The sequence below is a fragment of the Microcebus murinus genome, chromosome 26 (genome assembly GCF_040939455.1).
Source record: "Microcebus murinus isolate Inina chromosome 26, M.murinus_Inina_mat1.0, whole genome shotgun sequence".
In the NCBI taxonomy this organism is placed as follows: domain Eukaryota; kingdom Metazoa; phylum Chordata; class Mammalia; order Primates; family Cheirogaleidae; genus Microcebus; species Microcebus murinus.
Genome location: NC_134129.1, coordinates 19795676 through 20084033, shown reverse-complemented (window position 1 = coordinate 20084033; position 288358 = coordinate 19795676). Strand labels below are relative to the sequence as shown.

The 288358-nt window shown below is 38.8% G+C and overlaps 1 protein-coding gene across 1 annotated transcript; it reads right to left on the bottom strand.

The window, feature by feature from the left end:
* Positions 1-84181: 84181 nt before the first annotated feature.
* Positions 84182-269325, bottom strand: KCTD8 (potassium channel tetramerization domain containing 8). The gene is made up of 2 exons (XM_075997831.1): positions 268359-269325; positions 84182-84654 (listed from the first exon to the last, which is right to left on the bottom strand). Exons 1-2 carry the CDS (start codon positions 269323-269325, stop codon positions 84194-84196), a joined length of 1428 nt encoding a protein of 475 aa, XP_075853946.1. The 3' UTR covers positions 84182-84193.
* Between the last annotated feature and the right edge of the window lie 19033 nt (positions 269326-288358).

Below are 288358 nucleotides of genomic sequence, written 5' to 3'. Positions count from 1 at the left end.
TTCAGTGTGTCAGGTAGCAACTAGGATGGTGATTTGGAGGTATGGATTATTAGCAGTTGTGAGGGACCGTCCCTCTCAGGAACATACCTGTTGCCCCAGCTGCTAGAGGTGGTCAAGCTTCACCTGATCCTCCCCAAGGGTCACCATAGCTTCAAGGTCACCTTGCCCAAGATCAACCCCTTGCAGGGGCGGCCCGAGTACTAGTGCATTGACTGATGAAGGTAGAGACACAACTGCCTGGACATCTCAGTCTGATGATGGACAACTGTCTGGCCACGTTATCCCTGAGGACACTTTGGGTTCAAAGCTGCTGCTTTCACCATGGCATGGGTTCAGCCAAATTCTGCTGCTTTTCTTTGCACTTCCTTCCATGGATTGTGATCCCAAGGGCATTACAAAGAAAGAAAAAAAAAAAAAAGAACACAAAAACAACCAAAAAAAAATGAACAAAAAACCTTCACACACTAAACTCTTAAGAGTCGGCTTCCCAGAGAAACTAACTCCCAATGGAGTTGCAATAAGTCTCTATAGAATACTAACGCAGGGACTTTGCACAAGGCAAAGGAAATAAAAGATCACTGGAAAAGAATGTGTATAAGCAAGAGAATAATACGGAATTGCAGTTTGGAAGAAGCCAGAGGCAAAATCTACCTATCTATAGTCCTGACAGGGATCCCGAAAGCCCGAAAGCAGTAGTAACTGTCACTAGAAATGGTTGTGGACCCCTCTGTTGTCCTATTCCAATGACAGAAACTATGCCATATGAATTAGGGTACACATCCATGAGATAGTTCTAGTGTATTTTAAACTTGTACAACAAGTTAACAAATTAGGAATTCGTCTCGTACACGTTAAAATCCTATTGCCAGGCCAGGAGCAGTCGCTCACACCTGTAATCCCAGTACTTTGGGAGGCTGAGGTGGGAGGATCACTTGAGACCAGGTTTTCAAGAGCAGTCTGGGCAATTGTGAGACTCCCATCTCTACAAAAAAAAATTAACAAATCAGCCAGGCATGGTGTCTTGCACATGTAGTCCTAGCTCCGTTACATGAGAGGCGGAGGCGGGAGGATCCAGGAGCTTGAGGTTGCAGAGAGCTATGATGGCACCACTGCACTCCAGCCCCGGCAACAGAGGGAGACCCTATCTCGAAAAAAAAAAAAAGAAATTAAAATGAAATATCCATGGCAAGTAGACAATTTAATATAGGAGTCTAGGTCAGTGATATTAATTTGATGATGGCAAGCATAGCGATGGGCATTTATAACCATGGGCCTGGATAAAATTACCCAAAGAATGAGTATGATGTGAAGAAAAGGTGAAAGGCGTGAGCACTTGGAAATGCCAACAGTTAAATGTCAGAACGAAGGGAAAGAGGCAAAGGAAGAGACTAAGCAGGGCGGTCAGATTGGTAGGAAGGAGGAACCAAGGACTTTGCAGGCAACACCTAGATAGCTTTGGAATGTCACCTCTCGCTGGCACATCAAGGGTCACATGTGGGATATTAATGCTGGAACAAGATGTTGGTGCATCTTTTAGCTAAAGATAAGGGAAGCACAGCCCTATCCAGGAAAAGAGATACAAAGAAATTGACAAAGATACTGATGATAGAGAGATTCCACTAAAGCCACCCACCGCCATCTTAGAATTTGTGCAGTTCTCCAGTGATGATCGGAGCCTCAGTGGTCCCACACAGAAGACAGGAATGGTGTTCCTCTGGTCTCTAAAGAGAATTTCACTCTGAACCCATAAATGGTCTCTATTCTTCAGAAGCAAATCAGGGTGAGCTGACCCTGATAGCATCTGCCTTTCGTGCAAGCAATTCCGTGTGACGATTACACGTGGCCTTCTTTAGGCAGATAGTTGCCGTCGTTGTCAGAGGAAATCAAGACAAACAAAATGTGGCTGCCGTGGACAAGGTTGCGTGAGAGCATTCCCACAATAGCTGTTTGCTGAAGGCGAAGTTTTATGGCCTTAATTATAACGCCGCTGGAAAATCACGGAATGCAGATACAAATTCATTTACCTCATTTATTTTTTTCACCCTTAGGTGCAGTATTGGGAAACGGCCGTATTTGTAGTCTGGAACAGAGATTTATCTCACAGCAGTGTTTACTTATTCCTAGCGGAATGGGCTTCCGTCAAGCAGCGTGTCACCGTGTGTGACACTTTGGCAAGCTAGAGTTTTAATCTCGGCAAATGACACATATTTTATGGCTTCGAATGCTTTTTTTGTTGTTTCTGTTGCTGCGGAAGGGCTTAGCAATAACTGCAAAATGTGAACTCCTGATTACTGAGAAGACATTTTGGTAAATAATTCACTAATTGCCACCTCCCTAACGTTAACGTAGATGGGGAGAGAAAACAAATATGCAGGAAAGCCATCGCAATGCTTTGCCTTATCGCTCAGTGACAGTCTAGTCATCTCTGAGAAGTATATATTTACTTATTTTGAGTAGAGCAATAGAAACCAGACAAAGCATTCGGTGATGGATATAATGAAGTCTAATTAGAAAACCAGACATATGGCTGTGTTTTTCCATCTCTGATTTTCATATCCCTTTGGAAATTTAAAACTATTCTAGCATTACATACTTGAGTCCTTAGATTCTTTATTCTTCAGATTTGGAGTCGAGGTGTCATTAGACATATGCATGCATTAGTGAAAGACTGCCTTTCAGAGGTTAGAATCGAAGATCAGAGAGAGAGAGGTTAATAATTCTCCTACTAACCGCTTGAGTGAGAAGTTGAGAGTTTATTCAGTTCTATGTCGTTTCCATGTCACAGATTTCTAAGGATGTCATGGATGAGCTAAAAACCAAACTCTTCTGGAAGCAGAGACCTGACTGTCTACCTCTCACAAAGATGTGTCCATTTCCAAGGGTAGCTCTGCACACTTCATCAGATTCCTTAAGTCATTTGGGGGAGGCAGATGAACTGGGGACATTATTTTAAAATGTTTTATCCACCATCAAGGTTCTAGGCAAGACATAGAAAAGAATAAAGCACTCTGTGTATTCGTTTGGAGAGGGATTTCATATAGGAAGATGGTAAATGATGCAAAAATCGCTGGAAGAGTCAGAGGAATGCATGTTAGCCTGGACCTGCAGAAATGGCTCCCAGCCCCTCAGAACTGACCTGCCGTGCAAGCCACTACCGCTGAAGCCACCACCGAAGCCACCAAGATGACGATCATACTGCCATGGTTACATTCCAGGCAGCAGAAGGCCAGAGTCAGGAAGCCACCACCACACAAATGTCTCCCACCGTACAAAGCTGGTGCCTGGGCGCTGGCACATATAACCATCTCTCTACCATGAGGAAACCAGGGAAGAGAAGCTGGAAGGCTATAGAAAGATTTCGCAGTCCATGACCTTGCCTACCAGCAGCAGGCAGTCAAAAGGGCAAGAAGATGGCCCCATTCTCACTTCGATTTTCCAAACCTCATACCAGTGGCTCTTTCTGGTTGGAAGGTAATTAACACGCAGAGCCTTCACTACAAAGGAGTGTTGGAAATGCAGCTTTTAGTTTTTCAGCATCTGCATTAGAAAGACCTACTGAAGACTGATGGAATGGATAAGGGGAAAAAAGCAATCTTTAATGACTACCAGAAATGCAATTTAAAAGCACATATTAATTTTAAAATAAAGGTACTATTAAGAGAATGCTTTTCATGTTGGACTGTGTGAGCTCATATGCTGAAAATGTTTGCCAAACCTTCCCAGATACTCATCCTTCTCTAAGGTTTACCTAAAGTTCATTCTACAACAGAGTTATAGAGTGACATGATGTATTATGTTTCTTCTAGTTCCTAAATCCTTGATACATGTTATGTATGCTACACTGGTAACTTACTTTCTCACATTCCATGACAAGCATAGGTATGAGTCATTCATTCATATATATTAATCTTTAAACTTCAATAGCGATGATGGCATAAACCATGAAAGCTGATTATTTTTATTTTGAATTAGTGAATAATTTTCTTTCTGATACTTAAATCAATGAATCTGACTTTCCTAGAGAACAGGATATTGCCGTAGTCGGAAAATTTTCCTTCATCTCGAGTGGTTTATTAAACTAACGTTCAGCATTTTCCTCTTTTAATCTATCAATATTAAATAAATACACCCTGAAACAATATTATGAATCAACATTCAAAATGGATTTCTAGACTCTTTTAACTTCCTTAAATAACAGCATCAAGGCCCTTAGCTTTATTAATATTATGCCTGATATTTTTATATCTAGTAAATAAAAATTTCATTTTCATTTGAATTATCACTCATCTGAGTTTAATTATATGTATGACACTAACAAATATATCATAAAGCTTAAAGGTGGAAAAACATCTCTTAGGGATAAATAAGAAATGCAAATATACTATTGCCCTTAAGTGTTTAATAAACCTGTAATTAATGTGATGCAAGAAACAACTATGTATTTACCACTATCTTTTTCCTGCTAGAAAAATATGCGTTTGAGTAACAGAACCTGAGACAACCTCTCCCACCTGCTCACCAGGACTACTACCGTGTTTTCCTGAAAATAAGACAGGGTCTTATATTTATTTTTCCTCAAGAAGACACCCTAGGGCTTACTTTCAGGGGATGTGGAGGTTTTTTTTGTTTTTTTGTTTTTTTTTTTTAAGTACGATACAACCATCTCCATTGATTCAAATAGAGTGAAGTCGTCTTCTTCTGGAACATCATCCTCACTCTCCAAACCCCGAATCCCACCCTGAATGTCTTGCGACTCTGTTTCCTTTAGAACCACTGGCCCCGATCTCTCCTGTGGAGCACTAGAGCTCTCACGGGGCGGATGAGAAGGGCTGCTCGTGTTCTTTCCCGCTCCGCGACGACACCCACGGGTTGTGCAGATGCGCTGCAGCAGCCACGCCCGTCACTATTATTTGGGGTAGGGCTTCTATTGTGCAAATGCTTAGAAATCCTGCTAGGGCTTATTTTATGGGTAGGAGGTCTTATTTTCGGGGAAACACGGTATGTCAAATTTTTGAGAGTCTGGAAGGAATTTCTTCTCTCTGCAGAGTCAGTGGAACTGTTCTTAGATAAACATGCACGTGCACATTTCGGGGAGGGGGGGAAGGTTTTGGTCTTGTTTTACTCTGATCTTGCCTCTCCAGTTTTGATCTCCTTTGTGTGATTGTGAAAACCCACCCCACTCCCCAAAATTGACCCGCTATGGTAGAGACAGATCCTTACGCTTTCCAGAGGAAAGATGCTCGCCTTTCCAGGCCTTTTGGACTTTTCTGTCTTTCTGCCGATTAGTTCCCAGAACACAGACCGGGGCCAGGCTCCGAATTTGCACCTGAGGATGCTAGGACGCAGGGAAGGCAGGCAGAAGTATCTGCAGCCCCCAGAGGCCAGGGAGCAGTGGCCGCAGGGCTGCCGGGGTTGGGAGGGTCCAGAGGGACAGTCTGCAGTCTGGTGGTCAGAGGCTGGGGGACAGTACCATGCTCACCAGCCTGCATCTGTGCCCTGTTTTGGTCTTTGTTTCTGACTGTCTGGTCTCTAAATGCCTACTCACTTTCTGAGCAGCCTCCTTAAGGCTTCACTGGGATTCTATGAGTGGTCCTATTCCCCAATTAAACACCCTTTTTTTTTTTTTAAATCAGAAAGAAGAAGCAATTTTTGTTTTGGGGTGTTTTACTTGCAATTAAGACTCCAGACTATCATGTTTCCCTGAAAAGAAGACCTACCCATAAAATCAGCCCCAGCAGGATTTCTAAGCATGTGCGCCATAGAAGCCCTACCCCGAAAATGAGACCTGGTGATGGGCGTGGCTGCGCAGCGCATCTGCACAACCCATGCGTGTCGTCGCGGAGCGGGGAAGAACACGAGCAGCCCTTCTCATCCGCCCCGTGAGAGCTCTAGTGCGCCACAGGAGAGATTGGGGCCAGTGGTTCTAAAGGAAATAGAGTCGCAAGACATTCAGGATGGGATTCGGGGTTTGGAGAGTGGATGATGATGTTCCAGAAGAAGACAATTATTTGTATAAATGTAGATTGTTGTATGGTACTTAAACAAAAATAACACATCCCCTGAAAATAAGCCCTAGGGTGTCTTCTTGAGTAAAAATAAATATAAGACCCTAGGGAAACAAGGTAGTACAGAAATAGGAAAATCAGAATAGTGCACATAATTTTGGCAAACAAAGACAATCATGATTTTTGATTATATTAGTTTCCTAATGGTGGTGTAACAAATGACCATGCACGGTAGCTTAAAACAACAGAACTGTGTTCTCTTCTTCCCTTAACCAGACTCGGTTACCCTTGCATTAAGAGGATTTTAGGAACTCATGAGGAAAAGATTTTATCATGAAACCACAGATAAATGCTCAAGAATATAGCTCCTGGCCTTCTCCAAAGGACCTTGTCAAATTTACTAATGGGCACTGGCTCTGAATTGATACGAGTTCGTAGGCAAATAAAGAAAACTGCAATTCTTGCCCATCTTTACCTAACGGTATTCCCAGTAGGACATTGATATGGATTCAATGTCTGGCCCCCCCAAAATCTCATGTTGAAATTTGGACCCCAATGTTGGAGGTGGGACCTGGTGGGGGGGTGTTTGGGTTCTCAGTGGGAAGGATCATGGGGGTGGATCCCTCATGAATGGCTCGGTGCCCTCCCCGTGGTAACGGGTGAGTTCTGCCTTGATGGGTTCTCGTGGGAGCGGTTGTTTTAAGCAGCCGGGTGACACCTCCTTTTCCTCTGGACCCTTCTCACCTTGTCACGTGCCTGATCCCGTGTTGCCTTCTGCCTGGATTGGAAACTCTCTGATGATGCCCTCACCAAAAGTAGCCACTCATGCCAAGGTTCTTGCACCCTCTGCAGAACTGTGAGCTAAATAAACCTCTTTTCCTCACAAATTCCCCAGCCTCAGGTATCCCTGCTCTGAGAGGACGGTAAGCAAAAAGCCATATCACTGGAAAAGTCAGAGGGTTAAGCACCTCCACCCAAGACTCCAAAGAAGCAGAGTAACACACATTTATATGACAGCCCATTTAGCTCTCCGGCTCCACCAGTTTCTCCAAGACAGATGGGTCCCCGAGAAATGACTGAATTATTGTCAGCTTAATTAGGTTTCTGATTGCAGCTGCCGCTCCAGATGTGAAACTCTAGAAATCGGTAGAGTAGAAAAGGGCAGATAAAAGTTGATATCTTCCCCACCGGCATGAACGTCTTAGCGAGTCTATCTTGCTGTCTCTTTTACATGACAGAGAGGCAGTCTAACGTGGAGAGACGGACCGATTTCTGGTCCATGGCTAACAGATTTTTGGAAGTTTTCTGGAGTTTCGGAGGAGCTAGAAGCTTCAGAGAAGATGCAAAGAGTCGTACAGCTCAAGAATTTGGGAATAATTCTGCCCCTGCATGAACATGTGCTGAAGAAGCCACTGCGGAGGAAATCATCAATACTCAGGTGTGCAAACTGGCCCAGTCAGAGAGTTAGTGGGGATGTCTCTTCCACCCCAGGGCTCACTTGCTAGGCATCTAAATACGATGCCTAGGGAAAGAGCATCTCTACCTTCACTACCAGCTTATCATTCATTTGCTGTAAGCTGTGCTCCCTCCCACAGCCCTGAAAATTATGTTTTCTGGGATGCCCTGGTAATTGGCTTCCAGTGAATTTCAGGCAATGGGAGGTGCTGGAGGGCAGGAGGAAAGAAAACAAAACCGAGTATTTGTGCCTCTCTTTTTTTTTAGCGTATTATGGGGGTACAAGTGTTAAGGTTACTTATATTGCCCATGCCCCCCTCCCTCCTCAAGTAAGAGCTTCAAGCATGACCATCCCCCAAACATTGAATATCTTACTCATGCGCCCCTCTCTCTTTTTCTTCATTTCCCGTGGAATCTGCAATGATAGATTCATCCCTTGGGTCGGTTTGGCTCCAGCCAGACAGGCAAAGCCCCGGCTCTTAGAGTCCAGAAGTCACTCCCCACGGTTGCCCCTCCTGCTCTATAGTGGTGGTGACCAGCACACACCTGCCCCTTTGCCTCAGTGACACCCTGTGTGGCTTTCATGCTCGTCTGACACCTTTGCAATAAGTCCCCTGTGTGCAGAGTGGGCAAAACTTTCATAGAGCGTCCTGATGGGGACCCTGCCTTGCTACACGGTTTCTGGCTGAAACGCCCAGCTACCAGGGGCCACCCTGGAGACAGGTGCCGGCTTCAGCCTCCCTCACTGTTGTTTCCATGTCAACGGCTTTTGTTTCCTCACTGGACCGTTTCCATGTTGGAAATACTACTGGCTGCCCTGTTTCTCTTTTTTTTCCAATCCATCTCCTCAACCTTATTCTCCAAGTCTTTAAACAGTTCTCAGATGGCCCAATAACGTGTTTCTTCTAACAGAAGTTTCCCGGAGTACATTTCTGATGCTTAAAATGGAGGTCATGGGTTTATGCAGAAACGAGACCCAAGCGTTGGTGCCTGGCAGCCATGGAGACTCGCTGCTAGATAACCTTTGCAGAAAAAAAATAAATTATGCAATCAGCTACAAGGAAGGCAGCTAGCGGAGACCCACTATAACATCTCAGCCAAGGCCTCTTTTTTTTTTTTTTTTTTGAGAAAGAGTCTCACTCTATTGCCTGGGCTAGAGTGCCGTGGCGTCAGCCTAGCTCACAGCAACCTCAGACTCCTGGGTTCAAGCAATCCTCCTGCCTCAGGCTCCCGAGTAGCTGGGACTACAGGCATGCGCCACCATGCCCAGCTCATTTTTACTCTCTGTATATATATTTTTAGTTGTCCAATTAATTTATATTTTTAGTAGAAATGGTGTCTCGCTCTTGCTCAGGCTGGTTTCGAACTCCTGACCTTGAGCGATCCTCCCGCCTCGGCCTCCCAGAGTGCCAGGATTGCAGGCATGCAAGGCCTCGTTCATTTTGCTAAGCAGCCCCCCCCCCGGGCAATAACTGAGTATGCGGGGCGCGAGACCCAGGCCGTGCCTGCCACAGGTGAGACTTGGTTATGCACAGGTTTTGAGTTTGACCTTCCAGTTCGGCTGGCCAGGACTTTTTCAGGCCCACACCAAGACTGAGGCTCTAGCTTCATGCTCTTCCTTCCTTCCCTCTTTCTACAGGTTTCAGATCTCTATCATGGTCTGAAGAGGCTGGGGTACTTTTATGTTTCACAGGCATTGCTCCCAATAAATGTCTTGGACCTTCTTGTACTTTTAATGGGCTCTTACGCTCTGCTTCCCGGTAAAGCTAAGCAATTCTTTCTGTCAACACACTGTCAGGGAGTGGTGGCACTCTGAGGAAGGTTGTATGTCCACATTGGCTTAGAAGACAACGAAAATCCACCTGTTGATGGAAGGGGACTTTTTTTTTCCGGAGGCACACGATGGTGAAAACGTACTTAATTTATTATCTGTGGTCACTCAGAATGAAGGACCCACTGGACACGGGGCTCCAGGGAACCAATTATTCACCTCAATAGAAATATATCAAGGAAACAAGCAGTTGAATGAATTGGAAGCAGTTTTAGGTACTTAAGGATACTATAAAACACAAGATACTTTTCTTCTTAAAACATAACTCTTAACAAGAAAAAAAAGAGGGGAAGATAATTTCTTCTCTACTTTTTTTGGGTTTTTTTTTTTTTTTTTTTTTTTTTTTTTTGGAGACAGGATCTCTGTTATCCAGAGTGGAGGAGTGCAGTGGCATGATCACAGCCCACAGCAACTTCCAAATGCCAAGCTCAATGGGTCTTTCTGCCTCAGCTTCCTCAAGTAGCTGGGACTACAGGCATGCACAATCATCCCCAATTAATTTTTTAAATATATTTTGTAGAGAAAGTGTGTCGCTATGTAGAGACCAGTCTGGTCTCGAACTCTTGGCCTCAAGGGATCCTCCGACCCCAGACTCCCAATGTGCTGGGATTATAGGCATGAGCCACCATGCCTAGCCTTCCCTATCTCTTTTAAAGAATCCTATAGTAAGTATGCATTCCCCATACTTCCTTCCCCCCAAAAAAAATGAGTTTGAAAATTAGTGCTGTACTACTGTAGTAAACTTTTGTTGTTGATGGTGGTATTTTAAAGTATTAAGTTATGAGGTGTGAAACATCTGATTTCCTTAAGCACTAAGCTTGACAGTTGATATTTCTGACATTTAACTTTGACACTTCTTGTTTTATTTTCATTGTGGAGGTACATCCCTGTTCTTTCAAACACACACTTTGGCTTGCGATTATCTTTCAGATTTTTTTTTTTAGATCACTTTTCATGAAACCATGGATAAGTCGTAAATTCATGTTATTTTTGAATAGGAGTTTTGTCGTGGAACCAATGCAGCACAGACAGCTTGAAATATCAGCACAGTGTTTGGGAAGGGTGTGGCTAATGAACACATAGTACCTCCATGGTTTGAGAAGTCCCGTTCTGGTGATTTTAATCTTGAAAATGAGCCACGTGGGTGACCTGAGACCAAGATAGATAATGATGAGCTGAAAGCTGTAGTGGAAGTGAACACTTTAAATAGAGAGTTATATGATAAGTTCTGCAGGGAGTTTCTTATTTGGTGACTGTTGACAGCAGGAATAGAATATTGGAGCCAGTGAGAGACTAAGGGACAGGTGAGTATTAGACCAATCAATAATGCAAATAAGAGGTGATGATCCTAAGTAAGGCAAAGAGAGAGAATAGTCCCCCCAAAAAGCCATTCACCCTCTTACTTGCTCCTTATTTATCCCAGACTTCAAAACGCTCCTTTACTTTTTATTTTATTTTTTGTTTTTTTTTTTATTTTTTTTTTCAAGTTTTGAAATCATTCTTTTTGATGGGGAACACACGGACCAAATAGATGTTTTGAAGCTTCCAATTTCCAATTTTCCTATCATGCGTTACTACATTTATTCTAAAAAAACAGCATTGCCCCTTCCGTATTTTATTTTATTTTTTTACTTAAAAGAACTAGAAATTATCAAAGCCAATTATATAGCAGGCAGTGTGTCAAGAACTACATAAAGATGATTTCACTTTATCTTCATTTCATCTATAAATACCTACCCACATGGTAGGTACTATTATTAAGAAAGATTAACTTTTCCACTTGGAAAGTAGAGGAGCTTAGGTACAAAGTCAAGTCTACCCAACACCAAGTGTTGGCATCCTGACCTCTATCTATAGCTGTAAACTTTCTATGGAGACATTCTGTTTATTTACTAATGAATACCGAACAGACATCAAACCATTCCATCTGTGAGCTTTTTCAATAATCTTATTCATTTGTGCCTTCCTCATTGTGTGTGTGTGTGTGTGTGTGTGTGTGTGTTCCTGTTATTCCAAATTTCACCCTTTAACTTCTCTTGTACATCAAGAATATTTAACAGGAGGGAATTCCATTTCTTCTCTGGAAGAAAGCAAGCCAACATGAAATACAATATTGGTATAATTTATGAAGAGAACAACTTAATCCGTACGTAGGCATACAGCCTACCTGAACCAGAGTATTTTTAATGAAGTCTACTGTCTGCATTTTGTTTGGACGTGTGGAATCTCATATTCCTCTGCTTTTTTAATCTTCACACTAGCAGCTTTCAACTTTACTCCCAGATACATAGCTTAGTATTATCCAATAGCTTTACAGCTTTTCTTAGTTTCATTCAACTTTCTTTTTTTTTTTTTTTTGAGACAGAGTCTCACTCTGTTGCCCAGGCTAGAGTGAGTGCCGTGATGTCAGCCTCGCTCACAGCAACCTCAATCTCCTGGGCTCAAGCGATCCTCCTGCCTCAGCCTCCCGAGTAGCTGGGACTACGGCATGTGCCACCATGCCTGGCTAATTTTTTTGTATATATATTAGTCGGCCAATTCATTTCTTTCTATTTTTAGTAGAGACGGGGTCTCGCTCTAGCTCAGGCTGGTTTCGAACTCCTGACCTCGAGCAATCTGCCTGCCTCGGCCTCCCAGATTGCTAGGATTACAGACGTGAGCCACCATGCCCAGCCGCCAACTTTCTTAAGTATAGTTTGTTATTAGTGAATAAAATTGGATTTTTAAAGGACAGGGTATTTTAGAATTTAATTTGAGAATTCTATCAAAATCATGATTATACCATTAATGTGTGTTTATATGTAACCTATTGAAAAAAACTAAAAAGAAACCAATCATTTAGGTAATTCTACACTTATTTTTAGGAAATATGACTTCCCTAATTCTCATGACTGACCCAGACACTTTACTTCATTTTACAACTCCCATTTCTCTACCTTTGGGAGCACTGTAGCCACGGTGGATAAAAACAAACACATTTGGAGACAGAAAGACCTGGTTTCAAGTAAAAAAAAAAAAAAAAAAAAAAACAAACTCTACTACTTACTAGTTGTATGACCCTGTGGAAGTCACTCAGCTCCTCCAGTCTTTAGTTTCCTAATCTGCAGAATGCAAATGATACTACCTATGTCTCAGGGTGAATATTAAATGAGGTATCATATATGAAGTGCCTAGTATACAGAGCCTAAAACAGGTGTGGCTAGCAACTGTTAACTTCAATCTTCCTAAAATACACATTAAAGCAGAACACAATTTGGATCTGCAAGAAAGCTCTTGGAGATTATCCAATTCAACTTAATTACTTAACAGAAGAGGCAATGGAAACCCAAAAAGGGGAAGTGGCTTCCCCAAATACACAACTAAGGTGACATTGCAAAAACTAGATACTATATCACCTCACGTCAGCCTAGCTTTTATCTACTATTTCATAACATTTCAACCAGAGGAAAACCTGTCTTCAAATTTCATGCAAAATTATTTGCGGAAAGCATTTTACATAAAGCAGGAACGGAAAGAATTAAAACAAAATGGCATGGTGAAAGAATATCACTATAGAATTCAAATGCACTGCCATATTGATAAAAAGAAAATTGGGCTTTTGAAATCTACTTAACTGTCCTTGACCATAAGAGCAGAGCTTTCAGAGAGTGAAATGAGAATAAGAGGGAAAAAAAATTGATGTAAAAGAAATTGAGTTCAAGGAAACCTACTTAACTCTGCCTGATCCAGAATAATAAAAAAAATGATAGATTTTAAAACAGTAAAGTGAGTACATTAGAAATAGCCCTTTCAAGTTATATATACAGAAGCCAAAGCAGATGTAAGTAGAAAAAAAAAACAAACATTAAGAGCTTACTCAGGATAATAAATAGTTTTGATGCGAATAATGATAGCTATGATCTATTACCCAAAGATCAGATATTGAACAATGTTAATAATTTATATTTAGTCCTAACAGTAAATATTTTTGAAATCTTTCAGTACATTCAAATATTGGAAAAATATGACAAAGAAGTTTAGAAGTGGCAAATCCAGTTGCAAACACCTGCTGACGGCAGTGGCCCATAATCCTTCTAGCACACACAATACTTTCTGACAAATCCAGAACAAACATCCCTTCCCCAATTCCTAGCCTATGAATCAGTAGAGGAGCAGTATTCCCATATTGCTTTTGCTGCTCCATCCTGATGAGCTCTTTATTGTCCAGAGCCGGTCCTTCTGCCTTCCATCCATTCTGAGACAGCCACTGTCCCAAGGAAAGGACAATAGAGAGTTACCAGAAGAAAATGACACCACCTTTTAACATCTACATTTACAAGCCTCAATTTACCGCGTTTCCCCCAAAATAAGACCTACCCATAAAATCAGCCCCAGCAGGATTTCTGAGCATGTGCGCCATACAAGCCCTACCCCGAAAATTAGCCCTAGTGATGGGCGTGGCTATGAAAATCAGCCCTAGTGATGGGTGTGGCTATGAAAATCAGCCCTAGTGATGGGCGTGGCTATGAAAATCAGCCCTAGTGAGGGGCGTGGCTATGAAAATCAGCCCTAGTGATGGGTGTGGCTATGAAAAATCAGCCCTAGTGACGGGCGTGGCTATGAAAATAAGCCCTAGTGATGGGTGTGGCTATGAAAATCAGCCCTAGTGATGGGCGTGGCTATGAAAATCAGCCCTAGTGAGGGGCGTGGCTATGAAAATCAGCCCTAGTGATGGGTGTGGCTATGAAAAATCAGCCCTAGTGACGGGCGTGGCTATGAAAATAAGCCCTAGTGATGGGCGTGGCTATGAAAATCAGCCCTAGTGAGGGGCGTGGCTATGAAAATCAGCCCTAGTGATGGGTGTGGCTATGAAAAATCAGCCCTAGTGACGGGCGTGGCTATGAAAATAAGCCCTAGTGATGGGTGTGGCTATGAAAATCAGCCCTAGTGATGGGCGTGGCTATGAAAATCAGCCCTAGTGATGGGCGTGGCTATGAAAATCAGCCCTAGTGAGGGGCGTGGCTATGAAAATCAGCCCTAGTGATGGGTGTGGCTATGAAAAATCAGCCCTAGTGACGGGCGTGGCTATGAAAATAAGCCCTAGTGATGGGCGTGGCTATGAAAATAAGCCCTGGTGATGGGTGTGGCTGCGCAGCGCATCTGCACAACCCATGCGTGTCGTCGTGGAGCGGGAAAGAACACAAGCAGCCCTTCTCATCCGCCCCATGAGGGCTCTAGTGCTCCACAGGAGAGATCGGGGCCAGTGGTTCTAAAGGAAACAGAGTCGCAAGACATTCAGGATGGGATTCGGGGTTTGGAGAGTGATGATGATGTCCCAGAAGAAGACGACTTAACTCTATTTGAATACATGGATATTGTTGTACCGTCCTTAAAAAAAAATAACACATCCCCTGAAAATAAGCCCTAGGGTGTCTTCTTGAGGAAAATTAAGACCCTGTCTTATTTTCAGGGAAACATGGTATGTAAGACACAGGAAAACAAAAGGCGTATTAGTTTTCTGAGACTCTTCTACCCAACCCCATTCCCAGATGAAGTAAGATTCTTCCAGAAGAAGAGGGAGAGAGTAGTTGTAAAGGAAGTCACAAGAAATTTGAATGTGGCTGGGAGCCATACGCTCTGACCCTCACCCCAAAGCAAGTGTGATCTGGAATTAATTTATGTGTACTGGTGCATCTGAAAGAAGAGACAACCTTTGCCTAGCTTCCTGGATTAAGGCCTAGGAAATATCGAGCTGTGTAGAAAAGTCTGGAAATCCCCAGCAGGTAACTACAGTGGGACTGAACGGGGTAACTCTGGGAGGTCGCTACCGTCTCAGGTTTAACCCTAACTCCGACGCCTGTTTTTAGAATGAGAGGAGAGCCATCCACTCATTGTGTGGCCTGGAGTGGGGAAAAAGGCTTGATGAAAGTTGCAAGGCCCCCCCTGACGTCTCCTGGCGCCTGGTATGGAGCCAGGGAAACTTCTTTGCACCTTCGGGGGATTCCAGATTCGACTGAGTTGAAACCTGAAATGATTTACAAGACCCAGAAGTGACTTATACAATTCGACATTTACTAGATTACTTTTTTCTGCCAGCATGCGGAATGTGATCTTGAGACAGAAATTACCTTCAATTTTATGGAAATAAAGAAAGTTTCCTTTCTTGGGACCACTTTGTTTATGCCTTTGAAAATACATACCAAGCAATAATACAATTAAGGGACTGATACTTCAAATAAAATAACCTAGTAGAGTTCTTGATGACAGGACTGTTTAAATTGGCTGATCTTTCCTATTTTTATTTTTATTTATTTATATTTTTTGGGACAGAGCCTCGCTTTGTTGCCCAGGCTAGAGTGAGTGCCGTGGCGTCAGCCTAGCTCACAGCAGCCTCAAACTCCTGGGCTCAAGCGATCCTCCTGCCTCAGCCTCCCGAGTAGCTGGGACTACAGGCATGCGCCACCGTGCTTGGCTCATTTTTACTCTCTCTATATTTTTTAGTTGTCCAATTAATTTCTTTCTATTTTTAGTAGAAATGGTGTCTCGCTCTTGCTCGGCCTCCCAGAGTGCTAGGATCACAGGCGTGAGCCACCACGCCCGGCCAATGATCTTTCCTATTTTTAAAGAACTGAGTTATCTGCACACTGCAGCTTATTTATATCGAAGAGACTGTAGTAATTAAATCATATGGAAATTAATATCATAAGAAAGCCAAGGCTATTTGCCGAACATGTGAAATAATGAACATGTCTTGATACCAGTCTATGCCATTATAATGTTATTACGCAGCTATTAAATCGAAGTTCTTGTTCCATTGCTAAAGCAACGGATCAATATCCATTTACGACCCCCTGATGGTTGGACCAAAGATAAGATTATATTGTAAATGAGCCACGGACAAGTTAACGATCCTATTGCTCTGCTACATTTAAAGAAATTCCCTGAAGTTTATGGTTTTCTTAAGGAACGGCACAAACTATAGACAAAGTGCTCCATGTAGGTGAAAAAAACATACTTTCATGGCCTCTGTCCCATGTAACATTATGTTAACATTTGAAATAGAAAACTGGGAGAACACATTACCCTGCAGAATTACTGCCTGCCACTTTCTCTGGAACTGAGCTCATTGGGGAAGTTTCATTTCAAGATGAGCCAGCTCATGTTCTAGTGAGCCGCATGAGATATTAGCCCTGTAAACCTGATTTACTGATGGTTTCTGGTTTTGCTCTCTGAAATAAATAGATTTCTTATTATCAACGGCGTGTGATTTAGTGAAACCGTACACAGAGAGAGCTTGAGCTCTGTGCTTGGAAAGGGGGCGTAGAGGTTCATTTATAGCAGGAGGTCAGAAACACTGGAGAGCACAAAAGGATGGTTTTCAGCACTTTTAATCCAGAGGGGGACGGAAAAATGACTGCAGACCCTTGTTTAAAGCTTTGTGTGGCAGACGTTGATCAAAGCAGATGGCATAAAGTATATGATATATAAATTTATACTTGCGTATTACCTATGAAAATATAAATACATAGTTCAAGAAAATAGATGTGTGGCATATTCCTATTTGATCAGTGCCGTCTTTTGTATGAAGTGCCAACTGCATGTCAGATATTTTAACACAGCAGAGAAAAGACAGTTGTGGGTATTGAAGATGTTCACCTGCTTCTTACCCTGCCCCCGTCATTGGGGGGGGCCTGTTATTGGCTGAGTTGTACCCCCCCAAATTTCATATGCTAAAGCCCTAACCCCTGGAACCTGGAACATGACTGGGTGTGCAGATAGGGTCCCTGAGACATATGGATTCTAGTAGCATCTGACTGCCTCACAAGCTTAAGTTTTAATTAATTCAATTTGATAAGGTTTCACTAAGCTCCTAGATGTTCTATGTTCTGAGCCAGCCTAAGGGATAAAAAAAAAAAAAAAAGATGATGAAACTGAGAAGAGAAAACTTGGTCATTTACATTATAGAAGCTCCCCATATTTCTGGACACGGAGCAGATATTTAATGATGACTGAGAATACAATGAATTGGTTTCTATACTACAAGGTGCATCAAAGGGCAAAGATTTTAAAGGGCATTCGTAACAATGAACAGGGTTTTATATTTTCACACTTAGGGTAATCAACCAGCTTGGTTAAACATATAGTTTAAAATAGACGAAGCCGCAGTGAAGATTGTGAATAATGAATTTCACCCCGTCTTGGAAGTATTTAAATCAAAGATGAAAACTAACTATTGCTCCATCTAGGCCATGCCCCGCGGGACTGACAGGGTTGTTCTTTACAATTTCATATCCTGGATTCTGTGCGGTCTAACTCCATATGCTCCTGCCAGTGGGGTTTCTACCATGCTCCTTGCACAAGGCAATGTCTGCACAGCCCATCTTCTTCTTAAGAAGTCTTTGAAGATCTTCCGACTAATTCCCTCATTCTCTTCCTCGTGTATCTGTGACAATTCCCAATTCACAGCCACACACTAAATTAAATAATGATAGTTAACAAAAGACCGTTCTCTTTTGTCAATAGTGGAGTGAAACATGATTAACAGATGAACCCACCGTGAGAACCATTCCCTACATCTGCCTTTAGAGAGTGCAGAGAGTCAATGAGCTCCTGTGGACAATCTCGATTCTGTTCCATGAACATTGGCTACCTTAAGGGAGCAAGTCACTCAGTGCCAGCGGTGTTGTGAATTGTTCCTGATCCAAAACTAATTAAATAATTCAAATGGTAGGAATCAAACTTCTCAGACCAGGGATGGAAAAATGGCAGACCACGGATTATGTCTACACCCACGTGTTTTATATGGCGTTCCCACGTTACTTTTCTTATGCTAAAGGTTAGTTAGCAATGTTGAAAATTTGGGCAGCTGCATAAAATCTGTCTTCTTGACTTCCACTGCAGAAAATGCAGAACTTCTCTTATTCTGCTGTTTTTTTTCTCATCGTCTAAGGCAGAAGAGCTTTATCCCCTTTATTTGGCCCTACAGAATGTTAATTCAAGAATGATGAATCAACCCTGGTTTACCATTTTGCCGTGTAAGACTTTTTATTCGAATACAGATTAATCAGTTCTGAGCAATTCAGGGCCTCAAAATATAACTAGACTCTTCTCTTCTTGCTCACTTTAATTTAACTTACAGCTTTCAACTAAGTTCATAGCTTATTTTGTAATACTCATTAGATCTAAAGTAAAAATAAAATGTCATTTCTTGTATCAAAAAGATTAAAGAAATCCAAATCCTGTGTAATGTCTACTCTATTAATTATACAATGTTTAACAAATTTGGATCTTTTGGAGGTTTATTATTTTAGTACTGTGAGTGCTAAATGTTTATATTTCTATTGGTCTGCAGAATGTATGAAAGGTTTTCCCCATTATACCATATTTATTTCAATAGCTTCTGGGTTTTTTCCTCCATTTTTCCATTAGAGTAATTCTTCTTACCTACCTCAATACATAACTCATATCTCTAAATTATCATAAAACTTTCCATTGTTTAAAGTCCATTCATTCACTGCTAAGCTTTCATCGTATTTGGATAAACTTCAAGATTTATATGCATTTCCCTTTAAAGAAGTTTGTGTTTTTTATATAACTTTATTATTTTAACATGGTTACTTTTGCCAAGTTCTCTTTTTATATGTGTATTAAAGATGAACATAAAAGAGAATTAAATATGTCAGAGCTGTTAGACATATTAGAGCAAATATCATTTTCATGTTTCTTATTTATTTTCTCTGTGGTATTTCTCCTTGCTTAATATCATTGTAAAAGCTCTGCTTATTGTGCATAATCCCTCTGGCTAAAATTGCTGCTTTTAGTTTTGTTCCTAAAAATTTATCTTTTTTTTTTTTTTTTTTTTTGGATTGTTTAACTCATAAAGCATGATGTAGTCTCTATTCATAGTTTCTTTTCTAAGCACTGGCTTGGTTGATTAGAAGCCCACATTAGCCATATTGGCAGTGCATTTCTAGAATACACACACTCCTGTTTATGTCATTCAGATGCATTTTAAGAGTATTGGGTATTGCCATTAATTTCTTGTTCTGCTCGGAGGGCTAGAATTCTTTCTAGTTGATGGAACAAATGCACTGTGTAATTACAGCTGATCAAATGTTTTATTAAAAAAAGGTTGTAAGATGTGCAAATGGAAATAAACTCAACCACCCCACCCACCTCATTAGAGTGACATTGGTAATATTTATAACGTCCACTCATTTTCCATTCTGGCAAATAGTGAAAGGCTTAGAAAGCCTCAGGGCCACCCTAATATATAATAAAAAGTGGCGTAACATCGAAGGAGAGAATTTTTTTTTTCTGTATTTTTCCAGCAACTGAGTGATATGATTTACTCTTTCAAAAGAGTAAATCACATCAATATTGGTTTTTCTAAGGACAGAGAAAGTTAGCAGCTTGCCATATGATCTTAATAAACCATTTTGCTACTGTAAACTTTACGATAGACCTTTCGTGGATAGTTTCGAAACTGAAATTTGGGGTGAAAAGCCTAATGCATCTGACGAATAAAATTGTATTCACAGAGAGAATAAGACCAGTCCATCAAAATCAGGACAAATGTCTTAAATCCCAGGTGGTAAGGGGCCCCGCCCTAGAGAAAGCTGGCTAGAGAGAGTAAATAAACGTGCCCGGCAGGGCTGACAGGCGAGCTGGCTTGGCTCTGCCTTTCGTGCTGATGTGAGCAAGAGCCTGTCTCTACGCGACTTTAATTATTTGAAGGATAATGAGGAGCAAATGTCACGCTCACACTGTTTTTCTCCTAAAAATGCTAGCTTCAGGCCCTTTGCATTTTTAGGCTTGACTGTATACGCTCACACGAGCTTCAACAGAACATATATGATACCATTTGCGAAACTTTATCTGCACTCCTGCTGCTAATCCCATCCACTTAGATGACAGGAAATATGAATACTCTGTTTCTAAACATTTTCATTAGTGATGTGAAGTTCATTTTCTTAACTATTTATTTACTATTGCAGAAGAGGGCCAGTGTGAAACAAAGATTTAAAATCTCCAGGTCCTTTAGCAATTTTTGAGTTGGTTGTTTTTGTACAAACAAGTTCAGGGAGTCATATAAAAATACCCTTGTGCCTACTACCTAGAGTAGGTTGATATTAACAATTTCTTATATTGTTTTATATATTCAAATAAATGAAATGAAATATTACTGATAAAGGTCAACTCCCATTTATAATTTATTCCTGGTCTCATCTCCATCTTCATGGATAAGCCCTGCCATAAATCTGTGTATATTCTTTAGTCCGTATTTTAATGTCACGAAATAAGCTTTTTATATTTGCTGAGCATCTACCATATAGCAGGGACAATTCTAAGTGCTTTTCACATGTTAGCTATGACATCATCAAAGTAACTGATTTTATAGATGACAAATCCCAGGCACAGAGAGGTTAAATAAATTTCATAAGGTCACACAGCTAATAAGTTCTGAAGCCAGAATATAAACCCCATCATTCTGCTTTATATACAGATATATGTATCCATTAAACATGTTTTTAGTATTATTTTCTATGTCTTAATACTTGTTTTTTTTCACTCAAGAGTTTATTTTTGAGGTCCATTTCTCCTTTGTTTTGCCAGAACAAGCAAATCTTTGCAAATGTCTATGGTAAATTATTTTAATACATATAATGACAGAAAATTACTAGATCCAGTGAACACATACTTTTTGTTTTCAGTAAACACTATTAAATTGTTCTCTAATTTAATGATGAAATTACACTTCCACAGATAGATTTTGGAGTTTGATTTTCACCCCAGATTCTTCAAGCAGAAAGACTTTTTTTCCCTTTCAGATATGTGTGAAATGTTTTTCTTTTTTAATTTTCATTTCCTTTATTGTAAGAGAGAAGACACATTTTTGGCTTTTTGTCCTGAAAACTTACCTCTTCTATGTTTTTTCCTAATTGTCTTTTGAGTTGTTTGTCTCTTTTTCATGGATACATAAACATTTTTTTTACAAATTCCGGACACAAACCCTTTGTCTATTATGAAGGCAGTCTTCCAATTTGGCACAGGTATCTTAAACCATATACATTTCCGTTTCCGTTTCTCATACGTTTTCCAACTTCCTCCCCAAATCCATTAAGGCATCACACCCCTAACGTGTGTAGGTGCCTCAAAAGAGGCCAAACCAAAGCTGCAAGTAGGAGAGCAAGTCCTTTAGAATTCTGTGTCTACTTAGGTCTGCCGTCCCAAATGCCAGGGTCCCAGTGTTTAGCTCTAAATGAGTCTAAACCTAGTCGGAGCATCAAGGCCCAGAGAACATGTTGCCTCCCATGGCCTTCTCAGCAGCTCTGCCAGCCTCACTTCTCTTCACCATGCCAGCCCCTGTGTGGGCTCAGCCATGGCCTGGACCAAGACCACTATTTCAGTGGCCTACTTAATATTCTCATTTCCTACCGTGTTTCCCCGAAAATAAGACCTACCCATCAAACAAGCCATGGCAGGATGTCTAAGCATGTGCGCCATAGAAGCCCCATCCCGAAAATCAGCCCTAGTGACGGGCGTGGCTGCCCAGCGCATCTGCACAACCCATGCGTGTCGTCTCGGAGCGGGAAAGAACAGGAGCAGCCCTTCTCATCCGCCCCGTGACAGCTCTAGTGCTCCACAGGAGAGATCGGGGCCTGTGGTTCTAAAGGAAACAGAGTCGCAAGACATTCAGGATGGGATTCGGGGTTTGGAGAGTGAGGATGATGTTCCAGAAGAAGACGACTTCACTCTATTTGAATCAATGGAGATGTTTGTACCGTACTTAAAAAAATTATAATAATAACACATCCCCTGCAAACAAGCCATAGGGTGTCTTCTTGAGGAAAAATCAATATTAAAATGAGTGAGATGTGCACCATCTGGGGGATGGTCATGCTGGAGACTCAGACTTGTGGGGGGAGGGGGGGAAAGGGCATTTATTGAAACCTTAAAATCTGTACCCCCATCATATGCCGAAATAAAATAAAAAAATAAATAAATATTAAGACCTTGTCTTATTTTTTTGGGAAACACGGTACTACCAGGAGACTTCTTTCCTTTCAAATGACTCTATGCGCACATACAGTCATAAAAGCATATTTAGATGTCTACCTTTTTCCTCCTGCCACCTGCAACTCGGCTTCCCGGGCTGAAGTCCCGGCATGCAAGCACTGCAGACCCAGTCCCTCGCTGTCCATTAAGCTGCCCCACCAGTGAGGAAGCCCCAACCCTGGTCTGGCACCGGCTGATCTCACAGATCCATCCTGCAAGAACACAGTCTCCAGAGCCTGTAGACAGTTGTGGTGTCAAGGCACAAGGCTGGCCGTATTGAGAATAGACACGGTCAATTTTTTATTTTTTATTTATTTATTTTTTTTATAGAGCAGTTTTTGTGAAACCATGGATCAGTCACAAATTCACGTTATTCTGGGGTATGAGTTCCGTCCTGAAACCAGTGCAGCTCAGGCAGATCTGTGTGTCAACACGGCGCTTGGGAAGGACGTGGGTAATGAACACACAGGACGTCGAGGGTTTGGGAAGTTCCATTCTGGGGATTTTGATCTTGAAAAATGAGCCACGTGGGCCACCTGAGGCCAAGGTGGATAACGATGAGATGAGAGCTGTAGCAGAAGCGAATCCATCTCAACCTACGCGTGAATTAGCGGCAAGGTTCGGCGTTACTGTTCCAACAACATTGGACCGTTCCAAACAAATGGGCTGTTGGAAACCAGCAGATCAAGGGGGCTCAGACACCAGAATCCATTCAGCCAAATCGGTTTATTGATGCCTGAGCAGGGGCTGTCACCACTCCATGCAAGGAGGGAGAAGCAGCCCTGAACGAAGGTGTTGCTGTTTTGTGTTTTTTTTAATATATCTTATGAGCTGGCAGCTGTGTAAGCAAGCATGCACTTAATCGCACCAGCAGGGTCAGGATGGCAGGCCAGTTGAAAATCTCCCACGCTCCTAAGCAAGCAAGTGGTCACAGAAGTGGAACTTGGCAGTTAGCTGTTGTCTGAGCAAGCAACAAGTGGAAAAGTACACCAAGACCTTTCTGAGAACAGGCCCCAACAGGTCCTTCTTCCCCTCTACTCCCTCTACCCCACTTGACTTTCTCTAGGGACTTCTCACTAGCAGTTATTCTCAGAGCAAGACAGAAGCCATCTTATTCCTATCTGCGGGTCAGGATTGTTCTAGTGGCCTGGTTATTGACTACTTTGGGGGCAAAGTAAAGAAGCTGGGTAGATGGGCTGTGCATGAATTAAACGAGCATCGGAAGAGAAGTAGTCTCAAAGCTTTGCCTTTCTTTTCTGTCGCAGTACAAAAGCAAACCATTTCTACACTGTAGGAAAAAAAAATAAAAATTAACTCCCAGCCGAGACTACTGCCCATGTGGAGTTGGCATGTTCTCCCCACGTTGCCTGTGGGTTTTTCTCAGAGTCCTCCAGTCTCCTCCCACATCCCAAAGACACGCGTGTTGGGTTAGTTGGCGTGTCTACATTTCCCCCTTCTGAGTGAGTGTGGGCGTGTGTGAATACAGATCGCATTGAATCGAAGTGAAGTTATTCGGAGCGGACCGAGATAAGAGAAAACAAAACCTGAAACCAGAGAGAATGGTGTAGGAAAAGCCGGGTGAAGGGGAGATTACATCAAATGCTTCAGAGACACTAATTAGATCCATGCGTGCAGAAGGATTTATTCATTTCAGCTAATGAACAGAGGCGAGCATACAGAAACAGTGAATAAAAGGTGGGGTGAAAAGGTGGAACCAGGTGAAGATGAGACATGAAGCTAGGTGACCAGAAAAATCCAGAGAGGATTTTGTTCTGTTTTCAAAACGGAAGTCAGAATTTTCCCAAAAGACATCAGAGGATATGGAAAATAAACATCTTGCTCTATAATTGTTCCCAAGCGTCTAGACTTGGATTCAATTGTTTTATACTAAGCATAAATAGCTTGTGCCCTCAGGCATTCAAAGTTAATGATGTCCAATTTCTGGGGTTTTTCGACTGTCAAAAAAAGTATACTTTTCAAAGTAGCTGAGCAAGTATGTAATTAAACAAGCATATTTTATTGCCGGGATCAGGGTATTTTGAGTGACTTGCATTTTCAAAAGTGTTCCAATTATCAGAAGTTTATTCCCCACCCCCCAAAAAACAGTCTTATTTCTTCTTGCATTCTTAAGCAAACTGTGATTATATTTTTTTTTAAAAAAATTAAAGTTTATATCCCTCTATTAGCACCAATGCACTGTAAATCATAAAATAATGTTTTCCACTCATCTCATTTGTCCTAAAGAAACATAATATACTTTTCCCAGTCTTTTTGTTTCTCAGAAATGAAAATCCTTGTCCATACTCTGCTTGTAGTTTCTTCCTCTCCTCTCACTCTGGCCTCCCTTAGATTGAGAAGCACAAAAGTCAATTCTACTAATTGCTGCCAGCACTTCATTCCCAAAGGAAAAAAATATATATATATAAGGCAATTTTGAGTGCTTTCGCTTGCATACACTCCCAAAGTCCAATTCAACGGATAATTCCTTCCTACCATTTCTTTCTCATGGGGTCTCTAAAAGAGAAGAAAACTGTCCAGCAATGTAATTTTCAGAACACAGTTTTGCTCAGTATTTTATAGTCTGGAAAATCAGCTAGCCATTCTCCAGACAAGAAGCCTCCTGCAGATGACCCCATTGCATTTAGGGAACAGAAATTAGTTGGATCATGATTATTCTCCATTAGGAAGTGAAGCTTGATTTTTCCTTTTGCATCAATCCCAGCACAGTTCTTACAAAATAAAATGACTCAAAATATGCATTGCCCGAGTGAACGGTAATGTTAGTAGAGTAAAACCTTAGCTTAATATAAGAGGGTAGGAGATTTGAATAAGACCATGGTTTTACTGGATGCAGAAGAGCAGCACATCTGTTAAGCACCTGTTACGTGTTAGGCATTTTGCAGGCATCCCCTTCTTCTTCGACGGTTGATTGGATAAGGACCACAGACCAGGCACTCAGCACAGAGCAAACACAACTCTCTCACACGGGAAATGAAGCCGTGATCTTGACATGGTACAGTAAACCTACTGTAATACAAGCAGATAGAAGAATCAAGCCATGCATTCACCATTACCATAGATAAGTATTGCTAATAGGTTTATCTGACTAGAATAGATCTATTCTGTATCCATATTTAAATTGTGGGTCTGCCTTCATTTGAGAAAGCTTGGCGTAGTGAAAAGAATCTGATCTTAAAGTCAAAACACATGGATCCAAAGCCAAGCGATACAAGTGGATCTACCATTTGATCCAGCAATCCCATTACTGGGCATCTACCCAAAAGATCAAAAGTCACTCTATGAAAAGGACACCTGCACTTGAATGTTTATAGCAGCACAATTGCAAAGCTGTGGAAACAACCCGAGTGCCCATCAATACATGAGTGGATTAATAAAATGTGGTATAGGTATACCATGGAGTACTATTCAGCTATAAGAAACAACGGTGATCCAGCACCTCTTGTATATTCATGGATACGGCTGGAGCCCATTCTACTAAGTGAAGCGTCCCAAGAATGGAAAAACAAGCACCACATGTACTCGCCAGCAAACTGGTATTAACGGATCAGCACCTAAGTGGACATATAGGAATAACATTTATCGGGTGTCGGGCAGGTGGTGGGGGGGAAGGGATGAGTATATACGAACATAATGAATGTGATGCGCACCTTCTGGGGGATGGACACACTTGAAGCTCTTACTCAGGGGGGAGGGGGGAAAGGGCAATATATGTAACCTTAACATTTGTACCCCCATAATATGCTGTAAAAAAAAAAAAAACCTAGGTTCTCTCCATCATTAGCTGGGTGATTTTGGGAAATTCAGTGTCCTCATTTGAAAAAACAAAAACCTGTTCCCAGCTACATCACAGTTGTGTTTTAGAAAACAAATGAGATAATGGATATAAAACAGAGATATTAACTACTTAAGCTTAGCAACTTGCAGGAAAAAAAAAAAGTATGGTCCTGGCCTCACACCACTTAACCCATAGAGCAGACAGCCACATAAACCAGAAAATTCTATGTAAACAACAGTCCTCTGCAGGATGCCAGGATTCCAGAGGAGCCTTGAAATGCTCTAATTTTTCACTTCAACTCCTAACTCGACGGTTTTTGCAATCAACTTTCCGAAGTCTCTTTTCACTCTTAGAACGGGCATGTCTATTTCTGAAAGATGCCTTCTTTCGAATCCTGTCTACATAGTGAGTAATATCAGTTCCAAAGGCATGGCCTGGAATCTGAGCTATCTAGAAGATGGAAATATCTATATAGCTATAAGAATTATTCTTGGTTGCTAGTCTCACTGTAAATGAAGGCAAGATTTAGCTGAATCCGTTCAGTTCTGAAAGGCTTTTGAATATCCCTCAAAATAATTAGAGATTTTATTAAGTCCAAACCACTCATTTCTATGATGCTTTCCCGATCTCTTATCATGAAGTGAGTGGTCTTGGGCAAGTTATTTGAATTTTCTAAATCTCAATTACCCAAATGTAAACTGGGGATAATAATAACACTGCTTCGGTAAAGCAATTGCAAGGGTATCACATGAATATACAAGGGTACATTATATGAAATCCATGCATTTTAGCCTCTGTTATTATTTTTTTTATTCACAGAGGATGTAAGAGTTCTTCATAAGTGACCTTGCAGTCATGTAGGCTGTGCTCTGAAATTACAAACCAGTTCTGCAAATAGCTCCTTCTGGATTTCTCCCACAGGACTGGCAAATCTAGATGCCGCAGTAATTGCACTCTGGCTGGGCAGAGGACCTGAGGCTAAATGATGTCCTCACATGAAACACCGTTGCTGTTTGAGTTTCCAAAAAAAAGTGATGATCAACAAAGTGGAAAGAAACCCTCTTTAGAGAAGTCCGGGGGAGAAGTGAGAGCTGAGAGAAGATGCAAAGGGAGCTACAGAGCTGAGCTAGAAAACTCAGGGTTTTCCTTTCTATTATCATTTTATTTAACAAGAAGCGTAATCCATTTCTTAGCAATTTTCCTGGCTTAATTTTTTTTTTTTTCTTTTTAGTCATGGCTTCTCCCCGAGTCTGGCTTCCTTCATTGCAAAATGTTTCCTGAAACAGAATAGATGGTTGTTATTTATGGTCTCCGTTTACACTTTTGTAGCAAGAGTGTAGGTGTCCACAACTGTCAAATAACAGCTCTGAGTTTCACTTTCTATGGACCGATAGCTGGTACCGAGCATGGTCACTGGCTTGGACCTGGCGGCTTCTCAACCTTGAACCCAGGGCTGCAGCAGCAGGAATTGTGATCATGCCTATTGCTCACACTCATCCGTTTTGGATCCAAGGGGAACCTTCCACCCAAACCGCACGACTGCTACACAGAAAAAGAGAATTGGATTTCCTAAGGACAACTCTGGGTTTTGCTAAACACTGGGAGGAAGAAATAATTACTAAGGAGACATCTCTAACCGAGGACCTCTCAAGACCAAATCAGAAAGTCACTCTTAGTGCAGCTACAGCATCACCTCTTTTATTGCAAATAGGGAAAATATGGAAATGATGTGTTTTTATAGACATTGATTTTTGCCATGCGTTCTGTCACTAGCTAGGCATGTTCAAAATACCTTCTTGTAAGTCTCAAAATAATTTCGGTGAGATTTCAGTTCCCTTGTTTTACAGAATGGTGGCTCAGGGGAATTTGAGCGACTTGTTCTGTAAACAAAAACCCAGCATATATAATCTAGCAAATTATAGACCCAGAATCTGAGCCCAGTTGTATTTGACTTAGAAGTTTATGCTCTGTTTCTACCACACTGCACTACCTCCTCCTGATCTTGCAGTAAAGAGATAATTTTAGAATAATAAGTGACGTATTTAAGACTCTTGCCCAGAGGCAGAGACGGGAAGAAAATTATAGTTTATAATGTAATAATTGCCCATGAAATTAGTAGGAGTATAAATTAATATAAGCTTTTGGGAAGGGAGTTTCCTAATATGCATCAAAATGTAAATTACATGTACTTTTTGATCTATTCATTCAACTTTTAGATGACATAACTTTAAGAATTAAAAGATGGGGTTCAAGGGTATTAACTGCAATCGTTTTTTTTTGAAATTAGATTAGGAAACAGCCAAAATGTCCCCAAATGGAGAAATAATTAAATGACTTTGCATTGATCTATATAATAGTCTTGAAAACCTGGAAATCTTACCTCTATAGCTACCACATATAAATCTGTTTGTGATGTTAGCGGGGAAAAATGAGAGCTATGGAATACTAGCTTTATATAGCATGATCTCTATTTTTTTCTTTAAAAAAGGAATATGCATTCATTAACCAACTATTAATGAGTTTCTACTATGGGCAGAGACTATTTTGGGTGCTTGAAAGATATTAGTGAATAAAATCAAGATCTTAGCTCTTGTGAGCTTACACAGTAGTAGGAACTTGCATATTGCTACACTTCCTTTCTTCCTACATTTCCATTTTTTTATCTGGCATGATTTCTTTTCCCTGAAGAATGTCCTTTAGTATTTCCTTTCATGTGACTATGCTGTTGAGAAGTTTTTATCAGTTTTCACTTTCTGAAATGCCTTCAGCACATCTTGAATCTAGAAAGATGTTTTTCACTGAGTGGAGAAGTCTGGCTTGGCAGTATTTTCCTTCGATACATGGAAGATGCCATTCCTTTAACTTTGGGCTTCTGTTTTTTGCAGATCTTAGCTTGTTAAAACTTTATTAACTTATTAAAAATGTGATTCATTATAGTATTTTTGTCGACTCTTAAAATTTTTTCCTCTTAAGAAATGTTGGTTTGAATTGCCAGGATATCATGCTTAGAAGTAAAAATCGTCAATTTGTTCTATAAGCAGAAAAATTAATAAAAATCAATTTCATTCCAAGAAACTAAATAAAAGAGTACCTAGACTATAAAGACAAAAACTATCAAGGTGAGTATGTTTACCTTGCTGATATAAAGCAGTTATTTAAAATAGCAAGCAGAAGCATGATGGAAATCATGAGGGAAGAAATATAGAATTAAAAATCATTAGCAGAGATACGTCATGGTCAAATACATTAGCCAAGAGTGGCAAAGAAAAGATTATAGAATAAGGGCAGAGGAGTTTAATAAGATCTCTAAAACATCATATTTAAAGAATCTCAAAATAAACAGGAAATAAAGGGAATTATTTTATGAACTCTACTATAGAGTCAGAATGAAAAATGATTTCAAGTTTGGAGAAGCTAACACAGATAAATGTTTCCATTAAAAGAATGTAGAAAATAGAGCAAAGAACTAGAATGTGTCAAAAAGATATGCTCCCAAAAGTTTTTAAATTTTATAATTACAATGTCATTAGCTACTCAGGTATAAGAAACAATGGTGATCTAGCACCTCTTGTATTTTCCTGGATAGAGCTGGAACCCATTCTACTAAGTGAAGTATTTCAAGAATGGAAAAACAAGCACCACATGTACTCACCAGCAAATTGGTATTAACGGATCAACACCTAAGTGGACATATAGGAACAACATTTATTGGGTGTCGGGCAGATGGGAGGGTGAAGGAGGGGATGAGTATATACATACATAATCAGTGTGATGTGCACCATCTGGGGGATGGACACGCTTGAAACTCTGACTCTGAGGAGGAAGGGTGGGGAAGGGCGAGGAAGGCAACACACGTAACCTAAACATTTGTACCCCCATAATATGCTGAAATAAAAAGAAAAAAAACAGTAGAAAACGCTTGAAAATGGGTTAAAGAATGAGAAGGTGATATATAAACAGGCACAATAAATACAAACTCCTGGTAGCAGTTTTGATTGTTAAAGGAAGGTAAAGCTATTCTTTAGTCACTTGGGAATGTGGCTGGTTTTCAGGAAAATTAGAAAGGGGTAGAATTAACATTTGCTGAACATCCACAATGAGAAAAGGCACGATGTTGAAAACTTTACAGACTTTATCTCGTAAAAACCCTATCAAGGAATCACTGATATTCCCATTTTACAGATGAGGAAACTGTGCTTCAGTAATCTCTTTGCTCATCCAGTCACATATGCAGAAAGATAGAACAAGGATTGGAACTCACATCTTCCTGGCCCCAAAATACACACTCTTGCAACTGCATGATGAGGCAATTATCTATGTACCGTGTTTCCTAACACAGAGTCTTATATTTATTTTTCCTCAAGAAGACACCCTAGGGCTTATTTAGAGGGAGTGTGTTATTGTTTTTAAGTATGGGACAACAATCTACCTTGAATCAAATAGGGTGAAGTCGTCTTCTTCTGGAACATCATCATCACTCTCCAAACCCCGAATCCCATCCTGAATGTCTTGTGACTCTGTTTCCTTTAGAACCACCGGCCCCGATCTCTCCTGTGGAGCACTAGAGCTCTCACAGGGCGGATGAGAAGGGCTACTCATGTTCTTTCCTGCTTCGCGACAACACTGCATGGGTTGTGCAGATGCGCTGCGCAGCCACGCCCATCACTAGGGCTTATTTTCATAGCCACGCCCATCACTAGGGCTTATTTTCATAGCCACGCCCACCACTAGGGCTGATTTTCATAGCCACGCCCGTCACTGGGGCTGATTTTCATAGCCACACCCATCACTAGGGCTTATTTTCACAGCCATGCCCATCACTAGGGCTTATTTTCATAGCCACGCCCATCACTAGGGCTGATTTTCATAGCCACACCCATCACTAGGGCTGATTTTCATAGCCACGCCCATCACTAGGGCTGATTTTCGGGATAGGGCTTCTATTGGGAACATGCTTAGAAATCCTGCTAGGGCTTATTTTATGGGAGGGCTTATTTTCAGGGAAACACAGTATATATTGAGATAAAAAACATCTTGTAATTTTTCTTGCCTGGTGAGTCTACTGGCAGCAAATTCCCTCCATTTTTGTTTGTCTGATAAAGTCTATGTCTCCTTTACTTTTGAAAGGTAATTTCACAAGATACAGGATGCCAGGTTGGTGTTTTTTTTTCTCTCAACCCTTTAAATATTTCACTCTACTCTCTTCTTGCTTGTGTGGTTTCTACAGAGAAGTCAGATATAATTGTCTTTGCTCGTATTATAAGGAGTGCAGCCCCCCAACTTTTTAATTTCTTTATCTTTGATTATCTGTAGTTTGATATAGTTTGAAAATGATATGTGTCCAAGTGTAGAGTTTTCTTATCCTCCTTTTTTTTTTTTTGTATTCTTTTACTTGGTGTTCTCTGAGCTTCCTGGATCTGTGGGTTGGTACCTATCTGACGTTAATTTGGAGAAATTCTGTCATTATTATTCCGAATATTTCTTCTGCTCCTTTCTCTCTTTCTTCTTCTTCTGATATTCCTATTATAAACATGTTAAACTTTTCATAGTCATCCCATAGTCCCTGAATGTCCTGTTCTGGTTGTTGTTGTTTTTTTTTTTTTTTTTTTTTTTTTAAGACTTTTTTCTCTTTACTTTTCAGCTTCGGACACTTCCATTGCTGTCTCCATAAGCTCAGAGATTCTTTCCTCTGCTGTGTCTAGTCTACACATAAGCCCATAAAAGCCACTCTTCATTTTTGTTACAGTGTTTTTTATCTCTGGCGTCTCTTTTCGGTTCATTCTTAGGATCTTCATCTCTCTGCTTACACTGCCCATCTGTTCTCACAGGTTGTCTGTTTTATTCGTTAGAGCCCTGAGCGTATTAATAACCAGGGCTGTTTTAAATTTGCAGTCTGATAATCACAACCTTCTTGCCCTATCTCACTCTGATGCTTGCTGTGTCTCTTCCAGTTGCAATGTTTGCCTTTTATTATTTCTTCTGACTTTTTCCCCGATAGCCAGCTAAAAGGAAAAGGAAAAGGAACTACCGTGAACAAGCTTTTAGTACCATGGCAGTGAGTTGGAAGGGGAGGGGATCCAAGATGGTTTATTTTTCTCTCTTTCTGCCAGAAGCACAAGGGAATTGTTCTCTGATATTTGCCACGAGAACCCGGTAGATCTCACGGAGGGTAAATCTTACAAAATTGTAGGGACCTCCTATGACTGGGGGACCCTGGAGTTTTCGAACTCTGAGAATCGTCTAATAACTGAGGCCCCCAGAACTTTGCCAGTTACAGCCCAGGCTATTCTCCCCTGGCACTGTTTCCTGGGTTGGGGTGGGGAGTTTGCACAAGTGGGTGTCTGCTCCAGCAGGCCTGGACTCCCTGTGCTCACCTGTCAGCCTCTCCAGTATTTGCAGCCATGGTCTGCCCTGCGGTCTTCATCTCTCTTGTGGATTCCAGGCGATTCGTTGTTGATTTCCAGTCTGCTCAGCTTCTTTTTTTATTTGTAAGGACAGAAGGGTGACTTCTAAGATCGTTATAGATGGAACTGGAAACTGAAATCACGTGCAATCTTAATGTGCACTAGGGTTTGAGAACAATTGATCAAGGATTGGGCAACTGATGTAGAGGAGAACTGGATACTATTGAGTACAGAAGTTCTAGGAAGTGACTGGGTTTTTTTTTGTTTTTTTTAATGTTATTTTCAGAACGACTCATGATATATATATATAAGAGCAGGCGTCCTCAAACTATGGCCCGAGGGCCACATGCAGCCCGCAGAGGACATTTATCTGGCCTGCCGGGTGTTTTTGCCTCCACTGCCTGTCCTGCTTAGCAGCCGACTTGCCCCGGGCCCACAGTGCGCATGTGTGGAATGTGTGCCCCACTCTCCCATGGTCTGAGGGACGGTGAACTGGCCCCTGTTTTGATCCAGCAATCCCATTACTGGGCATTTCCCAAAAGATCCAATGACACTCTACAAAAAAGACACCTGCACTCGAATGTTTATAGCAGCACAATTCATAATTGCAAGGCTGTGGAAACAGCCCAAGTGCCCATCAATCCAAGAATGGATTAATAAAATGTGGTATATGTATACCATGGAGTACTACTCAGCTCTAAGAAACAACGGTGATATAGCACATCTTATATTTTCCTGGTTAGAGCTGGAACCCATTCTGCTATGTGAAGTATCCCAAGAATGGAAAAACAAGCACCACATGTACTCACCAGCAAACTGGTATTAACTGAACAGCACCTAAGTGGACACATAGGTACTACAGTAATAGGGTATTGGGCAGGTGGGACGGGGGAGGGGGCGGGTATATACATACATAATGAGTGAGATGTGCACCATCTGGGGGATGGTCATGCTGGAAACTCAGACTTGTGGGGGGGAGAGCATTTATTGAAACCTTAAAATCTGTACCCCCATAATATGCCGAAACAAACAAACAAAAAAAAAAGTTTGAGGACCCCTGTGTAAGAGGAAGCAATAGTTTTGAGAAGATGATGAGTTAATTTTTTTATTGTTTCATTGAGGAAGAGCAGTCATAGCAAAATTTGAGGGGGAGGGAGTGAGAGAGAGAAAAATAGGAAGAGAGGGAGCAAGACTGAGAAAGTATTTATTGAAAGATAATATGGGAACTTTGGCTCGGAGTGGTAGCAGATGGTAAGGATAACGCTGATTCTCTTTCCCAGCTGTGGGAGGAGAAGGTTGACCTTGTTTACAGGGTAGTCTGAGAGAAACAGGTGATTTATCTCTCGGCTCATACAATACGAAGAGGTTGAAATGACGTTTAAAAATTTTTTGCAAAAACATAACTATTCGTCAGAAAAGCAAGGATACAAAACCACTATGAAGGAACATGGGAAATGTGATTTCTAAATAATGCGGAGACTTGATAAAAGTTTATTTTTTTCTTTGTAAGATGTTTTTTTTTTTTTTCCCCTTAAACATAGATTGACTACTCCTATAAATTATCTCAGGAAAAATTAAGCACTGCAGTCAAAGAGGTTCTCTTTCTGCATAAAGTCAATGCACTTAATTTAGCCTCACTTTAAATGCCAGAAAATTCCACTGAAATGAATAAAAATAAATTGCTAATAGTGGTGTATGGATTTTATTTTCTACTTTTATTGCAACCTATTTAGTAACTTTGAAAAAGGAGATTTTAATTGCTTTGGGTAATTGTGTCTGTCCCGATCACATTGCCAAATAATTTATTATACAGAAAATTAAGTGGCTATTGATTGCAGCTCTAGGAATTTCCTAATTAATTTTAAGTTTTTAAAAAAATGTTAAGTTTTAGGAATATACAAGAGGTGCTATATCACCATTGTTTCTTAAAGCCGAGTAGCATTCCATGGTATACATATACCACATTTTATTAATCCACTCATGTATTGATGGGCACTTGGGTTGTTTCCACAGCTTTGCAATTGTGAATTGTGCTGCTATAAACATTCGAGTGCAGGTGTCTTTTTTGTAGAGTTTTGGGTAGATGCCTAGTAGTGGGATTGCTGGATCAAATGGTAGATCCACTTGTATGGCTTTAAGGTATCTCCATATTGCTTTCCACAGAGGCTGAACCAGTTTGCAGTCCCACCAGCAGTGTAGGAGTGTTCCTCTCTCTCCGCATCCACGCCAGCATTTGTTGTTTGGGGACTTTCTGATAAAGGCCATTCTCACTGGAGTTATTTAGCTTGTGTGGTAGTCCAGTGGCAGTCAAAGCAGACCTAGAAAGTGACTCAAGGGTGAAATGAAAATGAGATGGATGGGATTGAGGACAACAACCCCATGGAGTTCCTGGGAGAAGATGGAAAGGAAAAAGGAAATTCAGGACATGTTAAAGAGTAACGGAAAGGTAGACCTTTATAACCAGATTCTTTAGCCACATGGCAGTGGGGTAAACAGTTAGTGTAGTACAAAAATATAAAACTCAGCTTCGATCTGTAAAAAGGAAATTGCATTTTTTAAAATTTTTGTATAGGTACAAATACCTTATCACTAGAAAACAATGCTTTCTTTCTCAACATATTACTTTGGTATCATTTCTTATGCATAACCGAAGTGAATAACAAAGAAACCCTGCAGTCAGTTGGAAAACTATTGTGTTTAACTTCACAAAAGAAAATTAATCTCTATACTCCAGTAGTCACTTCCCCAGTAGACATAGTATAGGCCAATGTGGTCAAGAAAGAGACACAGTTCCTAACATTAGACGATGTGGCATTTAAAATATGATAATCTTGCAAGTAAATGATGTAATTATTTTATTATGAGTATTACTGGCTGTGGTGGTTTTTAAATATGCCCATCAATTCCTCAATACTCCCCTCCTAAAAGGGGGAGACTAATTCCTCTTGTCTTCAGTGCGGTCCAACTAAGTAACTTGTTAATTATAACACATGGAATGGGACAAAAGTGACAAGAAAAGATCAAAAGTCACTTTATGTAAAAGACACCTGCACTGGAATGTTTATAGCAGCACAATTCACCATTGCAAAGCTGTGGAAACAACCCAAGTGCCCATCAATTCAGAAGTGGATTAATAAAATGTGGTATATGTATACCATGGAGTACTACTCAGCTCTAAGAAACAATGGTTATAGCAGCTCTTGTATTTTCCTGGATAGAGCTGGAACCCATCCTACAAAGTGAAGTGTCCCAAGAATGGAAAAACAAGCACCACATGTACTCACCAGCCAGTTGGTATCAACGGATCACCACCTAAGTGGACATACAGGAATAACATCTATCGGGTGTCGGGCAGGTGGGAGGGGGTAGGAGAGGATGGATATATACAAACACAATGAATGAGACGTGCAACTTTTGGGGGATGGTCACGCTTGAAGCTCTTACTTGAGGGGGAAGGGGGGCATGGGCAATATATGCAACCTTAACATTTGTACCCACATAATACGCTAAAAAAAATTAATTAATTAAATTTAAAAAACTAGCTCACAAAAGGCATGCTTAACTTTTCCATGTTGTCATTGCAAAAAGTTATGGATTTGACCCTATAATGAACGACAAGGGTCCCAAAAGATCCTTTACCTTGTCAGATGTCTTTTCTCATGTCCTATCACCACATATATATAAAGTTCTTGCTCAGACCCACACTGGACACTACTAAACCACGCACCCTCCAGACATGGTTTTGCAGCTCCTTCTAAGAACTCTCTTCTTCCAGATTTCTTCATGGCTGGTACCTTTACCTTCTTGAAGTTACCTGCTCAGCAAAGACTCTCCTACTCTGGATTCGAAAATAGAAATTTTTTCTCTCCTCCCCCTGACGTATTTATTCCATTTTTCTTGCCCTATTTTACTCCCTAGCACTCATTATCTGAGATACTTCAAAGCTAGTGAGGGTCGATGAATCTTTACAATGCGTGATGCTGGTTTTCAATGCAATTTCATACCTAGACTTCATATGTGCTACCTACAGAAAGAAGAATTTTAATATGGATGAAGTTAAATATGTATTACAAATTTTCTCTTTTCCACAATTCATAAGCATTAAGAGATTTATAAAACCAGGCCACCGTATTAGTTTGCTAGGGTTGCCATAACAAGGTACCACACATTGGGTGTCTTAAACAACAGAAATTTATTTTCTCCCAGTCCTATAGGCTGTAAGTCCAAGATCAAGGTAGGTATCAGTAGGGCTGTATTTTTTTTTTTTTTTTTTTGAGAGCTGTTAGAAAAGGAAGTATTCCCAGCCTCTCTCCTTGGCTTTTGGATGGCCATCTTTTCCCTATAGCATCACATCATCTTCTCTTTGTCCATGTCTGTTATCCAAATTTTTCTTCTTATAAGAATACCAGTCATGTTGGACTAGGGCCCACCAAAATGACCTCATTTTCCCCCCAAATGTTACAGGGGTACACACATTTTAGTTATATAATTTGCTGCTGTACAGTTTGAGTAAGAGTTATAGGTGTGCCCTTCACCCAGATGGTGTGCATTGTGCCCGTTAGGTGTGAATTTACCCATCCCCCCTCCCCCCCACATGCTTAATTTCTGTTGAGTGTTCCCTCCATATGTGGACGTAAGTGTTGATTGATTAGTTCATATATATTGGCCTAGGGAAAGAATTTATGAAGAAGACCCCAAAAGTAATCACAGCAACAACAAAAATAGATAAATGGGACCTGATCAAATTAAAAAGCTTCTGCACAGCCAAGGCCACAATCAACACAATAAATAAACAACCCACAGAATGGGAGAAAATATTCACATGCTAGACATCCAATAAAGGGCTGATAACCAGAATCCACAAAGTACGCAAGCAAATCAGCAAGAAAAAAAAAAATAAATAAATAAAACAACCCCATTAAAAAGTGGGCAAAGGACATGAACAGAATCTTTTCAAATGAAGCTAGACTAATGGCCAACAAACACACGGAAAAATGCTCAACATCTCTAATCATCAGGGAAATGCAAACCAAAACCACAATGAGATATCACCTAACTCCAGTGAGAGTTATGGCTCTTATCAAAAAGTCCCAAAACAACAGGTGCTGGTGTGGATGCAGAGAGAAATGAGCTCTTATACACCGTTGGTGGGACTGCAAACTAGCACAGCCTCTGTGGAAAGTGTTAATAGTATGGAGATACTTCAAAGAACTAAAAATAGACCTACCATTTGGTCCAATGACCTAATTTTGACTTAATGACCTCTTTAAAGATCTTATCTCTAAATATGGTCACATTCTGAGCTACCAGGAATTAGGACTTCAACACACAAATTTCATGGGGCGTGGAGTTGGAGGCATAATTAAGCCAATAATGCCACTAGTTTATATTCAATATCAGGAATCAGAAATGTAACTGATTCTGAATTAAACCACAGCTATTTTGAGTAAGTGTCTACGGGCAGACAGGGAAGGTTGGGAGAAAGCTTGGAAGGGTGGATTAATAATTAAACTACACTAGGTTTGGACATTCACACCCACCACTTAGGTCCTGGGGAATTTTCATACTCGTTCACTGCTGTCCTGATCCACTGTGTAAGGTACTGTTAAAAAAAAAATCTGTAACACATAGCCTTTCAAAGGATGTCTAACTTGACTTAGACCTAGAGCAAACTTAGAATTCATTGCCATGCATGGAAGATTTGAGCCATCCAAGTTGTACCTAGTTGTATTTAAGCTCTTACTCTTGCTGTTTTGTAAAGGAAAATTAGCTGCAAGAATGCTGAAATGAAAATGCTTTCCTGATTATTCACCCTTTGGGCCTTAGACTTTTTGATTTGCCCACTGAAAGCTAAAGATTATAAATGCTTGAGAGCACACACCCCAAAAAACATTGCTGATATATTTGTTTATCAACTGTTTTGTTTTTTTTAAAGGCCACACAGGAGACTTCTGGTGTACAAAGAACAAAAGTTACTGTTGGGTTTTGTGTTTCTTTGAATCCTCAATTCTCAACCACAGTGCTTATCATAGAAATGAGTTCAGCTCAAATGATTACATTTTATGAAAATGCAAGATGACAATTAGGAAGTTTTAAATGTTCCGTGTGTGCCAGCAATTGGTTCATTAGTTTTATCTGGAAGCTACACAACTGCACTCCAAATAAATTATGATCATTTCTAAGTCTTGTTAGCAAAGAAAAAAAAAAAAAAAGCCAATGAGATCTCTGGAGGCAAACAGAACTTCATTTCCTAAAAGTAATCTGTAGATTGGGGAGATGCAGGCTTTGGTGTAAAATGCAAGCACACTGCAAGGAGTTCCTGAGGAGTGGGAGAGGATAAAGGCCCAAATCTCAGGGCAGGGGAGAGGAGCCAGGGAAATAAGGAACACAGGTGTTGGTTGGATCATCTTTAAACCTAAATCACCAGGCTCTTTTAATTATTGGCTGGTTCCAGGTGGTATACTGGTTGGTGCCAGGTGACTGAGAATAAGAGAACAGATAATCCTAAACGCTGTGAAGATATCGATTGTTTTCTCCTGCAGATGGTTTTCCCAGCTGCTGATTGGTTGCCTAAGAAGAGCCAGGAACTATGAGATATCTCAGGAAATACAAACTGGAGTCTGAGGTCCGTTACCATGACTTTGTGTTTGACCGACTTAGGGAATAAATGTTTTGAAAAAAAAAAAAAAGTGTGATAGTTATCATGGTAATAACTATATTAATAATAATAACAGCAAACACCTATATGGTTATTACAAGGTTCCAGGTACTGGTTGAAGTGGTTCTCGTAAATTTAACTTACTTAATCCTGACTGTGGGGAACTATTTGTGGAAAAAACAGTCCAAACCTCGGCTGTGTTCTTCATCTGCTCTCATATCACAATGACAGTCACCAACACGGAGGAAGACTTCGGTGACCAAGTGTCGGGGGGTTTCCCATACACCAAGCAGTGGGCAGCAGCTGGGTGTCCTCTAATCGTGTGGTCCCCAATGCCCGGACTTGGGACCGGCACCAGCCCATGGCCTGTTAGGAACCGGGCTGCACAACAGCAGGTGAGCGGTAGGTGAAGGAAGGAAGCTTCATCTGTATTTACAGCCCCCCATCTCTCGTCATCCCCCCTCCAGACCCCACGGAAAAATTGTCTTCCATGACACCGGTCCCTGGTGCCAAAAAGGTTGGGGACCACTGCTATAGTTCAAGTCTGACACTATCTACCTGGATGGGCACTATCATTCCAGTGGTATCTACCCCACCCACCTTCCCACCTTCCCACCAGGCACAGGTCCAGGCCCCCCAGAACTTCTGACCAACTGGCTTCCGGTTGGGGTTCCCTCTTTGGGTTTGATTAACTCACTGGAGTAGCTTGTAGAGCTCAGGGAAACATTTACCAGTTAATCATAAAGGATGCTATTGATACAGGACACGGGTGGAGAGATGCACATATGAGGTATGGGGGCGGTGGGGACACGGAGCTTCCACGCCCTTCCCAGGCCACCTTCCATCAACCTCACCTGCTGGGTTATCTGGTGGCTCGCTGAACCTGTCCTTATGGGGTGTCTTGGAGGCTTCATTACCTAGGCATGATTCACAACTACCGTGTTTCCCCCAAAATAAGACAGGGTCTTATATTTATTTTTCCTTGAGAAGACACTCTAGTAGGGCTTATTTTCAGGGGATGTGTTTTTTTTTTTTTTTAAGTACGGTACAACCATCTCCATTGATTCAAATAGAGTGAAGTCGTCTTCTTCTGGAACATCATCATCACTCTCCAAACCCCGAATCCCATCCTGAATGTCTTGCGACTCTGTTTCCTTTAGAACCATTGGCCCCGATCTCTCCTGTGGAGCACTAGAGCTCTCACGGGGCGGATGAGAAGGGGCTCGTGTTCTTTCCCGCTCCGCGACGACACGCATGGGTTGTGCAGATGCGCTGTGCAGCCACGCCCGTCAGTGGGGCTGATTTTCATAGCCACGCCCATCACCAGGGCTTATTTTCATAGCCACGCCCATCACTAGGGCTGATTTTTCACAGCCACGCCCATCACTAGGGCTGATTTTCGGGGTAGGGCTTCTTTTGTTCACATGCTTAGAAATCCTGCTGGGGCTTGTTTTATGAGTAGGTCTTGTTTTCGGGGAAACATGGTATTTAGAAATGTCGTTGCACAAAAAGCACCTGATCTCAACCCAGCAGGGCCCGCCTGTTCAGCTTCTTCCTGGCCTCTGTGTGCACCATTCCTTCCTCCAGGGTAGGGGGCAGGGCGCTCTCTGGTATGAGGGTCTTTTTGACCCACGTCCTGCCGTGGGAGGGGGGGGAAGGAGGACAGGAGAAGGTCAGAGAGAGAGATTATGTTTCCTGAGGCTGCTCCTCAGGCCGCATACACCCTAACAATGTAACAAGGGCTAAGGGAGTTATGAGGCAGGAACCGTGGGCAAAAAGGAACATCATAACACTGCAGGCCCTCATCATCATTTCGCAGATGAGGAAACTGAGGAACAAAGATTAAGGCGCTGTGACCAAGGTCATAACCCCCATAAGGACTAGAGCCGGGTCTTAGACCCAAGCAAGTCTGATTCCAGAGTCTGTCCATGTGCCCGACAACTTCACTTTTGTGGGTGGGTATAGTAGGACTCATGGGTGTGTCTGATGACTTAAAAGCCAGGTTCCAAAGAAGTAACAGAGATAGCATTTAAGTCCTGCGTTCTTTTTTTTTTTTTTAATTTATTTCAGCATATTATGGGGGTACAAATGTTAAGATCTCGAGATCAGAGCTTCAAGCGTGACCATCCCCCAGTCAGTGCACATCTCACTCATTATGTTTGTATACACTCATCCCTTTTTCCCCCTCCTGCCTGCCCGACACCCAATAAATGTTATTCCTATGTGTCCACTTAGGTGTTGATCAATTAATACAAATTTGCAGGTGAGTACATGTAGTGCTTGTTTTTCCATTCTTGGGATACTTCACTTAGTAGAATGGGTTCCAGCTCTATCCAGGAAAATACAAGAGGTGCTATATCACCATTGTTTCTTATAGCTGAATAGTACTCGGTGGTATACATATACCACATTTTATTAATCCACTCATGTATTGATGGGCACTTGGGTTGTTTCCACAACTTTACAATTGTGAATTGTGCTGCTATAAACATTCGAGTGCAGGTGTCTTTTTTGTAGAGTTTTGGGTAGATGCCTAGTAGTGGGATTGCTGGATCAAATGGTAGATCCACTTGTATCGCTTTAAGGTATCTCCATATTGCTTTCCACAGAGGTTGCACTAGTTTGCAGTCCCACCAGCAGTGTAGGAGTATTCCTCTTTCTCCGCATCCATGCCAGCATTTATTGTTTGGGGACTTTTGTGTTCTATGCAACAGTTTCCAGTATTACACTGGACATTTTATGAGCATTTTTAACTATCACTTTTGAATTAATTTTAAACTGGTGGAAGCATTCATGATTCCTTTTCTTTGCTCACGTCGGTTTGCCTGGGTGAGGCCATAAATGTAACCTGAAAGCAAATGGCCTGGGCATGACAGCAGGAGCCAGTGTACCAACAACAGAATGAACCATGATTGCAGCTGCAGGCTCTGATTTATAGTTGCTGAAATAGAATTGCACTGCTTGAATGACTGCCAGTTTTCGTCTGTGTGGTGTCTGGACATTTCTGTATAACATCGAAGTCAAACAATGGCTCATAAAAGGTTATTGACAACCGAGAGAATTGCAAATGAAATGTATAAATTGTCAAAAATGGTAGGGGAAAAAAATAATAAAAGCCACGGAGTCTACAATTTTCTACTTTCAGAGTAAAATGTGTTCCCCCATAAAGAGAAATGAGCATGAGGGCGTGACTCTAAAGGGCTGTGATTGATGTCCTGGGTGACTGGGAGCGATCAGTCTCTTCCAGTTGAATCAGACTTCATGTGTCACAAGTCAAAGAGCTACTTAATGCCAGCGAACGCCTGCACCCAGGAAGCACGAATAAATGAATTCACGGATTGCCTTTCTTTCCGCACTCATTTAAGAAAGCTAATTGTTTAGAGAATAGACGTTCCTTGGCTCATTGGCTTAATAATACAGGAAACTCTTTTGTAATTTCACTCTGGGAAGCCAAACTCAGCCTAGATGAACAATCCCTGCCTTAATTCACACTTGCAATAAAAAGCCCGAGCAGAGAGAGCCTTACTGGTTATTAAAATGTAAACAGATAATGAATGAATTCACTAAGTATTCTTCCCTGCTGGGGCATTTAGCCTTTGATAGCCTTGAGCTCTAAACTGTACAGAAAGTAAATCCTCATTCATTTGGAAGCAAAAGAAGATCAAAAATAAAACATTTATCTTCTAGCTCGAAAGACCTCCATCCTAAGAATGTCTCCACATCGCTTTTGGAAAATGTCACTGGCATTTTATTACGGTACCTTTTTTTATTATTAATTAGCATGGATTAATTAGCACGGGATTTCAGGTAGTCCTGTAAAAACACCAATCTCACACATTCGCTTTCTGAAATGTAGATTCAAAGTTAGGAGAGAAAGGGTCGAAGTTACAGCTACCCTACTCATACTTGCTTATAATCCTAGGTATATCCAGGGTGAAGATGTCTTATTTGTGATTATCTTTTGTCATGTGTTTCTAGAAATAAAGCAGGTTGAGAACCACTGATTTAGTTGGCTAATATTTTAAGTAATATTTAAAGAATGTGTCGATTCTCATAGTAAAAGCCTACACAAGCGCAACAAAATAACAATACACCCAATCCTTGTCCTCTTATAGTTACATTATAAGGTAAGCAATGTTATCACAAACTAATAAGTAACACACTCATGTATAACAGAGTAAACTCATGATGATAACAACACTGTTCATAATGACTATTATTTCTGGAGCTTTTGCTACACAGAAACTACCTTCTGTTCCCTGTAGTCAAGGTCTCGAGTTAGTTCTTACAATTTAGCCCACGAGAATGATGTTATCATGTCCATTTTTAGAAGAGAAAGATGAGGCTCATTTAGGGAAGTTAAATAACTTACCTCGGTAGCCAACAAATTGTGACGGCGATATGATTTCAATGTAGGGCTTACTGTAAATCGTGTGTGTATATTTTTCTCATCTGTATTTTCTATATGTATTTTCATATATATATATATTTGTGTGTATGTTTTTCCATTGAAATATGTCAACACCAATTACAAATCCAGTTGATGTCTGATTTTTAGATAAGGGCAAAGGTGAGTGTCACGTGGGCACGGGAATTGGGGAGGGTGGAGGGACGGCACTGCGGCCATCAGAAGCAGGGTGACTCCCAGGGACCCTGGCCCTGGCCCTTGTATAATCCTATCCCCTCGGGTGCTTGAGCTGGGTGAGACTTATGAATCTGACGGGGGGCTCACTTTATATGGCAAAGCTGAAGGGGGACTTTTCAGGTTTCATTAAGCTCTCTAATGAGTTAACGCTAAACCAAAGGACCATCTCCTGGGTTTAGCAGGTGAGCCCTCGATAGGATAGAAAACGGAAGCTTTCCTTAAGTGCTGTTAAAGGAAACACTATTCTGACTCTTGTTATACTGGAAAAGAAGACTTTATTCTGGAAGACAATTGCCACAGGGGAGAGAGATTGGGGCTTGAGGCTGAATACATCAAGGACGACTGCAGGTTTTTGCCAATGAGCAGAGGGAGGATGCAGTGGGTGGAAAATCACCAAGAGGAGACCTCAACGGTAGGGAGATTCTTGCCTAAGAGTGAGCTGAGCTAACCACAGTTCTGCTAAAGGCAGGCCAGAGACTCAGACATCAAAGGCAGGAGGCATCTACCCAAAAGAACAAAAGTCATTCTATAACAAAGGCATCTGAGTCCAGTTTTAACAAGAATCCTACGAAGTCTGCTTAGCGAGAATCCCCCCACTGTTGATACCTAAGCAGACTTCGTAGGATTCTTGTTAAAACTGGACTCAGATGTCTTTGTCATAGAATGACTTTTGTTCTTTTGGGTAGATGCCTGATAGTGGGACTGCTGCATTGAATGGTAGTTCCACTTGTAGCCCTTTGAGGTATCTCCAAATTCTTTTCCATGAAGGTTGCACTCATTTGCAGTCCCAGCAGCAGTGTAAGAGTGTTCCTAAAATTTCAAAACAGCATGACAATAGAAAGGGCAAAGCAAATTTACGCAGGAAAAGCATGATGACTAGGATGCATCATGTTTCCCCGAAAATAAGACCTACCCACAAAATAAACCCTAGCAGGATGTCTAACCATGTGCGCAACAGAAGCCCTACCCCGAAAATAAGCCCTAGTGACAGGCATGTCTGCGCAGCGCATCTGCACAACCCATGCGTGTCGTCGCGGAGCGGGAAAGAACACGAGCAGCCCTTCTCATCCGCCCCGTGAGAGCTCTAGTGCTCCACAGGAGAGATCGGGGCCGGTGGTTCTAAAGGAAACAGAGTCGCAAGACATTCAGGATGGGATTCGGGGTTTGGAGAGTGATGAGGATGTTCCAGAAGAAGACGACTTCACTCTATTTGAATAAATCGAGATTATTGTACCATACTTAAAAAAAAATAACACATCCCCTGAAAATAAGCCCTAGAGTGTCTTCTTGAGGAAAAATAAACATAAGACCCTGTCTTATTTTCGGGGAAACACGGTAGAAGAGTATATTAATAATATCCCTCCTAGAAAGCCTGAGAGGAATGTAGAGTGAACATTTGAGGAAGTTGGTTTAAAATCCAAGTCTATTTACAGCCAATCTTTTGTTACCTTTATTTGACATGACAAATATACAGAGATCTTGATGAGGCTTTCCTATAGAAAAGAACACATCGTCGTGACCAAAAAAATTTACATCTTAAAAGATTATTTCGCCTCTAGGCTGAAATGCAGAAATAACAGCTCTTGCTTGTCTCCTGCATGTGTATTTCTGAACCTTCACAATCTTTCCCGTTCTGATTTCTGGAGGCTCAATGAAAAAGATGCCCAGGGCAGTATCAAAACGTAACATCTGATATAGACGGTGACATTTGCACTGGCCTTAAAACACTGATGGAAATGGGACATCACACCCAAGCCATGGTCCCGGAAAATAAAGAGCAAGTGGATTCATTAACCGAAGACATTACATGATGATGTAGCATCTACAAAATGCAATATTATGTTGCCATCACCAATTTTCCCTTTGAAATATTTAATTACTTTAGAAAAACATTACCGATAGGTTAGTGGAAAAGTATGATCTTAGTCTGAGGGTGATTGTGTTAAATAAATGAAATTTTTAGAAAGAATTTTAATCTTACTCTATGAAAAAAATAGAGCAAGCAACGTGTTAGCAGCTATTAGCTAGGGACATTACGATTATGTGTGATCTTGGTTTTAATGCATTTCGTTGTGTTTTTGTGTATGTGCATTTGTATTATTTAGTATGTAAATGTTAAATGAATTTTATTGCATTCGAATCAGAAAAAAAATCAAGCCGGGGGGAAATTGAGCTTTATAGCAAAGCATTAGAATTTAACAAGACCTCGGGTGGTCTATAGAATAATGAACAAAATGCAATCATGGAATCCTTCCCGGCTTCCGGATGTCCTAATTCTAAGTTCACACAGGGACGTGTGCAAAGAGAGGAACATTCTTTAGCATTTAGCCAATGCCTGTAGTTCACGATGTATCATAAACAAAACATGACTCAGTTTCCTTAGCTATAAAAAGTGGTTGCCAAATCAGATGAGCTACATCATCTTTTCCAGCCCTAATGTTCTATAGTTTCATATTCTCTGACTCACTGCTATAGTATGCTTGCAGATTTTCAGTTTTTGACAGTCTGTAGAAGTCTCATTTTGTTTGGAAAAAAAAAAAAACACAAACTCAAAACATGCAGCCTTAGAACCTACGATCTCACAAAGGAGCGGGATGCAAGCAGGAAGACAGTCAGGTCATCTACAGCTGAGGCATGTCACTGCCACTTATTATTATTAGCTGTGTGGCTTGCGGCTAGTTACTTAACCTCTCTGTGCTTCAGTTGACTCCTCCAGGGATAATGTCCCTAAGCGCTGAACTCATAGGGTTGCTGTGAAGATGAAACGAATTAGTACGTGTAGAGCACTTAGAACAACGTCTGACCTGTTCAATAAATATTAGCTGTTATTATTTTCCTCGCCTGCTTAAGCAGGAAGAATAAAATGAGCCCGGTGAAAAACTCAGCCTGTGGGGATTGAAGCCATTTATCCTGCCTTAGAAAAGGGCGAGCGGGACCAGCTAGAATTTCTCCGTCTAAGCAACCTCATTGACTCGCATGACTGCTTCACCTCAAAGACCTCATCGTTTACCTTTAGAAAGGTATAGAGGAAGAATTATGGGGGCGTATTGCTAAAGATGGCAAAATAACCGTGAGACTCTAGCTGTGAGCAGAAGAATCCTGCACAAAACATGGATTGCCAATTCCATTCTTTTATTTTTCTTCCAAGGCCACGTTCAAATGATGTTTTCTCCGGGAGCTTTTGCTGCCCGTCAAAACTAGAAGGGGTCCTCCTTTTGTCTCAAGTCATCCTTTGTGTTAGCTCACACACCACTCTTCATAGAATATTGTTTCCTAAAAAGTGTAAACGTTGTCTGTGCTCCAGGAAAATGTGTTAAAATTTTTTAATAAACATTTATATACTGCTTGCAATGTCTCAAGCTACTGTGTTTCCCTGAAAATAAGACAGGGTCTTATATTTATTTTTCCTCAAGAAGACACCCTAGGGCTTATTTTCAGGGGATGTGTTATTTTTTTATTTTTTTATTTTTTTGAGGACGGTACAACCATCTCCATTGATTCAAATAGAGTGAAGTCGTCTTCTTCTGGAACATCATCCTCACTCTCCAAACCCCGAATCCCATCCTGAATGTCTTGCGACTCTGTTTCCTTTAGAACCACTGGCCCCGATCTCTCCTGTGGAGCACTAGAGCTCTCACGGGGCGGATGAGAAGGGCTGCTCGTGTTCTTTCCCGCTCCGCGATGACACGCATGGGTTGTGCAGATGCGCTGCACAGCCACGCCCATCACTAGGGCTGATTTTCATAGCCACGCCCATCACTGGGGCTGATTTTCATAGCCACGCCCATCACTGGGGCTGATTTTCATGGCCACGCCCACCACTAGGGCTGATTTTTGGGGTAGGGCTTCTATTGCACAATTGCTTAGACATCTTGCTGGGGCTTACTTTATGGATAGGTCTTATTTTCGGGGAAACACTTCAGGTTCTAAGCACTTTTCAAATATTATCTCATTTGACCCTTTAGGGAGATTGCAAAGTGTAGCTGTGATTCCTTCCAACTGTGTTTGTTGACTTTGCCATACCCCCAAGTTATTTTTTATCCCCTTGAACCCTTGTGATCTTCTTTTTGACAGTAGGAGGCAGCAGAAGGGACGTTTTGTTAGTTGAAAGTTGAAGCTGGGAGAGAGGTCTGATTCTGCTCTTCTTCTCCTTCCGCCTTGAGACTGTCATTTAAAGAAGGTTATGTACGCTAGGCTCCTTGAGGCCAGGGGACCACGTGGACCCACAGGCTGGCCCACAACTATAACCGCCTACCAGATACATGAGTGAAGTCCCTGTGTCATATGTCCTCAGAGAAATCACCAGATGACTGTCATCACTGCAGGCGTGGCCCAAGCTAGAGCAGTAGAGGGATTACCCAGCTAACTGCAGACACTAAGCTAGGGAGGTGTTTTGTTTTGTTTTGTTTTTTGTTTTTTTTATTGTTTTTTATTTTTTTTATTTTAGTTTATTATGGGGATACAAGTGTTACGGTTACGTATATTGCCCATGCCCCCCTCCCCCCTGGAGTCAGAGCTTAGAGCATGTCCATCCCCCAAACATTGCACATCTTACTACTTGTGGCTGTACATATCCATCCCCTCCTCCACCCTCCCACCTGCCCAACACCCAATAGATGTCATTCCTATATGTCCACTTAGGTGCTGATCAGTTAATACCAATTTGCTGGTGAGCACATGTGGTGCTGGGTTTTCCATTCTTGGGACACTTCACTCAGTAGAATGGGTTCCAGCTCTATCCAGGAATATACAAGAGGTGCTAGATCACTGTTGTTTCTTTGCTTCTTTGTTGTTTCTTTATTGTTTCTTTGCACTCTACTCTTTGCTGAGTAGTACTCCATGGTGTACATATGCCACATTTTATTAATCCACTCAGGGATTGATGGGCACCTGGATTGTTTCCACATCTTTGCAATGGTGAATTGTGCTGCTATAAACATTTGAGTGCAGGTGTCTTTTTCATAGAATGACTTTTGATCTTTTGGGTAGATGCCCAGTAGTGGGATTGCTGGTTCAAATGCTAGATCCACTTGTATCACTTTGAGGTATCTCCATATTGCTTTCCACAGAGATTGAACCAGTTTGCAGTCCCATCAGCAGTGTAGGAGTGTTCCTATCTCTCCACATCCACGCCAGCATTTATTGTTTGGGGACTCTTTGATAAAAGCCATTCTCAGTGGAGTTAGGTGATATCTCATCATGGTTTTGATTTGCATTTCCCTGATGATTAGAAATTGTTGACCATTAGATATAATGCCATTCCCACTTTACAAATACAAACGCCCGAAGTTGAACAAGTAATACGAAGGTACGACCTAATAATATATGTTCTCTTTTATACCCACATTGCCAAATGTGAAGGTACCAAGTGTCACTTCCAGGTGTGCCCATTGGAATGTCTTGCACAGAATAAGTATTCGAGATATGTTCATCATGAATAAATCTTTGGGGGACATTATTTAACCTTGTTCAATTTATCAACCCCTTTGTTTTGCAAATGAGGTCATTTGGGGTTGTTTTTTTTTTTTCTTGTTTATATTTATCCTTTGCAGATTTGTTATGCCATAAGATTTGACAGCCCTCATATCTACTGGGAGCAATGGCAATAACGCACTGATACGTAGAGAGAAATGAGTCTCTCTTTTTGCTGCCTCCGTCATGTTTTGATTCGGTATTTAGGAACTTGGGTGACAACCACTCTAAAATATGACAGCTTGTGAAAGGAGCAGAGAGGCTGGTAAAAGGCATAGAGACAGAATGATAAGGCCACAGATTGGGGGATAGCAGGGTTTTGGCATAAACATGCAGCAGAAACAGGAAGGTTATACAGTAGGTAACCACCCTGCAAAACCATGGATTTGACTTCTGCAAAGAAAAGTCATGAATTTTTTATTATGCTCCCATAAATATATATGGATCTATAAGTATAGAGAGATAGATATAGACACGTATCTTCGCTGCTTGAACAGCACATATAGCAGGCATATTCTATTTAATTTCAGAGAGGAAACTTTGCATGAGAACCTCAAACGCTGATAAGAGTCCGGGCACTTTTGATTTATAATTTAATGACTAAATTTCAGACATCTTTAAGCCATATTACATAGGAGGACTCCTGGCATATTCAGATGCTAATGTCTCATTGAAGTCCCCCGTCCAGAGCCTTAGAAAAATGGGGCTTTGGGGAGAGTCATTAACGCCAGCCCCAGGAGGCTGAACTGTAAGGACCAATGCAAACACCAGGAAGGCAAGATCTACTTAAGCAGAGAGGATGTACGGAACGGAAAATATAAATATAAATGTGCTATTCTTCCTTCCTCCCCGCTCTCTCCTCCCACAGCTGTGTCTTCGGGGATGTTCGAGGCAAGAAAGAGGTTTCTTGATGTAGCGCAATGAGTTCACTGTCAAATTTGAGGAAATGTGGGAAGCATATGAATAGTGTCACTATAACGGTTTTAAGTGTTTCTCGTGCAAGGAGCCTTCACACTCTGGACAGGGCCCGTGGTGTGCCACTCCGGGTCAAACTTAATTTTGGATGATGCGTGTTACATAAGACACTAGTGTGTCATTTTCCCTGTAGTCTCTTCTATGCTAAGAAACTCAGAAACCTAAGAGTAGAAGCAGGAAGGTGAGAATGGGAGAGAATCAGAGAGCATATGACTATGGGAGTTGGAAGCAACACATCCAAGAAGACAGAGGATAAAGTTTGCAGTGTTTAATTATTTCTTTCCTGTCTTTATCTTTTCTTCCTGAAGCAGAAAGGCCTTAATGATGGGGAATATTTAAATTCCAAGATCTGGGCCACATTAAGGTGAATAATTGCTTTAAAAGGCAGTGCTAGTTGTCACTTTCCTCTTCTTGTGTTCCACGACTTGCACCTGGAGTGTGGAACAGGCTTGACCTCGATTCCCGCTGGCTACACGTATGTGCAGAGTTTGCTTTGCGGATTCAGTCTGAGAAAAGGCCCTTTTTCAGACCCCAGAGTCTACATTATGGGCACTTTTTGGAGGCCTAAAGAAGGAAAGGTAGAGAAAGTTCCACTTGAACTATGTCTTTATCGTAGTTGCAAGCAACAAAGTTTATGTTAAACATTGCTCTGTCATTCTCGTGTTCATCTGTTGTGCTATTTATTCAGTTAGTTAAACACCATAGCGGGGAAGGTATAAAACAACAAGATGCCTGGAATATGAAACAGAGCCCTTCATCTTCTGAGTACTGAAACTCTCACCAAGGTAGGAAGTTAGAAGAGGAGCTGCTTTTAGGACAAGTAGCAGCGTTATTCTAGATGCAGATTATTCCTTGTCTACAGTTCAGAATGTAAGAATATGCACATTATTTTTGCCCAATGCATTGATGTTGAATCTATTCCCATCCTAAGCCCAGATCTTGGAATTTAAATATTCCCCATCATCAAGGTCTTTCTGCGCCAGGAAGAAAAGATAAAGACAGGAAAGAAATAATTAAACAGTGCAAACCTTATCCTCTGTCTTCTTGGATGTGTTGCTTCCAAGTCCCATAGTCATATGCTCTCTGATTCTCACCCATTCTCCCCTTCCTGCTTCTACTCTTAGGTTTCTGAGTTATTTTTAGCATAAAAGAGACTACAATGAAAATAACACACAACAATGAGTTGATGATTTGGAGAGCGTTGACTTGGCACTAGTATTTTTGACTATTTACAGTTTTATAACAATGGGAAGAAAACCCCAGGATACATTTTATAAAATAAGACAGTTTATTATAGTTTATTAATATGAAAGAAATCAAGGGCACAACTGTTGGGTATTGTACTACCGTGTTTCCCCAAAAATAAGACCCATCCATAAAACAAGCCCCAGCAGGATGTCTAAGCATTTGTGCAATAGAAGCCCTACCCCAAAAATAAGCCCTAGTGATGGGTGTGGCTATGAAAACCAGCCCCACTGATGGGCGTGGTTATGAAAATCAGCCCCAGTGATGGGCGTGGCTATGAAAATCAGCCCTAGTGGTGGGCGTGGCTGCACAGCGCATCTGCACAACCCATGCGTGTAGTCGAGGAGCGGGAAAGAACACGAGCAGCCCTTCTCATCCGCCCCGTGAGAGCTCTAGTGCTCCACAGGAGAGATCGGGGCCAGTGGTTCTAAAGGAAACAGAGTCGCAAGACATTCAGGATGGGATTCGGGGTTTGGAGAGTGAGGATGATGTTCCAGAAGAAGACGCCTTTACTCTGTTTGAATCAATGTAGATTGCTACACTGTCCTTAAAAAACAATAACACATCCCCTGAAAATAATCCCTAGGGTGTCTTCTTGAGGAAAAATAAATAGAAGACCCTGTCTTATTTTCGGGGAAACACGGTACTAGTAGAAAAAAGGCAGGTCCATCTAAACCACATAATTCTTCACTAAAAAGATGGATGTTAAAACAAGAAATGCTAAAGCAAACACCATTAAAAAGAAATTAAGCCTCAATAAGAAAGATTATAGTAAGAGTACTCAGCCATTTAAAATTAATTTAGGACTCCAGATCCAGATCTCTAGAAGGCATCTTAAAGCTCAATTGTTCAACATATCCAGAGAGACTGGAGTGCTTGCAGAGGGGGTTGCAAAAGCCAAGTTAATAATCTTTGAGAAACCATAAAAAACAAGGGCTATGTTGAAAGAATTTTCATTGAAAGAGTGCAAAGGGAAACATTGCCTTAAAATCTTATCAGCCAAACACATATTTACTGTGTGGTTCAACTCCAGCCTTGACATTTATTTTAGTTGATAGCTGGAATGACTGCTGATTGCCCATGTATGAAAAGAATCAACTTCTGTTTTTTTTGTTTTTTGTTTTTTCCAATTTAAGAAGCACAGTGGTGTCAAATATGGGACTATTTTGAAAGGAGAGAGATGAGCTGCAGATATTGTCTGACTTCTCATAGAAAATAGTCTTATGGTTTTACAAAGTGAAGATTTGTTCCACACTAGTGTGTCTTTTCTTTTTTTTCTTCCTTATTTTAAAAATCATTTCTGATATTAAAGTGGCCTTTCATTCTCTTACGGCACCATGGTTTTCATTTGGGAAGGTCTTGCTTATTTCCTTAAAACAAATCATAATTTCCTATCACTTTCGCTTCCCAAATGCTCTTACCCCATCTCCCATCCACCAAGCCCAAAGGTCTGGGCCCCTGTGGGACTCTCAGAAAACATTTTCTCATGAAGACATTGCTCCTCCAGGGCTGGGCGAGGTGGCTCATGCCTGTCATCCCAACACTCTGGGAGGCTGAGGCGGGAGGATCGTTCAAGGTCAGGAGTTCGAAACCAGCCCGAGCAAGAGGGAGACCCCGTCTCTACTATAAATAGAAAGAAATTAATTGGCCAACTAAAAATATATAGAAAAAATTAGCCGGGCATAGTGGTGCATACCTGTAGTCCCAGCTACTTGGGAGGAGGCTGAGGCAGGAGGATCGCGTGAGCTCAGGAGTTCGAGGTTGCTGTGAGCTAGGTTGACGCCATGGCACTCACTCTAGCCTGGGGGAGAGTGAGACTCTGTCTCAAAAAAAATAAAAATTGCTCCTTCTGAACACCATTGCTAGCATTAAAAATAATGCTCTTTTAGAAAATCTTTTTATGCACATAAAATATATACATGAATTAAAATATACATGTATATTAATAATATATATTATATAACATATGACTTACCCAGACTAGGTTAGACAATAATTTCTTTGTGAATAAAAAAATTAAAATTATTTTCATAAAATATTACTAGATATCCATGTTTCCTTGTTAAAAAGCCCTCTAGCTGAACATGTAGTATAAGAAAAAAGAAACCACACACAAATAGTTGTTTTCATCTTCATGTTACTAATACATTTTAACATTTTATGTCTTTAGCAAGTCTGAGATAGGACTTTATCTAATAATTTATCTAACAGTTTAGGATTTCTCTCTCACAAGCAGTAACCCGGGGATATTAACATGGGTGAAGATTGACTTTAATAATTATGTTTTTCTTTCTTTTTGTTTTCCTGTGTTAAAAAACAAATAAACAAAAAACCCCAGTTAACTTGCTTTTGCTATCAAAGTATATCCTCAAGAAAGATGCTGATATTAATAACTTACATTTGATTATAAATTTAATTTAATTTCTTGCCTCCTCCAATGGTAGGGGCATTTAAACAATTAATTCAACTACTCTGTGTCCCTTAAGTTTCTGTTACATTTCCTAACACCATGGGTAGGTTAGGTTTTACAGTATGGGTACTTAAAGTATTAACTTATTTACTCCTGTAATTATCAAGTGAGTAGGGAAATTTGATAGGTCTACATGTCTCAAGATGTTCTCAACAAAAGTACAAATTGTTACTAAAAGAAGAACTATTATATTGCAGTATCAAATTGGTACCAGATGGATTATTTCACTCAAAATAATTCTCCTTAAATTTCAGTTTATAAAAGTAACAATTGTATCATACAATGTGATACTTTTTTTTATATGCTTTGTTACAGAAAAAAAAAAAAACCCAAACAACAAAACATCTATTTTTATAACTTTGGGTCAGAGTTTCTCTTAATAAAGCGATTGCATTAGGTTTTCTTATTCAATGAGTTGAGACTATGCAGTTTCTTTGGGGGTGAATCAATGGCAGGCTTGCAGTTTTAACTTTCCACTGCCTTCTTTTAATTCATTTGTTACAACATTTCTAGATGTTTACATTTGTAACATTTAATGATAGAAAGCTTCTCTTCTTTGTTCATTCTCATCAGACAGCTACCTGGCTTTTCTGAGTATATAACAAATTGGGCATACTGTTGGCTCATACCACCGAATGCATCCTCGAACACATTGAATAAATAAGACATTTTATTTAAAAAAAAAAAAAAAGAAACACTTCTATGAAACTCTGAAAGCTTAAACCTAGACTCAGTATTATTTGAGATAGTACTTAGCCTGGAATCAGATCATAGGATACTTTGGTGCATACCCTCTCATGACAGCAAAAATAAATAATGCAAAATAAAATATTAGCACAGCTGCTTTTTAAAAATCGTCATTCCCATCTACAGTAAAAAAATGAAAGCATAATATACATCTCAACATCAGTCACCAAAATATTTAGGGAAAAGAGGTATAAGATAACGTGTTCTTTAGTTTAGAGGTTCACATCATTATACATTTTATAATTCCAAAGCTGGCTTCATCTCTACCACAGAGTGGAAGTTCAATATACCATCAATTAAAAGGCAACATAACAAAGTGGTTAAGGCTTCAGGCTTAGGAGAAAATTCCAGTAATGTAACCTAGTAGTTGTGTAACAGTGGACAAATTATGTAACTCTCCTGAGCTTCAATATTTATATCTAAAAAACAGGTAAAATAAGGCATCCCTATTGTCTTTCTCACATGCAGCAGATGATGAAGAGCTTTTTTTCTCCCTCACTACGTGCCAAGAGTGCTGGCTACTAAGCGTTTTGTGTACACCATCTTATTTAATCCTCGGAAAAATAACCATAAAGTGTGTTTTAAAGAGCTGCAAGCTGAGAAAACCCAGAACGGTTACAACATGTGCTCAAAGCCACATAAGCTAGGAAGAAGCGAAACCTAAATAAAAACTCAGGTAGGTGTGAATTCAGAATCTGTACACTTACCCCAGATAGGGGACGAAATAAAAAAATGCATATCCAACTTTCCAGCACACCGAGTCATGGAGCAAGTGCTATGCCAGATGTCCTCATTGCAAGTGCATAAACTCAGAACTTTCCGGAGGGGGCGGGATATAGGGGGAAGGAGGGGTGGCACTCCCAACTTGTTCTCTCTCCATCCTCTTCAGTGATTCACACCATGAGTCACCTCCAGGTAGTTTTAGGACAGAGAGCCCCAAGGACAACTAACAAGCATGTTTAGAGGAAAGAAGAAAATAGGATTTCCCAAAGCTCAACACTTTGCTGGGAGAGTCAGTCAACTGTAAAAAAAAAAAAAAAAAAAGCAAGGGACACTAAACTTCTTAACCTTAATTATTTCATTGGTTCTAGATTAGAATGTAATTCTAATGTAAGCTCATCATGAAGTTGCAGCAAGCAATGCCTGGCTTCCCACTTTGCTAGTGCCCTATTTTTCTTCACTCAGCTTGTCCTTGTTACAATTTGGCATTGCTAAAAATCTACCTACTGTTTTACCGTTTATGTAACTAAACCACAGATAACAAAGTAACAAAGTTTGGGGGCATGTCTAAAGCCCAAGTCATACGTTTCTTTATTCCTAAAGCAAACTTTCTTGTTCCTGCAAAGTTTTATTTTATTTTTTTCTTTCCTTAACTCACTCAGCGACACATTTAGCCCTTTTACAGATGTTTTCCCACTCAGAACCCCAATGAATGAAGGCTTATCCTGATGAAAGAACCGGTTATGTTGTTAAGTAAGCCTCGTTTCCGGCCACTGCCCCAAACACAGATATCAAGCCAGAACTTGCAGGTATGAAGTTTCTAGCTGCAGTCAGGAATTACAAGGTGTAGTGGATTGCTATGGCTACCATGACAAAGAACCAGAGAACCGGGTGGCTTAAACAACAGAAATTTATTTGTTTATTTATTTATTTTTGCAGTGCTGATAGTCTTAAGGGCCACGCTCATGACTTTATTTTAATTTAATTCCTTTCTGATGGTCCTGTCTTCAAACACAGTCGCCTTCTGAGATATTGGCAATTAGGACTTCAACACAGGAATCTGGGGTTGGAGGGACACTGTCCGGCTCATCATAGAAGGTGTGCTGCATCTGGAGCAGGCTTTAGAACCAGAGCCAAAGACCTAGATTTAGGGGGCCCCCTTTCTTCTCCTCCTGAATCCCCTGGATGTAGGATTTAGTCTAACCTGCAAGAGGCCTGCAGAGAGCTAGCAACACAGCAGGGAGACATGCGGGGCTGATCTCTCAGCCACTTTCCTGGCCTGGGAGCTCCTCATTGCTCAAATGTTTATGAACAAATAGTGTGATTTACTCAAGACAGTAATTTGCTTTATTTAATAATTTTTTTTTTTTTTTTGCACAGGTACAATTTCATTTAGTGACAAGAGAATATTGGCCATGTCCACATGCAGCTCGGTAACAGGGTCTGTGTGGAAGCAAGAGGCATCAGCTCGTTCTCTGCAAAGATCCGACGGATTGCGATGGGAGAGGAAGACAGAAAACCATATCTCTGCTCTCTCTGTTTTCACGGGATGCTTCCGTCAGCCACAGGGCCGTCCCCGCTGGTCTAAGGAGAACAGGCTGCTCCGTGCTGTGGTCGTGACAGCTGGCAGAGGAAGGAGATCTGGGCCATCACCTCTCCTCGTCTCAACCCACACTCGCTAGTTCAAGGAGGACCCAGGTGTCCGGGAGGCAGAATTCAAATTTCCATCCCTTTGTTCACCAACGCGGGACCATCGCCTCTGCCTCCTCTCTTCCGTTAGCTCCGGGAGTGTTTCTGGTTTTGCAAAGGACTGTTTTCCTAAAGAGCATAGCTTTTGTGTTTTTCTGTTGTATGCACCTTCCTTACAATTCTCAGTGCTTAGCTAGAGAGTTGGAATTCTTTTTAGTGTGTGTGTGTGTGTGTGTGTGTGTGTGTGTGTGTGTGTGTGTGTGTAAGTCTGTCCTGATCCCAGGGGGATGGGTGCATTGTGCGAATTCAATAATAAATAGATTTGGCAAAGAGGAAGAGGATATGGTTATTATTTGCAAGTGCTCCTGGAGCCTCTGTTTTGGGCACTTTTTTACAAATCAGTGATCTTGCAAGTGCACTTCTGTTGGAATATTTTAAAATCTGCAGTAAGTGTGGGCAGAGCCTTGCTCCCTTCTTCCTTGTCTGGGGCAACATCCAGAAAGAGAACTGGGCTCCTTTTGGACTTGCTCTAGAGCTATTTTGACTGACTTTGTTTTTATTCTTTGTATAGGCATTGCTCTTGCCTCAATTATTATTATTTTTATTTTTATTTTTACCACTGAGGCTTAGCATTTTTCCCTGCAACACAGAAAGGGAATTTGCAGGGAAAATGGCTTATTCATCACATTGATTCTAAGTCATTTGAATGTGTTAATTACATAACAAAAACAACAAAAACACTCTCCAATGCATCCTGTAACTACTCATAAAACCTCTGCAACACTTTCTCTGACCATTTGAAAATTGCTTTGCAGACGGGGCGCAGTGGCTCATGCCTGTAATCCTAACACTCTGGGAGGTCGAGGCGGGAGGATCGCTCAAGGTCAGGAGTTCGAAACCAACCTGAACAAGAGCGAGACCCTGTCTCTATTATAAATAGAAATAAACTAATTGGGCAGCTAAAAATATATAGAAATAATTAGCTGGGCATGGTGGTGCATGCCTGTAGTCCCAGCTACTCGGGAGGCTGAGGCAGGAGGATCGCTTGAGCCCAGGAGTTTGAGGTTGCTGTGAGCTAGGCTAATGCCATGGCACTCTAGCCCAGGCAACAGAGTGAGACTCTGTCTCAAAAAAAAAGAAAAAAGAAAATTGCTTTGTTTCTGTCACTATATATATGGATGTCTTATATTGCATTTTTGAAATAATTTAAACTCTGAATCATACCTACTGCCTTGGAAGTAAATGGTTTCTATTTCTCCTGTGGGCTAGTCACTCTCACAATTTTCTTTTGCACTTGGTTATTAATATAATAGAGGTTATAGACAGCCATTCCCTGATAAAACAAATTTTAATTTTAATAGAAGTTTCACTCTATTGGGAAAACCTGATTAATCATCTAATCATTTAAAATCAGGCAGGTCTCTCTTTTCAAAACCTCGAATCAGTGGAATTGAAATGCATATTACACTCTCTGCCTTCTTCCATGTTAACTTCCTTAGAAAATTCCAATTAAATAATCATTTCTGTCAAATACAAAGACATCACTGAACATTACTAGTGGAAGTAGCTTTGAATCTATAAATACATGTACCCATACAAAGTACACACACACACACACATACATGCAAATGAAAAAGTGGGAGAATCAGGAATGATGAAGACAAAATACTTTTCTTCATAAAAAATGTCATTTGAATAGTTTGCATTTTATTTACTTATTTTTTCATGTGAAATGACTGCAAGTACACTGAATAACTCAGTTTTGATGTAAATTCCAAAAGAAAGGATCAGATAGTATATCATCATTTCTAGTTGTATCTCATTAAAACCTACCTTTGATTTGATCAATTCCATCATTCACCTGTTCTTTTTTCCTTCCTGTTTTTCCTCTTTACCATTTACTCTTTCCTGTTTATCTTTCTTATATTCTTTGCCTTCCCCTCCTCTCTTTTAAGTTATCTCCTTTGGAATTTGTCCCTTTTCTTTTCTTCTTTTTATCCCTCTGGCACTTCCTCCTCTCCTCGGCATGCCTGTTTCTCACCAGACCTCTTTTGCTCTCGTGTGTTGTGCGTCCCTTTAGGCTGTTTTGTATCAGCCCAACATCCTATAATATAAAATAATATTACTGCAAACTAGTTCAACCTCTGTGGAAAGCAATATGGAGATACCTCAAAGTGATACAAGTAGATCTATCATTTGATCCAGCAATCCCACTACTGGGCATCTACCCAAAAGATTAAAACTCACTCTGTGAAAAAGACACCTGCACTTGAATGTTTATAGCAGCACAATTCACAATTGCAAAGCTGTGGAAACAACCCAAGTGCCCATCAGTTCATGAGTGGATTAATAAAATGTGGTGTATGTGTACCATGGAGTACTATTCAGCTATGAGAAACAACGGTGATACAGCACCTCTTGTATTTTCCTGGATGGAGCTGGAACCCATTCTACTAAGTGAAGTATCCCAAGAATGGAAAAACAAGCACCACATGTACTCACCAGCAAATTGGTATTAACTGATCAGCACCTAAGTGGACACATAGGAATAACATCTATTGGGTGTCGGGCAGGTGGGAGGGGAGGAGGGGACAGGTATATGCATACATAATGAGTGAGATGTGCAATGTTTGGGGGATGGACATGCTTGAAGCTCTGACTCAGGGGAGGAGGGGAGGCATGGGCAATATACGTAGCCTTAACATGTGTAACCCCATAATATGCTAAAATAAACAAAACAAAACAAAAATAAATAAAATATCATAGTTTTCTCTGCCATCGTGTCGCCGTAATGCTTTGTTATCTACCCTTACTTTTCTTCCCCAGACTTTAAACGATGATGTTGTGCTGTATTTTACAATCCATTGCCTCAGATTGTGGAATTCTAATGAGCAGGGAGGGACGGCACCATCAGTAAAAGTCTGGGTAACATTCAGAGTTTCCTGAGTGGAGAATTCACTTTGAAGACTTTGCCAGGGGGATTCCCAACCACCATGAATCAGAGACAAAAGATAAATCCACCACAAATCAGAGACAAAAGATAAATCCGCCAGGAGTATTTTTATTTTTTTAATTTTTTTAGGCTTCATTTTAGAATCCATGTTCAGTTAAGCACCTTGGGACAGGATCTTCTAAAATTGTTTTATTTTCAGACTTTTCTTTTCTCTGCTCCATGAACCATGTAATAACAAAACAAAAATCACACATGAACTCCCTGCAACTCGGGCAACAGCGTTTCTGTAACACAAGGAAGCTAGATTTATGAAAGAAAAAGGAAGGAAAGAAGGAAAGAAGGAAGGAAGGAAGGAAGGAAGGAAGGGAAGGGAAGGGAAGGGAAGGGAAGGGAAGGGAAGGGAAGGGAAGGGAAGGGAGGGAGGGAGGAAGGGAGGGAAAAGAATCAGTGTCTGCGAAGTAATGAAGAATTAAAATTTTTTGCTAAGATTAAAATGTTTATATCCATACACTTCTGAATTAGAGAAATGAGTCCTCTTCTTATGAATGTGCATGGGGTTTTTTGTTTTTTGTTTTTTGAGACAGAGCTAGAGTGAGTGCCGTGGCATCAGCCTAGCTCACAGCAACCTCAAACTCCTGGGCTCAAGCAATCCTCCTGCCTCAGCCTCCTCCCGAGTAGCTGGGACTACAGGCACGTGCCACCATGCCCGGCTAATTAGATAGATAGATAGATAGATAGATAGATAGATAGATAGATAGATAGATATAGATATAGATATATATAGATATCTATATTTATAGATATAGATATAGATATAGTTTATCTATATCTATATATAGATATAGATATAGTAGTTGGCCAATTAATTTTCTTTCTATTTATAGTAGAGACGGGATCTTGCTCTTGCTCAGGCTGGTTTCGAACTCCTGACCTCTAGCAATCCTCCCGCCTCGGCCTCCCAGAGTGCCGGGATGACAGGCGTGAGCCACCGCGCCCGGCCCATGAATGTGCATGGTCGTTAAATGTTACTGTCAGGTAGACTGTGGCCAGTGAGAACCTGAAAAGCTCAAAAGAATGGAACCTGCAGGAAGGCTAAGCCTGCACCCCCGACATCTGTGTGAATAGCACCTTCTCAGGCACTGTAGACACCTATGACCATGCCAGGCTAAAAGCAGCCGTAGCAGCCACCAAACGCGCGTGGACTATGCATACTATTTAAACACCACCTCTGGGAAATGACGCCATGGCAGTGTGCCTTAGTCGAGAACGTCGTAAGAAGTCACGTACCTGCGACACTGAAGATTCTGGACGTGCCGGAAGATGGTTGTTGTGTTCGTAAGAGGAGTCGAGTCCTTTAGCAGCAAAATTTCAGTGGAGTCTGAAAGGTGATGATGAAAAGCCCCAGACATTCTAAGCACAGCGAGGTTTTCTGTGGTTGCATTGGAACAGCACAAACCCTCCGTCTTTGCCCCATCCATTCGGTCAGTTCAGAACAGACTGCAAGGGAGTTTAAGTCTTGCGCAAAAAGTTTTCAGTCATCATAGAGCACCATGAAGACAGCCTAATGCCCTTCCCTCTCTTTCGTCTCCCTAAAGCAAAAGTAAGGGATGAGCACTTGAAGAGAATTACTCTTGCACGGCAAGAAAGAGAGATCAAGGCTACGCTCACATCTTCCTGCCTCAGCTTCCTGAACAGCTGGGACTACAGGTTCACACCACCACACCTTTTTTGTAGAAACAGCATCTTGCTATATTGCTATATGGGTCATGAAATCCTGGCCTCGAGCGATTCTTCCTCAGCCTCCCCAAAATGTTACCATGACATGTGTTAGCCACCATGCCTGGCCCTAATAGGCTAATGTTTAATGTAATGATGAGCTCATGAAAAAATGTAATTCTTAATAGAAGAGTGAGAACTAATTCATTCAAAGGATACAACAGAATTAGAAAACTGCTATCTGGCACCCCTAGGTAAAATAAATGAAATTACAAAAATACCAAAAAAAAAAAAAAAAAAAAAGAATGCTCAACAATTATATGAAAGAAACAGGTAGGCATTACCTGGACCCACTGATCAACTTTAACATAAATAGATGTGGGAAAACCAGGTGTGCATCCAAATGTGTTTTCTGAATCCAGCTGGCCTAGAAGCTTAAAATACAAAGATACTTTGAAAGATTTCATGCCAAAATAATAATAAAAAAAACCTTCATTAATAATATTATATTGATTACATATAGAAACAATATTTTAGATATATTGGGTTAAATAAATTATTTCAATAAAAAAAAGACTACATTCTTGGCTGGATATTGAGCTATAGGAGGCAAACTCCCTTTATGCCTCCATTAAAATAGACCAGAAGGAGAGATTTATTAGAAAAGTTACGGGAAGGCCTAGAGGAGAAGTTTGCAGGCAAAATCGGGTAGTAAGACCTGTGCAATTTCTTATCAAAATTAATAAAGGCAAGAGGCCTGTGGGATCCTGTCGGAGTTGCTCACAATAGCAGAGCAAACATCAGGACTGTGGGCATCAGCCTGGAAGGAATACGGGAGCAGTCTCAGGTGACTCCCTTCATAAGAAGTTGTACATTGAAGAAGTGGGAACCAGTGGTTGATGTGGATTCACATGAGAGAGGGCGTGTAAGTTAGGAAAAGGATGGAAGCCACAGAACTGCCCACGTGAGCGAACAAGCCATGGGAATATAAGGGAGAGATGATGATGTATAGAGTGGTGGAAGTGGAGTGTCTCAGAAACCCAGGGAATGCTACCATTTAAGAAGGGGGTATAGCTCACTCTCCATCTCTCTCTCTCCATCTCTCTCTCTCTCTCTCTCTCTCATTTCCACCCACTCTAAAAAAGAAGAAGAAGGGGGTAAAAGACAAGAAGTGATCTCTGTGTTAGACAAACTGTAGGTACCACATCAATGTTTGCAAATCAATTATCTCCATTTGTTCTGGACACGTGTTCCAATAATCTGGATTTGCATTACACGGTTCTCCAAGATAAAAGTCCACCACTGTCAGGTCTGGTGGAGGGTAAACAGCTGGCAAGGAAGTGGCTAAGGGTGGACAGCGGGAACCACATTGTAGCTGGGAACCAAAGTGTGCCCGGGGACTGTTCCCTGGTGGGAACATACTTAGTGAAAGGTGCCCAGGAACCTTTAACTGACCTGGAGCTCGTTAACATCTAATTAGCATGGAGGGGGGAGCTTCCTGAAGGATTCTGGGAAAGACAGCATGCACAGAAAGGGAAACTTATATAACCGACCTGCTATGTAGCCTGTTCTATAACCCCAACCTGTCAATAACCCCAAAAGGCGGGAAACGACAGCCAATCCTGCCAGGAGGAAGGCGGGAGAAACTAGTGAGCTTATAAAAGGCCACTGTGCTCAGACTTCAGGATCTTTCTCCACTCTTTCTGGAACCTATTTGAGCTTTGTGTAGCTTCCTTCTGTACTTTCACTCCTTCTTCTATGTGATAAACGGTATAAAATTGCTCTGTGTTTGTGATCACTTGTCATCAGCTCGACTCGGTACCAGTACTCAGTCTTGACTCTGGGAGCCAGGGGACCAGGGGCACCCAGACAAACCTATCCCACCATGGGACACAAGACCAATACGGACAACGATTACAATGAAAGAGCGTTCGACTTTCTTGGGCAAAGATAAAGACAACACATACGATTACTACGGTGAGAAGAACAGAACGATCATTTCAAAATGGCATAAAATTATACAATAATATCAAGAATTAAAACAAGCATCAAAAACTTCAACAATGGAGGACACCAAATACGAAAAATCTCTAGTTTTTGAAAGAAAGAAATTAAAATTCTTCTTCTTTTTTTTTTTTTTCTTTGAGACAGAGTCTCACTCTGTTGCCTAGGCTAGAGTGAGTACCGTGGCGTCAGCCTAGCTCACAGCAACCTCAGACTCCTGGGCTCAAGCGATCCTCCTGCCTCAGCCTCCCGAGTAGCTGAGACTACAGGCATGCGCCACCATGCCCGGATAATTTTTTCTATATATATTTTTAGTTGGCCAATTAATTTTTTTTCTATTTGTAGTAGAGACGGGGTCTCGCTCTTGCTCAGGCTGGTTTTGAACTCCTGACCTCAAGCAATCCACCCGCCTGGGCCTCCCAGAGTGCTAGGATTACAGGCATGAGCCACGGCACCCAGCCAAAATTCTTCTTGATTAAGGTACAGCTTCTTATTTCTATCTTACAGGTGATATGCAAACAAAGATTTAGGCATCCTTACATGAAAGATAAAACTCTTTTCAAAAAAGAAGGTCAGGTTAAAATAGAAAATCTAAATAAGAATTCTAAGAGAAAGGGTAGAAAACCTTCGTGCCTACCAGCTCTAGGTAATTGAATATTTTTTTTTTCTCAAAGGTTTTTTAAAACACATACATGCAGGCCAGAGGCATTTGGAATTCCCTTCACACTGCATTACATAATCCAGATTTTCTAGCAAGGTTTTGAATATCATAGGTCCCAGGAATCCCCCCCCCCCTTTTCGTATTGCTAAATGTAGTTTCAGGCATTAGTGACTGATTATGGATAAGTCTTTTAAATGGAAAGGGTATCTTAGCCTTGCTCGACGAATCTTGGCAAATTAGAATGTGTTTATGATCCAATGGAGAGAAAGTAGAATGGAAACAATTTAGGGAAAATGTGTTATTAAAGAGTTTACTTAACATTGTGCTTTTAAAAATTCATTGTTTGGCTGGATTTTTTTTTTTTTTTTTTACATTGTAACCATGTCTGTAATTTTAAAATTACACAGATGCAATCAGGCATTCTATGTCATCATCTGGGGCCAAAACCAGTACCCGTTCCAGTGGCTGGAGGCTCTTGGCAGTTTGCTATCATCTCTGGATGCAACTCTGTTTCTTTTCATAAAGTGTATCCTTTCTGTGTCCAAAATCTATACATGTCACTCTAAAAATTAGCGTCTATCAGCTACAGCAGAAAAAAGGAAATAATACCAACGATCTTCGGAATTTTACTTAAACATTATTTTAAAGAATAAAAAGATAATATAGGCGCTATGCTGATTTTCATGGGTAGTCATTCAAAGGATTCTTTCTTATTTTGTACATACGAAAATAAAGCCTAATAACCCTTGTGTCAATAAAGGTATATGAAACCAAGCTTGTGGTGGTAAGTAGGATTTCATTTAAAATTACTCAGGCACAAAACTGTTGACAGAGCATGTGATATGGGAAGAAAGAGGTATTGACTCTGAGATGCAGAGCACAGAAGATGACAGATTAAAATAAAATTAAATGGAGATTATTAGTGATATATAATGTGGTTGTCTACAGTTAATGTATTTGCGCATAAATACTGGAGATAAAATGAAATTACTACTCAAAGTGAGTAAAGCTATTAAAACAATGCTGAATATATTACTAAACATATATGTCTATATATTCAATATATACATTCAATATATAAATAACTGCAATGCACTGAAAAACAGGCATGCAATTTTACAAAATATAGGTCATACAAATATATACATTATAAACACCATATATAAGCTGTGTTTAAGACATATGGATATTTAAGAGTACATTTTGGAAATTATGCTTTTATTAACTATTCATTTTCCTATATATCCTTTGACCATGTAGAATGAGAATGGTGAAGATAGAAATAATGATATTCCAGGAGATCATTGTGTAAGTTAGATAAACTGGCCTTCTATTTCATAGAAATTACGTAAGTAGAATTATGCTTTGGATTCTGGGGTATATGAGAAGAATACAAAGTAAGTGCCTCCCCTCCCCCACCTGTTTGTAAACAGGAAATTAAATTATCATGTCACTAATTATGTAAATGTATTCTTTCTTCATTTGCATTTTAGGCAAGAGAGCATAAAGGCTTATTCACATAGACACTGCCAAAATATTGGAGAAATGATTTCTGAACTAGAAAAGGGAAGGGGAAAAGGTTGGGGAAGTGGAAATGTGTGTGCTCAGAGTTAGTATGCTAAAGACAAATGCTAATTAATAAAGGGCATGCAAATTGAAATGCTGGAGAATATATTTACCATCAGACTAGGAACAAAATTTAAAAGATGGGCAATATCTTATGCTGACGAGCAGTAAGGAAACAGGTACCACTAAGCACAGCTATGGCCCCCACTGAAATTGATTTAGCATGATGATATACTAAAACTATAATCAAATACACCCATTGACCCAAAATCCCACCTCTAAGAAACTATCTCAAAGAAATAAAATTTGCAAATATTGCTATATTTGCAATTGTTATATTTGCAAGTATTTATATACTTTCAAGGTCAGTATTATTAGTATATGTAATATTAAAAACTGGAGGCAAGCTGAACATTCATCAATAAATTATGACATACCACAAATTACAGAACATGATACAAGGCCAAAGGACATGACTTATTCACTGTTTTGTTTTTTTTTTCCTTTTCAGTGACTTACTTTCTTCTTTTATTTCCAAAATTAACAATATAATGTCTTGTTGTGCATAAGGAAGTGTGGGATTCTTCTATTTCTTAGCAAAGGTACTGCAGAGTTGCAAGCAAACAAAATTTTCTCTTGACAGAGAAAGATGGAAACACTGAGGAAACGTTTTGCTTTCTTTTGTCCTTCTCCCCGGCCCTGTAATAAATTATTTGCACTTCACTTGCTCTTCATTGACACCTCAAATTCCACAAGGACACAAGGCAGTGGGACACTGTCAGAGTATGTGTCCCAGAATTCTTCCCCTGTATCTACACACTGCCGTTTGCATAACAAGATTCAGCTTATGTAAAGCATATACATAGCGACGGTGATGTGAAGTTGTGTGGAAATTCACCGGCTATGCTTGCCCGGGAATCAAAGGAGAAATCGCACGGCAGGACAGAGCAAATCCACCCAGGGGAGAGCAGATTCCAAGGCACTCCCGTGCAAGCAGCCAGTCTCTGCTACCAGGGGAGCAGTCATGAGACAAGGGAGTGAGATTCCACCAAAGGCCTTTTATTGGTTGCTTTTTGCAACCAATAAAGGTGTTAGACCTTTATTGGTCCAACACCAATTGGAGGGTGTTAGACAGGCATTGCTATTGGCAATGATGTCATATGTATTTAGAGGTAGGAATAAAGACAAAAAAAGGATTGCCAGATGGGCTAAAGGTGACCATGAATAATGTAGCAAAGGCCGGGCGCGGTGGCTCACGCCTGTCATCCTAGCTCTCTGGGAGGCCAAGGCCGGAGAATCGCTCGAGGTCAGGAGTTCGAAATCAGCCTGAGCAAGAGCGAGACCCCGTCTCTACTATAAATAGAAAGAAATTAATTGCCCGACTAAAAATACATACAGAAAAAATTAGCCGGGCATGGTGGCGCATGCCTGTAGTCCCAGCTACTTGGGAGGCTGAGGCAGGAGGATTGCTTGAGCCCAGGAGTTTGGAGGTTGCTGTGAGCGAGGCTGACGCCACGGCACTCAGTCTAGCCTGGGCAACAGAGTGAGACTCTGTCTCAAAAAAAAAAAAAAAAAAATCGATATGACAAGCACATAATGCCAGCCTATGGGGTGGTGTCTATATTCATAGTGCTTTGTGGAGTGATTATTTGACACATGAGATTTGATGTGTTGCAAATAAAAAAGAGATGAGCAGACGTGGTGATGCCGTAGTGAAAAAGGACTGTCTCCATCCAGTTCAAACAGGAACATGTTGGAGTTCATGAAAGTCACGAGGGGAAAGTGAGAAGTCAGCTTATCAAATACGCTAACGATCTTGATAGCACTATAAAATCGAAAGCATTTTGTTGGGGCTTTATTGAAAAGGACTATGTAAAAAAAAAAAAAAATTCTGAAAGGATGTTATACTACCTCGTGACCGGGAAGTCCCTGTGTTGCCATGCGTGTCCACGCTGTAAACTACATGCGTGTGATAGATACAGCAGGTGTTCAAGGTGAACCAGACCCTCACCCCTAAACCAGAGCTTTGAACCTCCTCTTCCAGTGGCTGCCGGTGATTTTGTTTCTGGTAATAGCATTTTCCTCCACCGGCAAGTGTTTTGAACAAGGTGACTATTCTAAACAGTAAACTTTTCACTGAAGCCTTGATTAAATCAAGGCTAAGAGATGAGCCCTTGTGAAGCGATTGGATTTATTACTTAGTGTGACAGCTTCGGGCCAGACCTCTGTCATGCAGGCATGGGATTTCTAGGTGTGGAGGGAAGTGATTATTATGATCATGTTTGGAATGCAAGGAACTCTAGAACAATGGAGGCGGTTATGAAAAATGTTTTTGTTTTTTTTTTTGATGATGATTATCATTCTTTGCTCAGGAAAGGGAATCCAGATACAACAGTCCGTTGTATTTTATTATCATTAGATCAGAGCTGCTGGCATCTTCAGTTATGAGAATTGTGACTTTCAACATGGCACATATTCTTTGATTTATGTGAATCCACTGCAGTCCGATTCTGCGTGGTACATAATTCATCATGGGATTTTTTTAATTTTTTTATTTTTATTATTTTTTAATTTTAGCGTATTATGGGGGCACAAGTGTTAAGGTTACTTATATTGCCCATGCCCCCCTCCTCCCTGAGTAAGAGCTTCAAGTGTGTCCATCCCCCAAACGTTGCACATCTCATTCGTTGTGGTTGTATACACCCATCCCCTCCTCCCCCCTCCCACCCTCGGGACACCCGATAAATGTTACTCTTATATGTCCACTGAGGTGTTGATCCGTTAATACCAATTTGCTGGTGAGTACATGTGGTGCTTGTTTTTCCATTCTTGGGATACTTCACTTAGTAGAATGGGTTCCAGCTCTAGCCAGGAAAATACAAGAGGTGCTAGATCACCGTCGTTTCTTAAAGCTGAGTAGTACTCCACGGTATACATGTACCACATCAATACAATCACAGAGTGATAAAAATCAAGGAAAAAAATATAACTGAAGAGGAAAATGATTGTTTAGGGGGTCTCTGTCGCATACGAGTCAAAGGATGTTGAATTTGAATTGGGGCTTCTGCAGGAATGACTTGTCAAGATTCTATGTAACATTTCTCTGGGCAAGGACATATTTTCTGTGCTTAGAAAATACATGATTTCCTTTCTATGAAAAAAATTTCCCTTAGAAAAAGACAAACATTAAGATTACATCAATTTCAAAAATGCTGATAGGTCAGGAATGGATAAAGACTTCCACAAATCCTCTCCTCCTGTTCATGCAGCTTTGGAACGATTCCAGGCAGGTGCACGAGTTGCCACGTGAGTGACACGTGTTTTGCTGTGATAAGAACATGTATTGGGGGTTTGTGATGTGTCCCATAAAGATAGGGTCCCCAGCAAGAGATGAGAAAAACAAAGGCACAGACACAGAAATAGTAGTTAAGAAAGCGGGGAGGTCAGGGGGCCACCAGCACTCCAGTGCCAAGGAGGCAGTGACTGAACCCCAGCACTTGCTTTTTATCCTCTTTGCCATGTTGCGAAATCCAATGATCTCACGTGAAAAAAAAAACAAACACGGGATACAATGGTCAAAGCTTTCTGGGCTTCCCCCCGCCCCAAATCACAAGGTGTCCTAGCTAATTTCCTTCTTCCCTTCTAGAAGTGAAAAACACATACACTTTTCAGTAGGTACAGCCCTTTTGATCAAGGTAAACTGATCTATCCCAAGCTCAAGCTATGGATATTGATCTTTCATGTGAGTAGCTGTGACCCATTTGATCGAGGAACAAGGAAACTACATGCTTCCCGCTGGGAGACTGGTTTCACGTTAACGGAGGCATTGTTGAGAGAAAAGGAGAGAAGGAACTTGGCCCAGGGTTCAAACACTATGAAAGCCTTGAGACCCTTCTCCCGGGCTGACATACTGCAATCTACCTCTACACCCATGAGAAGTTTCCATGTCAGGCCACCCGTGGCTTTTCGTGCATGAGATCCCTTAGGTTCTGAGGTTGGAGCATGCTTCGCTGTACTCTCAGATTGCTGATACATGTCCCCCAACTAGGCAGTTAACATCTGCCCTTATTTCAGACTTCTGCTCAGGCAATTCCTTCACCTCCTCTCTTCTCACAGCCTCAGACATGGCATCCCTAAGTCCCAGTGGTCTTACTCCCATCAAACATGGAGCATAATTCCCCTCCCCTTGAGAACGTTACTTCATACCTTATCAGACCACGTATGTGAGTTATGGGCTGCTTCACCAATTGGACTTTTCGAAATATATATAAACCCAAGACTTTGACAGATACGATGAGGGCTTAGGCCATGATACAGTTACTCTCTGCCAGGCTTTGGGCTACTCTCCAAAGCCTTGCCCGCCAGCGCTGGTACTGCTAATTAGTGCCAAGGGATGTTGCATGCTGTTGCAGACCTCCGCCATGTTGGTTAGAATCATCTATTCCAAGAATCTCCCTTAGAAAACTGTGCCTTCAACTTCGAATAGCTTTTACATCCATAGAGGCTGCCTTCCATCCTAATTGAGCAACTACACTTTAATGATTGGACTCTAAACAAAATGGGAACTCACTATGTGGTTTAATATACCTGTCTATCCAGTGTATCCCTGTGAAATGTGTTCTTATTATTCTCTCATTTTTTTAAGAGAAGGAGGTGTCTCTCTGTCACTCGGGTGGAAGTATAGTGGCTCTATCATAGCTCGCTGCAACCTCCTGGGCTCAAGCGATCCTCCTGCCTCATCCTCCTGAGTAGCTGGGACTACAGGTGCATGCCACCATGCTCAGCTAATTTTTTATTTTTTGTAGACACAGATTTCATTATATTGCCTAGGTTGCATCTTCTTATTTTAACCATACAAAATACCTCCACAAAAGCTAAGAAAATACTGACCAAAATGGTCAAACTCAACATTTTCAGAACTCTAGAAATTAATCGAATACTTGCAATAGTTTAGGAAGTCTTAAGAAAAACAGCAAAATCTCAGTAAGGAAAGTGAGTTAGTTTTGTGGCATTTTAATGTGCGGTAGTCCCAGGCCTCTCTCCTTAGCTCTGTGATATCCTTGAAGAGCAACAGCAAGCATGTTCTGAAGAGAACAAAATGGGACTGGAGTTCCTTCAAAGCCATTTCCATGGTTTCCTGGAAAATTCTACTTGCAAGGTTTGTTTTTATTTGACCTGACTCAGACCTCCCACAGTGTAAATAGTCTCTAACTGAGGGTGGTTTTGGAAATAATCAGTGGCAACTGTTTGTCATCACAGGTACCCAAAGGAATGATAACAGTTGAGGCGAACAATATACTGATCAAAATAATTAAAAGGAAAAAAACGGAGAATGAGATGTCCATAGTAGACTTTGAAAACTTTCAAGATATTTCTGGGAATCTAGATGTGCATGGCTGTGCACAGGCCCAGGAGAGATTTAAAGTGGCCATGAGCTTTCATAGCTGGCTGAGCTTCAGATTCTGAGTGAGCAGTAAGTGAAGCTAAAACAGAGTAATCATCTGTCCGCCTGAAGGGTGAAGGCATGCCCTCACTTGCACACAAAGTCCCTTGGCAATGTCTGGGATACTTGTTGGCTCAAACATTTCAGAAAATATTTGCAAACCATATATCTGACAAGAGTCCAGACATCTGATATCCAGAATATATTAAAAATGTCCTTGCAACTAAACAACAAAAAAAGAAACAATCCAATTAAAAAACAGTCAAAGGACTTGAACAGGCATTTCTCTAAAGAAGATACACAAATAGCCAAAAAGCTTATGAAACAATACTCTACGTCATTAACTATTTAAAAAGCTGTAAATCAAAGTCACAATGAAATAGTCACTTTGCACCCATTGGGATGGCTATACAAAAACAACCAAAGAGGAAATAACAAGCACTGGTGAAGATGCTTGGAAGGCTGGAGCCCTAGTAAGTTGTTCCTGGAAATGTGAAGTGTCACAGCCGCTTTGAAGAACATGTTTGCAGGTCTTCAAAAAGTAAAACATGGTGTCACCACATGACCCAGTAATTCCATTCCAGATAGATGCCCAGAAGACATGAAAACATATATCCCGGGAGTCAGCTACTCTCCCAGAAAAAACAGGTCCCAAGGCAGGATTGTTGCAAGAGATTTGGAAATAATAGGAAATAAAGAAAGAAATAATATAGACGGAGAAATGATTGAGACAGAGACGAAGTGCTGTTTAAATGATGGGGGAATTAGGGGATCTCCAGCATTCTCGTGAACTATGAGAACATGAGTGAAGTTCTGCATCAGTATTTATTGTTACAGCAAATAGCTGTCTTTTGTTAGAGAATTATGTGTGCAGTTCATTTTTTGAGGTTTCCAGGGGAACCTTACCTAATTCTGTCTACAAGAACAGACGATTATACAATTTTTCTAAGATAAGCACGTTAAGCCCTAAGTTAGAAACAGACCTAGCTGAGCACACAAATTAAAGAGAAAATGTATAAAATGAGAACACTGAGTCTGTGTACTACTCTAATCTACTTCTTCTAAACACAGAGACATGTAGTCCGGAACGAAGCCAGGAAAAGTCTTGAAGTCTAGAGTAGTTCCAGCTCCATGTTATCTGCTGGGGAGGCATTTTAATCAGCTTCACCAAGGCCCCAAACTGAGCTTCTGCTTTGCAAAATAGCTCAAGATGATGGCTGGCAGCAAAGAAGAAATGTTGGTTTGCAAACGTCCTCTGACAATGCCCCCCTTGTTGGAAGCAGCTTCTGTTCTGTGAACTAACATGTCCACAGATTCCTTTAAGGCAAAGCCCTGCAAAACCCCTGAAACCTTTCATGTCTCTTAGCCTATTTCCCAACACATATATCCACTCGAAAACTTGTACACAAATGTTCATAGCAACATTATTCATAATACTCAAATAGTGGAAACAATCCAAATGTCCATCAATTGATGAATGAATAAAAATGTTGTAGACTCATTTGATGGAATATTATTGAGTCATAAAAGTAAAGTACTGGTTCATGATACAACATGAATAAACCTTGAAAACATTATGCTAAGTGAAGGAAGGTCCACACAAAAGGCCACATATTGTGTGACTTCACATATATCAAATGTCCAGACTAGGCAAATGTTTAGAGACCAAAAGCTAATTAGTGGTTGCCAGAGGCTGGCTGGGAAAAAAGGGGGATTAGTAAATGACAGCTAAGGGCATGGGTTTTCTTTATAGGATGATGAAAATGCTCTAGATTCCAGTAATGGTTCTGTAACTTTGTGAATATACTAATGATCACTGAACTGTATACTTTAAAAAGGTGAAGTATATCTCAATAACAAAAACACAGATAATATTTCAATAAAGAAGACATAGAGAAGAAATTTACTTTGATGTCATTTTTACACAGATTCAAAATTGTTAATAATTACTAACATGGCACAACATTAAACAAAAGTCTAGAGAAAATATTACCTTTGGGATAGTAGCAACCCCCAAAAATCCTCAGCAGAATTTCAAAGTATATTTGCATTCTGATAATTCAGTTTTTACCACATGGCTATGGATAGATTAGAATCTTAGACTGAGTGCATATTTACATGGGTAAACATCTAAAACGTCAATGCCAATTTGTGTCAGAATTTACCTTTTAAAATTTCCTTAGTACATAGAAGAGCTCTATGAAGCTTAGGTATGTTTTCAAAACCTCTCTATAACTGCATATTTTCTTGAAAGTTTGTATAACAAATGAACTTACTAACAAACAAGCATCAGTTATAGTGAGGAGAGATACATATGCTTTGGTTTTCTGAAACAGAAAAGTGATGAATAGTTAATGGGATGTCATAACTCAGGAGTCTTAAGGTTGACACTTGAGTGAAAAATTAGCATCCTGTAGTAGGGCAGGTTGGGATTTTGAGATAATTCATTTCTCCTAAAATTTCACTTTACAAATTTATGCTGCATTGTTTAATCATTCATTAACATATTTATTTGCTCACTTTTATTTATTTAGATACTTAATATTTTACTAATCGTGACCATTAAGTAACGAATGGTATAAAATACTACTTAAACATAGTGAATTGGAGGATAGTGGCAGTCATAATTCTTTTCATGTAATTATAGAAAAAAAATCTAAGGCACCATGTGGAAATATTTAAGATATACCCCTTCTAGATCTCTACTAAAGAATATCAAATAAGGAAATATCATCATGGCAAGGAGATCTTTTCATAAATAGTTGAAAAAAAATTTTTTTGAGCAATGCCGAATACTGTTTTAAGTGCCTTACACGTATGAAATTCTCACAGCAATCCTTAGGATAAGTACTGTTACTGTCACCATGTTAGTTTTGGCGACTATGTGATCAAGCTTGCTAGGATTGGAACCTACCCAGAGCAGCCGTGCTGTTTATCCGGACTTTGAGAGGATTACTGATTTGGTATGAAAAAATATTAGTGGGGAAAGGGAATTTTAAATTTGGAAAACAAAAAGAAGAGAAAAGAAGAATGAGGTAGAGGATGTGTCTGATTGGAACCGAGACCGGTGGGAATTCGAGACGGAGAAGGTGGAATGAACAAGGTGTGGCCCATTAAGAGGGCACTGGGGGTGACAGATGGAGAATTTGCATATAATCTGGAAGTGCACAGGAAGCCACCTGCCAGTCTCGGGAGGAAGTGTACTATGACAGCAGTGCTTTCCGAAGAGCAGTCCTGCCTGGTACAGATTATTTGCTCGGGTGGATACAGGAAGAGCTGTTAGGGAGCCATCAGAGTAATCTGTCATGCAATAGGGTCAGGATTATGTCAATCAAATCCTCGGCCAAGAAACCTGGCATAAGTAGATTCAAGTGATTTTTGTTCCTTCTGGATTCCCCTCAAAACACAAACGATGGAATTCAACAATTAGAGGAATTCCTCTTTCTGACCACAGTTATCATTTTTTTTTTCTAGATTTTCATATCCAACCATTTTTTTTCCCCTGAGATCATGCTTTTGATTTCATGATTTTTCTAGGCTGGTATCCACTCCATTCCCCACCTCCTAATATATTACCTTTTCTATTTAGTTATTTTCTTAAAATCCAGTTGAGTTTACAAGTTCCATCATTTAACCAACACCTTCACCAATACTCTTACCTTTCTTGCCTCTCTGTATTTCTTTACATTTCTGTGATGGACAAAAAAGCAGGCACACAGATAATTATTTTTATACACATTCTCTGTGTTCCCAGCCCACATTCACTCCCTACCCCAAAAGTCTGTACTACTTCGGGAAGTCACACAATAGGATAAATGATATCAATATAAATTCTTGCTTACCACCTTCCAAATCACTCTCAACTTCTTCGACTTTTCCCAAAATTTTTGTGATGCTCCTTAGGTCAACATTCTTCCACTTCCCAACATCCTTTTAAAAAGGATTTACCTTTTTATTATAAGTTTATTTGAACATATGCGAAAGTAGAAAGAAACCATGAGCACCAGTCACTGGCTTCAATGATCATCAACATGGCCAACCTTCCTTCCTCTGGTTGGACACAGTGCCCCTCCTCCATGTGTTATTTTAAAGGTAAACTTGGATATATTATTATTTTTTTATCCATGAATACTTCGGAAAGTATCTCGAAAAGATATGGAGACTTTTATCAACATATCCACAATATCATTGTTAGAAAATAATAATATGTCATTATCATTAGTGATTCATTTAAGATGGATAAACTCCTTGATGGTGATGATGATTTTACAGTTGTTTTTATTGGAATTGGGATTCAAACAAGCTCTCCGCATAGTACAGAAAGCATAAGACTTTTTTTTTTTTTTTTTTTTTTTTTTGAGACAGAGTCTCGCTTTGTTGCCCAGGCTAGAGTGAGTGCCGTGGCGTCCTAGCTCACAGCAACCTCAAACTCCTGGGCTTCAGCGATCCTTCTGCCTCAGCCTCCCGAGTAGCTGGGACTACAGGCATGCGCCACCATGCCCAGCTAATTTTTTACATATATATATCAGTTGGCCAATTAATTTCTTTCTATTTATAGTAGAGACGGGGTCTCGCTCTTGCTCAGGCTGGTTTTGAACTCCTGACCTTGAGCAATCCGCCCGCCTCGGCCTCCCAAGAGCTAGGATTACAGGCGTGAGCCACCGCGCCCGGCCAGCATAAGACTTTTGACTATAAATCCTCTTCCTTGTTTTTCTCTTCCCATTTTATTATTGAAGAAATCAGGTAATTTGTCATGTAGACTCCCCATCCTTCTAGAAATTACTGACTGCATCATTTTGTTGTCATTTAAAAAGTTTCTTTTTTTGAGACAGCGTCTCACTCTGTTGCCCGGGCTAGAGTGAGTGCCATGGCGTCAGCCTAGCTCACTGCAACCTCAGATTCCTGGGCTCAAGCGATCCTCCCGCCTCAGCCTCCTGAGTAGCTGGGACTACAGGCACGTGCCACCATGCCTGGCTAATTTTTTTCTATATATTTTTAGTTGTCCAGCTAATTTCTTTCTATTTTCAGTAGAGACGGGGTCTTGCTCTTGCTCAGGCTGGTCTCGAACTTCTGACTTTGAGCCATCCTCCCGCCTCGGCCTCCCAGAGTGATAGGATGACAGGCGTGAGCCATTGCTCCCAGCCTAAAAAGTTTTTTATCCCCTGTTTTCACAGCAAACTGGAAGTTAGACCTAGAGACCTAGCAGACTCAGCTCTAATGGTTCTGGCAAAATTACATCACAGGTGGTCCGTGAGCTCTTTCTCCACAGCAGGAGGGTCTAATGCATTGCCATCTCCCTGCGCATGATGTTAGGATTCAGCAGTGGGATTAGATACTAGCAGCCGGACCCACCCTTTATAAATCTTCCCCTTCTCCTTTCATCTAATGATTTTTTTGCTGCCATGGGTGGCTATTACTGAAAGCCATTATTTCATTAGGGTTTGCAAAACGGTGAGATTCTATTTCCGTTACTTTTTCTGCCTTGAACAAGAAGCTGAGAAAGAGGAAAGAGGAAAATGTGGTAGGGACGGGGATGTGCACTGTGTTTCTTGCATCCTCTGTCTCTATTTTATATCAGCAAATAGGTAAGGACTGTGCTGCTCGCAAACCCCTCATCTTTAGATAAGGGGAGGTGGAGGAAAAAACATGCACGTGTGTTAGCAAATGTAGTCCCTGCCATAATCAATGTTTTCTCAGGGAGTGCAATGAAAAGAGCAGCAAATTATACCTGGGGATTGCAATAAGTTAGAAATAGCCAGAAAAAAAGCGTGTCTGCGTGTGTGTGTGTGTGTGTGTGTGTGTGTGTGTGTGTACATGTGGGTACATGATAATAGGTCTGGAGAAAGAGGAGAAACAGGAAATGGAGGGCTTTATTTGTTATATAAAGTCATTTGTAAGGTTTTTTTTTTTTCTACCTAATAGGCAGTGAAATGAAGACATTTAAGCAAGAGAATAATATGAAAAATGAAAAAGTTTTTGTTGTAGGAACCTCACATTTCTAGCAGCATGAAGGGGCAATTGGAAGGAAAAAGACTGAAGGCAGAGACCAGTGTAGTCATCACAATGGTGAAAGTATGAACTTGCAGTTGCAGTTAAAAGACAGTTTTTTTAATGAACTTCTAGCTTAGTGCTTGTTAAATTCTTCTATGATTGTCTGTTTTCTGCATTGAACTGCAATGCATTAAGCACAGATGCCTGGACCAAACTGCCTGGGTTGCAGGCAATAAAGGTAGATAATTTTAAAACGTCAATAAAACTGTCTATAAATTAATCTGCATCTTATTATCACCATGCACTTCAATCATTCAAAACAATGTCAGTGATAAAATACTCCTCTCCCCCCAAAAAATTATTTCATGGGTCTAAGCTCTAATTCACTTGTTTCTTTTCATTGATTTTAACTGATCAGTTTCCATTTAATCTTTTTAAAAGCATTTCAAAGAAAACAATTAGCCTCTATCATAGCACCCTGGTACTGCAAGAGCAGATCAGAGAAAAAGAGACTGAATGGTATAAAAAGAATTTGCTCATGAGAATGTCTTGAATATGCAGGTTATTACTGGAGTCAATAGATTCTTCAACATAAAAATATAGATCCATTAAAACTTTGTATTCAAAGATATATTCAATAATATTTTTTTGTGATTTTTTTTCCTGGAATATCTTCATCTACTACATTTCTCTCACATGTTTAAGCTTACAGACTTGTCTCTTGCCTTGTGCAGTCCTCTTTTCAACCTGCTTGTCTCTGCAAATCTAAATCCTCTTTCCTTGAAGTCCCAGGTCTCATTCCACTTTCTCCATAAAGCTGTCTTCTCCTCTAAATCCATACAGCCATATTTGTGCTTTTATTACAGCCAGCCCCACTGCCTGCCCTGCATCACGGCCATTGTGTACACGTCGTATGGCTGAAATTAAATCTATAAACTCGTAGGCATCTTTATTATTGCTGTATCTTTGATATATCTGGCCATCTTAGACATATATCCTAGACCACAGGTGGCATTACAGCAATAGGCATAGTTTACTTTGAATCATTTATATAGAAAAATGTATATGATTCTTAAGATTCTTCCAAACCCTGTTGTCGCATACTTCTTTTTATTTTTTTTATTTTTATTTCGGCGATCCAGCAATCCCATTACTGCGCATCTACCCAAAAGATCAAATGACACTCTACGAAAAAGACACTTGCACTCGAATGTTTATAGCAGCACAGTTCATAATTGCAAAGCTGTGGAAAACAACCCAAGTGCCCATCAATTCATGAGTGGATTAATAACATGTGGTATATGTATACCATGGAGTACTATTCAGCTCATGTAATTCTTTTAACTCCTGTATATTAGGATTCGAAGTAACAGTTTTTAGGAATAAGGAATGGAGAGAAGTGCATTTGAAGAAAATAGATTCGATGCTTAAGGGTTGTATGGGAAAGTCTTTCAAATCGCGCCATTTTTAAAAATAAATATATAACTATTCTTTTATAAATTCTGCCTAACTAATTTAAACTAAAAAAACACTACTATGCTGGGTCACAAGTTATGTTTACTGTATGCCAAAACGATAAAGTGAACACTGTAGGAGAGGAGAAATAATTTTCAGGCCGGGTCCTTGCTTCTCAGGTAGGAGATGGCAAAATCACCTTCATCCAAACTGCAATAAACTGTGAAATATTTTTTAAAATACCCATTTGAGTAATCTCAAAGGTGAGGGATCAGCAATGTAGGATCAATGAGTGGGCTACGGCCTGAAAAATCTGTAAAATGGCGTCTAGCAAGTCTAGGGAGGCAGGAATAATATTTATAACGGACTGCGGATGAGATTCTTGCATTTATTAATATTAATATTTATTCTTGCATTTATTAATATTAACATGAACAGGGCATTTATTAATATGCCAAAATCATTATACCCACTGTGTGTGCCACACACTGTCTGCTAATTACCTTTCCCATTCAGAGAGAAGATCTTTACCTACATAAAACATCTTTCAATCTAATGAAAAAGGCAGATGTGCACGATTATTCTTATACATTATAAAACGTGAATGATAGGTACAGAAAGGATGTTTTAAAAGTGATCTGAGATATCTGGGACGGTCATGATTAATTAATTCTGCCCCGAGGAATTAAAGAAAGCTTTGAAGAGTAGGTTTCGTTTGAATTGAAACATGAAGTATGAGTAATATTTCCAAAAGTAGGTAAATAAGTTTGCATGCCTTTGGGATTGAGGGTGGCGGGGGTGGGGGGTGATCTTAGGATGTAGGTAGAGTCACAGCAAATCACTAGCAGTGGGCGTTCAAAGAGTGTGCTTTTAGATGCAGATCTGCAAAGGGTGGGTTGGAACTATGGCAGATCGAGATTGGGCACAGATTCTTCACTGCTTTTCTCAGGAAGAAGAAAACCATATTTCCATACCCCTTGGATCTGGAACGGCTTGCTCTGACCATCCTAAACAGAATGCAAGCGATGTGTGATCTATGTGTGAATAAATCTGAGCTAGGCTACCGCTGTGGGGACAAGTGGGGAAACTGAGACCCATGCCAAAAGCTTTAGAATTCTCCAGGTAAGTAAACCCAGGTGAGATGGGTGGAAGAACAGCCCAGCTGATGTCAGGGCAAAACGCCAACCCACAGAGTTGCAATCTGATGCATGGTTGTTTTTTTGAAGCCACTGCATTTTGGAGCAGTCTGTTGCCCAACAAAGATCAACGGCTATGGGGCCACTTTGTTGGGAGCCTATGATGTACCCTATGAAGTGTTTGGATTTTATTCTATGAAAAGTCAGGGGCCTTAAAATGACTAATACAATTCTGTCCACCTTCCCTCAACCTGACATAGCAGAGCAGTTATTCTCTAAAAGTAGTTCACTGTGACCTTGGACTCCTGGGCTCAGGCGATCCTCCTGCCTCCAAGCCTTCCAAGTAGCTGGGACTACGGGCACCCACCACTATGCCGGTAGAGACGAAGTCTGTTATGTTGCCCAGGTTGCTCTCCAGTTCCTGGCCTCCAGCTATCTTCCCCGTTTGGCATCCCAAAGCCCCGGGGTTACAGGCATGAGCCACTGTGCCCAGCCTTAAGAGTTTATATGTGAAAGTTCGCTATCTTGCTAACGCTATCTTGATCTTTTCACTAGAGACAACCGCTTTTTGTTGGGGCTTGTTTTGTCTGCACCTGTTGGTGTTTTCGGGTTACTGGCTTATTTTGCTCCAGGTCTCCTATACACGAGACAAAAAGAAAACCCAGGAAATTCGCCACCTCACATACCTTAGCCAGCTTTCCTCCTTCTTTCAGCTTCTCAGAGTTTTCTTAAGTTTGTAGATAATGTCCAGACTTTTTAACTGTACTCAGTAGGAAGAATGAGATAAAATAGGTTTTTACTCCATTTTTTTTTCCCAGAGTCAAAAATTTCACAGCTGACTTTTATTTCCTTTTCTCATTTTAGTACTCAATGTTTCCACCTGAACTAGCAACAGAAACAGATCCGGGTCGCAAGCTGAGTGTCTACTGTATACCAAACAAAAGGCAAACCTTATGTGAGGGAATAAATACTCAACTTCAGTGCCTGGTTCCAGCCCTTTGACTTGTGGTGACCAACTGATTTTATCTTCTGAATCTTTGGAAAGGGAATTTTATATAGCTTTTATTTTTATTTATTTATTTATCGTAGAGACACAGTCTTGCTCTGTTGCCTGGGCTAGAGTGCTGTGGCATCAGCCTAGCTCACAGCAACCTCAAACTCCTGGGCTCAAGCGATCCTCCTGCCTCAGCCTCCTGAGTAGCTAGAACTATAGGCAGGCGCCACCATGCCCAGCTAATTTTTTCTATATATATATTTTTTAGTTGGTCAATTAATTTCTTTCTATTTTTAGTAGAGATGGGGTCTTGCTCTTGCTCAGGCAGGTCTCGAACTCCTGAGCTAAAATGATCCAATCCCGCCGACCTCCCAGAGTGCTAGGATGACAGGCGTGAGCCACTGCGCCCAGCCCCAACCCACTTTTAAAGTTTGGTGTTGCTTTTTCCTTCAGGAGAGAGTCCTCATTCTACCTGCCAACCTTGATACCTCTGTAACCCCATTTAAGGCCAGCCAGGTTCTAGCCTAGGGGGAAAGCATCATGATTCAAGAGAATCAGACTGTAAGTTTCCTCCTAAAAAGCAACAACCGGTAATTTGTGTTTCTTAAATATGTTGTTGATCTTTGAGATACATTCTTGGTGGATGGTAAATTCTCACTAGACTATTGTTGAAATGGCTCATAGCTCAGAACTTTTATTCTAGTTTAGTAAGAGGGACTGTAAGGATAGACATTCTTCTCTTAGCCTGTAGAGATATGGAAATTTAAAATAGTCCTCAGTTACCAAATTCTTCCCATTGCAACTCTATTTGCACTTTTGTGTTGGGAAAAATAGAGCAGGGTGCAAGGGTATTTTTCAGATCCATTCCTTGCCCCTTGCTGCTGTGCTTTGTACCACAGGGGAGATCACTGGTACAAATTATATTTTCTGGGTTCCTTTGTCAACTGGCCTCTATCTATATTGGAAAATGGAAGGTTTTGGCGGGAAGTTAGAATGTGGGATGGAACTGGAAAGTAGGGTAATTTTCCCTCCTCTTTGTGCTGTGGGAGGCATCTTTGGAAGTGACTGACTTCTTAGAGGCTACAGTTCTTAAGGCAGAGCTTGGTCCTCTGTATTCCAAATTCTTCCTCTGATATTTTATTACTCCGAGATCTTATTACAGTAAGACACCACCTTCCTTTTCTTCTCTAGCTCTAGGAGTAGTGGTGATGCTTTTACTTGAATAACATCATTTACATCTTCTCTGTGCTATTATGACCCCTTTAGTATCCCAACGATCTTGACAATCACACAAATAGCAAGTGGTAAAGGTGGGACTGGGACTGTGGCAACTGAACCGTCCAAGCTCTACCCACCTGCCAGTGAGCTGCAGCTACATCAAGCCGTGCTGGGACTGCCAACTTCCCCCACACGGAACGCAGAGCGTGAGAAGAGCTCTTGTCCTAAAACCCGATAGATAATTCAAGGTAAATCATGCATCTTGGTTTTCTTTACGAGTCCACTGCAGGTGATATTTATATATATATATATATATTTTTTTTTTACATAATGGTACAGTGAGAACTCTGAAAATACATCCAAAAATAAACACAGATTTTTTTTTCTTTGTTAAACCTTGAGTTGGTGATGCTTATCTCTTCCTGCCATGCTAGAAGAAGTGATACCACACATGGCCACTCAAGCGCCATTGCGACCAACCACAGAGGAGACTGGATTTTTATAATTGTTGAAGATATTTTTACCCTTTCTCAGCCTATTAAAGAAAAAAAAAAATTCACGCTATAGCTCTTTCTGTGGAAATGGTGAGGCGAAATTGTGTGGCTTATGATAAGAAAGCTTACCGGGAGGAAATTACTTTTCATAAAGGCTGACCTTTTTAGCTTGCAACGGACAGTTTTGTGTCTTGATTTGTAAGAGGTCGCTTCCCAATTGTTCTTGGAAAGGCTTTCAATCTGGTTGTCAGCTAAAATAAAATTTTAGTGTATTCTCGGATGAGGTCTTCTTTCCCTTCTGGGTTAAGGGTGAATTAATCACTACCAAGGCTATCTGGATATGGCTCTATGTCCGTTTTGAATTATGTTTGAACTAGCCAACATTAAGTCTGAAAAGATCATTGAAGACACTGAATATTTTTAAAGAAGAGTCAATAGAATTCTAATACATTTTCTTTTTTTTTTTTTTAATAAATACATAAAGCTCTTTACCATTCCCCTCAATTATTTTGATTAACATGATAATAGGATCTTTTGGAGCATAGTTATACCAATTTTTCATAGCCTGATGTAAAAGACTCATTTCACGGAAATAATCATGACTAGCATTAATAGATGAATGTTGGTGCCAATAACACAACAGTATAAGGCATATTTACACCATCTTAATGCACATAAACACCATACACATACACAAAATATCACAGATCCGGAACAAAAGAAAATTCAGTCTTCTAGACAGCTCACATTTATAGGCTTTGCCTAAAACTTTTTTTTTTTGCTTTTTTTTTTTGTATTTTTTTTTTCTTTCCAAGCAGCAAACAGATCTTCCCTATTTCTTGTGAGTTATTTGTAACATTGTGCTCATGCAAAAATAATACTCGTTTTATTGCATTAACAGTTAGATAGTTTTGGATTTGCATCCTAAAACCATCCCCTAAATTTTTGCTTTATGTTCCTTCATCCATATTGTCCTTTTGGTTGATGCAAAGATACGATGGTTCGTTTTTTTTTTTTTTTTTTTTTTTTTGGTGAGTTGCAAAATGACAGACATGTCCAGTTGACCACAGCTCAAAAAAAAAAAAAAAAATCAAGATTCTACGCTTCTTGATCATGCACATTTTACTCTCGTTCTTGCAGAATGGTTTGAATAATCAAATATACCATTTCAATTTGACATTTATTGATTTCATTACCCTCCCCACCCCCTTATTTTTTTTTTATCATGTTTCTAAAAACAACAACCACAAAAGAACGAAAGAAAAATCTTGTCCCACATCCACTGTTCACAGAAAAAGAAGGAAGAGCAGCAAGAATCACGCTGACCACTGTTAGAACATCAGTCAGGTGGTGACACTGTAGTAAACATCGAACGCCGTCAAGACCCTGCGGGGGGGGGGACGTGGCAGTCACTATAGCCCGTACTTCTGCAAGAGTTCAGACTGCCACTGGCGCTTGCGCTCTGGGAAGCAATCTGGGATGTGGATCTTTTTGAAATCCTGAATACACTTCTTCATTTCTTCCTCTGCACTCAGCTTCTCGCAGACTTTCTTTTTGGAAAGATTGGTTTCCCGGGACTTGCTGATGAGCGTCTGAAAAAGTTCGCTGTTCCTGCGCTTGTCTGGCGGGGGCATCCACTGCAGGGGCGCCTTTTTGGAGGGGCGATCCAAAGTCAGGGTGTTGGGCTGGTGGGCGGCTGCCAGCTGGGCGCTGGGCGGGTTGTCCTGGGGGGTGCTTGCCTCCGAGCGGCTGTCGCAGCTGGAAGTGGAGAGGTCATTGCAGGAAGTGCCACTTTCGCTGCCTTTGCCTGTGACTTTATCCTCTTTCCTGTCTTCGGGTTCCTGTTTGGGTGACACTGTTTTCTGGGGTGGTCCTACAAAGGAAAAAAAAAAAAAAGAAGAAGAGTTGAATGAGACGTGGGAAGTTCACATTAAATAAATTCTAAGTTTTCTGTTGTTGAACTAAGAATATTTATCTTTAAGAAAAAAATGCTCTTTGTTGCACGAGTCTACGTGTTGGGTGCAAAACACAATACCGGGGGTGTTTATAGGGTCCATTGAAAGAGGTTTGCTTAAGGAGAATGTTTGCCGTAATAGATCATCCATACCTTTATGCTGGAAAAAAAAAAAAAAAGATGTTTGCTATTTTAGTTGCTATCTCCTGAAATCTGAAAATGACATATGGAAACGTTTTGCTTGCCTGTCCTCTATCTGTTTCACTAGACACTTGGCTCGTTTGTGTTCTAGTCACAGCACCAGGTGTCCTTTGTGTGTGTATTTTGCCACTGTGGAAGCAAGAACGGGCCATCGCTCTTTTTTACAAAGTAGTGGCGTTTCCCTGGCCCAGGGCTGCAGTGGCATCATTTATGCTTCTAAATGGGAGGCTGCTTTAAATCTTACCTTTAGTCTCTTAATCTTGTTTCCTGTCTACTTTCTTGGAAAGAATTATGAAAGTGCTATAAGATATATATGGGCCTACTATTATGGTGTGAAAATATAGCTGAAATACAGTATTCTCTTAAAATATAAGGCTTACAATGTGAGGTAAATTACCTAGGAAGACAGTTTTTCACAAAAGGATAGTTTGCCAAGATAATTATTTCAAATGCACGGTTGATTTCCAAGAGGGAGGATATTTTATTCCCGTTGACTCCACTGCAGGGTTAGGACTTGTGTTTAACATTTATTGAACACTTACCACACACCCAGCACTATAATAAAAACCTTGATTAAGTGCACAGCCCAGCCATTCAGAGACCTAAGTTACCCAAATCTTATTTTTTTTTTCCTTATAGTTAACTTTCACGAACAAGTTGTATAAAACAGAATTTGGGGGAATCAGGCATCAGTATTTTGACACAACTGCCCAAGGGGTTTTGCGGGACAGCCAGACTTGAGAACAACTGGTCTAATTCTGAGAGTCTCGACCTCAGCTGTGTACTGGAATCTCCTAGAAAGCTTTGGATGATGGATGACTTGGAAACCACTTCAGACATCCTGAGTCAAGGTGTGCCACCTGCCCGTCAGGCCACTAATAGATCCAAGCGATTTCAGTGTGCAGCTAAGGTTGGGAAGTATTTCTCAGTCTGATATATTAATATATGAAATGAGTTAATAACCGACATGGGTAGTTACCCATGGTGGGTAGTTTATTTTACTCAGAACACCGAGGAGACAAGTGAACGCAAACACTGTTCACAAAAGCAGCTCCTATGTGCAAAATAGATTGCTGGTCGCCATGCCAATTTTCCTATTTAAAATCAGAGGAAACGAAAGTTGATACCAAATATTTAGCTGAGCGAGATTAAAGATTTTAAAGAGCTTCACGACTTTTCGGAATAATGGAAAAATTCCATATCTTGATTTTGGTGTTGGTTACAGGAAGGTATGTATGTTTGTGAAAACCGATAGAATCGTACACCTAAAATGGGTAGGTTTTTTTGTACATAAAATTATACCTCAACCTGACCACCCTGCCAAAGAAAAACAATGACCATTTTAAAGCATACGTACCTATTTGAGGGAAGGTCTTAACCCATATTTCAACCTTCCTCTGTCACTAATACAGCAAAACTAGAACCAATGCCAATGCTTATAATTGTTCTGTAAGAAAGTGCACTGATACCATTTCGGAAGTATTTGCAAGCTTAGGTTTTTAAAAAGTTGTTTGTTTGTTCTGTGTTAAGCCTGTGCAATTTTTATTTGCTCTCGGGGAGAATGGGGGTGAGGCTTAGCGGTCGGGTGGGAAAGGCGGGGCTGCAAACACCGTGCTAGACTTTCCCACGTCCAGCCCCTAAGTGCTTCTGTCCTGAGTGGCCGGCGGGTATGGACTCTAAGCTCCCTTGCCCTCCGTGTTCCGGCTGGATTCAGCCAACGGCGAAGACCAGCAGGACAACGCCCACCCACTCCAGGATTGCTGGGACCCGGTTGTTCCCCAGGAATGGAGGAGGCCCGGCCCTGTCAGGCAGCAACTTCCATCTCTGTCTCCCTCTTCCTTCTCTTCTCCTCCTTCACTCTTCCACCACCCTTCTCCCCGGACTCCAGTAAATCGAGGCTCACTATGTCTGGCCTGCAGGTGTCCCCCAAGCCTACTGTGACTAGTCCTAGGGCACTGCACACACTGCTGTGAACTGTCATATTAAATTCTCTCCAATGACCCAGTCAAGTGTGCCCTCTCTTTTACCCCGAGTCCCTGAGTAACAGACCCACCCTGGCCAACAGCCATCTGCTCCACCGACTAGAGAGGGGCTGTTACTTGCAGGATTAGTTTTAAGTGGCGCTAGCTTTTTGTGGCAGTGATATTGAAAATACGACACGTTTGGAATCCTGCTGACCATTTGATCCTAGCTCTCTAGTAAATACAAGCTTTGTGGCCTTGAGCAAGATACTTAGCTTCTGGAAGCCTTAGTTTTGCTCATCCATAAAATGGGGTAGGACGGCTTTCCTCATGGGGTTATTTTAAGAGTAAATGAGATACCATATAAAAGGGTCTAGGATAATTATGCTCAACAGTGAGAGTACATGAAGGTGTATCGGTGGAAGTTTTTGAATGTATGTATGTCATGCCCATCCCCAGAGGTTTTATTATGTGTGCTGAAGGGTTTGTATCCGTGTGTTTATATGCAGGTGGGTTTGCTGGAGGAGACGTATCTCTTTATCTAACCACCTGTACAGCGGAATGTGATCCCAAGACAGCATGACACTCACCACCTTAATGCAACATAGGATATAAAACAATGGTATTTTTTATCCTTTCTATCTTCTGCAATACTTTAAATCAAAAATCCCTATTAAAGGAATCTATGAGTGTCACTTCCAGTAAGGACTAAAGGATTAAACTGCAAATATCTAAGCAAACTAATTTACATTTAAGGATAGATGAGCGCTGGGAAAAATAATTTTGTGTTTATAGGCAGGAGAACAGAACGTTATACAGAGATACTCGGGCAGAAAATAATAACTCCTAAGAGGAAGACAGCACAGAAAGAGAATACTAGATACCATGACAGCAAATGCCTTATTCTGTCTCTCTAGTCACTGGGAGGAAAAAAATGCTTGAGGACAGATGCCAGGGAGGATTCAGAGTTATATAAGGTCCATATGTTTGCTAAATGGGTTATATACAGTTACTAGGGCCAATGGCATTACAAGTTATTGATGGAAATAAAGCCTCCCCCCCTCAAAGAACACGCATGAATACAGAATCTTCACGGTACAACAGAATGCAACATGTGTGATAGAAATGAATTGCTCCTGTAGTGAAAGAGAAAGATCAAAGCAGACTTCTTTAAAGAAAGTGTCAATGAGTTCAGCTGAGGATTTGGTACTGAGCCAGACATGGTACTGGGTTCTGGAGGTGACACACATATGGGTGAGCTCCTTGCTCTGATCAACCTCACAGGCTCGCGCTAACTCCAAGTGCACGAGGAGAAAACGATGCAGAAAAAACAACTGAATATATGTGGGCAAGGACACCTACAATTTTCTGGAAAGATGAGCTAAGATGCATTCCACACCAAGGGGTGGAATTTCTTACGCTAGCTTTTAAAATTTTTTTCCCAATTCTTTCTCCACTTTCTTTGCCACTTTTTAACCACCTATATCCCTTTTCTCACTTCCCACCCCCCCCCCCCAAAAAAAAACCAAATAAGATGGATCAGAACATGGCCAGGAATATAGTCTATTTTATTGTATTTTATAATAATTGTTTAAAAATGCAGAGGAAGATTTAGAATATCTCTTGTTGTAGACTTTAAGAACTATGAAGAAAAGGGAGTATGAATCTGAATTTACTATGATTTTTAAGAGCTTCTTTAAAAAAAACTTACAATAGTTATACATATTAATGAGAGTTAACAAATATATACAATTTTATGTTTTGTGATTTCTATTTAATAAGCTATCCTTAGGCAAGGTCGACTCCAAACCAGACCAAATAGATTCAGAGGTTTATATTATGACTTAATGGAGAACACTTGGCTTTATTCTGTCCACATTTTTGAATGTTTATATACTATAATATTTATATATAAATATTTATATTTATATAAATGTATATTTATATAAATATATTTATATAAATACTTATATAAATATAAAATATAAATAATTTTTATATAAATTAAATATTTATATATAAAACTATACTAAATATAGTTTACATACTATAATATTATAGTTCTTTATATAAATTATTAGGTATGATTATTAGTCTCCTTTTGATTTATGCCAGCATTTTTTATTACTTGACTAAGCACATACTTAAAATTGTTATTGATTACCTAGTGCATTCAAATTCGGACTAAGTTACAACAAGTTAAATTGATTTACCTGCTTTTATGACATGAAATTGAGAAAAATAAAATAATTCAGAGGAAATAATGATTTACTCTGATTGCCTAGCTTCCTTGAAGATGCCTGCTAATTGTAGGCTTTCAGGGATAATTTAATACTTAAATTTTACATTATTCCATTCAACGGTCCAAAGCCACTCGAAATGCGTTAAGCACAACATGAACGATAATTTAAGTATCACCAAGTCTTGAGTGCATGGGAACAGCATGACTATTAGAAACTTCTCTGTGTCCCAATTAGTAACAAATATACCATGTATATCTGAATGATCTTCCTGAAAGCATTTTGCCCTGTGAGTCAGAGCAGCAAACAGGCTTGGTATAAAAAAGGAAAACGTGCATGTGTTTTGGCGGTCTCACCAGCTATGCTTTCTTTCATCACACGGAGAACTCACGGCTAATTATTAAAGTGTAAGCCGCAGATCAGCGAATAAGCAAATCTCACACGTATCTAAGGTTTATGTTTACAAACGAGTTAATTATTTAGAAGCGTCAGATACATAAGGTACACCTAGGAAATTTCAAATGTTGGAACAATTAATCAACTTTTCCGTTTGGCCATTTGCCGTGAAATAGACTAAAATATCCACCCAGGAATGCTCCAGGCTTTGAGCAAGTTTCAGTGGGAAGTACAGCCTTGCCTGTGGGCGTCCTCGCAAACCAGCTACCTAAGTCATGCCCCATCGAGATTATTTTTTAAAGTTCAGTACACACACACACACGCATACACACATACATGATACTCATTTATTGTGCTGACATTTTTTTTTTTTTAATCACAGTGGAAATAACCTTTGGAGAACTGAGTTTGAGCCTGGTTCAGCCACTCCAGTTAAGCAAGTACTTTGTGCTGGTCATGAACCTCTTTAATAGTTGGTTTGTACTGATTAATATTAATATTTTGGGGTTGTCCCCTAAGTTCTTTTATCTTATAAAGGTCTGTAATTTTAAGTAATATGATGAATACAAAGGAATTTCTAAGCTGTAAAATTCTAATTAAATATTAAACACTGCAAGGTTACCATGAATAGAAATTACCTCTTAGAATGGTGAAACAAGTTTGATTTCCACTAAAGTATTAAATCACATAATTTCAGGGATCAAGGACAACTTTCTGTAAGTTCACTGATAGGAAGTGTAGTCCTAGAAGACAGTATCAATTTATGCTTGTTAATTTAATCTATTCTTATTGTCCAAACACCAGCAGGGAGAATGATGCTTACGGCAGCAAAGTGTAGCCTGACTGGGTTCACATCCCATTTTAACAATTTACTAGATTTGTTTTCTTGGGTAAGTTACTTACTTTCATGTAACCTTAGCTTCCTCATGTTGAAACTTGGAAGGGTTGTGGTAAGGATTAAATGAACATGTTCAGTATTGTGAATGAGTCTGGCATATATAAATGCAGAAAATGCTAATTATTATTCAGCATAAATATACACGTTCTATTTGGCCATGGCGTGGCGTATTTGTTCACTTGAATATCGAGAGTACTGATTAAGAAATCCAAATGCTTTTATTCTAATTCTGGTTCTGCACATATTGCCCATGTATTTATGAATTATAGACAAGTCTCTTAGTTTACTTAGTTCTCAAATTTGTATCTCCTTTTAAGAAGGACTTTAGAATAGTAATAACTAGCCACGTGGCTATGGTAGGAATCAAATGAGACCATTTATGTGAAAGCAATTTGTAAGCTGTAAAGTTCTATGTAACATGAATTATTATTAGTTTATAGTCAGATTTATCTAATATTATATAGATTTAGATTTGAGAGGCTATCGAGTGTTACATTTTCATGTCCCAAAAGGAATTTATTTAGGAAAATAAAACAAAAAAAAGCCCTATTACAGGTTATCAAAAAACGTGTAAATTACAAGCAGCAATAAAAACATTACATTAAGTAAAATAAAACAAATGGAAGGTATCATAATGGGCCCAAATTTGTAAAGCTTACCCAAACAGGGCTTTTGATTAATCCCATTGGGTTTTATTACATTGAAATAGAATGAAGGAAAAGATAGCTTTTCCTAGTCGTTTGGGTAGATAGTGCAGCTCTGAAACTAGATGTCAATACTTTTGTCTTTAAAAAGGCCATGTGATTTCTGGGTACTTTTAGGTGTGGGCATGTTCAATAAGAGTACCTCTACATTTTTCTTTGAATACACAAGCGTTTCCAAATGAAGTCAATGTGTATAGCTGCACATTTGGGGAAAAAAAAAAGAAAAAACACAAAACGTTTTATTTTAATATCTTGACCTGCCTAGTGATGATAAAAACGACTGGGTATGTAAAATGTATCTGCAACAGGCGCAATTCCTAGAAGGGAAATTATCCTTTAATAGTACTAAACTCAATGGTGTGTGAATGGTTATGTGGTACTTGAACAGAATGAGCCAATCTATCTTAAATATCAGCACCACATGCTTCTAAGTATCAAGCAGTTACACCAGAAGGGGGAAAGGGCCTCCATTTTGATTTCACAAATGTCTGTGTGTCTGTGTGCAAGGCACAATGTCAGTTATAGAGGGAGAGACACACACGTGCACGCACACGCACACACACACACACACACACACACAGACACAACCACAGTCCCTGATACTAAGTAGTTCAGACTTGGAGTGTGGCAAGTGCAGGTGTAAGGGAAGTCTGAACAGGGCGTGGAGAAAGGAGCAAGGAATAAAATAAAAAGAGGGTGTCTTGTGATCGGAGCGAGCCAAGGAACGGGAGTCGCGTTTAACTCCTCCGTAAAGCTGCCAGACTAAATTAAAACACAGAGGTCACGAGGGAGATGTGTTCTTCTTAGAGCAAAAGACTATTTCAGCAAATAAAATATTAACTTATTTTGAGAAAAACTGAACTCACTCCTTTACGCGGTCTATGATCCCCATCAGCATTACTTAGCCACTTTTAAATGGCTGAAGGATAATAAAAAAAAAAAAGAAAAGAAAGAAGTGTGATTTGCAAAGGGAAACATGGTGGCACTCCTCTTTGCATCGTGGCGTGATCGTCACCGACCCACCGTTCTGATTCTCTCTGTACTTGTTAGCTTTACATTGCACTTATGTATTGTGTGTCTCTCGGACCTTACTTGTAAATCCTTTAAAGGCAGAAACTCTGTTTTTCTATTCTATAACGATGCCTTGATCAGAGTTCTTGCTTAACCAAATGAGTGAAATGATCTGCACACCTCTAAACTTCTCTAGCATCTACTGTTAACTGTAACATTCATTTGGTACCTAGCATGCCCACCTTTAATGCTATTAAATATTCGCTTAGATGGCCACAGAATAAGAATGTTCCCGTCACTCCTCCACACAAAACTGGCCCCAAAGTCAAACTTTTTGGTGTCCTAAGTCCCTCAAAAATGTATTATTTCCAAAATTTTATTTATTAAATTTAATATTTATTATGATTTAAATTCTTATAATAAATATTTAAATATAAAATTATAAATAATAATTATTATTTATATTATCATTATTATTTAGTATTATTTAAATGTATTATTTATCAAGGCAAAAAATGATGTCTTATGTTTTCCTGTATACTCAGTTCATCAGTTCATAAGGCTGATTTGTTTTATCACTGAATAAACAGTACTATTAAAGTGAATAAGCAAATGTAACGTAGCATTAGAAAAAAATGTGAGGGAAAATATGTTTGTTTAGTGGAACATATATTGGAAGAGGTTTCCAAAGGCAATCGTACTGCCTTCCTCCCATTCTACAAATCTGTGTCTTGCTATGTATGACTCAGCTATTTCTTTAGATGATGTTCAAGGTCACCTTCGGCTACCCAGTGGATTCATATTCTATTTTCAAGCCCTTGTCAAGTCTTATCAAGTCTACCATTACAACAGCTCTTGACTCTATGCCTTCATTTCTGTTCCCATTTCCACCACCCATGACAGATTTCTCATTATTTCTCACTGTGTTTCCTAACCACTTCTCTGACCCCACTTTAGTCCTACTTCAAACCATTCTCCACACCACTGTGAAATAAATATCCCTAAAGTCTAATTCCAGCAAGTATCTCCTTGCACAAAAGACCTTCCAAATAGCTCCTCTGCACATAAAATAAAATTTGAATGTGGCATCTTAGCTTTGAAGATTGTGCTCGGTGTGACCCGAATGATTATTTCAGCTCATTTACAGTGCTCTCTATACAGTGACTACAGTATTCTTGTTTCTGGTAAATCCCTCACTCTATTAGTGCCTGCTTCCTTACCCATGGACAGTATTCCTTTCTTGCTCCACACTCTGTACCCTTTTTTAACTACACTTCAGACCTGTTCCAAACATTGTTTTCAGCAGAAAACATTCCATTCCCATGTTTGGATATGGTTTCCCACGATTTCTTGCTTCTCTTAATGGCCCATAGCAGTTTGTCTGAATCTATCTCAAAGTACTGAGCCTATTTTCTCTTAAATAACAGTTATTTCCATACTAATTTTAACTTTCACTCCCATGTTCTGCCCCACAAAACACACACACACACACACACACACACACACACACACACACACACTACCATAGTTGTTTATGGGACAGATTCTTTCTTTTTATATTTTCAAATTTCCTGAAACACCACCACATGGCTAAGCCTGTAAACATTTGTTAACCATTACTGACCTAAATTAAGTGAAATTAGTATAATCTACAAAACAATGTCTAGACATATAGGGGATTATTTTATTCCCAAAGAAGTTCATTTTTGTTTTGTTTTGTTGTTTTAACAAAAAGAGGTAAACCCAAATATAACTAAGCTTACGGTGCATCACTGAAACAAAGAAAGAAATGAAAGAATGGAAAAAGACAAATCTCTAGCAGTCAATAATAAGAAGGACCTCACGGCCTCTCCAGTTAATGGAAATATCATTCATTTGGGAAGGTCCCTAGGTTAGTTATCCCTTTTGCTCATTAAAGAGAGATAATAAGCATTTGAGACCCATACATGATAAGGAAAAATGATTTTTTTTGCTCCGCAGAAGAATTCTACATCATTTATACGATTGTACCCGCACCTAAATCTATCTAGTAGAAAAACGCATCATGTGTTCACTTGTCCTTTCCGGAAGCCCTATAGCATGCAAAATTACTACAGAAACCTTGCCAGAGCTCTTCCTGTAAAACTGATTTCCACCCATGGGAGCTAGGATTCTAGGCCACATTCACACCCCCTGTGCTTTAAAACAAGAACAAAAACCACATAAAGATGCCGAGATTCCTTTTTGATTCTGGAATGAAGACTGATACACAACTCCTTACCCATCCCAAGGTCTGCACCTCTGAATGTATCGTTCCTTGATATGGATGTCATCCGAGTTATTTTTCACATTTTAGTTAGGTAGCCACCTTCTAATGACCTCCTTTTTTCACAAGCATATGGTATACGAGAGGGAAGATTTATAACGGTTTTCAAATTTGTGAACACAAGCCTATGCCTGCTTGTTCCACATCTATAAAACGTGGATCATAACACCTGCAAGGTACTTGGCAAGGATTAATGAGATGTTGTCTCTACAACACGTCTGATGGCTCTGGAAAGGGGGGAAAAAAGGTGCTCTGTAAATATAGGTTGGAGGTGCACTTATGATGTGCTGTGTATAAAAAATTTATATAAACATAAAACCGTGCTGGTTGTAAATTGTTGTTACCTGTTATACAACACTAAACAGCTGCCTTAAGCCTGAGAAAAAAAACTCTCAGTGACAACAGGGAAAGCAGAGGTTGAAAGGAGACCAAAAAACCCCACAAAAACCAAACCAAAACAAAACAACAAAAAAAGAAAGAAAGAAAAACCAAAATTAAACAAACAATCAGGCTAACAGGAGCAGGAGCAGTAGTAATTGCCAGCAGAAGCCATAGTTGAGGGCATTTTTATTTGTTCCATCTCTTTGGATCTTAGGTGCCCGCCTATCAATAAATGTTTTCAAATATTTCCAACAATGTTCAGTGAGATGCAGCTTGTCGTAGCTGCTATACTATTTGATGTGAATGCCGTCTCTTCGCACTTTGAGATTTATAAAAGTGTGCTTGTTATGGAGACAGCTTGGTGCAGAATGGCTAGAATGAATGGAAAATGGAATCATATATGTGCATAGCAAAGCTTAATTTCATTTTGTGGTGCAATAAAAAAAAAAAAAAAAAACAAATGCCTAGCCTTTGAAAAGCAGCAACACTGTGCTCGAAACATAAAGTGTTGACATCTCCTTGCTGGCTGCCAAAATCAGTCTTTAAGACTCATTTTCCTATTTTGCATAAGAAGGAAGAGAAATATGGCACCTCTCTCCTTAGTGCTGCTTTAAGTCAAAATGCATGTGAGGAAGTCGTGTGCAGTGGCTAGAAAGTGGACTAAGAAAAGACAGCAGGTGCAAATCCTTGGAACCTGTAAATTTCACCTTCTATTACCAAAGTCTTTGCAGCTGTGATTAACGATTTTTGACATGGGGAAAAGCTATACTGGATTGTCAGGCTGCAGCCTAAATTTAATCACAGGTATGGTATCCTTACAAGAGGGAGGCAGAGAGAGGCCTGACACACATGCAGTGGAAAAGGAGGCAATGTGACCAGAGATGCAGAGATTGGAGGGTTGTGGCCACAAAATCAAGGAAATGTCGGCGGCCACCAGAACCAAGGAACCGATTCCCGCCCAGAACCTCAGAAGATAGAGTGGCCCTGCTAACACCTTGATTTCAGTTCAGTGAAACTGATTTTGGACATCAGGCCCCTGGCGCTGTTAGAGAATACATTTCTGTCTTTTTTTGTAAGTTGTCAGGTTTTATGTAATTTGTTACAGTAGCCCTTGGAAACTCAGACGAGTGCATTTGGTCTAACGCCTGGCCGTTGGTAGACGTTGAGTTTCTCATCTTGTGTAAGTGAGCATAATATAATCCGTAATAAGTGGATGATACTGAATATGAATCGCAGGATCTTAATTTCTCTATTAACATAAAATTTCCGGCAGGTTCTGTCAAGTAGTCATCTTGTTTATGCTTAGGCTTCTCTAGTAGTGATAATCCCATAACACTGTAGTGCAAATCTTCCTACTTTGAGGGTTCCCTAAATGTTTGAAAATTCCTATGTTCAGCCATAATCTGTCTCCTAAAACAATGCCATCCACTGGTCCTATTTCTGCCTTCTGGAGCAATAGAGAATCAATCTATTCCCCTCTTTCAACTAACAGTCCTTAGAATTTTGAAAAACAATTGTCATATCTAGTCTAAATTCTCCTCAATCATATAGATCAACCCTTATCTAAATAATGAGGTGTGCAGTCTTCCTACATCTTCTCTGTTCCCACAACACACCATGTTCTCTCTTTTTCCATAAACACACTGATACAGCCACCCACCTACCCATTCCAACACATGCACACAAGCACAAATACATGTATGCACAATCACTGAGTCGTCTCATATCTGTAGCTGACTCCACACATGTCAAGCAGCTGATCATTCCTTTGAAGTTCCAGTCTCATGTTTTTACTGCCTTTCGGATATCTCCTAAACTTCAAAAAACCATATGTCAAAAAATAACCCCACTATTCTTTTCCCTCTCAACCAGTTCCTCTTCCTGGGTTTTCTATTTTTTTTTTTTCTTTTTTGTAAAAGCACCATACAATCTTTGTAATTGCCCAGGTTTGAAATTCCGGAGTCATCTTCACTATTTTGTTTCCCACTTTCTCTACCCACTTCTCTCCCTCTGTGAACAGTTAAGCTGATCTTGTTGAGTGTGCTCTGATAATACCTCAATTATTTTCCTCATCTTCAGTCTTCACCCTCACAGTTATGACCGTCTTTAACTCTTACTGAATCGATTGCAACTGGCCTCTAGAGACCCTTTCGCCTCTGATTTCTACCTCTGACACCCACGCTAAGACAATGGTCCCAGATACCTAGCACTAAATCATGACTCTTACTACAGTACCTGTTCTCAGAAAATATCAATGGCTTTCAGAAACAGATCCAAATCTCTTAGCTCCACAGACAAGACCTTCCATGGCCTAGTTCCAACTTGAACTCTAAAACTCGTTTTCTATTACTTCCACCCTCCGTGCAAGCCAAATTGGAAAAATTCAAAATATCATAGATGCTACATCTATTCCTGTCTTTAATTCTTTACCTATGTGAATGATAAATGGCTTTCTCTTGATAACTATACTTGTATACATGGAGTAACTTCCTTATTGGCTGTGTCTGAGAATACACTTGGGACACCAACCTACCTTACGTGACAAACCCCAAGCTTCGAGATATAGTAATGTATCTATAACCTATACGGGGACAACATAATACTCCACCAAATCAGCCCCCTAATCTACAGCAAAGATGAGGATTGGGAGGCAAATAATCTGGAGTACGTTACACTGTATATGAGGGGAAAGAAAGCAAAGGCCTTTATGTCTCTGGCCAAAAAAGGTCTCAGGTGAATAATTTCCCTGACCCCAACCACAGTAAGAGAGAATGAGAACTGAAAGGTGGTCCTAACAGTGTTTGGCTGTCCGGATCAGTGATCCCTCTGGCTAGCACACCTCTTAGACAAGTATTTTACACTAGATAAAATGTAAATCTTATGAGAAAAATTCCTCTTTATAAAACTGTTTAGATATTTTATTAGATGCAATTAACACTGAAATATAACGAAAACCTCTCTTCCTGAAACAAGCTGAGTGATGTGTGGTGTTGGTTGTATTTATCCCTGGAGGACTCTAACACTTAATGTTGAATGCATAAACTTAACTTTTTAAATGTGCATTTCGGCCGGGCGCGGTGGCTCACGCCTGTCATCCTAGCACTCTGGGAGGCTGAGGCGGGTGGATTGCTCGAGGTCAGGAGTTCAAAACCAGCCTGAGCAAGAGCGAGACCCCGTCTCTACTATAAATAGAAAGAAAAGTAATTGGCCAACTAATATATATATAGAAAAAATTAGCTGGGCATGGTGGCGCATGCCTGTAGTCCCAGCTACTCGGGAGGCTGAGGCAGGAGGATCGCTTGAGCCCAGGAGTTTGAGGTTACTGTGAGCTAGGCTGACGCCACGGCACTCACTCTAGCCTGGGCAACAAAGCGAGACTCTGTCTCAATAAATAAATAAATAAATAAATAAATAAATAAATAAATAAATAAATACATAAATGTGCATTTCAAGTTACTGACCAGAGAGGTTGGGAATATTTGGATTTAGAAAAAATATAATCAGTGTGTATTTATGAGCAGATCATTATGATAGCAACACACACCATAGAAAGAATTCCAGGTATTTACTGTCACTCTCCTAAAAGGGTCACGTGCCCCCATCCTTTAAGGCCAGAGTGGGTGTTATTGGCACCATTATTTTATTACTATTGGCCTAGATTGAGCTTCTCGTTCATTCTTGTGTCCTGGGGGAAAAGGTCTATTTCAAGAAGTGGAGAGGGCTGCAAGGTAAACACACACACACACACACACACACACACACACACATCCTATAATGTTGGGGACTGACATTATACTTTCCTGGTTTAAGAATTAAATTTAGTGAATAATGTATGTGCTCTGCCCAGAGCGTTTGAAAGTCATGTGTTCCAGACAGGGTCCCTGTGACAAACAAGGCTGTTGCCTAGAGGCATAACAAAGGACCTGAGCTGCAAGTAAGTAAGAGCTGCCCAGCCCCACGGCAGTGGGGGTCTGGAGGCCACACGATAAACACATTGTTCCTGTGATTGCTGCTGGGCCCCATAAGATGGCTGGTTAGTCAGTGACAGGTAAGACCCCTCAAGGGAGGGGCGACCTAAGCCAGGCACAGCCACAGGGGGTCAACCTAAGAGAAACTGGGGACAAAAGTGCCCCCCGTGGCTGCCTTGCTCCTCCTTGCTAATCTCGGTCTGTGATCTATGCCTGGCGCCTAGAGCAACCACCAGGAAACCTTGAGTCAGGGGACATCTGTGTCCTTAAGGCTACGTGTTCTGGAATTTATGGCCATGGCTGAAATGCCTGGGTGGTCACATACAGGGAACTAACTTTAATTTTTTAGAGTATAAAATAAAACTGACTGGTGCATTGGACACTTGAGTCATGTGACCATCTTTGTATGTGCGTCTGTGTTTTCTTTTGTGTTCTGTGTTCATCCTCCATCCTGTAAACGGGCCACGGCACTATGGCAATATGTCACTGCGTGTTACCTTTTCCTGTAGAGGCACTAGTTAAAGGAGATAAGGAGCTGAGAGAAACAGACTTAGTAAAGGAACTGGGACAATTTTACTTAGTTCATATTTTACCAAGTGAGTTAAAGGTTGTAACAGCACTTAACATTCATTGAGTGGTTCCTATGGACTAGGCACCATGCTCAGTGCACTAGAGGTAGCTCCTCATTTTCACCTCACGATGACCTCAGGAAGCAGAGGCCTCGTGTGCCTATTTTACACACGAGGAAACCGAGGCTCAGAGAGGTTAGGAAACTTGGCAGGTCACAACTGGAGCTGGCAGAGAGCGTATTCTGACTCAGATGTGTCTGACTTTAGAGCTCACGCTGAGTTAAGCTCTGAGATACGCTACCTTAAAAATCTTGAAAATGGTGTTAAAACCAGATTTCTTGAAATTTTAAACTAGAGCTATAACTATGCATAAATTTCAAGCCTTGACAGGATTAAACTAAAATGCATATCTTTAAAAGTTATTTTGGGATAAAAGGGCTTAACTGTACCTGGGTATTAGCATTTCTTTAGATTATTGGTGATAAAACATTACTCTATACTACATCTAGCTATTTTAACAAAGTACATTTAAGACGTTGTGAAAATGTGTTAATAGACTGTGTTTTCTAACTCAGTTCATTGTGGCCATTTCTGAACGGAGCCACTTTTACCCAAACAATCTCTATTTAACAAACTTAACTTTTTTTTCCATTTCAAAGCCAAATGGCTAGGTTGCAATATCCTTTCAAATGCATATTTTGGTGAATCCAGGCCAACAAAAAAAAAAAAAATGGGAATTTTACATTAATTAGATGGGCTTATCATGAGAAGCAACTATGGTTAGAAGGAAAAGAATATATTTAAAATGCAAATTCCCCTGCAAATTTTACAAAGTGAAATTAAGGAAATAAGATGAGAAGATGTAGGAGGAACATAACAGAGAAGGAACAGAGAGGCTAAAGGAACTATCTTAAGATTTATGACTTGTCAGGCACTATAATTTTGAAAATATCAGAATTATATTTGTGCAATAAGGCACCTTTAAGACTGAACCTTTCAACGGTGTGTGCCTCTTGATCAGGGAAGGTTCTGACATCAGGCCAGAAATTTTCTGCTAAGAGCTTTCAGAGCCTAATTAAATAATGAGTTGATGCTGTCAGAGTTGGGAAGCCTCGAACTTCTCATGTCACTTTATAGTGCACTTTAGTCTGAACCTAATATTTTCAATAGCACCAGTAACATCCGCCTTCTTTTCTGGCATGAAAGCCTTACAGATTAAAAGTAAGAGATCGTGAAATGCTACTAACGAAACCACTACCAGGTAAAAAGATATACTGGCAACACCTTCTGTGCAGATCAATCAACATGGTCGTGTCAAGGAAGAATCTGCACTGATGATGCTTTTGGAAAACTGTATTTAATTATAAGATATATTAATGATTACTTATTAAAAGCTTGGAGGTAGAAATATGTTTAAATACATGAAGCATTAGTAGCAGTATGCTCTTGGCATGAGTTATGTGACTCATAAGTTTCCATGAGGTGCTCAGGGAACACAGAAATTAATATTAGTATTAAATTGGTATTTCAGTTTGATAAGAAAAGAATGCACTATTCAATGAATTGTGTTAAGGCGGCTGGCTATCCATCGAGAAGATACACCTATAATTCTATCTCACACCTTACATAAAAATATTTTTAGGATGATTTAAAGAGCCAAGCCTAGACAATAAAGCTATTAATGCACTGGAAGGAAATATAAAGTTCTTTAAAAATAATTTTTGCGTCATATAACGCAGAAGCAATAAAGGCAAAGCATGACAGATTTGATTTGCTAAAATATAAAATTTCTATAGGATAAGGTACCATTGCAATATTAGACAAGTGACAAACTAAGGAAATAACAAATATAATGACCCAAATGAGTGATCAACAAAGCAGTCAGGCTGATACGGATCAAAATGTCACATTTATTAGTGATAAACTCAGTGGAAGAGCTGGGATTAGGTATAAGGGAGAAATGATTTTACCATCACTGCACCCCAGAATTCATTAAACTTACATGCCGTGTTGCAGGTAGAATTAGACAATTAGACAATTACAGACCCTCTCTCAGCCCCCCCGGGGGCCTGGCCCCGCTAACGCCCATGGCATAGAGGAGCAAATCAACATACATCTTTTCGGGAAGCGAGCAGGCCCCAAATAAAAGATCCCAAGAGGCTGAAAGGAAGTGCATCAATCCGATACTACGGTTTCTCTAGGGAAAGAGCCTAGTACTGGGGGCCGTAGAGGCAACCTTTCCTTATATTGCTCAATTAAATAAAAGTATAATAAATACGTTTGCATCATTTGGCGATCAAAGATGCAGGTGTAGAGACTTAACAAGAGTCTCAGGCCAGCTAACAACCAGCAGAATGATCTTCCAGAACCAACTTCACCAATTTGGACCCCGACTCATTACCGTTTCAATGTGGGAAGCAGTGAACGCGGTAACCAGGAGGTCCTTTTCAGCCCTGAAATTTGCAAGCACCCCCAGCAGAGAGATATGGGGATGGAGGGCCCAGGGTTTCCTACAGGAAAGAGTTGGTATCTATCCACTTGACTCAAAGCAGCCTCCAGCCACAGTCCCACAGTCTGTGTACCGAATGTTCACGGCTGCTGGTAATCCAGACGAAGCTTGTGCACACTAACTGCCCGGGTTACCGCTGTCTCTGCCCGGGGCCATGCGTGGGTTGATAGAAAGGAGAGCCGCCCACCCGGCGACCCACTACTGCAGCCAGGTGGTCCTTGGTCAGCCCCGCTGACTGCTCTCCTTATGCACAACTGGGAGCCAGAGACCTCTCCCACGTGGTCTCACTTAAACTTCTGCGAGACTCTGTGCATCTCCACTTAGTCTGGAAGCTTCTCATTTAGGAGGAACCGTGTGTGGAGCAGCTGCCTCAAGCCCAGCCTTTGAAGACAAGACAGGCCTGGGTCCAGGCTTGGGCTCAGCCACCTCTTGGCCGGAGATGGCCGTTGGGGAAGTTATTTAGACATCTCCCTACGATCGGAGTGTTCGCGTCTGTGAAGGGCTGTAGCAGGTATCACAGGAGATCATGTGCTGTACGGGTGAGACGTCTTTCCCACAGCAGGCTTGCATTATTATTTTAAGAGTTAGAAAACAAAAATAACGATGGTGACCATTCAAAATGAACTGCTACTGTCTGTTAGGTCCTTGTAAGAGCTGTACTCCAGAACAAATGGCGAGACACTGTATTTGTGCCCGACTATCAGATAAGAAACCTAACACCTGGAGGTGTCAGAGGGGCCTTGGTCCTGACTCTTGAGTTGTGGCTGCCTGGCCGGGTGACGTTGAACAAGTCACTTGAACTGTCCAAACACTGGATTACTGGCGTATAAAATAGAGATTTAAACGTGTCTTTCACAAGGCATTGTGCCTTGTGCCCAGCGAGTACTCGACAAATATTTTAAAGTAAATAAATCCATCTTCAAATGCAGTGCAAGTGGTTAAGTATGAGATGAATGTTTACATCGTCTCTTTGGTCAATGTCATTTTCTCTGTGACTTCTATCCTGACCACCCTATTTTTTTTTTTATTTCGGCATATTATGGGGGTACAGATTTTAAGGTTTCAATAAATGCCTGACCACCCTATTTTAAATCATGCCCCAGCTAGACCTTTACCTTCTGATTCCTCTCCCAATTTTACAATTTACTTTTTATGCTTCCTCTTTATTCCGCAACCCCCTCCCCGGATTAGAATATAAGCTCCAGCCCCCTGTTGTGTCCCATAAATCTGGAACATTATGGATGTTTGATAACGTGTGTTGAATAAATAAACCAACGAATGAATCACTGCAAAGTCCTCGTATATCTTTCTCCTCTCTGCTGTATCTCTGGAATACAAAATTGGTTTTGCGGCAACTGTGTGTGTGTGTCAACATGGAGAGTCAATGTCTTTAAACAAACATCTATCTCCTTAATTGTGCAGAGGAAGTGGGAAAAACCCTGCCAGCATGTAACACCTGTGTCAACTGCAACACAAGGACTGAACATAATACAACAAAAACTTCGTTGTAACAGAGGAAAAAAAAAAGCGCCCCGTTTTCTCTACGGGAAGCCCGGGATGATGCTGGAAGATGGAATTGCTCAGCCTGAGGAGTTGCATTGGGTGCTGGGAGCACAGGGCTTGCTGCTGAGTTGCCCGCGGTACAAACACACGCAGAGAAAGCGGGAATGAGAAGCAGGGACGCAAGAACCAGGAAGCGATAATCACATTATACGTGACCTATTTGGTGACCTCAGACCTTCTGGAGCTCGAGAGAGAAGTACTGAAGGAATCCCAGGGGATCGAGACAGGCGAAGGCATCCTGTGTCCATCAGTTTTCCTCTTGGGACGTAAAAGGTGAACACGGGCTTTAAGAAGAGGTTCCAATTAGCTTTCTTAGAAAAAAAAAAAAATTTTTTTTTCCTCTCAATTTTCTCCAGCAATTATCTCTCTAGTGTTCGTTTCTTTCCTCTGTTGAAACAGAGTTTCTCATCATTGCCATCACTGTAATAAAACAATTGCATTCGGTGTTTGACCAAAGGCACCGCTAGTAATTATTTTTACGACAGTTTTTCTGAGTCCATACCAATTGGTGTCACCTCTCGTATTTGCCCTTGTGTATTCCTGGCACGGTGACAGAGGGAGTAGCAGAGGGAGTAATTACCTGGGAGCACGGCCAGAGGGACCCTCAGAGAACCTCGCTCCACCGGAATGCATCTTAATGAATAGCCTTTTAATCTTCACCTGTACCTCTTATCACTACTCCCATAACACGAAGCATGCCCTAATTGGGATCATCCTATCAGGCCACGAGATAGAATGCAAAATTATATCAAAAACTGCAAAATAACACCAAATAAGAAGTTTAGTATGCTCCGGAAGTATGACATATGCAAATTTTTCATCCTAAAAGAAAATGATCTTGTCCAGAAGTGGAATAATTGGGCTGCAGTTGTTGAAGTCCTTTGCCTCTGAACTTCTCGCTCTTACACTGCCCTTGCCTTCGATTCATTTGTCCTCGTAAAACTCAGCTGGACTCTCCTCTGCCTATAAATACTGCAACTACTAAGTAAAGCTGCATCATCATATTAGTTGTTAGAAACAAGACCTGGGAGGATCTGTTTATTTCTGCAGTGCCTGTCGGTTCTCACTTGATAACTGTACTGGTGTCCAGGTGTCCCTTAAACACCAGGTGTACCTAAACACATGTTTAAGGTACATCTGTCATCTATGATCTAAGTCTCTAGGCAATAGAGGGAGGATTTTGTTTGTTTGTTTATTAAGAAACACTCAATTTCCTTGCATATGGATTTCATTCGAGGGTTTGTTATTTTAGAAGTGGCATCATGCACTTTTCTGTTTAAGTATCCTAATAGAAAAATTAAACCAAAAAGAATAAAAATGCATTGATCTGGAATCTTGGGTTTTTTTACCCCCTCACAAGCAATGATATTTAATGATCTGTTAAAATGGGGTTTTCTGAAGGGTTTTTTATTATGCATACGCAGCAGGGCTTGCTTCAGAATGGCTTCTCTTGCGACGAGGAATAGAGAACAGATGTGATGGACCAGAGCACATCTCTGAGAATAAGAGAATATGAGATTCAGAATTTCTGTTCAAAGGCAAGATACCCCCTAGGGAATATCAGGTTCAAATATAATTTTCATCTCTTTGATTTCACCCTTTGAACTAGTAAACATTTTATTTTATGGACTTCAGAGGAAGGTCACCTCTCCCCTTCTTTTGCCATATACATAATTTTTTCTCTCTCTGTATTCCTCTCCCCATAGATACAGACAAAGGTAGATACAGATATAGTATTCATACCAGTATTTTATTTGAGGGTTTGTTATATTAGAAGTGGCATTAGAAGTACCAGATACAGATATAGCATACATACCAGTAATCATTGAGCTTTATCTATTTGCTAGACATTGTTATGGGTTCCTTATACAGATTTTTATTTTGCCTCTAATCACTCAGCTCTCTGTGTGTAGATATTTTGAGGAATGGTGGGACTGGAACTGACATGGGCAACTTAGTGGGGAAAACAAAATAAAAAAATGTAAGCTTGGCCGGGCGCTGTGGCTCACGCCTGTAATCCTAGCTCTTGGGAGGCCGAGGCGGGCGGATTGCTCAAGGTCAGGAGTTCAAAACCAGCCTGAGCAAGAGCGAGACCCTGTCTCTACTATAAATAGAAAGAAATCAATTGGCCAACTGATATATATATATAAAAAATTAGCCGGGCATGGTGGCACATGCCTGTAGTCCCAGCTACTTGGGAGGCTGAGGCAGAAGGATCACTTGAGCCCAGGAGTTTGAGGTTGCTGTGAGCTAGACTGACGCCACGGCACTCACTCTAGCCTGGGCAACAAAGCGAGACTCTGTCTCAAAAAAAAAAAAAAAAAAAAAAATGTAAGCTTGTGAATGAAAAGCAAAAAAAAAAAAAAAAAAAAAAAACAAACCCAAAATAACTATAAAGATAGAGGCACATTAAGGTGTCTGGACAGATTGAGGCAGTACAGATGTAAAGTTAGCTGGCTATAAAAAAGCTACACTACGGAGAACCATGGAGATTATGGCGTTCTGACAAAATAACTCCCTGAGTTGAAAGTGGCTGTGAGTCCTAGACAGGAAGAGATGGCAGATAAAAAACAGGGCTCTAACAGAGAGACCAGAAGGCAAATTAACATCTCTGAACTCAATTTGAGACCTTCTCATTTGAATGCCCGACATATATTTTTTTCTGGTCATTGTGCAAATATTTTAACAGTTAAACACATCATTATCTCTTAGCTTTCCATCACAATTCTTCCCCTGAAAGTGTATTCTGTCTCCTTATGGAAGGTTTAAGTGTCCAGTGAATGTGAATCCTTTAAGAGTTTGGGAAGTCAGATGATTATAGTAATGGGCCTTCCCAATTATCTAACTCTACCTAGGGTGTTCCTGTGGCAATATAAACAATACTAAGGCATTTTCCTTTGTCTTATGTATGTACCTTCTATCAGGCACAGAAAAAAAAATTTTTTTAGAGCAAGAAGATAATCTGGAAACTGTTTTTTATAAAATAATCAAGGAAGAAGTCTAATCAAATGAGGTTATCCATGTAAGCAATTAATAAATTACAAAGCAGTTTATTATAAAAGCAAGTGGTTGTTTTACTGTTTTTTTTTTTTCATTATTTCTGACTGACTCTAAAAACACCAGAATGAGTGAAATGTGCAACGTTTGGGGGATTGGTCACGCTTGAAGCTTTGACTCGAGGAGGGAGGGGGAGCAAAGGGCAATATACGTAACCTTAACATTTGTACCCCCATAATATGCTGAAATAAAAAAAAAAAAACCACCTACCCGCTATGCATTTTGATAATCACATAGGCTTTTTTTTTTTTTTTTTTTTTTGTTTTTTTTTAATGACTGCCCCCTGCCCCACAAAACTCCAGTCAAATGTGATAAATGAATTCGGGAAGAAGAGCTTCCTGAGTGGGAAAGTAAGAAAGGGGGGTGGGAAATCAGTTCCTTGTGAAAACAGAGAGATGGGGGCCAACCACATTTCTAACAGGAAGGCAGGAAGGAGGGGACCGCTCTTTCCTCTTTTAAAATATGCCTGGAGGCCTGGAGCCAGGCACTCAGCAGTTCTATCTCTAGGGGAGTTTCTGCTTCGAGTTGGAAGACAGACAGACCCAGGAAAGTCGCTCTCCGAAGGTGGGCGGACAGCCCACGTCACCGTCAGGTGACATGCCTACTCTCATACATTTACCCCTTTTTCCCTTGAGAGTTTGAGTCCTGAGCACCAATACTCATTTGCTAACTGCTTATGTGTTGAGGCCCAGGACATAACACCCCAAAATATGACTGTGGGAGGTCAGGATGTACCACCCCAAAATGTACTTTTTTGGGGAATATCGATTATTTTGAGCTGGTTATTTTAAGAAACCTTCAGACACAGAAGGAGCTCTCTGAGAACCCTCCCCTTTTACGAAGAACAGTTCCATTAGTAAAGGTATCTATCCCAAGAAGAGAACAACTCCCAGACAACTTCTATCGTCTGAGAGATTTTTTTTTTATCTGCGTAACAATGCAACTGTCATCGACATTTCTTCCCCTCTCCTCCCATGATTTGGTGCCAACACCTCTTGGCAGCCCCAAGCTCTCTGTAGCTCAGCGTCCCTTATAAGCTTCAATCATCTGGCCCTTCTTTGAGCCTCATATTTTATGAGACTCCTATATGTATTTACATAATTAAAATTATTATTCTCGAGTTAATCCGTGTTATGTCAATTCAATTTGTGGCCCACCCAAGGAAGCTAGGAAGCCACTTTTCCCTCCTCTACTCATGTGAACTCCTTAGCTCCCACTTGCTTTACTTTGCCATTCCTCTCTCAAGTATACAAAATGCAATGTCCTCTATACTAAAGGTCTTCCCGATTCTGCATAAAAAGAAAACCACGCATGTTAATGACCTACACATATAACAATAATAATAACAATGACATAGAGCTTAGTGTTTTACCAGCATAAAACTAAATCTATAGCAAACTCTTTAATAAATAAAATAACAAAACACCATGACCCGGAGAGAAAAATATGCTTCGCTTTTTAAGTACTTTTTTAATTTAAAAAATACAGATGGTGACAATTCTATTTTAAATAAAATTTATATAAAGATCAAATTCTTGATATATTTAAACGCTAATAACATTCTTTTTAAAATTGTTTATAGTTTTTTATAGGGAGAATGTTGTCAGTTTTAATGGAAAGTTAAGGGCATTTAAATTTCACATTTCTACATTCTAATTATGATATTTAATTGGGAGGTCAATAAGTTAAATCCCTAATTCAGAATTCTTCGGAGATTTAACAGAAAAGGTTGCATGGAATTGATCATGAATTTTAGCCAAGGTCTGTTTTTTTTTTGTTTTTTTTTTTTTTGAGACAGAGTCTCACTTTGTTGCCCAGGCTAGAGTGAGTGCCGTGGCGGCGTCAGCCTGGCTCACAGCAACCTCAATCTCCGGGGCTCAGCGATCCTACTGCCTTAGCCTCCCGAGTAGCTGGGACTACAGGCATGCGCCACCATGCCCAGCTAATTTTTTTGTATATATATATTTTTAGTTGGTCAATTAATTTATTTCTATTTTTGGTAGAGACGGGGTCTCGCTCAGGCTGGTTTCGAACTCCTGACCTTGAGCAATCCGCCCGCCTTGGCCTCCCAAAGTGCTAGGAGTACAGGCGTGAGCCACCACGCCCGGCCTTCCAAGGTCTGTTTTGAGAACTGGTATCTTTCCCAATTTTTAACACCTTGTTAACCTTACGCAGAGATTTAATGAATCCCAAAATTGTACAATACAAAAGGGGCTTTTGGAAACCAGTAGACCAATATTAACCACACCTGAAAGGAAAGAACTCACACATGTGAAAAGAGCAGGGTGTCTGTCCAAACAGGTAGGTCTTTCTTAGATCATAAGACCAGAACCAGGTCCCCTGTGCAGTGCTATGTTTTATTAGAAGCTTTAAAGTCACCTAAAGGCTGATACCATGGTAAGGTGCAGAAAGAAGCCACTGCTAACACTCACTGAAGCCAAAAGGCATGTTCAGTTTTTATAGAAAGAGACTCTGAATGAAGGAAAATAGTGAGAAGAGAAAATTACTGTTTATGAAAACTATCTCTGCTGTTAAATTTTTTTCTGAGTGACAACCCTAAACTTGAGTTTAGGACAATAAAGACTTCACTATGTTATAGAGATAATCAGTATATACATCTTACAGTTTCACCATTTCTATTTGCTAATTAATTCATCCAATATGAGTGGATATGTTTGCACGTTGCCTTTTCACCTTTTATCACTTCACACAGAAAGCAGATATATTAAATCTCACTGTGATGTCATTACCAGGCTTTTCTAGGATTAAAAGGTAAACAACAGCTACAGTCATAAGGTCAACTAAGATCCTATTTTCTAACCCAACAAAGTGGAAAGCACTAGCCCAATAAAGTCGAAGGCGTAGCTAATCCAATACCCTTAACCCATTAAAGTAAAAGGCACTGTTATCATAATTATTGGAGATAATCCTAATACTCCCAAATGAATAGGAGGTAGGAGGTGTGGTGGTTTGAAGGGTTGTGGGGAAAAATGGAAACCATACACCCGCTGCAATTGTGATTTTTCACGTTAGGATGACACAAGTTAAAAACAATATTTCCCTCTATTGGAAAACAAAACCTGTGTGTCACAAGTCTAATCCTGAGAACACCTGAAGAAAAAAAACTAAAGGCTCATGGACAGGACGACAATTTTGGCACAAAGCATAAGCCGCCATATCAGGGAGACACCTGGGTCACCTGAGTGCCTGGTGTCCTGGACCGTCACTCAGAGAGTTAAGAAAAACTGTGGCTGCCACTTCTCTCCCACCTTCGTAATCTCATGCAAAACATTTCTTGCGTGCAAGGCTAACCTGGAACTATACACAGAGGGGATTTGGGGGGATTCTCTCTTACTGGATCAAGCACAAAGGCACTACACCTGCCTACCAGGCAAAGAGAGTAGGGAAGAGCAAGACGGAAAGAAGGGGACGCAAAAACCACCGGAAACACAGAGGAGCTTGAGGATTTTTAGGAAATAACAGCGGCAATAACTGGCTAAGATTGGATAAGGTGAAGAGTGGCCTTGATATTAGGTTAGAGAAGTGCGTAAGACACTAATCATGGATGTCCTGGTAAGTTATAACACAGAGTATGGATTTATTCCAAATCTAATAGGAAATCATTGAACGGTTTTAACCAGAAAAGTAATGGGTTTAATTATGTAGAGAATGCAAGGAGGGCAGTGTGGGAAGCAGGAGTGTTTTGCAGTAATCCAGATGAAAAGTCATGGTAGGGAGAAATAGATGAATTTTTAAGAATGCAATTCAAAGGCAGTACGTGAGTGTCTAAAGACTTAGAGTCCCTTCTTCCCCCAAATTGTATTTATGTCCCTAAGGAAGGGGACAGGGTGGCTCATAGGATTTCTGTTTCTAGCAACTGCACAGACAGCAAAAGAATATGATGAAGCTAGAGACCACTGGAAGATCACAGTTTGTGGGGCAGGAAGAAGGGAGATCAAATGTGGCCTTTTCAACCTGCTCTTTTTGAGATGCCATTGGGACATCCAGGTGTAGAAGGGTTAAATAAGTTGTTCAAAATCATAAACGCTTCTAATTTAACGGCATGATTATTTTCCATTCGCTCAAGCTTAACAGACACTCTGAGAGAATCTGAACCTTTGTTGAGAACTCTTCCTCACTCTCCACAGTCAAGTCAAAATTTATCCAATTAATTAAATATTTAACCGAGCACTTACTGTGTTCTCAATAAAAAGGGGCAGAGACCTCACAGAGCTCCTAGTCTAGCGGCAGAGAAAGAGGCATGTTGGCTTTTAAAGCTCCTATGGAAAGAGCTACACTAGTGTGGCCAGTTATATTCGATTGATTCCTGAATATGGATCACATTCATTTCCTTTTTGCCCCTATATAGTTAAAGTCTTGTTGCCTTGACAGGTAGATCGGGGTGGGCAAATTCAAGCCCGTGGGCTGGCCAATTGTTTCCATGAACACAGCCCTGTGGAACACAGCCGGCCCTATTCATTTCCCGGTGGTCTGTGACTACTTACACACCACAAAGGCAGAGTGGGGTGGCTGAAAACCAGACTATGGTCTGCAAGCCTGAAATATTTATTATCTGCCCCCCGTGAGAAAAGTTTGTAGATCCCTGATTTAAACTGAAATATGGCAATATCCTTTAATGTGAGTTTCTCACTTCCTCTCCTCCGTCCAATCCTTCCTACACATCCCCGCTAGATGCATAACTCAAAAGCTGCTACCATCCTTTATTCCTTTCTTCAGTGAGTCATGGTGCACTTAGGTATAAAAAGTCATTCTGTGAGTGCCTTTGAATATATAACAGCCATGGTCATAATTTTTTAACAGCTCTCGACTGCCTTATGAATTAAATATGAATTTCCATTTTGGTATTCAAAAGTCTCCATTATATGATCAAGACCTAACTGTTTAGGCTTATCTCCAATTATAGCTTAGTGGAGGAGCTCCAGCAAATTGACCCTCTTCCTTTTTTTTTTTTTTTTTTTTGTAATTTCTCACCTCTGTGCCTTTATTCCTTAGGCCAATGTCTACCAGAAAACTCCTCCTTATTCTGCCCCTATCTTTGCAGTTTCAGTGATACCCATCTGTACTTCTGGGATAATATTAGCTTCTAAAAACAGGTAAACTCTAAAGCTTGAATGACTTAACAGAGTAAAGATGTGTTTCTTGTCCACATAACCATTCGATGCAAGTATTCTTGCTCAGGGGTGGGAGGTGCGGTGGTGACTGTGGTCGTCTGCTTCTCAGAGTCGTTCCAGAGTACCATTTCCAACACACGTCCTTCAAGTCAACCTCAGCATCCATGCCCAGCCAGAATCTGGGGAAGAGGTGGTGGAGAAGGGAGATAACTTCTTCATCCCCTGAGCCAGAGAAGTCACACACATTGCTTCTGTCTGCGTTTCACTGGTGAGAAATGCCATCTGGCCCCACGTAATTTCAAGACGGGGTTGGAGAAGTATGGTCCCTGACTAAGCACCTACTCCCTAACTGCAACTCTACATGATGGGCAGGGAGCATGAATCTCTGGTGGGAAGTTAGTGGTCTCTATCAAACCATCTTATGTGGCACATCTCATACCACTTTCCCGATCAGGTAAGCTCTGGTCCTCCATTCCATCTTTACAATACTTTAAAAAAAAAAAATCTATTAGGTTCCAACATGGTCAATCAGGTATTTAACATATTGTGTTTTTTTCAACTTGATTTCTTTTATTTTACTTTTCTGAAAATAGCATTTATTAAGCTTAGATTACTTACAATAGCCTTTCTGTCTACTGTGGAGATGAGCAAAAAAACCCTTGCATTGTATTTCATTCTGAATTTGTTGTGCAGGAAATAATTTTCATGATCAAGGGATCAGAATTTTCCCTGCCCACTCACTACCAAGATGGATGTTTGGATGTTGCAGGGGATGGATTTAGTGAATGTTTTCTAAGAGACAACATCCCTGGAGGGAAGGTGACATTCACTGACAGTCCCTCCTACAAATACGTGACAATCTTAGAATGTGTATGACTATATAAGTCTCTGTTACTTGTCGAATTTTGTCTCCCTAAACAAGGTTATCCTGAAGTCCTCACCCCCAGTGCCCCCAGAATGTGATCTTATTTGGAAATAGAGTACTAACAGAAGTAATAAAATTAAAATGAAGTCATTAGGGTGGGTCTTGATCCTATATGACTGGCACCATTATAAAAAAGAGAAATCCAGACATTGAGACGGACACAGACAGAGGGAAGATGGTTTGAAGACACACAGGGAGAATGATATGTAAAGATGGAGCAGGGACTGGAGTTATACTGCCACAAGTCAAGAAACATCTGGGTCTAGCACAAGCTGGAAGAGGCAATAAAGGGTATTTCCCCTACAGGTTTTAGAGGGAGGATGGCCTGGCTGACAGCTTGACTTTGGACTTATAAGCCATCGGAAACATAAGACGATACATTTCTGTTGTTCGAAGCCACACTGTTGTGTACTCTGTTACAGCAGCCCCAGGAAACTAATACACTTTCTGGGGGTTTCATCGATTAGTTTTCTACTGAGTCATTTCTCTCTCTAGCGCTCTCATAACTTCTTTAAACATTGGCTTTTACGTGGGCAGTGCCGATACGGACCCAGGTTATCAGTGAACATACTGCCAGATAAAGACTTCTCCAGGAATAACTTGGACCCAGTATCTATGATTCCAACAGCCTCACTATCTAGTCCAGGGGTCCATAAACATTTCAATCAACGTCTTTGGCTTTGTGGGCCATATGGTCCCTGTCACAGTTAATCAACTCTGCCATTACAAGGCAATGCAGCCAGACAGTGTTGTAAATGAGTGTGCATGGCTGTATTCCAACAGAACTCTATTTACAAAAAGAAGTAGTGGGCTATAGTTTACTAACTGCTGATTTATTCTGACAATATTGGGAACATTTTATATGTGGTGTTTAGGAATGTCTCAGCGGAGTCATAGTCAAGGACAGCTTATCATTTCTTCAGTCGGCAGCTGTAGATGCTTGGATGCAACCGTTTAACCACTGATTTCAGAGAGATCAAATGATGGAGTATATGTAGTTGCATTTGGTCAAATCCACCTGCCGTGTTAGAAACGTCACCCAGCGAGCAGTTTCTTAGATTGTGCGCCAGTATTCTATTCTCACGATCTGTGCAGAAGCATAATTTAGAACCTCATAAAAACAGCATTTAGAAGTATCCATCAAACAGTATATAATCTTGATACAAACGTATTAAACTGGAGAGTCTAAGAGTCAGAGTTGATTACTTCTTTCCCTTCAACCCTTAAGATACAATCCATCCACAAGTCCTGTCTGTCACTTTTATTCTTAAAATGCACCTCGAATATTGATGTGTCCTGGGATTCCAGTGCCTACACCCTTCATCCAGATAATCATCCTCTTTCTTCTGACGAAAGGCAGAGTCCTGTTGTCACTCTACCTGACAACTCTTCTGCACAAAGCAGCTAGCGATCCTCTTAAAGCCTTCATCATACAATGCCACTACCCCACTTACTACTTATTATTGGCTTCTCGTTGTCTTTAAAATGAAATCCAAACTCCTTACCACCGCACACTGATGATCTCCACCCTCCCTGTGTCAGTTTGCCATGGCTGCCTTAACAACACGTGCTACAGACCGGGTGGATTAAGCAGCAGAAACGTCTTTTCTCACAGTTCTGGAGCTAGAAGTCTGAGATCAAGGACTTGGGCCAGGTTGTTTTCTTCTGAGGCCTCTCTCCTTGGCTCGTAGGCCACCTACTTCTCGTGTCCTCACGTGGTCTCCTCTCTGTGCCTGTCCTAATCTCCTCTTATTTTAAGGACACTGGTCACAGTGGGTTAGGGCCCACCCACATGACCTCAGTTTACCTCTTTAAAGACCCTACCTGCAAATATAGTCCTATTCTGAGGTGCCAGGGCTCGAATGTTACCGTATGAAAATGAACTTATAATAGACACTCCTTCTCACTCAACACATGCAAATGATACGGCTTCCTGTTTGTTCCTCTAAAGCACTTTTCTCCTGCTCCAGAGATTTCTCTTGCTTTCCCTCCAGCTCCGGTGCTTTTCTGCTCTTCCCATGCCCGGCTTTTCCCCTTTATTTCTCACTCGCTTTGCCATTTCCTCAGAGGGTTCTTTCCTGGCCAACCAATCTACAGCACCATTATCCCCCACTATTTTCTCATCACAAGCTAGCTCAGCTTGTTTATTGTCTGTTTCCCTCCTTAAAATGTATTTGTTTCACTCATTGATTGCTTCAGTCCCTCTGTGCGTAGTACAGTGACCATGAATCAAAGGGCCTCAATAAACAACTGGCGAATGAATGAATGATCGTTCCTTGTGCTTTATATAAAGTAGGAATGTTTTTCAAATAAATCATCGAATATTTTCTAACTGCTTTTCAGTTTTTTTGGATTAAAAACACACAGACTCTCAAGCCAGACTTCCTGGGTTGAAATCCCACCATCCACATTTCACAGCTCTGAACTTAGAACAAGTCGAATGACCACTTTGTTATTCAATTTCCACATCTACAAAATGGAGGTAACCTCTATACCCATGGTATTGGATTATTGTCACGATTAAATAAGTTGTATATAAAGTATGTAGAACTACACTTAGCACACAATAAACGCTGCATAAATATTTGATGTTACTATTATTTAGGGCATACGAGGTGCAGTAATAGTTGCTATGGTTGATGGAAAGAGATGAACACCATTTTTTCTTCCCACGATAACTTTAGTAGATAGCTAAAGAAACTATATAAGTTAAGTTATTCATATAAAATTCAATTGACCAGTTTAGAGCAAACGAGATAATACAAGTATAAAATATTTGGAGTTATAATCAGGACAAAAATGAAGATAGTCAACATCATTATGCATCATATGGTTATTCCCAAGCCAACAGTGCTGCCTAGTACTCCCTTCACCATCTTATCACAGCTTATGAAGCTGTGTTACAAGAAGGATTATTGACGGAGTATTTTACTGGAGATTACACGTTAAATCCCGAACTATTTCTAAAAAATATCCTTTGGTGACGTAAAGAGACAGAGTGACCTGCAGAGACATACAGCAGTATACAGCATGGCTCGGGGCCTCTCGGTCGGCACCTCAAAATTTTAGGACCACGATGCCACTTATTCCCTTACGTGTTCTTTCTCCTGGAGGAATTCTTGAGCCAGACTACTAATTCAGCTTCGCCACTAAAACCTCTTAACAATCAGAGCTTGCCTCCAGGATTTAGAGATCTCATTAGAACACGCCATTTCCAAAAGCTACCAACTGGGAATATCCAGACTCTCAGGCATAATGGGTGGAAAAACAGGGTGATTTCCGAGCCCATCTGGTCACCTGTGCTAGACGGTTCCAAGCAAATACCCTGAAAAAATTGATTTTTGCTTGCGAAGCTACACACCCGGTCCCAGATTCTCTGTGTTTGTTTAGTGTTCCTCCGCTGGGCAGCAGAGATGCTAAGTGGCAACGGCAAACTCAGACATGCACACCGAGGTAATTACTTTGGATTCCAAACACCTGCGCCAAGAGTGGGCTGCTATTCAGCAGTCCCAGGTACCCTCCGGCTGCCATGTGACTTGCTTCTCATGTAGCCTCCGCAGAGATCACATGTCCCACCCTTTCCTCCCCATGCAGGCTCCACCTCTGATTTCCAGGTCTTTCTATAATTGCTTCGATCGATGCTGCAACACATTAAGTGGATATTTATGGAAAATCAATTCAGAACGCTATAATTAGCAAGCACTGTAAGCCTGGAGATGCTGATCCAAAGCACTCAACTCCAGGAAGGGATCTGTCTATCATAAAACCTGTATAAAATTACCTATGACGTTTACCAGTCCTGACTTGGTTGATACCTCACCTTGGGTTTTTGTTTATTTGCTTAAGGTAGTACACATCGTGGCCTTCATCTTATTATTATTATTTTTTTTTAAAAAAACTGAAAACTAAATCTATATTTCGGCAAAATAGAAAGTTATCTTTGAATATGGAGTCCAAGCATTTTCAGCACTATGTTAGAAATACTGGGAAATCCAGGTTTACATCTCACTTGCGAAATAATTTTAAAGCTTTTCATATCTCAAGAGAGGCATACTACAAAAAAATACACTATCGATTTAATTTCCATTCCTTATGAAAAAATTTCTCCGGAATGAATAAGTCGAGATATCTCTTTCTCTCTCTCTTTCTTTCTCTCCCCTCCTCCTTCACTTCTTTCCTCCCCATAATGGAATAGCAAGTTGTTACCAATTCAGGTTTATTGTAGGTAGTGACTCTAGAAATGAAATCAAAGTGGCTGCTCTAAAAGTCAGGAGCTAAAATGGAAACCTCTTCAGCAGCTTTGAGTGTTTATATAATGGAATGAACACCTTGAAATTGGACACTACTGTCACTGTCCCAAGCTTTTATATGTATACATACATACATACATATATAGGAATGATTTGGGCAGGAGGGGTGCTTGTTAATATGCAAATTTATAGGCCCCCACAGTAGAAATTCTGATTTGACAGGTCTGGATAAAACCTATTTTTTGAGAACACCTAGATGAGTCTTACGTGATCCACAAATAAAATTTTCAGAAACAATTTCTAGACCAAAAGCCTCTCTTATATTGTTCAAGCATTCATACGGCTCTCTCTTAATGGTTAACTTCTCAAGATCTTCTCTTTATTCTTCCCACAGCCAAATTCTCACCCTTCCTTTACTAATGATTGAAGTGGTTGAAGCAGCTGTCAAGAAAACTCAGCAGCAGAGCAGAGACCCCAACTCACCCTTCTGCCTCTCTCTCCCATCTGTCACTCTGCTCCCTTATAGACCCAATCTGCTTGCTTAGATAACTCAGTGAATTCTGATTGCTAATAGGCTGTAAGAGCCACCGGCATGCCTCAGTTTCCCAGGTCCCTGCGCGGCTAGAGAAATAAGCGAGCCAGCACGTTCTGCTCCAAGGACGAAAGAAAAACAATTCAGCAGTGTTCACACCTCCATAATAGAAGAATCAACCTTACATTAGTTTTACTCTCCGAAATATGATGACAAAAAGAAATAGATCGAGCTATTACAATGCTAGCTTAACAGAAATAATAAAAAAAACAAACTTTAGGATGGTGGTTTCCTTTGGGGAAAGGGAAATCCAACTATAGCTTGTATGTTTTATTTCTAAAGTTGAGATGTAAGTATGCTACGTTATTTATGCCTATTTTAATTATATATGTATAAATAAAATGATATTAGGGGCTTATTATCTGGAAACATGGAACTAAATGATGAAGTGAACACATGAATAATTAGAAAATGGTTGCTTTTGAGGAGCTAAAGTCAGAGTAGAAAAGTAGAAGAAGATATAGGAAATTCTTTTTTTTAACAAAATTTATAGTACTAGTTGGCCTTTTAAACTATATAATGCATTATTCAATACATGTAAAATTTAAATACAATTTTCAAAAATATTAACTTAGCTAAGTTTTCATTTTTTTGGTTTGGGGTTTTTAATTTTGTTTTGTTTTGTTTTGTTTTGTTGTTTTGTATGAGTGAGCTACTTAGTTTAGGAGCTCACTTTATGAAACTCTTTTTAGAGAAAGAGTAAAACATAATGTGTGTTTTCCTTACTGTTCATTTTAGTCATTATCTTTGTGCTAGTCTGGTCTTGGTTATTTTGTGAGCTTTTCGGCTTGTTTGAATATTTTCTGCCCTTTCAGTATCTTCCAAAGCCTCCAAGTATTTTATTAAAGATCGATTCTTTTACTATTTTTGTCTCTCATTTAAATTCAGAGAGCTCCTGTCTCTGTGAATCTAATAATCAAAAATATAATTTGTTATTTTTCAAGTAGCTTCCTAATTCATCTCAGTGTTGTACGGTGTTCCAGTTCCACTGGATTTGCTTACCACTTCAGCAATCTGTGCAGCATGTGAATCTGTCAATCTCTGATTTCATTAAGATTAAATTTGCTTTAATGCAGCAAATACGGTTGCCTCCAGGTTCACATACAATTGAACTGAAGGATGGAAACCAGGTTGTAGTCGTAGAGAACTGCTAGGCACACCATGTCACTCTGTCCTTGTTTTGTACATAAATTCTATAACTTGAGGTTATCAACATTTAGATTAAGAATACAATTTGCCACAAGAATTCTATTATTCTCCGAAGAACGAAAGGCATACATTATATGTAGACCCTGTGAACTGTAACTATTTTTTCCCTAGGAAACAGAGTTTCTTTAAAATCACACATTATTGACATAGACACAATGTGGAACACCTCAATCAAGAAATAGTCTGTGCATATTCTGAGATTCTGAGATTTCTGAGATTTCAAAGACTTTCCTGTTTACTGATAATACTGAGTATTTCCCACAAGCTGCATGACCTTGAGAAAACTGCTTGACCTCTGTGCTTCAGTTTTGTCTTCTGTAAAAAGAGGTTTATAATGCTGTCAAATATTACAAGATCACAAAAATTTAATAATGAGAGGTTACAGTTATGCACAGTACTTACCTAATGTGTCAGGCGCTGTTTCAAGCCTCTTGTACGTAATACTTAATCCTGAGAGTCGATACTCTTACAAGGGTCTGAGTTTTATAAATTAGGAAATGTTAATGGTGGGCAAGCTGACATACAACGGTGTCTACAACAGACATGGTTCCCACTCTTAGGGGGCTCATACAGGAGACCAACGATTAAAATCAAGTGTGGTCAGTGTTTGGTGATGGGGGGATGGCGGGAGACACCAGTGGGCTCCGATTCACTCTGGAAGAGAAGTGAATGAAGGGAAACGCCTCAGGACACATGGTGCAGTCAACGCTGAGGTCCCTGTGTTCTGAAGGCAACAGTTCTGAAGACGACAGCAAGGATGGTCCCTTTAGGGACCCGCTGGCAGATGGCTATTGAAAGAGAGTTGAAGAAAGGCTTTTCAGGATGAATAGAGGGAAAGCAGGAGCTAGTTTTCCTCTAGTTAATTAGCATTAGTAAGTATAACTGGACATGGAAAAATCAGCAGAGGGGACTCGATCCCCGGCCAGGGGCAGACAGCAGGGTACAACCAGGTTCACTGTGTCTCTCTGCCGTGACTCTCAGTGAGAGGGCAGAACAGGAAGTCACTCCTGTTTGCCCATCCTCCTGCTCCCCACCAGTCAATGAACATAGAAGAGACCACCCTACGCCAGGGCCCGCTGGGAAACAGCAAGGAATATCACAGGGAAGGTCCCTGCCCACAGGGACTTTACAGCCCTATGCGAACCGAACAAAAGTAAAGCCTTTACTACTGGAATCATCACTCTTACACATGGGAATCAATTTGTAAGTAATAGTCTAAAGAACGCAGACAGACCTAGGCTCAGTTCAAATTGAACGTTTCCTTTAATGACAGGATTGGCAGAGGTGAACTCAGCCTGGAACCATGGTGTAAAGAATGAATAGGATATATGAAGAATCACTAGGCAGAAGGTGAAGTTTGCTTCCACTAACAGCTTCTTAATCTAACAGCAAATCAAGATCATAAAGTCATTAAATCAAAACATGAGGAATTAACATTAACCACTGTTGAGTGATAATGATGATGCACTGCTAATAAATAAAAATAAACACTTAAAACATGCCATCCAGTGTGCTGAGTTTTTTTTTTTTAATAGGCAATATTTAATTCAACCCTCAAAACCTTTCATACATGATTATCTTGAGAGTTAGAAGGGTTAAGTGACCAGTCCAAGGTCATTCAGCAAGGAAGACATTTACATTCTTATTAGTCATGATAATTGTGGGATATAATTAAGACTAGGATAGATATATATGTACATGAATCTATATAGAGGAGGGGGGGTGGGGATTGGTGTGAAATCCAGTCTCTAAGCAGAGAACAGACAAAGTAGCCTCCAGTCTACCAATAATATTGTTTTATTTTAATACTTGTGGCCAAGTTATTTTAAATAGTACACAGAATTTAAAAGAGATATGATGTTGGCCAGGTGCGGTGGCTCACGCCTGTAATCCTAGCACTCTGGGAGGCCGAGGCGGGCGGATTGTTTAAGGTCAGGAGTTCGACCTGAGCAAGAGCGAGACCCTGTCTCTACTATAAATATAAAGAAATTAATTGGAAGATGAAAAAAAATAGAAAAAACTAGCTGGATATGGTGGCACATGCCTGTAGTCCCAGCTACTTGGGAGGCTGAGGCAGCAGGATTGCTTGAGCCCAGGAGTTGGAGGTTGCTGTGAGCTAGGCTGGTGCCACGGCACTCACTCTAGCCTGGGCAACAAAGTGAGACTCTGTCTCAAAAAAAAAAAAAAAAAAAAAAAAAGAGAGATATAATGTCATACATCACACATTTTGCAATTATATGGCATACCTATGTGTTTATTCAGAGAGTGTTGTCTCAGTCCTTCCCAAAAGATATCACCATGCCCATTCCACGATGTCTTTTCGCACACAGCTTCTGTCTTGATGACAGTAAATCCCTGAATCAGTCAAGGTCATGGCCAGACGCAGGGCACTCAAAGATGTTGATTGAGTAGATGCTAATGAATTGACTATCAGCAAAGGGTAAGCAGGGATAAAGGGACCCCGGCAAAAGATGCTGAATCTCCACAGGGCTTGTAATAGAAGAATCCCTTCTGCCACCAGATCAGAAGGGCAAGAGGAAAGCAGTTACACTGACCTGGAGAAGGTGACCTGAAACTGAGGGGAAGGCCACCCAGCATGGGCTCTGGCCAAAGATGCAGGAACTCAGGTACTGCCCACCTGCAGCCATAAGACAGGGAGCCAGGGGAATGGACATCACTCTCCCATGCCCCCAATATCCCTCAGCACCTCTCACTGCTTGAACCCTCCCACATGGGTGAGTAAAATTATTAATTCGGGGAACAGTACCAGGAAGACCAATCTGGACCTAGACGCTAGCAACAGTCTCCAACTCGGACAGACCAGTAATAGAGCAAGTGTTTGGGTCTCCATCTGCCTAATGCACCTATCCTTTCGACTGGGTTTGTAACTTAGGAGAAGAAGAGGGAATGATCTTATGACTATACTCTAAAGAGAAGTCCAGAAGCAACTATTTGAAGCATGAAATCATGTAAGAAATTTCTCCTGATTCTTTCTCCAAGAGCATATGCACATTTTGCGAGAATTCTAATCTGCCCAGTTGCTTTGAGCAGGCGCATCACAGAAGGAGCAGGATGACTCCGTTAAATGCATCTCAGGTGTCAGAGAAGAGGAGAGCTGCTGAGAGATCAAGCAGACGCCAGGGAAACAGCTGAGGTCCGAATTTCACAGCTTCCATTCGTGTGCACGTTAACGCCCGAATCTGTTAATCACTCCTTCCCCAAACAAACTATCAAAAAACTAGAAGTAAAAACAAAACATGAACTTCCCGATGTCTTCCACTGCCCTCAGATGAAGTCTGAAATCTCTGACAGGATTATCTGTCCCTTTCTTCTCTCCTGGATCCATTTTGTGCCTCAATCTCCATGCTCTCCAATACCTCAAACCCAATATTCTCCCTCCTGCTACAGGGCCTTTGTATGTGCTATTCTTTCTCCTTGGAGTGTTCTCCTCACCCTTCTTTTCTTAGGTTATTAAATATGGAATGTCCAATTTCCTTAAGTATCGAGTCTGACAGTCGGTAGTATCTCTGACATTTCACTGTGACACTTTTTATTGTAAAGGTACATCCTCATTTTTTCAAACACATGTTTTGGCTTGTGATTATCTTTAAAAAAATTTTTTTTGAGCAATTTTTGTGAAACCATGGATAAGTCATAAATTCATGTTATTTTTGAATAGGAGTTTTGTCGTGGAACCAATGCAACACAGACAGCCTGAAATATCAACAAAGTGTTTGGGAAGGATGTGGCTAATGAACACATAGTACACCCCGATGGTTTGTTTGAGGAGTCCCATTCTGGTGATTTTAATCTTGAAAAATGAGCCACGTGGGCAAACTTAGGCCAAGGTGGGTAATTATGAGCTTAAAGCTGTAGTGGAAGCGAATCCATCTCAACCTTACGCATGAATCAGCAGCAAGGTTTGACATTACTACTCCAATAATATTGGACCACTTTGAAACAAATGGGCAAGGCAAAGAAGCTGGATAGATGGGCTCCTTATGACTTGAGTGAGAGTTAGAAATTATCTCGAAGCTTGCCTTTCTTTGCTGTCACAACATAAAGGGTGGACCATTTCTAGACCATACTGTTACATGTGATGAAAAATGGATTCTTTTTGACAATTGCAAGCATTCGGCACAATGGTTGTATAAAGCTGAAGTGTCAAAACACAGTCCAAAACCAAATATTCATAAAAAAAAAAAAAACAACTAATGACGTCTGTTTGATGGTCTAGTGCTGATATTATCCATTACGGCTTCATGAAACCTGGTCAGTTGATTACAGTGGATGATGTCTACTGCAAACCAGTTGGATACAATGATGAGGATGCTTGTAATTAAGCAGTGGAGTGAGACTGGTCAATAGAGACAGGTCAATCCATTTGCAAGACAATACTTGACCACCTATCACACAAACAACGCTGCTCAAACTACAGAAACTGGACTTGGAAACTTTCTGTCACCCATGGTATCCACCAGACCTTGCACCAACTGACTACCACTCTTCCAGGCTTTGGACCACTTCTTGCAAGGAGAAATATTCAGTTCTCAACAAGCTGTGGAAAGTGCCTTTCACGATTTCATCACTACTCACTCTCCAGGTTTCTTCGCTGCTGGCATAATAAGCAAGCAACCATTAAGATGGCAAAACTGTGTCAACGGTTTTACAGACACACTTTGATTGATTTTGCTGCTCCTTGTTTCAGATATAATAAAGTTTTGACTTGAAATCAGACGTTTCATATTTAATGCCCTAATAGCTAACTGCTACTTAATAATTGCTATTTTAGCTTCAGCTTCCCTTCCTTGGGGAAGCTTCCTTGACCACCTGGCTTTAGGCTATGGGCGGTGTTATATGCTCTCCTGGGTCCAACTCTCTCACTCACTCTCCCTCTTTCTCTCTCTCCCCCTCCTCTCAATCTAGAATGTAGCTTTATAAAGGTAGAAACCATGTATAATTTTGCTAATCTTCTATGTACAACAGAGTTTACCAGAATCTTAATAATTTTCTGTTGAATTAATGAATAAAAAGAATGCAAATTAATGACAAAAATATTATCACCGAAGTGTTAACATACCATAATATATCATATAGATGCAAAAATACTGACCACATAGATTTTCTTTTTTTTTTTTTTTTTGAGACAGAGTCTTGCTTTGTTGCCCAGGCTCGAGTGAGTGCCGCGGCATGACTACATAGATTTTATGGGTATTAGGATATAGGATCCTAGTATATCTCAAGAAAATCTTGTATTAAAAAATAAATTGATCTGCACATTAGATTTTAATAGTTTATTTTCTTGTTCTCAAGAAAAAAAATATTTCATTCTAGTAGCCTTAAATTTTTTTAAAAAAATCATCTCTTTTTATACAATAAAGTTATTCCTTTACTATTCATATAATTATTCTATTTTTGACCTACGGAATTCATGTATATAGTAGCATTATTATATATTATTTCAACTATCAAGATACTCCAGTAAATTTTCTAAAATTATAAATTATTCCCCAAATAAATGCTGTGTATCCAACAATCTTATAAAAGTCTTTTTTTTATAAAATAAAATCATAAGATATTGGGAAGCAGAATAGTAGAAGCAGATTGCTATGCAGGAAAAAAAACCAAAAACAAATAAAACAAACCCAGAGCACCTGGGTTCTAATGCATTCCACAAATGGCTAATCAGATGCAGGGGTAAATTTAAATAACCTGAACACCTGAACGGATGAGATTAATGATGCCCACTCTGTCTCTTCACCAAGGGAGGATTACATAAAATAAAATATAGTCTCATCTCTTGGTAAAGTCCAAAGCATGATTCAAAGCTAAGATAATTGTAATCTATCTCTAAGCTGTAAAATTTCAGAGAGGATTTTTTTTTTTTTTTTTTTTTGAGACAGAGTCTCGCTTTGTTGCCCAGGTTAGAGTGAGTGTCATGGCGTCAGCCTAGCTCACAGCAACCTCCAACTCCTGGGCTCAAGTGATCCTCCTGCCTCAGCCTCCCGAGTAGCTGGGACTACAGACATGCGCCACCATGTCCGGCTAATTTTTTGTATATATATTTTTAGTTGGTCGATTAGTTTCTATTTATATTTTTATTTATTTATTTTTTTGAGACAGAATCTCCCTTTGTTGCCCAGGCTAGAGTGAGTGCCGTGGCATCAGCCTAGCTCACAGCAGCAACCTCAAACTCCTGGTCTCAAGCGATCCTCCTGCCTCAGCCTCCCAGGTAGCTGGGACTACAGCCATGCGTCACCATGCCCGGCTAATTTGTCTATATATATTAGTGGGCCAATTAATTTCTTTCTATTTATAGTAGAGACGGGGTCTCGCTCTTGCACAGGCTGGTTTCGAACTCCTGACCTCAAGCAATCTGCCCGTCTCGGCCTCCCAGAGTGCTAGGATTTATGGGCGTGAGCCACCGCGCCCGGCCTCAGAGAGGATTTTGATGTTGTAGATTCTGGAGATACATACTATACTGTTTCAAAACAGGGAAATGTTAGGGCTAAGAACACAGCCTCTGAAGCCAGACTGCTGGTTGCCAATTCCAGTTTGCCCAGTGTTGCTGGCCTGGTGACCTCAGGCAAGAAACTTACCCCCTGTGAGCCTACGTTTCCTCAGCAGTAACATGCAGACAATAATAACACAGATCTCATAGTGCTATCAAGAAAATTGAATAGGGTAACATAAGGAGAGTCCAAAGACCATAGGAAGCATCAATTAAGGGTTAACAATTATTCACAGAATGGTTAGAATTCCAGGTCTGATATATCGGTCCTCCTACTGCATGGTAGCAGTTTATTAAGTTGTTCACTGCATGATTCTGTAGCTTTTAGCGGAGAAAAGCAAAAACAAAGAAAGCTCTATTTGACTCTTCAGGAGTATTTTATCAAAGAGAATATAACTCTGCGATAAGAATTTAATTAAAAGACATGCATCATTTTTCATTTATTGCTCATATCTATCATCTTTTTGTCTCACCTTTACTGCGGTTTTCTCTTCCCCTGCAATGAGACACGTGCCTAGTTCTTTTGCTTAGCTTGCAACTTCATCTTTGGGACCAGGCCTCCACATTTTCAAAGTGGTTTGGCTTCTCACCTTAATACCTGGTTTCTCTTGGTGTTGGGGGAACCTCACTTCAAGATTTGCTAAACGGTCTCCCACATTTCATGCTGATTCCCTCCCTATATGCATTTAGTAGTAAAGAAATTCGAGATGCAACCTAATTCTGACTCCTGCAGAAATCATCAGAATTTTGCATGGTGCCATTTGTCAGGACTCCGCTGCCAGTCCCCATTAGGAGAAGCAGATTCACTTTGAAGCCCATTTGAATCAATTTGTAAAACTGCTTGAGGTACTAACAGATGATTTACTGAAATTGAGATATAACCATCGCCTTCCTGGCAGCCACAAATGGTGCTCCTCTATCAAAACAGCAATCTAGTGAGTTTTGCATGATTTGTTTTTAAGAGACCCTCGGACTTCATTGTTCATACTTGTTTGGATCATCCTGGCAGCTCCTTTCTCTGTTCTCTTACTTTGTAGAGATCAAAGGGGGTTTTGAGAGTCGGTGGTTGCCAGAGGCTTGCTGAGCAGCACCACCACACACACTTTCATCACCGCCTTTCATTGCTCCAGGCATTTTTAATGCACGTCTTTAACTCCACCCGTGAACCAGAAATGTTATCGGCCGCAGGATTTTATTCTTGTTTGTGTTCATGAATGATTTCTTGGTGCTCTCAAGGGCTGTGATGGTAATCCAGTATCTACACGAACTCAGAGCCAGACCCATCCTTACAACGACTTTTAAAGTGCTTCTAATACATCTCTAATCATTAGAGAAATGCAAATCAAAACCACAATGAGGTATCGCCTAACCCCAGTGAGACTGGCCTCTATCAAAAAATCCCAAAACAACAAATGCTGGCGTGGATGTGGAGAGACAGGAACACTCTTACACTGCTGGTGGGACTGCAAATTAGTGTAACCTCTATGGAAAAGAATTTGGAGATACACCCCAAAGAGCTAAAAATAGAAATACCATTTGATCTAGCAAACCCACTACTAGGCATCTACACAAAAGAGCAAAAGATATTCTATAATAAAGACATCTGGGCTGGGCGCGGTGGCTCACGCCTATAATCCCAACACTCTGGGAGGCTGAGGTGGGTGGATTGCTCGAGGTCAGGAGTTCAAAACCAGCCTGAGCAAGAGCAAGACCCCCATTTCTACTATAAATAGAAAGAAATTAATTGGCCAACTAATATATATAGAAAAAATTAGCCGGGCATGGTGGCGCATGCCTGTAGTCCCAGCTACTCGGGAGGCTGAGGCAGGAGGATCGCTTGAGCCCAGGAGTTTGAGATTGCTGTGAGCGAGGCTGACGCCACGGCACTCACTCTAGCCTGGGCAACAAAGCGAGACTCTGTCTCAAAAAAATAAAAAAAAATAAAGACATCTGCACCCGAATGTTTATGGCAGCACAATTCACTATTGCAACGATGTGGAAACAACCCAAGTGCCCGTCAATTCATGAGTGGATTATTAAAATTTGGTATATGTATACAATGGACTATTACTCAGTTATAAGAAATGACAGTGATCTAGCACCTCTTATTTTTCCTGGATAGAGCGTGAGCCCACCCTCCGAAGTGAGGTACCACAAGATTGGAAGAGCAGGCTCCACATGTCCTCGCCACCAAACGGGCACTGACTGATCAACACTGTGGGGCTCCCTCGGTAGTAATACTCTCCAGGGATCAGGGGATTGGGGGTCGGGTAAACTCACAATTAATGGACGCGGTTAGCGTTGTAGAGGGGAAGGGCATGCCTCTAATCCTCGCTTGGGTGAAGCAAAGTCATAAAATGTAATCAAAATGTTTGCACCCTCATAATATCCTGGAATTAAACATAAATAAATAAGTTAATTAATTAAAAAGAAGTTGTTACAGTTCTAAAGATCAGCTGGCCATGGTCATACCAATGTCTTTAGGGAAGGGCAGAGTCTACATAGCACCAGTGGCTATTGTTCAACTGCATAAAATAAACTGCAGTCTCTGTTACCCAATCTGTCAGAAGGCATCCAGAGGAAGACGTGCAGCAAGGTGTTTACCTTTTATTCCCTCCTCCGAGATTTCAGGCAGAAACACAATCTGTCTAGAGACCATATCCCCACTTCATTTTTGTATCAATATAACTGCCTCCATGCCAACTCTTTTCACTCTCTGTTTCAAAGCCCTGTGTCACACCTGTCCTCATTTTTGCCAGCTTCTAAATCCCTAACCTATCATTCGACTACTTTCTGCTAGACTAGCTTGCAAGCACTGGTTATAAGTTTTGCATGCGTTTTTCTCTCTTAATCTATATAAAAAAAAAGAAAACTATACCACATTTATAACACCGTTGCACGTCTTAAAAGTTTGAAAATATGAATGGCTATAGAGAGTTGCCGGGAGATTTATTTTGCAAAATGTTATAATTCTAAAAGAAAAATAGGAGGCTCTTCGAGAGACAATGTGAAATCAAAAAATAAAATTACAAACACATACGATCTATTGAGCATATATCTGGTGAGATACACAAAAGATTACAGACACGCACACACAGTCTTTAATTAAATGAGTACAAATTAATTAAATGTGAACAACACAGATGAGCAAACATACCCGCGCATAAATATACATAGACACACACACACACACACACACACACACACACACACTCATGTAGTCTTCAGAAAAATCCTCTGTGATTATATCCATTTCACAAAAAAAAAAAAAAAAAGGAAAATGCAGCATAGAACAACGAAGTAACTTCCAAAGGTCAAACAGCTAAATAAATGGCAGAATCAGGTTTGGACCCAAGTGGTCTGGTTCCAGAACACATTCAAGAAATTCTTAAGGAGTACACACTATATATGCTGAGCAGCATACAAAGATGAACATTGTTTATGAAATCTTTTCTATTTTTAAAAATCTACCTCCATATAAAGTCAAACTTATAAAGTCAAATTTGACTTTATAAAGTCAAATTTGACTTTATAAAGTCAAATAAATATCTTGTATAGTATCTAATCCTCGAAGTATCTAGTTCTCTAGTTCAGTGAAGTAGACTACAATCACAGGTCATGGCCGCCAAGGGGCTTACCTTTGGAACAGCAGGCAGAGTTAACCTGTCCCTAGTAAAAGCATACAGGCCCAGACAGTCCAGCCCACATAAAGCAACCTGATAATGCACACAGTTTCTGAGTTACACAAAGGACTGGGCACAAGACACCTGCCTGCTCTTTAAGCCTGTAATGAAAGCACTTCCATGATCTCATAGGAAGGCTTCTACCTAAGGGGATATTACGGTTATTCTCTAAATCGGTCAGTGCCGTGGCAGAATGCCACGACTTTCATGATCAGTGTGCAGAAAATGGAAAGTAAAAAGCTTATTTCCGCAGGAAGCAAAACCTGTATTTATGCAATGACAATAAGGGCTTACTAACCGCAAGGTATCATTTTAAATGTTTTAACTGTATCATATTATTGAATTCTCATGTCAGTCCTATGTGATAGGAACAATTATTTCCCCCATTTTTCATATGAGGATACCAAAGTGAAGAGGAGTTACATAACTTGTCCGAAGTCACCTGTATGAGTGAAAAATAGAGCTATTTTAGAGAAAGCAAATATATGAAATTGGTTGAACCATGGAGACAGCCACAGGGAAATGAAGAAACAAAGGAGATGGAAAGGAACAGGCAATTTTATAGTCGAGAGAAGCAACTTCCTTTGTTTGTAGGTCCTAGTAAAGTTAAAAAGGGAGAGATGCTGAAGAGGCAATTGAATTTTTTTATTGTCATAAATTCAAACTCATGTGTTCTTGCCCATGTGTTCTCACAAGGTTATCCTGTTGCTACCTCAATCAAGTATGCTTAAAAGTTCTATATTTACAGGATAATTTCGGTGTTAATAAAAAATTGCAAACTTACAGTATACTACAGCGCCTGAGTTTGAAATCGCAAGATGAATACTGCCCATTAATTCCTTTACTTCTGTGACTGTCAGCGTGACTCTTGCAGAGATAATTCCCGAAGTGTAAATGCAGTGGTCTTCACACAGGTGAGGCCTGGACAGGTGGCCCCTCTGGACTCCCAGTCATCGGTCCTTTCACCTGGGATGGGCAAGACTCTGACCCAAGTGTTTTAAGAAAGCATTTGGTCTTCACAACCTTCTCATTTAGTAGGCTGGGCCAAATGTGACTCGGAAATGTTTATGGACCCGACTAAGGACAATCACCTTGCGAGTGACAGTTCTGGGGTTGAAACCTCAGTCTGCCTAGTTCCAAGGCCACAGAGATGCCTGGCCAGTAAACAGCAAAAAGCACAGGGGGGAGAAGGAGGATGACTGGTGGTAAAGACATGTGTGCCCTTACCCCATTTCGGCCCTCTGAATATGTCCTCACAGGTTACGCTCGCTTGCTATCCAATGCCAGCCTCCAAAAGCACAGCTTTCTGCTGCATGCTTCTACTCCCGAAGGGTCCACACTCTCCTCCAGCCACACACCGATGGACTTGGGAAGATGCCTCCACCTCACTCCCCTTTCATCACCCACGTTCTGCCTGTTCCCCAGCTAGGGTGGATGGATCACATACTAGATGCCCACGCAAAATCCAGGCAAACTCATGCCACAGATCTGTCAAATTTGGGCGTCCTGTGTTTTTATGGGCTGAACCTGGCAGCCCCACTGCCAGGAGACATTAAGCTTTTCAAAATGCACACATTTGGTTATCCGTGCCTTTGTCCTTCACTACGCTAAACAGTTTCAACCTTCCTTTTTTCTTAGGCTTCGTCTCCACGTTCAAACACAGCATGTTTGAATTTTTTAATCTACTTTTCTCGTAATTATGAAATTCAGCTGTGTTTTGGGGTCAAGAAGCAACACCCCCAAAGTGTGGCACTTTGGCATGCTGAGCACTCTGAACTAACGGACGCCAGAAAGCCTCAGAAGCAGCCTCAAGAACCAAGGCATTCTCTGACCTTCTCCTGCCCTCCTGACTTTCACCTCTTATTTTACCCCCAAAGCGGGTCATAGAAACCAGAATTCCTCTTCCCAAGGCTGGGCATGAAAACTAGAATCTCCTTTCCCCAGCGCCACCCATAACACTAAACTATTCCTCTACCTTTCCTTCTGTCTGTCTAGGAGCTGGCCACAAAGAAATCATCTGACCTACCCTGTCTGACTGGTAGGTCATGAGATCCTCCTCCCAGAGGGGTCCTGCCCCGTACCCAGAAGGAAAGAATGCCACACAGAAGAGGCCAAGAAGAATCTAACTGGCAGGCCTTGCTTGGTTTCCCCACCTCAGTCTACCAGCATTAGACTGTACCCTTTTTGTCCACCCATATGATATTTCTGCACAGCTGTCCATTTCTCATCAAACCTAAGCATAAAAATGTATAATTTCCCCTGTATCTTTGGAGCTTCATTTTGCAGGCTCCTGTGTCATATAAAACTTTGATTAAATAAAGTTGTTATGCTTTTCTCTTGTCAATCTGTCTTTTGGTAGAGGAGCTGTGACCTTATGATGAATAAGGAAAGGGATTTCTGTCCTTAAAACTGCAGAAAACATTTTTAGCTTATAAATTTGTGGATTTTTTTTTAGTTTTTCTTACAGTAAAATAAACATACTCAACCTTTTTTCTCTCTTTCCTTCAGCAATTCTCTAACATAGCATAAAAAACGGTGCAAATTTTTGGATTTGTGATTTTCAGAACTCTGCAAAACATGTCCCAAAGGAAAATTATAGGTAATATAATGAAAATAGCCAGCTTTTTTTCCTGGGTTAGGAGAGGAAATAGGGAGACTGGAAATGAATCTAATAGTCCTCAGCATGTTTTAAAATATATAAAATATTAGTGCCAGTACAATGAGACTGAAAAAAAAATTGCAGAATGTACCTTACTCAATAGAGACTAAGATTGGCATCTCTCTCTCTCTCTCTCTCTCTCTCTCTCTCTCTCTCTCTCTCTCTCTATCTTTATGTTTGGAAGCCTCAGAAAATTATCTGACAGAAAAAAACAACCTCTTGCACTTAGCTATTATAATACTATACATAGTGTTTGGGTTAACATACATATATGTTATAGCATTTATTGCAAATATTAATGGTACGTACATTTTTATTTAATTTTGTTTGGATAAAAACATTTTTAAGATACAAGTAGGAAAAAAGATAAGAATTTTCTCATAATCCAATGAAGTGATACAGGACACTATCAGGAAAATAATATTAGGAGTGTAGTCTAATCAGTGTTAAAATGTCAATATTCCAATAATCACAAGCCAGCAGTAAATTCAACTTCATTAGTATTTTTTTTTCTTATCAACCAATAAATCAAGTACAAGACTGATTGCAGAAAAATCAGCTGACTCTTATGAAACATTCTGGAGTTGGATTTTCTAAAACTAAGATGCCTCCAGATAGAACAGAAAATGCTTGAAACAATTTGAATAATTTAAGAATTCAGAACATAATATATAACCTGTGAAATTCTCCCTATGCATTTCACATAGACTTCCAATACTTCAGCTTTCCACAGTTTCTTTAAAGAGTAATATCAAACACTAAAACAAACAAGCAAAAAACATAATCTCCTATTAGTGGCAGGGTTAGGAAAAAAATATGATGACTGACCCCCAAAATTGCTGAGCTGGAATTATGATAGATTCCAACATGTGAAGATACCTGTATAGTGTACTTATTTCTGTTACAAGGGAATTCCTGCAAATCTATTGTAATATTCCATTGGTTCAAACTGTCTAGAAATCCAACCCTAACCAATCCTCAAACTAAGCCAACCTCGAATGCTTTTTCATTCCTGGCAAATGATTCTATCTTTTGCTTAAAAAAAAATTTGAAGTCCATGGGTACGAACTTCTACTCTCCAAATAATCAAACTTATGTACGTTTTATCCATATATCTCTCCATCTCTAAAGATGAGGTGTCTCTCTTCTTGTTCCCAGTTACAATATTTCTTCCACGTATGGTTTTTAACCCACTGTTGTCCATTTCTTCCAGGGACATGCTCCATTGTGTGTTATCTAACTTTCTCCAGATTTTTATCTAAGAATAGCTTTCTTTCAGAAGAAAGATGCTTAATTTTCTCCCATTGTGAAAATCAAAAACCTTCCTTTGGCGTGGATTCACTTTCTAGGAACTGTTTTTCTCTTTCCCAATTTTTCCTATTTAGGCGTCCTTCAAGAGCTATCAAGCCCTTGATGCTTTTGATTTCTCATTTCACATTCGCTTTTAATCATTTGTTTTATTTCAGCCTCCATCCCCACGTCTTCCCCTGGAAATCCTCTGGCTAAAATCAACTATTAAGGACTGTGGCCAAGTCCAGTGGCCGCTCCTCGGTCCTTTTATATTTTCCGGTGGCCTCCCTGCTGTCTTCTGCTCCCAGGTTTTCCTTTTGTTCCCTGCTATCCCATTTAGATGACAGCTGCATCTTCTTGCTCTGTCTGCCCTTCAATAATGACATTCCACAGACTTTTGTCACAGGACCTTTGTTTTGCTTTGTTTTAACTGGACAGCTCCCGTTATTTGTAGCGTTATTTGCACGGTGGTCATTTTCAATTTACAGCCACAGGGTAGACATCTTGCAGGAATTCCAGAACAGAGCACACATCTGCCAACGGGTTGTCATCACCACCTGAGCCGCCCACAAATCACCGCAAGCAACCCGTCCAAAAGTCGCTATGTTATGCCTCCCCACGTCTCTGGCCCTTGCCTCCCTAAATCTGCTTTTTTTATTTCTGCATTCCTTATCTCTGTCTATGGTGTCAATTGTTCCAAAAGGAAAAGAATCATCTCGAAACAATTTTTAGTGATCCTTGTTCCCCCCATCCAATTAATCGTTCACTCCTAATAGTTTCAGTTTCTAATTATTTCTTTTCTTTTTTTTTTTTTTTTTTTTTTTTGAGACAGAGTCTCACTTTGTTGTCCAGGCTAGAGTGAGTGCCGTGGTGTCAGCCTAGCTCACAGCAACCTCAAACTCCTGGGCTCAAGCGATCCTCCTGCCTCAGCCTCCCGAGTAGCTGGGACTACAGGCATGCGCCACCATGCCCGGCTAATTTTATATATATATATCAGTTGGCCAATTAATTTCTTTCTATTTATAGTAGAGACGGGGTCTCGCTCTTGCTCAGGCTGGTTTTGAACTCCTGACCTTGAGCAATCCGCCCGCCTCGGCCTCCCAAGAGCTAGGATTACAGGCGTGAGCCACAGCGCCCGGCCTAATTATTTCTTAATTATTTTTTATTCCACTATCAGAACTGCTTTTGCCATTATTCATTTTTCCCCTAAAATCTCTTTACTGGTGGGCTGCTACAACAGTTTGTTTGTGTTTTTTTTTTTGACAGTAAGAACACTTAATATGAGATCTACCCTATTCCATTTTTAACTGTACAATACAGTATCGTTACTTATAAGCACAATAGAGCAGATCTCTATAACTTATTTATCTTGAATAACTGAAACTTTACGACCATTGGACAATCAACTCCCTCCACCTCCTGGCAACCATCATTCTACTTCCTGTTTCTGTGAGTTTGACTATTTTAGAAACTTCACGTAAGAGGAATCATGAGTATTTTTTCTGTAACAGACTCACTTGGCACAATGACCTCCAAGTTCATTCATGTTGTGGCTTACGGTAGGATTTCTTTAATTTTTAAGGCTGAATAATCTTCCTTTATATATGTATGTATACGCTTACACAAAACATATATATTTCACATTTTTTTCCATCCAATCATCCATCAGTGAACATTTAGGTTGTTTCCATATCTTGTTTCCATTATCTAAATAATGCTTCAATGAACAATGAGAGCTCTTTAAAAATGGAATTACCATACGATCTGGCAATCTCTCTTACAGTTACGTATCCAAAACAATTGAAATCAGGATTTTGCAGAGATAAAATAGTTTTAATTTTCATACGCTATTTCATTAAAATGAAATATTTTCATTTTAATGAAATGTAATATTTCATAACTACTTCATTAAAATAGTTTTAATTCTCAAAACCTTTAATGACTCATTACCCACCAGAATGAGTGCAATCTTTTTAGAAAGCACAACAATGGATTTCATGACATGCAATGTTATCAGATTTAGCAAATAAAATTATTGTTTGGGGACCACTTATATTAAAGCAATACTCATAATTTATCTAAAATTCAAATTTAATCAGGCATCCTGTATTTTTTATGGCAACCCCAACAATAATAGGGCACCTGTTTCTTGTCTAGGTTCCTCACTTCCCATAAAAATTCTACTTCCCACCTCTGTAAATTATTGTCCAACCGCCACCACCCCAAGAAAAGACAAAGGAAAACATGTTGGCCTATTGTACTCTCCTTCTAGACCTCTGGAACCCCATCCTCTCAGCCTACATAGGGTGTACTCCCTGCTCCCTGACAGGTGTGCACAGGGCTGCCCGGCTACACCTCATTCCTCAAATGCACCTGCAGTTAGGTGTGGCCATATGGCCAAACTGTCTCCGATAAAATGGGAGCAAATGTAATCCGCGCTATAATTGAGTCCTGTTTCACAAAAACCACAAAGAACGCCCTTCAACATCCTATGGGATGGTGACACAGGGAGGGACCTTAAATCCACACATGACTGATGACCAGGCTGCCATCAGCCTGGGTTCCTGAAAAACTACCTGGAAAAGAGCTGCCCCTCCCTCCTGAAGCACCCGCCCGAGACATTTGTGAACAAAAATAAATAAATGAATAAAAAATTAAAAAAAATGTCTGCGGTGTCTTGAGCCATTACATTCAGGGTTTAATGGATCTATTTGACTAACTTACTATCCTCCCTCATATTGAAGTTTCAGTTAGATAAATATTACCTATTATGGAAATATTACCTATTAAAATATTACCTATTATGACTTCTAAATTCTGGAGTACAGAAATATGTAAAAAGTGTAAATGAAGGAGGTTTAACGATTCTGAGGATTAAGAGCTGAAGCGAGAAAAGTAGGACTTTCATTAAATTTTATTGGGGGCATGAATTATAATATAAAAAATTTATATCCTCTTTATTTCTATAAACGAGGAAATATAGGTTAATGAATTTTTTCTCATGACTAAATATAGGTTTTTCTGACTTTCACCTTTGAAGGAAATTAGAATTTAACAAGTTACCATTAACAAGGGCTTTGAATAAAATCACTCAAAAAAATCAATCTCCTTCACAAGTCACTACGTTATAATACATATTTTTGAAATTAAAAATACTTTAAATATTTGAGACAAGCACATATTATACTCTACACCAAGCACTGATAATTTTTTTTTTTCTGTACAGAATCAGGTAAGAAATATTTCAGAATTTGTAGGCCACAAGGTCTCTGTTACAATTATTCTATTCTGCCGCTAAAATGCAAAAGCAGCCATAGATGACTTATAAACAAATGAGCATGGTTAAATTCCAATAAAATTTTATTTGCAAAAACATGCGGCAGACCAGCTGTATGCTGTCTGTATAAACACCACAGAAATTATAAGTACGTTAATATGTTGTCATATTCTCTGCCTCTCTTTCTCTCCTCCCTCCTCTCCTCCTTCCCTCTCTCCTTTCTTCCTTCCCTTCCTTTCTTTCCCTACGTGTACATGTGTCTGTAAATAACGTGAATTAACATTTTTGTTTTTTTTTAATTTACACAGACACTATCAACATTGTATGCAATCTTTTGAAGCCAGGTTTAATCACCCAACGTTGTACTTTGTTTTAAAAATGTAGCAGTGTGGCTACCACAAACATCTGTGTACACTTGCGAAAATGTATGTGTGTAAGATTTTACAGGTGCATGAGTAAGATTTATTTTTAGACTCTTAGAATTAGAAATGCTGAATATTTGCAGTATGTGCATCTCCAATCTTACTGCTGCCAAGTTGCTTTTCAAATGGATGTTATATTTTCACCGGAAATATCTTACGTTCTGTTTCCTCATATCTTGTCACACGTGGTGTTGTCCGAGTTAATAATGTTTCCTAATTTGATGAGAGTTCAATGAAATCCCATTGTTGTTTTACTACTAATTGCTTAAGCTTAGGGGGAGCTTATTATGTCAGGCAGTATTCTAAACAGCTAATATGTCCTAAGGCACTTAATCAGGTGATGCATGTATTATTTTCCTATCCGTTTACAGCCCAGGGAACAGAGACTCAAAGATGTGAAATAACGTTTCCAGGTTTGGGTCTTCCACACCCTCATCAATTGCTGGTAGGTAGACCAATGAAGTTAAACACCTTTCATATGTTACTATGCATTTGGATATTTTTTTCTTGAAGTATTTGTTCAAGACATTTGACCACTTTTCCATAGGATTTTTGTATTTTTTGGGGGAAATATTTTTATACATCTAAATACAAGTTATGTGCCATACATATGAATTGATAGCATCTCTTACTCTGCGGGTTATCTTTTTACACTTTTCTCATTTTCCTTAGATAATCAGAAGCTCTTATTTTAATGTGGTCAAATATTTATTTGTAATCTTTATTCTTTTATGATGAACACCTTTATCTGTGTCCTCTTTAAGAGATATTTGCTGATTTCAAGTAACAGAGGTGTTTTCTTATGTTTTCCACTAAAAGATTTCTTGTTTTCTTTTTACATCTAGATCTAGAATCCATCTACGATGGATTTTTGCATATGATATCAAGTAAGGGTTCAAAGTTATTTTTTATATGTATGTCCAACATTTTTAATGGGAAAAATTCTAGTTCAAATGACTTATTTTCCTGTAAAAAAAAACCTCTTAAGTAGTAAGATTGGATTATTGATGTAGGGACATGGAAAGGGTTGTGATAAAAAGGTTTATATTATGAAAACAGAGATCTAGGAAATACTTAAATTACTAAAATAGCACATCTGGAGATATAATTCAGTAATTCAGGTAACTTAGAACTTTTGAATAAAATGTAACAAAATTCTTTTAAATACATGAAGAGTGTGCAAGAAACAAAAAGAAAATCCTCAAGTTTTGGAAACAAGAGGGTGCAAAAACTATAACTATATTTAGACAGCTGAGGTTGCTGGTTACCTGAGAAAAGAATGGGGTGGTTGGAGACTAAGGGCTTTTTTTAGTCTTAGAAGCTTGAGTGGGTTTTAGCAGCCACAGAAGACCTGAAGAAAAGACATGGATTTTTCTTGAGTTGAAGTGTTGAAACCACAAAATCTCCATTAGCCAAGATAAGCTACAACATAGTGAAAGCATAGTTTAGGGAGGAAAAAAAAAAACAAAACAAAGCAAAAAACATTTACCATTTGTTTGTGCCTGGGCTCTGGGCATTACAGAAACAAAACAAACAAAAACTCAAACTTTACTCCTCAATAAGGCCTCTTCTTCCTTGAATCGCTCTTGCTTCATCTTGACCCTTCCTTGAATGACCCCTGCTTCCATCTCACATCCCTCTGACTGTCCCTCCTGCCTCCCTCATGTAAGGGGCCTTGGATCACCCAGATTATCCGGGACAGTCACCCTATATCATGACCCTTAATTTACTCACATCAGTAAAATCTCTTCTGTCAGGCAAGTTGATACATTCACAAGTGCAGGAGGCCATGAGCCAAAGAACGCAGGTGGCCTTGAGAAGCCGGAAAGGAGAGAGCGTGGAGCAGGCGGACAGCCCTCACAGCCCATTCTACACTTCTGACACCCAGAACCGTGAAGATATCAAATTTTATTGTTTTCAGACACTGAGTCTGTGGCACTTTGTTACAGAAGCAATAAAAAAAACCCAAAAAACTAATACATTCTATAAACCAAAAGTTTCTTTCTTCAGTATTCCCCAGTAGGGAATGCATTCACCAAAAGAGGGACTAGAACATTTATAACAACAGTATTTGTTTCTCTAGCTTTAAACCAATTGCCTATCAATGGCAGAATGAATAAACAAGTAAACCAGGGTAGATTCACACAATGGAATACTATGCAGCAATGAAAATGAGCCATCTACAAATACATGGAATAATACGGATGAGTGTCCCCAACATAATGTCAAGAGAAAGAGCTTCCTTCCAAAAAAAGTAAATATTGTATGATCTAATTTACATAGTTTTAAACAAAAATTATGGTTATAGAAAATATGAATAGTTGTAACTCCTGGAGACAGATGAGAGCCTAAAGGGAGCAAAGGAGGGGTATTCAGGTGATGTTAATGTTTGTTCTCAAATTTGGGTTATGGTTACATAAGAATGTTGAGTTAGTGAAACTTCATCAGTTTTATGTATATATTCTGTACTTCAGTAAAAAGTTCAAAAATATATGGTAACCTAATCTTCGATAAAGCAGACAAAAATATACATTGGGGAAAATAATCTATCTTCAATAAATGGTGCTGGGAAAACTGGATAGCTACATGCAGAAGAATGAATCTGGATCCCTACCTCTCACCTCTCACAAAAATCCACTAAAGATGGATAGCAGACTTAAACCTAAAGCATGAAACCTTAAGAATCCTAGAAGAAGATGTTGGGAAAACCCTTTCAGACATCGGCCTAGGCAAAGAATTTCTGAAGAAGACCCCCAAAGCAATCGCTGCAGCAACAAAAATAAACAAATGGGATCTGGTTAAATTAAAAAGTTTCTGCACAACCAAGGAAACTATTATTAGAGCAAATAGACAACCTACAGAATGGGAGAAAATACTTGCTCTCTACACCTCTGAAAAAGGTCTGATAACAAGAATCTATCTAGAACTCAAAAGAATGAACAAGAAAAAATCAAACAACCCCATCAAGAAATGGGCAATGGAAATGAACAGAAACTTTTCCATAGAAGACACAATAATGGCCAGCAAACAAACAAAAAAATGCTCAACATCTGTAATCGTTAGAGAAATGCAAATCAAAACCACAATGAGATATAACCTAACCCCAGTGAAATTGGACCGTATCAAAAAATCCCAAAACAACAGATGCTGGTGAGGATGTGGAGAGGCAGGAACACTCTTACACTGTTGGTGGGACTGCAAATTAGTGCAACCTTTGTGGAAAAGAATTTGGAGATACCTCAAACAGCTAAAAATAGAAATACCATTCGACCCTTCAATAGCATTGTTGGGCATCTACCCAAAAGAGCATAAGACATTCTATTATAAAGACATCTGCACCCGAATGTTTATGGCAGCACAATTCACCATTGCAAGGACGTGGAAACAACCCAAGTGCCTGTCAATTCATAAGTGGATTCTTAAAATTTTGCATGCGTTTACAATGGAATATAACTCAATTATAAGAAACGACAGTGAGCTAGCACTGCTTATATTATCCTGGATTAAGTTTAAGCCCATTATCCAAAGTGAGGCGACACCAGATCAGAAAAATGGGCTCCACGTGTACTCACCATCAAATTGGTACTGACTTATCATCATTATGGTGCACAAAGGGTGGTGGGGTTCACCAGGGATAAGGGAGTTTGGGGGGTAGACCCACATCTGAGGGATGTGGTGAGCATTGTGGAGGGGAAGGGCATACCTCTAACCCTTGCTAGGGAGAGGCAAAGATATAAAATGCAACCAAAATGTTTGTACTCTCAAATTTTCCTGAAAAAAAAAAAAAGCTCAAAAATAAATTTAAAAATGTGACCTAGACATTTCTTCTTATTGACAACAGAGAAAACTAAGATATTTGGAAAATTTAAAACGTTTTTAAAAATGAAAGTGATTTACAAAGTCGCTTGGGATAAATTCATCAAAAATATTAACCAAGCAAGGTCTTTCTGAGGTCTTCTTTAAAAATTGAAACATTCTCCCAAGGCCTGAGGGCCTCGCCTGAGGCTGGAGCTGTCCCTAGAGCAACATTTCCAGGACGTGCATATTTAATTGAACGGTTAATTGAAACACGCATAGAACAACATCCCCCCCCCCAGGCTAACACGATGACAATGTGTTTCTTTCTAATTATTATTTCTCGTGTCCCTGTTGAGACTACAGCCTTAATATAGCCCTTTTAGTTACAGTCACTTCTAGTTAAACGTCTTTCGGTTTTTAGCAAGGCGTGTGCACTTTTGCTTAATAATAGGCACAGTGACATCATCAGTGCCAGCTGCTCTTTGCCCCGCTGGCCGTAGAAGAATGAGGAGGCAAGGTAGCCATAGTGCAGGCTGTAAAGACGAGTTCAGAATAATGGATGGGGCCTCTGCTTTTCTTCTTTGCCTCTGTGGAAAGAAAAAGCAACCCGCTGTCAGGATACAAGTCTTGATCCGCTGACCTGGATTCCTATTTCAGAGCCATGTACCTGGGCGAGCTGATGACAATCCATGAATGACTTCATATTCAACAGGAAGAAAGACACTTTACTAAGTGGTGGCTTCCTAGATTCCTTCCAGTTCATGAATCCCTTTCCACATAATATCGGTTAAACATAATATATTTTGGATTTTGCCTACTGTGCATGAAATGCTTGTTTTAGGAAACTGAGGGGGGGTACCACAAAATGAAGAAAAAAAGTTTCTGCACTCAGGGAAATAAGATATCTGAGAGGAAGGACAAATCGTGGCTCATCGACGCAAATTTGTCACTATGGCACTTCTCCAACTCATTTTGAAGTTTGAGATGTAAGGGAACATCTGAATATTCAGGATACGAGGGCTAGAACCGGGAGTTGAAGCACTGGCATTCGGTATGTTCGGAAAATATGTTCTATACTTAGACTGTGGTGATGGCTGCACAGCTCTGTCCATATACTAAAAATAAATAAATAAATTCTATTCTTTAAAAGAGTAAATTGTATGATATGTGGATTAAATTTCAATAAAGATGTTTAAAAAGGGGTTAACAAACTCATGTATCTAGAGAGAGGGGAGGTAAGAAGGACAGAAATAAACTACGTCTCACCTTAGAGCCCAGATAAAGTATTTGTGAGTGCCCACAATTTCTGGTTGTGTACCTGCTTGCATAGTTTCAAATGAAGGCGATTCTACTCCCTTCGTATCACATATGTGCTTATTATTAAACATCTTAAACTTTAACATGAGATAGACTGTTTTCCTTAAAATCCAAAGGTGATATTTAATACATTTTCCTGGATAACACCTCACCCCACTTTCTATTACTGATTCTATTCTTTCTTTAATCCATGTTGGTTATGAGGAAAGTATTTGATACCTATATTGACATATGAGTCAACTGTTTTAAAATGGAAGCTCTCTAGCTAGACTACTTGGGTTACAATCTAAAGCCACCACTTAAAAACTGCATGCTCTTGAGCAAGTTGCTTAACGTCTCTTAACCCTAACCCTAACCCTAACCCTAACCCTAACCCCTTTTTCATCTCTAAAATGGAAATAATAATGACTCCTTCCTACCTTGTAAGATTGGTGAGACATGCCTGACACATAGTAAGTGCTCATAATTGTGAACTGTTACTGTATCATTTGGAGACAATAATTTCTAAATACATGGCTTCCACAGTTTAATTAGCTGAGTTGGGAAACTTGCTTTGGAAGGCGAAGCAGCCCCAAATGGCAAAATCCCCAAATGGCAAAAGCATTTAAACTGCAGCTAAAGACTTCATTCTGGGTCTCAGGTTTTGCCTCCCAGAGTTTCCCCTTCCCTCCCAGGAGATTCTATAGTTTGGTTTTGTCTGTTTTCATCATTTGTTTGTTTTTGTGAGTTTCTTTCTTCCCAGTGATAATGCATAATCTTTTACATGCAAGTCAGAGGGAGAGAGGACAATTACATGTTTCTTTCTTGCACCATGAGGAAATAATGTATTCCTCAAATATAATCAGCAAGTTCCTATTACAAATCAAGTAAAACCTGCCACATTAACACTTTGAATATGACAAATAAAGCTTCTACTTCCCTATTCAGGTAGAAATGGCCATAAGATTATAGAAAGAGAAGTTCAATGGAACAGGAAGAAATTAGATTTATTTAGTTGATCCTCCTACATTTGAGTACCTAAATCATCCCCAAAATTAACTGTCGACTTTGTTCTCCAAAATCTTTTGAGATGGAAATGCGGTTTTCCTTGGCAACCTGTTCTAACTTCTTATCATCTGTATAGTCAAGTAGTTCTTTCTAAAGCAAGTACAGGAGTAAAACATTCAACCACACTTCTATTTCTGGTTCCTTCTCCACACCCGCTATTTTTCTTCCATAAAAGTTGCCTTAATTTTATCACCATCTTTGTGAAATGTTTAAAGCCATTAATGCAAGAAAATTTTTATGTGAGCCATGAAAGTCTCAGGTCCTTATGGATCTGTTCTTTGAGATATGTTGAGTTTTTCACGAGTTCTCTTACCCAAGAAACATCCTTAAATATTTATTCCAATTGGTGTGTATAACATTTCGAAAATATGATTATATGCTCAATTCTATATAATAGGCTTAAATATGACAGGGAGACTATTTCTACATATACTTCAGCTTTGCACAAGTCATTTAGGTGTTAAGAAGACAGGCGGGAAATGAAAACAATGAATTACTGACTAGCGTTTCAAACTCTAAGGTTAACCTGGTTGTAAGCAAAAGAAGAACATCGAATGGAAATAAATGCTTTTATGTTAAAATGTAAAAATAATTACTGAAGTAAACAAGAGAAGTGGTTAATAGAAAAAGCAAGTGGGGTCAAATCAGAAAATATCTTGAATATTTTCTAGAAAATATTCTGGGGTAGGAAATTAAGAAAATTATGGAAGCGATAAACCATAATTTATTCAGCATATGTGAACTGAGCATCTGCTGCATTCTGGGCACTGGAGATTCAGCATTGAGTAAAACAGGAAGAGTGTCTTGATGGTATTTACATTCCAGGCACAAAAGTGGATAAGAAAATGATAAACAAAGGTATGTAAACTGTGATGTCAGGTACTTGATAAACACTTTGAAGAAGAAATAAATCAGGGTAAGGGGACAGAGTGAAGAGAGATACCACTTAACACAGGTGATGAGGGAACATTGTTTGAGGCACCGCCATCTTAACAAAGGCATGAATAAAACGAGAGTCAAGCCATGCAAACATCTGCAAGGAGAGCATTTCAGCTCGGGGACCCCGAAGAGCAAAGAGCCTCAAATGTCATCACGTTTAGAACTTTCAAAACACAGCACAAAAAAAAGACCAGTGTGGCTGGAGTTAAGTGAATCAGGAGAAGAGCGATGGAAAATGAGTTATAAGAGCTAGCCAGGATCATACAGTCCATGACAAAAATTTAGGGTTAACTTCTAAGAGAGAAGGAAATCACTGGGATTTAGGAGCAGGTGAGTGGCATGATAAGGATTCTGTTTTCAAAAGCCTTACTCTCGTTGCTACGTGATTAAACAGATTTCAGTGATGTAAGACTGAAAGCAGGAAGACTAGCTGGAGCCTTTACTGAGTTGGTGCATGTAAGAGATGCAAGTCTATGATCTTGGCTGTGGGGACTACAAGTGGCATGATTCGACATGTCTCTAGAAGGTACAGCTAGTAGAATTTCTAATGGTTTGTGGAGGAGATCTAAGAGAACCAAAGGACAGGATTCAAGGGAGGCAGCAAGATTTTTGTCCCGAGCCACTAGTGAACTAACAGTGGTGTTCACTGAGTTGGGGAACAATGAAGGAGGAAGAGGTTTGGGAGGAAAAATAAAATGCTTGGCTTTGTTTAAAATCATGGGAAAGGATGAGGTCAACCTAGGAAGTTGATGTAAATAGAGGAAAAGAGGAATCAAAGCCTACTCTCAGAAAACATCAAGTAAACAATACAGTATTACAAACTTTAGTCACCATGACATCCATTAGATCCCCAGAACTTATTCACCCTATAACTGAAGGTTTGCACACTTTGACGGACATTTCTCCATTCCCCCCAACTCTCAACACCAGCAACCACCATTCATTACTCTCGGCTTCTATGAGTTTGACAATGGCAGTATTTTCTTCTTTTTATGGCTGAATATATTCCATTGTATAAAAGATAGTAATTATGTATGGTAATAAATGTGTTGGTTGATTTAATCATAGTAATAATTTCACAATGTATATGCATATCAAGTAATCACATGGTACATCTTGAAGATATACAATTTTTAGTGGTCCACTAAAAAATAAAATAAAAAAAAAAAGGAGAGAAGGAGTCTCAAAATTGAGCCCTGAGCTTTGGGGCACTTCAAAAATATCAATATTTTGAAGATGAGAAGGACCCAGTAACAGAGGCTGAGCCAGAGTAGTATTGAGATAGAAGTAGGGCAGCATAGTATCCTAGAAACCAAGGGAAAAAGTGCTTCGAGAAGAAGGAAATTAAAATGAGAGATGAGCATTTAAAAAAAGAGAATAATTCCATGAGCAAAATCTCTTAAAAAGCAATAAAAGGTAGAATTCAGATTAAAAATATATAAAGACATCATTTATTTAAAAGAAAATATACTTCTCCTATGGTAAGTCAGCTGTGCTTTAGGGTTAAAAAAAGCATTTTATTTCTTTAAACTAATGAAAAGTAGAGAATTTATTATTTTGTCTTTAATGAGAAAACATCCAGAAAGTGTGCATTAAATATTACCTGGATCACCTTTTTATCAATGTCTTGAGGTGGATAAAACAACCGTTATAGCTCTAAAACATTAATTTCTAAAATGGTTTTGCTCCTCATGTTGGGTTTTCAAAAAAATAATATTAATTAGCTGTCACTAAAGATAGTTGCACACAGGTAAAATGATGAAACATGGCCTGGAAATTTCCTCCCCATTGAAAGTATAACAGCTTGTTCAAAAATTAATATTCAGTATTCTCAAGGGTGTCTCTCGGGCTTCAAAGTGAGATTTTTCCGGTGGTGGTGTAATTTGTATGAAAACTTGAGCAAAGTGGAAGAGCTGGTATTATGAAGTTAGACATATGCTAAATTACCATAATAAAAGATAAGCTCAGGGCAGGGGGCTGCTTGCTATATGAGATCTTTGTGTAATTGTTCTCACTCTGCCCATGACAACTCTAAATTTCACTCTGACATGCTCTTTCTTCTGCCAGTGCAGCAATGGAAGGCATATGGTATTCCTACTTTTTATTTCTGTATTTTCATAATCTTTATCACATTTTAGGCATAACAATAAGTTGGAAAATCTACTTCTTTCTTGCTTCTACTAAACACGGGTTTCTGTGTTGAAAATCTAGGTAGATGAGGGAATTGATCTGTCTTATTTTTCAAAGAACACTAGCTACGCAATCCACGACAGTATTTCTGGATTATTTCGAAGAGAGCAAATGGAACGCCAATGTCGTCGTGACATAGAATCAATACTTAATGGAGCTGTGAGAAAATACCGATGTTTTGGGCTCTAACAATGGTTACTTCTTAATTGCTTGCTGTTGTGTTAAGCTGCTTAAACCCAGATATATAAACACTGCATTTTCATTGTCTATAGATGGACTGATGTTATTTATTTTTTTACTTTGTTGTTGGAAAGCATGGAGTCGTAAAAATAGAAGGAAAAGAAAGAGAGAGAAAAGAAGGAGAGGAAAGGAAAGGAAAGGAGAGGCGATAGGACAGTAGGGGTAGTAGAACAATACCCATTTTGGGAAAAATGCTTCAAAAATATGGAAAACAGTTATTAGGATTAATGATGCCTTGAAAAGCAACCCTAGTCAACACCCATTAAATGGCACATAAGGTCAAATCTGCCACAGAGATGGGAAGTATCATAGAAACATTTGCTAGTCAACACACTTGCTTCCGACATCCAATTGCTTCTGATAATTCAAATGTAGCTGTACTTTTTCCTTGCTAGAAACCCAAGGAATCCCAAGGAAAGCTCTGTGTCACCCCTGGTAATAAGATGCCAACTGGAATTTCTTTTCTTTGCCGGGAACTGTCTCCCATCTTCCACTGTTCCCCAGTGACTGGGACATACACCCATGTGACCGTGACTCAATAACTTTAATAATTCCAAGTCGGTTACCTCCTTTTGCTTAAGTTTTCTTGTCTGTCAAAGCCCCATAATATCAGCTTCTACTTCAAACAGTTACTTATGGAGATTAAGTTAATTAACGAGGGCAAGATGGTTTAAATTGTATCTGGCACATTTTAAGGACCCAATGAATATTAGTTATTAATCCTAAATAATGAAGAAGAACAGGCTACGTCCCACATACTTTATGTTCAAGATGGAGACTTATATTTTGGATATTATCTTTCTTTGATGGAATTGTTAAAAGTGTTATCTATCTGATATTTGGGCCAGAATTTAGGACTTTGCGTTTTTTGTAACTTCATCACTATCAAATGTAAATCACTTAACAGGGCCACTAGAATCGATGTATTTTCTCGTTTGCTTCCCATTAGGGCAGTTGTCTAACCTCATCAGAGTCTGCATTAAACTGTAAATTCCTACAAAGCAATATTACGCCCGTTCTTAGAAATTTTCATTGTATATTTAGTAAGTACATGCAGTCGGGTTTGGCAAATAGTTTGGGTAACGCTGTTGCAAAAAAAAATACAGGTGGTGCATTTCCCATAAAGAGAAACTGCTGAAAGCACAGATAGAGAGCTGGCAACCATTTTTCCCCAATAAGGTCACTTTACTTTGTGAGAAATGTGTTTATATACACGCTACTGATGCCTGTTTGTTCCGTATGATTTTCATGTCAAGATGATTACAACTTTCTCTTCACACTTGCACTCCCTTTCAATAAGAGAGTTCTTTGACATCTATTTATTCTCAGAACATCATTCCTTTTCCCCAATGTGCCTCACCCAAATATTTTCTCATTTCATCCCTACTTTCCTTTTCACATTTCAAGAGTATGAAAGTATTAGTAGTTATCCTACATGTTGACTACATGAATTATTAAATGAATTGTTAGGAAGGCGTAAACTTAGGAACAAAATCGAGGCCAAAAGCCATAAATAATGAATGACTATTAAAAAGTAAACCAATGCCATGTTTGCACTTATATTATTTAATTAAAATTTCTATTTATTATAATGTCATTGCCTGTCAGGAGAGATAACACACTTAAAAATCATTCCACTTAGGGTTCATACTCAATCAATACTTAACGCATAACGCCAGTCCTCCAGAAAGAATGTTCAACATAATGAATAGTAATCAATCATGATAGGGATATACTGAGTATGCCAGATAATTAATTTGCTAATAATTGTTTCATTGTGGGAGACACAACAGCATAATGATCTATAGGCTCAGAACTCAGATTTCTAGGGTTCAAATCCCAACGCCACAGTTTACTGAATCTGTGACCCTATTAATTCCTGCACCAAAAGAAGATCGTAAGACTACCTCTTTTTCAGGGAGTAGTTGTCAGTGTGAAATGAGAAGACGCACATTAATTCCAGCACATAGTAATGGCCCATCAATAAACACCCATAATATTAATATTAACATGGCTATACAGGGAGGTCGAGCCACAGGTAATTTCTGTTTTGTCTATTCTGTCAAATACTGTCAGTTTCACATGGTCCAATTCAATAAATACAGAGTGAATCTACAGGGACTTCAAAAGAAACCATACAAAAATTAACAACAGTAACATTTTTTTCCCATAGACCATTTGCAGAAAGACAAATGATGAATGAATCAGCCAAACTAAAAACAAATAAAAAAAAACAATCAAAGAAAACCATAATTCTAGGATATAATGGGTCAGCATAGATCTGTCCAACCATTCACACATACTCAAAATTCTCAAATATTATACAATGCCAGTTCATTATGAAGCACTTACTTCATGAATTTGATGAACTGTAAATCATCATATGTCTAAAATATGCATAGAATGAAGTCGGAAGTATATCCCTAATAAATTTTATCTACTTTCCAAAATGGTCTCACACAAGGATTAGATTGGCCAGGCATCTTACTACAAAGCAAAAAATATGACAGGGCAAATTCAACATATTAGTTAAGCCAAATAATCTGGATATGTATAAAATGATAAAAATGATAAATAATCCAAAATGCTATGATGATACTGTACTTTATAATTACCTTTTCAATATGAGCATATGTCAATGGATTCTGATAAGTTAGGTTTGTTAAAAGCCACACTTAGCAACAAACATAGATTGCTGTCATCCAAAAATTTCTATTTCTTTGAATAAATCTTACTGTAATTTGAAATCATGCAAATACTCCACAGTATAAAAAGAAAGTCCTAGTAAGTTTACTTTTCTAAATTTAATAAGATTATAATACTCTACCTGATTTATCTCAGTACTTCCACTCCCTGTAACCCTAACTTTAACTCCAGGAGTTATTTTAATAAAATTGAATATTTGGCCAAAATTTAGAGAATGTAACAGATATTATAATATTGGGTTTAAATAGAGAGATACCACAGGCTTAATCAATCATTTCAAATTCCTGATTCTCTAACTTTGATTAATTTAGGGAGACCACCTTCTAGCCGTAGGAAAGATGAAGAATGCGGTATTATTCTCTGGAATGATGACATGTGTTTTACAGAGACATCTATTCATCTCTTTTTCAAGAGTAATCAAATTAATTTAATATTTTCACTAATTTTTAATCACCATAATAACTATCTAAACACTTGCAGTTTTTCCCTGAGCCAATAAAGTTTGAAGCTTCTCCACATCAGATATAATGCTAATCCTCAGATTATTCTCACGTTGTGTCTTAGTTTTTGTGAGCCAGTCTTCTGATAGTCACAGTATTTCTACCATATTGAATTATCAAATCATACTATCTTTGAGTACCTGAACTTAATTATATTATATTAATATTTATATAGCAATTCCTTGGATTATGTCAGGTATTTGACTGAAAATTACTTGTGTCATTCATGGTGAGTTTAAAGTCTGAAGTGGGAAGCATATCCCTAATAAATTTTGTCTACTTTCCAAAATGGTCTCACGCAAGGATTAGATTGGCCAGGCATCTTGCTACAGAGCAAAAAATATATACTCTTTTGCCTCCTGAAGGAAGTTTAACCAATTCGGAGATTGGAATGTAGTACACTGTAGTCCATTAATGCTTATTTATCATTCATACTGATTAAGGTGATATATATATATATATATGTATATATATATATATAGCTGTAAAGACATTCTTATTACCCAAAATAAAAATGGGGCTTTTAGGAAGTGAAGTGACTTTCTAAGAAAATACGTCTCAATGACAAGGATGCCCACTTTCCCCACTTCTCTATTCAACATAGTACTTACTGGAAGTCCAAGCCAGAGCAATTATGGCAGAGGAAGAAACAGAGGGCACCCATAATGAAAAAGAGGAGTTCAAACTATCCCTGTTTGCCAACGATGTGATCTTATATCTAGAAAACCCTAAAGACATCTCTTAAAGTAAGTGTAGTGTGGTGAAAACCATCTGGACAGTGAGGGAATAATACAAGTACACTGTCTATAGACAATTTAAAAACAATAATAAAAGCATATAAAAATGAGTCTTTTTATTGCTTTATTCCCATGCATGGGTAATTCAAAATAATATTCAAGATAAGACACTCCTCCCTGAAAACACTTTTTGTTCAACTAAGTTCTAAACAAATGCTACAGCCACCACCAAGTTTTAGCAATTATATGTGAGCTTTAAAGTAGCACGTTTATGTTACATATCCTTTAATAAATGTATCATTCTACAGGGAAATTAATTTAGAGAGTTTTCAATTATACAGCTGGCCTCTGACACATGTAGATGCACCTGTATACATTCCTTTTGAGAACATTTTCCTAAGAATTCAGAATTGTTCAAATTTGCTTAAGACATACTTTTTGGCTTTGTCCCCTGGGGTAATATATATTACTTAAACAGTAGATTCAAAATAAATAATAATAATGGTACAATTCTTAAAATAAAGAAACCAATCTTAAATTCTATCATTCTATGTGACTACTTGGCATATTCGTTTGCATTGTAAAATTTTCAAAAACAGTAAAACAATGAGAATGATAACTGCAAGGTGTAATATTTTTTATTTGGTAAGTGCAAGTTTTATTTCATACATTAACTATTTTAATGAATTTGAATGAAGTTTGAATGTAATGTTCTTTCAAAAATTTAGTTGTTTTAAAATGGAAGAATTAATCAGAAAAAAATATTATTGATTATTTCACGATACTTACTGAACATAATCAAGAGATAATAAATATATGTCTTGATTTCTTCCTTGCACATATTAAACTATGCACGGTTCCAGTGTCAGAGATACTTGCTTCCAGCAAATTTTCCTGGACCCTACTCTGAACAAACCGCTGTGTACACTGATTACATATTGGGGCTTGACTGATAATAGTTTTCTGTGGGCCTTTTGCCCGACGATATTGAGACAGAGTTCCCAATTTGTACGTGCAGTGATTTACTGGTCCTGTTCCAGGCATAATGATGGAAAATGCTTTTCCACTATCGTTTAATTAGCCCGGCAATCCTAGTAGAAATTAGTCTTAAAAATGTACCAGCACAGAAAAGATTGAGAGCAGCTATAAAGAACTTTGCACCAAGACTGGACAACTTTAATGGTATAGCATTGGTATTAAGCACTATCAATAACAGGAGTAATCTTTTACCATAAAAGGGTTAGAACCCGAGGTCCCTCCCGCTTTCAAGGCTTGCATTCCCTGTATAATGAAGATGCTGGTCTCACACAATTTGAAATATTATTTCTAATTCTATGACTATTTTATTTCCAAATGGATGGCCTAAAAGATAGTGGCCCTGAGGATAAATATGTTGATAAATATTCTAGAATGAATGCAAAGCTATTCAAAAACAATAATGAAAAATCTGGCTTGGTTAACTACATATTAACGCTGGTCACATGGTAGTTTAATTCTTCCAAGTCCCACACAAAGTACAGACATAACCTTGTTTAATCATGCTTCCCTTTACTGCGCTTTGTAGATACTACGCTATTTTTGCAAACTGAAGATTCGTGGCAATTCCGCATGGAGCAAGACTGTCAGGTGCTATTTTTCTAAAAACGTGTGATCATTCCTTGTCTCTGTGTCACATTTAGGGAATCCTCGTGATATTTCAAACATTTTCATTCTTATATCTGTCATGGTGGTCTGTGATCAGCGGTCCCTGATGTTACTATTGTAATTACTTTGAGGTGGCACGAACTGTGCCCACAGGAGATGAGGAACTTAGTAAGCGTTGCATGTGTCCCGACTGCCCCTCCAAATGGCCCTTCCTCTACCTCCCTCCCTATCCTCAGGCCTCCCTATTCCCTGAGGCACAACAGCGTTGAAATTTAGCCTAATTAATAACCCTACAGTGGCCTCTAAGTGTTCAAGGGAGAGGAAGAGTCCTACATCACTTTAAATGAAACACTAGAATAATTAAGCATAGTGAGTGAGGAAGGCATGCCGAAAACCGAGGTAGGTTGAAAGCTAGGCCCATTACGCCGGTTAGCCAAGTTATGAATGTGAAGGAAATTAAAAGTGCTATTCCAGTGAACAAAGGATATAAGAAAGTGAAGCAGCCTTATTGTTGATACGGAGGACGTTTTAGTGGTCTGGATAGAAGATCAAACCAGCCACGACATTCCCTTAAGCCAAACCCTAGTCCACAGCAAAGCCCTAACGCTCTTCATTTTTTTTTATTCTTTTTTTTTTATTTTTATTTTTTTATTTTAGCATATTATGGGGGTACAAGTGTTAAGGTTACGTACATTGCCCATGTCCCCCTTCTCCCCTCGAGTCAGAGCTTCAAGCGTGTCCATCCCCCAAATGTTGCACATCTTACTCGTTGTGGTTGTATATACCCCTCCCCTCCACCCCCCTTCCACCCTCCCAACACCCGATAAATGTTATTCCTATATGTCCAACTTAGGTGCTGATCCGTTAATACCAATTTGCTGGTGAGTACATGTGGTGCTGGTTTTTCCATTCTTGAGATACTTCACTTAGTAGAATGGGTTCCAGCTCTATCCAGGAATACACAAGAGGTGCTAGATCACCACTGTTTCCTAAAGCTGAATAGTACTCCATGGTATATATATACCACATTTTATTAATCCACTCATGGATTGATGGGCACCTGGGTTGTTTCTACATCTTTGCAGTTGTGAATTGTGCTGCTATAAACATTCGAGTGCAGGTGTCTTTTTCACAGAATGAGTTTTAATCTTTTGGGTAGATGCCCAGTAGTGGGATTGCTGGATCCAATGGTAGATCCACTTGCATCGCTTTGAGGTAAATTAAGCCTGAGAGAGAAGAAAAATCGGAAGCTAGCAGAGGTGGGTGTGTGAGGTTTAGTCAAGGAACAGCCTCCCTGACATAAAAGTGCAAAATGAAGTGGCAAGTGGTGATGTAGAAGCCACGGCAAATTATTCAGAAGATCTAGTTAAAATAACTGATGAAGGTGGCCACATTAAACAGATTTCAATGTAGTTGAAACAGACTTACATTACATAATTACATTACATTACATTAGAGACTTACATCTTACTTACATAAGATGCCATCAAGGACTGCAGTCCCCAACCCCTGGGCTGCCAACTGACACCAGTCCGTGGCCTGTTAGGAGCTGGGCTGCACAGCCGGCAAGGGAGCGAAACTTCATCTGTATTTATAGCCACTCCCTATTGCTCCCATCACCGCCTGAGCTCTGTCTCCTGTCCCATCAGTCACTGTCTCCTATCACTCCCAGACGGGGCCGTCTAGTTGCAGGAAAACACGCTCAGGGCTCCAGCTGATTCTGCATTATGGTGAGTTGTATAATTATTCCATCATATATTACAATGTAATAACAGAAATAAAGTGCATTATAAATTTTAAAGTGTTTGAATCATTCTGAAACCCATCAACCCACCCCCAAACCCCCAGTCCACGGAAAAATTGTGTTCCATGAAACCTGGTCCCTGAAGCCAAAAAGGCTGGGTGGGGACCATTGATCTAGGACATTCATTGATAGAGAGAGGAGAAGCCAATGCCTGACTTCAATGCTTCAAAAGACAGGCTAAATCTCTTTTTAAGGGGCTCTTGCAGCTGGTGACTTTACGTTGAAACCAATGTTCATTTCCTATTAGAAAATCCTAGGGCCTTTTAGAATCATGCTAAATCTACTCTGCTTATGCTTTACAAATGGAACAACAAAGTCTGGATGACAGCAATATGTTTACAGCATGGTTTGCTGAATATTTTAAGCCCACTTAAGACCTGCTTCTCAGGAAGAAAAAAACAAAAGATTCTTTCCAAAACATTACTAGTCTGGAGATGTACAGGAGATTAATGTTGTTTTCCTGTCTGCCGATACAAAGTCTACTCTGCAGTCCGGGATCAAGGAGCAATTTGGACTTTCAAGTCTTATTATTTATGAACTACATTTCATGAGGCTACAGCTGCCAAAGATTATTGATTCCACTGATGGATCTGGGCAAAGTAAATTGAAATGATTCACCATTCTAGATGACATTAAGAACACTTGTGACTCCAGGAGGCTCAGGTGGGCAGATTGCTTGAGGTCAGGAGTTCGAAACCAGCCTGAGCAAGAGCGAGACCCCATCTCTACTATAAATAGAAATAAATTAATTGGCCAACTAATATGTATATAGAAAAAACTAGCCGGGCATGGTGGCGCATGCCTGTAGTCCCAGCTACTCAGGAGGCTGAGGCAGGAGGATGGCTTGAGCCCAGGAGTTTGAAGTTGCTGTGAGCTAGGCTGATGCCACGGCACTCTAGCCTGGGCAACAAAGCGAGACTCTGTCTCAGAAAAAAAAAAGAAGAAGAAGAAGAAGAACACTTGTGATTCATGGGAGGAGGTCAAAATATCAACATCAACAGGAATTTGGAAGTTGATTCCAATTGTCTTGGATGACTTTGAAGGGTCCAAAGACTTCACTGGACAAAGTAACAGCACACGTGGTGGAAACAGAAAAAGAGCTAGAATGAGAAGTGGAGGCTGAAAACAAGACCGAAGTGCTGCAATCTCATAACAAAAGTTGAATGGATGAGCAGTTGCTTCTTACATAATAGATGAGCAAAGAAAGTAATTTCTTGAGATGGAATCTACTCCCGGTGAAGATGCTGTGAACATTGTTGAAATGGCAACAGAGACTTTACACCATTACAGGGACTCGGCTGACAAATCAGCGGCAGGGTTTGAGAGGACTGACTCCAGTTTTGAAAGAAGGTCTACTACTGTGGGTCACACGCTATTAAACAGCCTCGCACGCTACGTACAAATCTTTTGTGAAAGGAAGAGTCAACCAATCCACCAAACTTCATTGTTTTTTGTTATTTTAAGAAATTGCCACAGTCACCCCAACCCTCAGCAAACACCACCCTGATTAGTCAGTCAGCAGCCATTAATATTAAGGCAAGACCCTCCACCAGCAAAAGGATTAAGACTTGGTGAAGGCTCATATGATCATTATAATTTTTTTTAGCAATAAAAAATTTTTTAAATTAAGGTACGTACATTTTTAGACATAATGCTATTGCACACTTCATGCATTGTGGCACAGTGTAAATGTCACTTACATACACTAGGAAAGCAAGCAATGTGTATGACTTGTTTTATTACAGCAGTCTGGAAACAAACCCATAATATCTCCAACGTATGCCCTCATCTAATCCCTTAAAAAATATCAAGCATATTTGGGATCATTTTATTTCATCTCATATAGCAAATGTCAATTTATCTGAAATTGTTGAGAAATTATAGTGACTAACAGTTTAGGTTGATGTCCTATGACAATTAAAGAAGAATTAACAATATTTAAAGAAGCAAAGCAGGATAAAATACCAAATATTGAAGCCATAGCGAATGAAACAGATACTTTCATATGCTTTAGAATTTCATAGTGATTTTAAGTCATTATTTTTGAAAAGTTGATAAATTATGGCTGTTTGAGTTTTCCAGCTGACCATACAAGTGAAAATACCTCTAAGAGAAGAGGTAACTGAAAGCAAATTAAACAAGATGTGTGTTTTTTATTAGGCAGTCACTATGTGTTGTGGTCTTTATAAGAAAAAAATTTATTTCTTTTGCCTTTATGTTCTTTAGTTTTCAGCAAAGTGAGAAATTAGAGACAAACTTTGGAGATCATACAAATCAAAAAGATGTACTCTATCAATTACATCTTTGCTTCTCAGGCACATAAATTCAAAAATAGTAATAAATTTTCAATGCCAGATTCATAATATTATCTTCAAGCTTTTATTTTTAACAAATCTGCAAGTCAACAATGATAGATTTGAATGTAAGAATGTACAAGCCAAATATCTAATATGAGGTGACAAATGTTTTTATCATACTAAAAGTAGAAGGTTTTTAATTTTTTTAATTATATGAATACCTGATTTACAGGGAACCTAAGAGATCAAAGTAATTCATAATAATTATTTTCTTTAAACTGAATAAATTTGAAAAAACTCTATAAGAACCTTGGAAAGAATAAAATACATTTCTGACTAAACTAAATGTAACATGTATATATCAAGAGACAAATCAATTTTAAAATCTTTATCTTAGGAAGGAGTGATTATTCTCTGTATCTAGTAAAGCAATAATGCCAGATGGTTAGAAATAACTGCTGCAGTGTACTAGGTCGGGTTTTTTTTTAAATTTCAAGGATGAAAGGTATTTGTAGTCTGAAAGATTTTTTATAGGACCCACTACAGAAAGAGATGCTTTTTCTTAGTCAACCATTCTCACAGCTAAATTTTATAATTTAAGAAATTTCGGCATTTTGTTATCTTGCAAAAATGAAATAATATTACAGTACTTAAAATATTTTATTTGAAATGTAAGACCAGAGAGCTAATATCTTTTTAAAAGTATGTATAACTATATACAGTGTATCTGAGTTTGCAGAACAATTCTTTTCTCATTGAATGAATGCTCCCTGAAATTTCTGTCAACTGATGGCTTTGCTTTCTTTTTCTCTGAAAAATCTAAAAAAAAAAATCAGAAAAAAACTTTCATAGATTTCCACACCATTCTACATTTACCCACCTATGAGTAACTGCAACCTGTATCATTTCTTTACCTGTTCAACAAAATTCCTTGAAAGAGATGTTTATATTTTCTGTTTCCAATTCCTCTCCTCCTATCTCTCTTAAACCCACTCAAACCTTCACCTCCACCACTCCACCACAATCGCTGTTGTCAAGATCAACAGGGATTTCCCTGCTGCCAAGTCCAATGGTCCTTTCTCAGTCCTCATCTGGTTTGACTTGTTAGTACAATTTGACACAGTTAATCTTTCCCATTCCTTGTTCCATGATTTTTTTCTAGATTTGAATACCACATTCTCCTGGCTTTCTGTCATCTCACAGGTCACTTCTTCTCAGGCTCCTTTGTAGATTCTGCTCTTTGTCCAAAAATCTCTTAATCCTCTAGTGCTGTCTAGCCTAATTGTTAGCCTCTTCTCATTTTTGTCCAGATTCACTCCATTGGTAAATGTAGGAAGTCTCATAACTTCTAATGTCAAGTATATTCCAACAACTTGCAAAATTTTATCTAAGTTCAGACTTCTTAACTCTACGCTCATATATCTGACTCTTAGACATCTCAAATCCAACACTTCTGAAATTGAATTCCTTATCTTCTCTTCCAAATCTTAGTGTTTCTCATTTTAATTGATGCCAACTCTTACACGTGCTCGGGCCAAAAACTTTGGAGTACTCTTTAAATGCTCTCTGTTACAATATCTGTCAGCAATTGCTGTTGGCTCTACCTTCAAAATGCATCCATAATTGAGTCCTTTTCACCATTTCCAACATTACTGCTTTGCTTCTCAATTATACAAATGCAATGGTCTAACGCATAAAAAGTTCTGTGTATATGGGCATGTAGATGAAGGAAGAGAAGTCATATCAGAGAAAAAGGCCAGTGAGAGATTCTTTCAGAGCTTTTAGGTAAGCTATCTGGGCGTACACTATCTGGGTGATGGGCTTACTTAAAACTTTGACTCAAGAAGTACAAAAGCAATCCATGTAACCAACACATTTGTTACCCCATAATATTCTGAAATTTTAAAAAAAAGTTAGAAATATGTGACTAAATGAAAAACGTTTGTATATGATAAATGATATCATAAATTTTAAAAAATACAATAGGAACTAGTAGATTGGAAAAAAATATATATATATAACTTCTATAGCAGATAAAAGGTCACTATCTGTCATATACATGGCTCACAGTATGATTTTAAAAACCTGCCTAATGCAGGGTAGCAGATCAAAATGCTCAATAAACAGAAGAAACATGAAAAAAAATTTTTTTTAAAGTAAGAGTTTGGATTTTATGCTACTGGGATAGGAAACTATTGGAGTACTTTACATAGAGAAGTGACATGATCTGATCTGTGTTTTAAGACAGATAACTTTGCTCCTGGAAGGAAAATGCATGGTATAGGGGTGAGGGTAATAAGAGAAGGATCAAATAGGAGGCACTGCAATGAACCAGAGAAAGATGACGATGAGAGTGGATACAGAGGGCAGATTCAGGATTAAGGTAGAGACCACAGGACTTGACTGACTCACTGATAGAAAGAGAAAGAAATTAATGTAACTACTGGGTTCTTAGCTTAAGCAACCTGGTAGATGGTAGTATTATTTACTAAGTTAGGGGAGATTTGTTTAATATAGTTTCAAAGCATTTTTAAGCATATAATGCAAAGAGTATTTATTTACTCTCTAATATTTAAATATTCTACAGATTTAAACTATTTCAACATGCATAAGCTCATGAAAATTGAAAATTTAGAAATTATTTTCAAAAACCTAATAGTGTTTCTCTGCTTTAAAATTAATTCCTTAACCATATCTTGGGGCATGTTGATAAATTACTTCCTCCAAGCTTAGAGTCATGGATCTGGAAGTGTTTATAATGTTTATCATTTCTCAAATATTTGGCTCACGTGTGTGCCAAAAATCCCAGAAAAAGGAAACTCACCTACCCCACTGACTCTAGCACCAAACTCAAGTTTTAAACCTATCCACTCATGAAAGCACTCTTCCTCATGTTGAGCCAAAGTCTACCTCCTTGGGTGTTTATCTAATAGTCCCGATTCTGCCCATCTGTGGTAAATAAATAGTGTCTAATCTAGGACAAACAGCATTTGTCACTTTTGGCACCACTTTTAATTCTTCAGCTCACAGCAGACATTACTAATTGATGTCTGTATCCTTTTCTTGCTGATCCAGCAGGCTTCCTAATCACACTCAACGGTGTTCCTGGCAGCCACTACAAATCAATAGAAGATAAAACTAATCCCTTCAAATGAAAGACACATTTATTGGATGCTTTTACTATGTTTTTGTGTTCATTCAAGGAATTCACAATCTGCACCTGTATGCAGATGATTATAAAACCACCACATAAATATTATGATAAGAGGAAGCACAGAATACTATGAAAGCACAGGAAAGGTGGGGGTGGGTGTGTCTGGACTAGGTTAAACAGGAGAATGAGGAGTTGCCTTCTTGCTTCCAGCCCTTCAGTTAAATAGTTATTATAGATCTCCCAAGTTTTTTCCAGGCCAAATGTCTTTAGTATGTTCAAGCTCATGTGCTAAAAAGGAAAATGTTAGCATATTGGGGAAGGATTTCTAATCCATGTCTACGTAAGAGGCACTTACTACTCGTACATAATTAGGACCAGAACATAGTTGAGAAATGACTGTACAGTTCTAATGTGAAAATATAAATCCAGAATTGTATACTCATCCAAGAGTTCCTTCTACAATCAACGGAGACACACTGGCAACTACACAAAAGATAGGTAATCAGCACATGGAAGCTTTTCTTTAGCAACATACATACATGCAAATTGACAATGAAATTGAGCCAATCAGGAAATTAATCAGAATAGCTCAACAATGGAAAGATAGTGATAAATAAAAAAATATATAATGGTGAGCACCAACCCCATTTAAATACAGAAATTAAGCAACTGCGAGTTCGGTAAAGTAATAATTTTCTCCTCTTTCCAGCAGAGAAGCAGTGGACACTCTGCAATAATAGAAACAGTCAAAAACATATTGATGCCAATTCTCTATAGTCATAGTCATTTTCTTAAATTTATAGGTAACTTTTTCTTTTCATGAAGAAACATTCATTTTAAGGTCAATGATGCCTTCAATTTTACTTCTGCTCCTTCTATTTCAGTTATACTAAAGTAAAAATTAAATCAATGTTTTCTATCTTTACATGAAAATGTATCATCCCATTTTCAAAAATCATTCCTCTGACTAAATTTTTCTCTTTCTTTATGCATTTATACTGGGAGTTGTATTTATGGAACATATGTCAGAGAAGGTCAGATTTTGAGTCTTGTTTGAATTTTTCTAATGAGTATATATACATTTTTCTACAAAGATAATAACCATAATTTTAAAAGGATGTAGTCTAAAAATCTATAATTTGAATTTTAGTCTTATTTATTGATTTTAGTCTTATTTATTCAAATATCTTCAGGATTCTCATCTCTAAAATAGAGATACTGTCTATCTCATAGGACAGTTGTGAGCTTTAAGCAAATTGATGCATGTGAAATGCTTTCTAAATTGCCAAGTGTTTTATATTAACATAATTTAATTCATTATTCACATAATATTATTATATGATTGTATTATAAAATATATATTATTAATATGATATTAATGTTATATGGGATATTGTACCTCATTAGCAATAAATTACCACAATATAGTAATACAATTACCTAAGCACAAGTAATCATAGAAAAAAGTATAAGAAAACTTAAATGCAAAGTTGGTAAAGTTGTTCTTAGAACAAGACAGATCCTACTTATCCATTATTAAAATATAATTAGATGGTGATGTATTTTTTCTCTTTAATGACTAGTTAAGAACTAAGTATATTGAGGGGAAAAAGAGTCCAGGAAGTATCAAGTAAGATTTAGTCTTCATTAATAATTCCTCACCTTGAAAGGGCCTATATTTTCCTAATCATTACAGGAGTTCTTATAGGATTAAATTCTATCTCAAAAATACCAGTAATTCCCCTAAAAGTTGTTTTAATTATAATTTCGAATTCTAAAGTGGTTCAACTAATTTCTGCTGTATGTTTACATAGGGACTTTGGGAGATGTTTTTCTGCTTCTTCTATGGTTGTTTGAAGTTCTTTTCAAACCTCCTTATAAATAAATCTCTATAAGATTTGTTGTAGATAAGGGCTTACACATAATTGTTGTAGATCATTAAGAGATGTTGATAAAAATACCCCAATAAAATATAAATAAATATTCAGCTAGTTACAAAAAAAAAAAAAAAACAGAATCTGAACAGATGGAAATCTTATATAAGCACAGGATTATTATGGAAAGTAACACCTCAATTTTTTCAATTTGATATTTTTCCATGCATATAACATGTAGTTTTCTTTTGAAAACTATTTTAAGTGGTTTCTTTTTTCTTCTTAGTTGATGACCTTTTCCTTTTCAGTCAGTTATCAAATATAATCAACCAAAATACTGAACTCAAATTGTTTCCAAAAAGAAACACTCAACTTGCTCAAATTTAAAACAAGACTTTTTAATCTCTCATACTTACCAGAGAATTTTAAACTTAGCTGCTGCCAAGATTCTGAACTCGGTTCCACATTTTGATTTATGTTGGATCTGGGCAAGCAATTGTAAGTAGCTACAGATTCAAGCCCAGAAGTAGTAAAGGTGTAATTCTCAGAAACAGCACACAGAGGACATAAAGAAATTGAATTTGTATAAGAAAATGTCAGAGAAAAACAAATTATATTTACTATTTCATAGGCTGGGTTTCCAGTCTTTGATTTTTTTTTCTAGGAATCTGGCAAGATAGGTTAGTTGATAGTATTTTAATCAATTGTTTGATGACATAAAGGAAATAAAAAACTCCAAGAACTTTTTTAACACTGGCCAAAAATAGAACAAGCTGTTAAAAATACTGGAGCATAGCTACTTGAAAATCATCTTAGCATTTTGGAGTTAGGGAAGGTCAAGCATGAAAACATTGCCAAATAGTCTGTGGAAAGCCAACCAAAAGGAGAATTCTTTATCATAAATGTGAAAAGAATTATTGCATTGAGAGTGAAAAAAATCCATTCATTCATTTGCTTAATAGTCTTCTTGGAAATTTTGTTTTATTAACACAAAGATTTAACATCTCTAACAGTAAAAATTTAAATGCTCTTCCGCTTAAAAATTTACAAAGGCTAGGAAAAGCGTGATGCTCATTGTTGGCAAGGGTTTAACAAAACCAACCAACACAAAATTATAACTGATGTCGTGGTATTGTGGAGCTAAATCATAGGAATGGTTTGACATATGCAAGTTCTATATAAATATACAAAAGGGAAATAGTAATAATGTTACTAATTTCAGGACATCCCTCCTCTTAGAGTATCTGGATCCCAGTTCCTGTGGTAATGCAGGAAAAAATGGAAGCCAGTCTGCCATGGAGAAACTGAGGCAATTTCCTAAGTCTCATTTGCCCACTGGTACCTAGGAGCCATCAAAGCATTCTTTAGATCAGCATATAAGAGAACATTCTGGCCAACGCTTTCATAAATCAAAACCACATTTTCTTATTGTAATAAAAAATATTTTTTTTAAAGAATATCTATTCTTTTTCTCATCAAGTTCAAAACCATTCCCTTATCACCCTGCAGCACCATACCAGCTGGTGAGATTATCTGGGTTTGATTTACAAAAGCACTGGCTCACTTTGACATAGAGTGCCTATTCGTGAATGTCGAAATAAAATTTCCTGATGAAGCCTGATTTTCTTCACAACTTGTCCCCGAAGGTTTTACCTGGATCCTCACCCAAGACCATCTTCAGCAGAATGGAAGAAGGCTGCCTCTCTTATAACACCCTAGCTGTTCATGTTGTGTACGGTTTTCAAACTTACATCTTTAGAGGCTGGGCTTGCTTTCTTAATTTAATATTATGTGGAGCCCAGTACACAGGACAGAGGAAAGCGGAGCTGATTTGTTAAAAGCGGAGTGAGAAACCAGCACCCTTCACGTCTAAAGTTCCACTTTCCTCTGGTAAAGTCCTGAAGCCCATCGGTTGAATCTTAAGGACGAGGAGAACGCAGTCAAAATACCAAACAACTGGGGAACAGGTAAGACAAAATGCTGTAAGTCAAGAGCAAATAAAAGGCTCCCAGAAACAGAAAAACTAGAGGGCTGTTAACACATCTGGTGACGGAGCCTTCCAGAACTAAGATGTTGGCAATGTTTGGTTTGGCCCTGGGCTCAACAGTTCTTAAATGTGAGCCCCAAGTGAGCACTCCTGGTATGCTTTGAAGTTGTCCTTATCATTTGACTGACTATTTCTGGGAAAGAGAAGGAAAGCTAAGAAAAAACTTAAAAATTTTAAATATTTCAAATAAACCTGTATTTTATTTGTACCTGAGTGTATGCATATTTCATTACATTTTGACCTAAGTAGTATCCACCATTTACTTTGATGTGTGTCAGACCATGCTGCTATAATAGAATCACACAGACAGGATAATTCAGAAAGAACAGAAATTTATGTCTCACAGTACTGGAAACTGGGAACTCCAAGATCAAGGTGCCAGCATCTTGTGGGAACTTTCTGCCGTGTCTTCGCATGTCAGATGGCAGAAGTGATGAATTCACTCCCCCAAGCCCTTTTCATAGCAGCATGCATGAATCTATTCATCAGAGCAGAGCCTTCGTGACCTAAACATCTCCGAAAAGGCTCCCAGATCTCCAGCACCGGGGATCAAGTTTCCGGCACGTGGATTTGGGTGGGACACATTCAGATCCCGTCGATATGCGACATTGCCAATTCCTTAAACATTAATTCGCTTTTAATAGTTTCTCCCTTTGTAAAATAGTTAGCCTAATCATTTGGTAGATAAATTAAAAATTCTAAGTGCCAGGATACTTGAAAGTACTCTACCCAATTCCCCTTAATTGCCTGGCCATTAATAATGGTTTTCCTTGGTTTAAATATTTCCAATTCTTATCTGTTCATATTTGTACTTAAAGCAATTTTGCAGCAGAACAAGGAATGCTAGTATTCTGTTAAGAAATGGCAGCACAGTGCAATGAGAGATCACAAATGCATTTTTTGAAATCTAGACATAACTACGTGAAAGATTTTAAAATTTCCTCTGCTGGGCAAGAAAGAGATAAGCTTTCCCTCACTTTTCTGATCTTGAGGCTAAGCCCAAATTCTCTTTCTTTCCATCCTAAACACGCTGAATTCCCTTCTAGCCACAATAGCCAATATAAGAAAAGGCTATGGGAATTCAGTCCCTGCCCCCCACAGAAGACTTGTGATTGACCTTGGAAATGACTTTCCCATAAAATTAATGAGATACAAAGTGTCAGTTTCAATAGTATCATAATAACAGTATCATGTGGGTTAATTAGACATTTGTGAGAGGAAATGGGGATCCAATAGTCATTTACAATGTTACCAAAATATGTTTTAAATTGACATTTTAATATATTAATGGCTTATATAACATTATAATTTACAAATCAGTTCTGATTTTTCATAAAAAAATAAGAATATCTCAGACATCAATATGATCTGTAGACTATTTTGCTGACCTTTAGTAAAAATCACGAGATTACCCTATTCCCCTGATAGCACAGAGATGAAGGAATGGTATCATGAGGGCTCCACTAATATTTGTTCCCTGAATTCTAGCAAAGACAATTCATGCAGACAAGCTGGATGAGCATTTGTTTCTTTTTTATAATCTTTAGTTTCTGTGATTTTCTGAAAAAGTATTCTTGAATATTTCCCAGAGTGACAACCTAAAATCAAGAGATACAAACTACCTCTGATAAACTTCAAGGAAAACAACAGCCCAAAGATTATTCTATCCTCAGGGTCTCAGAGTCCATGTTATCTGAGATATAATCTGAAATACTACTTTAGAAAATAGAAAATGGTCCCTTTCCATTTTCTATCAGTGAAGACATATTATATAATAAATTTTCCTTATTAATACTCCATATTTTAAAGAGTATATTTAATGCCACAGAAGCAGAGTGCTTTCACATATATCCTTGGCATATCTATGTGCCAAGTACTGGATTGATATTATAAAAATCCACATAAAACCTTCAGTGATTAAGACACTAACATACATAAAACATGCCACCAATGCAAAGTACTAAGTTGAAAAAAAAAAAAAGATTTAAAATAGGAAAGAAAAAGGCATGCCATAAAAATAGATAAGCCCAATAAACGGAACAAATTAAATCAAAATGGACTGGAATAGTATTTATAACAAATGTAAAAATAAAACAGCCATCTAAAATTTTGATGTACTTTGCAAATTAAATTACATTTTGGACTTTTTTAATGCAAAAATATCACCGTTTTTTAAAACATAACGTGGTTCCCTATGTCTAAGATGCATAGTTTTCACATTTAAATAGACACCTACAGTTGACGAAGAGTTATGACATCGTTTTTTCTGGTAAACTATTAATTAAATAGCATCAGAATCAATGAAATATAATATACGTGCATATGTTCCATTCTTAAGGCAAACACTAATTTACTACTACCTTGTACTTTATAACATCTTTGAAAAATAATTTCCCTATGGCTATACCATAGGGGCATCTTGAGTAGAGACTGTGATTATTAATTATTTATAAGTAGAACACTATATATCGTATTCTCCTAAGGCAAAGCTTTCCAAGATCCAGAATAGAGATTACGATACTTAGATTCTTTGTAGTCCATGGGAATAAGTTTGTCTTACATATGTAAAACATTGGAAATGTCCACTTTTCCCAAGTGAATTTGAGACTTCCTTGAACACAACACTGGTGTGAAGCCTTTCTAACACCCGTGAGTAATTCCATGTAGCAGACGTTTAGGAGTCTCCGTGGAAATTTTGACCTCTTATAATTAGAGGCCGGCCCTTGCTTTTAAAGCACACAGTAGATTTAATACCTTTTTTCATTGTACATATTACAGTTTGTGTGCCCACTTTTGAGCCTGCCATTAGACCATGAACTCACCGGAGTCAGGAATCAGCTTAGTTGTCTCTTTACCCCCACAAGCATCATAGTGTCTGATGCGGAGTTTGTCAGGACTCAAAAGAACAAGTGCAGAATGAGAGTTATAATGGAAAATATATGCCACGAGAGGATGCTGCAGGAATAAATAAAGAACACTGGATCGATCTAAAGATCTAAAGATTTTCTTTTTCTCTCTGTGCTCAGATGGGGATTTATAGTAGTCTTTCCAGTTCTTCTGAGGCTGAAGACACCTTCCTTTCACATAAGCGGTCTATCAGGCTTCTTATGCTTTGGAATTAGAAGAGGTTGAGGTTCAGTTACACACACCACCTAGAACAGATCCAGATTTCTGCAGGGAAATAGCAAGGTCTCTGGTTTTTCCTCACTGAGCTCCTCCACACTAATAACCTAATCCCACCCCTTTATTTATTGTATAATAAAATAAACTAAGATGAATTGGGGGGAAGGGAAGAAAAAGCATCCCCCCCTCCACCACTGACTTTGTCTACATTTTTTGTTTTAGCAGCAATGAGGTATAAATAATATTAAAACCTCCTCAGGGGAAGAGCTGACAGCTCCCCAGAAACAATAAAAAATAGCTCCCCAGAGAACATCCCTAAAACTTCCTTCCTGGTAGTTATCTTGACAATCTCAATATGAAACACACCCCCTCAACTGACTGAACTTTTTAAAAAGTATTGAGGATAGCTGTCAGTTTAAAGTTCACGCCCACTGGCTCTGTATCCAAGTGACAAAAATGCTACCATCTTAAAAATAGGTGACAACATTTCTGGTCTGAATAATCCTCACTAGATGAAGAACAACAGAACATAGCATAGAAATTACACGTGAAATACTTGTTAAATGATAATAAATAAAATAACGAATGAATGAACAAAACTTTAAAACAACCCATTCACATCCTATAAATGGATAATCTACAAAGGTGAAAACATGGCAAAATATAAACAATTGTAAAAAAAATTCCAAATTCATTGGCAATAAAATCTAACTAATTTACTTATTATTCTAAGCCTCTTTAAAAATTCCCATGTAACTAGGTTAGAAACATAAATATTGCTAAAATTTACTTTTAAGAACATTACTTAGGTATCATTTATCCCAGTTATAGAAGCTAATACATACTTTTCTGTTTTTTACAAATTTGCAAAAAAGCATAAAAGAACCACTGCTAAAAGACATATATAAATTCTTATCTGTTTGCAAGTGTCCTCTCTGCCTCATTTTTCAAAGGAACACTCTTCCTATTTCTCTTTAGATCATGTACATGCCGTTATGTTTTTGATGCCCACCTACCAAGTCTTTTTTCATGTAGCAACATTCTCACATGCTGAAACTCCGAGGTATTTTCACAAAAATCTTAAGATAAAACAACCATTGTGGTTCCTTTTGCCTTACATAAAAATTTACTGCCTTATATGATTTTTAAAAAATAACTGACTCTTGTCTATTTTTCATAAGTAATGGAAATTTAGAGCTGTCTAAAATGACCTGTAGAAGTGTAGAATAATGCATTATTTTAAATTAAACTTGTGTGCCCACTTATAAGTAAAATAGAATAAATTATAGCCCTCCAAAAGTCTGATATTTATCAGAGATATAGCTTCTTTTGTAGTTTCCGAATCATGATTTGTACTGCTAGTTATATAAGATAATAATAAACATAAAGCACTGTCCACAGAGGATCTAATTACAATCGCTATAAGAAAAAAAAAAAGATTATACTCATGTATTTTATGAGAAAATTATTCTTTGTATTGCCATCTCTTTTTAAATGAAAACTTCTTTGAAATATTCTATTTAGGGATTGAAGAAAAGAATAATCAGCTTTGCAATCTGATTGCAACAAGGAAAAACACTATCATATGCACTAACTAGAAAAATAAACTATTGTGGTATGTTTTTAAACGCTCAATTCAAACTAATCCTACACAAGTAGCATTATCAACAAGGACTCTTAAATGTTTTAAAATTTTCTTAAATAGAGAAACAAAAAGCACAAATTCTTTAAATTAGCATGTTGTTAGCAAAAAGAACATTGTGCTTCAATATCTCACCTGTGTGATAAACAAAACTTCAGGTTACAAATCAATAATGTAACATGTATGGAGTTATGTTGATAAAACTTCACATAACACTCAGCCGTCCACCAGATACAGGAATTTTGACTCTATAAACATCTCGAGTGAACACCTACTTCCCTAGATTCATAAGAATCCATTTTCCCCTATCAAAGCTTTTTTATTTTTACTAAGCCCAAGAAGAATAAAGCAAAAATGAGGAACGGTCAGTAAGTGGTACACAGATCTTTCTAGGTGACACAAGGATTGAAATGTCTGACTCAGACAACATGCTCGATAAATATCTGTTGATCACATGAAAAAACATTCAATCAGGACAAGAAGCAGAATTGTTTATGTAAAATAGAAGGTCTCCATTTAAAAAAAAAATTAGTTTTCCTACTCTTCCTACTATTGGAAGCATCATTTGAGTCAACAAACTCCTGTGCTGCCAACTCCTGATGCAAAGTCATTGATTATTCCCAGCTTGGTGATAATTTAAAAAACAATAAGGGATAATAAATGTAGTCACATCAACAACTGGTTGAAATGAACCTCAGTGAATAGGAGATTTAACAGGAAGAAAAAAATGAAGTTTATGTGTTAGGGCCTAGACAGATCTCAGAGCTCATGAATGTCTTCTCTTTATTTCATTTCTCCTTTAAAAATGGTTACCTATCATTAAAGATGAACAATTGTAGAAATCATTAACAACGACTACCACACTTACAAGAACTTCTAGACTTTACTCCCTTGAAGATCTTGAGCCTCCTATTCAGAAGTTTCATATAAATCTACTCACTATAATAAACTATGATTAAAAGTAATATAATGCCATTGACATCCTTTTGTTCTGTTGTGTTAAATGTCCCTAGAATAAACTATTATAACTTCCCACCATTATGTTGATAGCTGAGGATATAAAAGTACAGGATATAACAAATCAAGGTTAGGAAAAAATGAAACAAGAAATGGCTCTTTAATATAGAACTGGCAATCACCCTTTGTTTTAACTAAGCCTAGAGCGATACAGAGAATTTTGGAGGGAATGGAATTGTTCTATATCTTGATTGTCATGATGATTACATAAATACATCATTTATCAAAACTCACAGAACTGTACAATAAAAGAAGTCAATTTTTCTGCATGTAAATTATACCATAATAAAACATTTAAAGAACAAAAGAGGATTTATGTAAATATAAAATGTTTATTAATTTTTTAAAATATAAAGGATTGATTAAACAGTAGATTTTGATATATCTTGAGGACAAAAAAAAAGTTAAATTAAAAGATAAGGCCGGGCGCTGTGGCTCACGCCTGTAATCCTAGCTCTTGGGAGGCCGAGGCGGGCGGATTGCTCAAGGTCAGGAGTTCAAAACCAGCCTGAGCAAGAGCGAGACCCCGTCTCTACTATAAATAGAAAGAAATTAATTGGCCAACTGATATATATATAAAAAATTAGCCGGGCATGGTGGCGCATGCCTGTAGTCCCAGCTACTCGGGAGGCTGAGGCAGAAGGATCACTCAAGCCCAGGAGTTTGAGGTTGCTGTGAGCTAGGCTGACGCCACGGCACTCACTCTAGCCTGGACAACAAAGTGAGACTCTGTCTCAAAAAAAAAAAAAAAAAAAGATAAATAATGGTTATGCAGCAAAAGACAAAGACAGTTAATGTGAAAGAGTAATTAAAAAACATGTAACACAAATGGAAATTCTACTAAATGAATCACGAGAACTTTAGGAGAAGATACTAGAGACAAAAGGAAAATGAAACATTTGAAGATATAATGACTGAGAATTTTTCAGATGATTAAAATACTATTTTCAATTTGAAGTTGTAGTAAAAGGCAGAAGATAATAACAACCATAGAGAAAAGATTAATTTCCTATAGATGTACTTTTCAATAGCATAAATGGAAACCCAAAGAGAGGAAAGTACTAACTTCAAAGTTCTAGGAGTAAAAATAACTGTCAACCAGAATTATATACCATGACATACTATACTAAGAACACTACCTTTCAAGAGAATGTTCAGATAAACACAAATTCAAACAAGCAAAACACATTCTACCTACCAGCAGCCCACTTATTAAATACTAAAGGAATTTCTAATGAACAAACTTCAAGAAAAGGCAAAATTATTCCAGAATGAAAGTCTCAGGTGCAAGAAAGAATGTTGTAAAAAGACAGTGATACACATGTTGTTTTATCTAAATAAACATTGATTATATAGAAAAATAATAGTAATGTTTTAATTACTTAATATAAACAGAAAAAAAAAATCCAGAACTAAAATGCTGGAATCAATAAAAAATAAATATGATGGGGAAGGTTTTAAATTAAAATAGTATAAGAATATTTTATTGTTTCGGAGTAGGATAAAGAATTTGATTAATCACATGTTTTATTAGAGTAAATATTCTTACTAAAATAACTAAAATGAAAACTAAAAGAACAGAATATAGAATGTATATTGCAATCTAGAAGGAAAACAAATTTAAAAATCAAAGTTCAGTTAATAGCAAGGAAAGAGGAGAAAGAAAAAATATGGCACAGATACAATTAACAAAATATGTGATAGAAATAAACCTAAGTATATAAAATATCAAGGTAATTATAACAGAATAAATTCTCTCCTTCATAAATGATTATAATTTTGAATAATAAAGAAGTCTGGCTAATTACTGATTACCAAACAGAAAATCCTAAACTTAATGGCACATAAATATTGAAAATAAATGAATATTTCAAAAATTCATCAGACACGTAATAGCCAAGAAGATGTAGTTGTATTAATATTCAATTATAAAAGGAAGGCATATCAAGGACTAAAAAATCATTTCATGATTATTAAATAATTAAATTTACCAGGATGATATGGTATTTCTAAATTCATTTGCACATACATAGTAACTGAATATATAAAGAAAAAATCAACAGAGCTCTAAGGAAAAATAGACAAACCTAATGTCGCACTAGGTGATTTTATATTTTCCTAAGTTAATAATAGATTCAGCAAAACAGTTAAACAAGTCGGTGAGCCTATGGAAAATTTGAATAATACAATTAACATAATTGATATAATATATATGTATGTTTATAATTCTTTACTCCAAAATGAAAAATATGGATTTTTCCAGTATCAATTAAACATTTATAAAAACTGACCATTACTAGATCATAAATCAATTTTTTAAAAATTTCAAAGATTTTCTATCATAATAATCCTTTCGCTTAATAATTTTGTCAATATTTATAAAAGTTTTAAAAACTAAAAGCATTTCTAAATAAATCATTTGCCAGACACTAAATAATAATGAAAATTAGAAAATACTTAAAGTGTAATAATACTAAATATCAAAACAGCACTTAAAGGGAAATTTGTCCAAAAAATATTTATATTATAGAGGAAAAAAAAGCTAAAAATTAATGATCTAAGTATTTCATTTAATGAGCAAAGAATACAAGAACAAATGCAAAGGAAGTGGAAGAAATGAAATTGTAAATGTAAAAAAAAAAGAAAATTATAAATAACAAATGAAGATAAAACAGGAAAATACAAGTTAAAAAGAGGAAAACAAATTAATGGTTGCTAAGTCTCTAATACACTTCTTAGTATGATACTATCATTAAATTTTTAGACCAATCAAGTATAATTATACTCATACTTTACATTAAATAACTTGTCAAAGTTCACATGGTTTGTAAGGTGGATATTAAAATACATGTCTCCCAGATCAAAAGCCTGTGGCTTTCTCCAATATACTTTAAACATCTTCACATATCTTTATCAAAAAAAGGTATCACTTGAATTCCAGTTTCCTTAATTCATGCTTTGCCAGCTGCATATGATCATATGGCTTAAATAAATAAGTAAAACAGTTTTCTCAAACTGGAATATGTAGCAACAAATTATAAAGCTATCCATATCACTATTATTCAAAGTATAATAATCCACAAACCAACATTACCTGGAAGCTTGTTGGGAATGCATAATCTCAGGCATACCCACTTTAAAAATGGCCTTTACAATGAGACAGAAATATTGGAAATGCGTTGAGAAAGACACCCTTTCCCCTAGACTATATTTGGATTGACACAGTTATTATTTCTGAGATCCTCTCTTTTCTATATGTCATTTCCTGACTAACTGATGGATACATGCTTTCTTCTGATATTTTACTGGATTCAGTGAGATTAAGTTTCGTCTTGTAATTGAAGAAACTAATCTTTTTTTTTTTTTTTAGGGCAAATTTGCATATCTCTGATCTGATGTGTTTACTTCACAGTTTAACTCTCAGGAAGTAATTTTGTTTCCATTTTTTTTTCCAAGTTCTCCTAGAAAATTCCAGCATACTTACAAAATATTGATAAAGCATGTATGTGATAGACTATTCACAGTTTGCAATCTTAAAGTTGACTAATAAATATTCACCATAAAATTTCTTTCAAAGTTTTTTTAAGTTTCCCCTCAATTGCCCCTTAGGTTGTTCCTAATAAAATTTTAGGAATAAAGACTTTTCTACTCATGTTCTCATATTGAAATTGGCTTTTCCCTTGGAGACTTTTGATAAATGTGTTATCTTCTTAATGTAAGAATGTTTTAAATGTCTGAACATTTGGTTGCTTAACACTCACCGACATATTATCAATTTATTCTCTTTTGAAGAGTAAGGAATTTGGAATCTGAATGTTCCAATTTCAGGCTGGCCTTACATTACTACCTGTGATTTTAAACAACTCACTTGACATTCTTAAATTGTATTTTCTTCATCCAGTGATATATCTGCCAAGCCTATTGCATGCCATTGTTTTAAAGATCAGATCAGATTACTTCAGCATAAGAGCAAATCGGGTGGAAAGAATAATCTTGGTTAAGGCAAGAATTTCTGTTTTGTTTACCTCTAAATTTCTATAATTCTGGGCAAAAGAACTTTAAAATACAGTTGTCTGTCTGAATATATACAATGCAGATGTCTAGCCACAGCTGTTTCTTTTGTGGCTTGTATGGAATTTGGATGTGAAAACTGGAGCACCTCAGGTTTGCACATAAGTCCTTTTAAAATACATGTGGAATGCAAGGAAGGAGCCTGGAATTAAGACTGTAGATTGGGGGCTGAGGACCACCCCTCCCAGCACTGCCAAATTCCGCAGCTCTGAGGTATTGGAGAATTCTAAATTTAAACCTATCCCTCCAGGTTCTTGTGAAAATATATTGGTCCTGGTATGAAGATAAAACCTATTTTATTTAATAATTGGCTAATTAGTTACGCAACTTTATATATTCAGATTTGTGATACAAATCCTTTCCCCCATGCCCAAAAATGTTAGTGGCAGGTTTGCTTAGTCTTACTCTTTCCCCACACTTAGAAAATATTTTTATATAGCCCTACAGAAGGAGGTGTATCCCCATCTTCTTAATTAATGGGGGGAGGGATATATAATCAACCTACTGTTAAACGCGGCATAAGACACCAAGAACCAGACAGAAAGAAACCGGTGCAGATACACGATATGTCTTTAATCGGCTTCAAGAGCGGTGAGGTGAAAATACATTTCAGCTCAGTGCATAACTTCTCCAGATAGAATTTCTGAATACAAAGGAAAAACAACTGTGACTAAAGAAGCCATTGTGCAAATGTCCAGATCTCAGAGATGCTCAGAACTCTGTGAAATGCATGCATGCCATTGCTTCTGTTATGTTTACCACTTTGGACTGTATGTATCATTGGTTTGTTTTATTCATTAAATAGACTGAGCATCTTCTATGTTCAGTGAGTCTTTCATACATTTTGAACATATATTACTTTATATTCAGGGCCATTTTTATCTTCATGAACAATAACATAGTACCAACGACACTATGACTAAACATGATTGTGTGCATGCCCATTTTGGTAGCTGTCTGTATTTCTCGATTAATTTATACTTAAAATCAGAACTCTATTTTGTACCATATGCCCTTAACTCTTATGGGTTAGAAGTTAGTCTGATTTAGTGAAAGTGATTAATTGAAGCCCACTGTACAAAAAACACCTCAGATCTACTCCCATGTATTTTACTTACCTTCAGAGTTGGGGGCCTGAAATTATCAAGATGCTTGCCTCCACTCTGCATCCCATTTACCTAAGCAATTTAAAGCCTAAGTATCACTTTATGTTTCACATGTCTGCTCCTCTATTCTTATACAAAGCAGTTGTGTTTTCTTCCTCTGCTTTATGCCCTAATGGCTTGTCTAGTTAGCTGTTTTTCTCTTCTTGTTATTTACTATGTATGTCCACAACTGATACTCCTCTTTCCAATATATGAACATCTGAAGGCAAGCTGTTTTCCAAAAAAATTTCCATGCATGGATAACAGGTATTCTGACAGTGAAATTAACCAGCTCGTATTCCTCGTTCCTTTATTTTTCCAAATGAGAAAACTAATCTTGTTATGTAAGAAGTCATTACTTCATCTACTCATCAGCTGTTTCTGACATGCTCCAGTTGGCTCTCAGTTTGGAAATAAAATTACACCAGGATGAAAATGAAGCCTATTTCAGAACACTTTCAAGGAAGATTTGTTCCTCTAATGGGCTCTTTGCCTGAAAGATATGGTTTTTAATTTGTGAGAAAATAAAAATGCAGTTCAAACAGTCGAAGCATATAAAGTCAGGGGTCAAAAGACTTTCTTATTTTTATAGCATCAAAGTTCAAACTCTGTATGGAGTGAAATTGAAGACACAGTTTTTGCTGTGTTCTACTTCTAACAAATTTTGGAAATTCATCTGAAGGCAACTTAAAATCAAGCCAGGTTTGGAACTGCCAGTTTTCTATGCACACTAGTCTCAGAATCCATTTTTTTTTTCCAAGTAAGTATTAAACACATTAACTTCAGCTTCTCCATTTCTATTTCTTTATAATTATAGTTCTCTGCTTTGCACTTTCTGGCAAATGAAATATTTCTAATATGATACATGGAGTAATAAAGAATGTTTGCATAATGTTCCCCACAATAGCTCTAGTTGCAAGAGTTTTTATAAACATTGGAACTGAGAGAAAACCCTAAGGGTATATTGAAATAATCAAGGCTCAGAAACAACACCCTGTGTCTGAGATAAAGTTACTTATCATCATTATTACTATTATTTTATTCAAATTTTTATAGACAGTAGGAATTAAGAATATCCAGTCCCTAGAAATAAACTTTCTGCATTCACATCCCAGATTTGCCACTAGCTGGCTGTCTTATCTTGGGCAAGTTATTCAACATCTCTGTGCCTCAATAAAAATAAAGTCGTTTCTAACTCATACAATTGTTATAAAGATTTACCGTACCATTACAAAGAGCCTTCATTTATTGAATGTTTGCTTTGTGTCAGATACTATTCTAATCAATTTGTAATACACACATTTGGTAAGTTTAAGAAAGTTTTAAAATATTAATTTCCAAAGCACATTGAGGATTTACATATTGCTATAAAACAAAGGAATATTTCTTTTATAGGAAAGTAAAGTAATGCCATCTCACATTAAATACTAATTTATTATTTTTTTACTAATATTTAGATGGCCTACATATAGATCCAAGTCCTTGCATTCATTTTCAAACACAAGCACATAATGATTAGAATTATTGTTTGTAGAAGGCACTTTACTTAAGTATAGGCATACTTTGTTGTATGTAAATTAAGGTTCAATAAACTTGAATGAAAATAAAACAAAAACAGCAAATCAAATAGTTGCTAAGTTTGTTGATGGCAATGGCAACCATGTTGTAACTGACTTACTGTATTTTTAAAGGGTCTTTCCTAACATCTACTAAATGTTACTTCCCTGACTATGTCAAATAGATTTGCACTAGGGAAAGGTCTTTACACAACTGAAAACTCTTTGGCAATCCCAATGGCTCTACTATATGCATCTTTTCCTAGCTTAAAGCAATTTTCATTCTGTACAGGTAGGGTAGCCATTAAATGTACAGACATTAATACACATGGTAAGTACTCAATAAAAATAAAGATTTTCCATTAGAAATACAAAACTATGAACTATTCTGCACTAGTAAAGACCCCAAGAAAATTGACACCTTAAAGGACTAAAAGTAGACCTACCATTTGATCCAGTAATCTCATTACTGGGTATTTTCCCAAAGGAGAAAAAAAAAATCATTTTATCAAAAAGACATGGGCACTCAAATGTTTCTGCAGTACAATTCACAATGGCAAAGAGGGGAATCATTCCAAGTGCCCATCAATACACGAGTGGAATAATAAAATGTGATATATATATATATATATATATGCCATTAAGTACTACTCAGGCATAAAAAAAAATGGCGAACTAAATACCTTTTGAAACAACCTAGATGGAACTGGAGACCATTCTTCTAAGCAAAGTATCACAAGAATGGAAAAAACAAATACTACATGGACTCACTATTAAATTGGAACTAATCGATCAACACCCATGTGCACATGGTAGTAGTAAAATTCGATGGAAAGCAGTCAGGTGGGTGGGGAAGGGTAAATTCACACCTAATGGGTACAACGCACGCTATCTTGGTGATGGGCAGAGACATATAACTTTGACTCAAACTGCAAAAAAAGCAAATCATGAAGCCAAAATGTTTGTACCCCTATAATATTTTGAAATAAAAAATAAATAAATAAATAAATAAAAGGAAGAAAAAAGACTCTGAGAATCAAGCTCCTAAGTAATCAGTGGCATCCAGAGAGTTGCTTTTTTTTTTTTTTTTTTTATTTCGGCATATTATGGGGGTACAGATTTTAAGGTTTTAAAAAAATGCCCTTTCTCCCCCCTCCCCCCACAAGTCTGAGTTGAGTTGCTTTTAAGCTTCAACAAATAATAGACGTGGCTCAACTGAGCTGGGGAAATAGTTTCAGCTTTTATTAAGTTGAATCTTAACTATCCACAAATTACACTGGAAAATCCACTACCACTAAAATTTTAGAGCTCTGAAATTTACTTCATTATTGACTGGTAGTAGAGACCGAGTTTGCCTGTCACTCCATGGTGGTAGAGGAAAGACATACGAAAAAATAAATAAATAAAAGAGAGAGAACTGGGTTTCATTCCTCATTCAGTAGCCACGTAGGTGACTTACTGTTCATGTCACACATTCTCCCAGGGCTTTTGTTTTTCCATCTACGTAGCTGCCGGACTAAAATCTCTTTCTTAAAATCTTGCTAAATTTGGGGGTCATGGTTAGGCATCATAAGAAGCAGAGTGTTCCTTTTGGAACACGACATCAGAGAAGTATTACCTCAGGATATTGAAAAAGTTAATGGCTTTCAATATTTTAAGAATAAATTCTCTATTTTTTTTAAAGATAAAAAAACAACCTTGCTGGTTTCTTTTCTAAAACTGGTTGTGTTTAAAACATGTTGAGATATCAAGAAATGATCAGTCACAAGTCAACTGCATTGCTGGGAGAGATTAGGTTTCATATGCAGTATTCTTTGAGAAAAAGAAAAGTCCTTCTCTCTCATTTTACACATTTCTTAGTAAGTTCATATTGCCTTCTCTTCTATTTCTTTTTGGAAGGTCTCTCTGTAAGCATTACTTTCAGTGACATCAAGGTAAGGTGAAGTGTTAAAAAAATGAATTATAATGAATATCAAAACAGCTAATAAATCGTAAAGCTCTCTAGAGATGTAACATATACATTATTTTCATATTCTCAACTCTAATATTATATGGGTCAGAAAGTACATCTGACCCATATAATATTGTTTATTATATTATGAAGCACTGAGAAAAAGATTTAGCCAGAGAAAACAGATCATATCTAGGCTGCTAACAATGGGATATTGTTTTTGACAGTAAATACAACATGAATTCAAATCAATCTGCAAACAAAACTCATTGTCCGTTTTTTAGTAGAGAACTCCCTGCTAATCTTCCTTATTGATTTTGGAGATATAGCAATTTATAAAATGTATACATTTTGATTGGCATTATATACATGGAGAGGGAGAGAGAGCGCGCACGCAAGCCAGAGAGTATGCAGCCCTACAAGAATCCACGTAAATGACTGCACCTTTCTGCAACCTTGGCTTTTCAAAAGCCTGAAATAATTCACAAGTGATAAGAAATTATAATACAGTTACTCCACAGAAACTCGCAGATTGCCTCCACTGAAACACAGACCAATTCTCTCTCAGATCATTGTATCTTTTACCAGACATAAAGCTTAAAGTAGTGTGCTGAAAGAAATTCTCTCCGGAGTCAGGAGATCTAAATTTCATTAAATTTCTAGCTACAGTCTTGAGTCAGTCACCCATCCTCTACATTTCAGTGTTCTTAACTATCAAAGAAGGAGTGGGAATAGATCAGCTAGTGGTTCTCCTGTTGTTTTTTTTTGTGTTTTTTTTTTTTAGCAGTTGACTCCTCTCTTTCAAACACGGTCTATACGGAATCTCAATATGTTTCTAACGGATGACTGGATCTGCTGTCGGAATGAAGATGAGAGAAACATGGTCAGGACCATCAACCACACCTGTTGCATATGGCTGTTATATAAGATGCCTTAAACACTGCTTCAAACCAAGTACCTCTATTTCTAAAAGTTATTAATCCTGACTAAAAATTTTAGTGTCTTTACACAAAAAAGAATGGAGTATTATTCAGTGTTTTTACTCTCAGTGGGTTCATGCAAGGTAAGTTCTCAATACATGGTTATTGACTTGAATGACCTCATCTGCAATTCTACCTTACATTTGTGTACTATTTTACTTCTTAAAAAGCACTTCCATCGGAGTCTCTCAATATTTCACTTGCTTTTTACCAGAAATGAATTAGGCAAGACAGCTTTAAATGAATGAATAAAAGAGGAATAAGATCCTTCTTACTGTATTAGTCTTTCTCTTAAAAAAATTTTTTTAAAACCCTCAAGAGTTAGGAAAAGGAAAATCCATTATACAGATTCCATCATAAATGATTCTAATTTTATAGCACCACATTTCAAATTCATACTGCTGTTTCAAAAACGTTCTCTGTTGTACAGGACAGAGAGGAGGTTCTCAACTTCAACACTACTGACATTTCGGGCTGGGCAGTTCTTTCTTGTGTAGTGCTGTCCTGTGAACTATGGGATATTTACCAGCATTCTTGGCCTTTACCCTCCACATTCCTTTTTCACTTCCTCAATTGTGACAAGCAAAAATGCCTCCAGACATTGGAAAATGTCTCTTGGGGCTGAAAAGTTACCCTCAATGGGGAACCACTTGATACACAAAACACTAAAGCCAACAGCAGTGAGCTCATTCACTTCAACACGCTCCCTATATTCTAACTATCTGTACCAATGTCCATAATGAACATACAGTAATCTCATTCTTTTTTTTTTTTTTTAATGGCCAAATACCCAACTGATGACAGTGAACCCTTCTCATTTTAACCATAAGGAGACAGCAGAATGAATACTTCATAGACTATGTAGCCTCAATCTTAGACCTTGGAAAACACTGTATCTCTTGAGTGACGAAGACAGAAAATCTGATACAGGAACCAGGAAAGATGTGTGGCCTACAGTCAACGTTACCATCTCAAATTACACACAATAGCAGACCATAGAGAGAATACCATGAACATTACTAAGTCACCAGCAAACCAAGAGAAGATTTATATTGAAGAATTTCTGGATAAAAACCTGGGCTACCGTCTTAAAGCAAAGACGTTAAGTCAGCACTGACGTTTTGTGCTTCACTCACTCCTTCCTGATGGTACACAGTCATGGTGTCAATCGGCAGGGGCAGAGTTGCCTGCCATCTGGGTGGATATCAAGTCATAAGGACTCCCTGGCAGCAGTATATACCTGCCAGTTGTTCCAGAGATGTCCTGATTGCTACCTGTAACTGACCTTGTCACTCATCCATCTCTTCGCACCTTTATTGAGTGATCATTTTTATCTGGTAACATGTAAGAGATTAGAAGGTAAAGAGAAGATGACACAGGAGCTAAGCTAACGATGTGAAGTATTGAGGCGAATGAGACACGTGATATAAAAGGACTGTTATGAAGACAGACATTCTTTTTAAAAGAAAATATTTTAAAATGAAAGGCAAAAGCATAAGGCAAGTCCATATGCGAAAAGGAGCAATGGGTATGTTATTAGTTGCCAAAGAAATTAAGGAATGGAGGGTGGACCGCTTAATTGATACTCACTGAAGATATAATATTCATTTTCCTTTATATGCTATCAAAGGTAAAATCAAAATATATGAAACAAAGTCTATAAGAAGGATGAGAAAAATTGAACAAAATACAATTGTGGACAGTACTACCGGTTTATAGCTAATTAAAAAGATAGAAATTAGGATATCTGTAGAGAATATGAAGAATAGAATTAATAAAGTTGAGTTAATAGCTATAGTATGTTGAACTTAGCACCCTACAGGGAGATATTATACTTTGTATTACAATAAACCACTGAACATTTTTTAAAATTCACTCGATACACTGGGTGTCTGCTACGTGCCAAGCACACTTCTAGTTACGGTGATATGGCAAAGAACAAAAGACAGAATTCTCTCGGTCATGCAGATACATCCTGGTGTACCAAGTCACCAAGGAACCCTCAATAAATTCCAAAGCAGAAATTGTACAGAATGCATTTTCTATCCACTGCATAATAAAGGACTAAATCAAATTAGACATAGTCAAACACAATCCTCACCGGTTTGCTCTTTTACATGTTTCTATCAATTTTACCCAAAGTAGTTCTGAGAATTTATTCTGAAAAAATAAATAGACATGGGCATAAAGGTTTACTTACCAGGGTATTGATCAGGCATAAACTACATTATTAAAAGTCCGATACGGATTGAGTTATAAATTTATGGAAACATTTTTAAACAAATATACAATGCCACAATATATAACCAGTTGAAACACAGATTTGGGGAGAAATAAGAAAATCCTTGAAAATAAAAATGACAAAAACCCAAGATATAAACTACTATATATAGTTTTATCATAAAGGAATAAAACATCAAAATAAGAACCACAAATATTAGGGAGCAGGAAATGTAAAAATAACAAGTCCATTAAATAAATAAATATACTTTGTAAATTTTAAAACATTTGTTCAATTGCTTTATAATCAAAGTAAAATCCAAACATACAATTGCAGATTATCTGGAATAAATCCAAAATGAAAATAACATATCAAAATTTATTAAATGTTAACACATAGGAAGCAAATTCCTAAAATGATTAAATTTCAACTAGATAAGTGATAACATAAAAATATGGGTTTTGATGACAATTAAAAACAATCAATCAAGATTTGATTCGGACGAAACATTTTTTAATGAGGTAGGTAGAAAGCATAAAGTAAGGATGAAGCAGTTACCATAAAATAGATATAAAGAATATTTGAAAAGTATGATACTATATACCATTGTATTCTAACGCAGTTGGTCATCTCACTGAAATAAGCGCAATACTTAACAAAAAGAAAGACACAAAGGGAGCACCCGTTCTCGGCAAAATGGCACTGATTAACTTGTTTGATGCATGGTTGCCACAAATCTTCAATTTGTAAAAAATGCAGTAACTGCAAGGGACAATAAAGTGAAGCACAGGCCCGGTGCGGTGGCTCACTCCTGTAATCCCAGCACTCTGGGAGGCTGAGGCGGGAGGATAGCTCGAGGTCAGGAGTTCGAAACCAGCCTGAGCAAGAGCGAGACCCCATCTCTACTATAAATAGAAAGAAATTAATTGGCCAACTAAATATATATATATAGAAAAAATTAGCTGGGCATGGTGGCACATGCCTGTAGTCCCAGCTACTCGGGAGGCTGAGGCAGGAGGATCGCTTGAGCCCAGGAGTTTGAGGTTGCTGTGAGCTAGGCTGACACCATGGCACTGTAGCCCAGAGAACAGAGTGAGACTCTGTCTCAAAAACAAAACAAAACAAAAAAAAAACCCCACAGTAAAGTGAGGCACAATAAAACAAGTGCTGCCTTAATAAAGCCATAAAGCTTACAAAAGCTTTAGCAACTATGAAATTAAAATATACAAAGCCCAAATGGAGTTTACATTATATGCCAATAAAAATGGTAATATTCACATTAATATAATGTAGTAGATTAATATTATGCTGAACTAAATCAGTGCTTACTACCTGGAAATTAACAGGCTACAACATCACAGGTTCTTTTCAATTTAGTATGCCTATGTGCTGACTACTAAATTGATTCTATTTCTCCCTTTTCAAACTTCTATGGAGCCTTCAGTTGCAGAGAATCACATCACACTATGGGGCTTGGTTTGATTCAGATGCACCCTTGGCACACCTAGTCGCCCTCTCTTCATTGACATTGGCTACAAATTTAAAGCCGTGCTACAGCGCTGTCCTGCAGGAAATGCGTGAACAGGCTAGGATCTGGTGTCCTGACTTAATAGCCAGGCAACTGATTCAGAATATGCTGGTATTAGTTTTTCAAAGATAGCCACTGAATTTAAAACAGAATTTTAATATTAAGGAATTCTTATAAATATGCGAAAAGGAGGTGTTTTATGGGGCTACCATTTGAGAAACAGAGCTTTAAAAGCCCACTTTGTATGAGCAATATATATATGTCTCTAAACTACAGAAAAGTAAGTAGTTGAATTGTTCCTCTTCTCACTGTTCTTAAGCTTAAACTGAAGCTCCCATTATTCTCTTCTTCCTTATTTCTGTACTCTTTCATCAAATCCCAGGAGACCACTTTGTTGTCTTTCCTATACCTTCTGGATGTAGTATAACTGAACTACTTCAGTATGTTTCTCAACCATGAATACTTTAGACAATTTCTACTATCTTATGTTAGGTATTTCTAGGGCTTATTTTGTTTATTTCTAGTAGTCCAGTATTTGAGTATATTTTGTTAAGTAGTAAGAAAAATAAGTCATCATTTAGGTTTTAATTTATCCTGAGTTATTTTGAACTTATTTTTAAAATCCCTTATTTTTATATAAACTATTTTCATAAGTAATGAATGTAAAAAAAGAATGAATGTCATGCAGATTCAAACATAGTAAAGAAGATTGGAAATTTTCTCAAAAATGTTCCTGGCAGATTGGAATAAAATGCCCTAAGGAAATGGTTTCAAACGTGCTCTCTGATCAGAATTACACAAGACAAAACAAAGAACTGGCAATTAAGCAATAAATTCTAACAATAAATTCAACCAATGTAGATAGTTTAAACAAAAATATACTATAGATCTCAGCTATCTAAATGACTATCGATATACCCCAATTTACCATACAGTATTCACAAAACATTAAGTGCTGCAGAGAGCTAACATAATCAGGATCAATTTGATTGACAATAAAAAATCAAGAAGTTCATATATTTAAGTATATATATTGATCAAGCTTATATCTTCTCTTTATGCCTCAAACATAAAGATACTCTTCTCTAATAAAGAGAGGTTCATGATTGTTTGTTTATTTGTAATCCAATTTTTTCTTATCATCTCAACTAATTTGCATATTCTTTGATTTACAGTATGTCACAAAATTTAAAACTGATGTATATATTATGCAGATGAGAAAAACAGACCTTTTAGTAATTGTGATTCATACTGTTTAATGCGGTATTCCTGATCTTTTTAAATTAAACACGCTTAGTTAACACTAAAACACAATAAACTGTTAACAAATAAGGTATTTTAATGTCATAATTTTTGTATATGTCCTTAGTATAATAGAATTAATGAGAAAATAATATTAGATAAAAATGTCAGCATTTTCAATACCAACATTTATGACTATGTTATAAGTAGAATAATAGAATAATAAGAATATGTTATATGTTATAGATAATATAGAATATATTATAAAACATTTAAGCTATAAGATTTTAAAATTAACTTTGAATATAACTATATCATATGTATAAAACAGAATCATGCTAATGTTAGTGCAGACAGCAACATATTTCTCCTGGTAACATTAAAGAAATAATTAGATCAATACTTTTATACAAAAAAGGTCACTTTTATCCCTGTAGGGCATAATACTACACTTTCATGTGAAATAAGTCATCAAGTTACCTTCATGATAAATAATGCAATATTAATATCACAGTTGGAGAAATGTTCTCTGAATACACACAGCAGGTATAGAAATTATAGCCCAATTTTGCTTGGAAATGCACTTTTCCTTCCTAATGAGTATGTCTAGCTTCAAATAACATAGAAGGACAGAGTAAAGGCCATAATTTAAATAATTGCATTACATAAAAAAGAGCATGCGACTTTGCATGGTAAAGACTGTTGTAGGTCAGCTGTGAAAATCACTAAAGAAAATGGCACAGCTAATTGAGCTAAATATTGGAAAAGTAAAGCATTATTCAAAGCTCTATTTTTCTACTTCCACTTTCTTAACTCAGTTTTAAATAACTACAATAATGACTATTTCTCTAATTCTTTGGGTATTTAATTCATTTTATTTCTCCAACTTACTTTATTTCATCATTTCTTTTGCTTCTGTTTTACTGGCTTTTCTTTTCCAGCATCTAAAATGGAAGCTTAGATCACTGATAACATAAACTTTTAATACTACCACTAAGCACTATTTATCACTATCCCACAAATAGTTGTTACTAAGACAAATAGTTGTCAGTTGTTACCTAAGGCAGAACTACTCCACTCCCAGTTATTCTATCAGGGTTGTAAAACTTGCTTTAAATCATTTGAAGCATTGAAATTGGTCACTAGTGCCTGTCCTGCAGAAATTATTCCGCAACATTGAGAAGGAATCCTCCCCAACACGTTTTATGAAGCCAACATCACCCGGATACCCAAGCCAGGAAAGGATGCAACAAAAAAAGAAAACTAAAAACGAATATCCCTTATGAATATAGATGCAAAAATTCTCAACAGAATCCTAGCAAACCAAATTCAGGTGCTTATAAAAAAATAATCTGTCACGACTAAGTGGGCTTTATCCCAGAGATGCAGGGAAGGTTCAACATATGCAAATCTATAAATGTAATTCAACACATAAATAGAAGTAAAAATAAAGACCATATGACCCTTTCAATAGACACAGAAAAAACATTTGACAAAATTCAGCACCCTTTTATGATAAGAACACTTAACGAAATAAGCATATATGGGACCTACCTAAAAATGATGAAAGCCATGTATGACAAACACACAGCCAAGGTCATACTCAATGGGGAAAAATTAAAAGCATTCCCACTTAGAACTGGAACCAGACAAGGTTGCCCTCTTTCAACCGCTTCTAGTCAACATAGTGCTGGAAGTCCTAGGCAGAGCAATCAGACAAGAGAAGAAAATCAAGGGCATCCAAATGGGGGCAGAAGAGGTCGAACTATGGCCCCTTTGCTGATGATATGATGTTACATATGGAAAATCCCAAAGATTCTGCCATGAGACTACTGGAATTGATAAACAAATTCAGCAAAGTCTCAGGTTACAAAATCAATGTATAGACATAGGTAGCATTCCTATGCACCAATGACAGTCAAACTGAGAATCAAATCAAAGAATCAATATCCTTTACAACAGCAACAAAGAAGATAAAATACCTAGGAATATATTTAACTAAGGAGGTGAAAGACCTCCACAGGGAGAACTATGAAATACTGAGGAAGGAAATAGCAGAGGACATAAACAGGTAGAAAACCATACCATGCTCATGGGCCAGCAGAATCAACATTGTTAAAATGTCTATATTACCCAAAGTGATCTACAGATTCAATGCAATCCCTGTTAAAATGCCAACATCATTTTGTTGCAGATCTAGAAAATATAATTCTAAGCTTCATATGGAATCAGAGAAGACCCCACATAGCAGAAGAAATCTTAAGCAAAAAGAACAAATAGGGAGGCATCAATTTATCAGACTTCAAGCTATACTACGTGGCTATAACCAAAACAGTATGGTACTGGCACAAGAACAGAGACATAGACTAAAGGAACAGAAATGAGAACCCAGATATAATGCCATCCTCATATAGCCATCTAATCTTTGACGAAGCAGACAAAAACATATACTGGGGAAAAGCATCCCCATTCAATAAAAGATGCTAGGAAAATTAAATAGCCACATCTAGAAGACTGAAACAGGATTCACAGCTCTCATCTCTGACAAAAATCAACTCACAGTGGATTAACTTAAGCCCACAGGGGACTCTGCTTAAAGGAATCAACAGAATTGGACATATCCTTTAGAGGATGTGCATAAGACTACTACATATAGTGGTCACCATTCTGTAATTTAGCTCAAATTTAAGGAGAAAAAGATAACTTCTATATATATATTTCTGAGTAGAGAATTTATTTTATACATTGTGCATTTTTTAAATAAATGCACTCCTCTTGTATTATCAAAATAAAATAAAACATGAGAGTTAAAGAATAATTATGTCTGACATGATAGTTAAGATCCTATTTAAACATATAAATATTCTTTAATTAGAAGTTCTAGATTTCATCTGTTCCATTTGTTTTTTCTATTTCATGGTATAGTATAAAAAAAAAAAAACATGTGAAGGGAAAGAAATACTGCCAGCTATATTTTTTAGGGTAACCTTGAATGCTATTAAAGTATCTAAATATAGCAGATGAAACTGAGTTGGAAATTTCTACCAAAGCCATAGAGGAAGGACTTGACAAGGGCAAGATTCCACTCCCACCCCACCCCGAAGCTATATGCTTCTTAAATATGCTCAATTCAATATCAGCATAAACATAAAATGTCAAGTTAGGGTCACTGGATAATTACTAGTTTAAAAATTGTTTCAATCAAGACCATGTTATAAAAGATGTACAACAGAAAAACTGGGGTACTGGAAAGTATCCGATTTAGGAGATAGCAACCTGACTTCTAGTCTCAGAATACCTACCAAGTGACATATGCACATCATGTTCTCCTGTGAATCTCATTTTCTTCTTTGGTAAAATAAAGTGATTGTTTCAGATAATCTCTAGATGTCATGCTCTATTATATTGAATTACTATATATTTCTTACTCGAGAAGAGTCATTTTTTTTTAATCACAAATATAGTAATCTCTGTTCCTCCCAAGATCCCTTTTTATTCAACATGTCTTTAATGTTTTAGGGTAAGAAGGACTTCCAAAACCAAAGCCTTCCTGCTACGTAAACTGTGAATTTTGACACCAAGATTTTATCATTTCCAAGGCATACAACTTGTTTTTTAATGGCTTGATCTACTAGTTTGCTTTCCTTTATTTTCTCAAGTTACAACTTACTCAGTTTGAAGAAGCACTTAAATCTCTACCACATTCCCCATAGGATGCAACATAGTGCTAGAAACAAAGAGATATTCAAGTATCACACCCCGAGGTTTCTTCAGTAACGCTGTTCTGTTCGTATTAGTGAGTAATGAATTATTGTTTGCCCAGCAAGCTCAAGAGTCGGTTTGCAGAGGTTTGATTCCTGACTCATCACCTACTTGCTGAGTGATCTGCAATAAGTTTCTTAATCTCTCTGTGCTTCAGTGTTCTTATCTACCAAACTGGGGATAATCTACCTTACCAGGTAGTTTTGAAGTTTAAATGAATTAGCACATTTAAAGATCTCAGGAAATCACTTAGCACAGAGTAAGCACTTCATAACATATATTAGTACTCATTACATTGCTTTCTTTTTTCTATTTTGGCATCCAGTTAAGATATAAATATTATCAGTAGGAGAAAGAGAAAATAATAGCTTATAATCTTGGGGTAGAAAAAGCTCCCTTAAACATGACAGAAAACCAGAAGATATAAAACACTGACAGATTAAAATAGAAAAGTGAGTCTTCTGTAAAAAAAAAAAAAAAAAAAAAAATTCCATAAACAAAGAACAAATGTCACACTAAAATAAAATATTTGCATCATACATAATAGACAACATATAACAACCCTAATTTAAGAATGGTTCCAATAAGTCAATAATAAAAGATAACCCAATTGAAAATGAGCAAAGGATATTCCCAGGAAAAGATACTCAATGATCACATATACATAACTTCAACAACAAAAATAAATACATAAATAAATAACAAATAAAGTCAGATATCTTTCTTTGACTATCAATTTGTCCAAAAGTAAAAGATTGCAGTTACTTTCCAATGTCGGAGAGAATGTGGGAAAAATAGTGCTCCATCACTACACACTTCATGTGAGTACAGATTTCACAATGTCATAAGAGATTAATGACAAAAATTTAAATCATGTATTCTGAACCCAGTAATTCCAGTTCCATGAATCTGTTATAGAAATGCTCACATATATTTTCAAAGAAGTTCTTTGCAACATTATTTGCAGTAACAAATAATCAAAGGACCTGTATATTTATTAAAAAGGGAACAGATAAATTTTAGGAAAGCTAAGCTATGGATCACTAAGCAATAATTTTTGGAAAAGCATAGATCTACTGATACTAACTTACATCACTGTTTAGAAAAACACATTGCTAAGTAGTTATATATTCTTATTAACTGTCTTATAAATTACACAAGTTAGAGAAAATATATTGAGAAATATATCTCAATGACAATCATGGGCTCAAGTCAATTTTGTTCTTCATTCTACTGTCATGTCAAGGCGTCTCAGTAACAACTTTTTTTCTTACTGAGAAGAGTAGATAATACTTGTTTTCATGGGAACTAATAATACTTGTGTGTGTGGGAACTAGGATATTTACACGTGACTTTGAAATGACACCTTTATTCATTAATAAGGTGATACATGTACTGGCATGGGGCACTTTAAAAAAATTTTCAGTGTAATCACGTTGCAAATTAAAGTGACACTTTCTTCGGCTTTTATTTTAACAAAAGGAGAATTGTCATGTTCAGTTCCATTATTTAGAAACTCCAATAGAGACGCATAACATTTTAATGGCAAAGTTATGTTCCTTTCTATTGAATCAGTGTCCAAAATAAATATGCCATTTGTGTGCCTATACTCCATTGACAGACATTCATATTGAGGTTTCATGTAAAAATTCAGCAACAGCTAAAACATCATTCAGACTGTCAAGTCAGTCTACTCAACATTGCCCTGAATTTCAGTAACAAAGTCAAATTGCACAAATGTTATACAAAATTGTTTACACAGTAAATGATTCAATTTTCTCTTTTAAGGATGTCTTGTCTATACCTAAAACAATTGTTTTAACAACTTAAAATATACGGCTCAGTTGGAAAGGGAAACACACACAGACACTATCTCACACACATACACACACACTGAAATGAGGATATGGTAGCTGCCTTCAAACACCTGCAGTATTGTCATGTGAAGAAAGAACAGACACACATTTTCTTGCTTTGGAAGGCTGAACTTAGACAAACGTGTGGAAATGGCACACAGGAAGAATTACTTTAGTACTAGAGGAAAATCCCAATTTTTATTTCGTGAAATTCTCTGCTACCTGCACGATATTTTTAAGAAACATATTATTTTTAGAATTAAAAAAAAAATCACATTCAGCTAAAAATAGATAAGTTAGTAAGGGTCATGACTCTCAAACAACTGATACAGAAAGTGACTTCAGCATTGTCTGATAATGAAGAAAGCTATCTCAAAGAGTACTGTTGCTCACCCTGGGAAGCTTTCAAATGGATACTAGACAATAGTTATAGTCCAGCAATATCTAGGCCAAGTTTCTTTTTTAGATAGCAATTGACCTTGAAGATTTCTGAAGCTCTTATGAAGCACAATAGACTACCAAGGCATTATGACATTTACTCTTGCATATGTCCGAACATTATTCTAAACATAATTAATTTCCACAAGTCTAATACATCTGGAAACACCTGCAGAGCATTACTCATTTTGTGGGTAACAGCTGAAATTAGAGCCATCCCTGGGAATAGGAAGGGGGAAAAATACCAACCCTAAATGAATTCCATTGCTCTGCAAAAAAGCAAACTTTGTACAATCTTAACTCCTAGAAAGATTATGTTATAGGGTAGATTTCTCTTAGAGAATTTAATAATATAGTTTTTTACAGAAAAGAAGTTAAAAATGATTATACCAAGTCTTGACTTCCTAATTATCTAATCTTCTACTTGAATATATATACATATATATTTCATGCATATTTATTTATATTTATTGAGCTAAGAATATGGTAGATCCAGAAATCCTACTGAAATCCTATTACAGTATTTACTCACATTTAGCAAAGCACTTACTACTAAAATTTAGAGAGAAAAGCCTGGACAGCACCAAACTGCCATCTATCATCTTCCTCTAAGGCAGAGTGATGACTTGTTGGTTTTGCTCTCCAGAATCCAAATCTCCTTTTCAAAAACACCCAAGGAATCATAGTCTCCTCTCTATTTCTTATGGTGTGTGGCCTTAGTAACATCGTTCTTTTGCTAGGCCTACCAGCCCTTAGAATTTGACATCCCCCTAAAGAGCATAAAGTCAAACCCTCCATTGCCTACCCAGGAATTACAGTGAATACAGCCCCTGCTGGAATCCCTCAAATGGGAACATCAGCTACCTCCTTCCACCCTAGGTCAGGAGTACAGACATGCAAAAATATAGTAGTGTGTAGTAAATATAGTGTGTAGTAAAAAATAATAACAAATTCTTAGGGAATGCCTCCCACTAAAGAAGACCCCAAAACCAAATTTTCACTTTCTTTGCCTAAGAAGAGTAGGGAAGAGATCTATGTCTGGCCAATTAAATGTTCTCTGTTGTGAATATTACCATCAAGGAAAATATGCAAGGATAAGCAAGAACAGTTGCAGGTAAGTCATCACAGGGGCAGCATGCTATCAAACTTTATTTCATGCACCTAGTGCTGTAGGGTTGCTTTGGTTGCCACTTGTTTTCAAAACACATCCTTCAGAAGTCCAGAAATCTTTAATATCGCCCATATTCTTTTTGCAAATTCTCTGTTGCAAAAGTTACCCAAAGTCAGTTTCTGTTGCTGGAAACCAAAATCCATAGATTATCACGGGGTAATGACAAAATATATAGTTCTAGTACTAAATTTAGATACATAGTGAGAATTACTAAGCCAGACACAAAGTAATTTTAGAAAGACTTAAGGGTGCTTAAGCTTTTAAAAATTAATTTTAGTTTTTAAAACTTGCCATGTACAACAGTAGGGAAAACAATCAAATACTAGGAGTAAAACTACAAAAAGATATGCAAGACTTCTCCACAGGAAAAAAATAATACAAAATTTTCTTGAGGAAAATTAAAGGAGACCTAAAAAACTAGAGCGATATATCATGTCCATGGATTGGAAGATTCAAAATATTAAGACATTGATTTTCCCCCAAACTGATGTAGGGATTGAATGAAATCCCAATATAAATCACAACTGTGTGTATGGGTGTATATATGTGTCTGTATACGTGTGTCTTTGTGTGTGTGTGTGTGTGTAATTTGACAAACTAATACAAAAATGTGGACTACAAAGAGCCAAGACACTAGAGAACAAAAACAAGGCAGGATGACATGCTCTACACTGCAGTGGTCCCCAGCCTTTTTGCCACCAGGGACTGGTTTCATACAAGACAATTCTTCCATTGACCCAGGGGCTGGGAACTGCAGCTCTACAGGATATCAGGAATTATAAAAATTTAATTATTAAGACAATGCAATTTTGACACAAGGACAGGCAAGTGAACACAAAATGGAAAGTCTGTTATCACATGCATGCTTATATGGACAACTGGTTTTTTTTTTGTTTGTTTTTGTTTTTTTTGAGACAAGAGTCTCGCTTTGTTGCCTAGGCTAGAGTGAATGCCGTGGCGTCAGCCTTGCTCACAGCAACCTCAAACTCCTGGGCTCAAGCGATCCTTCTGTCTCAGCCTCCCAAGTAGCCGGGACTACAGGCATGTGCCACCATGCCCGGCTAATTTTTTCTATATATATTAGTTGGCCAATTAGTTTCTTTCTATTTATAGTAGAAATGGGGTCTCGCTCTTGCTCAGGCTGGTTTCGAACTCCCGACCTCTAGCAATCCGTCCGCCTTGGCCTCCCAGACAGCTAGGATTACAGGCGTGAGCCACTGCGCCCGGCCGGGACAACTGATTTTTAACAAAATTAGTACTTTATACAATGGGGAAAGGAAGGTCCCTTTTAATATATTTCTCTAGGACAATTTAATGCCCTATATGGAATACAATGAAACTTGTCCTCTATTTCACATCATACAAAAAAAAAGAAAAAAATCAATTCCAGGTAAATTGTAGAAGTAAAATGTAAAAGACAAAGTAATAAAACTTCCAGAATACAGTATAGGAAAGTACCTTTATGAAAGAGCAGGGCAACGTTTCTTAAAACAGGACACAGTAAGCACTAACCATGAAGAAAAGGATTGATAAATCGGACTACATAAACGTGAAGAATTTATGATCCCAGCAGAGAGCATTAAGAGAGTGAAAATGTAAGTCACATACTGGGAGAAAATAGATATAACAAACATAACCAACCCAGGGTTTTTATACCGTGTGTGTGTGTGTGTCTATCAATCATACAAATAGATAAAACAAAAAGAGGGCCCAATAGAAAAATATGGCCAACGATTTAAATAACATTTTACAAAAGGTCACATGGAACTCAATCTTATTAATAAGATATGCCAATTTAAACTACACTAAGACATAACACCACACCAATAAGAGTGGTTAGAACTTAAAAACCTGGTTAAGTACCAAGGTTGGTAAAGAGGTAAAGCAATGAAAAAAATATCACACAGCCAGTGGGAGTATACATATATAACCACTTTGCAAAATAGTTTGGCAGTAACTAGTAAAGCTGAAGATACTCATACCTAACAATTTCACACCTCACACCTTAGTATATACCCAACAGACATGAAGATAAAACCTAGAAACACATTAACCAAAATATTAATGTATCAGTAAAAAACAAAATTTAAGTTAAAAAAAAAAAAACTAGAAACACATCAAATGTCTATAACAGTTGATTGGATTTTAAAATTGTGAAATATTCATTAAATCAATATCAGAAACCAAAGAGAATGAACAAAGTATAGATACACACAACATAGCGAATATCACAGATATGTGGGGAAAAAAGAAGCTATGCAGGAAAGAATGCACATTTTGTGACTGCATTTCTTCAAAAAATGGTTAACTGTATTTAGGAATGGACACTTGGGAGTTTAAACTATAAAGCAAAGCAAGCAAATTAGCAACATAAATTAGTAACATTAAAGTCAGCACAAAAGTTAACTTGGGAGGTGAAGGAACAGATGGTGGTTGGGAGGGCCGGTGTCAGGACTGTAGCGTGGGCAAAGATCTTTCCTGTTCTGGATGTGGTTGCACAAGAGCTGGCTTTTCCATGCAACTGTGGTTATTTTGTTTTGTATAAATTTATTCCATAGGCTGTTTTGAATATTTTATATTTCATAGCAATAAGAAATCCAAATTAAAAACTGAAAAATGAATAAAATGAGGAAATTTTACTCTTCAAATATATTTATTTTTTAAAATCTGGAAGTCCCACATATATTAGCAAACTAGCACAGCAAACTCATTTTACTTAATTTTTTGTGTTGTTTCATTATCTGTTTTCCTGCATGGATTCATGTGTTCGTCAAGACTTTTAAACACTATGCCTTCGACTAACTGGTTTTCCCTAAAACATCCTATGATTTTATTATTGATATTTTATTGGAATTGATGCCAGCATAAAGTTTGTAAAGGAATTAGACTTTCAATGCATTAATTTATTTATGAAACTCATTGATCACTTAAGTCAACAGTAATTTGTAGATTGGACAAATCTCAGAGACAGAGAAGGAAGCAAAATATCTAAGAAACATCATTAGAACTTACTTTTGCATGTACATTCTCTTGCATTGAAGTAATATAAAATTCAAAACACTCAATATAAATAACTAATTTTATTAAAATATCATGTATTTCTTTAGTTATTTAACTGTCTTCCTTTGGTCTTGCTGCTTGTGAGACCTAATTCATGGATAGCATGACTTAAATCCACTATAGAGCAATCATCATTTCTTTAGGCTTAGGTAAAATTTCTAGCACCACAGACCATTCTGAATAAGTTCAACATTGATCATGAAACCCAACAAGAGATGTGCTATTAAAAATTTGTGTGTAATTTTCCCCTAAATATTTTTGAGATGATGCAGCTTAACAAAATCATACATTTTCATTCTATTTGTATGTGTTGTAGAGCAAATATATGTGTGTGTGTGTGTATGTGTGTCTTTTTAAACATAAGAAAGAATGTGTTATTTCAGCAGGGTTAAAAGCATAGTTACTGTGATTGCCACTGGGGTCTTTTTCATAAATTCTTTGCCTAGGCTGGTATCTAGTAGAGGTTTTCCTACATTTTCTTCTAAAATTGTTATGGTTTCATGCCTTACATTTAAGTATTTTATCCATCTTAAATTAACGTTTGTGAGTAGTGAGAGATATGGATCATGTTTCATTCTTCTACATGTGGTTATCAAATTTTCCCAGCACTGTTTATTGAATTTTCCCCAGTGTATGTTGTTGTCTGATTTGTCAGAGATCAGCTGGCTGTATGTGGATGGTTTTACATATAGGTTCTCTGTTGTGTTCCATTGGTCTATGTCCCTCCATTTGTGCCAATACCACGTTGTTTTAGTTACTATATCCTTGTAGAATAGTTTAAAGTCTGGTAATGTGATGCCTCCAGATTTGTTCTTTTTACTTAAGATCGTTTTGCATATTCAGGCTCTTCTCTGGGAAAAGATTTGTGAAATATGATGTTGGTATTTTGATGGGGATTGCATAGAATCTGTAAATCACTTTGGGTAGTATGGACATTTTAACAATGTTGAACCAATCCATGAACATGGTATGTTTTTCCATTTGTTTGTGTCACATGTGATTTCTTTCCTCAGTGTTTTGTAGTTCTCTTTGTAGTGATCTTTCACTTCCTTCGTTAAGTATATACCTGGGTTTCTTTATTTTCTCTGTAGCTTTTGTGAATAGTATTGAGTCTTTGATTTGACTCTCATCTTGATTGTTATTAGTGTATAGGAATGCTATTGATTGTATTACCTGATTCTTTGCTGAAATGCACTTATCTCTTGGTGGACTCTTCTAGATATAAGATCATATAGTCAACAAAAATCAACAATTTGACCTCCTCTTTCCCAATTTGTATATGCTTTACTTCTTTCTCTTGCCTGATTGCTCTGGATAGAACTTCCAGCACTATGCTGAATACAACTGGTGACAGTGGGCACTCTTGCCTTGCTCCAGTTCTTAATGAGAATACTTTCCACTTTTCCCCATTCAGGATGATGTTGGCTGTGGATATATGGCTTTTATCATTTTGAGATATGTTCCATCTGTGCCTAGCTTGTTGAGGATTTTTATAATGAAAGGGTGTTGAATTTTGTCAAATGCTTTTTCCACATCTATTGAGATGATCATAGGGTCTCTGTTTTTGCTTCTGTTTATGTAATGAATCACATTTATTGATTTCAATATATTGAAGCATCTTCACATCCCTGGGATGAAGCACACTTGGTCATGGTGTATAATTTTTTCATGTGCTGTTGGATTCTGTTTGCTAGTATTTTATAGAGGATTTTTACATCTATATTTATAAGGGATATTGATCTGTAAGTTTCTTTTGTTGTTGTTGTTGTTATGTCTTTTCCTGTCTTTGGTATCAATGTGATATAAATGGAACTTGGTTAAATTAAAAAGCTTCTGCACAGCTAAGGAAATAATCAACAGAGAAAACAGACAACATCCAAAATGAGAGAAAATATTTGCAAGCTATACATCTGACAAAGGACTAATAACCAGAATCTACAAAGAACTCAAGAAAATCAGTGAGAAAAAAACAAACAACCCCACTGAAAAATGGGCAAAAAAACATGAATGGATGCTTTTCAAAAGAAAATATACAAATGGCAGAAAAACATGAAAAAAATGCTCAACGTCACTAATCATTAGGGAAATGCAAATTAAAACTATAATGAGATACCATCATACCCCTGTTAGAATGGCTTTTATTAAAAAGTCTAAAAACAACAGATGCTGGTGTGGATGCAGAGAGATAGGAACACTCATACAGTGCTGGTGGGACTGCAAACTAGTACAACCTCTATGGAAAGTAGTATAGAGATTACGCAAAGAAATAAAGGTAGAATTATCATGTGGTCTAGCAATCTCACTACTAGGTATCTACTCAAAGGAAAAAAAAGACATTCTATAAAAAAAAGATATCTGTACTCGAATGTTTATTGCAGCACAATTCACAATTGCAAAGATTTGGAATCAACCTAAATGTCCATCAATTCACGAACAGATGAACACAATGTGGTATATCTATACCATGGAATACTACTCAGCCATAAGGAAAGGATGAATTAATGCCTTTTGCAGCAATTTGGATGGAACTGTAGGCCGTTATACTAAGTGAAGTATCTAAATAATTGAAAAGCAAACACCATGTGTACTTGCTATTAAATTGGAAGTAACCAAAGAGCACACACGTGTGCACAGAGGGAAGGAAAACTCAGTGGAAACCAAGCAGGAGGGAGTGGGGAGGAGGGGATGGGCAAAAACCCTACGTAATGGGTACAGTGAACACTATCTGGGTGATGGGCACACTTACAGCCCTGACTCAAGCAGTACAAAAGGGATACACATAACCAAAAACATTTGTGCCCCCATAATATTTTGAAATAAAAAAACAATCACAGTTAGGTAGATTACTGCATTAAGGATACACACAGAGAAACAGATAACCAGTTTTCAGGAGCAGACTATTTTCTCTCATGATACAGGGGACTAAGACTGTTTCTGTGAATGTTTTCAGTAGAGAGAAGTTAGCAGCAATACAACACCTAAATGTTTTCCTTTATATTTTAATAAAATATTTTATTCATAAAACGAAAATACAGAATACATAAATTATAAATGCAATATAATGAAAAGTTAGATTATCCTGATTGTTTTACACATACCATCCAATTTCCCTAAGAAACCACAAAATTTTATTTGCTCTATGTATTTTGGCCTCAAATAAAAGATAAAATAAATTATGAAAAGCCCTGCTCCCTGTCGTGCTGTACACATTTAGCGCATATGGTTTGCTTTCCATCATTGCCATCCAGGGTAATAGTTAGTTTTCACAGATGTTTTCATAACATTCCTAAAGAAAACATAGATGCACCCAAATAAAAATAAAATTGAGACATCTAGAAGGAAAACAACAATTATACTAATGGATGATTTTAATTATCCCTACATTCACTGAAATTCTGCAGAGGTAGACCAAGGACACATATTTTCTTTATTAAATCACTTGGGTGATCTTTTTCAAGCAACCAGGAAAGCAAAGAAAACAAGAAAGCAGAATGGAAAGACAATACTTAATATTCCTTGGTTAAAAACTAAGTGCAGTGAAAACAGATAAATCCTTGGGAGATTTTTTTTAGGAAAGTAATCATAAAGATTTAGTATTTGAAGTCTTTTGATTTAAAAAAAAATTAACAAATCAATATAAATGCACAGCCATCGATTTCTTAAACTTTATATTGACAGGAATTAAATTTCTCTTAAAAATATAATCTAGAAAAGCCTCCTGTTTGGGGGCCCTTCTGTGACTTTTATATTTTACTCATGTATCAGTGTATTCCTTTCCACGTGGCTTTTTTCCATTTAATTCTCAGTCTTTCTTCTCCAGTTTTCTCAAATTGTATTTATTTTCGTCTCCCCTTCCATCCAAATTGCCGCCATCTCTTTATTCTCTATCTCAAAGCAGAGTTTTCCCAAGAGCCATCGTTAAAAACCTTCATATATGCGTTGTGCTCACCTAATCCCAAGCAAGGTGAGATTTTTCTTCTCTGATTGTACTCATTCCAAGTGTTCCTCTGACATTTCTTCTGTTGCTGCAATAGCTCTAGGGTTCATTTACCATACTCGTTTGTAAAGATCCTTCTTTTCCAAGGGAGGCTATGAAATCAGCTTCCCTTGGGATCATTAAGACTAGAAGAGTTGTCTTCCTATCAGAAATGGTTTAGGTAAAAGTTGCCTGAAAATATGGAAAATGCACTAGACAGGTTATTAAGTCTTTCTTAGTCTTATCGTGTATAATGAGATACTATGTGTTATTTGGGTCACTGTTTAACATGTTTTTCTGAACAAGGACACTCGTTCACTAATACAATAGAGTCTTATGTGTTGTGATGGATTTGGGTCAGGAATAAGACAGATATTTTTAAAATATGAAGTATTAACTTGCAATGTCTCAGGTTCTTTCCTGAATGGGAGTAGAGTTGTCAAATCCTGATACAGTAGGGAGCATTTCTGCTATTAGTCAATTTGAGTTTGTCAAATTGACAAACTATTGTCTAGTTTTCTAGACAATAATAATTTTAAAATACGCAAGACAATTCATAATCTGCATTGTTGAAATGGTATGATAAGTCCCCTTTGGCCAATTCAGGAAAAAAAAACCACCATTATACCAAATTTTGCCAATATTTTAATGGTTTAATGAGGGAAAGATTTGTCTCTATGAGAGATAATCCTCAAAAGTAGGATAAGCATGATACTAAAAATCTAAATGATATGTTAAATCACCAAGTGGCTATAGAAAGCTTTCTTTGTATCTGATAGAGTTCTAAGTGCCATAAGAATACACAACATTGGCCTTGCTGGAGAATACCTTAAAGTCATAAAAGACCTTTACACAAATAACTATTATTCAAAATAATAAATGGTAAGTGTCATAAGACTGTAAAAATCTCAGCGTCCTACACATTTCAGGAAGCAAATGGATCACGTCAGGCTACATTTAATCAGGAATTGGGAGATATCCTGCTATCTGGTTTTAATGGGTCGGTAGCATTTCAACAAATAATGAAGGTAGAAGGAAAAAAATTCCAGGCAGCAGAAATATAAATAGAGGTGGAGGTACAGAAATAGAGAAGTCAAAGGTGGGATAGGAAAGTTCTGAATGGGCTTTGCTTAAAATGTTAGCCACATATAGGTGAGCCAGTGTAAGGGCTGAGTGGTTTTCTGAGCCCAAAATTTGGTTGGCTTTGGATGCACAGTTAAAATTAAGAACTTGGCTGGGCGTGGTGGCTCACGCCTGTAATCCTAGCACTCTGGGAGGCCAAGGCGGGCAGATTGCTTGAGGTCAGGAGTTCGAAACCAGCCTGAGCAAGAGCGAGACCCCGTCTCTACTATAAATAGAAAGAAATTAATTGGCCAACTAATACATATATAGAAAAAATTAGCCGGGCATGGTGGCACATGCCTGTAGTCCCAGCTACTTGGGAGGCTGAGGCAGGAGGATTGCTTGAGCCCAGGAGTTTGAGGTTGCTGTGAGCTAGGCTGACGCCACGGCACTCATTCTAGCCTGGGCAACAAAGTGAGACTCTGTCTCAAAAAAAAAAAAAAAAAAAAAAAGAATTAAGAACTTTATACTTTAGGCAGATGAGAAACATTAAGAGAATATTCATTGTTTTAATTTAATCTTAACCTCAACTTTTATATGTCTGCTGATAATACTTCGTGTTATAGTTAAGGACACTAAAATTTAGAGAGGTTACAGAGTGTTCCCAAAATCACACAGATAGACACATACCCTTTCTACAACACACTACAGAACAGCTACTACAATAATATGAGCAGTGTGGTGGTTTGTGGAAAATCAAACAGTGGTTATGGAATGTGAGGCAGAACACTGGAAATGTGAGGAAAACACTAAAGTGAGGGACATGATGGAGTTAAAATAAAAATCGTCCAGTTGAGAAGAAATGGAAACAACGGGTAACTGTGGTAAGAGTGTAATAGAAAAAGAATATTTCAAATGGCACTACAAAGAATCTACACAGCTTCTTTACTGAATTATAAAGGGAATACCAGGATAACCTCAGGTGGCTACTTCCTTATGTGTTAAATGTGAATTTAAAAAAAACCTCATTAAACATTAACCCATTTAAGAGCCCCAAATTTTAAATAGTAGATATTGCAACACTAAGAAATAGCTCAGCAACTCTAAATATCATTATTTAAATATCAAAAGTATTAAGATGTATTTATAATATTTAATCCATCTGCTTAACAAAATTTTTTTTCTTTTTATAATTTTGATTAAAATAACCTGGCAAAATTAGGGCCAAAATAAGCTTGTATGGATTAAAATGATTCTTGAAATTGTTATTTTCAAATTCATTTATGCTGGAAAGGAGTTGGTATGCAAGATGATAATTTAACCATGAAGCTGGAGGAATTAAAAATACATTTCTTTTTCAAATTAACCGACGGCATCATTAATTCTAAGTAGTTCCTTGATGCCTGTCACCATGGTATCAAATCACAGAACTATTAGAAGAGAAACATTAAAAGTAACTGAAACTCCTATGCCTTTTTTTTCCCATTGTAAGCCATATCAAAGTTTAGGAACTAAGAGAAATACTTCCAAGTTATTTATGCTAAGGTTAAAGGCGGCATTAAAAAATGTGTCTTTGATATGTTCCTGCAAATTGTAATAGTGATTCTAGAGCTAGTCTCCAAGGGCAAGGATCAGGAGCTAGGGCATCCAACTGAATACTTTCCGCCTCCAGCATCACACGGTGAATGAAGTTCACTGCAAGTCAACACAGAGAGATCACAGACTCCAGTAAAATGAGATGGTGTAAGAAGGACCAGAACAGAGAGACGAGATGTTAAAAACAGAATTTCTCCTCTAGGCACACTTGCAATTTTGCACCAACTTGTGAATAGTCCCTCTATGTGCTCAAAATAAACATACTGGTTCATTGTGGAAATGTTCCTGCAGGGACCCTAAGTTAAACACTTTTAGTGTAGATAGCAGTCGCCACTCTTACGGCTTTCAAGCAGACTACTCAAAAAAACCTACACATTCCTATCTATACCTAAATGAATAGCCACATTTGTATCTTGGTGTCAGTAACACAGGAGTGGTTGAGGGCTCCAACCATGGACAAAAAAAACATTTGTGGTGCTTGAACAATTGGACATCCACATGCAAAAAGATTAATCTGAACACAAAGCTTATACCTTTAACAAAAAAAATCAACTAAAAATGGATCATGGTTCTAAATATAAAACACAAAACTATAATATTTCTAGAAGATAACCCAGGAGAAAATGTGCATGACCTTGGATTTGGCAATGATTTTTTAGATACAACATCAAATGCACCATCCATGATTAAAAAAAAAAAAATTGATGCCAGACTTAATAAATTAAAAACTTCTGCTCGGCAACAGGCACTGTTCAAACAAACAAACAAAAAAAAAATGAAAAGACAAGCCACAGGCTGAGAGAAAATATTTGCAAAACACATATCTGGCCGGGCGCGGTGGCTCACGCCTGTAATCCTAGCACTCTGGGAGGCTGAGGCGGGCGGATGGGAGGCTGAGGCGGGCGGATTGCTTAAGGTTGGGAGTTCGAAACCAGCCTGAGCAAGACCCCGTCTCTACCAAAAATAGAAAGAAATTAATTGACCAACTAAAAATATATATACAAAAAATTAGCCGGGCATGGTGGCGCATGCCTGTAGTCCCAGCTACTCAGGAGGCTGAGGCAGTAGGATTGCTGAGCCCAGGAGTTTGAGGTTGCTGTGAGCGAGGCTGATGCCACGGCACTCACTCTAGCCTGGGCAACAAAGTGAGACTCTGTCTCAAAAACAAAACAAAACAAAACAAAAAACCCACATATCTGATAGAAGACTTACATGCAAAATACAAAGAACTCTTAAGACTCAACAATAAGAAAACAAACAACCTAATTCAAAAATAGTAAAAAAAAAAAAAATTCAGATGCTACATCAAAAAAGTTATACAGATGGCAAATAGGCAGATGAAAAGTGGCTCAACATGATATGTCATTAGGGAACTGCAAGTTAAAACACTAATGAGACGCCACTACACACTTATTACAATGGATAAAATACGAAACACTGGCAAAACCTGCGGGTGAAGATGCAGAGCAACAGGAACTCTCGTTCATAATTGTACAGCCCTTTAGCAGACAGCGTGACAGTTTTCTTTTACAAAGGTAAACACAGTCTTACTATAATGATCCAGAAATCGCACTTTATCAAAATGAGCTGTAAACTAATGTTCATACAAAAACCTGCACGCAAATGGGTACAGCAGCTATACTCATAATTTCCAAAACTTCACAGCAACCAAGGAACCCTTCAACAGGGAAACAGACCAACAAACAAACTGTGGCTTAGAATTGATTATTCACAGTAAGAAGAAATAAAGCCACCGAGACAGGAAAGGAACCTTAAATGCATACTGCTAAGTGAAAGAAGCCAATGTAGAAAGGCTACATATATATGATTCCAACTATATGACAATCTGGAAAAGGCAAAACTATAAAGACAGAAAGGTAGTTTAAAAGTCAGTGTTTGCCTAGGGTTTGGGCACGGAGTGAGGGGAGGAGGAGAGATGAATAAGAAGGGCATAGGAGACCGGGCGCGGTGGCTCACGCCTGTAATCCCAGCACTCTGGGAGGCCAAGGCAGGCAGATTGCTCCAGGTCAGGAGTTCGAAACCAGCCTGAGCAAGAGCGAGACCCCGTCTCCACTATAAATAGAAAGAAATTGGCCAATTAATATATATATAGAAAAAAATGAGCCAGGCATGGTGGCCACGCATGCCTGTAGTCCCAGCTACTCGGGAGGCCGAGGCAGGAGGATCGCTTGAGCCCAGGAGTTTGAGGTTGCTGTGAGCTAGGCTGACGCCACAGCACTCTACCCCAGGGAACAGAGTGAGACTCTGTCTCAAAAAAAAAAAAAAAAAGAGCACAGGAGATTTTTGGGGCTGTGAAACTATTCTATGGAAAATTGTAATGCATGACATCACACATTTTCCAAAAACTATAGAGTATACAATGCAAAGAGTGGACCCTACAATAAACTAAGAACAACTATAGTTAATGACAGTGTTTCCATATGGGTTCATCAATTGTAACAAGTGTACCACACTAATACAAGATATTAATAACAGCGGAAACTGTGTGGGGGGAGGTTGTAGGCATATGGGAACTCTGTATTTTCTACAAAATATTTCTGTAAATCTATTGATAAAAAATAAAGTCCATTAATGTTTTTAAATTAAACAATATGAACTCTTTAGTCTTGAGGAAAACAGAGTTTTGCATAACAGCATTAAAGGAAAATTTGTCTTTATAATGTTAACTGCATCTGGCTCCACTAAATTCTCATACTATCCATAAATAAAAGAGATACCTCCAAAGTCTACAAAGAAATATTCATTATATTAATAACAGAACTATTTTAAGAATCTTTAGTCATTTTAAATTAATTGCTAAAAATGAATGCATCAAAATGTGATAATGAGATGTTTTCAACAACGCCTTTTCCGGTCAGGTGAGCCTGGCATGAGATGTACCCAAGGTCAGTAAATCCCTGGTGGAGAGAGAAAAAGACAGACTTCATTCATGCTTGCTGTTTAATGAACTATGAGCACATAGTGAGTTCCACAGTGAGGAGAAGAATGTAAGAAAGGGACACCATCTGTCTTCATGTGACTTCCGTATGATATCTCATTATGGGAAGAAATGATTCACATTCCACTCCGCCTAGCTTTTCACTAAACAAGGTTTAATTAAGCACCTACCATGTCCAATATGCCATTATCCACCACAGCTTCGTGGAACCTGATCAATCTATTACAGCAGATGTCTGCTGCAACCTCTTTGAGGAAATGATGAGGACTCTTGCAATTAAGCAGCTGAGCTTGGTCAACAGAGACAGGCCAATCCTCTTGCAAGACAATGCTTGACCATATATGGCACAAACAACACTGCTTAAACTACAGAAGCTGGACTTGGAAACTCTGTGCTGTGCACCATATTCACCAGACCTTTCCGGAACTGACTACCACTTCTTCCAGGCTTTGGACCACTTCTCGCAATGAGAAACATTCAATGCTCAACAAGCTGTGGAAAACACCTTTCGTGATTTCATTGCTGCTGGCTCTCGAGGCTTCCTTCCTGCTCGCATAAACAAGCTACCATTAAGATGGAAAAACTGTGTTGGTAGTTTACGTCTGTACTTTGGTTAATTGTACTGCTCACTCCTTATTGGGATATAATAAACTAAATTTTTGATTCAAAATTGGACATTTCATATTTAATGGCCTATTTACATTTTTACCGACAACGTAGTAAAAGAGTTCTGTTTTCCTGACATCTTGACAGCACTTGTTTCAATGATACCCATTTTTCAATGACACTCATTCTGATAGACACAATGTGATATCTTGTTGTGGTTTAAACATGTATATTCCTGATGATTAGAAATGTTGAGCATTTTTTTCATATTAATGTATCCGTGGGCCATTTATACCATGTTTCCCAAAAATAAGACAGAGTCTTATATTTAATTTTCTTCAAGAAGATACCCTAACACTTATTTTCAGGAGATGTGTTATTTTCCCCTTAAAACCTCAGCTTGAAGCATGCACAGGATGGCCGGGACCTGACAGGAGGAACCGACCTTGTTGGTGGGGCTGCCCGCACCTTCCCGGTCACCTCTGGGAGAGTAGCTGTCACGATGGGGCAGATGAGAAAAGCTGCTCATCTTCTTTACCACTCCGTGATGACATGCATGGGTTGTGCAGATGCGCTGTATAGCCACGCCCATCACTAGGGCTGATTTTCATAGCCACGCCCATCACTAGGGCTGATTTTCATAGCCACACCCATCACTAGGGCTGATTTTCATAGCCACGCCCGTCACTAGGTCTTATTTTCAGGGTGGGGCTTCTATTGTGCACATGCTTAGAAATCCTACTAGGGCTTATTTTATGGGTAGGTTTTATTTTGGGGGAAACATGGTATCTCGTCTTCTGGTAAATGTCTTTTCAGATCCTTTTCCCATTTTTTTTTAAATTGGTAATTTGGTTTTTTGTTATTGAGTTGAGGTTCCAGCTTTATTCCCTCAATTTGCTTTGACTATTTGTAGTCTTTTCTGGTTCTATGCGACTTTTAAGATTGTTTTGTGTATTCCTGTGGAAAGTGACATTGGAAATTTGATAAAAATTGCATTAAATATTTAGATTACTTCGAAAAAAAATGAGATGCTGAAAATAGTGACATCAAGTAAAAAAAAAAGCAAATGAATATAGTAAAATGGTATCACTTATAATCTTTCAGAAAGGCAAAACATAATAATCTTTACAGGAGAAATCTATCCAGTCTTGGCAACAATGTGGGATAAAGAATATTATCTCCAAAACTTATACAGATTAATTGTTTCAAACTTTTTGGAGGGCAGAAAATTCACAAATATATTGAAATTTTAAATGTGTACATGAAGTGACCCAGTAATCTCATCTATAAATTTATCCTAAGGAGATAATCAGACAAAGGATAAAAAGATTTATTAGAAATATATGTATTCCAGTCTTGTTTAATGGGGGGGGGGAATTGAAAGCAACACGCATGTCCCTCAAAGAGGACATGTCCATCATAGAGGAAACTATTAAATAAATTATGGCCACTCATTAAAATAGATTACTATGCAATCATCGGAGCTGTATATGTCTCTTTGACAAGAAAATACCTTGCTTACAAGTTGAGTTTGTAAAGTAGGTTGTAAAATTACATTTATGACATGATTTATATAACTATAAATAGGCTGTCTGCACATATACACTTACATGTTTTTCTGTTTGTGTTTGCATGCAAAGAGGGCTGGGAGGGAATCTTTGCTTTTATTTTTGTATCCTACTTCTTAAGAATACAGACCTAGAAAAACAAATAGTTAAAACAGTCAGGCAAGCAAACAAACAAACAAGGCCATACAGTTTACATGTGAATATCATCTCCATGAGGGAGCCCTGGCCATATGGGTTAGCCAACCTCACCAAATCATCATCTTCATGATAAACGCTGTACTCATAGTTTCTTGTACCAGGATTTGGAACTGTAAATATAATCACCAATTTCTGGAAATATGATTAAGCAACCCAGTCTTCCTCTTACTACCCTTCTGTCCTCTGTGAAGATCTAGAAAGCCCTGACCAGATGGCAGTAGGACACTCCCCTCCCTCCAATTCTTTCTACCCCCGCAGCCTGAGTGGTTTTCTTGGAAGAGGAATCTTTCTCATGGTGTAGATGTTCTACATGATCCCTGAATCACATGCTTAGAACCCTTTAATGAGTTCCCATTCCCGTTAGGGTTGAGATAACATGCTCTGACACCCTGCATGGGTGGCTCTTAACTGCCGCTCCAGCCTCACTGTGAGCCCCACTCTTCTCTGCCTTCCAGCCACATCAGTCTGTCTTCATCCCGTCCCTCATATTTGCTGGGCTCCCTCCTGGGACAGGCTCTTTGCACAAGTCTCGTCTACTTCCTGTTCCCCTTCTAGTAGTTATCAGTAACTCCTACTCCCCCTCTCCAAGTTAGCTCAAGCATCAGGTACTCAGGAGAGGCCTCTTTGACCTCTCTGACTGGGTAAAATCCCCCATCATGCAACCACACAGACATCCTGTGCCTCTTCTTTTGTTGCTCTTATCATAGCTGCAATTTACGATAAACTTGATTAATATCTCTCTCCTCCACTTCACAACAAGCCCCAAGAGTACAAAGAACATGTCAATTTTTGCTTACTGTTACACTGCCAGCACACAGCCTGACACATAGGAGGAATTCAAGAAATCATTCACTGAATAGATAGATGAATCAAACAATCCGTCAATTAACCAATCAATCAAGCCAAAGCTGAAAGAATTCTTAAGAGGCTCATCATCCATTATCGGACCCAGGTTAGCACAGGAAGCTGTCATGTTTACACTCTACATTAAGTTTACAAGCAATCATGTATGGACAGACTATCACTGATCTCCCAAAGAAGTACTTTTAAAGACCAGTAAAATGAGAGTAAATGGCATTTTCTCTCAGTATTCAACTTCATTTTTTCTTTTAGCCCCAGCATACTTAAAATTAGAATTATCACCACCATCTACTCAATTAACTAAATGCGTCATTATTGAAAACCTCTGAGACAGCTACAGAAAAAATGATAATGGTGTTTCTGTCAGTTTGATGATCTGGGCAGATGTTCTTTTATTTAAAAGGTCATTAAATATGAAATGTCCGATTTCAAATCAGAAGAGTAGTTTAGTATATCGCAAACAAGAAGCAGTACCATTAATCAAAGTGTGTGCCTAAACTATCAACACAGTTTTGCCATCTTAACGGTAGCTTGTTTATGCCAGCAGCAAAAAAGCCTGGGGAGCAAGTGACGATGACGTTGCAAAAGGTGTTTTCCACAGCTTGTTGAGAAGTGAATATTTTTCCCTGCAAGAAGTGGTCCAAAGCCCGGATGAAGTGGTAGGCAGTTGGTGCAAGATCTGGTGAATACAGCGGATGACAGAGAGTTTCCAAGTCCAGCTTCTGTAGTTCGAGCAGCGTTGTTTGTGCGACATGTGGTTGGGTATTGTCTTGCCAATGGATTGGCCCGTGTCTATTTACCAATCTTGCTGGGCTGCTTAATCACAAGCATCCTCATCATTTCATCCAAATCACTGCAGTTGACATCCGTTGTAATTGATCGACCAGGTTTCATGAAGCTGTTGTGAATAATACCAGTGCTGGATCATCAAACACACACCATTAGCTTTTTTGTGATGAATATTCCGGTTTTGGACTGTGTTTCAGCACTTCATCTTCATCCAACCATTGTGCCTAATGCCTGCAAATGTCAAAAATGATCAATTTTTCCTCACACGTAACAATATGGTGTAGAAATGGTTCACCTTTATGTCATGACAGCAAAGAAAGGCAAGCTTCGAGACAACTTTTCTTCTGATGCTCGTTTAATGCATGTGGAACCCATCTATACAGGTCCTTTATCTTGCCAATTTGTTTCAAATCGTCCAACACTGTTTGAATAGTAATGTCAAACCTTGCTGCTAATTCACACATAGGTTGAGGATGGACTCACTTCCACTACAGCTTTCAGTTCATCATTATCCACTTTGGTCTTAGGTCACCCACATGGTTCATTTTCAAGACTAAAATCACCAGAACAGAATTTTTGAAACCATTGAGGAACTAACTGTGTGTTCATTAGCCACATCCTTCCTAAATACTTCATTGATATTTCGAGCTGTCTACACAGCATTGGTTCCACGATAGAACTAATATTCAAAAATAACGCAAATTTTTCACTTATCCATGGTTTCAGAAAAATTGCTCTACAATATTTTTTGAAAGATAATCACAAGCCAAACTGTGCATTTGAAAGAATGAGGATGTACCTTCACAGAAAAAAAAAAAAAAATTGAAACAAGAAGTGTCAAAGCGAAATGTCAGATATATCAACTGACAAACTTAGTACTTAAGGACATCAGAATTTCATACTTAATAACCTAAATAAATATCTTTCCAGCTACTGGATGTATAAAATACGGCAAATGGCACCATAGAAGCCATCACCCATCCAAAGCTATTTATGATTTAATAAAATCTTTACAGCTATCACTACAGGTTGTAGCTTAAACTATAACAGGAAATCCCCCTCAAAAAAAAAAAAAAAACCAAAAATAAATCAACAGAGTAAAAATAAAATACTGTATCTTCAGAAAATATTTTCATTGTGTTATCAAGATGGCATTGAGCTGAAAGCCTCTGATATGAAGAGTCATGCTTGGCCAGTGACATTAAGGATAAAATCACGATTTCTACTGACATCACATAGAGCTTCTTGAACAGTTTCTCCAGGGTCTGGTCTTTCTTAAAGGCAAACTGGAATCTGCATGAGTCATATTCTGGAATTAGCCAATTAGCGCTAAAACTCAGTGACATTAATACTTTCTGGGGAAATTAGGTGGAGGACCACATCTGAGTGTATAAAGAACCCCTATAAAGATAGACAAAATAAGCTATGCTTTCCCCTGACTGTTGGAATTAGTCAGCAGCAGAAAGATACAAATGTGGATTTTGGCACCCAGAACAGGAACAGGTTTTTATTTGAGGAGAAAAGCTGTTATGTAAACTATAAGGTAAAGATGTAAGCCTAGAGACAACAAACAATAAGCCCTGTTAGACTCATCTTCTTCGTCCCTCAGCGTTCTCAAAATCACTTGTTTCAGAGAAAGCAACCTCAGCCCAGGTTCTAATTAAATAGGAAGGGGCAATGATGATCATTTGAAAAAGGATTAAAGTTTCCATAATCATTAAGAGAAGACACTTTCTAGAAATCTCACCTTCTGACACATTTCAGTATCTGCACTGAGATGCTCCTAACTCGATTTTACACTTGGCTGGACTTCAGTGAGTCATCGGTATTGACAACACTCAGTTCTCTCCGTCCTTTCTCTGCAGAGTGACTCGCAAGCTGGTCGTCCAGGTTTTATGCACCAGTGACTCTATTCACGTAGCAGCTGAACACACACCAGTTGTAAGGAAGGCACAGAATGAAAAGCTTCCTTTCTGGTCAGGGGGAAAAAGTCAGAGTACTTACTAGCATAAAAGGAATGAAAACAGATTATAAGAGGGAGGTGAATTCCCTTAGCACAGTCTTCTATAATTAATTGGACAGAGAATCGTTTAAACTCCAGTAAAGGTTATGTCTGTAATTCTAATTAGGTCATATTCAGGGTTCAAGGAAACAATTCCCAAAGAAAAGTTTTCTGCCTTTTATAAAGGAGAACTGAGCACAACTGCTAACTCAATATATGCTCCATAATTCAAAACCAGATGATTATGTTCAAGAGAATATTAGATGCTTTATGGAAGCTTTGACACTAGGAGTCAATTATAAGAGTAACTAAACATCAGAATTTGGTTTTGTGCATTAAAAATCTGTGGTTATGGTGCTTATAAAAAATCAATATGGAAAATAATCTGTGTCCCTCATAGAATACCTGGTAATACATAAATATGATTTTTATGGTTGATATCTGAACCTTTAAACAAGTAGAGATTGCTGCGTTAAAGCACAGAACAAGTTGTGGGTAAATCAGACATTTAACCTTTTTAATATTGTGTTTTCTGGGAACATTTCTGTTTCTTGTGTTTTTAACAACTAGTTATATAAAAATACCTTATTCATTTTAAAGAAACATATATAGAGATATATGTGTATATATTTTTCTAAATATTGAGACTTTATATAGTTTTCTATAATTGAGTTATCTCTAAAGCTAACATTGTTGAACAAAATAGAAATTGGTAAATATAATTTTGACCAGAAACGCCTTGGGTAAAAATCGATCATCTTCTTCAAATCTCTGCTAAGGAAATTTGACTCCATGGTGGTAGGCTGCTTATAAATTCTGGTCATATCTTAAATATTTTCTATGACTCCCTATATTGAAGTATTCAAGAGTAGGAAATAAGTAATAGCTAACACAGGGAACTTTGTTAGGGAAAAAAAATTAATATATAAGCTGAGATTAAATAAAGTTGATTCAGAGAGGAGAGAAACAATTCCTCAACGTGAACTATGAGAGAACAAAATAATGCATTCTTTCTGGACATGAACATGTCATTTAGCACATTAAATCAGCAATTCACTGCCTGGAACCTTATGGTCTAAACAACTTTGTGCCTAACTTACCCCCTCAGTGGTGTATGGTTAAAATCATAGTGTTTCAGGTAAAACCAAAAACTTCCTTACACAACCATATCTTGAAGATATTGCAGGTTTGGTTCTAGACCGCCATAACAAAGCAAGTATCACAAGAAAGTGAGTCATGCAATTTTTGGTCTTCCAGTGCATATAAAAGTTGTGTTTACACTATTTAAAGCCTGTTAAGTGTGCAATAGCATTGTCTAAAAACAAACAATGAATATATTTTAATTTAAACATACTTTAGTGCTAAAAGATGCTAACAATCATCTGAGCCTTTAGCTAGTTATAATCTTTTGGCAGCCGGAGGGGGGTCTTGCCTTCGCGTACTGCTGACTAGTCAGGGTGGTGGTTAGTGAAGGTTGGGAGGCTAGAGCAGTTTCTTAAAATAAGACAACAATGAAGTTTGCTCCACCTTTTGACTATTCCTTTCAAAAAGATTTCTGTGTAGCACGTGCGGCTGTTTGATAGCAATTGACCCACAGAAGAACTTCTTTCAAAACTGGAGTCCATCCCCTTGAACCCTGTTGCTATTTTACCAACTAAGTTTATGTAATGTTCCAAATCCTTTGTTGTCATCTCAACAGTGTTCACAGAATCCTCACCGAGAGTAGAGTCCACCTCAATAAACCACTTTCTCTGCCCATCCATAAGAAATGACTCCTCACTCATTCAAGTTTTATCATGAGATTGCAGCTAGACAGTCACGTCTTCAAGCTCCACTTCTAATTTTAGTTTTCTTCCTATTTCCACCACATGTGCTGTTCCTTTCTCCACTGAAGTCTTGAACCCCTCAAAGTTATCCAAGAGGGTTGGAATCTTCTTCTAAGCTCCTCTGAATACTGCCATTTTGACCTCCGCCCATGAATCACAAATGTTCATAATGACATCTAGAATGGTGAATCCTTTCTAGAAGGTTTTCAATTTACGTTGCCCAGATCCATCAGAAGAATCACTGTCTATGGCAGCCACGGCCTTAAAAAATGTATTTCTTCAATAATAACACTTGAAAGTAACATTACTCCTTGATTCATGGGCTGCAGAATGGATGTTGTGTGTCAGTAGTCAGGAAAATGACATTAATCTCCTTGTATATCCACTTCAGAACTCTTGGATGAACAAGCACATTGTCAATAAGTAATAATATTTTCAGAGAATTCTTGGTTTTTGTTTTGTTTTGTTTTGTTTTGTTTCTGAGCAGTAGATCTTAACAGTGGACTTCAATTAGCCAATAAACCATGTTGTAAACAGATGTGCTGTCATTCAGGCTTTGTTGTTCCATTTATAGAGTACTAGAATAATAGATTTAGCATAATTCTTAATAGCCCTAGAATTTTCAGAATAGAAAATGACCACTGGCTTCAACTTTAAAGTTACCAGCTGCATTTGCCCAAAAGACAGATACCAATGAAGCTTTGGAGCAAGCCATTGACTTCTCCTCTTTAGTTATGAAAGTCCTGGATAACATCTTCTTCCTATCGAAGGCTGTTTCATTCACATTGAAAATCTGTTGTTCGGTGTAACCACCTTCATCAACAACCTTAGCTAGATCTTCTGGATAACATGCTGCACTGCATCAGCACTTGCTGCTTCACCTTGCACTTATTTCTAGCTTCTAACTTAAAGAGACATAAAACTCTTCCTTTTTACTTGCACAGTCAGAAGTTATCTTTAGGGTTAATAACTGGCCTAATTTCAATATTTTTGTGTCTCAGGGAATGTCTGGTTGGTGGGTGGAAAAAATCAGAACACGTGCATTTATTAATTAAGCTCAACATCTTCTATGGGTGCAGTTCATGGCACCCCAAAACAATTACAGCAGTAACATCAGAGACAAATGATTGCAGATCACCATAACAAACACAGTAATAATGAAAAAGTTTGACATATTGTGAGAATTATCAAAATGTGACACAGAGAGGTGAAGTAAACACATGCTGTTGGAAAACCCTCCTCTTGCTCCTCCTCCTCAACCTTTTCAATGTGAAGATGACAAGGATGAAGGGAGCAAAGACCTTTATGATGATCTATTTCTACTTAATGAATAGTTAATATATTTTATCTTCCTTGTGATTTTTCTTAATACCATTTTCTTTCCTCTAGGCTACTTTAATCACAAGAATGCGGTACATCATAACATACAACATACTAAATATGTGCTAATCAACTGTTTATGTTACAGTGAGGCTTCCAATCAACAGTAGGCTATTAGTAGGTAAGTTTGGGGGGAGCCAAAGTTATATGCAGATTTTTGACTGCAAGGAGTCTGCACCCATCACCCCCACATTGTTAAAAGGTCAACAGTAATAAAAAAAAAATGAATGTTCAGATTTTCAGAATCAATACAAATGGGATGCTTTGCTTTATTACTGTTACTCTGATTAGATATCATGATAATCCATATGATTCCAGACAAGTTCAGAGTTGCCATTCAGCAAATCAACCTTCTAAAACCCGGGCCTGAAACTAAAGCCAAAAAGTAAGTTTGATCCCAATTTCAAGACTTATGCCAAACTTCAGTACAAACCTAAAAAAAAAAAGACTCTTCATGAGCCTTGCCAATTGTGAGAATTTCCGAAAGCTGAATAGAGAAGTAGAGGACAAATATTTAGTAAAGTGGCCCTTTTTGTATTCCCTCAGTCCTCAAAGATCATATTATTTAGACGTGTGCATATTTCATTAACCCATAGAACTGGGCTTATAGGTTGTTACTTTCCCAAGAGCCTTGAATAAGCCTCTTCCTTCCTTTAAGTTGGTGCCTAAGCTCAGTAAGAACTACTGAGGAAGATAGTAGTTGGTCCTCTGAGTCAGCATATCACGACACCTTCTCATCCCTCAGAAGTGTTACACAGTGGAGTACATGGCCTTCTGCAAAACGAGGCATTAAGTAAATATTAAATAACATTTATTTACCATATATTCTGCATATTCATAAAACGAAAGTTGAACTTATGGGTTGGGATCTAAACTGTCATTACATAGCTTCAACTATTGCCGAGTTAGATTACCCACATCAAAGTCAGACCTTACATAAATGGTTTTGGTGTGCTTAGGGAAGACTTTGAACTGCTCCAAATCACCTTGGTTTCCCTTGCAATATTCATGAGCATCTAAAGGTTAGAGGCCCCATTAGTCTAATCTGCTCACAAAAGTATCATTAAGAAAGATGCTTAATAAGTGTTTTTTGATCGTGCTAATGATGAAAAACTTCTGGAGCTAAAAATAACCAGGTGAGATAGTCCCAAATGGTGGATATGACTTCCCCTCTAGGTTGAATGAGGAGAGGTATAAAAATGGTGAGACTGGCTTATATACACAGGGAACGGTCTAGCTTCATCATAATTTCTGTCTTGAACATTGCAATATGAATTTTACTATAAACTATAGCTCTGTACAGCTGAAAAACATCTATTTTTACTAAGCACCAAAAATATCACCAAATGATATTCATGAGATAAACCTAAATATATCAAATTGTCAGAAAAGATATGGACAAAGAAGCACTTTCTTTCCAGCCTACAAAGCAAGAATACTGATCACCACTGTCATACGAAAAGTGCTGACACTGAATCCCAATTCCTGCTGGAAATAGTTATACCACAAAATGTGGGAAAGTTGCAATATTGTGACAATAGCAGAGCTGTTTGTTCTCCTTCCATATTCAAGCATTGATTATAGGAAATAGAGTTCTGTGGCCTTATAGGAGTGTGATATTTTTAGGAGCATTATAACAACAAAATATAGCTCTTCTGGTTCTCCAAAAGTAGGGTCAGGTTTCAGTAAAGAAGACATGGTAGGTAGGGAAAAAGACAAAGATTATTCTATTTTCCTAAAATTATAAAGAAAGTTAAAAGAAGATTACAGACTTGGTATTAAAAATAATATATTGCTAAAAAAAATTAGTATTAAAAATATTTCCAAAACTACATAACAGATATTCACACATCAGTGGGGCTAAAGATTAGTAATGAAACAAAGACAAACTAAACTAAAATTGTACCAATAATGTTGGTAAATATACTATATTTTCAAAACAAAATACCTATTAAAATTCACACTTACAATATACATAAAAGAGGCCTACGTTATAAATGTTAACATTGTCAATATTAAACTCAATATTTAAAAATTCAATTAGAAAATTCAAATGAGCATTTTTTTAAAGCTATTGTACATTAACAATGGGGTTTCTGGATGGTAATCATCAGAATATTCAACTATCTTTTATATTATTAATATAAAAGCCAGTGATATTTAGTATGCTAAATCAAACAGGTCAATTCTTGCTTGTCCTAAACCTTTAGGGAAATATCTGCATCAGAGGCCATTTGTTGCATGCTCAGTATCTTTTCTCTACTTCTTTTCTAAGACAACCTAGGTCTCTAGCATCCAGGAAAGCCCTCATGACACATTTCACGTCCATGGACTAAAAACACAAATCATTAGAAGGAGATTTGAGAAAGCTTCTCAAAAGAAAAGAATCAATTTAGCTCATGTGCCCATTTTATCACAGCTTAAAATGCAAACCTGGTGGTTGACCTCTAGCAGTCAACTTGCAAACCCAAGTATCAGACTCTAAGGAGAGTAGGTGAGTTAAGAGGAGCCTGGCTTGTGGCCAGGATACGATTTTGACAGCATTTCTATGCCCGCTCTCATCTACACCCTTTGACGTGAACAAAAAATAAGCCCTTAATTTATTTAAGCCACAGTTTCTCAGGTTCTGTTAGCCAGATTATGAGATGCTATTGGTTGGACATAATGTAAAGACACCATACCTATACCTAAATGAAACAGTTTATATAAAAAACTAAAACCACAGAAATACTGAGTTAATAGCCCTTTTGATAGATCACATGCCATTTAGAAACCATATGTGTTGATTTATAAGTAGCAAATATTAAGCCCATCTCTCTAATACTTATATGTATATATATATATATATGCACACATTAACATGTATACATATACACATTCATGTATATGTAGATAGATAGATGTAGATAGTTTATGTGTGTGTGTGTGTATGGATGTTCTGTATACACCCACTGGCACATACACATAAAACATATATACATATAGACAAAAGAAAATAATCAGTTTAGTAAATAAAAGTTTATGCTCATAGCACAAAATTAAGCTAAGGTATCAAGTCTCATATAAAGAGATGACTAGACTATCATCTGCATAATATTGGCAATAATATTTTCTGGATGGTTACATTTGAATGACTTTCCTATTATTCTTCACACTTTCCTATATTACTTATCTATTTTCTAAAATGAGATCTTTTTCTTATTAAAAAATGAAGTAATCTTTGGAAAAAAGAAGTTAGGATTTATTTTTGTTGCTAACGTGTTTAAACTAAAATATGCTGGCAAATGCTCTTAATACATGACAAAACATTACAGCAGTTTTGAACTGTTCTTTCAAGTACAATGTATCACAATTATAGTACCTAACAAATGGAATTAATTCTTTTGTGATTACATAGCAGTTGTAGCATAATGAATTACAGTTAACTTTATATTTAAACAAAAACAGAGACTAAATTTCTTTTTGGCTGCGTGCATTCTTTTTGAGTGCAAAAGACTCACTGCACAGCATGTTTCTGTAGGAAAACCAGTAATACAGAATTGAAGTATTTATCCTTAAGTTCAGAGAATAAAATTAGAGAATAAAAGTCATTTTTTTTTGTTTCTTTGTTTTTCTTTTTATTATTTCAGCATGTTGCAGGGGTACAAATGTTCAGGTTACATGTACCACCTTTGCCCTGCCTGAGTCAGAGCTTCAAGCTCATCCATCCCCCAGATAGCGTGCACCACACCCATTAGGTGCGAATATATCTGCCCCCTCCTTCCCCCTCCCACCTGCCAGACACCTGATGAATGTTACTACTATATGTGCACATAAGTATTGATCAATTAGTACCAATTTGATGGTGAGTAGATATTGTGCTTCTTTTTCCATTCTTGTGATACTTCACTTAGTAGAATGGGCTCCAGCTCTATCCAGGATAATATAAGAGGTGCTAGATCACCACTGTTTTTTGTGGCGGAGTAGAACTCCATGGTATACACATACCACATTTTATTAATCCACTCATGGATTGATGGGCAAAGAGCTAAAAGTAAAGGTCATATTTTATAAAGAAGTCACAAGAAAATCTTTAAAATGGCATATGTCAAGCAAATAACTGGAATATATGCGGTTCCATGAGCTCAAAATCTTTTCGGTATCTTATTACCTAAAAGTTAGTCCTTTGGAGTTAGTCTAAAAAGTCAACTATTGCAGTCCACTGAATCAGGAATGCAAGGAAATGATGCCCAGTTACCTAAAAGAGTTCATGCGTCCTCTTTAACCCTTGCTACCTTTGGTCCTGAAAGGATTAGGATCTCTATGTCACTTCTCACCAGAAATGAAAGAAGCAAAACTGATGCATAATCACCAATGACGAAATACGAAGTGAAGTGACTTAGCTAAGTCACACAATGACAACAAATTTATTCATTCAGCATCCATTATGCATCAACTATATTTTAGCTGTTGGGGACACAGAAGTGATGAAAAAGATACAAGAAGGTTTCTCACTTGGCCATTATATCAGCCTCTCAATTCTATCATTTTAGGTTACTCAGGTCTATCACAAAATTAAAGATCCAGAGCAAACTCTCAAAGATATCTAGTAGAAGCTCATTCTATAGCTGATTCCACCGGGGAGCAAGGGAGCAAGCCTGTTCTGTGGAGGGTGATCACTTAAACAGATACCAGCAAAATAAGCCAAGCACAACGCACCCCATGTGGAAGAAACAGCACTTACTGAGCACTCCATTTCTGGGGGAAAGAGCATATTGTGGCTCTTGGAACTGAGGGAGGGCCAGGATGTCTGAAGCATATTGATGCCAAAGCAGACAAGTATGAATCGAGGTCAGAGAATAGGCTCAGACCAGATCATGCATGCAGGCCCCTGGAGTCCATGGTAAGAAAGTTGGATTTAATTTTAAGTCAATAAAAAAAAAATGAGAAAAGAGATTTGACGATGAAACATTCAAGAATGCCTTCATACATTTAGTGGATAGGAGAAAGAAAAGTAACCAGCAAATCAAAATTGGGCACTTGGAAGATAAACAAGACAGAGCTATAGCATAGAAGCCAAGCGGGGAGAATTTTGGGAGGGGCTCAGGGGGCTGATCAACACTTCCAAACATTACAGGAACACATGGAGGTCTTTCCATTGATCCATTAGATGAGAACAGTTACAAGAAGGTAGTGAAAGGCAGAAGTCAGATTGTGGAGTAGTAAAAAATAAAAAAAATGCAGGTAACCAAATTTTGGAAGCGAAGGGAATAAGAGACACAGCAGTAAAAAGAAACCACTGAGAAGGAAGTAATGCTGAAAAAAAATCATTGGGATGTGGAAATTTTAATTTGAATGCAGTTAAAGACAAACAACCCAGTGGAATAGGGAGAGACTGAGGATGTGAGCAAGATGCCAGAGGAGGAAGAGGATGGGATCTAAATCCGAGGTAGAAAAGTTACCCTGGGCAAAGGCTCAAGGAAAGAAGAGATTTTGATGGCCCCTTTTAAGGGACTGGAAAAAGCTAGGAAAGTTCACATTTGATGGTCCCCCAGAAGAAAAAAAGGGGATCTAATAAAGCAACAGTGGCATATGGCTTGGGGACCTGGCCAAGTAAAATTGGGAGAATGTACTCTATTAAATATCACAGTCTCCCTTCCAAGATGAAAAAAGAATAATCAAGTCACAGGAAGGGTATAACTAAGGTTGGATAGCATGAATCACACAACAGAAGAAAAAGGTCCAAACTTAAGTGGGAGTATCTTTACCTCTCTCCAGCTGCAATGGGGGTAAATCTTTTACTGAATATCTACTCTAAAAGATATTGAAGTGAGATATATTCTTTTGTAAATAACCCAAGTCTTAATCGCATTTTTCAGATAGCCTCTTAAACCACTTCGGATTTCCCTCAACCATTCCCTAACCTAGCATTTTTTCTGTGATAAAGAGAGGACTTAACGCAAGTTAGAAAACAGATAATCTATTAACACCAACTCTACTGTTAGTACTGCAGTTCTGCATTGTATGACACTGCAATGGCTTGTATCTGTTCACACAAATCTGAATCATTGTATCGCTACAATAAAACAGGCCCAAATTTTCTCAGAGTCATAGTTAATGTCTAATAGCAAGTTTCTCTAAAATTTCTTCAAGTTCTAAAATAAGGGCCTTTATTGCCTACCCATTAGCAACTGTTGAGCGTCTGAATCAGACATAAGACATTTAAAACCCGTTTTAAGTATAGAATTTCATCTGCCTTCCCAATGCTTCAATCGGTAGCGCTGTCAGGTCAAAAGCATGGTATTCCTGTCTCCCAGTTTCTAACTCTTCTAGCATGCTGTTACCATGCTCAGCATGGAGAAAAAGAAAGAAAAAAAAAATAGACATGAAAAGCAGATCATTTAGCACCTTCAATTCTGCAAGCTCAATCAATCTCACGGGAATTCACTAAATGGCTATTTTATTTTAGTTCAATGCATAAATTTCATGATAATTTTTTTTTTATCTTGAGTTTCTTAAGATGCAGTTTGATATGATAAGTAAATGCTGTAGGCTTACGGTGCCGAGAGCTTTCAAGCAAGACTTTATAATTCCTACTTTCAGTACTTTTCCTCTGCTCACAATATCAGAAAGCCTGAATCCTTTAGAACTCTTTGGAATGACTAGAATTTTCATCACTGCTTGTTTTAAGTGCATTTCTCTGTTCCTACAGCTGCCACTGACTCACTGTCAAAGACAAAGGGCAGTATAGCCCAAAGGTCAAGAACACGGATTTAAGTCACTTTACCTTTCTAAGCCTTAGTCTCCTCATCTATGAGTGGAGATGGAAGTACTACTTTATAGTTGTATCAAAGATTGATTTAATACTTGTAGAATGTATAACACAGGACAGGGGACAAAATAAATCATAAATAAATGGCAGCGATTACTGTTCTATTTAGGCATCGCCTCTTATTCCCATTCCTTAATACTTTCTCTGAGCCCCAAAATGCATTCACTGCTCCATCCAGAAACTGCCACATTATTATGGTATTGAATAAATGAATTCTATTTTTTACATTGCCAAGAGCAACATAGCTCTCCCAAAATAATCTTATACAAAGGGCCATGAAGTTCCACAAACTGAGATACATAATGAAACATAAGGTAGTCCAATAATGATCCTTTTAATTAATTCAAGCTTCTACATTATTTTTAAAATCCTAAATTTTAGACTGAAAAATCTATATTCTGGAGCAAAAACTGAATTCATAAAGGTAAAGCAGACTTAGCATTTGAATGATTATATAGCAAAAGATATAACTAGGGAACAGCAACAGAATAAAGGACAATTCAAGGACTTATATTTTTAACTTAGATTTTAGTTACGCTGTTATTTGATTTTTCATTTTAGTATCTCCGAATTTAAGCCTTTCAACCTCAAAGGTTTATTATCTCATTTAAGCACAGACCTTAGCTCAATAGAGTAATATAAACAATAATCTATTAACGTAAATGTCCCAAGACTCTACTTCCTCCTGGCACCAGAGTCCTTAACAGAAGATCAATATTTAATCACTATTTAATTGAAATTGTCATATGGCATTTAAATATATCAGAAAGAATAAAAATTCATACATCCAATGCTTTGAAAAAAGAGAAAAAAGAAAACTACACAGAGCAAGAGGTCTGGCTAGGACTGTGCCCCCATTAACTGCTTTGGGAATTTAGGTAAATCTCTTGAGTCTCAGAAGCCTACTTACCCTGAAGTTAATCAAGCTAACAGCTTCAAGTCTCCCTCCTAGGGGCTAGGAAGGATCCCAGAAATGTGTCTATACTAGATTTTCACAAAATTTGCAAAAGACATATTAACTGAAATTCATTATAACTGCTCTCTTTTCCCACAATGACTCTGTCCCAGAGCCCTTCATGTCAATCGGCACTGGAGTGGTTCTGAGCATTTCAGGAATCTGGCTAAAGAGAAGCTGAATTAGGAAAGCTTTCAGTGGGACATACGGAAATAATTTTAAGTAATTCCATCATGTCAGCCATCATAGTGAACAAATGGCTTCCAAGACCACACCACCTGTCCGCTGGCCTGACTTAGCCTTGTAATCCAAAGGCAAGGACCAGAGATTATTTCATGATATCAGTGTCCCCTTTGGGACCCAGCAGTAGAAACCCATCATCAGTGGAGGAGAAACAACGTTGGAAATGCATGGGAAACGGAAGCCAGTCTTGGGAAACTCTTTCGTTAGTTAAACATTTCAACGTAAAACTAAACCTGAAAAATTCATCAGCACATGGTCAAAACCGAAGACATAACAGCTCTTGTCAAGAATAAACGCAACAGTGCAGCACATGCAATTGCACAGCACTTTGTTGGCGGTGGGGGGAGAGTGGAAGCTGAGAAAATATTATTTGTCAGAATTACCCTGCTCATCACAAACCTCTAAGCAGTACTGTCAAAGGTGAGTATATCTGTGTGTAAAGTCATATATTTTACGCATCCCAATTATAAAAAAAAAAAATACATTTCAATATTACAAGAGGAAAGACTAAGCTATTTCTTTTTCCATAGGAAATATTTTTAAATCACTTTAATATGTAGGAGATAGAGGCACTGTACAAGTTTTCTACGGCTGCCGTAACAAAATGTCATAGATTGGGTAGCTTAAACAAAAGAAATATATTTTGGCACAGTTCTGGAGAAGTCCCAGATCGAGGTGTCAGGAGGTCTGGTTTGTCCGGAGGCCACTCTTTTGGGCTTGTAGTTGGCCACCTGCTCTCCCTGGCCCCACATGTCTTTCCTCTGTGAGAAGATATCCTTCATGTCTCCTTGTAGGTCTTAATCTCCCCATTCTTACAATGATCTAGTCAGATCGAATTAGGATCTATCCTAAAGGCCTCGTTTTAACTTTATTACCTCTTTAAAGGCCTGATTGCCAAATGGTCACATTCTGAGGTCTGAAGGATTAAAGCTTCAACATACAAATTTGGGGGGAACAAAATCCATTCTATAACAACCACTGAGAACATCCAGTCGAAAACATGTAATGAAAAAGATAACAAAGGCATGTGTTAGGTAATTAATAATTTTTAAAAGTATGAATTTTGTGAATTTTACAAACTTTGTGATATTTCTGGTACTTGTCATCTTTTTAGAATTTGCAATTCGTTGCAATTTATTTTCTCATGTGAAATATATATTCACTTTTGTACCTAATTTTGTATGCATAATTTATTTTGTATTCCTCTTGAAAGAGAGCCCTCTGATATTACATTGGATTCAGTGCCTACAAAAGTGAGATCCAACACATCTCTTAGGCATATCTTTATACACTGTCAGAGTTCAACTGATTAATCTCCAAAACTGAAATCATTTTATTGGTATTTAAAAATACGAAGAGTCTATTCCAATACAAGATATTTGCATTTTGAAAAGAAATAATCGTATCTAAAATGTCATATATTGAAACTGTTTCCTATAAGGCCAAGATAAAAAAAAAAAAAAAAGTGGAGGGTTGTTGTTGTTTATGATATTCAACTGCCCTTAACGCACAGGCATTTAAGTTCCTTGTGATTTATTGTATTATTTTTCATGTCTTGTTTCTATCTCTGCACATAAGCACATAAAGGTCGTATGCAGGAAGTTTTGAAAGTACCAGTACAGAAAATCTTGCCTAGTGGCATCAACAACACCTACATGAGCCTGACCTTGCCAAGGGGACAACTAAGTACGACATTTCGTATTTCCATATTGAAGTCTATACATCATTCTTTAATGGGACACTAATTGTATAAACTCTGCACAGAGCTTTCCTGGAACATCAGAATGCCCTTGAGTATGATGAGCCAAGCTTTGCCTCAGGGTAAAGGAGATAGAATCTAGAAGGAAAAATAAGCTGAATGATCTAAAAGTACAGATGCCCAAGGGAATGAGGAGATACAGAAATTTAGTGTTTAACTTAAAAAGTCCTCAAGTTTTGCATTTCAAGAAATCCCCTAACTTACATTCATTCATGAGTCTATCATTTTACATTTAATTTCATGTTTAAAGTCACATAAAAGTAATGAACCTCGTCAAGCAATCTCACTTTAAACATCCCTTGAAATATTGACAATTTAGGTCGAACTTTCAGGTGCTAAATGCCTCTCTTCTTTCATAATAATTACAGTTCACCTTCATTCAGCAATGTTTGAAGTAAAATAATCTAGGTTTCTTAGGACAAAGCTACTTTGCAAAGCTTAAAGAAATTACAGTTCTAAATGGATAACTGTATTTTTTTCCTAAATTTAAAAATCAAGAGGCTTCTTAATTGTGATCTGAATTTCTGATTGCTAATATCTAATATTCATGACCAAACATACTAAATTTTGTTCCAACCAATAATTTACAATTTACAGTCCCCTGCATGGCCTTAAGTTAAAAAAAAAAAAAAAAAAAAAAAGAATCACTTGCAAAATGTTCTGTTATTAAGGGTTAAAGATTTAATTAGCCAGGTCTTTAGAATCACAGAAAAATAGAGGAAGGCATGGCCATGGTTAATTTCATTCTTCTAATTCTCTTCTAGTGCCTCCTCTGGAACTCTGCTCAAACAGCTCCACATATCAAGAAAAAGGTGTTATCCACTTTCATCTTATCCTAAGATAGCAGCTACCAAGTAGCTTAATAGTGGTCAATGTAAATTTTTGTATCAATCATCTCTCTAGCTATGAGTTTTGAAGGGCTTGCCCTGTTTTCTCAGAGAACAAACAATAGCACAGTTTTTCCCATCCTGAAGCATGTGTTTACACTCTGAGCCATCCTTTCTAGCAAGGTTTGGTTGCAGGGAACCTGACGAGAAGAGAAGAAATGGGTGCTCATGCTAGAAGAATGACATGATATTTTAGCAGCTCTGCTTCCTTTGGGATCAACACTTATGTTTCTCATTTCTTTGTAAAGTTAAAGCTAATGAAAAAATGTATCCTACAACTTTCAGATTGAGACACTTTTTTCTTCATAATACCTGGGAAGCCCTTTTCCTCTTCCCCCACTGGGACAACATCCGACATCAAGAAAATGAATAGACAGTGAATTTCAGGTCTAAGCTTGGTAGTCTATGCAGCTTCATAAGTTAAATACAGCTCAGACCATCCCCTTCAAAACAAAATTTTATGCACTGAAATACATTATTTTTCTCTTTCCTTAACTCAAACATGATCTATAAAATACTAACTCCAAGAAAAGGATTTAGGAGCATAAATATCTATGGGAATGACAGTCTTGACCAAAAATAAAATAAAATAAAATAAAATAAAATAAAATAAAATAAAATAAAATAAAAAATGAAGTAACATTTTTTTGGAAAAAAATAACACCCTAAGATTCCAGTGAAGAAGATCCCATCTGTGCTTCTTGTCACATTATTTTTGTCCTCAAATTTACATATTGTATTTACAAATGTTTCTGTTCTCAGGTTAATTTTAAGAGCTCAAGTTGGGTATTTAAATGTTTGAATTAAGCATAGCTAAATAAATATGAGAACACAAATTTTAGATGTTAAATACATCATTTAATCATCAGCCAACACTTGAGTTCAGTTCCACCTGTCTAACAGCCAGCAGATATGTCCAGTTCCCTGTCCAAACATCACCTCACAATTCTCTAAAGGCATTACCTTTTCTTTGGCAAAAAGAAAAGTACTACTTTACATTGTCCTGAGTTCAATCAATATTATCATAATTCTTCCAATTACTTAAAACAAACTGCAGCAGCAGCATCCTCTCATCCACCTCTTTCATCTCCAACCAAGTTCTAAAGATACTGCCCTCAAAAATCTCCTATTTTATTAATATCTAAGTTCTCATCATTTTCATCTCAATTACTACAATAAGCTCTTAACTCATTTTCAGGCTTTCCACCTACTCTGATATAGTCATGACATACAATTTTCTATTTCACCACTTTCATCATGACATTCCATCACCCTCAATTAAATCCCTCAATAATTCATCATCACCTACAGAAACAATTTTGAGCTTTCCAGTCCGTTACTGAGATAGGCGGACTACCTAAATCTGTTTCCTATTAAACCCTACTATTATAATCAGAATGGTTTCCTCAAGTTCTGCAAACAACCCCGGATCTCTTATTTGCTCATTCCTATCTCACACCCCACAACTACACAAGGAGTAGTACCCCCACAAACACTTTCTTACTGCATACTCCAAAAGCTAATCTTATCTTACCTCTTCTCTGATCATTTGCTTTTGCCCTTCCTGTCATCAGAAGTAGCAGAGTGGGAAACAGATACCCTGAGGTTTCAGGTACCTTTGAGATCAAAGCCCAGGCTGCCATCTGTCCACTGTGAAGGACAAGTTAAATCCTAGAGCCTGGGCTTCATTATCTTCACTACAAGGGAAAATGCAGCCTAATTCTATGGCCAATGAAAGATTAAACAATGTATGTAAAGTGCTAGCATGGGCGAGTGATTTTACTTAGCAGTCTATTAAATAATAAGTGCATACTTCTAAATATAATCATAAAGTAGTTGTTAAAATGATGACTGAGACTCATTAAATGATCCCCAAATATTTACTAAGCAAAAAGGAAATCTCTGCCACGTACTTTCATTGCTTTCTACACATTTTATAAGCTTTGAAAATTGATAGTCTATGCCTGTTTCATACGCTACATTTAAGTGTAATGCTTTTTAACAAGAGCAAAAAATGATAATCCCCTCAAAGTCCGTATCCAAAAACAGTCAGACAGAATTTAATTACTATATTTAATAGTCAAGAAATGAGTGTGAAGGTTTTCATTTAGAGGGACCTGAATGAATAATTTCTAACTATGCTTTCAGCATTAAGGATTTTTTTTTAAGTAAAATGATTGATAAATGCTTGGGGGCACCGCAGGCCTAATCTGCGGCTTTTTCAAGGTGGACCTGCCATCCAGGATAAAACTTAGCAGGGAGGGCAGTTTGCCTCCTCTAATAGGCAAGAAAATCAGCCTGAGACTCAAGTGTTCTAGCTGTGAGGGGTACGGTGTAGCCAGGTTAGCTCCTACTTGGAGAGATTATGAGGAAGCGATGGGACAAGCAAAGCTCAGAAACGAAGAAATATTGGTGAGGTGGTAGCTGGGGAGCTATCTTTGGCTTAAACAAAATAATCGCTTTAAGGAACATAATACAGTAACATTTACCAACTGGACAGAGGTCACTGAGCTAACAAGTTAAAACATGCATAAAAATATGCTTAAGAATCTTCAGGGGAAAAAATCGTTTTAAAAAAAAACAACCGTGCAGCATTTCTATTACTTTAAAAACAATTGAATATCCCTCATTATCAGGTTTCCAGTCTATAGCATAGAAAGAAAGAAAAAAAAAGAACAGCAAGGATGGAATAAGTGATGGAATGAAGCACCTGGAAAGGAGGGAAACGTCAGCTAAATGCCTGTCATAGTAGACAATAGAAGACACACAAAAACCCAAAGTGTAACATCCTGGGGCTTTCATGACAAGGTTTCTCAGCCTTGCCTATGTCAATTGCTACAGGGGCATCACTTTATTAATGACACAATAAAACGACCTGTGTCCTTAATGAGGGAATGTCTCGATGTTAACCATTCACCGCAAAACTATTTCTAAAATGTATAACACAATCCCCTCTCTTATTGTACATATCACACTGATTCTAGTTAATATAACCTTTTTTATTTATGTTTCCTGAGATAAGGCTGTAAAACAGCAAAAGCACGTAACTACTGTAAGAAGAATCTGTACGTTCTCTTCAATCTGTAAATTGTACAGAAATTGTCTTCAAGCTAACAAGTATGGCCCTCATGTTTGATGGATCTCAACATCACTCTAGATTAATGCCTAGTGATGAATATTGGCTGAGAGGGTAATAATAATCACAATAATAATAAACATGTATTGACCTCTTTCTGTTGTCAAACACGGTCATACTCTTTGCCTGTATTATCTCATTTAATAGTCTTAATCACTTTGATGAGGTAACTACAATTACTGCTCTCATTTTACACTTGAGAAAACTGAAGCATACAAAGGTTAAGTAATCTTCCTTTCTTAATGCAAAGGTAAAACAGCATGTATGTTGTGACCCCTTCATTTAGCATTTCCCAAGATAGTTCTGTAAAATTTGTTCTTGATAAAGAATTGCCAATACCAAACATGTTTGGGGAACTTTGGTTTAGGTTTAGTAGATTTTAAATAGGGCTTCTCACAGACTTTAATAATCCTAAGGGGCACTAGGTCTCCATGAATGGTGTATAAAAGTATAGAATAACTGAAGGTATCCCACAATTATGTGATGGCACACTCTATTTTTCTTAGAATATTGTGTATTCTTGGAACAAACTTAGAGAAACACTTAGAAAAAGTACAAAAGTTATTTGCATATACGCGTTAGTTGTGACCTCCTTTGATATCAAGCTGAGAACATAATGCTAAAAGTCACAATTTATAAAAATGACAATATGTTTTTTTTCCAAATGTGATACACATGATGTTATAGATTGAGTTATTGTGTCCTCCACAAAAAAAAAAAAAAAAAATATGCTGAAATCTCAATCTTCAGGACCTCAGCATGCTACCTTACTTAGAAATAAGGTCACTATAATTAGTTATGATGGAATCATACTGGAATAGAGTGGACTCTTATTGCAATATGACTGATCTCCTTATAAGAAGAGGAGAGAGAGACGTGGAAGAAGAATGCCACAGGACAACAGTGGCAGAGACTGGAGTTCTGCAGCTGTAAGCCAAGGAACGACAAGGACTGACAACCACCACCAGCAGATAGGAAAGGCAAGGAAAGATTCTTAGGGTCTCAGAGGTAGCGTGGTCCTGCTTGTCACCTAGATTTCAGAATTCTAAACTGCAAAAGTGTGTGGCAATAACTTTCTGTTGTTTTAAGCCACCCAGTTCATAGTACTGTGGGAGGATGGATTACAAGGAGGCAAAATTTTCATGCTGTGAATCTGGGATAAATCTAGAACACTTATAGAGTGAAGGCACTGTGCAAATACTGGGCAGGGTAAATAATCTGGAAAGATTTGAGAGTAGGTATTCATGTGGTCAACCAAGAAGAAAACTTGTTTACATTAAAACCAAACAAACTAATCTAGATTAAACAATTTAACATCTCTCTGAAACTGAGCTGGCGAATGGGGCTCCCAACTCCACCCTACAATATTACTTTAACGGTTAACTGAGACACCTGGCAATCAAGAAATACTACATTAGCAACTTTACAACGTCATTCTCTTTCCAGCCACCAAACTTCTGTTGACTTTTTGAGCTACATTAGAGAACTCCAAAGGCATTGCAGAAGTATTATTCTAATAAAGAAACAGTTGATTAAGATATAGTTTCCCCAATTAAAATATAATTTCTCAAACATGGGAAAAATGTTTGCATGCAAGGGATACCATGCATTCGTTTAACAGCTTGGAAGAGTCAGTACAACTTCCTGATGCAATGCATTTAACAGGAGAGAGCGTCAAGGCAAACATCTTTGAAAATTAGTCTTCCATGAAAGGGATTCCTAAAGACTTGCTTATTTGGGACAAACTTGATAGGCCAAATATTGCACATTTTAATAGTATTTAATGGAACAGAACAGCCTCCAAAAAATAATGGAATGAAAAAGAAAGCACTTACCACAATGACACTTAAAATAAAATTTAAAATTAATGCTATCATTTCTTCAGGCACATTGTCAATTAGTTAAATTATTCAGTAAGATTAGGCTATTTTCCCAGGAATTAGTGTAGGTAATTTTCAATTATTCAAAGGTCTGGTCCAAAGCACAAAATAAAACATAGACTTCTATTCTCTGGACCATTTCATCCTCATCTTGTCATGATTATGCTTCCCTGCCATTGCAATTTATATATTAATTCAGGACCTGTAGGATGAATACATAATGCAATAAAATATCACCTATATGCTAACTAGAAATCATCTCCTTTACATTTTTGTTGTTTAATACAGTAAATCCCGTATTAACAGAATCTATTATATTCTACCACATCAGTGCCTATGTATTGCATCAGTATATGGAAGTATTTTTCCAGAAAGGAAAATTTATTGTATAATTTACCTAAACTAACACCAAGAAGTATGAGTATACCTAAACAAGGAAACAAATCATCAAATTTTTAAAAATTTAAGAAACTTCTATATATGCAACAATAATAACTAGGTGAATTAGCATTCTTAGAAACCACACAGTTTCCATGGGATAAATTTTCCAGGTAACTGAAACTTTTCAATTTTAAAGGAGAAACTTTGGAAAATAAATCCCCATTCCTCTAGATGGAAATCTCTAAAATATAGGACCTATAACCTTGTGATCTATTGTTGGAAGTAAGAGACCTCAATGTGATCATGAGAGTCCTTATAAATGAAAAAGAGTGACAGGAAAATCAGACAGAGAGAGAGAGAGAGAGAGAGAGAGATTTAAAGATGCTACTCTGCTGTCTTTGAAGATGAAAGGGTGCCAGGAGGCAAAAAAATGTGGGGAACCTCTAGAAGCTGGAAAAAGCAAGCACACAGACTGTCCCCTGGAGCCTCCAGAAGGGACACAGCCCTGCTGACACCTGGATTGTAGCCCAGTAAGTCTCAGCTCAGACTACTGATCTCCAGAACTATAAGAAAATAAACTTACGTTGTGCTAAAACTACTAAACTTGTGGTAGTTTGTTTACAGCAGCAATAAGAAACCAGTACATTGGTCTTCATGGAGTCCTGAAAAAGAACACCAAAAAGTGCAAGAGGTTTGCACTGAACAAGGAAAGAAGCTCGTGAGGTATTCTGATTATTGGAAAGGTATGATCTTCTTGGTTAGGAGACCTCCTTGGGTTTTTCTTTTTAATTTTAGCGTATTATGGGGGTACAAGTGTTAAGGTTACTTATATTGCCTCCTTGGGTTTTAAAGAGACCTGGATATGGCATTTCACAATACAATGCAGATCCCTTTGAACTGCTTCTGAGCTCACTATTCAAACTTCCAATGACCACACTGACTTCCGGGATGTAAAGTAGGGAGGGCGTGCTCTGGGTAATGAATTGTATTATCTCTATAAGCATGGTATTGCCTCTATTATAAATGAGTCAAAAGAAGGGAGGAGCCCGGTTCTCCTGAACCCATTTAACAAGAATGCCCCCTGACAAAACTAAGTCCTCAAAGCTGAGGATCAGAGTCACACTCTTTCTGAGGTCGGAATGTCCTGCCATGATCTCTTCGTAGCACCTTTACCTCACTGTTTTTTTTTTTTATTTTGACACTTTCTTAAACAGACATGCCAGAACTCCAAGATAGTACATATAGGTTCTAAATTATTCAAAATGTTTTAAACCCACTTTAGGGGCATCGCTCCAATCATGTGAAGGCACTAAATATACTGTGAAGGCTTGCTCTATGTGAGGCACTATACTATAAACTTTTATAGTCATAATCTCTTTCAATCCTCAAAATAATTTCTGCATCATCGCACAGATGAGGAAATAATGTTTAGAGCAGTTAAGTAGCTTGTCGAACGTCACACAATTCAAAAGGAGCCAGAAGTTGAATACCCTCCCTGTGCACCTGACCCCAAAGCCCCAAGCTCTGAACTGTGATCACTATAATACAGTGTTGTTGTGGGACTTCCGGTATTTCTGGATTTTCACCCTTACAGCTAATAGCCCAAGAGGGCAGGCTTTTTAAATTCTTGAATAGTCTTTATTTTTTTTTTCCTATCTCATTATCAGAATCTAACTGATGTCTCCCACAGAAATTAGAAATAAAAGCTCATTAAAAATTATGTCTTGGCCGGGCGCTGTGGCTCACGCCTGTAATCCTAGCTCTTGGGAGGCCGAGGCGGGCGGATTGCTCAAGGTCAGGAGTTCAAAACCAGCCTGAGCAAGAGCGAGACCCCGTCTCTACTATAAACAGAAAGAAATTAATTGGCCAACTGATATATATATAAAAAAAATTAGCCGGGCATGGTGGCGCATGCCTGTAGTCCCAGCTACTCGGGAGGCTGAGGCAGAAGGATCACTCGAGCCCAGGAGTTTGAGGTTGCTATGAGCTAGGCTGACGCCACGGCACTCACTCTAGCCTGGACAACAAAGTGAGACTCTGTCTCAAAAAAAAAAAAAAAAAAAAAATTATGTCTAAATTACAGCTCACATAATATTACTCTCTAGGAGAGCACTTACTTCATCTACAAGTTGTGATCTGTGAAAACATTATCTTTGAAAATGATTTTAAAATAATAATACCGTCTATTCTAGCAATTGACTGGTTCAAAAGAACTTGCCACACTGTTTTGTAATCAACGGTAATGTGTTTTCCTGGTTAGATTATAAATTATTTCAGGGAAGAGACCATGCATTCCTTGGGTTTGTACTCATGTCCACAGCACATCCTTGAGAAAAATCTCTTCCACAAGGCACAACAAAACACACCGGCACCCACCAGAAACAAGCCTCCTTTCTTGCAGGAAGCTGGTGGCACTGGCCAACTCTATCTACTGTGCCTATTGTCCTAAACAAGCTGCCCTAAAAGTCCACATGCCATTTCCCAGGATGAGAGAAAACACATTGGAATGAGGAAGGAAACCATAGAATATCCTTAAGTTCCCTGGGAAGAGCCTTCTTTATAAAAAATGTTCTAGCTATTGCCCACATTTCTACTTTAAAACAGATCAATTTGCTCTGCAGTGTCTCAAATGAGGTTTAAAAAAAATAACAATAAGTTTTGATACCACCCAAAGGCCCTTAACTTCTGCCCTGAATGGAAGATCTCTCTGTCCTTGGAACAGGCGCCCCTAGTGGACGCTGCGAGGTATGACACCCCCACTTGTCAATCCCCAGTAAGAGCATAATACTCTAACTTTGAGCTCAAACTCTTTGGAACAGCTAAAATATGTGACCATATCTCTGGCAGAGTACCACAAAAGTTCAGTCAACTTCTGAATACTGTGTAGGAATTGAATTTGATCAGAAATGGATAGTGAAACCATTCTGTCCAGTCCATTCCTCTTGATGTCCTGAAATGTCTGTCACATTGTGGCTTTAGAAAATCAAAGTAGATACCCAGAGAGGTCTGTCACCTCTGATTTGGGCAAATTCTAGACCCGCCTAGAGATGAAAAGTATTAGCTTTCAATATATATATTTTATTTGTTAGATGATGAATAAATAAATGAATGGATGATAATGTAGTTCACTGTCATTGATGGAGTTTGTGAGGTGGAAAAAAGGAGAAGAAAATCAATCTAAATTTGGCTTTATAAATGCAGTATTTAATTTTCTCTTTAAAATTCAATTTGTTTTAATGAATATAAACCATCAGACCCAAGAATAGGAAAAGCTGATTACAAATGTTAATTAAAAATATTTAATTTTGCTGGGCAAGACGAGCTACATGAAGAAAAATTATTCACACTCAGACAAATTCTCAGAGAACTGCCATGAAAGATAAAAGGTTGATTTTGTGGCAAACATAGGTAAACAAAACACTGTTTGCCTATTTAGACATGCTTATCTAAGTATAGTTTTGAATGTATGTTATTAGAAAAGTAATAAGGGAAAGGTAAAACAAGTATGCAATTGTTAAGTGTCTGCTTTCCAAGAAGCTAAACAAGTCTTATGACTAGCAATATAATTTCACTGAATACTAAAGGTTCATCCAACAAAATGGATTTAAGTAACTTCTGCGTTCCAGACACTATGGAGGCTCTGGAGTTAGAATGATGAGCAAGGGGCTGCCCCACACCCCAGTAGTCTCAGAGGCTAGCAGAGCAGAGAGCGATGCAAGTGACTCACCTAAACACACTCTGATAAAAGCTATGCCATAAGATCCTTTCTAATGACTGTGTGAGGACCATTAGGGAGTCATAAATTATGCCTTTAGCATAGGAGGAAACTGGGGGGAGGCTTTACAGAGAAGGCCACCTAAATGACATGACAACGAAAGGAGGTGATGCTAATGACAAGATGGCAACGTGGGCAAAGATAAGGGTGAGATTCAATGGCAGCCCTAAACAGATTGATGTGGTCAGAACAAAGGATTTGTAATGGGCAGAACAGTAATTAGAAAGGAGGCAGAAAGTAAGCAAGAACCAACAGGGAATCGCTGACATTTTCTCACGTGGCAATTAAAGGTGAACTGTAACACTGTCCATTCATATATTATTTCTGACCAGTTAAACTCGGAGGTTTTTACATTTTTTTGTTTTGTAATCTCATGGATAAGCAAGGGGTCAGATCAATGGCAGCAAGCCTGGAGGAAGCTGGGAAACTATCAGGTGGTTATTTTTAGAAGTTCTGAGGGAGGATTAAAGCAGCAGGTAAGAAAATAGAGAAGAGCTAAAAAAGGAAAACAGGTCTTGCTGAGCACATTCAAGTGTCTCACAGCGGCCAAGGCTTCGGAATGAGACGTGTCATTGTTAGAATTACAGTTTCCCATTCCCAGTTGTGTAACCTTGAGTAAATCACACTTAATCTCCTCAAGCCTCAGTATCCTCATCTGTAAAGTGCTAAAAACAAATACTATGCATCTGCTAAGGTTAATTAAGATTAGGCACACAACATGTTTAGCACAGAACTTGACAGCCAATGATCAAAAAAAGTAGTTATCATGACTATAATTTTTAAATGTGTGTAAACAGATTGCCAGTTCGTTCACATGACAATAGCCTTTCATATTACCCAAATGTAGCTACGTTTAATAAAAACTCAAATTATTTTATTATTCTTATCTTAAACATTCTAATATATACTACATTCTAATACACTTAAATAATAATAAAAAAAAAACCTAAATCAGAAATTCTGGAAAAAATGGTACCAGAAGTGGATATGTAATTTTTAAATTTTTTAAAATTTATTTAGGAATATCATAGAGATACAAACCCTTTGGTTACATAAATTGCCTTTGCACAGCCTGTATGTTTTTATTTGGAAATTTGGAAGATGCAAAATAAAGAACAAATTGGGAAGCATCAATTTACCAGACTTCAAGGTATACTACAAGGCTATAGTAACCAAAACAGCATGGTATTAGCATAAGTATAGAAACATAGACCAATGGAACAGAACAGAGAACCCAGCTATACAACCATCCTCATATAGGTATCTGATCTTTGACAAAGCAGACAAAGCATATACACTGGGGAAAAGAATCTCTATTCAATAAATGATGCTGGGAAAATTGGATAGTGATATGTAGAAGACAGAACTAGGATCCATACCTCTCACCTGTCACAGAAATCAACTTGTGATGGATAACAGACTTCAGTCTAAGGCATGAAACCATAAGAATTCTGGAAGAAAATGTTGGAAAAACTCTTAAAGACATTGACCTATACAAAGAATATATGAAGAAGATCCCAAAAGCAGTCATAGCAACAACAAAAATAAATAAATGGGACCTGATCAAATTAAAAAGCTTTTGCACAGCCAAGGAAACTATCATGAGAGCAAACAGACAACCTACAGAATGGGAGAAAATATTTGCATGCTATATATCTGATAAAGGGCTGATAACCAGAATCTATAAAGAACTCAGGTAAATCAAGAAAAAATCAACCCTATTAAAAAGTGGGCAAAATACATGAACAGAAGCTTTTCAGAAGAAGACAGACTAATGGCCAACAAACATATGAAAAAATGCTCAATATTTTTAATCATCGGGGAAATGCAAATCTAAACTACAATGAGGTATCACTTAACTCAGTGAGAATGGCTTATATGAAAAGTTTCCCAAACAATAAATGTTGGTGTGAATGTGGAGAGATAGGAACATTCTTACACTGCTGGTGGTACTGCAAATTAGTACAACCTCTGGGGAAAGTAGTATGGTGATAACCTCAAAGAACTAAAAGTAGAACTACCATTTGATCCAGTAATCTCACTACTAGGTATTTACCCAAAGGAAAAAAAAAAAAAAGGATTGTATAAAAAAGACATCTGCACTAGAATGTTTATAGCAGCACAATTCACAATTGCAAAGATGTGGAAACAACCCAAGTGCCCATCAATCCATGAGCGGATTAATAAAATGTGGTATATGTGCACCATAGAGTACTACTCAGCCTTAAAAAATGGTGAAATGATACCTCTTGTATTAACCTGGATGGGACTGGAGACCATTCTTCTAAGTGAAGTATCACAAGAATGTAAGTAAATAGAAGGCTGACAACTCTTAACTTATTTGAGTGTGAAGGTCACAGGGCAACCAACTGGCCCAAAACCTCGGGAGTCAGGTGCTTACAAGAAGAGAAAAGAGGTGAGCAATGACTTAATTGGCGAAGCTACATCTGGATCCTGGTGGGAAAAAAAAAAAAAAAAAAAAAAAACAAGATCAAGGATTGGCAACATTTTCTTTTATAGGGCCAGATAAAAAAAAATATTTTCAGCTTTGGAGGCCATACAGACTTGGTCAAAAACAGACTTAGCTAACAGGTAAAATGATGGGACACAGGTGTGTTCCGATATAAGCTTATGTACAAAAAAACACAGAGCAGGCCCTTGTTTTCCACCCCTGCACCAGAAATTTGGTGAATTATTGGAGACTTACTGTGCAGGCTGGCAAGAGAGGGTGAAGCCCCTGGGAGCTGCAAATATATGGGCAGTTCACATTTTCTTCCCAGTGTCTCCTCCAGGAATACCGATGTTTGGAGAAAAGATCAGGAAGATCCTGAGAAAGTCTCCCTTGTGAAATAAACATCATTCCTAATAGAATAATTCAGATAATGCTATTACAGAAGTGTAGAGAGACATGGAGAAGGGTTATAAGACTGTCAGGAAAGCTAAATAAAATAGTCAGAAAATGAAGGCTTTAACAGAACTCGGATTAAATCGTTTAAAATAGAGTAGGCTTAGTGGTCTTCAGTCCCCAGGATGACTCTTATCCAGAGGCATATATAAGGTGCTCTTCAGGAAAGGGTGGGGAAAAAAAAAAAAAAAAGAAAAGCTAGGCAGTGAATTTCCAACAAGGCAAGGGATTTATGAAATGTTCCCACCCATGAAAGTGCTCTTTGTTTCTTTTGTTTTGTTTAATTCAGATGACTGAGAGAGCAGGAAAATGGGTTTTCCTGAAAGCAAGAGGATCACTGGCCTCCAAACTGTTTGAATCCCTATCATAAAGCCCTCGATATATGTACTACTATACTCTGTACTACAAAATATAGGTAAATTAAAAAAAAAAAAAAAAAAACTTTAAAGGCTAAGAAAAAAATATATGCATGGAAATTTTATTATTTCCTTTCTACTCCTCAGTAGATGATTTGGCACATTCCCTGGGTGTATACATCCCATTTTGGTGACCACAGGACCTCAAACTTTAAGTGTTCTTAAATTTTAACATGCATAAGGATCACCAGGAATAGATTATTTTAAACGTAAATTTCCAGGTATTACCACAGAGATCTGATTCAGCATACCTTGTTGAAGCCCAGACATCTGTACCTTTCAACAAAAAAGGAGACAGAGGCAAGTGGCGGCTTTAGTGTGTAATTGTGAGAAACCCTGGCCCTTATGATGTTCCTAGGTTTCTTCACATCCCCTTGTTTTATATTTACTGAGTGTGACATCTAGTGTACATTTCCTTCCAGAAGATGGAACAAATTGCTGAAGATTCGGCTTTAGAGAGCCCCTATCCATATAGATTTACAAAAGTTCCATCATGACATATGCCCAGTAGGGGCATTATATCACTACCTATTCCCTACCTAACTTTTGCAATAGACAAAATCCCTGGAAAGCATGGAGAAAAAACATGCAACATCTGTTTCTGATACTGCAATGTTTGATGTAGCTACTATTGGGAGAAAGCCCAGAATTCTTACAGGAAAAAAAAAAATCACAATGGACTAGTCATAACAATGCTTACGGTTTCCAATTTTATCTATGGATCTTTTTTTTCTTATTTAAATTACTCTGTGCATAACAACAATCATCTGAGCTGTGCATGGGCATTAACTCTTCCTAAAATACATGCCGTCCATTCTTATATTTATTACTTAACATCCTTCTGAATGTCTATACTTCGTGTAATAAACTGCATTCTCTGGTGATGAAATGGAACTCACAAACTTGACAGTCATATCTTTAGCTGAGAATCTGGCCCCTTTTAGTTTTCACATGTACTTGCTAGCCACTTCACTGCTGATCAGACCCCTCTCTCAAAGGGAACAATAGAAAGTGCCCAATTTAAATCTATCAAATTTTGTCATTAGAAAGAAATGCTTATAATTTGGGAATTAAGCTGTACGTAATGTAAGAATTTTCTTTTCTCGATTATCAGTTGTTGGAGTGGGTACCTTTGAGATACGTCTATTAGCGTGATTTTCAATTTGGGAAAATAGGAAGGAGAGGCAGATAGAACCAACACCCATAGCCAAGGAGGAACCTCTATCAGAATTCCTCGAACGGCATGGAATACATGTAGTTTAAAGGAAGCTTTCCTCACTCGTTTTTTTATTGCAAGCATTTGAAATAGGAAACTATATTACATGTGAATCAGAGCTAATAGTTGTGTTAATATATACAAATCACACACACACAAACAAAACAAAATTAAAACAATACAACCCTCAATGCTTTAGACGATGCTACCACTGACAGAAATAGTGAAACTTGCAGAAGAAGATGGTTTAAAGGAACAGTAAGTAGAAGGAGCTGGAAAGAGAAGGAGTTTGGGGATGGAGCTAGCTATGTAGTTCCACCCCAACTGCACCACCTACCAGATGTTGGGCTTAATCACCCTGAGCCTGGATTCCCGTGGCAGCAGAGTGAGAATGATGATGCTCTTTTCACGGGGCTATTGGGAGGATTAGGTAACACAGCACAAAAGGCTTAGGATATAGGACCTGGTAGTTTGGCTTATATCCATCCAGCTTAATACTCCCTTTCGTCTCCTCTGCCTCGGGGCTGCTGTTACCGATATACTGTTGCTGTTGCCGTGTTGAGATAACTAAGACACCCTCCCAAAACTCTTATTTTACCAACCTTAAATTTGACTTCTTCAGTTTCCAGGGTAAATCTGAACACTGATCTACGTTAGCAGTTCTCGGCCGGGGCAATTGCGTCCCCAGAGGACACTTGGTAGTCCGGGGACATTTTTCGTTGTCACGAGTAGGAAGAGGGGAAGGAGGAAGGTGTTCTACTGGCACCTGTTGGGTAGAGGCTAGGGCTGCTGCTGAACTTTGTACACAGGTCATTCCTCCTGCAACAAAGAATTATATTGGGCCCCAAATGTCAACAGTACATAGGCTGAGAAACCCTGACCTAAATTAGTAAAGTGGACTCGCTTGTTTCATTCAGTCAGTGAATACCCATTATACAGAGCAGATTATACTTTTTTCCTCTCTGGAAATTTTTGAAGTAAACAATGACAGCACTGTAAATGCAAAATAGTCCATTAGTGAAAACGGCTATGCTGTTAATTATTTTGTGAACTGTCAAGATATCAGTGAAATGAGAGCTCCGCTGCAGTTCATTAACTGACGCAGCTGTCATTCCAGAAACTGTCTACAAGTCTGTCTGCTTAATAAACAGTGACCCAATTCCTCTGTTCATTTAAGCTGGAAGAAGTTCTTGGCAACGGCCCTCAAGAGACAAGGAAATCATCTCCCTTTAAAGGCAAACCCAGAATTCTAAAAACAAATGAAGGGTGGAAAGTTAGCATGAAAAAAAAAAATGTAAGTAATAAATGTACCATGAGATTATTGTTTACTTGAATCAAAAGTGATGAAAAAATAAAAGCTTTCTGAATTCCACTGAGCTATCAACAGAAGGTGAGCTACTTAAAACATAGAGTCCTAATCAGCAAATTCACACCTCCCATTCTGAAGTTACATTCTGAAGTTTTATCCTGAAGAGAAATTTAATTTCTAGAATAAGTATTTAATGAGATCTCTGAATTAACCTTGTGGCTTGATTTGATAGTAAAGCTCATTTAGAGAGAGCTTACATATTTTCAAGTAATGATGTAAAAACAATATTTAAATGATCTCATAAATTCACCTTGAATTTATACCTAACACAGCAGTATGGGGGAGATAATTTTGATAGGTCTTATCTAATACTATTCATCTTTAATCCAGCCAAATGGGTCCCAGGTTTGATTTTACTCAATGAATATCGTCTACTCTTTAGGTCCAGAGAGACAGTGTTTAACAATAAGTGTCAGAAAATCTTTTCTAAAGACATATTTATATGACCCTGCTTTTCTGTGTAGTTAGATAGACCCCCACATATACACAATGTAAGCCATTCTCTTTTCTGTGTCAACCAATTTCAGCTCTACAGTTACAGAGAGAAATGAGTACAGAAGAATGAAGAAACTGACATTTTACAGACTATTAAAGACACTTAAATACTATTTGAGAAACATCAATTAAAAGCAATTTTGTTTGGTGTGAGGTTTTTCTCTCTATAACTCCAGTTTTTCCATAAAAAAATAAGTTTAGCAATTGCTTCAGACTTGAGACTTGACAAGCTAAACACATAGTCAGATGGTTTTTACTCTAAAAAATCAACTTTAAGCACATGAAAATGATACATAGATCTACTAATTTATTCATAGAGAATATCTACCAGTATCTAATAACACTAACAAGCATTTCATTCCCATTCTTTTTTTTTTAATTTCAGAATTATTACGGGGTTACAAATGTTTAGGTTACATATATTGCCTTTGCCCTGCCAGAGTCAGAACTTCAAGCGTGTCCATCCCCCAGATGGTGCTATCACACCCATTAGGTGTGAATACATCCAACCCGTCTCCCCCTCCCACCTAGCTGGCACCCAAAGAATGTTACTTCCATATATGCAGGTAAGTGTTGATCAATTAGTATGTATCAATGTGATGGCGAGTACATTTGGTGCTTGTTTCTCCTTTCTGATGATACTTCACTTGGTAGAATGGGCACCAGCTCCATCCAGGATAATACAAGAGGTGCTAGTTCACCATTTTTTGTGGCTGAATAGTACTTCATGGTATACATATACCACATTTTATCAATCCACGTGTATTTATGGGCACTTGGGTTGCTTCCACATCTTTGCAATTGTGAGTTGTGCTGCTGTAAACATTTGAGTGCAGATGTCTATTTTATAGAATGTCTTTTGTTCTTTTGGGTTAGTGCCCAGTAATGGGATTGCTGGATCAAATGGTAGATCTACTTGTAGCTCTTTTAGGTATCTCCATATTACTTCCCACAGAGGTTGTACTAGTTTACAGACCTACCAGCAATGTATGAATGTTCCTATCTCTACGCATCCACGCCAACATTTATTGTTTTGGGACTTTTTGATAAAGGCCATTTTCACTGGAGATAAGTGATATCTTATTGTGGTTTTTTCACAGTACAAAATGTAAATGCCCAGAGGCATGGGTTTAGTGTGTCTTTTTGTTACTTAATCCTCAGTACCTGGATCTACTCTGGACATTGCCATTGCTTAAGCAATAGCCAATGAACATTCAAAGAATCGATGAATAGAAAATACTAGTCGATTCTGCTTGTTCTTAACAAGACAGCAAACCAGCACAGGCTACTGCTTCTTTCCTAGTAGTTCATCCTTAGGACAAAAGATAGAGTGAACCATAGATCTGAGGAACCAGATCTATCAACCAGATTTATCTATTACTGTAAAAACTCTGAGAAAACGGCATTGTGGGATGATGACACCCTCAGGCAGAGAGAGGTCAGACACAGCATCAGAGGATAATTTGGGGAGGGGCCCTGCTATAGCCTCTCCTGGATAGCTGGACATTGTCTTAGGAGACGTACTGTCTGTTCATACCATTTGCCAGATAGGAACCAACAGTAGCAGCATATCTACATCAAAGATACCTGAGCAAAAGCAATAAAAATTAGCAATCATAAACAAAAGAGGAACTGAAAAAGATGTGTCTAGAAACCAAATATATTTTATTACTAAATAACATATACTGAAAAGGAAAAGAGCAATTATTAGAGAATTAAGACTGAATAACACATGTCAAAATGTATGGACAGTTATAAAGTACCATTAAAAGGAAATTTATTTTAAGTACATTCGTTAAGAAAGAAGACAGGTTAGGAAAAACAAATGAGCCAATCATTGAACTTAGGATGCAGGAAAGGAGCAAGACAGCAAACCCAGTGAAACAAGGAGGAAGAAAATCTTAAAGATACTAGCAAAAACCAATAGAGAACAAACCCATCAGAAAAAAATTAGGAAAAACAAAGAACTAAAAGCTTTAAAGGAAATGATGAGATAAACAGACCCTGACAAAAGTAATCCAAAAAAAATAAGCAAAATTGAGAGTAAGAAAGAAAGCACAAAATGTCAATTGGTATAAAAGAAAATAAAAAACTTAAATAGATGTTAGTATTAAAGAAATTGAAGAGGCAAAGTCTCTTCTGCCCAAATTCCTCAACTGCTGATTTTTAGATGCATTCTACTAAACTATCAAGGAATAGATAATTCTTACCTCTCAAGTAAAAACAGAGAAAGAGACAAAGCTGTCCATTTATACTAGGCTAGTGCAATTGTAATTTCAAAAATTAGATAAAGATACTACCGAAAAGAAAATTATAGACTCATTCAATTATGAATGTATATGTAAATTCCAAAATAAGATATTAGCCAAATGAAAAAGTATATTAAAATTCAATATGATCAAGTAAGATTTATCCAGACTTATAAGACTATTTTAATACAAAAAAAATTGCACCAGTTCACCATATCAATAGACTAACAAAGAGAAAGCATATAATCATTTCAAGAGATAGAGGAAAATAAATTGAACAAATTTTAAAACTTATTTATGATTTAAAAAGAAGTCCATTCCCAAAAAACTAGGAAAAGAAGGGAATAGCCTAAATTTGGTGATGGTTATGAACCAAACACCTAAAGTAAACATTATGCTTAAACACTACATTTAAGGATAAAACTTTAGACACATTTCCTTTATAGTACAATTAAGATAGGCATTCAAACAAAATTGTATATTTAATTTCAGGGGAACCACAGAATTGTAAGAAATTTGAGAACTATAAGATTATATATGCTTTGGATAATACGATAAATTCTGACAAGAGCTGTAAAAAATAAATAAAAGCAGAAATATTGGAGGGGAAGGAATAAAACCATCATTTAGATAATATAATGGTCTAGAACAGAAAGAACAAAGGAATTAACAAAAAAAACCTTAAAACAAGAGTTTAATCAGATGCAAAATCAATTTATAAAAAACATAAATATTTCTTCACACTAGAAATAACCAAATAAACAGCTAGAGAATATAATAAAAAATACCCTATATAATAGAAAAGGCAAACCTACAAAGTAGGACTCAATTTAAGAAAGAATACATAAAATCACAGTAATAAAAATAGCATAGTAGTAATAAAAACTGAACAAATGAAACAGAATAATAGACTTAGAAACTCTCCAAAACATAAAAAATAAAAACTTAATATACAAGTAAGGCTAGGTCATGAACCAAGGTAATGAGCAATGTGGTATAGTATAAAACAAGAGGAAAAGAATAAATTGTTTAACTTACAGAAAAAAAACCTAAAACTATATTTCTACCTTTCGATAGCACATACAAAATCGTACTCCAAATGGTTAAAAACACTTTAATATGAAAAATAAAACTATGAAGTTAATAAAAGAAATGTCTTGTACAATGTTCCCCTTGTCATTTTTGACATCCTATGATAGCAGTGGAGGCCTAACTGTTACTTTGAAGAGTAAAATAGGCTCTAGGGGGTTAGGCTGAGTAATAATGGAATCAAGTCAGAGACAGATCAGGGCCATGAAACATAATGGAAACTTGTACAAGCAAGTTAAAAAGAAGTTCATTCTATCACAATTTTTAAATATGAACATAAAATTTGATAAAAGCATCATTTTTAAAAACAAAAGGTTGCATAAAACAAATCTCTTTGAGGGTAAGATAAAATTATAAACAGAATTTTCCAATATTTATGCACAGCATAGAACAAGTACCTTAAAGACTTACACATTATCAGTGTAGTTTCATTTGTGATAAGAGGTGATCAGCTCTGTAGAAAACAACTGAATTTTGACCACTAAATGCCACTGAGTGGAAAACAGCAGTGGCCTGGAAGACAGGAGCCCAGCTTGCAGTGCCTGCTTTGTCTCTAGCCAGAATTATGACCCTGGTAGAGTCACTTATCCACCCTGGGATTCAGTTTCCTCATACATGAATGAAGAAATTAATCAAAATGTTGATTATTGTTGTCAGTGTTTTTTGGATTATTGATCCCTTTGAGAATATCAGGAATACTGGGAACATCTTTCTCTCCTAAGAGTGTGCACAAGATTATGCACATAAAATTGTGAAACATATATCAGAGTATTCACAGACCTCCAAAAGGTCCCTGGCACCTTAGATTAAATACTTCTGGACTAGAAAATACTTACAGTTCCTTTCAACTCCAAAAGAAAAACAAGTAGAAGAACTTGTATCAAGGTAGATGACTAAATTTTTGGTTTGTTTAACAAAACACACAGAATGTCCATTTACTATTAGATTATCAAGTATGGAGTGTCCAATTTCCTTAAGTACTAAGTTTTGACAGTTGATATCTCTGACATTCCACTTGGACACTTCTTTTTGTTTGTTTTCATTGTGAAGTTACATCCTCATTCTTTCAAATGCACATGATGGCTTGTGATTATCTTTCACATTTTTTTTTCCTTAGAGCAACTTTTGTGAAACCATGGATAAGTCAAAAATTTGTGTTATTTTCAAGTATGAGTTCCATCATGGGGACCAATGCAGCACAGGCAGCTCAAAATATCAACAAAATGTTCGAGAAGGATGAGGCTAATGAACATACAAACCTCGATGGTACGAGAAGTTCCATTCTGGAGATTTTAATCTTGAAAATGAGCCATGTGGGTGAACTGAGACCAAGGTGGATAATGATAAAGTGAAAGCTGTAGCGGAAGTGAATCCATCTCAACCTACACGTGAGTCAGCAGCAAGGTTTGACGTTACTATTCCAACAATACTGGATGATTTGAAACAAATGGGCAAGGTAAAGAAGCTTAATAGATGGGTATCACATGAATTAAACGAGTATCATAAGAGAAATCATCTTGAAGCTCACAACATAAAGGCAAACCATTTCTATACCATATTGTTTTGTTTTCTTTTGTTTTAGAAAATTACGGAGGTACGAATGTTTAGGTTACATATATTGCCTTTGTTCCGCCAAAGTCTATACCATATAGTTACGTGTGATGAAAAATAGATTATTTTTTGACAATCGCAAGTGTTCAACACAATGGTTGGATAAAGATGAAGTGCTAAAACACAGTCCAAAACCAAATACTCATCAAAAAAAGCTAATGGTGTCTGTTTGTTGGTCCAGCACTGGTAGTATCCATGACAGCTTCTTCAAACCTGGTCAATCGTTCATAGCGGATGTCTACTGCAACCAATCGGATGATATTATGAGGATGTTTGCAATTAAGCAACCAAGATTGGTCAGTAGAGACAAACCAATCCTCTTTCAAGACCACATGTCGCAAAAAGCAATGCTAATAATCAAACTACAGAAACTGGACTTGGAAACTCTCTGTCATCCACCGTATTCACCAGACATTGTGCCAGCTGATTACCACTTCTTCCAGGCTTTTGACCCCTTCCTCCAAAGAAAAATAAATATCCAATGCTCAACAAGCTGTGGAAAACACCTTTTGCAACTTCCTTGGCACTCGCTGCCCAGGCTTGTTCACTGCTGGCATAATCAAGCTACCGTTAAGATGGCAAAACGATGTCGACAGTTAAGGTGCATGCTTTGATTAATTGTACTGCTTCTTGTTTGAGACATAATAAACTAAACTTTTTATTTGAAATCAGACATTTTCATAGTTACCGACCTAATAAAACATACCACACTGAGATAGAAACATTTATTGTTGGATGGGAGAGAAGAAGGAGGGAGATTATGAATTTTGAACTTGGACATATTAAGAGACACTGCTCACAAATTAACATGGAAATTTCTAGTATAATCTGGCTATACCAGTATATGCAGCACTCAAAGGAGTCCATACTTCTACTTTGTAAAATGATGAACCTACAGAGGAAACAAAAGAAAGAGCCAAAGATATTAGCACAGTGTTGTGTCATAAAATTAAGGACCCTAAAAGTATCCCTTCTGGGTGGATAAAAAATATACATATACCCCTTCCTCTGTCTGACACTGGTCCATGCTTTGGTACAAGACTTGGACAGAGGGTCACACATTAGACTGTGTATTCTCATTTAGGCACAAGCTGAACAGCCATATGCAACAGCCCTACACAGAAGCAAAGAGATGTAGTTCAAAAAGGACTTGTCAGCAATGTCAAATGCTGATAAGAAGTGGAAATAAGGGAGGAAATACAGATGCCAATTTGAGCTTAACTACATGGACAGAAAACAGGGGAGACCTTCGAAGGGGCTGTTTCTGTGGCATGCTGAGGACAACAAAACAAACGAGTGTGTTGAGATGTGAGCATAAAGTGAAAAAAAACAGAAATACTGGCAAGAAAATATAGACCATTCAAAAAGTTCAGCTGTGTAGGGTGATGGTTAAAGATAAGGAATAATTTGGGGGACATTTCATTATTGTTTTTAATGAAAGGAACTCTGGTGAAAGATAACTGGGAAGATACAATCGAGAGGGAGAGAAGTTGAATGCCAAAAAATAAAAAGAATAATTATGAATATAATATTCCTAGCTAGATGGCAGGTAGAACATAGAATGAAAAAACTGCTCTAGGATAATAGGGATAATTCCTCTAGGATCATAACAGAAGGGAAGGCAGATAAGATGGGCTCAGTTGTGGATTCACATAAAGGTAATTTGCCTTCCATTTTCTCTGTAAAGAAAGAGGCAAAGACATGTGCCGAGGGTGATGGTCAGGAACAGGTGAGGAAACTGGAGATTTTTAAAAAGCAAAAATTAAAAATGAAGAAATAGTTATAATACGAATGTACCATGAAGATTAGAAGAGTTGCCAGAGAAGCACAGGAGATCGGCCAGGTAGTGCTAAAAGTCTGTTTCAGGCTGGCATTCACGGATTTTTTTAGGAGAAATAAACTTCTCTGTTTTATTTCTCCAATAGCTAGGCTGGTAGGCTGTAGCAGGGAAAAGTTGCTAGTCGGGTCCAATCACAGCTGAGGTCCCAAGAATTAGAAAACATACAAAAAGATAGAGGGGTAAGAGCATTTAGGATATTTCCAGGAATGTCACTGAAATTAAAAAACTATAAATAGCAAGGGCAGTGAACAAAAGCAGGCTGATGGCTTGAGAGAAAGTGGTTATGATCTGGTGATCACACAAGCTGATAGGAGAGGATGTTATGGCCCATGAAAGTTTGAGTTAATAGTTTTGGAGGTGGAACAACTATGAGTACATAACACACGCTTGAGAGTGACCAGAAAAATATTTGGAGCAAAAATTGTCCCCATCACCAACCTTTGTGTCTTCCCCTGGTCATCTTTCTATCTGGAATGTTCACTGGTAACCCTTTATCTATGAGGGCATGTTTTGAAGAAAGATGATGTAAAAATTCTCATGGATATGGCCATGACTATAACAACCAACTTGACATAATAAACTAGACTCACCATTTCCCTCCAGCTCCTAAATCAGTCCCACCTCTGGTTTTCCACACTCCTGTAGCTTTGCTTGGTCCTCAGCATTGAAGCCTGGGCACCACCATTGATTCCACGTGCCTCCCTCCCTTGCATTCATAATCACTAGTCTACAAGCCCTGATGATTATTTCCTTTTCTTGTTCTTTTTTGTCATCACTTGCAGACTCTATCGTTGTTTACACAGAATATTCAAGAGAACCTACAAACTTATTAAAACTAAAAAAAGAATCCCTCAAGTTAACCAAATAAAAGATTATTATATAAAAACCAAATGAACTTCAATAACCAAATTTAAAATATAATTTACAATAGCAATAAACATAGAAGGGCAGGTATTAAAACCACTGATAAAGTTAATCCCTCTCGATTTTTTTAAAACTTGTTTTTGTTTCTTTTAAATTAATAAATCTTATTTTTTTAGAGTGGTTTTAGGTTTACAGCAAAATGGAATGGAAAACACGGAGAGTTTCCATAGACCCCCCCTCCCCACAGAGGGGCAGCGACTGTTTCTTCACAGCATCTCTCACCCATCCTCCTCATTTCCACAGCTTTGCCCACAGGCCTGTCTTGCTAGGATCCTCTCTGCACGTCTTCCCTCACCCTGATATCTTTAATATTTGCTGTTATCTCCAGATAAAGGTGTAAGTTATTTTGTTTCTCCATCTAGATTGTAAACCCCCCTGAAGGTAAAGATGGAATCTATGGTATACACATTTTGTGAACCCCTCTGCACACAGGCCTACAAGCCCTGGGTAAGCCATGGCACACGGCCCAAAACCCCCCAGGTGAGCCCTCTGCACACGGGCCCACACGCCCTGGGTGAGGCGGCTGCACACTGCCCGACACCCCCAGGTGAGCCCTCTGCACATGGCCCAATACCCACATGTGAGCCCTCTGCACTCGGGCCCACAGCCCCCACGTGAGCCCTCGGCCAAGGGGCCCACAGCCCCCAGGTGAGACCTCTGACCACAGGCCGAAACCCCACCAGGTGAGTGCACTGTGCACAGGCTGAAACCCCTATATGAGCCTTCTGCACACCGGCCAACACCCCCTGGGTGAGCCCTATGCACACAGCCTGACACCCCCATGTGAGCCCTTTGCACAAGGGCCGACACCCCCATGTGAGCCCTCTGCACACGGACCCACAGCCCCCAGGTGAGCTCTCTGCACACGGCCTGACACCCCCATGTGAGCCCTCTGCACACGGCCTGACACTCCCATGTTAGCCCTCTGCACAAGGGCTGACAACCCCATGTGAGCCCTCTGCACATGGGCCCACCGCCCCCAGGTGAGCTCTCTGCACATGGACCCATAGCCTCCAGGTGAGCCCTCTGTACACGGCTCACAGCCGCCAGGTGAGCCCTCTGCACATGGGCCCACAGCCCCCAGGTGAGCCCTTTGCACACGGCCCGATACCCCCATGCGAGCCCTCTGCACACGGCCTGACAACCCGATGTGAGCCCTCTGCACACGGGCCCACAGCCCCCAGGTGAGCCCTCTGCACACAGGCCCACAGCCCCATGTGAACCCTCTGCACATGGCCCAACACCCCCATGTGAGCCCTCTGTACACAGACCCACAGCCTCCCGATGAGCATAATGATTACTCAATAAACATATGTGAATTTGACAGTCTTGCAATGCTGAGCTTCATTGAAAATTTAATTTAAAAAAACATAGTAAGTCTACCGTGTTTCCTCGAAAATGAGACCTACTCATAAAATAAGCCCCAGCAGGATTTCTAAGCATGTGAGCAATAGAAGCCCTACCCCGAAAATCAGCCCTAGTGATGGGCGTGGCTGCGCAGCGCATCTGCACAACGCATGCGTGTCGTTGCGGAGCGGGAAAGAACACGAGCAGCCCTTCTCATCCGCCCCGTGAGAGCTCTAGTGCTCCACAGGAGAGATCGGGGCCGGTGGTTCTAAAGGAAACAGAGTCGCAAGACATTCAGGATGGGATTCGGGGTTTGGAGAGTGAGGATGATGTTCCAGAAGAAGATGACTTAACTATATTTGAATAAATGTAGATGGTTGTACCATACTTAAAAAAAAAAAAAAAAAAACACACATCCCTTGAAAATAAGCCCCAGGGTGTCTTCTTGAGGAAAAATAAATATAAGACCCGGTCTTATTTTCGGAAAACCACAGTAAGTCTCAAACTTCCAGAGAATATTCTGGTCTCTTGCACCCGATTTTTATCAGAAAAGCTTTTGACATATATACTCCTAGGTGACCAAAAATCTATGGCATTTTTTAGCCATTCCTCTAAGATGATCTTTGGGATTTTCTTAACACCATGGGATTCATGACCTCAGGCTTTTTCAGACTGGTTTCCTTCACATCACTATCTTGATTCTGCTAAGTGGTCTGTAATTTTTTTATTATCATTTATCCCATGACACTTTGACAATTTAGGTATTGGTCAAAAAGTGAGTAAAAGTTGACAGCTTGAGTATCTGTAATCTCTGTGGTATTAGAGAATATGCTGCCCTAGACAAAATTATAAAATGGGACATGGAACTTATTTTTCATAAAGCTCTGATTTTACTCCAAGTTCCTCTCAAATAACTTTCCCTTTATACCTAATTTGAGTTAAAATGCCATTGTATTCTTGCTCCTTTCCTTCTTTATTAAAACATTTTCGATGTCAGTATTTTATTTCCAGATCTCCATCTATATTCCAGTATATAGAAACATATATCATTTACCTCCAAATTGTCTAGTAATTATAGTTTGTTTTCAATTATAAAAGAATGTAAGCTGCAATTAACAGATCTGCAAAAAATTAAAGTTATTTTAAATACTCATTATCTTAAACTCTCTATATAACTAAGTGTATTTCCTCCAACCTTTTTTTTTTCTTTTTTCTTTTGGCGTATTATGGGGGTACATGTGTTAAGGTTACATATATTGCCCATGCCCCCCTCTCCCCTTGAGTAAGAGCTTCAAGCATGTCCATCCCCCTAATGTTGCACATCTTACTCGTTGTGGTTGTATATACCCCTCCCCTCCTCCCCCCTCCCACCCTCCGAACACCCGATAAATGTTACTCCTATGTGTCCACTTAGGTGTTGATCCGTTAGTACCAGTTGCTGGTGAGTACATGTGGTGCTTGTTTTTCCATTCTTGAGACACTTCACTTAGTAGAATGGGTTCCAGCTGTATCCAGGAAAATACAAGAGGTGCTAGATCACCATTGTTTCTTAAAGCTGAGTAGTACTCCATGGTATACATATACCACATTTTATTAATTCACTCATGAATTGATGGGGACTTGGGTTGTTTCCACAGCTTCGTGATTGTGAAATGTGCTGCTATAAACATTCGAGAGCAGGTGTCTTTCTCATAAAGTGACTTTTGATCGTTTGGGTAGATGCCCAGTAGTGGAATTGCTGGATCATGAGTATTTACTTGTTTCTATTGGAATAGAATTAACAGCATTGTATACATACATATCTGTCCCCTTTTTACTTAATATTTTAGCAAGAGCATAATTTTCTCAGAACCCACTTGATTATATTAGACAAATTATAAAACATTAATGCAGAGAGCCTCTTAAGGAACATTATCAAGCACCATTTCACAGAGATTTGAATTCAGGAGGGAACAAATACTCAATTTTTACCAATATCCCAGGTGGTTACTTAAGGTACTATAAGAACCTTAGATTATCACAGTTGCATTGATTTCTTTGCCCATCCTGGAAAAAGCAACTGTTCGCAACAATCACTCTTTTATCCACATCCTTAACTAGCTCTGATCTGTTCTTCATAACACCCACGCACAGAATCCACAAATGGGATCAATCCCATTATCTACTCTCTCTACCTCTGTACCCACACCAGAGATGACACCCAGGGATGCAATTTGTTACTGCTACAAATGTATAATTTTCTTTAGTTGTCCCTAAAATCACTAATAAGCTCCCCATCTGCAAAGCTAGTTGATATTTTCAGTCTTAATCTACAGCCAACTCTCTGTAGCATTTACACCATTAAATATATACTTCTTTGTGCTTAAAACTCATTTTTCCCACGGCTTCCGCGAATAACCCCTCTCTTCTGATACTTCTCATGTCTGACTGGACTTTCTCAATATCATTTCCAAGCCCCTCCTTATCTCCCTACTCTTTCCAACAGCCTCGGCACAGTTCTCTTCTGCTCCAAACTCACGGATCATTTGTCCAACCTTCAGCACCTGCGTATGGACCACATTTCCACCTGAAACTCATACGGGCACCCAAAATGTAACAGGTCTAAACTGACCTTATGCTCTTCTCCTTAGGGATGGAGGCAGGGCCTCCCTCATCCAGTATAAACTCTCTAGGATACCGACTCCACTGGCTCTGGAGCCGCTCTCTGTATCTCTTTCTCAGTCCTCTCCGCATGTGGAAGGTCACAAAACTTGACCTAAGACATAGGGTCAGTCGACTGAATGAGACTCCCATGAATCAGAGGCCGGAGTATCAAGTTTCACTGATGACTTCAAGAACAGAGGCGTAGATGAAACAAAGAGAGGTCTGGGACACCCCACTTGTCTCCCCAGTCCCTTCTGCTGTACACGGGGCATTTATTCTCTGGCCCAGAATGACTGAGCTGGAATTCAAACGAGTTTTTGTGGGGCTACACACACAGATGGAAGTGTATTAGTTTAAAAGCTTCTAAATTTTATCCACTCAGAAAAACGAATAGTTTAATGATATCCTCCAGTGAGCCATGCCTCACAGATTCTGCACTTACTCACTGAAAGTCATCCCGTGGCCTGGGTCACCTGAAAAAGGCCTTCACTAGACAAGGTCTCTTTGTCCTAGAAATATTATTCATCTTTTGCTTGCCCAGCTATTTAACAAGGAGATAAGTCCAGACCACCTACTTCTTTTTCTTTTTCCCTAGCATGTACCCTGGTAAAGGAAATGAATGGATCGCAGGCCAGCTGCCAGGTGCTTTAATTCCTCCTCCCAAAATTCATTTGATTATGCCATCGATAGAGCACTAGAATCCATCCCTCCCTGCCTCTCTCCACTAGTACACACTGAGTCATCTCTACTCTGCACCCTTCCAATACCCACCACCTAGCCAAACAAATTTAGTCTCCCCAACTTTATGTGTCACTAGGCTGCCATCGTTGCTTTTTGAATATGCTTATCCGATCATCTCACTTCCTGGTTTGAAATCCTTTGCCTGAAATCTAATGTGCTGCATCATCTTTCTTCTGCCTACATTTCCAGATTTTTCTTCCAACACATTCCCTGATTTCCAGCCAAATCAAACTATTCCCTGTGCATGCCATTTTTTGCATGAGCTAGCCAATCTCCCAAACTCTCTCACATGAAGGCCCACAGTTCTGTCAACAATTTGCAATGTCACCTTTTCTCTGACGCCTTCCCTGAACACTCCATTCAGTTCAGGCAGTTACTTCCTCCTGCTTCATCATTACTCTATAAATAAGAAGTAAAATAGTTAACTTTAGTGACCTTTAGATTTGAATAAGGTGTTGTGCCAAGTCCTTTAGATGCATCACATCATTTAATCTTCAGAGCAACCCTCTGGAATATGTACTATTATTTCCAATAATTTTACAAACGGGAAACCAAAGATCGGAGAAAATAAATGACTTAGTCGGAGTCACACAGTTATTAACTAGAAGGATTAGGGCGTGGATGTAGCCCTGGTATGCTCCAGAGCCTTCCTCCTCCTTAAACCTAGCAACCTAAGATGCTTCCACTCAACCACCACACAGCTTCCCTACTTAAATCAATAAACATTTGCTAAGTGACAACTTGGTGCCAGACACAGTGTGAATCTTTACTGAGCATGGAGAGTAAACCGAATAAAAAAAGAAATCACCCACTCTAACTGAAAAAAAAATCACCAGTTTTAAATTTCATTTTAAAAACCTACCTAGTATACATACCATCCTTCACTGCTTCAGTCAAGAAACAGCACTGAGTGTCAGACAGGCTTCTCTCCACAGGGAAGGGAGGGCAGATCCAGCGAGAAATTATCCCCCTTGTCCTGATTGGCCAAAACATCCGGTTTAGGCTTAGCAGGGAACTTCTCTGGGTAGTTTAAAGTCACCCAGTAATTGCTGTCATTCATGGGCTTTTGTGGGATTATTTATTACAATGTACGGGCATTATTATCGTCTGTAATTTTTCTCTATCTGCCCTATATCTTGCATTCAGTGACTTAAACTCATAATTCCATGCCAGGCAAAAGCTGTTCACCTGGGAAGTAGCTGAGGCTGAACCTTTCTGCTTGTAATCTTGCCTAAATTATGGAGAATGGGATAGCCCCTTAGCCCCATCTTTCCTTGTATTTTATTAATACTTCAAAGCAATTTATATGTTTTTTTAAAAAAAGGGATGCTAAACACACCTAACAAGTGTCATCTATTTTATGCTCAGATCATTCTTCAAATGGGAGATGGGGAAATAATCTCGTGGTATTTAAGTGATTTTCTTGAACTCAGTAACTAGAAAGTGGCAAAATTTGCAACAGGTAAACCAAGATCCTCTGATGTTTTCTAATCCTTGTCAGAATGCTTATACACTTTATATAACTACAACTGTGACTGTCTAACAATTTAGCAGCTATTCATTTATTCTAGACTCTAATATGCCTATTTTGAAATTACATGCTTTCACAATATAAACATTCTCCCGGTGTTTTTTATTATCCAAACTGAGATTCTACTTCCTATACTTTTCATCATTGATAACTTGCAAATAAGCAGCACTGGAAACGATAAGATTAAAATCACCAGTCTCATTTCTGGTATACACACATTAGCATATACAGAAATGCCATAAGGAGAGTAATGCAAAGATGTCTTTGCAGAAACATGGATGAATATGAATGCAGTTGTAAGGATTTTAATAAAAATTGTAGTCTCTCAGATGTTCTTCCCAAATTCAGATGAGGCACAGGGTGTACAGGACACAGTGAATGGGCCTGCTGTATACTAGCATGAAGAGGCTAGATGGCTAAAAACTAAATTTCCTGATTCCATTGAGATGGGCTTCTGTAGGTGATAAGCTGTCCTCCCACTGTGAAAAAAAATGGCAATAAATAAGAAAGAAGTATGCATTTTCCCCGCTTTTCCTCTATGTACAGTATAAGTAATTCTTCAGAGAAAATTCTGCATTACAAAATTCCAGTTATTTAATAAGAAATGTGGAAAACATGATAACATTAGAAAGTCAGAGTGTTACAGCCCCTAATTTAATGTTTCAATCAGGCAATTGTTGTCAATGATAAGACTATAATATAAACACTTGGTGGGAGCTTATAATGGAGGGATCAGACTGGCACCAGTCACATCAACAGATTAAGTATCATTAAAAATAGGACAATCTGCCACTGTGTGCAAAATGGAGTACGAAGAATACCTATCAATAGTCTTGCCAAAAAAAAAGAATTTGAATCTAGTCAAGATTGAGTTAATGTCCATTTACAGAATACAGGGACAAAGGAACAATTTAATGATACCATAAGATAGCAAGCAGTCATATCCAGAACATGGAACATTAACCAGGTTTACAAATGCTTATTTCTGTGAACAAACTGATGGTGTTTCATGTAAAGAGATAGAGAGAGTGAGAGACAAAGAGGAGGGACCATCCTATATTAAGAGAAAAGAGACAAAAAAATAAAATCTATAGTCCTGACTTTAAAAAGAAACAACTATAAAAATATTTTGAGATAATCTTGGAAGTATGATTATGGTTTACATCTCAGATATTGCCAAGCAATTGTTTGTCTTGTCAATATCTGGAACATAGTTTATAATCATATGAGTTGATAATGGGATAGTGATTATACAGGAAAATACTCACTTTTTAAGATATTAAAATATAGGAGTGAAATAACATAGTATTTTGGGCTTGCAAAAAATAAAAAAAAACAGAGATGAAGTAATGTTTTGATTTTTATTGAATCTAGGAGATGAATATGTGGGAGTTCTGTTTTCTTTGAATGAGCTTTTCTTTTCATTATATTTAAGATTTTCATAATATAAATTTTTTTAAAAAAAAAAATAAGCAATGACAACAACAAAAATCTAAGTGGTGACTACAAAACTGCAGCCTTAGCAGAAGGTATGACTGGTGCTCTTTCACACAAAGGCCACTGCCCTGCTGACAAAGCTGGCACCTTCCTCTGAAACCATTAATTTAAGAGAGGGGAGAATGAGTGATTCACAGAGGCCATAAAATGAAGAGTCTTCAATCCTAAAAATTAGATTACACAAGACTTTGGTTGACCTTAATTCACTCATGAAACTGACCAGAAGTGCACAATGATTTTGAAGGAATTTTTTTATCAAAGAAACTGCAAGACTGACCATATGAATTGCCTTAGGCTACTTATTCCTTAAAGCAACTCAAAGAGCCCCTGAACCTACAAGTTGTAAAGTAAGCTGTGTATTTGTGCAGGAGCAGGGAGAGTGTACTTACTACTGCCCAAAGTCCCTCCAAAAGTGGACATTTAACAGGAAAGAATTGACAGGGGAACAATTAACAGGAAAGAATCTCCCGGAAAGCAAAGACAGGAACTAGGAAGGACAGACAACAGGCAAGGGAATTTTACTCAGTAGCAGAATCAGGTGCTGCCACATAAGTTTAGCAAGAAATGTATTCTATGGGCCAGTAAAAAAGGGAGTCTTTCGCTATGTCTGCACATGAGGCTTTGCTATATAAACTTATGGCTGCTGTGAATTTACCATTTTCCCATTCTAGAAAGCAAAGCTTTATTGAAGTCATCCTGCTCCTATTTGATTTTGTTTATTGAATACATATGGGACGGGTGATATATACGCAAATCACAGGTGACTATTCCACAAGGAATCATATTCAGACCTCATACAGTGTATTGTACGTGGCCCAAAGACGGAGGATGAGACCTGGGGCCTCCCTTTTAGGGGAAGGTTAGTAAATATGCATTTGCATGAAGGGCAGTTTCATCGTGTTATGCAGGAGCACGTATTGCTGATGCTATTGCTGTGGCTGGAATTTTCATAGGCGAAGAAGGCGGCCAAAGAGGTAAACGAATGCATCCTCTTGACCAGCTCACTGAAAACCTTTCCAATACCGGAGAGCTTTTAAAAATTACGTGTTCCATCATTAGAAAGATGAAATTTAAAACAACAATGAAATACCACATTTCCCCTACTTTTGCAACAGCTAGAAAACTGGAGATTTTGCAAAGCGTTAGCAGGGAGGTGGGGATGACAGAATCCTCGTGCACTGCTGCTAGGAGTGTGAATGGTGCACCCACTTGCAGAGCAATCTGACAGCACTTAATTCAGGTGACATATATGCATACCCAGTAGCTCCAGCAATTCCCCTCCTAGATGTACCTTTTAAAGAATTCTCACACAGGTCCACAGTGGACTTGGCCATGATCAGGTTGAAGGCAAGCTCAATACAGATCTGGGGGGATGAGGTCAGTTCCATAACATACACACCAGGAAGTAACATGCAGCCCTTAGAAACAATCAGCTGGCTTAGATGTGGGCACATGGAAATGAATTGATCTTAAAAAGAAAGTGATTAATGAAGAGAGGTAACATATGTAAATCAGAAATATAAGCAAGACAAAAACAGAATCCTCATTGTCCAAGAACTGGAGTGAAGATTCACGTTAAATATTTATATGTCAGAATGGTTACCTATGGAGGCTGAGTGGTGTAAATTAAATAGTTTGAACAAATGGTAATAATGTGCCATGAGGATTTGCTGCTACTGTTTTATTTTTAAAGCTACTTTTCCTAGACTCTCTTGTGGACTGGGTACCAGATGCGATGCAGGCTCCACAAACACTCTTGTGAACTGAGGCACGAGAGGATCAGGAAGTGAGCCGATGATCTTATTTTGACTGGGCACGGATCGCGGCACAGGTGGGGTGGCTAAAATCCTGCAGGGGCGGCATGGCAGCTTCCTGATTCTGAGTGCCCAGATCCTTGCAAAGCAGCATGTCCCTTGGCAGAGCCTTATTCTGGGATATGGTTGGGAATGATTCCTGGAAGCTCAGCCCTCCCAACCAAGCTATGAGCAATCTACAGCACTTAACAAATTCTTTCCAGCTTAAGTTAGCTAGAGTGGAGGAGGAGTCTATCGTCTGTAACTAAGACCTCTGAAAACAACGGGGCACTTGAAAACCATTGCCTTCTCAAGCTTTTCCCAGATTTTTCACAAGACAAGGAGTTTGAAACTATCACAGTGGTTTTACTAGAGTTACAATCATAAAGTGCCACAAGCTGGGTGGCTGAAGCCAGCAGTCCCCAAGCTTTCTGGCACCAGGGACCCGCCTCATGGAAGACAATTTTTCCACGTACAGGAGTGGGAGGAGGTTCAGGGGTGATGTGAGCAATGGGCAGCGACTGTAAATACAGATGAAGCTTTGCCTCCCACCCACTGCTCACCTCCTGCTGTGCACCTGGTTCCTAAATTTCATGGAAGACAGTTTTTCCAAGGGACGGGCCGGAGGGTGGGTGTGGAGCTTCGATGGTGATGCGCCGCAGGGTTCCATGATGGCCCAGGCGGTTGGGGACCGCAGGTTTAAACAATGGAAATTTATCACCTCACAGTTCTGAAGGCTGAGTCTGAGATCAAGGTGTGAGCAGGCTTAGCTCCTCCTGAGAACCATGAGGGAAATCTGTTCCACCCTTCTCTCTTAGATTCTAGTGGATTGCTGGCAATTTTCAGTGTTCCCTGGTTTGCGGAAACATCAGTTCTATCTCTGCTCTCATGTTCACAAGGTGCTCTGCCTGTATGTGCATGTCAATTTCTATCCCTGTGTACACATTCCTCTTTCCACAAGGACAGCGGTCATATAGGATTAGGGCCCACTCTAACGACCTCATTTTAACTTGGTCACCTCTGTAAAGGCATTCTTTCCAAATAAGGTCCTATTCTCAGGTACAGGGGTGGGCTCAGGTACATGGTTAGGGCTTCAATATATCTTTTGAGAGAATGTAATTCAACCAGTAACATACTGCATACAATTTAACAAAAAATATAGCCATTAGTCCCTAGACTCTGGCAATTGTACTAAACCTGTGAGATAAATCTTTTTTTCCCCTTTTTTAGGTTAACCAAATATTGGACATTACTGAGCTTCACAGTATGAATGCTAAATACCAAATGATATTGATAATTATGATAAATATGGCTTGATAGTGGCAGCTATAAAAATGGACATCTTGAAAGAACTAAGTTTATTCCACAATCTAAACATGCCACAATCTAAACAATGCAGAAAGTAAAAACTGAAGTATCGTAATGGATCTTGCATGCTTTAGAAACACATCAGTCCAGCAGAAGAAAAGCAAATGATTACAGTATGCTACAACAGCTGTAATGCTGGGTTTCCTACCATATTTATTCTTGGCTTGGTTTACCAGTGACATTAACCATTGTTAACAAGGTCCCTATCTTCCTTTATACATGATTATGTATCTTTTAACCACTGTCTATGAAGCACGCTAAATCAGCTCATCACAGGTCCACTTGATTGAAATGAAAAGGAATATTTCAAAACCATTTCAAATTCTAATTTACTCTTAAATATAGAACACTTGTCAAAGGTAACCAGGAGAAGTCTTCATTTGAATTTGCCTTCAGGATTTATTCATGGGGAATAGGCAGCATCTATAAGGAATATGGCCAAATGTGCACTCTTGAACAGATTCTGAATTTCTGCAAATAGTAAAATTTCTCAGAAAGTGTGGTATAATACAGAGACTAAAAATATTATAATGTTTAAGAGACTGCATTTTTCTCTAAATAGGCGATTTTCAGCAAAAGGTCAATGTCAATAAAAGTGTCTCATTTCTAATGTAAATTGGTCACTACTTAATCACAGTTAGGAGGGCAATGTTTTTAATTGCCAATAGTGGCTACAGAGTCATATTCATACTCCCCTAAAATATGCCTAGACTCTTGTGGTCAAAGTTAGTAGGAGATATAGTCAGTCTTTAGCCATGAGCCTGGCCATCACACAGAGCCTCATAATTTGCATATTGTACATATATTAACACTTGTGCCATTCGCCGGCCATGTGCAATCTAAAGTCAAGCAGTGCACACAACCTTCAAATCTATATACTTCATGGTCCTGGTCATGAAAGTCATGGAATGTGTTCACTATTGCTTACTCCCATATCTTTAGCATCTGACAGACTGCTTAGTGTATTAGATCAGTTAATGAATGCATGAATAAATATAAATTAACTAAATAAGAAGAACGATTCGGTAGCTTAAAATTAAACTACAGTTCCCTTGGTTTGGTAGTTTATATATTTCAGAATTATTTCTAAAAATTATTAAATGAGATGGAACATAAAAAGTTATTTTATTAATAGCAACATACTCAACATGTTCCTTTTAAGAAATGACAGTCTGACACACTAAAAAAAGAAAAAATATTCAATTTTTATTCAGCATAGATTACTTGGCACATACTCCTTATGGCATTCCATGGAGATAAGATGAAAAAGAAGATCAACTTATACCATTTTCTACATGAATAACTGAAGTACAGTAAAGTAGCACAAATTAAAACAAATCTACCTACTGATAAAGGTTAAGCCCAAGGACTCCAAATATCTTTCTTTTTTATTCTAAAGTATGATCAAGGCCAGGTATGATGGCTCATGTCTGTAATCTCAGCACTTTGGGAGGCCAAGGCAGGAGGATAACTTGAGGCCAGGAGTTCAAGACTAGACTGGGCAACATAGTGAGACCATGTCTCTACAAAAAATAACATTAAAATTAGCCAGGTGTGTTGGTGAACACCTGTAGGCTACTTGGGAGGCTGAGCCAGGAGGACTGCATGAGCCCTGGAGTTGCAGGCTGCAGTCAGCCATGATTGTGTTATGCAGTCCAGTCTGAGCAATAGTGCAAGACCATGTCTCAAAAAAATAAATAAATAAAAAGTAAAAAATAAATGAATGTGGATCAATATTAGAAGGATTCATCCTAAAAACCACCATATAGACGACACTAATAATTCACAACCACCATGCCTGCTTCCTCCTACTACTCATTATAAAGTTGCCAATGTAGCAACTTTCCTTATCAAAAGCAGAAGTCATTTTGGAATTATATACCTGAATCCTTAATCCTCCACCTGCAAAGAGACATGCTAGATGCAGACTCACCAACCAGAAGAAAGGAGGTCAGAATTTTGGAGAATTACTTCTGAGTGGCTGCCAGCATCTGCCTCAGATCTCTCTACTTTCTTCAAATCCCTGGACTTTTAGCAACTAGAAAATTTATATTCAAAAATTTGTCAGAGCAGTTTTTCAATAGGAACTGATGGAGTTGACAGCTAACACAGTTTTCCTAAAATTGTGCATATATGTATTAGAATCCAAACTCTAGCCTGGAATTTTGGCCAAATGCCCAAACTCTGAGCAATATTTGAACCCACCTGGCTCTGCAACAATTTGTTCTCGTGCATAAAACTGCTGAAAATCAAAGCTAAAACCCCTCATCAAAAATATAAATAAAGAATATGATGAAGGGGTATTTTGCCTAAATACACCCCATAGTATAAGACAATTTCCATTGACTATGAGTATTCTTTTTGTGTCAAAATTGACCAGTGACCAGCACTAGACCAGGAAGAATACATTTATCCCCTCTAAGAAATGAAAAACTAACTAGAATAAACTTAGTTTAATAATATGTTACAATGTATTTTATACTTAGCAGGTCAATAATTTAGAAAAGTAAAAATTACTAATGGTAACAGGATCTTTTCAGAGCAGGTTTGAATAGGCTTTGCTTTCAATTTCCTCAAAAAGAAAAAGAGAAGAAATCTGGTACAAAGAATTAATAAAACAGAAAAACAAGATTGACTCTGTATTTTGAGGCCTTTAAATTAATAAATTGCAACAGCTAACACTTATTGAGCTTTTAATTTGTGCCTGATAGTATTGTAAGTGTTTTGTATGGATTACTTCATTTAATCCTTATAAAAAAACCTTTAAAGTGAGTACTATTGTTTCCCTCACTTTCCCATCAGCAGGGAGAGCAATTTATTTTCCCAAGATCTCAAAGCTAGAGCCAGAGCCAGAATTTTTCAGGGAATCTGACTGGAAAGTATTAAACCATTCACTATGTACAAGGATTTGCTTCTTAAGAGTGGGAGCCAAGAGATTCTGGCATTTCCTCTTCCTAATCACAATACTGCTCTCCCTGTTCTACTTGTACCAGCAATTAGAAAGCATACTGGATTATGCAAAGTGATGAGAAAGAGCAATATATTATGAATCCTATGCTCAAGGTCTTTGTTATTGTAACTTCTGAAATAAAGTAAAACACAACTGAATGGCTAAATCACTCACTAATCTGATGATATAAAGTCAACAATACATATTTCTTCATTATATTCCTCTGTTACATTTAACTTCCTTTTTTCCCTAAAAAAGTAGGTTTTAATAGGAGAATGGTTACTATATGGTAGAAACAATAACATAAGTTAACTGCTGAACAAACATTTAACAAAGTTTAATGTTGAAAAAGCACTCAACTAATAAGCATCCTATTAGAAATCATAAAGCTGTTGCTGTGATTGCCAGAAAAATTGGTTTATTTTCATTAACTACCTTGACACATACTTAATAAATATAAATAAAATTGATACTGTAATACTGATCACAAAACATTAATACATGTTAAGCACATTTTAAAATGTGTCTTGAATACACAGTCAAGTCTGCAATATAGAGTTAATTGGAGCCTCACCTTTGCAAATACCTATCAGTATAACCAGGTATTTCTTGAATTCAATTACACCACAATAAGGCCTGGACATGTCTAGAGGCAACAATCACTCCACATTCGAAGATCTTTTTAAAGGCAAGTACACAACATTGTGATTGCAGGTAAGTTGGCGCATGGAGCATTTGCCCAACATCTTCAGCACACTAAAGAAATGAAATCAGTTCATTTTTGATCCCTTACGATTTCTATTCCACCAACAATTTAAATATAAAAAGAAATGTGTGTCTCTGTGTGTGTGTTTACGAATCTGACAACTTCATTTATAACATCATTTTAATCTGTCCAACATTTCAGTTAACATTTTACTTATTTTCATTCTGTATAGGATCCTATGTAACAACTTCTCATGTAATTACTCCTGCCTTTTGCTAACATGCGAAATAACCCCTCTATAACATAATTCACAACTACATAAAGTTTATTGTGATCACCTTAAACACAAGGTCTCTTACTGGTGTTTGTACATCTTGCCCATATGTCTTTCTGTACGTTTCGCTGTAGCCTCGTAGTTGCTCAATAAGTGTATTTTAAACTAAAGAGAAACTAAATCTCAAATTCTATAACCACCCAACGGAAACTCCTACATCTCTAGTTCATTCTTTGATTTGTACTTTCATACACAAAATAAACATTTATTAAGTTATTAATATGGCCTTAGCCTCTGCACTGAGGAGCTGACAACACAATTCTCAAGGAAAAAGCAAGCTAGTGTGGAAGATCAACATGAACGCAGTATGAACAATGCAGTGAGGGACCCATCCAAGTGTACTGGCCAACCACAGAGAGTGTCAAAGATTCCACTGCAAAGTTTCTCTCAGCATTACATGGCTAATATTAATAATAACAGGGAAACACTAAAAAGCCAACGGATCTGGGAATAAACTTACATATGATACAAACTTAGCAAAGAATACTTCATACATTTGTATTTTTGAAAATGCAAACTACAACTAAATCTGTATAGTAGTCAGAAACTAATTAAGAATGTGTATGATTAATAGAAACTAATGATGAGAAGCGTATAAATAATGGACGCAAGGCACCTATATTCAAGCCAGCAGCTGGAGGTTGCCCACTACACTTACAACATATAAAGTATTTAACTCACTTATTGGAATGACTTTGGAATCCTGTAACTAAAGCCATTCTACTCTTTAGGCAAGTCCTCGCAAAACCTCTAGTGTTGTAGCCTCTCACTACTAAAAGAATGCACTCAATTAGAGAAGCTACCAGCATGTCTTGCAGACTTCTGGCTGTTAAGTGCTAACAGATCATTCAAATACCCCAAAGTTAATTCAAAGATGGCTTTAAAAATTATATCTGTAATTAAATGTAGATAGTTACCAGTGGTGATTTTTAAAATTTTACTTTTCTATTATAAATGCCCTTAAAATTACATGTATTACTTTCACAGTGAAAATCTTGCTATTTTTATCCATTTTTGTTTTGTGGTGAGAACATTTGAAACTTACTCTCTTAGCAATGTTGAAATATACATTAAGTATAAGTACATTAAGAAATATACATTAAATAAAATTATTAAATATAAAAAGAGCAACTTTTAAATGACAACGAGGCAATCATTTTCACAATTTTAAATAATGCTAGCTAATAACTTACCATGATAGAATAGACAATAATTTGAAATTGGAGACTAATTTCATACATATCATTTCCTTTTTTTCCAATGAGGATTTTTTCATACTTGCTCTCTCTCTCTCACACACACACACACACACACACACACACTCACACAAAAATTGTGAGTTCTAACATCCCAAGCTATAAAAGAAAAAGAATCTTGCCAAATAAGCCTTGTAGCCATTCAGTTTTTCAGCTTCATTATCTTCATGAAGACTGACCCACACAAAGCTGCAAAAGGGTGGCATGGAAAGTTAAAGCCAAAGCGCCATAAAGAAAAGATCAGTTTAAAGACAAGACTATGCCAGACATAAAAGTTCAGTGCCTTTAAACGGAAGCCAATGCCACAGAGTAGCCTCCAAACTTGCCGCACTCCAAAGTTCTTGTCACTCTGTCTGCTATTTATTACCGGAACTACCTGCATGAAATCAAAATCTTGATCTTTTAAAAAGTGATCTGTTCCTTTTGCTTATTCCTGCTAATTCAAAAGACATTCAACCATGTGTTAACTGTAAAATTTACATTATAATTGTAAAAATAACTAGAAAATCAGGAGGAAAAGAATCAACTTTAAAAATATGATTAACAAGATTAATTTCCATAAAATAGTGCTTGGTGATCAAACAAGTATTTTTAAACTGAAAAAAGATACAATTTTAAAGCTTTGCACCTAAACAGAATGACTTTTTAAAGATTTGTCTTACAAAGCTCTTAATGTAGCAAACATGCTAACACAAGACTGAGACAGAGTAGCTATTTGGATGTTTCCAACTCAACTAGCTTTCTTCAACCCCACACAGTGAAATGAGTCAGAATGAATTTGAAAGAGTAGATATGAAATCCATTAAGACAAATTTGATTTCACAGCCCAGTTCAGTAATGGCATTAATTCCTATATCTGGCACTCTCCTACATCAAACAGCATAAAAGGATATATCAAACTTAAAGAATATCGAATATAACCCAGAAAAAGATGTACTTTCACACACAAACTGCTTAATCATATATGGAGTTCAAAAGCTGAAGCAGTATAAGAAAAGCAATAAATCAGCGCTGTCTTTTCTGTCAACTCTCTGATTATAAGAAATAAATCTATAATACTAGTTTTAACTATAGGTTAAATATGAATGATCACATAACTATTCTCTAAGCAATCATATAACTATTCTCTAAGCAATACATTGCCAACATAAAATGCCTTTTGTCTCCTATATATTGCTAAAGGCATCCACAACTATACTTACCAAACATCCCTCCAAAACAGAAAGCACAATAAATCACTCTGTTTTCCCCAAGAAAGGATAATCCATCTTCAGTATTAGAACAGTAATATAGAATTTGAGAGTACTAGTATATATTGCAGTGTACTAAAAAAACTTCATAAATAATGAGTTAAAACTGAGAATAGATCTGTGTCCATGTAGCCAAATGAACCTGACATTAAATGTTTAATAGTTTGTGTATGTCCTTGAGCATAAGAACCCAATCAATGACTTGGATATAAGCACTTAGGAGATATGAATCTAGCTTGGTATTTATCAGAAAATACTGCCAGAGTTTCAATTGGTAGTGCTAAAACACTTCTTGGCCCTGAATCAAAAAGGATTTCTGCTGGAGCCAATTCAGAAAAACCAACTGAAGTATGACTGGCAAGCTTAGGTGACTTGACCTGAAAAATTCAAGTTCCAGGAAAGAAATTAGTCATTGAGTTGTTAGTTTCAAACTTCTCGTAGTATGGTATTGTTTAATTGCAAAATAACTTCCTAATTCACTTTATAATTAAATTAGCTATATTTACATTAACACAAAATTAAAACTTAATGTTGACAAGAATAATAAAGTCCGTAACATATTACTTACAACAGTAACAGCTAACATTTGTTAACTTTTTATTGTGAGTCAGACACTGGCCTAAACACTGTACATGTATCTCAAATCCTACAAAGTTGGTACTATGATAACTCCTGTTAAACAGGTGAGGAAACTAAGATGCAGACCCAAGTAAATAATTTAGCCAAGATCACACCTGGAAAATAGTAGTGTCTGAGATTACCGAACCATTTGCCACTTTCTTCCCTTCTATAGCAGAAACTCAGGAGTGGTGGAGAACATTAAAATTGAGGCTCAAGTGCATACGCTACAATTCTGCTGCTGCTTCAAACTACTAAGTTCACATGTAACATGAATTTTAAAAGGTAGTAATATGACTCCTACATGTTATACACTAAATAAATATGTCAAACAATAAATGTTTGTTGAAAGAATTGTGTCAAAAGGGAAAATTAAAGATATTAAGTTTTCTCACCTAACACATAAGTAGGTAAAAAAGGTCACCCAATAATTTTGCTTTTACGAATAACATGGATAATCTTTTTAGGGACTTGCCAAATAATTACATTCTGTTCTTAACTGAACTCAATAGGATGGAAATACAAAAAACTTACAGTGTATTTTCATTCACCAAATATTAAAAGGAATCACATTCAAAATAACTGGTGAAAATATCATGTAAGCTGTACTAAATAATAAAATAAATATATGTATACTAGCATGTAAGATAAATTTTACATCCAAAATTTAAATGACAACTATATTTGTTTGATCGATCGCTAGATTACCACTTCAAAAGAATAATATTTAATCTGGAATTGTGCATTTTCCCCCAAAGTTAGGATAATCAATGAAGAAAGTTGTGAGTTGCTCTCTTAAATTGAGACTTTTATGAATGAATTTCAGAGGTCATCAGTAATGAGAGTACTCTGCAAGTGGTTATGCATAATATGAATATTTAACACTTCTTCTAAGTCCAGATATGAGCAGGTCCTGAATTTCAAATATCTCTCAAATTATCTTATTAGTTAAGTTGGCCAAGTTTCCAACTTAAATATATTGAGGAATTTTTTTCCTAATTTAGATATAACCTGTATTATTTCCTTATAATCAAAATAATGACCATATTCAAGTCTACAACTTTCTAGGGGAAAAAGAGAAACCAAAACTCTGAAAGATTTCCAGAATTTTAGAAACTTAACTCTGCAGAACACTCATGCTTACACATCTTCAACAAAAATTACCAACCACAAGAAAGGCAAAGTTTCGTTTTAACTCATCTTCTGAAATGCTTGGAAGCCTGTGCTGAATGACTTAAGTGTTTAAAATCTAAAAAGTTATTGATAAAGGTCACGATGACAGTGGATAACATGTTAAAGAATGATGCTAAAATATTTAAAGCACTTAACATATACTGAAGATAGGCCAATTTTATATAAGCAATAAAATATTATCTTCCCTCAGGTGGCTTTTCTGACCATCAACGGTTTTACTGTGAACCAAGTAATACTTCTACATAATTAAGGCAATAGGTTTATATCCACCACTTCGGTGGACACTTCAATTGCTTTTCTGTCTGAATGATTTTCTCAAGAAATAGAGCACTATTTAAAAAGACAGTCTAACTCTAAGGACCGGCGTGCTGGGTTTTGTCACCCTGCCTCCAGGACATGCAAACACGGAGCCATCAGTTTGCACCTGTGCACAGACCGGCTCCTTCCCGCTCTCCAGTCAAAATACAGTGTAGAAAAGTGTTCGGTTGTGGTCACTGAATAAATAAATGCACTTAAAGCTATTGCCGTCACAGGCTTTCAATGCTACTCTCTCAGGCTGCAGGCAAGTTTCAAAGCCTCTGTGGCCAAAAGACAAACGTCTGCAAAATCATCCTCCCGCAGCCACCCCAGCCGGCTTCTCATTTGTCCAAATCGCTTCCTCGCTTTATCAACAGAACCGACCCGTGCGCCGCACGCCCACCGCGCCCACGCCCAGTGCAGGTTCCGCGAGGCCGTGGGCGCCGTTCCCACGCGCGGCTCCCCGGAGCGCAGCAGGAACAGCGTGGTCCCAAATGCTGCCCCACCTCCTGTCCCTCGTTGTCTCACTGCAGAAAACCGGTGCATTCCTGCACCCCGGGGAGTGGACTCAGCCCCCTTTCGCACTGGAGGTGGGAAACACACGTGCACGCGCGCACACACGTGCGCAAAAAGGAAACACAATCTCGCACACACGCGCACGCACGTGCGCAGGAAGGAAACACAATCTCGCACATGCACACACACACACACGTGCGCTGGAAGGAAACACAATCTCGCACATGCACACACACACACACGTGCGCTGGAAGGAAACACAATCTCGCACATGCAGACACACACACACACACACACACACACACACACGCACGCACGCACGCACGCAGCGCGCCCTCTCCGGATCAGAGAGCAGCACTCACTTGGACATCCCAACTTTCTAGCTCCTTCCACCTCCCCGGTCCCAAACACAACCGGGGGACAATCGGGACTCCGGGTGGCCGTTCCCGCGCCCCCGCCCAGACGAGCTCTGGCTGCGGCGCCACCCGCCCTTTCCCGTCGCCCCGGTAACCGGGCGCTCCCGCGCCCCACGCGCACCGACAGCAGGTGACACCTCAGTGCGCGCGGTCCTCTGCAAGGACGTCAGCGAGAGCCACGTGCGCTGCCGCCCCGGGTCCCAGGACGTTAGAGACGGGGCGGACCGCGCACCGCCGCGCGCTCCAGTCCCCTCCCGGGTCCCGCGCGACCCACGGGGACACGCAGGCGGGGCGAGGAGGGGCTAGGCCGACCCAGTCTGTCCAGGAGGCCCCGCCGCGCAGGAACGGGCTCCCCCAGCGCCAGAAAGGCGGCGCAGGGGGACTCGGAAGCGACGAGACCGTCACCCCGAGTCCTCCCGCGCAAAAATGGCCCGCAGGGACAGCCGCTCCTGCTTGTCACTCCAGTCCCCGCCCGGGACCCCCCGCCCGGGACACCTCAGTGGACACCCTGTCCGAGACACCCCAGCTGGACTCCCCACCCGGCACACCTCCCTCCCGGGACACCCCCCGCCTGGGACACCCCATTTGGACCCCCCCGCCCGGGACACAGCCCGCCCGGAACACCCCACCTGGACACCCCTCCCGGGACACCCCACCTGGACACCCCTCCCGGGACACCCCACCTGGACACCCCGCCCGGGACATCCCACCTGGACACCCCTCCCGGGACACCCCACCTGGACACCCCTCCCGGGACACCCCACCTGGACACCCCTCCCGGGACACCCCACCTGGACACCCCTCCCAGGACACCCCACCTGGACACCCCGCCCGGGACACCCCACCTGGACACCCCTCCCGGGACATCCCACCTGGACACCCCTCCCAGGACACCCCACCTGGACACCCACCCCGGACACTCCCTACCCAGGACACCCCAGTGGACATCCCACCCGAGACACCCCATCTGGACCCCCCACCCGGGACACTCCCCGCCTGGGACACCCCGTCTGGACCCCCCACCTGGGACACACCCGCCCGGGACACCCCACCTGGACACCCGCCCGGGACACCCCCCACCCAGGACACCCCATATGGACACCCCGCCCGGGACACAGCCCGCCCGGGACACCCCACCTGGACACCGGGCCCGGGACACAGCCCGCCCGGGACACCCCACCTGGACACCGGGCCCGGGACACCCCGCCCAGGACATCCCCTACCCGGGACACCCCACCTGGACACCCGCCCGGGACACCCCCTACCCGGGACACCCCACCTGGACACCCGCCCGGGACACCCCCTACCCGGGACACCCCACCTGGACACCCGCCCGGGACACCCCCTACCCGGGACACCCCCACCTGGACACCCCGCCCAGGACACCCCTCCCGGGACACCCCACCAGGGACACCCCCACCTGGACATCCTGCCCGGGACATCCCCTATCTGGGACACCCCACCTGGACACCCTCCACCAGGGACACCCCACCTGGACACCCTCCACCAGGGACACCCCACCTGGCCCCCCCGCCCGGCTGGAACCCGCGGGCCCCGGGGGACTCGGGGGACTCGGGCGGGGACAGGCGGGGACTCGGGGGACTCGGGGCCTGGGCGCGGGGCGGCACTTACGGAAGAAGACGTACTCGGTGTAGCTGCTCCAGGCGCGCTCCTCGCCGCGGGGCGGCGGGCCGGGCGCGGCGCTGGCGTTGCTGGCGTTGCCGGCGCTGGCGGCGCCCGCCGAGGTGCAGGCGGCCATGTGGAAGCCCGCCTCCGCCAGGCGGTCGAAGGCGCGCTCCAGCTGCGTGAACTTGAGGTAGAAGCGCGACGTGTAGCGCTCGGGCGGCCGGCCCGGGTCGCGGCTCTCGTTGAGCGCGTCCCCGAACACCTCCTGCGCCAGCGCCACGCGCCCGCACACCAGGATGCGCGCCACGCGCCGGAACCGCGCGTCCGCCGCGCCGTCGCGCGCCGCGGGGCAGCCGCCGCGGTAGCCGAGCGTGAGGAAGCCCGAGCGCCGCTCGGGGGCGCCGCCGCTGCCGCGCGCCGGGGCCGCGTCGCCGCTGCCGCCCGAGCCGCTGTCGTCCGCGTCGCTCGCGCAGCCCTCGTCGCGCGGCGAGCCGGGCGCCGCCGCCGGCCCGGGCGCCAGCAGCTGCACCAGCTCGGCCAGCTGGAAGTACTCGGCCTCGCGCAGCAGCCGCTCCCGCTCGGGGAAGCGCTCGGGCAGCGCCAGGCGCCGGTCGCGCAGGAAGTCCAGCACGTACCTGAAGAGGAAGCCGTCGCGGTCGATGAAGAAGCGCGCGCGGCTGTCCCGCGGCAGCTCGCCCCGCCGCCCGCCGCCGCCCCGCGCGCCGCCCGCCGGCGCGAACATGCAGGCCAGCGTGCTGCCCGGGACGCTGAGCAGCGTCGCGTGCCGGGTCACGTACACCTGGCCGCCCACGTTCAGCTCCACCACCTCGGGGAAGGCGGCCGGCGGCGGCGGCGGCGGGGCGGCGGCGGTGGCGGCGGCGGTGGCGGGCGCGCCCGACGCGGAGACCATGTCGCTGATGGGCAGGATGGCGCCGCCGCCGCCGCCGCCGCCGCCAGTGTCCTTCAGGGCCATGGCCCGCACGCCCGCGACCCTGCGGCCAGAGAGCGGCACTTCGCGGGCTCCCCGGAGCGCGCGCCCGGCACCCTCGGCGGGGCGGCGCGTCCCTCAGTCCTCCGCGGCCGGTCCCTCAGCCCGGCGCGTCCCTCAGCACTCGGCGGGGCGGCGCGTCCCTCAGTCCCAGGCGGGGCGGCGCGTCCCTCAGCCCTCCGCGACCGGTCCCTCAGCACTCGGCGGCCGGCGCGTCCCTCGGCGATCGGCGGGACGACGCGTCCCTCAGTCCCTGGCGAACGGCGTGTGTCCCTCAATCCGGCAGGTCGGCTGCGCGTCCCTCAGCACTCAGCAGCCGGCGCGTCCCTCAGCACTCAGCAGCCGGCGCGTCCCTCAGCCCGGCGGGGTGGCGCGTCCCTCAGCACTTAGCAGCCGGCGCGTCCCTCAGCCCGGCAGGGTGGCGCGTCCCTCAGCACTCGGCGGCCGGCGCGGGTCCCTCAATCGGGCGGGTCAGCGGTGCGTCCCTCAGCACTCGGCGGCCGGCGCGTCCCTCAGTCCCCGGCGGCCGGCTCGGGTCCCTCAATGGGGCGGATCGGCGGCGCGTCCCTCAGCACCCGGCGGCCAGCGCGTCCCTCAGCACTCGGCGGGGTGGCGCGTCCCTCAGCACCCGGCGGCCGGCGCGGGTCCCTCAGTCGGGCGGGTCGGCGGCGCTTCTCTCAGCCCCGCTGGGCGGCGGTGCGTCCCTCAGTCCCCGGCGGGCCGGCGCGTCCCTCAGCACCCGGCGGCCGGCGCGGGTCCCCTCAATGGGGCGGATCGGCGGAGCGTCCCTCAGCACTCGGCGGGCCGGCGCGTCCCTCAGCACCCGGCGGCCGGCGCGGGTCCCTCAGTCGGGCGGGTCGGCGGCGCTTCTCTCAGCCCCGCTGGGCGGCGGTGCGTCCCTCAGTCCCCGGCGGGCCGGCGCGTCCCTCAGCACCCGGCGACCGGCGGCGGGTCCCTCAGCCCGGCGGGCTGGCGGCTCAGGGCTCGGGGCGGCGGCGGCGGCGGCGGCCGAGCGCCATCGGAGGAGCGCGCGCGGGAGGACGCTCCTGAGGGCGCCGGCCGGCGGGAAGTGTGAGGGAGACTCGCGCGCTGGCGCCCGGCTCCGCGCGGGGAGGGCAGGAGGCGGCGCCGCAGCACAGACGACGCGCCGCCCCGCAGCCTGCCGGCGCGCGGGGGACCCGGAGCGCGGACCGCGTCGCTAACTGCTCCCGGCCGCCCGGGAGGCGGCGCTGACGTCAAGCCGGGCCCTGGGACCCGAGCCACGGCTGTCGCTTAAAGAGACAGGCGCCGCGGCCGGCCGGGTCCGACGCTAGGGGGCGGGGCCCGACGCTAGGGGGCGGGCCTGAGGGGCGGGGCCTGTGGGTCCGGGGCGGGGCTTGGCGGGCCGCGCCGAGTGGCCGGCGGGGCAGCCCAGAAAGCCGGCGGGGAGGACAGCATCTCCCATTGACTCACGTTGCTCCCTCCCAGGGCCTGTCCTCGCCTTCCTACCTGTCTGCCTGCCTTCCCATTTTACCTCCCTTTCCTGTCTGCCCAGTAAAGCTAGTTTTTGAGCACTCTGGGCGGGAGGGAAGCAGAATAGGTTTGGGTTGTAGCAAAGAGGTCAGGCTCCTGACCTGGAAGGGCTGCAAACGCTGGCCCGGGCACTGATTGCAAAAAGATGACCCGGGTGGAGGATGCTCTTGTAGTGGTGGCTTTATACTTTTGGAAGCGAAAGGCGAAATGCCAGTCCCTCTGTTAACAGTCAGATTTCATGATTGCATGTTATAACTTGCATGCACTACAGAGAGTGGAAGAAGTTTTTGGATAAAAAATGCACAAGCCTAGCATCTGCTGTCTACAGGAGACCCATCTAACCCACAGAGTTGCCCGCCAGCTGAAGGTCAAGGGATGGAAAACTATCCCCCAGTCCAACGGGAGTCAAAGGAAAGCTGGAGTAGCTATACTATGTGCAGATAATATAAGTTTTAAAATAGCAAAAGTAAAAAAAAGGATCAAGATGGCCATTATATAATGGCGAAAGGGAAGATCCAACAAGAAGATTTAACAGTTCTTAATATCTATGCACCCAATATCTATGCACCCAGTATGCACTTAATATCTATGCACCCAATACAGGAGCACCCAATTACTTAAAGCAAACCTTGTCTAATGTAAACACCGTGTTACACAACACTACCATAGTAGCAGGGGACTTCAACACCCCATTGAATGATCTGGGTAGATCCTCCAAACAGAAAATAAGCAAACAAATAATGGACCTGAATAAAGCCCTTGATCAAAAAGGTCTGACAGATCTCTATGGAGCATTCCATCCAAACAAACTTGAATTTACATTCTTTTCAGAAGCCCATGGATCCTACTCCAAAATTGATCACATCCTAGGCCGCAAATCATATCTCAAAAAAATTCAAGAAAATAGAAATTATACCTTGTATCCTCTCTGACCATAACGGTATAAGATTACAGTACAATTCCTACGGAAACACTCAACCCCTCAAGACTCTAACATCTGATTTCCTTTCACAAAAAAACCAAACAAACAAACAACAACAACAAAAAAAAAAAACGAATAAAGGGCTGTATGTGACTTGAGTATTTTCTTCTGTCATCTTTACACAATTTGATTCATAGTAGTAGACACTTAATAAATGTTTATAAAGGGAGGGATGGAGATCAGGGAGGAAATGTGCTCCTATTTTTCCTTGTTTCTCATCCTGATCATTCCCTTCCTTCAGCTCTCCATTTCCCTTTCAACCCCATGAAGCAAGTGGGTTATTTTTTATTAGTCTCCTAACCCAAGAGTCGGGTCACAAATGAAAATCATGCGAATTTAAGCTCACCTTAATTTCCATTTGTAGGAGGCACAGGTACAGTCTGCCAAATCAGCATTATTCGTGGTGAAGAAGGAGAATAGAAATGCAAATGGGAAATCTCTGCTCCAGCTTGTGTTCAGAAACATAAAGAATCGTTGATTTATGAGGTGCAAAAGTGGAAAGAGAATATTGTGGCACAAACTAGTTTGCTTCAAAAATTATCATGACAATATTATAGAGGAACTTTATCCGTGAACAGTTAATATATTTTAATATTTTTTAAACTCCTAAGTACCAATTTACAATACCTTCTCTTCGAATCATTTTTTTTAAAAAGTGCTGAATTTGAGATGTGTTTGTAACCTCAAATTTTCATAAATAATTAATACATTATTTTTGGAGCATGACAAACTATATTTAATTTATTGACTGTTATAAGCCACATCCACAGACAATGCTATACCAATTTTGAAGTTTGATTACATGAAGCAGAGAAAGCCTAATGGACCAATGAGAGAACATAAAATTTACCAAAAGGCTAAGACTTAAAACAGTTTGCAGTATGCCTCTTCATGCAATTCTCTTAATCAAACCTACTGCCTTCCCCCAAATTTGTAAAGTGATTAATCACATTAAGTAGAATTCATTTCAGCCTTCATTTAAAAGCTAAATTCAAGCATTAAAATAATAGGACAAATACTCTATTTTCTATCTCATTTGAAGAATAAAAAAGCATTTTGGATTTAAAGTAATAGTTCCCAGAAAAGTGAATTAATGGAAGCTTTATAACCTTCATAGATGAATAAATAATAATGCCTCAAACCACTACTAATGAAGCCCATTTATCATGAGGTAAATATCCCTAATGATAAGTATGGAACAGACCATAGAATTGTAATGAAGCGGGTATATAATAAATATGCATAGGTGTACATGAATATGAGGTCTCCAGTATTATCTGGTTGAAATCCTTTTTTAACTTTTAATTAAATAAAATATGTTTATAAGATTAAATGGTCTAAAATGTATACTGTGAATGAATCATCTTAGAAATTCACAATGAATTGCATTGTGTGCTATGTTGCTTATTTAAAATTATTTCTTCAGATGTTGATTGAACATTTTTTCTTGATCTCTTCTTCCCTCCTCATACTCCTCCTATTCTTTCCCCCTTCTCCCAACTATATCCTCCAACCAAACTCCAAATTGAACAAATTGTTGGTCCACAATGTCTTTTTTTTTTTTTTTTTTGAGACAGAGTCTCGCTTTGTTGCCCAGGCTAGAATGAGTGCCATGGCATCAGCCTCGCTCACAGCAACCTCAATCTCCTGGGCTCCAGCGATCCTCCTGCCTCAGCCTCCCGAGTAGCTGGGACTACAGGCATGTGCCACCATGCCCGGCTAATTTTTTTCTGTATATATTAGTTGGCCAATTAATTTCTTTCTATTTATAGTAGAGACGGGGTCTCACTCTTGCTCAGGTTGGTTTCGAACTCCTGAACTCAAACGATCCGCCCGTCTCGGCCTCCCAGAGTGCTAGGATTACAGGCGGAGGAGCCACCGCGCCCGGCCACAATGTCTTTACTTGTCCTTCCTTCTGGTAGGAATATCTTTCCTCTTCGATTAGATCTCTAATCCCTTCCTCCTGATTACCTCTTTCCTCCAGGTCTCAAGTTTAAATACCACTTTCTCTGGAAATCTTTCCATTTATTTACCCAATCTGATCAAGTTCCCTCCTAAGGTGCTCCCACCAGACTCTGTGCTTACGCATGGGCAAGATTTATCCCACTGATGCCTGACTTTCTCCCAACAGATTATGAGAATGGCATGCAGCCGTGTATACTATTCTGTCCCCAGGGTGGTGCTGCCCAGCCCATAAGAGGTAGCCCATTTCTAATGTGTTGAATGTTCGTTGCAGAGAAATGTGTCCATGTCGTGAATGGGTGGCAACCTCTCACCTGTATTCTGAGCGCTGGGCTAAACAACGAGATTGCAGAGATGAGCAAGACCCCATCCTTTGCGATTAAAATCGGGCAAAGTGAGAAAAGAGTCTGATCAAAATAAACCTAGATCTAAAGGAGAAGAAAAAGCACGAACGAGACAGCCACACAGTTGTAGCAATCCATTTGGTGAAATGAGAGCCATCAACACCAAATACCGCAATCAGAACCATTTTGCCGTAAACCCCAGACACCATTGATGTCCTCTAGAACAATCTGATCACACATGTGAGTCCTTTAAGATTTCTGTGGCTACACAAAGACGAGGCTTCTTGTCTTTGTGTAGAAGTCTTCTTCCAAACTTCTCTGACAAGGAGCTACAGTAGAAGAGTTCTCATTCCCAGCACATTTTAAAACAACACAGTCAAAAAGGTTCGTCTCTAAAAGCACAGCGAGCAGAAAGGATATATCGAGTCCAGATTTTAAGACATAAATAATGTACGGTATCAAATTAAGTCTATCTTCCCTTGGCAGAGAATCACGTAAAAGCCAGAAACTATATCTTCTTTGAGAACACAAAAGGTAGAAATAAGGTTTAGACTCAGATAGAACTGGGTTAAAAATCTAACTCTGTTTCTTACTAGCTTTGTGGTTTCAGCAAGATATCTTTAACCCCTCTGATACTCAGTTTCTTCCTGGGCACAGTGGAAATGATAAAGACCACAGACTCATCACTTCAGTGATGCTTTGGAACGGGACCATCCAAGTCTAATGGACTTCACTGTATTTATTAAATCTGTTTCATAGCATTGTTCTGGGGAACGGGAAAAGAGGCACATCGTAGCTAGAGAGATCCAAGATTCAGAAGGACACGTATCTGATGAGAGTAATTCTGCCTGCTGTCCTTCCAATTGCCACCAACCCCTGGGTGCACACAGCCAGACCATTGTGAACACCCCCACACCATGTCCTTCCCTATCTATATCCATTGTTGTCTCTCTCTCTTTCGCACATTGCCATCCTATCTATGATTTCATTGATTTAATGATCCTGTTCTTTTCTTTTCCTTTCTTTCTTTCTTTCTTTCTTTCTTTCTTTCTTTCTTTCTTTCTTTCTTTCTTTCTTTCCTTCCTTCCTTCCTTCCTTCCTTCCTTCCTTCCCTCTTTCCTTCTTTCTTTCTTTCTTTCTTTCTTTTCTTCCTTCCTTCCTTCCTTCTTTCCCTTTCTTTCTTTCTTTCCTTCCTTCCTTCCCTCTTTCCTTCTTTCTTTCTTTCTTTCCTTCCTTCCTTCCTTCCTTCCTTCCTTCCTTCCTTCCTTCCTTCCCTTCCTTCCTTCCTTCCTTCCTTCCTTCCTTCCTTCCCTCTTTCCTTCTTTCTCTTTCTTTCTTTTCTTCCTTCCTTCCTTCCTTCTTTCCCTTTCTTTCTTTCTTTCCTTCCTTCCTTCCCTCTTTCCTTCTTTCTTTCTTTCTTTCTTTCTTTCTTTCTTTCTTTCTTTCTTTCTTTCTTTCTTTCCTTCCTTCCTTCCTTCCCTTCCTTCCTTCCTTCCTTCCTTCCTTCCTTCCTTCCTTCCTTCCTTCCTTCCTTCCTTCCTTCCCTCCTTCCTTCCTTCCTTCCCTCTTTCCCTCTTTCCTTCTTTCTTTCTTTCTTAACTTTATTCATTCTTTTGTGGTCTAATGACCACTTTTAGCTTTCTTTTCTCCAAAGCCAACCAACTGTGCTTCTAATTTTCAGGAAACTACTTGATATCTGTTTATCTTCTTTAAGGCATTTGAAAATTTTACCAACAAACAAACAAACAACAACAACAAAAAAATACAAACTTCTCAAATATCTCATGTAATTTTAAGCAAAAAGCCTGAGTACTTTTCAGTATCAGAGGCTTTGCAATTTTTAGAGCAGTGCTGTTTGATAAAAATATAGAACCACATATCTAACAGAGACTCACTCTGTTGCCCGGGCTAGAGTGCCATGGCCTCAGCCTAGCTCACAGCAACCTCAAACTCCTGGGCTCAAGCGATCCTCCTGCCTCAGCCTCCCGAGTAGCTGGGACTACAGGCTTGTGCCACCATGCCTAGGTAATTTTTTTCCATGTATTTTTAGTTGACCTATTAATTTCTTTCTATTTTTTTGGTAGAGATGGGGTCTCACTGTTGCTCAGACTGGTTTCAAACTCTTGACCTTGAGCAATCCTCCCACCGCAGCCTCCCAGAGTGCTAGGATTACAGGCGTGAGCCACCACGCCCGGCCTCACATATCTAATTTTAAAAATCTCTTATAGCCACATTTAAAAAGTAGCCATGAAATAGGTGAAATTATTTTAATAATACAGCTTATTTAGCCTAATATATCCAAAATATTATCATTTCAACATGAAAGCAATATAAAAATGTACTAATGACATAATTTATATTTTTCCATACAAGGTCTTGAAGTGTGGTATATATTTTGCTCTTATAACACATCCTAACACTTATAACATCAGGCTGGGCGCAGTGGCTCACGCCTGTAATCCCAGCACTCTGGGAGGCCGAGGCAGGCGGATTGCTCGAGGTCAGGAGTTCGAAACCAGTCTGAGCAAGAGCGAGACCCCGTCTCTACTGTAAATAGAAAGAAATTAATTGGCCAACTAAAAATATATGTACAAAAAATCAGCCGGGCATGGTGGTGCATGCCTGTATTCCCAGCTACTCAGGAGGAGGCTGAGGCAGGAGGATCGCTTGAGCCCAGGAATCTGAGGTTGCTGTGAGCGAGGCTGACGCCACGACACTCACTCTAGCCTGGGCAACAGAATGAGACTCTGTCTAAAAAAAAACAAAAAAAAAAAAACCACTTATAACACACCTCAGACTAGCCATATTTCATGTGCTCAATGGCTACATGTGGCTAGTGGCTACTGAATTGTACAGCATATCTCTAGAGCATGTGTGATTTTAAAGCACCTAGCTGTTTGGGGAATTAGATAAGAAAACACAACTTTTTTATCACAAGCACAATGAGAAGAGGGTGGAATTGAGTGCTAGAGTCACTTAACACATGGAACCAGGACTGCAAAGCATCTCTCTAGACAAAAAAAAAATAATGAGGAAAAATTCCAAAGAGAAGAAAGAAAATAATGTAATTACTAAAGAAATTAGGTTTTCCTTACACACCCAGGACCGTGCATCGCCCCCTAAGCCCTGCCCCAATAATGGCGAAATTTGAACAGGTTTTTCAGCACACATCACTCTTGTGCAAAGCAGACCAGCCGGGGTTATTTTGTCATGTGCATGGCCTCTTGCAAGGTTAGAAGCAAAGAGTTTGCTGTCAGAGCAAACAAAGCAGGACTAGCCTTTGTAGGATTAAGACCGAAGATAAGATGGGGAGGACCATCTGCAATTCAACAACTGCTATTGAATCTGGGAGAAAATTGGAAAGCAAAGTATAAAAACCAGTTTACCCCAAAAGCTCACATACCGATTTTGAGAATGTCCATGATTCTATGAAATGGAAAACTTTTGCAAATGAGGTGTTCAGGAAACTCAGAATGTCCACGCTTGAGGAACATGTTATATAGCATATTCAAGCGATCTAAACATCTTAATACAACGCAATATGAGTTCTTGTTCTATATTTAAAGTTTTTATGCAAATACTATATAATGTTAGGTAAACTCTATAAAATTAGATACTCCAAGAAAGTCATGAAAGTTTGTATGGATTATGATTCGATATAGCTAAGCATTTAATATGATGCTTGGCACATAAAAAAGTGATCAACAGGTGTTAGGCAAATAAAATCATTTGTGAGCCATTTTCATATTAACTTATATGACATGCAAGTCACGTTTTTTAGAAGTAGCTATTTAATTTCATATATCATACGTGTGGGAGTATGTATATGGAGTGGGTGGTTAGCTACAGGTGGTCTAGTGTCTTATCTTGCCCAACTGACTGCCTCCTTAAAACACAGCTTAGCTCCCCAAAGTCTGGGGGAAAGGTAACATAAACTTAGGACATTCTGGGTGACAATTTTAGTTAGGGTGGACAATGGGATAATATAATGATTGCAAATGGACTCTAAGCCCTTTCAAAATATATGAACCAGAAGCCTAAAACTGGTGATACTATATGCACAATATAAATTTTATAAAATATGTACTGTAATATTTTTTTTAAAAAATTACTGATAAGACTGTAAGATATATAATAGATTTAAAGTGTTAATGTCTGAAGCCAGTCAGTTTCCCTTAGACATGCCCCAAAAGTATAAATTTGTATTTCTTATTTTGGCCAGAGACTATTAATGACTCCATCCTGAAAACCCTAATCGTAGCAAAAACTCAATCATTTCCTGTACTTTTTATTAGCTTCATGTCCTACTGTCTTTTCCCACTTTGCACTGCTACAACAAAATGCCTAAGACCGGGCAATTTACAATGAAGAGAATTTTATTTTCTCACGGTTCTGGAGGCTGGGAAGTCCAAGATCAAGGTGCTGGCATCTGGCAAGGGTCTTGTTGCTGTTCCAAGACATGGCAGAAGGCAGGAGGGGGAGAGAGAGAGAGAGAGAGAGAGAGAGAGAGAATGAACACACTCCTGCCCAAAAGCCCTTTTATTAAGGCATTAAACCCATCCATGACAGTGGATCCCTCATAGGTTAATCACTTCTTAAAGGACTCACCTTTTAATGCTATTACAATGGCAATTAAATTTCAACATGAGATCTAGTGGGGACAAGCATTCAAATCATAGCACCTATTTACCGGTTTTTTTTTTCCAAAAGGATTATTTAGAAAAAGACTATAAGGAACTTCATGCCCCTTGAATGAAGTTACTATGGAAATAAAATAGTGTTATTATGAAATGATTCTTTATCTGTGTTGCTTGTCTTCAGTGGGAGCACAGGGTTAATTACATTTAAGAAATTAGTCCTTCATTCTAAGGTTGCAGTTAGTAAATGTTTAGAAAAAAATCTTAATACTTAGAAACGTTTATTAAATATCTTAAATGGAAAGGAAGCAATTAAAAACTTAAAATAAATGCCCCCAGGTAATCTACTATAAAATTATAAATGTAGAATGTGCATGGAAATGCTGGTATTTTGATAGAATAAAATGTAGTTTACATGTATTAACATTTAAATATCGGAATTTAAATATAAATATATAGTTTGTATTTGTTAACAAGTCAAATTGCTTCTCTTATCACAGAAATTTTTTTAAAGGATAACTGAATATACGTCAAATGACTAAAGACCGATAGGTTCAATCGAGCCTAGAACAGTATCTTCATCTAATTGACATAACCGGTTGAACTGTGTAAATTATCTACTTCTGTGAAAACTCTCAAAAATTGGCAATTTCAAATGGTTCGACCATATTTGCTGTATGGTTTCATATGGCAAATGTCATATGGGCGGTAATAGTTTTCGGCAACAAGGACAATGAATATAGTACCGTATCACTAAATATTTAGATATTTAGAAATGCATCATTCGTAACTTGAGCTTTAAACATATGCATGTAAGTGTGCTAAATATTTGTAATTTTCCCCAAAAGACAGTACTGTCTACCACTTTACTATTGGTTCTCTCAGCACTTAAATACAGCTTGTACAAAAAGCAATTTGTTTACCTTTGGCTTGTGTGTGATCTGAATTATCATTCAGATGTGTCTATTTTCTCTTTCTACCTAAATAACAAACTCTTTGAAGCCAGGTACTCTTCTCCGGTTGTTTTATATTCTGTTCAGTACTTTGCATACAGGAAGCCTAAAATGAGGATGTGCAAATTGTTTACCTGCATCGTGGCTAATCAGCAGTGAGACTACTCACAGGCATTAGTGGTACTGTTTAATTTCTCTATGTCCTGCTAAGTAGGAAAATATTGATATTTGTATATCTTTAGGTTCTACTTTAAAAAGTACATCAGTTCAATCAGAATTTAAAAACACAATTAAAGCACAATGCTTTCATCTGGGAGATGCATTTTAACATGAGGTATAAATTCAGCTAATGAACACCCATTATTGTACACCATGTTATTCAGGTTCAATAAACAGCCTCTTAAAAATCTAGCTTTTGAGTAAATTGTGTGCTGTAAAGTTTCCTTCCGATAATGTTACGATGTGTTTTGGTTTTTTCCCCATTATAACTAGAGTGGCCCAGGGGTCTGAACAAGAGATAGGAACGCTGAATTTTCATCCCAGCCCTACCAATGCTACAGATTTACTAAGTAACCCAGGGCAAGTACCTTTTCTGATCAGTTTACTAGTTTGCCAGATGAACACATCCTAATGTTTTCTGAAATATGCTGTTCTTGATTATATATTGTTGCACAACACACCTCCTCAAAACTTAGTGGCTTACCCAAACATCAAGCGTGTCCTACCCCCAGGTGGTGCTCATTTTAAAAATTCACTTGTCACTCAGTTTTTCAACAATTTTCTCTACTCTGATCACTACATAGTGGACCTAGTTCCACTGCGTAAATTTCAATCTCTGTGTTCCAAAGTTTGCTCTTCTTCCTGCAGAAGTACTGTTTTTTTTTTCCTAGCAGTATTCATTATGCTTTTCTTAAAAACTTTTATTACCCATGTTATTCTCATTTATTACATAGTCTCATATCATTTATTTATTCAAACATCAAAAAGACAATGAATATAATATGGCTTGGTAAGTGGCCATGGCACCTATTTTGTAAGTATGAATTCTTCCCCTCCTCCCCTCTCCCATCTGCCCACCACCCGATAAAAGTTTGTTTGTTTCTTTCTTTTTTTTCACCTTTGGGTTACATTGTATATATAAGGCAGGGGGTTGGGGGGAGAGATGGCAGGGGCAATATATGTAACCCTAACAATAGTTGTACCCCCATAATATGATAAGATAAAATAAAATAGATAAACAAAAAACTTAAGTGGCTTAAACAACAATGGCTTTATTTTTTTTTGGTTCTGGGCTCAGATGGCGGATTCTTGCTCAAGGTCTCTCACAAGATTGAAATCGGACAGTGGCTGGGGCTGGAATCAACTGATTCCTAAGCTGTGAAGACTCAAGACTCAAACAGCTAAGGGCTGGAACAGTTGGGGCTCTTAGGGTGCTCATCCTCCCTGTCTGTCTGTCTGTCTCTCTCTAGGGTCTATGCATATGGTCATTTCCATGGTGACTCAAAGCTCCAAAGTTGCACGACCCATGAAGAAAGAGCCAGGCAGAAGCTGTATCATGTCTTATAAACTAGTCCAAGAAATCACAAAGCATCACTCCTGTCATCTTTTATTAATCAAGGCAGCCACGAGGCTCTCTTCGTTTTGTTTTGTTTTTATAAATTTATTTCAGAATATTATGGGAGTACAAACATTTTGGTTACATACAATGCCCTGGCTCTCTTAGTTGTAAGAGGAGGAAACATAGACTACCGCTCGAAGAGAGAGTGGGAAAACATTTTGGTAGAACATGTGGGACCGAAAAATATTGTGATGGCCATTTTTGGAAAGTACAATCTGCCACAAAAGCTGTGAGAATCAAATGCCATCATACGCTTTGTGATATTTACACGCAGAAATTCCCCTAAATAGAGCCGTAGCATTTTGCTGTGGCTCACGTTTCATGGGCTGTGCATGCCTAGTTGTGACGTGTGGAACATGCATACACAAGAGACTCACACATGTGCAAGTTCTACAACTAGAACTCAGTAGCGTGGCTGTCTGAAGTCTTACGCCAATATTTAAAGACACGAAAGGACAGCCAGAATGTTTCCTTCATTTTTAATAAGAATCTCCATGTTTTTTTTTTCATGAAGATCATTTATTCTGCTCTAATAAATTGCTTCAGCCAATTTGCCTTCCCTGTAGTTAATCCAAAACTCCCCTCTGCCTCATCCTTTTAGCATTGCTACAAACATCTGCAAGCCTCCGTTCTCCCTCAGGGAATCAACTCTTTTCATCCTGTAGATGCCAACCCAGTAAACACAAACACATCTATGAGCATTTTAAAAATTCACTTGTTACTCAGTTTTTCAACAATTTTCTCTACTCTGGTCACTATGGAATGGATGTAGTTCCACTGCGTAAATTTCAGTCTCTGTGTTCCAAAGTTCGCTCTTCTTCCTGCAGAAGCACTGGTTTTTTGGTTGTTGTTTTTTTCCTAGCAGTATTCATTATGCTTTTCTTAAAAAATTTTTATTGCCCATGTTATTCTCATTTATTACATAGTCTCATATTATTTATTTATTCAAACATCGAAAAGACAATGAATATAATATGGCTTGGTACGTGGCCATTCACGAACCCAGAAATTTTGAAATTTTCTGCCTCATCTTGGGGAAATTGATTGAATAAAAGGAAATCATTAGCTACTTCAACGCAAATATCAAAAAAAAAAAAAGACAGTATTTATGTTTGGGTCATGCAATAAGTCTCAATAAGTTTTGAGACAGCTTCAAATCTAAGTTCAAATAAATTTCATCCCAATGAAATTCAGCAAGTAGGTATTGAATATCAATTACAGTCATGCATCCCTTAACAGTGGAAATGCATTCTGAGAAATACATCATGAGATGATTTCGTCGTCGGGCAAGCATAAATGGGTGTACTTACTGAAACCTAGAGGTATAGCTCACCACACACCTAGGCTGTATGGCGTAGCCTATTGCTCCTGTGCTACACACCTGTACAGCATGTTACAGCATGCGCTGAATACTGTAGATAATTGTAACAGAATGATGATATTGGTGAATCTAAACCCATCTAAACGCAGTAAAGGTATAGTAAAAGATGAAAATCATACAGCTCTATAGGGCACTTAACATGAATGGAGCTCACAAGATTGGAAGTTGCTCTGGGTGAGGCAGTGGGTGAATGGTGAGCGCATATGAAGTCCTAGAACATTACTGTACACTTTTATATGACTGGCCACATGGTAGGTTTGTTTACACAGCATCGCCATAAACATGTGAGCAATGCACTGGGCCATCATGACGTTACGATGACAGCTGTAACGTAACTGAGCAATAGGAATTTTTCAGCTCCATTATAATCTTATGGGGACCCATGGCATAGACGCGGTCTGTCTTTGACCAAAATGTTATTACGTGGCACAAGACTATGTGGACTTTGCTAAGTGCACATGGGTTATACAAGTGAAGAGGGCATAAATCCTGCCATTAAAAACTTAGAAGAGGAGAAAGGAGAATTAGACCAGTCCACAAATAACTACCAATTGAATTACAGAGAGGAGTAAGATAAACATTGCAACAGAAGAATACACAAAGTTTTGTGAAGGTCAGTGCAAAGAGAGAGAAGAGAGCATTTCTGGTAGAAGGATTAGAAAATGCTAAAAAAGAAAAAAGTGGGTAAGTGGGTGCTGGGTATAGTAGACTCTGAAAGACAGGCATAATTTTGATAGACTTGGATGACAGAGAATAGTATTTTAAGAATGAAATTATAGCATAAGCAAAACAAGGACTAGTTAGTAATAATGCTGTCTCATTGATGTATCCATCCACTCATCCAATTATCCATCCATCTGTTCAACTGTTCATTTACCAATCCATGCTTTTCCTTGTTTCAGAAAGGTAGTTCATAGAAAAATATAAATAGCTAAAAAAAAAAAAAAAAAAAACAAGTTGGGGAAATATAGCAAACAAAATTGAGACCAGTAAGAAATATAGATATAATTACACATTTGATAGTGTAGGTTATTAATGTGACCTAATTTGGACTCAGATGACATATGAGCTACCATATATGCTAGAAGAAGCAAAAGGTGACCAGTCAAATTGAGATAGGGAAGCAGCAGACCATGCGTTATAAGTAGTCATAAGACCTGAACCAAGGTCTCTGATAAAACAGGAGATGGTGGAGTGACTGGCCAGAGCCAGCTAGAACTCAAATGGCCATGAAAAACGACCTCAAGCACTTCCTTCATTATATCCCAGTTATAATGTCTTCACATAGTAAAAGAAACTTTCACCAATGGCTATTACGAGTGCCATGGCAACTCTCGGAAGTTGCCCTCTATGGTTTAAAAAGGAAAAGAACCCTAGGTTCCGGAACTTTCCACCCCTTTCCGAGAAACTTTATGAATAATCCTCCCTCCACTTAAAACAAAATTAAATGGAAGGTGTGAATTGAGGCCCCAGGAACTCACAAGGGGCTACTCTCTGTTGCTCTGAGAGATAGCTACTGCCCTGCCTACGGAACAAGGCTTCCTTCTGTTCTTTGTTGCTTCAGTAAACTTGCTTTTGCCTTACTCCGTAGCTCACTCCTGAATTCTTTCCTGCACAAAACCAAGAACCCACTTGGCCTTCAGACCAGACCCCAGTTTGGGGTCCACTCTCCCGTATCAAAATGATTCAAAGTATCCACAGGAAAAAAGAAATTACCGATACATTTGGGAAAGCAAATGGATTCGTTAAGTGTTTCTGTATATAAGGCAATTTTGAATATAAAATAATGGTCATTACCTCAAATAATATATTTGATGTACATATAATTTGAAGATAGCAAACCTGCTAATCCCGACTAAGAGCTGAAGACCAAACATGAATTTACAACTTAGTATGAGCAATTCTATAAGAGATGTTGGTGACATTGTTCTCGTTTTTACAAAGTAGGAAACAGAGATTCGTGGACATTCAATCAGTCACTCAAAATCACACAGCAAATAACTATTAGAGTTTGTATTTGTATTCGGATTTGGGTTACTTTGATGTGAGAGTAAAAGCTGATGTGTAAAGACAGAGAGTTGGTAAACAGAAAGAAAAATAGGCAGCGGTCCATTCACAAAGTTTAGTTGGGACAAGAATAAGTGAGAATATATTAATACTATCAGCGTTAAAATAAACGCTTTGGAGGCAGGAAAAACATGGATGCCTCTAGGCTGAGATGAAGTAGCCAGTAGAAAAAGTAAGAATGGTAAAGTGGACCTCGACTACTAAGTCTTCAATAAAGGGTGATTATCACTGAAGGGCGGTACAGTTGACTCTCATGATTCATGATAATTCGTGGCAGTCTTTGTTTTATAAAGTCACTGTGAACAGTGAATTAGCAGACATTGAACCATTGTTCCTAGAAGAAGTACAGGGTCAGGTTCCTGTGAGCTTCTGGTCACAATAATTTTGCCAACTGATCGGTATGTAACCTTGCTATATGTGGGTTTCTGTTTAAAGACACTTTACATGCATTGTTAATTCATCAACATCGAACTCAGGGCCGATGGCACTGTAGCTCACGCCTAAATGAAGTTTATCTAACACATGTTATTTTCTCTGTGAGGCGTACCACAACCTTCTTCTACTTAAGGAACACCGGACAGCACTTCAGCACTCTGATTGAGGGACATGTTAAATAGTGAAATCACCAAAAAAAAAAAAAAAGCAAGCACAAAAAAATGCAAAAATGTGGCACCAAGTAGACTGTGAAAAAGATACCTGCTTATGGTATAAGAGCTGAAACAGGAACTCAAAGAGTCACCTTGTTCAACCACAGCTGGTAACATGCACGCTGCCAATCCTTTGCCACTCTACACATGTCTGCGAATGGCCACAGAGTGCAGTAAGTATTTATTTGGAGGTTAAAAATAAATTTTAGCCAGGCATGGTGGCTTGTGCCTGCAGTCCCAGCTACTGGGGAGACTGAAGAGAGACGATAGCTTGAGGCCAGGAGTTCAACGCTACGGGAGGCCAGTGACCTATGGTTGCGCCACCGCACACCAGCTTGGGGGAAAGAGGGAGACCCTGTCTTCAAAAACAAATAAATTAATTAACCTGTGAATTAATTTTAGCAGGTCGATGAATTCCGCAAATATGGAATCCAGAAATAGTTAGGATCCGCTGTACAAAGTTGTAGTTAAGGTTTGTGGTGCGTCAAGAGACAGACCCGCTTTGCGACTCACAATCTGAGTAGTCTTCGGCAAATAAGTGACTCGTGCTCTCAGCCTCACCTGTTTCCTCACCTGTGAAATATGAGTAATAAAGACTCCAACCTCTGGAGATTTTTGATGAGAATTGAACGAGGAACTGCACGTAAAGCGTTCACCTGACTCATGTTAAACGGTCAAAAATATGAATGAGAAATGCAAGGCAGACTAAATTCATCAAAAAATAATTTAACATGAGTGGAATATTCTCACAGACACCTCTCAAAACACTAGAGGAGGGTAGAGAAGGAGAGGGAAGATTTGACTAAATAATTTACTGTTTCCTCATATTTCTTATGTATGGGTGGAACACATTTTGGTTATAAAGAGTTATGAACAGTTATAAAGAGTGTTACAGACTAACATAAAAAAATGATTTTAGTGAAGTATTATAAATCAATATTGTCATTTCGAGGGTCTTAACTAAAATATGCAGGTGTTAACTTTTAAATGGGGCCTCGTGCTAGAATTTCATTAATGCAAAATGGAACAGAAAGTTAAACTCTTAGCACTAATTGTATTTGCCTAGTTTAAGCCAGGGAAAAAATGAGCTCATGTCTCTAAGGATCTGATCTCAATGCTAAAAGGTAAATGCACAGAAACACGGTCACATGACTTAAAATTTCGTCTCTTTTTTTACATGCTTTTAAATTGTTTCTGTCTTTAATGAACCCTAGCTTTTTCTGAAAAATACTAATAAGGTATTTTTAAAGCTAACCATCCGACTATACCATAGCAGTGACAGCAAAAATGAAAAAGGGAAAACCACAGTATTAATAGATAATCCAAGAATTCCCGTTCGAGAACAGCGCCTGCTTAATTCGTTGAGACTTGAATTATACCTTACATCATTTCAATTAGGTATATTCAATACTCAAAATTTTACTAGATAATGCAAAACAGCATAACAAATGTTGAAAATGTATTAAACTAGAAAGAGAGTAAATGAGTTAGGGGGCTTTTTTTCTCCTGTACTATACTGTGATTATAGGCTGCTAGGCAGAGGTGGAATGACAAACTTTATGTTAAACATACTTCATTTAATTAAAAATGTCACAAAAATGAGTTCGAGAAAAACATGCTCCCTAGGTAGGATTCTTAACCATTTCTGGTTGAGGATCTTAGATGTAACAAAAAACCAACAACCAAAAACTAGATAACTTTCTCCCCAGAGAAATGCACAACACGCATATGTTTTTTTAAACCAGGTTAGTGTGTTTAAGAATGTAGTAGATGTCCGTGGGACCTACGTGAATAATCTCTTCTCCAAAGAGGTGGAGAAAAGTCACTTTTAAATTATATATAATTGACTTTCAGTAGATCAGTCTCTTGAAGATAATAAAAAAATAATAATTTAAACAATTTTTAGGAAGGTCAAAGTATACATTAACATTCATGTAGCTTTTTTTGTAGCCTCACTCCCCCTATTGTTTTTCATAGATATTAATAATTACAAATATTGCTTAGAAAAAAAACAATGCAATTTCTAACTTTAATTAGTCTTTTTATACTGATAGGGCTCTGTGGGCTTTCAGGAAATTGATATACACACTACAGAGACTTTTCCAGTGGAAACTCTGCATGACCCATTGATTCCCTTTTTTTAATGTGATTTCACTAATTATTTTTTTTTATTTCAGCATATAATGGGGGTACAAATGTTAAGGTTACATATATTGTCCATGCCTCCCTCCCCACTCAATTCAGAGCTTCAAGTGTGACCATCCCCCAAACGTTGCACATCTCACTCATTATGTTTGTATACACCCATCCCCTCCTCCCCCCTCCTACCTGCCCGATACCCGATAAATGTTATTCTTATATGTCCACTTAGGTGTTGATCTGTTAATACCAATTTGCTGGTGAGCACATGTGGTGCTTGTTTCTCCATTCTTGAGATACTCCACTTAGTAGAATGGGTTCCAGCTCTATCCAGGAAAATACAAGAGGTGCTGTATCACCATTGTTACTTAAAGCTGAGTAGTACTCCATGGTATACATAGACCACATTTCATTAATCCACTCGTGAATTGATGGGCACTTGGGTTGTTTTCACAGCTTTGCAATTGTGAATTGTGCTGCTATGAACATTCGAGTGCAGGTGTCTTTTTCATAAAGTGACTTTTGATCTCTCGGATAGATGCCCAGTAGTGGGATTGCTGGATCAAATGGTACATCCACTTGTATTGCTTTGAGGCATCTCCATATTGCTTTCCACAGAGGTTGCACTAGTTTGCAGTCCCACCAGCAGTGTAGGAGTGTTCCTCTCTCTCCACATCCACGCCAGCATTTATTGTTTGGGGACTTTTTGATAAAGGCCATCCTCACTGGAGATTGGTGATATCTCACTGCGGTTTTGATTTGCATTTCCCTAATGA

Excerpts from the sequence above, each read along its gene's own strand:
- KCTD8 (XM_075997831.1), bottom strand. The coding sequence starts at position 269,325 with ATGGCCCTGAAGGACACTGGCGGCGGCGGCGGCGGCGGCGGCGCCATC. Across the intron at positions 84,655-268,358 it reads CACCGAGTACGTCTTCTTCC|GACCACCCCAGAAAACAGTG; the intron begins GTAAGTGCCGCC and ends TTTCCTTTGTAG.